The 239,671-nt window shown below is 46.4% G+C and overlaps 1 protein-coding gene across 2 annotated transcripts; it reads left to right on the plus strand.

Moving 5' to 3' along the window:
* The first annotated feature begins 90,807 nt into the window (after positions 1 to 90,807).
* Positions 90,808 to 212,568, plus strand: LOC122562431 (glutathione hydrolase 5 proenzyme-like). Of its 2 annotated transcripts, none has more exons than XM_088000241.1 (12): positions 90,808 to 91,379; positions 166,498 to 166,628; positions 169,879 to 169,968; positions 172,790 to 172,991; positions 175,405 to 175,571; positions 183,993 to 184,139; positions 185,698 to 185,825; positions 186,613 to 186,794; positions 189,452 to 189,537; positions 195,618 to 195,736; positions 201,819 to 201,929; positions 202,790 to 207,301. In XM_088000241.1, exons 1-12 carry the CDS (start codon positions 91,210 to 91,212, stop codon positions 202,811 to 202,813), a joined length of 1,557 nt encoding a protein of 518 aa, XP_087856367.1. In that variant the 5' UTR covers positions 90,808 to 91,209; the 3' UTR covers positions 202,814 to 207,301. The 2 variants fall into 2 exon arrangements, with proteins under 2 accessions (XP_087856367.1, XP_087856366.1); XM_088000240.1 differs by lacking the exon at positions 202,790 to 207,301 and adding an exon at positions 207,972 to 212,568 and having other exon boundaries at positions 90,811 to 91,379.
* The last annotated feature ends 27,103 nt before the right edge of the window (positions 212,569 to 239,671 follow it).

The following is a 239,671-nucleotide window of genomic DNA, read 5'->3' on the forward strand; positions in this document are numbered from 1 at the left end:
TCAAATACAAGACTTCATTCAAAAAATACCACATTGATGACTAATCCTTATAAATCGGATATGGAAAGGAGAGTATTTCGGCTGATGGGTATGCCCTTGGTCAGTACTCTCTACCACTTACTATGCAATAAGGTATTGAAGGACCTGGAACAGTTATATAAAACCTGGGATCAAGAATTGGGGATGGAAATCTCCTTAGAGATGTGGGAGGATATCTGGGAAAATGCCAGGAAGATCTCTATCTGTAACGGAACTCAGGCTATTCAATTGAAGATACTTCATAGGGCTCATATGGCACCAGAGCGACTTGCAAAGTTCAAGGCAGGAGCATCCCCAATGTGCCCTCAATGTAAAATAGAAGTTGGGACTCTCCCTTGTTGTTTGTGGACATGCCATAAGATTCACAGATATTGGGATAGCATAGCGAATGCCTTGGGAATGGAGATTGGGTTGGACCCAGTGTCTCTTCTTTTGGGTTCTTCAAATTTCCCTTCTTCAGATGAATACGGGAAGAAATTATTCATTATCCTTTCCTTTTCTGCAAGGAAAAACATCTTAGTAAATTGGTGCTAACGTTCTCTGAGGCACCGAATAAAATCTTTCAAGCGTTGACGGATTTAGTTAGGGAATATTACAGCCCCAAGTCGCCTCTAATTCTGTGATGCTAGACTGAAGGATTACACCCAATACGTAGACTTCTCCATCACCTCGCCTTGCTGTGCTCTTCCAGCCTCTTGCTTGTCTATTGTGGATTCCAGCATCTGCAGGGTTTTATTTTGTGTCTATCTTTGAGGAGAAAGTGAGGTCTGCAGATGCTGGAGATCAGAGCTGGAAATGTGTTGCTGGAAAAGCGCAGCAGGTCAGGCAGCATCCAGGGAACAGGAGAATCGACGTTTCGGGCATAAGCCCTTCTTCAGGAATGGGGAAAGTTTGTCCAGCAGGCTAAGATAAAAGGTAGGGAGGAGGGACTTGGGAGAGGGGCGTCGGAAATGTGATAGGTGGAAAGAGGTCAAGGTGAGGGTGATAGGTCAGACTGGGGTGGGGGCGGAGAGGTCGGGAAGAAGATCTCAGGTTAGGAAGGCGGTGCTGAATTTGATGGATTTGACTGAGACAGGGTGGGGGGAGGGGAAATGAGGAAACTGGTGAAATCCGAGTTCATCCCTTGTGGTTGGAGGGTTCCTAGCCGGAAGATGAGGCGTTCTTCCTCCAACCGTCGTTTTGTTGTGGTCTGACGATGGAGGAGTCCAAAGACCTGCATATCCTTGGTGGAGTGGGAGGGGGAATTGAAATGTTGAGCTACAGGGTGGTTGGGTTGGTTGGTCCGGGTGTCCCAGAGGTGTTCTTTTTTCAGGAATGGGGAAAGTTTGTCCAGCAGGCTAAGATAAAAGGTAGGGAGGAGGGACTTGGGAGAGGGGCGTCGGAAATGTGATAGGTGGAAAGAGGTCAAGGTGAGGGTGATAGGTCAGACTGGGGTGGGGGCGGAGAACACCTCTGGGACACCCAGACCAACCAACCCAACCACCCTGTAGCTCAACATTTCAATTCCCCCTCCCACTCCACCAAGGATATGCAGGTCTTTGGACTCCTCCATCGTCAGACCACAACAAAACGACGGTTGGAGGAAGAACGCCTCATCTTCCGGCTAGGAACCCTCCAACCACAAGGGATGAACTCGGATTTCACCAGTTTCCTCATTTCCCCTCCCCCCACCCTGTCTCAGTCAAATCCATCAAATTCAGCACCGCCTTCCTAACCTGAGATCTTCTTCCCGACCTCTCCGCCCCCACCCCAGTCTGACCTATCACCCTCACCTTGACCTCTTTCCACCTATCACATTTCCGACGCCCCTCTCCCAAGTCCCTCCTCCCTACCTTTTATCTTAGCCTGCTGGACAAACTTTCCCCATTCCTGAAGAAGGGCTTATGCCCGAAACGTCGATTCTCCTGTTCCCTGGATGCTGCCTGACCTGCTGCGCTTTTCCAGCAACACATTTCCAGCTTTATTTTGTGTCTACTCAGTTTTACTGGGCAGTTCGAGAACCGGGGAAATCAATGTTGTGATTTTTTTTAATAAATATTTTTATTGGAGAAAAAAAAGGATTTTTGAGATTTTTTTTACAGAATTACAAAATTAGTACAAAGTAGTGTATTCCACTTTACAATATAATAACAACACCAATATAAAATTAAGAAAACTAACGGCTAATCTATTCTACAGACTACCAAAACACAAAGTAAGATATCGTACATTAACTAACAATAATTAAAAAAAAGGAAAGAAAATAAATAAGCAGATAAATAACTAGATAAAATAACTCCGATTTTTGGTGCACCATATTCGTAAGGAAGTCCAGGGGGATCTATTTCGTAACTATCCTTTGCCAATTCGAAAGTCCTCGGGGATGTTCGGATACCCAACAATTCCACACTGACCCTCTAAAGAGTAATCTACCCAGACCCATTCTCCTACCCTATTTTCCGACATTTATCCCTGACTAATGCACCCAACCTACACATCCCTGAAAACTACGGGCAATTTAGCACGGCCAATTCACCTAACTGGCACATCTTTGGACTGTGGGAAGAAACCCACGCAGACACGGGGAGAATGTGCAAACTCCACACAGACAGTTGCCTGAGGCAGGAATTGAACCCGGGTCCCTGGTGCTGTGAGGCGGCAGTGCTAACCGCTGAGCCACCGTGCCACCCCATCCTTTTCTCAGCCGCTTTCTGTACCCTCTTTGTCCCTGCAAACCCTGCTTCTCCCATCGCCCCTTGCAACCTCCTCCCTACATCTGCCTCTTTTCTTCTTTTTTGTTCACGGCTTCCTTTTCTTTCACCAGCCCCTCATAGCCTCCTTGTTCTCCCCCCAACGTCCTCACACTCCCCACCCCATCAATAGTCTCCTTTTCTTCTCCCCCACCCCTCATGATTGGGCCAGTCAAAAGGAATCCAGGCTCAGCTGACAGTACCTCACTCACTGCAGATAGACACCTTCCTAGAATTCCATGCTGCCCCATCAATCCTTGAAACTCTCCACCAAGGATGCTTCTCAGCAAAAAAAAAAACAACATAAAACAGTACACCCTAGCACAGGACTGACGCACCAGAGGAAATATTCTTTCCATTCCTGTGTTGTCAAAGCCATTCAGGATTTTATAGACTTCAGTCAGGTCACATCTCACTGTTCGGAACTCCAGCCCGGTCTGTCTAACCTTTCCTCATAAGACAACTAGGTATCAATCCAGTAAACCTCCTCTGCACCAAATGCATTGACATCATTCTTTCAATAAGCTAACCCAAACTGCAGAGTTCAGCTTGTGGTTCTCACCAATTCCCTGTATAACAGAAGCCTAACATCCTTATTTTTATGTTCAGTTCTGCTTCTTATAAAAGAAAGCATCCCATTTGTCTACTTGATTACGTGCTGGATCTGCAAACTAATGCTTTGTGATTCATGCAGCAAGACACATAGATCCCTCTGCATGCAGCCCGTTTAACCAACCCTCTGCTTTTTCAGTCCTCTTGCTGAAGTTACAAGTTCACATTTTCCCACAACATACATCATTATTAGCCATTCATAGAGTCATAATCCTACAGTCATACACACATACACAGTAACACAGCACGGAAACAGACCCTTGGTCCGACCAGTCCACGCTGAATCGCAAGCTAAACTAGTCTCACCTTCCTGCTCCAGGCCCATATCCCTCCAAATCTTTCCTGTTCATGACCTTAAGTAAATGACATTTAAACATTGTAATTCTACCCACATCAACCACTTCCTCAGGAAGTCCACATGCAAACCACCCTCATTGAACCTTTCTATAGCCACCTGCAACCTCCTTATGCCTTATTCACAGCATGTTTTCCTACTTATCTCGGTAACATTTAGTCTTATTGCCAAACTATTCCTTGGATTTTTCACTCAGCCCCTTTCCTAATTCTCTAACCCTCAATTTTCATATTACTCAGTCCCTGTCTCACTTTGTCTCTACTTTTAGATATATTCAATCCCATGACCCCGCTATTTAATTAAAAACCCTCGTTACTTCCCACGTTATGTAGTTTGCAAGCTCACTCATCCCATCATAGTTCAGGTAGAGGCATTCACAACAGTACAGTATGGAGATGTGGCTGCAAGGGGATCCGGACTGGGCACTGAATATTCAAGGATATACATCCGATTGAAAAGACAGGCAGGTGGGCAGAGAGGATCAGCTTGCCTTATTGGTAAGAAAATAAATCAAATCAGCAGTAAGAAATGAAGGAGGGTCAGATGGTGCAGAATCTGTTCGGGTAGAATTGAGGAGCGCGAAGGTCAAAAAAACCATAGTTGGAGTTATGAACAGGCCTCCAAACAGTAGTCAGGAGCTGGGGCCCAAGATACCCTAGGAGATAGACAAGATGTGTTGGAAAGGCAAAGTTACAATGATCATGGAGGATTTCAATGTCCAGGTGGACTGGGAAAATCAGGTTGGTAGTGGATTGCAAGAAAAGGAATTTGTGGAATGTCTACAAGATGACTTTTTTGGAGTAGCTTATGGTGGAGCCCATTTGGGAACAGGCAATTCTGGATTTAGTAGGTAAAAACAATGACTGCAGATGCTGGAAACCAGATACTGGATTAGTGGTGCTGGAAGAGCACAGCAATTCAGGCAGCATCCGAGGACAGGCAAAATTGACGTTTCGGGCAAAAGCCCTTCATTAGTGTTGGGCAATGATGGAGTCTTGATAAGGGAGCTTAAAGTGAAGGAACCCTTCGGAGGCAGTGATCATAATATGATTGAATTTACTCTGCAATTTGAGAGGGAGAAGAAAGACTCAGAGGCAAAGGTATTACAGCTGAATAAAGGCAACTACAGAGGCATGGGGGAGGAGCTGGGTACAACTGACTGGGACAGGAGCCTAGCAGGAAAGACAGTGGAACAGCAATGGCAGGGAGTAATTCAGGAGGCACAGCAGAGATTCATCCTGAGGAAAAGGAAACAAGATACAGGGAGGATGAGGCAGCCGTGGCTGACCAGGGAAGTCAGGGATAGTGTAAAAGCAAAAGAGAAACCATATAATGTGGCAAAGGATTGCGAAACTTACAAAGACCAACAAAGGGCAACAAAAAAGAAACAAGGAGAGAGAAGATTAAATATGAGGGGTAAGCTAGCCAGTAATATAAGGGAAGACTGTAAGATTCTTTAGATATATAAAGGGCAAAAGAGAGGCAAAACTGAATATTAGGCCACTGGGAAATGACAAAGGAAAGGGCTGAGACACTGAATAATTACTTTGCATCAGTCTTCACAGTGGAAGACACGAGTAATATCGCTCAAATTCAAGAGATTGAGGGGGCAGAGCTGAGTATAGTGGCCATCAGCAAGAAGAAAGTGCTAGAAAAACTGAATGGCCTAAAGGTGGATATATCCCAGAGTTTTAAAGGAGATAGCTGAAGGGATAGCAGAGGTGTTAGTGGTGATCTTTCAGAAAACCCGAGAGTCAGGGAGAGTCCCAGAGGACTGGAAAATCGCTAACATGACACCCCTGTTTAAAAAGGGAGTAAAGCAAAAGTTGGAAAATTACAGACCAATTAGCCTAACCTCGGTCCTGGGTAAGATCCTGGAATCCATTGTGAAGGATGAGATTTCTGAATACCTGGAAGTGTATGATTAAAATAGGACAAAGTCATCAAGGGGAGGTCATGCCTGGCAAATCTTTTCGAATTCCTTGAGGAAGTAATGCGCAGGTTAGACTAAGAAGAACCAATGGATGTTATGTACTTGGACTTCAAGAAAGCTTTTGACAAGGTGCTACACAGGAGGCTGCTGAGTAAGATAAGGGCCCATGGTGTTAGAGGCAAGGTGCTAGCATGGATAGAAGCCGGGCTGTCTGACAGAAAGCACTGAGTGGGGATAAAAGGGTCTTTCTCAGGATGGCAGCTGGTGGCAAGTGGGGTTCCGCAAGGCTCAGGTTTTGGAACCACAACTTTTTACTTTATACAGTAACAATCTAGATGAAGGGACTGAGGGCATTCTGGCTATGTTTGCAAAGGAGTTTATGGTGGAAGAGGGAGATCTAATTGAAACATATTGAATGGCCAAGGCAGAGTGGATGTTGGGAAGAGTAAAGGGAAGACCTTTTAGAATGGAGATAAGGAGAAACGTCTTCAGGAAGAGAACAGTGAATCTATGGAATGCATTGCCACAGAAGGCTGTGGAGGCCAGGACATTGAGTGTATTTAAGACAGAGAAAGCTAGGTTCTTGAGTATCAAGGGGTTCAAGAGTCACGGGAAGAAAGCGGGAGAATGGGGTTGAGAAACTTAACAGCCATGATTGAATGGCGAAGCAGACTGGATGGGCTGAATGGCCCAATTTCCGCTCCAATGTCTTAAGGTCTTACAGCTCCCCCCTTTTCCCAGTACGAGGGCCAATGCCCCAGAAACCAGAAGCCACTCTCTGACAGTAGTCTTTGAGCCACACATTCATCTCTAATTTCCAATTTGCAAGTGGTTTAGCTAATAATCTAGAGATTATAACCTTTAAGCTTTTACTTTTCAATTTAGCATCCAGCCTCTTCTACTCTGTACAAAACCTCTGGCATCATTTAACCTCTGGACCAGAATGACTGGCTACTCCCCCGATCACTAAAGGCTCCTCTCTAACATTGAATCGATGTAGAGTTATGAGTGTAGACCAGTCCATCGTCAAAAAACAGCCTTCTCCTTCCTGCTTACTCTTCCTGCTGCCTCCAGAAAGCACCCAAAATCAGCAACCCTGGTTATACTCTCTTCCACCCTCTACCACTGGACAGAAGATAGAGAAGTTTGAAATCATGTACCAATAGATTCGACAGTAGCTTCTTCCACCCGCTTATCAGACTTATAAACAGACCTCTCATACATTAGAGTTGATCTCTCTCTGTACCTTTTCTGTAGCTGCAACTTTTTTTTATTTCAAAAATGTACTTTATTCATAAAATAATTTGATGGTCATGCCATACATACGTAAACATTTACATACAGAGATCAGAATTTATCATTTTTATATACAGGTCTGTACGTGTATCAATCATATATCCATATATTTAACTGAGGTGTCAGCAGAGCCCAAATGACTGCGCGGGCCCCCTGCTCTTCTTTAGGCAGGCAGATGTTACACGGTGGTCTTTCCCCACCGCGCCTTGGCGGCAGCTGTCTCAAGCTTCAGCGCGTCCCTCAACACTTAGTCCTGGACTTTGGAGTGTGCCAGTCTGCAGCACTCAGTCGGGGTCAACTCCTTCAGCTGGAAGATCAGCAGGTTTCGGACCGCCCAGAGAGCGTCCTTCACCGAGTTGATGATCCTCCAGACAGAGTTGATGTTCGTCTCGGTGTGCGTCCCGGGGAACAGGCCGTAGAGCACGGAGTCCCGCGTCACGGCGCTGCTCGGGACGAACCTCGACAAACACCACTGCATTCCTCTCCAGACTTCCTCTGCGTAGGCACATTCCAGAAGGAGGTGTGTGACAGTCTCGTCCCCCCCGCAGCCACTTCGAGGGCAGCGTGCGGTGCGGCTGAGATTCCAGGCTTGCATAAAGGATCTCACAGGCAGAGCCCTTCTCACCACCAGCCAAGCCATGTCTTGGTGCTTGTTGGAAAGTTCTGGCGATGAGGCATTCTGCCAAATGGCTTTGACAGTCTGCTCAGGGAACCGCTCGATAGGATCCGCCCTCTCCTTTTCCCGAATGGGTCTCAAGGACACTACGTGCTGACCACTTCCTGATGGACTTGTGGTCAAAGGTGTTTTTCTTCATAAACTTCTCCACGAAGGACAGGTGATACGGAACGGTCCAACTACTCGGAGCGTTCCGCGGCAGCGAGGCCAGGCCCATCCTTCGCAACACCGGGGACAGGTAGAACCTCAGTACGTAGTGACACTTGGTGTTTGCGTACCGGGGATCCACGCACAGCTTGATGCAGCCACACACAAAGGTGGCCATCAGGGTGACGGTGGCATTGGGTGTATTTTTTCCCCCGTTGCCCAGATCTTTGTACAGCGAGTCCCTTCGGACCCGGTCCATCTTTGACCTCCATATAAACTGGAAGATGGCCCAGGTGACTGCAGCGGCACAGGTTCTGGGAATAGGCCAGACCTGTGCCACGTATAGTAGCAATGACAGTGCCTCACACCTGATGACCAGGTTTTTTCCCGCGATGGAGAGCGACCGTAGCTTCCATCTGCCCAGTTTCTGCCTCACTTTGCTGATACGCTCCTCCCAAGACTTGGCGCATGCTCCAGCCCCCCCGAACCAAATACCCAGCACCTTCAGGTGGTCGGTCCTGACGGTGAAGGGGATCGAGGATTGGTCGGCCCAGGTTCCCGAAGAGCATGGCCTCGCTCTTGCCTCGGTTTACCTTGGCCCCTGAGGCCCGTTCGAACTGGTCACATATGCACATGAGTCTGTGCATGGACAGCGGATCCGAGCAGAAAACGGCGACGTCATCCATGTACAGGGAGGCCTTAACCTGCAGGACCCCGCTGCCAGGAATAGTCACCCCTCTCAGGCTCGCATCCTTCCTGATGGACTCGGCAAATGGCTCTATGCAGCACACAAACAAGGCAGGAGAGAGGGGGCAGCCCTGCCTGACTCCAGATCTGACTGGGAAGCTATCTGATTCCCACCCGTTGATTGAGACTGCACTGACAATGTTGGTGTAGAGCAGTCTGATCCAATTGCAGATTCCCTCCCCAAAGCCCATTTTGGAGAGAACATCTCTCATATACCTGTGTGATATCCTGTCAAAGGCTTTCTCCTGGTCCAGGCTGATCAGGCAGGTCCTGCACGTAGGCGATCGTATCCCTGAGGAGTGCGAGACCCTCAGCGATCTTCCTGCCCGGCACAGCACAGGTTTGGTCAGGGTGAATCACTAGAGCAGACCTGACCCAGTTGGCGATTACCTTTGACAGAATTTTGTAATCCGCATTCAACAGTGAGATTGGTCTCCAATTTTTGAGTTCCTCCCTCTCCCCCTTCCGCTTGTAGATGAGGGTGATGATGCCTTTCCTCATGGATTCACTCATGGTACCTGCCCGAAGCATACTGATATACACCTCCAGCAGGTCCTGGCCAATCAAGTCCCACAGAGCGGAATAGAGCTCCACCGGTAAGCCGTCGCTTCCGGGAGTTTTATTCTTTTCGAAGGACTCGAGGGCCTTGGTCAGCTCGTCCAGAGATAGCGGCTGGTCCAGCCTCTCCCGTGTTCTGTCGTCTATTACCCTGATGTGCTCATGTAAGGTAGCTTTGGCCTGGATGGCATGCAAAGCAATACTCCTCACTGTACATGTGACAAAAATAAATTAAATCAAATCAAAAACAGGGAAGGCAGCATAGACATCCAGACTCTCATTCAGTGCTGCAGAGAATGGTGTCAATACCTTTTATTATAATAACCCGACCCACTGCTGGTAGATTCTATGTTGCTGCCACCATTCGAAAAGCTTTCTGTCCCATGACGCCCTGACCATTTAGCTGATCTGCTCTGAAACCCCTGCTGTCCTCCAAACAGACTGAACGAACTGTAAACCTCTGGGATAATTGCAGTGGCCAACAACCTACTCTCTCGGTCCCCTTTCAGCGTCACTCCCAACCTTGACTGTTGACCAGATCAGAAGACCCAATGTGAAGTGGTGGCACTGCCTCATGATGCATGACTCCAGGTAACTCTCTCCCTCCCTAATGTGTGGCAATGTCTGTTGTTCAGCCTCTAGCTTGGAAACTCTGAGAAGCTGCTAGGACCTCAAGCATTTATCCTGGATCACAATATCATCCAGGAGCTCCCACATGCTGCAGCTTTGACACATCACCGGTACTGCCATCCTCAGCTAGTTTTAGTTGTTTAATCATGTTATCTTATAATTTACTAATTTATTGACAATTTATGTATGATGTTAAAGTTTGAGGATACTTGAAGCACTCAACAGTACCTTACCAACCAGCGAGCTCCTTTCCCTGCATCAGAGTGAGAACTAATTTCGATTTCTTTTTCTCTTCTGCTCTTCTCTAAGCCAAATACTTTTTATGAAAAAATTTTACTTGCATTCTGTAATGCAGATCCAATAATCTCCAGTAATGATACGGGATATTAATAGAATAGGAGGAGAAAGTGAGGTCTGCAGATGCTGGAGATCAGAGCTGGAAAAGTGCTGCTGGAAAAGCGCAGCAGGTCAGGCAGCATCCAGGGAACAGGAGAATCGACGTTTCGGGCATAAGCCCTTCTTCAGGAAGGGCTTATTAATAGAATACCCAACTGGAATGTGGATCAATTCTCCTGGCACCAATCTTATCCACGCTGAGCAAACCAACCTCTCTTTCAGTAAGGTACATAATGCAGAATCTTATAACATGGATAATGGTGAAATATGTGGCAGAATTGGACAGTGTGTTGCCAATTATGGACATTATTGACTGTTAAATGCCTTGTCCATGACCTACTACTTCTTATTAATAATCAGCCTTTCATCACACGTAATTGAGGACAGAGAAATAGCAGATACTTTCAGTCAATACTTTGTATCAGTCTTTAAGCATCCTAAAGATATCAGCAAAGTACTGTTGGGAGGAAAGGTGATTTAACAAACTACATCACAAAGGACAAAGTATTTGATGAACTAATGGGACTAAAGGCAGACAGGTCTCAAAGACGTGGTGACTTACCTCTCTGGCTGCAGAGATAATGAGGCAGTGGTTGCAATATTCCAGAACACACTGGTTTCTGGGAGGGTTCGAACAGATTGGAAAACTGCTGATATGATGCCCCCTGTTCAAGAAGGAACGGAGACAGAAAGCAGGGAACTATAGGCCAGTTTGTCTAACATTTGTTGTTGGGAAAATACGAGAGTCCACTATTAAGGAAGAAAGAGCAGGACTCCACCAAACATTAATGCAATCTGAGTCAAAGCCATAAGACCATGAGATATAGGAGCAGAATGAGGCCATTCAGCCCATGGGGTCTGCTCCACCATTTGATCATGGCTGACACGTTTCTCAATCCCATTCTTCTGCCCTCTCCCTGTAATGGTTGATCCCCTTACTAATCAAAAAACAGTCTCTCTCTTAAACTCACTCAATGACTTGGCCTGCTACTGTGTCAGTGAGTTCCACAGACTCACCACCTTCTGTCTGAACAAATTCCTCCTCATCTCTGTTCTAAAGGGCCGTCCCTTCACTCTGCGGCTGTGCCCTCAGGTCCTAGTCTCTTCTACTAGAGGAGACATCTTCTCTCTGTCTGCTCTATCCAGGCCTCTCAGTATTCTGGAAGTCTCAAACAAATCTTCCTCCCCTCCATCCTGCTAAACCTCATCGAGTGAACAGTGTCTATTCTCCGGACTTCAACCATGTCACAGGGAACAGTGTCTATTCCGCGGAATCAATCCTAGTCACAGGAAACAGTGTCCATTCCCCAGATTCCATCCTAATCACAGGGAACAGTGTCTATTCCCTGGACTCCAACCTGACCATGGGAAATAGTGTCTATTCCCCAGACTCAATCCTGTTCACAGGGAACAGTGTCTATTCCCCGGACTCAATCCTGGTCACTGGGAACAGTGTCTATTCCCCGGACTCAGTCCTGGTCACAGGGAATAGTGTCTATTCCCTGGACTCGATCCTGACCACAGGGAACAGTGTCTATTCCCCGGACTCCATCCTGACCACACGGAAGAGTGTCTATTCCCCAGACTCCATCCTGGTCACAGGGAACAGTGTCTATTCCCCAGACTCCATCCTGGTCACAGGGAACAGTGTCTATTCCCCAGACTCCATCCTGACCACACGGAACAGTGTCTATTCCCCAGACTCCATCCTGGTCACAGGGAACAGTGTTTATTCCCCGCACTCCATCCTCGTCACAGGGAACAGTGTCTATTCCCCGGACTCAATCCTGACCACAGGGACCAGTGTTTATTTCCCAGACTCCATCCTGGTCACAGGGAACAGTATCTATTCCCCGTAATCGATCCTGACCACAGGGAACAGTGTCTATTCCCTGGACTCCATCCTGACAAGCGGGAAGAGTATCTATTCCCCGGGCTCAATCCTGGTTACAGGGAACAGTGTCTATTACCCGGACTCCATCCTGGTCACAGGGAACTGTGTCTATTCGCTGGACTCCAACCTGGTCACAGGGAACAGTATCTATACCCCGGACTTGATCCTGGTCACAAGGAACAGTGTCGATTCCCCGGATTCAATCCTAGTCACAGGGAACAGTGTCTATACCCCACACTCGATCCTGACCACAGGGAACAGTGTCAATCCCCAGACTCCATCCTGTTCTCATGGAACAGTGTCTATTCCCCGGACTCCATCCTGGTCACAGGGAACAGTGTCTATGGCCCGGACTCCAACAGTGCCTATTTCCCGGACTTGATCCTGAGCACAGGGAACAGTGTCTATTACGCGGACTCCATCCTGGTCACAGGGAACAGTGTCGATTCCCCGGACTCCATTCTGGTCACAGGAGACAGTGTCTATTCCTTGGACTCCATCCTGGTCACAGGGAACAGTATCTATTCGCTGGACCCGATCCTAGTCACAGGGAATTGTGTCTATTCCCCGGACTTCATCCTGGTCACAGGGAACAGTGTCTATTCCGCAGACCCGATTCTGGTCACAGTGAACAGTGTCTATTCCCCGGACTTGATCCTGGTCACAGGGAATAGTGTCTATTCCCCGGACTCCAACCTGGTCACAGAGATCAGTGTCTATTCCCCAGACTCCATCCTGGTCACAGGGAACAGTGTCTATTCCACGGACTCAATCCTGGTCACTGGGAACAGTGTCTATTCCCCGGACTCAATCCTGGTCACAAGGAACAGTGTCTATTCCCCATAATCGATCCTGACCACAGGGAACAGTGTCTATTCCCCGGACTCCATCCTGACCACACGGAACAGTGTCTATTCCCCAGACTCCATCCTGGTCACAGGGAACAGTGTCTATTCCCCAGACTCCATCCTGGTCACAGGGAACAGTGTCTATTCCCCAGACTAAATCCTGACCACAGTGAACAGTGTTTATTTCCCAGACTCCATCCTGGTCACAGGGAACAGTGTCTATTACCCGGACTCCATCCTGGTCACAGGGAATAGTGTCGATTCCCTGGATTCAATCCTAGTCACAGGGAACAGTGTCTATACCCCACACTCGATCCTGACCACAGGGAACAGTGTCAATCCCCAGACTCCATCCTGTTCTCATGGAACAGTGTCTATTCCCCGGATTCAATCCTAGGCACAGGGAACAGTGTCTATTCCCCGGACTCCATCCTGACCTCAGGGAACAGTGCCTATTTCCCGGACTTGATCCTGACCACAGGGAACAGTGTCTATTACGCAGACCCCATCCTGGTCACAGGGAACATTGTCTATTCCCCGGACTCCATTCTGGTCACAGGAGACAGTGTGTATTCCTTGGACTCCATCCTGGTCACAGGGAACAGTATCTATTCCCTGGGCCCGATCCTAGTCACAGGGAATTGTGTCTATTCCCCGGACTACATCCTGGTCACAGGGAACAGTGTCTATTCCCCGGACTTGATCCTGGTCACAGGGAATAGTGTCTATTCCCCGGACTCCATCCTGGTCACAGGGATCAGTGTCTATTCCCCAGACTCCATCCTGGTCACAGGGAACAGTGTCTATTCCCCGGACTGAATCCTGGTCACTGGGAACAGTGTCTATTCCCCGGACTCCATCCTGGTCACAGGGATCAGTGTCTACTCCCCAGACTCCATCCTGGTCACGGGGAACAGTGTCTATTCCCCAGACTCAATCCTGGTCACTGGGAACAGTGTCTATTCCCCGGACTCCATCCTGACCACACGGAACAGTGTCTATTCCCCGGACTCAATCCTGACTGCAGGGAACAGTGTTTATTTCCCAGACACCATCCTGGTCATAAGGAACAGTATCTATTCCCCGTAATCGATCCTGACCACAGGGAACAGTGTCTATTCCCTGGACTTCATCCTGACAAGAGGGAAGAGTATCTATTCCCCGGGCTCGATCCTGGTCACAGGGAACAGATTTATTCCCCGGACTCCATCCTGGTCATAGGGAACAGTGTCTATTCCCCAGAATCAGTCCTGACCACAGGGAACAGTGTTTATTTCCCAGACTGCATCCTGGTCACAGGGAACAGTGTCTATACCCCGGACATGATCCTGCTTACAGGGAACAGTGTCTATTCCACGAACTCCATCCTGACCATGAGATACAGTGTCTATTCCTCAGACTCATCCCTGGTCACAGGGAACAGTGTCTATTCCCCGGACTCCATCCTAGTCACAGGGAACAGTGTCTATTCCCCACACTCGATCCTGACCACAGGGAACACTGTCAATCCCCAGACTCCTTCCTGTTCTCATGGAACAATGTCTATTCCCCGGATTCAATCCTAGGCACAGGGAACAATGTCTATTCCCCGGACTCCATCCTGGTCACTGGGAACAGTGCCTATTTCCTGGACTCTAACCTGGTCACAGGGAACAGTGTCTATTCTCCGGAGTTCAACCATGTCACAGGGAACAGTGTCTATTCCGCGGATTCAATCCTAGTCACAGGAAACAGTGTCTATTCCCCAGATTCCACCCTGGTCACAGGGAACAGTGTCTATTCCCTGGACTCCAACCTGACCATGGGATATTGTCTCTATTCCCCAGACTCAATCCTGCTTACAGGGAACAGTGTCGATTCCACGAACTCCATCCTGACCATGGGAAACAGTGTCTATTCCTCAGACTCATCCCTGGTCACAGGGATCAGTGTCTATTCCCCAGACTCCATCCTGGTCACAGGGAACAGTGTCTATTCCCTGGACTCAATCCTGGTCACAGGGAACAGTGTTTATTCTCCAGACTCCATGCTGGTCACAGGGAACAGTGTCTATTCCCCGGACTCCATCCTGACCACAGGGAACAGTGTCTATTCCCCGGACTCCATCCTGACCACAGGGAACAGTGTCTATTTCCCGCACTCCATCCTGGTCACAAGGAACAGTATCTATTCCCCGTAATCGACCCTGACCACAGGGAACAGTGTCTATTCCCACGGACTCCATCCTGACAACAGGGAAGAGTGTCTATTCCCCGGGCTCGATCCTGGTCACAGGGAACAGTGTCTATTCCCCGGACACCATCCTGGTCACAGGGAACAGTGTCTATTCCGCAGACCCGATTCTGGTCACAGTGAACAGTGTCTATTCCCTGCACTTGATCCTGGTCACAGGGAATAGTGTCTATACCCCAGACTTGATCCTGGTCACAGAGAACAGTGTCTATACCCCGGACTTGATCCTGGTCACAGGGAACAGTGTCGATTCCCCGGATTCCATCCTGGTCACAGGGAACAGTGTCTATTCCCTGGACTCCAACCTGACCATGGGAAATAGTGTCTATTCCCCAGACTCAATCCTGCTTACAGGGAACAGTGTCTATTCCACGAACACCATCCTGACCATGGGAAACAGTGTCTATTCCTCAGACTCCATCCTGGTCACAGGGAACAGAGTCTATTCACCGGACTCAATCCTGGTCACTGGGAACAGTGTCTATTCCCCGGACTCAATCCTGGTCACAGGGAACAGTGTCTATTCCGTGGACTCGATCCTGACCACAGGGAACAGTGTCTATTCCCCGGATTCCATCCTGACCACACGGAACAGTGTATATTCCCCAGACTCCATCCTGGTCACAGGGAACAGTGTCTATTCCCCAGACTCCATCCTGGTCACAGGGAACAGTGTCTATTCCCCGGACTCAATCCTGACCACAGTGAACAGTGTTTATTTCCCAGACTCCATCCTGGTCACAGGGAACAGTGTCTATTACCTGGACTCCATTCTGGTCACAGGGAACAGTCTCTATACCCCGGACTTGATCCTGGTCACAGGGAACAGCGTCTATTCCCTGGACTCCAACCTGACCATGGGAAATAGTGTCTATTCCCCAGACTCAATCCTGCTTACAGGGAACAGTGTCTATTCCACGAACTCCATCCTGACCATGGGAAACAGTGTCTATTCCTCAGACTCATCCCTGGTCACAGGGAACAGTGTCTATTCCCCAGACTCCATCCTGGTCACAGGGAACAGTGTCTATTCCCCGGACTCAATCCTGGTCACTGGGAACAGTGTCTATTCCCCGGACTCAATCCTGGTCACAGGGAACAGTGTCTATTCCCTGGACTCGATCCTGACCACAGGGAACAGTGTCTATTCCCCGGACTCCATCCTGACCACACGGAACAGTGTCTATTCCCCAGACTCCATCCTGGTCACAGGGAACAGTGTCTATTCCCCAGACTCCATCCTGGTCACAGGGAACAGTGTCTATTCCCCAGACTCTATCCTGACCACACGGAACAGTATCTATTCCCCAGACTCCATCCTGGTCACAGGGAACAGTGTTTATTCCCCGGACTCCATCCTGGTCACAGGGAACAGTGTCTATTCCCCGGACTCAATCCTGGTCACTGGGAACAGTGTCTCTTCCCCGGACTCAATCCTGGTCACAGGGAACAGTGTCTATTCCCTGGACTCGATCCTGACCACAGGGAACAGTGTCTATTCCCCGGACTCCATCCTGACCACACGGAACAGTGTCTATTCCCCAGACTCCATCCTGGTCACAGGGAACAGTGTCTATTCACCAGACTCCATCCTGGTCACAGGGAACAGTGACTATTCCCCAGACTCTATCCTGACCACACGGAACAGTGTCTATTCCCCAGACTCCATCCTGGTCACAGGGAACAGTGTTTGTTCCCCGGACTCCATCCTGGTCACAGGGAACAGTGTCTATTCCCCGGACTCAATCCTGACCACAGGGACCAGTGTTTATTTCCCAGACTCCATCCTGGTCACAGGGAACAGTATCTATTCCCCGTAATCGATCCTGACCACAGGGAACAGTGTCTATTCCCTGGACTCCATCCTGACAAGCGGGAAGAGTATCTATTCCCCGGGCTCGATCCTGGTTACAGGGAACAGTGTCCATTACCCAGACTCCATCCTGGTCACAGGGAACTGTGTCTATTCGCTGGACTCCAACCTGGTCACAGGGAACAGTGTCTATACCCCGGACTTGATCCTGGTCACAGGGAACAGTGTCGATTCCCCGGATTCAATCCTAGTCACAGGGAACAGTGTCTATGCCCCACACTCAATCCTGACCACAGGGAACAGTGTCAATCCCCAGACTCCATCCTGTTCTCATGGAACAGTGTCTATTCCCCGGATTCAATCCTAGGCACACGGAACAGTGTCTATGGCCCGGACTCCAACAGTGCCTATTTCCCGGACTTGATCCTGACCACAGGGAACAGTGTCTATTATGCGGACTCCATCCTGGTCACAGGGAACAGTGTCTATTCCCCGGACTCCATTCTGGTCACAGGAGACAGTGTCTATTCCTTGGACTCCATCCTGGTCACAGGGAACAGTGTCTATTCCCCGGACTCCATCCTGACCACACGGAACAGTGTCTATTCCCCAGACTCCATCCTGGCCACAGGGAACAGTGTCTGTTCCCCAGACTCCATCCTGGTCACAGGGAACAGTGTCTATTCCCCAGACTCTATCCTGACCACACGGAACAGTATCTATTCCCCAGACTCCATCCTGGTCACAGGGAACAGTGTTTATTCCACGGACTCCATCCTGGTCACAGGGAACAGTGTCTATTCCCCGGACTCAATCCTGGTCACTGGGAACAGTGTCTATTCCCCGGACTCAATCCTGGTCACAGGGAACAGTGTCTATTCCCTGGACTCGATCCTGACCACAGGGAACAGTGTCTATTCCCCGGACTCCATCCTGACCTCACGGAACAGTGTCTATTCCCCAGACTCCATCCTGGTCACAGGGAACAGTGTCTATTCCCCAGACTCCATCCTGGTCACAGGGAACAGTGACTATTCCCCAGACTCTATCCTGACCACACGGAACAGTGTCTATTCCCCAGACTCCATCCTGGTCACAGGGAACAGTGTTTGTTCCCCGGACTCCATCCTGGTCACAGGGAACAGTGTCTATTCCCCGGACTCCATCCTGGTCACAGGGAACAGTGTCTATTCCCCGGACTCAATCCTGACCACAGGGACCAGTGTTTATTTCCCAGACTCCATCCTGGTCACAGGGAACAGTATCTATCCCCCGTAATCGATCCTGACCACAGGGAACAGTGCCTATTCCCTGAACTCCATCCTGACAAGCGGGAAGAGTATCCATTCCCCGGGCTCGATCCTGGTTACAGTGAACAGTGTCCACTACCCAGACTCCATCCTGGTCACAGGGAACTGTGTCTATTCGCTGGACTCCAGCCTGGTCACAGGGAACAGTGTCTATACCCCGGACTTGATCCTGGTCACAGGGAACAGTGTTTGTTCCCCGGACTCCATCCTGGTCACAGGGAACAGTGTCTATTCCCCGGACTCAATCCTGACCACAGGGACCAGTGTTTATTTCCCAGACTCCATCCTGGTCACAGGGAACAGTGTCTATTCCCCAGACTCCATCCTGGTCACAGGGAACAGTGTCTATTCCCCAGACTCTATCCTGACCACACGGAACAGTATCTATTCCCCAGACTCCATCCTGGTCACAGGGAACAGTGTTTATTCCCCAGACTCCATCCTGGTCACAGGGAACAGTGTCTATTCCCCGGACTCAATCCTGGTCACTGGGAACAGTGTCTCTTCCCCGGACTCAATCCTGGTCACAGGGAACAGTGTCTATTCCCTGGACTCGATCCTGACCACAGGGAACAGTGTCTATTCCCCGGACTCCATCCTGACCACACGGAACAGTGTCTATTCCCCAGACTCCATCCTGGTCACAGGGAACAGTGTCTATTCACCAGACTCCATCCTGGTCACAGGGAACAGTGACTATTCCCCAGACTCTATCCTGACCACACGGAACAGTGTCTATTCCCCAGACTCCATCCTGGTCACAGGGAACAGTGTTTGTTCCCCGGACTCCATCCTGGTCACAGGGAACAGTGTCTATTCCCCGGACTCAATCCTGACCACAGGGACCAGTGTTTATTTCCCAGACTCCATCCTGGTCACAGAGAACAGTATCTATTCCCCGTAATCGATCCTGACCACAGGGAACAGTGTCTATTCCCTGGACTCCATCCTGACAAGCGGGAAGAGTATCTATTCCCCGGGCTCGATACTGGTTACAGGGAACAGTGTCCATTACCCAGACTCCATCCTGGTCACAGGGAACTGTGTCTATTCGCTGGACTCCAACCTGGTCACAGGGAACAGTGTCTATACCCCGGACTTGATCCTGGTCACAGGGAACAGTGTCGATTCCCCGGATTCAATCCTAGTCACAGGGAACAGTGTCTATGCCCCACACTCAATCCTGACCACAGGGAACAGTGTCAATCCCCAGACTCCATCCTGTTCTCATGGAACAGTGTCTATTCCCCGGATTCAATCCTAGGCACACGGAACAGTGTCTATGCACCGGACTCCAACAGTGCCTATTTCCCGGACTTGATCCTGACCACAGGGAACAGTGTCTATTATGCGGACTCCATCCTGGTCACAGGGAACAGTGTCTATTCCCCGGACTCCATTCTGGTCACAGGAGACAGTGTCTATTCCTTGGACTCCATCCTGGTCACAGGGAACAGTGTCTATTCCCCGGACTCCATCCTGACCACACGGAACAGTGTCTATTCCCCAGACTCCATCCTGGTCACAGGGAACTGTGTCTATTCCCCAGACTCCATCCTGGTCACAGGGAACAGTGTCTATTCCCCAGACTCTATCCTGACCACACGGAACAGTATCTATTCCCCAGACTCCATCCTGGTCACAGGGAACAGTGTTTATTCCACGGACTCCATCCTGGTCACAGGGAACAGTGTCTATTCCCCGGACTCAATCCTGGTCACTGGGAACAGTGTCTATTCCCCGGACTCAATCCTGGTCACAGGGAACAGTGTCTATTCCCTGGACTCGATCCTGACCACAGGGAACAGTGTCTATTCCCCGGACTCCATCCTGACCACACGGAACAGTGTCTATTCCCCAGACTCCATCCTGGTCACAGGGAACAGTGTCTATTCCCCAGACTCCATCCTGGTCACAGGGAACAGTGACTATTCCCCAGACTCTATCCTGACCACACGGAACAGTGTCTATTCCCCAGACTCCATCCTGGTCACAGGGAACAGTGTTTGTTCCCCGGACTCCATCCTGGTCACAGGGAACAGTGTCTATTCCCCGGACTCAATCCTGACCACAGGGACCAGTGTTTATTTCCCAGACTCCATCCTGGTCACAGGGAACAGTATCTATCCCCCGTAATCGATCCTGACCACAGGGAACAGTGCCTATTCCCTGGACTCCATCCTGACAAGCGGGAAGAGTATCTATTCCCCGGGCTCGATCCTGGTTACAGGGAACAGTGTCCACTACCCAGACTCCATCCTGGTCACAGGGAACTGTGTCTATTCGCTGGACTCCAACCTGGTCACAGGGAACAGTGTCTATACCCCGGACTTGATCCTGGTCACAGGGAACAGTGTCGATTCCCCGGATTCAATCCTAGTCACAGGGAACAGTGTCTATGCCCCACACTCAATCCTGACCACAGGGAACAGTGTCAATCCCCAGACTCCATCCTGTTCTCATGGAACAGTGTCTATTCCCCGGATTCAATCCTAGGCACACGGAACAGTGTCTATGCCCCGGACTCCAACAGTGCCTATTTCCCGGACTTGATCCTGACCACAGGGAACAGTGTCTATTATGCGGACTCCATCCTGGTCACAGGGAACAGTGTCTATTCCCCGGACTCCATTCTGGTCACAGGAGACAGTGTCTATTCCTTGGACTCCATCCTGGTCACAGGGAACAGTATCTATTCCCTGGACCCGATCCTAGTCACAGGGAATTGTGTCTATTCCCCGGACTTCATCCTGGTCACAGGGAACAGTCTCTATTTCGCAGACCCGATTCTGGTCACAGTGAACAGTGTCTATACCCCGGACTTGATCCTGGTCGCAGGGAACAGTGTCTATTCCCTGGACTCCAACCTGACCATGGGAAATAGTGTCTATTCCCCAGACTCAATCCTGCTTACAGGGAACAGTGTCTATTCCACGAACTCCATCCTGACTATGGGAAACAGTGTCTATTCCTCAGACTCATCCCTGGTCACAGGGAACAGTGTCTATTCCCCAGACTCCATCTTGGTCACAGGGAACAGTGTCTATTCCCCGGACTCAATCCTGGTCACTGGGAACAGTGTCTATTCCCTGGACTCGATCCTGACCACATGGAACAGTGTCTATTCCCCGGACTCCATCCTTGTCTCAGGGAACAGTGTCTATTCCCCAGGCTCCATCCTGGTCACAGGGAACAGTGTCTATTCCCCAGACTCCATCCTGGTCACAGGGAACAGTGTCTATTCCCCAGACTCTATCCTGACCACACGGAACAGTGTCTATTCCCCAGACTCCATCCTAGTCACAGGGAACAGTGTTTATTCCCCGGACTCCATCCTGGTCAGAGGGAACAGTGTCTATTCCCCGGACTCAATGCTGACCACAGGGACCTGTGTTTATTTCCCAGACTCCATCCTGGTCACTGGGAACAGTATCTATTCCCCGTAATCGATCCTGACCACAGGGAACAGTGTCTATTCCCTGGACTCCATCCTGACAAACGGGAAGAGTATCTATTCCCCGGGCTCGATCCTGGTTACAGGGAACATTGTCCATTACCCGGACTCCATCCTGGTCACAGGGAACTGTGTCTATTCCCCGGACTCAATCCTGACCACAGTGAACAGTGTTTATTTCCCAGACTCCATCCTGGTCACAGGGAACAGTGTCTATTACCTGGACTCCATCCTGGTCACAGGGAACAGTATCTATACCCCACACTTGATCCTGCTTACAGGGAACAGTGTCTATTCCACGAATTCCATCCTGACCATGGGAAACAGTGTCTATTCCTCAGACTCATCCCTGGTCACAGGGAACAGTGTCTATTCCCCAGACTCCATCCTGGTCACAGGGAACAGTGTCTATTCCCCGGACTCAATCCTTGTCACTGGGAACAGTGTCTATTCCCCGGACTCAATCCTGGTCACAGGGAACAGTGTCTATTCCCTGGACTCGATCCTGACCACAGGGAACAGTGTCTATTCCCCGGACTCCATCCTGACCACACGGAACAGTGTCTATTCCCCAGACTCCATCCTGGTCACAGGGAACAGTGTCTATTCCCCAGACTCTATCCTGACCACACGGAACAGTGTCTATTCCCCAGACTCCATCCTGGTCACAGGGAACAGTGTTTATTCCCCGGACTCCATCCTGGTCACAGGGAACAGTGTCTATTCCCCGGACTCAATCCTGACCACAGGGACCAGTGTTTATTTCCCAGACTCCATCCTGGTCACAGGGAACAGTATCTATTCCCCGTAATCGTTCCTGACCACAGGGAACAGTGTCTATTCCCCAGACTCCATCCTCACAAGCGGGAAGAGTATTTATTCCCCGGGCTCGATCCTGGTTACAGGGAACAGTGTCCATTAACCGGACTCCATCCTGGTCACAGGGAACTGTGTCTATTCGCTGGACTCCAACCTGGTCACAGGGAACAGTGTCTATACCCCGGACTTGATCCTGGTCACAGGGAACAGTGTCGATTCCCCAGATTCAATCCTAGTCACAGGGAACAGTGTCTATACCCCACACTCAATCCTGACCACAGGGAACAGTGTCAATCCCCAGACTCCATTCTGTTCTCATGGAACAGTGTCTATTCCCCGGATTCAATCCTAGGCACAGGGAACAGAGTCTATGCCCCGGACTCCAACAGTGCCTATTTCCCGGACTTGATCCTGGTCACAGGGAACAGTGTCGATTCCCCAGATTCAATCCTAGTCACAGGGAACAGTGTCTATACCCCACACTCAATCCTGACCACAGGGAACAGTGTCAATCCCCAGACTCCATTCTGTTCTCATGGAACAGTGTCTATTCCCCGGATTCAATCCTAGGCACAGGGAACAGAGTCTATGCCCCGGACTCCAACAGTGCCTATTTCCCGGACTTGATCCTGACCACAGGGAACAGTGTCTATTCCCCGGACTCCATTCTGGTCACAGGAGACAGTGTCTATTTTTTGGACACCATCCTGGTCACAGGGAACAGTATCTATTCCCTGGACCCGATCCTAGTCACAGGGAATTGTGTCTATTCCCCGGACTTCATCCTGGTCACAGTGAACAGTGTCTATACCCCGGACTTGATCCTGGTCACAGGGAACAGTGTCTATTCCCTGGACTCCAACCTGACCATGGGAAATAGTGTCTATTCCCCAGACTCAATCCTGATTACAGGGAACAGTGTCTATTCCACGAACTCCATCCTGACCATGGGAAACAGTGTCTCTTCCTCAGACTCATCCCCAGTCACAGGGAACAGTGTCTATTCCCCAGACTCCATCCTGGTCACAGGGAACAGTGTCTATTCCCCGGACTCAATCCTTGTCACTGGGAACAGTGTCTATTCCCTGGACTCAATCCTGGTCACAGGGAACAGTGTCTATTCCCTGGACTCGATCCTGACCACAGGGAACAGTGACTATTCCCCGGACTCCACCCTGACCACACGGAACAGTGTCTATTCCCCAGACTCCATCCTGGTCACAGGGAACAGTGTCTATTCCCCAGACTCCATCCTGGTCACAGGGAACAGTGTCTCTTCCCCAGACTCTATCCTGACCACACGGAACAGTGTCTATTCCCCAGACTCCATCCTGGTCACAGGGAACAGTGTTTATTCCCCGGACTCCATCCTGGTCACAGGGAACAGTGTCTATACCCCGGACTCAATCCTGACCACAGGGACCAGTGTTTATTTCCCAGACTCCATCCTGGTCACAGGGAACAGTATCTATTCCCCGTAATCGATCCTGACCACAGGGAACAGTGTCTATTCCCATGACTCCATCCTGACAAGCGGGAAGAGCATCTATTCCCCGGGCTCGATCCTGGTTACAGGGAAGATTGTCCATTACCCGGACTCCATCTGGTCACAGGGAACTGTGTCTATTCGCTGGACTCCAACCTGGTCACAGGGAACAGTGTCTATACCCCGGACTTGATCCTGGTCACAGGGAACAGTGTCGATTCCCCGGATTCAATCCTAGTCACAGGGAACAGTGTCTATACCCCACACTCGATCCTGACCACAGGGAACAGTGTCAATCCCCAGACTCCATTCTGTTCTCATGGAACAGTGTCTATTCCCCGGATTCAATCCTAGGCACACGGAACAGAGTCTATGCCCCGGACTCCAACTGTGCCTATTTCCCGGACTTGATCCTGACCACAGGGAACAGTGTCTATTATGCGGACTCCATCCTGGTCACAGGGAACAGTGTCTATTCCCCGGACTCCATTCTGGTCACAGGAGACAGTGTCTATTCCTTGGACTCCATCCTGGTCACAGGGAACAGTATCTATTCCCTGGACCCGATCCTAGTCACAGGGAATTGTGTCTATTCCCCGGATTTCATCCTGGTCACAGGGAACAGTGTCTATTATGCAGACTCCATTCTGGTCACAGGGAACAGTATCTATTCCCTGGGCCCGATCCTAGTCACAGGGAATTGTGTCTATTCCCCGGACTTCATCCTGGTCACAGGGAACAGTGTCTATTCCCCGGACTCCATCCTGGTCACAGGGAACAGTGTCTATTCCCCGGACTCCATCCTGGCCACAGGAGACAGTGTCTATTCCCCGGACTTCATCCTGGTCACAGGGAACAGTGTCTATTCCCCGGACTCAATCCTGACCACAGGGACCAGTGTTTATTTCCCAGACTCCATCCTGGTCACAGGGAACAGTGTCTATTCCCCAGACTCTATCCTGACCACACGGAACAGTATCTATTCTGCAGACTCCATCCTGGTCACAGGGAACAGTGTTTATTCCACGGACTCCATCCTGGTCACAGGGAACAGTGTCTATTCCCCGGACTCAATCCTGGTCACTGGGAACAGTGTCTATTCCCCGGACTCAATCCTGGTCACTGGGAACAGTGTCTCTTCCCCGGACTCAATCCTGGTCACAGGGCACAGTGTCTATTCCCTGGACTCGATCCTGACCACAGGGAACAGTGTCTATTCCCCGGACTCCATCCTGACCACACGGAACAGTGTCTATTCCCCAGACTCCATCCTGGTCACAGGGAACAGTGTCTATTCACCAGACTCCATCCTGGTCACAGGGAACAGTGACTATTCCCCAGACTCTATCCTGACCACACGGAACAGTGTCTATTCCCCAGACTCCATCCTGGTCACAGGGAACAGTGTTTGTTCCCCGGACTCCATCCTGGTCACAGGGAACAGTGTCTATTCCCCGGACTCAATCCTGACCACAGGGACCAGTGTTTATTTCCCAGACTCCATCCTGGTCACAGAGAACAGTATCTATTCCCCGTAATCGATCCTGACCACAGGGAACAGTGTCTATTCCCTGGACTCCATCCTGACAAGCGGGAAGAGTATCTATTCCCCGGGCTCGATCCTGGTTACAGGGAACAGTGTCCATGACCCAGACTCCATCCTGGTCACAGGGAACTGTGTCTATTCGCTGGACTCCAACCTGGTCACAGGGAACAGTGTCTATACCCCGGACTTGATCCTGGTCACAGGGAACAGTGTCGATTCCCCGGATTCAATCCTAGTCACAGGGAACAGTGTCTATGCCCCACACTCAATCCTGACCACAGGGAACAGTGTCAATCCCCAGACTCCATCCTGTTCTCATGGAACAGTGTCTATTCCCCGGATTCAATCCTAGGCACACGGAACAGTGTCTATGCCCCGGACTCCAACAGTGCCTATTTCCCGGACTTGATCCTGACCACAGGGAACAGTGTCTATTATGCGGACTCCATCCTGGTCACAGGGAACAGTGTCTATTCCCCGGACTCCATTCTGGTCACAGGAGACAGTGTCTATTCCTTGGACTCCATCCTGGTCACAGGGAACAGTGTCTATTCCCCGGACTCCATCCTGACCACACGGAACAGTGTCTATTCCCCAGACTCCATCCTGGTCACAGGGAACAGTGTCTATTCCCCAGACTCCATCCTGGTCACAGGGAACAGTGTCTATTCCCCAGACTCTATCCTGACCACACGGAACAGTATCTATTCCCCAGACTCCATCCTGGTCACAGGGAACAGTGTTTATTCCACGGACTCCATCCTGGTCACAGGGAACAGTGTCTATTCCCCAGACTCAATCCTGGTCACTGGGAACAGTGTCTATTCCCCGGACTCAATCCTGGTCACAGGGAACAGTGTCTATTCCCTGGACTCGATCCTGACCACAGGGAACAGTGTCTATTCCCCGGACTCCATCCTGACCACACGGAACAGTGTCTATTCCCCAGACTCCATCCTGGTCACAGGGAACAGTGTCTATTCCCCAGACTCCATCCTGGTCACAGGGAACAGTGACTATTCCCCAGACTCTATCCTGACCACACGGAACAGTGTCTATTCCCCAGACTCCATCCTGGTCACAGGGAACAGTGTTTGTTCCCCGGACTCCATCCTGGTCACAGGGAACAGTGTCTATTCCCCGGACTCAATCCTGACCACAGGGACCAGTGTTTATTTCCCAGACTCCATCCTGGTCACAGGGAACAGTATCTATCCCCCGTAATCGATCCTGACCACAGGGAACAGTGCCTATTCCCTGGACTCCATCCTGACAAGCGGGAAGAGTATCTATTCCCCGGGCTCGATCCTGGTTACAGGGAACAGTGTCCACTACCCAGACTCCATCCTGGTCACAGGGAACTGTGTCTATTCGCTGGACTCCAACCTGGTCACAGGGAACAGTGTCTATACCCCGGACTTGATCCTGGTCACAGGGAACAGTGTCGATTCCCCGGATTCAATCCTAGTCACAGGGAACAGTGTCTATGCCCCACACTCAATCCTGACCACAGGGAACAGTGTCAATCCCCAGACTCCATCCTGTTCTCATGGAACAGTGTCTATTCCCCGGATTCAATCCTAGGCACAGGGAACAGTGTCTATGCCCCGGACTCCAACAGTGCCTATTTCCCGGACTTGATCCTGACCACAGGGAACAGTGTCTATTATGCGGACTCCATCCTGGTCACAGGGAACAGTGTCTATTCCCCGGACTCCATTCTGGTCACAGGAGACAGTGTCTATTCCTTGGACTCCATCCTGGTCACAGGGAACAGTATCTATTCCCTGGACCCGATCCTAGTCACAGGGAATTGTGTCTATTCCCCGGACTTCATCCTGGTCACAGGGAACAGTCTCTATTCCGCAGACCCGATTCTGGTCACAGTGAACAGTGTCTATACCCCGGACTTGATCCTGGTCGCAGGGAACAGTGTCTATTCCCTGGACTCCAACCTGACCATGGGAAATAGTGTCTATTCCCCAGACTCAATCCTGCTTACAGGGAACAGTGTCTATTCCACGAACTCCATCCTGACTATGGGAAACAGTGTCTATTCCTCAGACTCATCCCTGGTCACAGGGAACAGTGTCTATTCCCCAGACTCCATCCTGGTCACAGGGAACAGTGTCTATTCCCCGGACTCAATCCTGGTCACTGGGAACAGTGTCTATTCCCTGGACTCGATCCTGACCACATGGAACAGTGTCTATTCCCCGCACTCCATCCTTGTCTCAGGGAACAGTGTCTATTCCCCAGGCTCCATCCTGGTCACAGGGAACAGTGTCTATTCCCCAGACTCCATCCTGGTCACAGGGAACAGTGTCTATTCCCCAGACTCTATCCTGACCACACGGAACAGTGTCTATTCCCCAGACTCCATCCTAGTCACAGGGAACAGTGTTTATTCCCCGGACTCCATCCTGGTCAGAGGGAACAGTGTCTATTCCCCGGACTCAATGCTGACCACAGGGACCTGTGTTTATTTCCCAGACTCCATCCTGGTCACAGGGAACAGTATCTATTCCCCGTAATCGATCCTGACCACAGGGAACAGTGTCTATTCCCTGGACTCCATCCTGACAAACGGGAAGAGTATCTATTCCCCGGGCTCGATCCTGGTTACAGGGAACATTGTCCATTACCCGGACTCCATCCTGGTCACAGGGAACTGTGTCTATTCCCCGGACTCAATCCTGACCACAGTGAACAGTGTTTATTTCCCAGACTCCATCCTGGTCACAGGGAACAGTGTCTATTACCTGGACTCCATCCTGGTCACAGGGAACAGTATCTATACCCCACACTTGATCCTGCTTACAGGGAACAGTGTCTATTCCACGAATTCCATCCTGACCATGGGAAACAGTGTCTATTCCTCAGACTCATCCCTGGTCACAGGGAACAGTGTCTATTCCCCAGACTCCATCCTGGTCACAGGGAACAGTGTCTATTCCCCGGACTCAATCCTTGTCACTGGGAACAGTGTCTATTCCCCGGACTCAATCCTGGTCACAGGGAACAGTGTCTATTCCCTGGACTCGATCCTGACCACAGGGAACAGTGTCTATTCCCCGGACTCCATCCTGACCACACGGAACAGTGTCTATTCCCCAGACTCCATCCTGGTCACAGGGAACAGTGTCTATTCCCCAGACTCTATCCTGACCACACGGAACAGTGTCTATTCCCCAGACTCCATCCTGGTCACAGGGAACAGTGTTTATTCCCCGGACTCCATCCTGGTCACAGGGAACAGTGTCTATTCCCCGGACTCAATCCTGACCACAGGGACCAGTGTTTATTTCCCAGACTCCATCCTGGTCACAGGGAACAGTATCTATTCCCCGTAATCGTTCCTGACCACAGGGAACAGTGTCTATTCCCCAGACTCCATCCTCACAAGCGGGAAGAGTATTTATTCCCCGGGCTCGATCCTGGTTACAGGGAACAGTGTCCATTAACCGGACTCCATCCTGGTCACAGGGAACTGTGTCTATTCGCTGGACTCCAACCTGGTCACAGGGAACAGTGTCTATACCCCGGACTTGATCCTGGTCACAGGGAACAGTGTCGATTCCCCAGATTCAATCCTAGTCACAGGGAACAGTGTCTATACCCCACACTCAATCCTGACCACAGGGAACAGTGTCAATCCCCAGACTCCATTCTGTTCTCATGGAACAGTGTCTATTCCCCGGATTAAATCCTAGGCACAGGGAACAGAGTCTATGCCCCGGACTCCAACAGTGCCTATTTCCCGGACTTGATCCTGACCACAGGGAACAGTGTCTATTCCCCGGACTCCATTCTGGTCACAGGAGACAGTGTCTATTTTTTGGACACCATCCTGGTCACAGGGAACAGTATCTATTCCCTGGACCCGATCCTAGTCACAGGGAATTGTGTCTATTCCCCGGACTTCATCCTGGTCACAGGGAAGAGTGTCTATTCCGCAGACTCGATTCTGGTCACAGTGAACAGTGTCTATACCCCGGACTTGATCCTGGTCACAGGGAACAGTGTCTATTCCCTGGACTCCAACCTGACCATGGGAAATAGTGTCTATTCCCCAGACTCAATCCTGCTTACAGGGAACAGTGTCTATTCCACGAACTCCATCCTGACCATGGGAAACAGTGTCTATTCCTCAGACTCATCCCTGGTCACAGGGAACAGTGTCTATTCCCCAGACTCCATCCTGGTCACAGGGAACAGTGTCTATTCCCCGGACTCAATCCTTGTCACTGGGAACAGTGTCTATTCCCTGGACTCAATCCTGGTCACAGGGAACAGTGTCTATTCCCTGGACTCGATCCTGACCACATGGAACAGTGACTATTCCCCGGACTCCACCCTGACCACACGGAACAGTGTCTATTCCCCAGACTCCATCCTGGTCACAGGGAACAGTGTCTATTCCCCAGACTCCATCCTGGTCACAGGGAACAGTGTCTCTTCCCCAGACTCTATCCTGACCACACGGAACAGTGTCTATTCCCCAGACTCCATCCTGGTCACAGGGAACAGTGTTTATTCCCCGGACTCCATCCTGGTCACAGGGAACAGTGTCTATACCCCGGACTCAATCCTGACCACAGGGACCAGTGTTTATTTCCCAGACTCCATCCTGGTCACAGGGAACAGTATCTATTCCCCGTAATCGATCCTGACCACAGGGAACAGTGTCTATTCCCTGGACTCCATCCTGACAAGCGGGAAGAGCATCTATTCCCCGGGCTCGATCCTGGTTACAGGGAAGATTGTCCATTACCCGGACTCCATCTGGTCACAGGGAACTGTGTCTATTCGCTGGACTCCAACCTGGTCACAGGGAACAGTGTCTATACCCCGGACTTGATCCTGGTCACAGGGAACAGTGTCGATTCCCCGGATTCAATCCTAGTCACAGGGAACAGTGTCTATACCCCACACTCGATCCTGACCACAGGGAACAGTGTCAATCCCCAGACTCCATTCTGTTCTCATGGAACAGTGTCTATTCCCCGGATTCAATCCTAGGCACACGGAACAGAGTCTATGCCCCGGACTCCAACTGTGCCTATTTCCCGGACTTGATCCTGACCACAGGGAACAGTGTCTATTATGCGGACTCCATCCTGGTCACAGGGAACAGTGTCTATTCCCCGGACTCCATTCTGGTCACAGGAGACAGTGTCTATTCCTTGGACTCCATCCTGGTCACAGGGAACAGTATCTATTCCCTGGGCCCGATCCTAGTCACAGGGAATTGTGTCTATTCCCCGGACTTCATCCTGGTCACAGGGAACAGTGTCTATTATGCAGACTCCATCCTGGTCACAGGGAACAGTATCTATTCCCTGGGCCCGATCCTAGTCACAGGGAATTGTGTCTATTCCCCGGACTTCATCCTGGTCACAGGGAACAGTGTCCATTCCCCGGACTCCATCCTGGTCACAGGGAACAGTGTCTATTCCCCGGACTCCATCCTGGCCACAGGAGACAGTGTCTATTCCCCGGACTTCATCCTGGTCACAGGGAACAGTGTCTATTATGCGGACTCCATCCTGGTCACAGGGAACAGTATCTATTCCCTGGGCCCGATCCTAGTCACAGGGAATTGTGTCTATTCCCCGGACTTCATCCTGGTCACAGGGAACAGTGTCTATTATGCGGACTCCATTCTGGTCACAGGGAACAGTATCTATTCCGCAGACCCGATTCTGGTCACAGTGAACAGTGTCTATTCCCCGGACTTGATCCTGGTCACAGGGAATAGTGTCTATTCCCCGGACTCAATCCTGGTCACTGGGACCAGTGTCTATTCCCCGGACTCCATCCTGGTCACAGGGATCAGTGTCTATTCCCCAGACTCCATCCTGGTCACAGGGAACAGTGTCTATTCCCCGGACTCAATCCTGGTCACTGGGAACAGTGTCTATTCCCCGGACTCCATCCTGACCACACGGAACAGTGTCTATTCCCCAGACTCCATCCTGGTCTCAGGGAACAGTGTCTATTCCCCAGACTCCATCCTGGTCACAGGGAACAGTGTCTATTCCCCGGACTCTATCCTGACCACAGGGAACAGTGTCTATACCCCGGACTTGATCCTGGTCACAGGGAACAGTGTCTATTCCCTGGACTCCAACCTGACCATGGGAAATAGTGTCTATTCCCCGGACTCAATCCTGCTTACAGGGAACAGTGTCTATTCCACGAACTCCATCCAGACCATGGGAAACAGTGTCTATTCCTCAGACTCATCCCTGGTCACAGGGAACAGTGTCTATTCCCCAGACTCCATCCTGGTCACAGGGAACAGTGTCTATTCCCCGGACTCAATCCTTGTCACTGGGAACAGTGTCTATTCCCCGGACTCCTGGTCACAGGGAACAGTGTCTATTCCCCGGACTCAATCCTGTTCTCATGGAACAGTGTCTATTCCCCGGATTCAATCCTAGGCACACGGAACAGAGTCTATGCCCCGGACTCCAACTGTGCCTATTTCCCGGACTTGATCCTGATCACAGGGAACAGTGTCTATTATGCGGAATCCATCCTGGTCACAGAGAACAGTGTCTATTCCCTGGACTCCATTCTGGTCACAGGATACAGTGTTTATTCCTTGGACTCCATCCTGGTCACAGGGAACAGTATCTATTCCCTGGACCCGATCCTAGTCACAGGGAATTGTGTCTATTCCCCGGACTTCATCCTGGTCACAGGGAAGAGTGTCTATTCCGCAGACCAGATTCTGGTCACAGTGAACAGTGTCTATACCCCGGACTTGATCCTGGTCACAGGGAACAGTGTCGATTCCCCGGATTCAATCCTAGTCACAGGGAACAGTGTCTATACCCCACACTCGATCCTGACCACAGGGAACAGTGACAATCCCCAGACTCCATCCTGTTCTCATGGAACAGTGTCTATTCCCCGGATTCAATCCTAGGCACAGGGAACAGAGTCTATGCCACGGACTCCAACTGTGCCTATTTCCCGGACTGCATCCTGGTCACAGGGAACAGTGTCTATTCCCCGGACTCCATTCTGGTCACAGAAGACAGTGTCTATTCCTTGGACTCCATCCTGGTCACAGGGAACAGTATCTATTCCCTGGACCCGATCCTAGTCACAGGGAATTGTGTCTATTTCCCGGACTGCATCCTGGTCACAGGGAACAGTGTCTATTCCGCAGACTCGATTCTGGTCACAGTGAACAGTGTCTATTCCCCGGACTTGATCCTGGTCACAGGGAATAGTGTCTATTCCCCGGACTCAATCCTGGTCACTGGGAACAGTGTCTATTCCCCGGACTCCATCCTGGTCACAGGGATCAGTGTCTATTCCCCAGACTCCATCCTGGTCACAGGGAACAGTGTCTATTCCCCGGACACAATCCTGGTTACTGGGAACAGTGTCTATTCCCCGGACTCCATCCTGACCACACGGAACAGTGTCTATTCCCCAGACTCCATCCTGGTCTCAGGGAACAGTGTCTATTCCCCAGACTCCATCCTGGTCACAGGGAACAGTGTCTATTCCCCGGACTCTATCCTGACCACAGGGAACAGTGTCTATTCCCCGGACTTGATCCTGGTCACAGGGAACAGTGTCTATTCCCTGGACTCCAACCTGACCATGGGAAATAGTGTCTATTCCCCAGACTCAATCCTGCTTACAGGGAACAGTGTCTATTCCACGAACTCCATCCTGACCATGGGAAACAGGGTCTATTCCTCAGACTCATCCCTGGTCACAGGGATCAGTGTCTATTCCCCAGACTCCATCCTGGTCACAGGGAACAGTATCTATTCCCTGAGCCCGATCCTAGTCACAGGGAATTGTGTCTATTCCCCGGACTCAATCCTGGTCACAGGGAACAGTGTCTATTCCCTGGACTCGATCCTGACCACATGGAACAGTGTCTATTCCCCGGACTCCATTCTGACCACACGGAACAGTGTCTATTCCCCAGACTCCATCCTGGTCACAGGGAACAGTGTCTATTCCCCAGACTCCAACCTGGTCACAGGGAACAGTGTCTATTCCCCAGACTCTATCCTGACCACACGGAACAGTGTCTATTCCCCAGACTCCATCCAGGTCACAGGGAACAGTGTTTATTCCCCGGACTCCATCCTGGTCACAGGGAACAGTGGCTATTCCCCGGACTCAATCCTGACCACAGGGACCAGTGTTTATTTCCCAGACTCCATCCTGGTCACAGGGAACAGTATCTATTCCCCGTAATCGATCCTGACCACAGGGAACAGTGTCTATTCCCCAGACTCCATCCTGACAAGCGGGAAGAGTATCTATTCCCCGGGCTCGATCCTGGTTACAGGGAACAGTGTCTCTTCCCCGGACTCCATCCTGGTCACAGGGAACTGTGTCTATTCGCTGGACTCCAACCTGGTCACAGGGAACAGTGTCTATACCCCGGACTTGATCCTGGTCACAGGGAACAGTGTCGATTCCCCGGATTCAATCCTAGTCACAGGGAACAGTGTCTATACCCCACACTCAATCCTGACCACAGGGAACAGTGTCAATCCCCAGACTCCATCCTGTTCTCATGGAACAGTGTCTATTCTCCAGATTCAATCCTAGGCACACGGAACAGAGTCTATGCCCCGGACTCCAACAGTGCCTATTTCCCGGACTTGATCCTGACCACAGGGAACAGTGTCTATTCCCCGGACTTGATCCTGGTCACAGGGAACAGTGTCTATTCCCCGGACTCTATCCTGACCACAGGGAACAGTGTCTATTCCCCGGACTTGATCCTGGTCACAGGGAACAGTATCTATTCCCTGGACTCCAACCTGACCATGGGAAATAGTGTCTATTCCCCAGACTCAATCCTGCTTACAGGGAACAGTGTCTATTCCACGAACTCCATCCTGACCATGGGAAACAGGGTCTATTCCTCAGACTCATCCCTGGTCACAGGGATCAGTGTCTATTCCCCAGACTCCATCCTGGTCACAGGGAACAGTATCTATTCCCTGAGCCCGATCCTAGTCACAGGGAATTGTGTCTATTCCCCGGACTCAATCCTGGTCACAGGGAACAGTGTCTATTCCCTGGACTCGATCCTGACCACATGGAACAGTGTCTATTCCCCGGACTCCATTCTGACCACACGGAACAGTGTCTATTCCCCAGACTCCATCCTGGTCACAGGGAACAGTGTCTATTCCCCAGACTCCAACCTGGTCACAGGGAACAGTGTCTATTCCCCAGACTCTATCCTGACCACACGGAACAGTGTCTATTCCCCAGACTCCATCCAGGTCACAGGGAACAGTGTTTATTCCCCGGACTCCATCCTGGTCACAGGGAACAGTGGCTATTCCCCGGACTCAATCCTGACCACAGGGACCAGTGTTTATTTCCCAGACTCCATCCTGGTCACAGGGAACAGTATCTATTCCCCGTAATCGATCCTGACCACAGGGAACAGTGTCTATTCCCCAGACTCCATCCTGACAAGCGGGAAGAGTATCTATTCCCCGGGCTCGATCCTGGTTACAGGGAACAGTGTCTCTTCCCCGGACTCCATCCTGGTCACAGGGAACTGTGTCTATTCGCTGGACTCCAACCTGGTCACAGGGAACAGTGTCTATACCCCGGACTTGATCCTCGTCACAGGGAACAGTGTCGATTCCCCGGATTCAATCCTAGTCACAGGGAACAGTGTCTATACCCCACACTCAATCCTGACCACAGGGAACAGTGTCAATCCCCAGACTCCATCCTGTTCTCATGGAACAGTGTCTATTCTCCAGATTCAATCCTAGGCACACGGAACAGAGTCTATGCCCCGGACTCCAACAGTGCCTATTTCCCGGACTTGATCCTGACCACAGGGAACAGTGTCTATTCCCCGGACTCCATTCTGGTCACAGGAGACAGTGTCTATTTTTTGGACACCATCCTGGTCACAGGGAACAGTATCTATTCCCTGGACCCGATCCTAGTCACAGGGAATTGTGTCTATTCCCCGGACTTCATCCTGGTCACAGGGAAGAGTGTCTATTCCGCAGACCCGATTCTGGTCACAGTGAACAGTGTCTATACCCCGGACTTGATCCTGGTCACAGGGAACAGTGTCTATTCCCCGGACTCCATCCTGGTCACATGGAACAGAGTCTATTCCCCGGACTCCATCCTGACCACACGGAACAGTGTCTATTCCCCAGACTTCATCCTGGTCACAGGGAAGAGTGTCTATTCCGCAGACCCGATTCTGGTCACAGTGAACAGTGTCTATACCCCGGACTTGATCCTGGTCACAGGGAACAGTGTCTATTCCCTGGACTCCAACCTGACCATGGGAAATAGTGTCTATTCCCCAGACTCAATCCTGTTTACAGGGAACAGTGTCTATTCCACGAACTCCATCCTGACCATGGGAAACAGTGTCTATTCCTCAGACCCATCCCTGGTCACAGGGAACAGTGTCTATTCCCCAGACTCCATCCTGGTCACAGGGTACAGTGTCTATTCCCCGGACTCAATCCTTGTCACTGGGAACAGTGTCTATTCCCTGGACTCAATCCTGGTCACAGGGAACAGTGTCTATTCCCTGGACTCGATCCTGACCACATGGAACAGTGTCTATTCCCCGGACTCCATCCTGACCACACGGAACAGTGTCTATTCCCCAGACTCCATCCTGGTCACAGGGAACAGTGTCTATTCCCCAGACTCCATCCTGGTCACAGGGAACAGTGTCTCTTCCCCAGAGTCTATCCTGACCACACGGAACAGTGTCTATTCCCCAGACTCCATCCTGGTCACAGGGAACAGTGTTTATTCCCCGGACTCCATCCTGGTCACAGGGAACAGTGTCTATACCCCGGACTCAATCCTGACCACAGGGACCAGTGTTTATTTCCCAGACTCCATCCTGGTCACAGGGAACAGTATCTATTCCCCGTAATCGATCCTGACCACAGGGAACAGTGTCTATTCCCTGGACTCCATCCTGACAAGCGGGAAGAGCATCTATTCCCCGGGCTCGATCCTGGTTACAGGGAAGATTGTCCATTACCCGGACTCCATCTGGTCACAGGGAACTGTGTCTATTCGCTGGACTCCAACCTGGTCACAGGGAACAGTGTCTATACCCCGGACTTGATCCTGGTCACAGGGAACAGTGTCGATTCCCCGGATTCAATCCTAGTCACAGGGAACAGTGTCTATACCCCACACTCGATCCTGACCACAGGGAACAGTGTCAATCCCCAGACTCCATTCTGTTCTCATGGAACAGTGTCTATTCCCCGGATTCAATCCTAGGCACACGGAACAGAGTCTATGCCCCGGACTCCAACTGTGCCTATTTCCCGGACTTGATCCTGACCACAGGGAACAGTGTCTATTATGCGGACTCCATCCTGGTCACAGGGAACAGTGTCTATTCCCCGGACTCCATTCTGGTCACAGGAGACAGTGTCTATTCCTTGGACTCCATCCTGGTCACAGGGAACAGTATCTATTCCCTGGACCCGATCCTAGTCACAGGGAATTGTGTCTATTCCCCGGACTTCATCCTGGTCACAGGGAACAGTGTCTATTATGCGGACTCCATTCTGGTCACAGGGAACAGTATCTATTCCCTGGGCCCGATCCTAGTCACAGGGAATTGTGTCTATTCCCCGGACTTCATCCTGGTCACAGGGAACAGTGTCTATTCCCCGGACTCCATCCTGGTCACAGGGAACAGTGTCTATTCCCCGGACTCCATCCTGGTCACAGGGAACAGTGTCTATTCCCCGGACTCCATCCTGGCCACAGGAGACAGTGTCTATTCCCCGGACTTCATCCTGGTCACAGGGAACAGTGTCTATTATGCGGACTCCATCCTGGTCACAGGGAACAGTATCTATTCCCTGGGCCCGATCCTAGTCACAGGGAATTGTGTCTATTCCCCGGACTTCATCCTGGTCACTGGGAACAGTGTCTATTCCGCAGACCCGATTCTGGTCACAGTGAACAGTGTCTATTCCCCGGACTTGATCCTGTTCACAGGGAATAGTGTCTATTCCCCGGACTCAATCCTGGTCACTGGGAACAGTGTCTATTCCCCGGACTCCATCCTGGTCACAGGGATCAGTGTCTATTCCCCAGACTCCATCCTGGTCACAGGGAACAGTGTCTATTCCCCGGACTCAATCCTGGTCACTGGGAACAGTGTCTATTCCCCGGACTCCATCCTGACCACACGGAACAGTGTCTATTCCCCAGACTCCATCCTGGTCTCAGGGAACAGTGTCTATTCCCCAGACTCCATCCTGGTCACAGGGAACAGTGTCTATTCCCCGGACTCTATCCTGACCACAGGGAACAGTGTCTATACCCCGGACTTGATCCTGGTCACAGGGAACAGTGTCTATTCCCTGGACTCCAACCTGACCATGGGAAATAGTGTCTATTCCCCGGACTCAATCCTGCTTACAGGGAACAGTGTCTATTCCACGAACTCCATCCAGACCATGGGAAACAGTGTCTATTCCTCAGACTCATCCCTGGTCACAGGGAACAGTGTCTATTCCCCAGACTCCATCCTGGTCACAGGGAGCAGTGTCTATTCCCCGGACTCAATCCTTGTCACTGGGAACAGTGTCTATTCCCCGGACTCAATCCTGTTCTCATGGAACAGTGTCTATTCCCCGGATTCAATCCTAGGCACACGGAACAGAGTCTATGCCCCGGACTCCAACTGTGCCTATTTCCCGGACTTGATCCTGATCACAGGGAACAGTGTCTATTATGCGGACTCCATCCTGGTCACAGGGAACAGTGTCTATTCCCTGGACTCCATTCTGGTCACAGGATACAGTGTCTATTCCTTGGACTCCATCCTGGTCACAGGGAACAGTATCTATTCCCTGGACCCGATCCTAGTCACAGGGAATTGTGTCTATTCCCCGGACTTCATCCTGGTCACAGGGAAGAGTGTCTATTCCGCAGACCCGATTCTGGTCACAGTGAACAGTGTCTATACCCCGGACTTGATCCTGGTCACAGGGAACAGTGTCGATTCCCCGGATTCAATCCTAGTCACAGGGAACAGTGTCTATACCCCACACTCGATCCTGACCACAGGGAACAGTGACAATCCCCAGACTCCATCCTGTTCTCATGGAACAGTGTCTATTCCCTGGATTCAATCCTAGGCACAGGGAACAGAGTCTATGCCCCGGACTCCAACTGTGCCTATTTCCCGGACTTGATCCTGGTCACAGGGAACAGTGTCTATTCCCCGGACTCCATTCTGGTCACAGAAGACAGTGTCTATTCCTTGGACTCCATCCTGGTCACAGGGAACAGTATCTATTCCCTGGACCCGATCCTAGTCACAGGGAATTGTGTCTATTCCCCGGACTTCATCCTGGTCACAGGGAACAGTGTCTATTATGCGGACTCCATTCTGGTCACAGGGAACAGTATCTATTCCCTGGGCCCGATCCTAGTCACAGGGAATTGTGTCTATTTCCCGGACTTCATCCTGGTCACAGGGAACAGTGTCTATTCCGCAGACCCGATTCTGGTCACAGTGAACAGTGTCTATTCCCCGGACTCCATCCTGGTCACAGGGAACAGTGTCTATTCCCCGGACTCCATCCTGGCCACAGGAGACAGTGTCTATTCCCCGGACTTCATCCTGGTCACAGGGAACAGTGTCTATTATGCGGACTCCATCCTGGTCACAGGGAACAGTATCTATTCCCTGGGCCCGATCCTAGTCACAGGGAATTGTGTCTATTCCCCGGACTTCATCCTGGTCACTGGGAACAGTGTCTATTCCGCAGACCCGATTCTGGTCACAGTGAACAGTGTCTATTCCCCGGACTTGATCCTGTTCACAGGGAATAGTGTCTATTCCCCGGACTCAATCCTGGTCACTGGGAACAGTGTCTATTCCCCGGACTCCATCCTGGTCACAGGGATCAGTGTCTATTCCCCAGACTCCATCCTGGTCACAGGGAACAGTGTCTATTCCCCGGACTCAATCCTGGTCACTGGGAACAGTGTCTATTCCCCGGACTCCATCCTGACCACACGGAACAGTGTCTATTCCCCAGACTCCATCCTGGTCTCAGGGAACAGTGTCTATTCCCCAGACTCCATCCTGGTCACAGGGAACAGTGTCTATTCCCCGGACTCTATCCTGACCACAGGGAACAGTGTCTATACCCCGGACTTGATCCTGGTCACAGGGAACAGTGTCTATTCCCTGGACTCCAACCTGACCATGGGAAATAGTGTCTATTCCCCGGACTCAATCCTGCTTACAGGGAACAGTGTCTATTCCACGAACTCCATCCAGACCATGGGAAACAGTGTCTATTCCTCAGACTCATCCCTGGTCACAGGGAACAGTGTCTATTCCCCAGACTCCATCCTGGTCACAGGGAGCAGTGTCTATTCCCCGGACTCAATCCTTGTCACTGGGAACAGTGTCTATTCCCCGGACTCCTGGTCACAGGGAACACTGTCTATTCCCCGGACTCAATCCTGTTCTCATGGAACAGTGTCTATTCCCCGGATTCAATCCTAGGCACACGGAACAGAGTCTATGCCCCGGACTCCAACTGTGCCTATTTCCCGGACTTGATCCTGATCACAGGGAACAGTGTCTATTATGCGGACTCCATCCTGGTCACAGGGAACAGTGTCTATTCCCTGGACTCCATTCTGGTCACAGGATACAGTGTCTATTCCTTGGACTCCATCCTGGTCACAGGGAACAGTATCTATTCCCTGGACCCGATCCTAGTCACAGGGAATTGTGTCTATTCCCCGGATTTCATCCTGGTCACAGGGAACAGTATCTATTCCCTGGACCCGATCCTAGTCACAGGGAACAGTGTCTATTCCCCGGACTCCATTCTGGTCACAGGAGACAGTGTCTATTCCTTGGACTCCATCCTGGTCACAGGGAACAGTATCTATTCCCTGGACCCGATCCTAGTCACAGGGAATTGTGTCTATTCCCCGGACTTCATCCTGGTCACAGGGAAGAGTGTCTATTCCGCAGACCCGATTCTGGTCACAGTGAACAGTGTCTATACCCCGGACTTGATCCTGGTCACAGGGAACAGTGTCTATTCCCTGGACTCCAACCTGACCATGGGAAATAGTGTCTATTCCCCAGACTCAATCCTGTTTACAGGGAACAGTGTCTATTCCACGAACTCCATCCTGACCATGGGAAACAGTGTCTATTCCTCAGACCCATCCCTGGTCACAGGGAACAGTGTCTATTCCCCAGACTCCATCCTGGTCACAGGGTACAGTGTCTATTCCCCGGACTCAATCCTTGTCACTGGGAACAGTGTCTATTCCCTGGACTCAATCCTGGTCACAGGGAACAGTGTCTATTCCCTGGACTCGATCCTGACCACATGGAACAGTGTCTATTCCCCGGACTCCATCCTGACCACACGGAACAGTGTCTATTCCCCAGACTCCATCCTGGTCACAGGGAACAGTGTCTATTCCCCAGACTCCATCCTGGTCACAGGGAACAGTGTCTCTTCCCCAGAGTCTATCCTGACCACACGGAACAGTGTCTATTCCCCAGACTCCATCCTGGTCACAGGGAACAGTGTTTATTCCCCGGACTCCATCCTGGTCACAGGGAACAGTGTCTATACCCCGGACTCAATCCTGACCACAGGGACCAGTGTTTATTTCCCAGACTCCATCCTGGTCACAGGGAACAGTATCTATTCCCCGTAATCGATCCTGACCACAGGGAACAGTGTCTATTCCCTGGACTCCATCCTGACAAGCGGGAAGAGCATCTATTCCCCGGGCTCGATCCTGGTTACAGGGAAGATTGTCCATTACCCGGACTCCATCTGGTCACAGGGAACTGTGTCTATTCGCTGGACTCCAACCTGGTCACAGGGAACAGTGTCTATACCCCAGACTTGATCCTGGTCACAGGGAACAGTGTCGATTCCCCGGATTCAATCCTAGTCACAGGGAACAGTGTCTATACCCCACACTCGATCCTGACCACAGGGAACAGTGTCAATCCCCAGACTCCATTCTGTTCTCATGGAACAGTGTCTATTCCCCGGATTCAATCCTAGGCACACGGAACAGAGTCTATGCCCCGGACTCCAACTGTGCCTATTTCCCGGACTTGATCCTGACCACAGGGAACAGTGTCTATTATGCGGACTCCATCCTGGTCACAGGGAACAGTGTCTATTCCCCGGACTCCATTCTGGTCACAGGAGACAGTGTCTATTCCTTGGACTCCATCCTGGTCACAGGGAACAGTATCTATTCCCTGGACCCGATCCTAGTCACAGGGAATTGTGTCTATTCCCCGGACTTCATCCTGGTCACAGGGAACAGTGTCTATTATGCGGACTCCATTCTGGTCACAGGGAACAGTATCTATTCCCTGGGCCCGATCCTAGTCACAGGGAATTGTGTCTATTCCCCGGACTTCATCCTGGTCACAGGGAACAGTGTCTATTCCCCGGACTCCATCCTGGTCACAGGGAACAGTGTCTATTCCCCGGACTCCATCCTGGCCACAGGAGACAGTGTCTATTCCCCGGACTTCATCCTGGTCACAGGGAACAGTGTCTATTATGCGGACTCCATCCTGGTCACAGGGAACAGTATCTATTCCCTGGGCCCGATCCTAGTCACAGGGAATTGTGTCTATTCCCCGGACTTCATCCTGGTCACTGGGAACAGTGTCTATTCCGCAGACCCGATTCTGGTCACAGTGAACAGTGTCTATTCCCCGGACTTGATCCTGTTCACAGGGAATAGTGTCTATTCCCCGGACTCAATCCTGGTCACTGGGAACAGTGTCTATTCCCCGGACTCCATCCTGGTCACAGGGATCAGTGTCTATTCCCCAGACTCCATCCTGGTCACAGGGAACAGTGTCTATTCCCCGGACTCAATCCTGGTCACTGGGAACAGTGTCTATTCCCCGGACTCCATCCTGACCACACGGAACAGTGTCTATTCCCCAGACTCCATCCTGGTCTCAGGGAACAGTGTCTATTCCCCAGACTCCATCCTGGTCACAGGGAACAGTGTCTATTCCCCGGACTCTATCCTGACCACAGGGAACAGTGTCTATACCCCGGACTTGATCCTGGTCACAGGGAACAGTGTCTATTCCCTGGACTCCAACCTGACCATGGGAAATAGTGTCTATTCCCCGGACTCAATCCTGCTTACAGGGAACAGTGTCTATTCCACGAACTCCATCCAGACCATGGGAAACAGTGTCTATTCCTCAGACTCATCCCTGGTCACAGGGAACAGTGTCTATTCCCCAGACTCCATCCTGGTCACAGGGAGCAGTGTCTATTCCCCGGACTCAATCCTTGTCACTGGGAACAGTGTCTATTCCCCGGACTCCTGGTCACAGGGAACACTGTCTATTCCCCGGACTCAATCCTGTTCTCATGGAACAGTGTCTATTCCCCGGATTCAATCCTAGGCACACGGAACAGAGTCTATGCCCCGGACTCCAACTGTGCCTATTTCCCGGACTTGATCCTGATCACAGGGAACAGTGTCTATTATGCGGACTCCATCCTGGTCACAGGGAACAGTGTCTATTCCCTGGACTCCATTCTGGTCACAGGATACAGTGTCTATTCCTTGGACTCCATCCTGGTCACAGGGAACAGTATCTATTCCCTGGACCCGATCCTAGTCACAGGGAACAGTGTCTATTCCCCGGACTCCATTCTGGTCACAGGAGACAGTGTCTATTCCTTGGACTCCATCCTGGTCACAGGGAACAGTATCTATTCCCTGGACCCGATCCTAGTCACAGGGAATTGTGTCTATTCCCCGGACTTCATCCTGGTCACAGGGAAGAGTGTCTATTCCGCAGACCCGATTCTGGTCACAGTGAACAGTGTCTATACCCCGGACTTGATCCTGGTCACAGGGAACAGTGTCTATTCCCTGGACTCCAACCTGACCATGGGAAATAGTGTCTATTCCCCAGACTCAATCCTGTTTACAGGGAACAGTGTCTATTCCACGAACTCCATCCTGACCATGGGAAACAGTGTCTATTCCTCAGACCCATCCCTGGTCACAGGGAACAGTGTCTATTCCCCAGACTCCATCCTGGTCACAGGGTACAGTGTCTATTCCCCGGACTCAATCCTTGTCACTGGGAACAGTGTCTATTCCCTGGACTCAATCCTGGTCACAGGGAACAGTGTCTATTCCCTGGACTCGATCCTGACCACATGGAACAGTGTCTATTCCCCGGACTCCATCCTGACCACACGGAACAGTGTCTATTCCCCAGACTCCATCCTGGTCACAGGGAACAGTGTCTATTCCCCAGACTCCATACTGGTCACAGGGAACAGTGTCTCTTCCCCAGAGTCTATCCTGACCACACGGAACAGTGTCTATTCCCCAGACTCCATCCTGGTCACAGGGAACAGTGTTTATTCCCCGGACTCCATCCTGGTCACAGGGAACAGTGTCTATACCCCGGACTCAATCCTGACCACAGGGACCAGTGTTTATTTCCCAGACTCCATCCTGGTCACAGGGAACAGTATCTATTCCCCGTAATCGATCCTGACCACAGGGAACAGTGTCTATTCCCTGGACTCCATCCTGACAAGCGGGAAGAGCATCTATTCCCCGGGCTCGATCCTGGTTACAGGGAAGATTGTCCATTACCCGGACTCCATCTGGTCACAGGGAACTGTGTCTATTCGCTGGACTCCAACCTGGTCACAGGGAACAGTGTCTATACCCCGGACTTGATCCTGGTCACAGGGAACAGTGTCGATTCCCCGGATTCAATCCTAGTCACAGGGAACAGTGTCTATACCCCACACTCGATCCTGACCACAGGGAACAGTGTCAATCCCCAGACTCCATTCTGTTCTCATGGAACAGTGTCTATTCCCCGGATTCAATCCTAGGCACACGGAACAGAGTCTATGCCCCGGACTCCAACTGTGCCTATTTCCCGGACTTGATCCTGACCACAGGGAACAGTGTCTATTATGCGGACTCCATCCTGGTCACAGGGAACAGTGTCTATTCCCCGGACTCCATTCTGGTCACAGGAGACAGTGTCTATTCCTTGGACTCCATCCTGGTCACAGGGAACAGTATCTATTCCCTGGACCCGATCCTAGTCACAGGGAATTGTGTCTATTCCCCGGACTTCATCCTGGTCACAGGGAACAGTGTCTATTATGCGGACTCCATTCTGGTCACAGGGAACAGTATCTATTCCCTGGGCCCGATCCTAGTCACAGGGAATTGTGTCTATTCCCCGGACTTCATCCTGGTCACAGGGAACAGTGTCTATTCCCCGGACTCCATCCTGGTCACAGGGAACAGTGTCTATTCCCCGGACTCCATCCTGGCCACAGGAGACAGTGTCTATTCCCCGGACTTCATCCTGGTCACAGGGAACAGTGTCTATTATGCGGACTCCATCCTGGTCACAGGGAACAGTATCTATTCCCTGGGCCCGATCCTAGTCACAGGGAATTGTGTCTATTCCCCGGACTTCATCCTGGTCACTGGGAACAGTGTCTATTCCGCAGACCCGATTCTGGTCACAGTGAACAGTGTCTATTCCCCGGACTTGATCCTGTTCACAGGGAATAGTGTCTATTCCCCGGACTCAATCCTGGTCACTGGGAACAGTGTCTATTCCCCGGACTCCATCCTGGTCACAGGGATCAGTGTCTATTCCCCAGACTCCATCCTGGTCACAGGGAACAGTGTCTATTCCCCGGACTCAATCCTGGTCACTGGGAACAGTGTCTATTCCCCGGACTCCATCCTGACCACACGGAACAGTGTCTATTCCCCAGACTCCATCCTGGTCTCAGGGAACAGTGTCTATTCCCCAGACTCCATCCTGGTCACAGGGAACAGTGTCTATTCCCCGGACTCTATCCTGACCACAGGGAACAGTGTCTATACCCCGGACTTGATCCTGGTCACAGGGAACAGTGTCTATTCCCTGGACTCCAACCTGACCATGGGAAATAGTGTCTATTCCCCGGACTCAATCCTGCTTACAGGGAACAGTGTCTATTCCACGAACTCCATCCAGACCATGGGAAACAGTGTCTATTCCTCAGACTCATCCCTGGTCACAGGGAACAGTGTCTATTCCCCATACTCCATCCTGGTCACAGGGAGCAGTGTCTATTCCCCGGACTCAATCCTTGTCACTGGGAACAGTGTCTATTCCCCGGACTCCTGGTCACAGGGAACACTGTCTATTCCCCGGACTCAATCCTGTTCTCATGGAACAGTGTCTATTCCCCGGATTCAATCCTAGGCACACGGAACAGAGTCTATGCCCCGGACTCCAACTGTGCCTATTTCCCGGACTTGATCCTGATCACAGGGAACAGTGTCTATTATGCGGACTCCATCCTGGTCACAGGGAACAGTGTCTATTCCCTGGACTCCATTCTGGTCACAGGATACAGTGTCTATTCCTTGGACTCCATCCTGGTCACAGGGAACAGTATCTATTCCCTGGACCCGATCCTAGTCACAGGGAATTGTGTCTATTCCCCGGACTTCATCCTGGTCACAGGGAAGAGTGTCTATTCCGCAGACCAGATTCTGGTCACAGTGAACAGTGTCTATACCCCGGACTTGATCCTGGTCACAGGGAACAGTGTCGATTCCCCGGATTCAATCCTAGTCACAGGGAACAGTGTCTATACCCCACACTCGATCCTGACCACAGGGAACAGTGACAATCCCCAGACTCCATCCTGTTCTCATGGAACAGTGTCTATTCCCTGGATTCAATCCTAGGCACAGGGAACAGAGTCTATGCCCCGGACTCCAACTGTGCCTATTTCCCGGACTGCATCCTGGTCACAGGGAACAGTGTCTATTCCCCGGACTCCATTCTGGTCACAGAAGACAGTGTCTATTCCTTGGACTCCATCCTGGTCACAGGGAACAGTATCTATTCCCTGGACCCGATCCTAGTCACAGGGAATTGTGTCTATTCCCCGGACTTCATCCTGGTCACAGGGAACAGTGTCTATTATGCGGACTCCATTCTGGTCACAGGGAACAGTATCTATTCCCTGGGCCCGATCCTAGTCACAGGGAATTGTGTCTATTCCCCGGACTCCATCCTGGTCACAGGAGACAGTGTCTATTCCTTGGACTCCATTCTGGTCACAGGGAACAGTATCTATTCCCTGGGCCCGATCCTAGTCACAGGGAATTGTGTCTATTTCCCGGACTTCATCCTGGTCACAGGGAACAGTGTCTATTCCGCAGACCCGATTCTGGTCACAGTGAACAGTGTCTATTCCCCGGACTCCATCCTGGTCACAGGGAACAGTGTCTATTCCCCGGACTCCATCCTGGCCACAGGAGACAGTGTCTATTCCCCGGACTTCATCCTGGTCACAGGGAACAGTGTCTATTATGCGGACTCCATCCTGGTCACAGGGAACAGTATCTATTCCCTGGGCCCGATCCTAGTCACAGGGAATTGTGTCTATTCCCCGGACTTCATCCTGGTCACTGGGAACAGTGTCTATTCCGCAGACCCGATTCTGGTCACAGTGAACAGTGTCTATTCCCCGGACTTGATCCTGTTCACAGGGAATAGTGTCTATTCCCCGGACTCAATCCTGGTCACTGGGAACAGTGTCTATTCCCCGGACTCCATCCTGGTCACAGGGATCAGTGTCTATTCCCCAGACTCCATCCTGGTCACAGGGAACAGTGTCTATTCCCCGGACTCAATCCTGGTCACTGGGAACAGTGTCTATTCCCCGGACTCCATCCTGACCACACGGAACAGTGTCTATTCCCCAGACTCCATCCTGGTCTCAGGGAACAGTGTCTATTCCCCAGACTCCATCCTGGTCACAGGGAACAGTGTCTATTCCCCGGACTCTATCCTGACCACAGGGAACAGTGTCTATACCCCGGACTTGATCCTGGTCACAGGGAACAGTGTCTATTCCCTGGACTCCAACCTGACCATGGGAAATAGTGTCTATTCCCCGGACTCAATCCTGCTTACAGGGAACAGTGTCTATTCCACGAACTCCATCCAGACCATGGGAAACAGTGTCTATTCCTCAGACTCATCCCTGGTCACAGGGAACAGTGTCTATTCCCCAGACTCCATCCTGGTCACAGGGAGCAGTGTCTATTCCCCGGACTCAATCCTTGTCACTGGGAACAGTGTCTATTCCCCGGACTCCTGGTCACAGGGAACACTGTCTATTCCCCGGACTCAATCCTGTTCTCATGGAACAGTGTCTATTCCCCGGATTCAATCCTAGGCACACGGAACAGAGTCTATGCCCCGGACTCCAACTGTGCCTATTTCCCGGACTTGATCCTGATCACAGGGAACAGTGTCTATTATGCGGACTCCATCCTGGTCACAGGGAACAGTGTCTATTCCCTGGACTCCATTCTGGTCACAGGATACAGTGTCTATTCCTTGGACTCCATCCTGGTCACAGGGAACAGTATCTATTCCCTGGACCCGATCCTAGTCACAGGGAACAGTGTCTATTCCCCGGACTCCATTCTGGTCACAGGAGACAGTGTCTATTCCTTGGACTCCATCCTGGTCACAGGGAACAGTATCTATTCCCTGGACCCGATCCTAGTCACAGGGAATTGTGTCTATTCCCCGGACTTCATCCTGGTCACAGGGAAGAGTGTCTATTCCGCAGACCCGATTCTGGTCACAGTGAACAGTGTCTATACCCCGGACTTGATCCTGGTCACAGGGAACAGTGTCTATTCCCTGGACTCCAACCTGACCATGGGAAATAGTGTCTATTCCCCAGACTCAATCCTGTTTACAGGGAACAGTGTCTATTCCACGAACTCCATCCTGACCATGGGAAACAGTGTCTATTCCTCAGACCCATCCCTGGTCACAGGGAACAGTGTCTATTCCCCAGACTCCATCCTGGTCACAGGGTACAGTGTCTATTCCCCGGACTCAATCCTTGTCACTGGGAACAGTGTCTATTCCCTGGACTCAATCCTGGTCACAGGGAACAGTGTCTATTCCCTGGACTCGATCCTGACCACATGGAACAGTGTCTATTCCCCGGACTCCATCCTGACCACACGGAACAGTGTCTATTCCCCAGACTCCATCCTGGTCACAGGGAACAGTGTCTATTCCCCAGACTCCATACTGGTCACAGGGAACAGTGTCTCTTCCCCAGAGTCTATCCTGACCACACGGAACAGTGTCTATTCCCCAGACTCCATCCTGGTCACAGGGAACAGTGTTTATTCCCCGGACTCCATCCTGGTCACAGGGAACAGTGTCTATACCCCGGACTCAATCCTGACCACAGGGACCAGTGTTTATTTCCCAGACTCCATCCTGGTCACAGGGAACAGTATCTATTCCCCGTAATCGATCCTGACCACAGGGAACAGTGTCTATTCCCTGGACTCCATCCTGACAAGCGGGAAGAGCATCTATTCCCCGGGCTCGATCCTGGTTACAGGGAAGATTGTCCATTACCCGGACTCCATCTGGTCACAGGGAACTGTGTCTATTCGCTGGACTCCAACCTGGTCACAGGGAACAGTGTCTATACCCCGGACTTGATCCTGGTCACAGGGAACAGTGTCGATTCCCCGGATTCAATCCTAGTCACAGGGAACAGTGTCTATACCCCACACTCGATCCTGACCACAGGGAACAGTGTCAATCCCCAGACTCCATTCTGTTCTCATGGAACAGTGTCTATTCCCCGGATTCAATCCTAGGCACACGGAACAGAGTCTATGCCCCGGACTCCAACTGTGCCTATTTCCCGGACTTGATCCTGACCACAGGGAACAGTGTCTATTATGCGGACTCCATCCTGGTCACAGGGAACAGTGTCTATTCCCCGGACTCCATTCTGGTCACAGGAGACAGTGTCTATTCCTTGGACTCCATCCTGGTCACAGGGAACAGTATCTATTCCCTGGACCCGATCCTAGTCACAGGGAATTGTGTCTATTCCCCGGACTTCATCCTGGTCACAGGGAACAGTGTCTATTATGCGGACTCCATTCTGGTCACAGGGAACAGTATCTATTCCCTGGGCCCGATCCTAGTCACAGGGAATTGTGTCTATTCCCCGGACTTCATCCTGGTCACAGGGAACAGTGTCTATTCCCCGGACTCCATCCTGGTCACAGGGAACAGTGTCTATTCCCCGGACTCCATCCTGGCCACAGGAGACAGTGTCTATTCCCCGGACTTCATCCTGGTCACAGGGAACAGTGTCTATTATGCGGACTCCATCCTGGTCACAGGGAACAGTATCTATTCCCTGGGCCCGATCCTAGTCACAGGGAATTGTGTCTATTCCCCGGACTTCATCCTGGTCACTGGGAACAGTGTCTATTCCGCAGACCCGATTCTGGTCACAGTGAACAGTGTCTATTCCCCGGACTTGATCCTGTTCACAGGGAATAGTGTCTATTCCCCGGACTCAATCCTGGTCACTGGGAACAGTGTCTATTCCCCGGACTCCATCCTGGTCACAGGGATCAGTGTCTATTCCCCAGACTCCATCCTGGTCACAGGGAACAGTGTCTATTCCCCGGACTCAATCCTGGTCACTGGGAACAGTGTCTATTCCCCGGACTCCATCCTGACCACACGGAACAGTGTCTATTCCCCAGACTCCATCCTGGTCTCAGGGAACAGTGTCTATTCCCCAGACTCCATCCTGGTCACAGGGAACAGTGTCTATTCCCCGGACTCTATCCTGACCACAGGGAACAGTGTCTATACCCCGGACTTGATCCTGGTCACAGGGAACAGTGTCTATTCCCTGGACTCCAACCTGACCATGGGAAATAGTGTCTATTCCCCGGACTCAATCCTGCTTACAGGGAACAGTGTCTATTCCACGAACTCCATCCAGACCATGGGAAACAGTGTCTATTCCTCAGACTCATCCCTGGTCACAGGGAACAGTGTCTATTCCCCATACTCCATCCTGGTCACAGGGAGCAGTGTCTATTCCCCGGACTCAATCCTTGTCACTGGGAACAGTGTCTATTCCCCGGACTCCTGGTCACAGGGAACACTGTCTATTCCCCGGACTCAATCCTGTTCTCATGGAACAGTGTCTATTCCCCGGATTCAATCCTAGGCACACGGAACAGAGTCTATGCCCCGGACTCCAACTGTGCCTATTTCCCGGACTTGATCCTGATCACAGGGAACAGTGTCTATTATGCGGACTCCATCCTGGTCACAGGGAACAGTGTCTATTCCCTGGACTCCATTCTGGTCACAGGATACAGTGTCTATTCCTTGGACTCCATCCTGGTCACAGGGAACAGTATCTATTCCCTGGACCCGATCCTAGTCACAGGGAATTGTGTCTATTCCCCGGACTTCATCCTGGTCACAGGGAAGAGTGTCTATTCCGCAGACCAGATTCTGGTCACAGTGAACAGTGTCTATACCCCGGACTTGATCCTGGTCACAGGGAACAGTGTCGATTCCCCGGATTCAATCCTAGTCACAGGGAACAGTGTCTATACCCCACACTCGATCCTGACCACAGGGAACAGTGACAATCCCCAGACTCCATCCTGTTCTCATGGAACAGTGTCTATTCCCTGGATTCAATCCTAGGCACAGGGAACAGAGTCTATGCCCCGGACTCCAACTGTGCCTATTTCCCGGACTGCATCCTGGTCACAGGGAACAGTGTCTATTCCCCGGACTCCATTCTGGTCACAGAAGACAGTGTCTATTCCTTGGACTCCATCCTGGTCACAGGGAACAGTATCTATTCCCTGGACCCGATCCTAGTCACAGGGAATTGTGTCTATTCCCCGGACTTCATCCTGGTCACAGGGAACAGTGTCTATTATGCGGACTCCATTCTGGTCACAGGGAACAGTATCTATTCCCTGGGCCCGATCCTAGTCACAGGGAATTGTGTCTATTCCCCGGACTCCATCCTGGTCACAGGAGACAGTGTCTATTCCTTGGACTCCATTCTGGTCACAGGGAACAGTATCTATTCCCTGGGCCCGATCCTAGTCACAGGGAATTGTGTCTATTTCCCGGACTTCATCCTGGTCACAGGGAACAGTGTCTATTCCGCAGACCCGATTCTGGTCACAGTGAACAGTGTCTATTCCCCGGACTCCATCCTGGTCACAGGGAACAGTGTCTATTCCCCGGACTCCATCCTGGCCACAGGAGACAGTGTCTATTCCCCGGACTTCATCCTGGTCACAGGGAACAGTGTCTATTATGCGGACTCCATCCTGGTCACAGGGAACAGTATCTATTCCCTGGGCCCGATCCTAGTCACAGGGAATTGTGTCTATTCCCCGGACTTCATCCTGGTCACTGGGAACAGTGTCTATTCCGCAGACCCGATTCTGGTCACAGTGAACAGTGTCTATTCCCCGGACTTGATCCTGTTCACAGGGAATAGTGTCTATTCCCCGGACTCAATCCTGGTCACTGGGAACAGTGTCTATTCCCCGGACTCCATCCTGGTCACAGGGATCAGTGTCTATTCCCCAGACTCCATCCTGGTCACAGGGAACAGTGTCTATTCCCCGGACTCAATCCTGGTCACTGGGAACAGTGTCTATTCCCCGGACTCCATCCTGACCACACGGAACAGTGTCTATTCCCCAGACTCCATCCTGGTCTCAGGGAACAGTGTCTATTCCCCAGACTCCATCCTGGTCACAGGGAACAGTGTCTATTCCCCGGACTCTATCCTGACCACAGGGAACAGTGTCTATACCCCGGACTTGATCCTGGTCACAGGGAACAGTGTCTATTCCCTGGACTCCAACCTGACCATGGGAAATAGTGTCTATTCCCCGGACTCAATCCTGCTTACAGGGAACAGTGTCTATTCCACGAACTCCATCCAGACCATGGGAAACAGTGTCTATTCCTCAGACTCATCCCTGGTCACAGGGAACAGTGTCTATTCCCCAGACTCCATCCTGGTCACAGGGAGCAGTGTCTATTCCCCGGACTCAATCCTTGTCACTGGGAACAGTGTCTATTCCCCGGACTCCTGGTCACAGGGAACACTGTCTATTCCCCGGACTCAATCCTGTTCTCATGGAACAGTGTCTATTCCCCGGATTCAATCCTAGGCACACGGAACAGAGTCTATGCCCCGGACTCCAACTGTGCCTATTTCCCGGACTTGATCCTGATCACAGGGAACAGTGTCTATTATGCGGACTCCATCCTGGTCACAGGGAACAGTGTCTATTCCCTGGACTCCATTCTGGTCACAGGATACAGTGTCTATTCCTTGGACTCCATCCTGGTCACAGGGAACAGTATCTATTCCCTGGACCCGATCCTAGTCACAGGGAATTGTGTCTATTCCCCGGACTTCATCCTGGTCACAGGGAAGAGTGTCTATTCCGCAGACCAGATTCTGGTCACAGTGAACAGTGTCTATACCCCGGACTTGATCCTGGTCACAGGGAACAGTGTCGATTCCCCGGATTCAATCCTAGTCACAGGGAACAGTGTCTATACCCCACATTCGATCCTGACCACAGGGAACAGTGACAATCCCCAGACTCCATCCTGTTCTCATGGAACAGTGTCTATTCCCTGGATTCAATCCTAGGCACAGGGAACAGAGTCTATGCCCCGGACTCCAACTGTGCCTATTTCCCGGACTGCATCCTGGTCACAGGGAACAGTGTCTATTCCCCGGACTCCATTCTGGTCACAGAAGACAGTGTCTATTCCTTGGACTCCATCCTGGTCACAGGGAACAGTATCTATTCCCTGGACCCGATCCTAGTCACAGGGAATTGTGTCTATTCCCCGGACTTCATCCTGGTCACAGGGAACAGTGTCTATTATGCGGACTCCATTCTGGTCACAGGGAACAGTATCTATTCCCTGGGCCCGATCCTAGTCACAGGGAATTGTGTCTATTCCCCGGACTCCATCCTGGTCACAGGAGACAGTGTCTATTCCTTGGACTCCATTCTGGTCACAGGGAACAGTATCTATTCCCTGGGCCCGATCCTAGTCACAGGGAATTGTGTCTATTTCCCGGACTTCATCCTGGTCACAGGGAACAGTGTCTATTCCGCAGACCCGATTCTGGTCACAGTGAACAGTGTCTATTCCCCGGACTTGATCCTGGTCACAGGGAACAGTGTCTATTCCCCGGACTCAATCCTGGTTACTGGGAACAGTGTCTATTCCCCGGACTCCATCCTGGTCACAGGGATCAGTGTCTATTCCCCAGACTCCATCCTGGTCACAGGGAACAGTGTCTATTCCCCGGACTCAATCCTGGTCACTGGGAACAGTGTCTATTCCCCGGACTCCATCCTGACCACACGGAACAGTGTCTATTCCCCAGACTCCATCCTGGTCTCAGGGAACAGTGTCTATTCCTTGGACTCCATCCTGGTCACAGGGAACAGTGTCTATTCCCCGGACTCTATCCTGACCACAGGGAACAGTGTCTATTCCCCGGACTTGATCCTGGTCACAGGGAACAGTGTCTATTCCCTGGACTCCAACCTGACCATGGGAAATAGTGTCTATTCCCCGGACTCAATCCTGCTTACAGGGAACAGTGTCTATTCCACGAACTCCATCCAGACCATGGGAAACAGTGTCTATTCCTCAGACTCATCCCTGGTCACAGGGAACAGTGTCTATTCCCCAGACTCCATCCTGGTCACAGGGAGCAGTGTCTATTCCCCGGACTCAATCCTTGTCACTGGGAACAGTGTCTATTCCCCGGACTCCTGGTCACAGGGAACACTGTCTATTCCCCGGACTCAATCCTGTTCTCATGGAACAGTGTCTATTCCCCGGATTCAATCCTAGGCACACGGAACAGAGTCTATGCCCCGGACTCCAACTGTGCCTATTTCCCGGACTTGATCCTGATCACAGGGAACAGTGTCTATTATGCGGACTCCATCCTGGTCACAGGGAACAGTGTCTATTCCCTGGACTCCATTCTGGTCACAGGATACAGTGTCTATTCCTTGGACTCCATCCTGGTCACAGGGAACAGTATCTATTCCCTGGACCCGATCCTAGTCACAGGGAATTGTGTCTATTCCCCGGACTTCATCCTGGTCACAGGGAAGAGTGTCTATTCCGCAGACCAGATTCTGGTCACAGTGAACAGTGTCTATACCCCGGACTTGATCCTGGTCACAGGGAACAGTGTCGATTCCCCGGATTCAATCCTAGTCACAGGGAACAGTGTCTATACCCCACACTCGATCCTGACCACAGGGAACAGTGACAATCCCCAGACTCCATCCTGTTCTCATGGAACAGTGTCTATTCCCTGGATTCAATCCTAGGCACAGGGAACAGAGTCTATGCCCCGGACTCCAACTGTGCCTATTTCCCGGACTGCATCCTGGTCACAGGGAACAGTGTCTATTCCCCGGACTCCATTCTGGTCACAGAAGACAGTGTCTATTCCTTGGACTCCATCCTGGTCACAGGGAACAGTATCTATTCCCTGGACCCGATCCTAGTCACAGGGAATTGTGTCTATTCCCCGGACTTCATCCTGGTCACAGGGAACAGTGTCTATTATGCGGACTCCATTCTGGTCACAGGGAACAGTATCTATTCCCTGGGCCCGATCCTAGTCACAGGGAATTGTGTCTATTCCCCGGACTCCATCCTGGTCACAGGAGACAGTGTCTATTCCTTGGACTCCATTCTGGTCACAGGGAACAGTATCTATTCCCTGGGCCCGATCCTAGTCACAGGGAATTGTGTCTATTTCCCGGACTTCATCCTGGTCACAGGGAACAGTGTCTATTCCGCAGACCCGATTCTGGTCACAGTGAACAGTGTCTATTCCCCGGACTTGATCCTGGTCACAGGGAACAGTGTCTATTCCCCGGACTCAATCCTGGTCACTGGGAACAGTGTCTATTCCCCGGACTCCATCCTGGTCACAGGGATCAGTGTCTATTCCCCAGACTCCATCCTGGTCACAGGGAACAGTGTCTATTCCCCGGACTCAATCCTGGTCACTGGGAACAGTGTCTATTCCCCGGACTCCATCCTGACCACACGGAACAGTGTCTATTCCCCAGACTCCATCCTGGTCTCAGGGAACAGTGTCTATTCCCCAGACTCCATCCTGGTCACAGGGAACAGTGTCTATTCCCCGGACTCTATCCTGACCACAGGGAACAGTGTCTATTCCCCGGACTTGATCCTGGTCACAGGGAACAGTGTCTATTCCCTGGACTCCAACCTGACCATGGGAAATAGTGTCTATTCCCCAGATTCAATCCTGCTTACAGGGAACAGTGTCTATTCCACGAACTCCATCCTGACCATGGGAAACAGTGTCTATTCCTCAGACTCATCCCTGGTCACAGGGATCAGTGTCTATTCCCCAGACTCCATCCTGGTCACAGGGAACAGTATCTATTCCCTGGGCCCGATCCTAGTCACAGGGAATTGTGTCTATTCCCCGGACTCAATCCTGGTCACAGGGAACAGTGTCTATTCCCTGGACTCGATCCTGACCACATGGAACAGTGTCTATTCCCCGGACTCCATTCTGACCACACGGAACAGTGTCTATTCCCCAGACTCTATCCTGACCACACGGAACAGTGTCTATTCCCCAGACTCCATCCTGGTCACAGGGAACAGTGTTTATTCCCCGGATTCCATCCTGGTCACAGGGAACAGTGGCTATTCCCCGGACTCAATCCTGACCACAGGGAACAGTGTTTATTTCCCAGACTCCATCCTGGTCACAGGGAACAGTATCTATTCCCCGTAATCGATCCTGACCACAGGGAACAGTGTCTATTTCCCAGACTCCATCCTGACCACACGGAACAGTGTCTATTCCCCAGACACCATCCTGGTCACAGGGAACAGTGTTTATTCCCCGGACTCCATGCTGGTCACAGGGAACAGTGTCTATTCGCCAGACACCATCCTGGTCACAGGGGACAGTGTTTATTCCCCGGACTCCATCCTGACCACAGGGAACAGTGTCTATTCTCCAGACTCCATCCTGGTCACAGGGAACAGTGTCTATTCTCCAGACTCAATCCTGGTCACTGGGAACAGTGTCTATTCCCCAGACTTCATCCTGACCACACTACAGGTAACCCCATTACGCTCTCTCTCTCTCTCTCTCTCTCATGCACACACACACTCCTACATACTCAGAGTTATGCAGACCCTCTCTCATACACATGCTCTCTCTCAGATGCACAAATATACATTTACACACACACACACACACACTCTCACAGGCTTATACTCCGTCACACACACTCACACACTCTACCAAGCACACAAACATGCAAACATACACTCTCACATGCACACATTCATATGCACACTCTCAGACTATCTTTCTCTCTCTTTCTCTTTCTCTCCCCCCAACATGCACACACACACGCATGCACATGCACACACACACGTAAATTACGGGTGAATTTGCATTTGCAGAATTATATCTGCAGATACATTCTACTTCTGTTCAAAAAGCACACAACCTGCAGACAGTCTATCCATATAACATTTCATAAATTCCTACCTTGGAAATAGAACCATTCTGATTTGAGATTGGGGTAGAGACACCTCACACCTTTAATGCATTGTCTGAGCTGAGATGTCACCTTTTTTTAATAAAACCATGTTATCTCGAGAATGTGATTTTAAAGAAGTTCTGGGCTTTACATATTAATGAACCAAAACCTGCAACCCATTTGAAAAGCTGAAAGACTTAACAGTGATCTAGGTTTGTTCAATTTATCAATTTAATTGCATGTCCCTGTGACCTTTTGTTATAAATTCTGTGTCTTATGATCCTGCTCCACATGATGAAGGAGTAGTGTTCCGAAAGCTAGTGCTTCCAAATAAACCTGTCAGACTCTAACCTGGTGTTGTATGATTTTTAACTGCATCTTATAGAACCTAGAACAGTACAAGCACTTTGGCCCTCAATGTTGTGCCGGCCTTTTATCCTACTCTAACATCAAACTAACATACATACCCTTCATTTTACTATCATTCACATGCCTATGCAAGAGTCACTTAATGTCCCGAATGTATCTGACTCTACTACCACTGCTGGCACACCCATCACTCTCAGTGTAAAGAACCTACCTCTGACATCTCCCCGAAACCTTCCTCCAATCACCTTACAATTAAGCCCCCTCATGATAGCCATTTCCGTCCTGGGGAAAAGCCTGTGACTATCCACTCTATCTATGCCTCTCATCATCTTGTACACCTCTATCAAGTCACCTCTCATCCTCCTTCACTCCAATGAGAAAAGCCCTGGCTCTCTCAACCTTTCTTCAGAAGACATGCCCTCCAGTCCTGGATCAGAACTGAACACAACATTCCAAGTGTGGTACAACCATGGTTTTATAGAGCTGCAGCATAACCTCACAGCTCTTAAATGCAATCCCCCTGCTAATAAAAGCCAACACACCATATGCTTTCTTAACAACTTTATCAACTTGGCACTTTGAGGGATCTCTGGACATGGAATCCAAGATCCCTCTGTTCCTTCACATTGCCAAGAATCCTGCCTTTAACCCGGTAATCTGCATTCAAATTCAACCTTCCAAAATGAATCACTTCAAACTTTTCCAGGTTGAACTCTATCTGCCACTTCTCAGCCCAGCTCTGCAACCATCAACAGCCCTCCACACTATCCGTAACTCCACCAACCTTCTTGTTATCAGCAAACTTACTAACCCACCCTCCCACTTCCTCATCCAAGTCATTTATAAAAATCACAAAGAGCAGAGGTCCCAGAACAGGTCCTTGCAGAACATCACTGGTCACCGAGCTCCAGGCTGAATATTTTCCATCTACTGCCACCCTTTGCCTTCTATGGGCCAGCCAATTCTGTATCCAGACAGACAGATCTCTCTGTATCCCATGCCTCCTCACTTTCTAAATGAGCCTACCTTGGGGAACCTTATCAAACACCTTGCTAAAATTCAAATACCCATCATATCCACTGCTCTACCTTCATCAATGTGCTTTGTCACACTTTTAATAGCAAGTTTTAACAATTAAAAATTAATTTTGAGTACATTACTAATATGATTTATTTTTCTTTCTTATCCTTGACATCAGATGCCTAATACTCTATAGAGAACATTAAGTTTTGTGAGGGGTAATATCCTGGTAAACTGCACATCAACTGATTTCACCAAATTAGTAGTCTATTCGTGGTCCGTAACAAGTTTCATTAGCACAATTTTCATACAGGCTTTAATCAACAATTGTCACTGGAAATTACATCAGTATTTCTCAAATGGCAAACTCCAGCTATTTTACATGGATTTGGCACTCTCTTGAGTGACCTCAAGGTTTTGTCATCACTAACCAGAGCATCTGGAGGAAACGCTCGCAGACACAGGGAGAATGTACAAACTCCACACGGACAGTCGCCAGAGAGTGGAACTTGTGGGTGGCACGGTGGCACAGTGGTTAACACTGCTGCCTCACAGCGCCAGAGACCCGGGTTCGATTCCCGCCTCAGGTGACTGACTGTGTGGAGTTTGCACGTTCTCCCCGTGTCTGCGTGGGTTTCCTCCGGGTGCTCCGGTTTCCTCCCACAGTCCAAAGATGTGCAGGTCAGGTGAATTGGCCATGCTAAATTGCCCGTAGTGTTAGGTAATAGGTAAATGTATGGGTGGGTTGCGCTTCGGCGGGGCGGTGTGGACTTGTTGGGCCGAAGGGCCTGTTTCCACACTGTAAGTAATCTAATCTTGTGTCTCTGGCACTGAGACGCAGCAGTGTTAACCAATGAGAAGTACTTTTATACAAAGTATGGTCACTTTTGTAATTTGGAAATGTAGCAGCAATTTACCTACATGAAGGTCCCACAGACAGTGATGAGATAAATAGCCAGTTGGTTGAACCACATTGCTTATGGATTACCTCATGACCAAGGCATTGAGAGACCTTTACTACTCGTTTTCTTTAATTTAACGGATGACACAGTGGCTCAGTGGTTAGCACTGCTGCCTCACAGCACCAGCGTCCTGGGTTTGATTCCTGCCTGTCTGTGTGGAGTTTGCACATTCTCCCCGAGTCTGCATGGGTTTCCTCCGGTTTCCTCCCACAATCCAAAGATGTGCAGTCAGGTGCCATGCTAAATTGCCCACAGTGTTAGTCAGGGGTAAATATAGGGTAGGGGAAATGGGTTTGGGTGGGTTTCTCTTTGGAGGGGCGGTGTGGACTTGTTGGGCCGGAGGGCCAACAAATCTTAATGTTTCAATTGAAACTCCTATATTCATATCAAAATCATCTCTGAACAGGTTGATTAGAACACCCTGCTGATGTGCAGGTAAGTGCCTACAGTGAGCTTGACCAAAACATTAGGTTAAAGCAGAAAGGTGCCAGCCCCCAGAATGAGAAATCCCCGCTATTATTCCATCGATCATTCACACGGATTGAGGGATGGCAGATATATTTTGTTGCATTGCCCTTCCCTCCACCTGGCATAGTCTTAAATGTCCAAGCACTTCGTATTCACCTTGTTACAGCGCTTTGCAGCAACAAACACCTCCTCAAAACTCACTATTGCCAATGTAAAGTAGGCACTATAAAAATGCAAATCTGTCCATAGAACCGTCATGCAATAAAGTGGAGGGATTCTTTCAACTATTGGTTGAATAATAATTAGGCAGTGTGCAAGCAGAATATGCAAGTGCCACCAACAAGGTCAGAGTGTTACTTTTATTTATGCAAACTTCGATTCAGCGACAATGATACTTAGGCTATCAGTCACATGTAGGTTTTTAAAATATTATCTAGATGTACTAAATCAGGATCAATGCAAGATTAAAGAATGTAAAACTCATTATTTGGTGGTGGAGAGCTTTCAGTATTGCTGAAGGAAGATACATTTTGTCAAAGCTATTCATCATGCACCCATCAGGACCTTTTACAAGAAGACAGATTCAAAGGCAAAGGCAGTATTGAAAGTGCATGAGGGGAGAATGCTAATAGATTGGCAGGTGGCCTCTGAATGATAGAGGATTTTCATAGTCCATGGCAACACCTCTACTAACTAGAGTCCATTTGTCAATCTATCAACACTCATCTCTCAGATGGGCATAGATCCTGTTTCAGGTGAAAGTAAGGACTGCAGATGCTGGAGATCAGAGTCTAGATTAGAGTGGTGCTAGAAAAGCACAGCAGGTCAGGCAGCATCCGAGGAGCAGGAAAATCGATGTTTCGGGAAAAAGCCCTTCATCAGGAATGTGTACTCAGATCCTGTTTTATCCCTGTGAATTGGCATTCCTGTGAAAACTGATGAGTACGCAATGAAAATCTTTGATGGATGTATCTTTTTTCAAGAATATAAAAGCATTTAGGTTTAGAGTCATAGAGATGTACGGCATGGAAACAGACCCTTCGGCCCAACCTGTCCGTGCCAACGAAATATCCCAACCAAATCTAGACCCACCTGCCAGCAACCGGCTTCTTTGACCACACGAATTTGTCTCAAACCAAGATGTCTACCTCAGCCAATTCTGAATAAAGACAACCATTAAAGCACGTTTTGGAGGCAGTAAAGTATTAGCATTTTCATGTCTGAATCGGAAGGTCAAGGGAGCTAATGTCTAACTCCACAAAGTTGAGCGCCACAGCCCTATTCCTTCTGGCAGCCTTGATAGCCCTATTCCTTCTGGTAGTGAGTGTGAGTGTGTGTGTGAGTGTGTATTGCTCAGGAGGGGCCTGTTTAACAAGAGGACAGGCCTCAGCAGCTTGTGTGGTGCTGCCTCCTGAAATGAGCAGCAGCAGCAGGAGAGGCCCAGGCCTTGCCCCTAGCTCAGCATGGGGAGGGGTGCCCTCTTTCATATGGCCTTGGATGCTAACACCTACTGCCAACAAATAACAGTGATTACAGAGGGCCATGGAAAGGCAGCTTCCTGGGACAGGCCTTCCTGTTCCTGTTTCTGAGGCTGGAGCTCCTCTCTCTTGCCCAGAGATGGCCAAGGTTTCATGGTTGGGGGCTGGGGTGTCACGTCAAGCTCAAAGGGAAGACTCCATCTCTGACCTTTTAAGGGGTTGAAGAGACTGAAGGTGCCGCATCCGCCCATCGGATCCACTTCATGATGTTTCAGGGCAAATTGATTCATAGAATTTGTTCAACACAGAAGGAGGCCATTCAAATCCATTGCGTCTGTACCGTCTCTTCAGGTGAGTTATTTAATCATCCCCACTCCCCTGCTCTTGCCTCACTGCGCAGCAATTGTTCAAGTTTATGTCCAATTCCATTTTGTCACCTTATTATCTGGCTTTCCAGAGTCAGAGTGCAGCTTCTGAGCAGGGTAGGGAATTGTAAAACATATTCAAGAAATCTTCTGCAAACAGAATAAAGTTGGTACGTTCATTAACCTGAACAAGGTTTTCAACACTAAAGAGGGAGGGTCTGTGGAAGACTCTAAACAATATGGTCGCCCTGGAAACTGTTCACTTATTTTACTCTGCAATTTGAGAGGGATACGATAGAATCAGAGGTAATGGAATTACAGCTGAATAAAAGAATATACAGAGGCATGAGGGAGGAACTGGGTAGCACTGACTGGGAGAGGAGCCTAGCAGGAAAGACAGTGGAACAGCAATGGCAGGAGTTTCTGGGAGTAATTCAGGAGACACAGCAGAGATTCATCCCGAGGGAAAAGTAGGGAGGAGGAAGCAGCCATGGCTGACTGGGGAAGTCGGAGACAGCATCAAAGCAAAAGAGAAAACATATAATGTGGCGAAGGGCAGAGGGAAACCAGAGAATTGGGAAGCTTACAGAGACCAACAGAGGGAAACAAGAAAAGAAATAAGGAAGGAGAAGATTAAATATGAGGGTAAGCTAGCCAGTAATATAAAGGAAGACTGTAGGAGTTTCTTTAGATATATGCAGGGCAAAAGAGAGGCAAAGGTGGACATTGGACCACTGGGGAATGATGCTGGAGAGATGGTGGTAGGGAATAAGGAAATGGCTGAGGAACTGAGTAATTACTCTGCATTAATCTTCACTTTGGAACACACAAGTAATATCCCAAAAATTGAGGAGAGTCGAGTAGAGCCGGGTATGGTGGCCGGAGTAAGGAGAAGGTGCTAGAAAAACAGAATGGCCTGAGGGTGGATAAGTCACCTGGACCAGATGGGCTGCACTGCAGAGTTCTCAGGATTTAATCTAATCAGTGAGGTAAGGGAGTCGAAGGAGAAGCAAACTACTGCAGCTGCTGAAGGCACGAGGGCAAAGGAGAATTAAAAGGAGGTTTACCTGTGCAGTCACAGCCAGCAGGTAAGTGAATGACTGGGGAGTAGTTTAAAAAAAGTGGGCGGCACGGTGGCACAGTGGTTAGCACTGCTGCCTCACAGCGCCAGAGACCCGGGTTCAATTCCCGCCTCAGGCGACTGACTGTGTGGAGTTTGCACATTCTCCCCGTGTCTGCGTGGGTTTCCTCCAGGTGCTCCGGCTTCCTCCCACAGTCCAAAAATGAATTGGCCATGCTAAATTGCTCGTAGTGTTAGGTGAAGGGGTAAATGTAGGGGGGTGGGTCTGGGTGGGTTGTGCTTCGGCGCGTTGGTAGGCTGAAGGGCCTGTTTCCACACTGTAAGTAATCTAATCTAATGGCAGCCAGTGACAAGTGGTGTTCCGCAAGACTCAGTGTTGGGACCACAACTTTTCACTTTATACATGAACGATCCAGATGAAGGAACTGAGGGCATTCTGGCTAAGTTTGCAGATGATACAAAAGATAGGTAGAGGGACAGGTAACATTGAGGAGGTGGGGAGGCTGCAGAAGGATTTGGACAGGTTAGGAGAGTGGGCAAAGAAGTGGCAGATGGAGTACATCGTGGGAAAGTGTGAGCTCATGCACTTTGGTCGGAAGAATAGATACATGGACTATTTTCTAAATAGGGAGAAAATTCAGAAATCTGAAGTTCAAAGAGACTTGGGAGTTCTATTCCAGGATTCTCTCAAGGGAAACTTGCAGTTTGAGTTACCAGTTAGGAAACAATTGCAATGATGGCATTTATTTTGAGAAGACTTGATTATAAAAGCAGGGATGCACTTCTGAGGCTCGACAGGGCGCTTGGGAGGCTATATTTGGAGTGCTGTGTGCAGTTTTGGGCCCCGTATCTCAGGAAGAATGTGTTAGTTTGGAGCGTGTTCAGAGGAGATTCATGAGAATGGTCCCAGGAATGAAAAGCTTAACATATGAGGAACGTTTGAGGATTCTGTGTTTATATTCGATGGAGTTTAGAAGGATGAGAGGAGATCTACTTGAAACATACGGAATACTGAATGGCCTGGACAGAGTGGATGTTGGGAAGATATTTCCATTGGTAGGAGAGACTAGGACCTGAGGGCACAGCCTGAGAGTAAAGGGAAGACCTTTTCGAATGGAGATGAGGGGAAACTTCTTCAGCAGAGAGTGGTGAATCTATGGAATTCATTGCCACAGAAGGCTGAGGAGGCCAGGTCATTGAGTATATTTAAGACTGAGATAGATCTGTTCTTGAGTATCAAGGGGATCAAAGGTTACAGGGAGAAAATGGGAGAATGGGGTTGAGAAACTTATCAGCCAGGATTGAATGGCAGTGCAGACTGGATGGGCTGAATGGCCTAATTTCTGCTCCTAGGTCTTATGGTCTTATCATCTTATGATCATAAATCATTCACTGAAGGAACAGAACAATCCATCTTCCAGGTCATGTATTTCAGTTCTATCGAGTCGCTACACATTAAAAAGTCTCCTGTTGTCCCTGAAACCCTTGCATACTTTGTCTGAAATCTGTGATTACTGATGTTCCTGCTTTTGCAAATAATTTGTAGTAAATAGTTTGTTTAACAATCATGTATTAAATCATCACTCAACTACCAGACTGATTCCTGGGAAGGCAATTCTGACAAGAGATTGGATTGGCTAGGATTGTATTCACTGCATCTTACAAAAAATGAGGGGAGATCCCATTGACAACTTATCAGAACTAAGCAAGGGTGAACCAAGACAGGAAGGATGTTTCTGATGACCAGGCAGCCTAGAAACAGGAGCCGTAATTTAATGATTGGGGGAGGCCATTTAGGATTGAGATGGGGAGAAATTTCTTCACCCAGAGAATGGTGAGCTTGTGGAATTCTCTGTCACAAAAAACAGTCAAGGTCAAACATTGAGTGTTCTCAAAAAGGAGTTAGATGTATGTCTCAGGACTAAAGCGAATAAAGGGTTTGCGGAGAAACAGGGACCAAGGGACTGAGTTGGATGATCAGCCATGATCATATTTAATGGGAAAGCAGGCTTAGAGGAACTGAATGGCGTATTCCTGCTCCTATTTCCTACGTTTTTGTGAACATTCTCTACTCTCAGAAAATCAATCCTGTTGGATCAGGTTTCTCTGCATCGTCAAAGTTCCTCACCCCTGGTGTGACCCCCGGAAAATATCCAGAGTGTCCTCACTAAAGCTTCCCCCAGTTGGGATGTGGTGATTATTATTAATCTCCTTCTCATTTCTGTCAGGAGAAAATATGGGGTGAGGGGTGAGGCGTTAACAATGAAGCCCTCGATCGAAATCTCTGTGCTGGGGGTTTTCAGACGGGAGGTTGTTTGGTGGAAAATGTGAGGTGGGAGGGGTCATCTCCGCCATTTCTGGGTCAGAAAGAGCTGGGTCTGACCTTCCTCCCTAAGCAGGAAGAACCCCAGGACTTGTAGATCAAGCTTTCTCCTGTCTACCCTACCTACTGAGTCAACGTATCCAGCTGCAAGGTGGCAAACCAAAGGCCAGAATATAAGGGTGAGACTCCATTATTGAAATAAAGAACTATTGGAGTCAGTTGTTTGGATCTTCAATCTACTCCATCATTCATGGCCCCCAACACTTCCCATTGTTTTCCCACCTCATGGAAATCTCCCACCATCTCTGTACCCTCACCGTCTCCCCCACACCCACCTGACTCTGCTTCAGTCTCAGCCAATGCAAACTCTGCCTGAGCTCTCTCATTCATCATAACTTCTGCCTATTCTTCGGATCCTATATTCTTCGGAACAGTGGTTTCAACTTGCCCTGTTATCTTGTGTGCGTACTCCAGGCCATGTCCCTCTGTTTCAGAGTCCTGTTTGGAATAGTGCAGTTTTTGTCTGTAAAAGTAAAGAGGAAATTGGGAACCAAACTGAGAAGATATAAGATAGAAGTCTCTATTGTGTTCATCCAGCCAGGAAGGGGTTTAAACTGAACAGGAAGGTTTGGGTCAGGTCAGAAGTAAAAATGAACAAAATATATCATGTGTGTGACAGTAAATATGGTGATTGCAGACCAAACTTGAGGACCCACAACAGGGTCACTGCAACACATCCACAGTTTTAGTCAGAGCGTCTGGTCTGAAGGAGCAGGCAACAGGAGATTACAAGGACATTGGGAGTGGAGATTGGTCATGGGGGGGGGGGTTAAAGAATATCAGAGGGGGCAAAGGACATCAGAAGGTGTGGAGAAAAGATATTGAAGTGCAGAAAGAATATCAGAGCAGGGAGCTAAAGGACTTGTGATCAGAGGGGTAGAGTCATAGAGATGTGCAGCACAGAAACAGATCCTCTGGCTCACCATGTCCATGCCGACCAGATATCCTAAATTAATCTAGTTCCATTTGCCAGCACATTTCCGTATCCCTGTAAACCATTAGATTAGATTAGATTAGATTAGATTAGATTAGATTAGATTAGATTAGATTAGATTACTTACAGTGTGGAAACAGGCCCTTCGGCCCAACAAGTCCACACCGACCCGCCGAAGCGCAACCCACCCATACCCCTACATTTATCCCTTACCTAACACTATGGGCAATTTAGCATGGCCAATTCACCTGACCTGCACATCTTTGCACATCCCTTTCTATTCATATACCCATCCAGATGCCTTTTAAATGTTGTAATTGTACCAGCCTCCACCACTTCCTCTGGCAGCTCATTACATATACGTACCCTCTGAGTGAAAACGTTGCCTCTTAGGTCCCCTTTAAATATATACCTTATCACCAGCAACCCATGCCTTCTCGTTTTGGATTCCCCTACCCTGGGGTAAAGACTTTGACTGTACGCCCTGTCCATGTCCCTCATGATTTTATAAACCTCAGCCTCTGATGCATCAGGGAAAGCAGTCCCAGCCTGTTCAGCCTCTCCCTGTACTCAAACCCTCCAATCCCAGCAGATCCTTCTAAATCTTTGAGTTGGCAGAAATTTGAGAGAAAAGAGAGAGAGTGAGATTGGAGTGGGAGGGGAACACCATGGGGAATAATGTCAAAAGGTTGTTTGAGTGGAGAGCTGGTCATAGCTTAGGGCCATAGTCAGATCTACAGTGGGTTATCTAAACTCAGAATTGTGAGTGACATTAAGTTTATTTTGAACATGTGTGCTCTGCATTTGGGAGTGAGAGTGCTGTATTTTTAACTTTCAACTCCAGGAAATCAGTACTGAGTGTTATTTATTGACTGAACTGGACAATGTGAATGCTGTGCATGATCTGAACCTGGGAGTGTGAACCCTTCACTGAAGCTATTTGTGTTTACCTTGGAAACTCTGCAGCTTGTCTGTAGTAATCCTATTATTGAACTACATAATGAAAGAGCCATGAATTGCTTCACAGCAAACTGGATCCAATTACTTTTTCCAGACAAACTCTTGATCTTTGACTTTCTACTATTCTTGAGAAACACTGTTAAGACGAGATGGGAAATTAAGATTCTAACTGCTTGTTTGAGTGATGTAGATTATTTCATGGTCCCATTTCAAAGAGGAACTGGGGAAACTCTCCCTGGTATCCTGACTGTCCCTCAGTCAACATCACAGAAATAGATAACTGGTCAATATCACATTGCTAACTATACTTATATGAATGTTAGTGGAATAGCAATGATGTTTAGCAATGATGTTAAAGGAGTATTGCAACTCGAGCCTCCTCTAATTCTTGGCAATTCGAGAACCAGGGAATCCATATTGGAATATTTAAATAGGTTAAGCTGACTGGAAGAGACATGTGACTTTGGTTTAATCCTTAATGAGATGCTGGGAAACCATTTGGGACGTATATTAATGATATAATCATGCAAAAGCACCAAGTAGTTGAAGCCCAACTGGACTTCAAACAACACAACTGAAGCAGAAGGAGAGGATCCTTTCTTAATGTTCTACAATGAAGACAAATGCCAAATATTCCTTCCAAGTCTCTGTCATTACCTATTTTCCCATTGTTAATTCCCTCGCCTCATTTTCTAAGGGACTAACATTTACTTTAGTTACTCTCTTCCTTTTAATACGAACAGGAAGGTTTGGATCAGGTCAGAAGCTCTTTTTTGATTAGTGTCTTGTGGTTTATTTCCACTCACCTGAAAAAGCAGAGAAAGCTTTGTTTTAATGTTTCATTGGAAAAGTAGCACTTTCGATAGCAGACTCTCTCAGTCGTGCATTGGGGTATTGATCTTGTTTATATGCTGAGGTTTCTGAGTGAGTTCAAAGCCACAATCTTCTGAATCAGTGAAAAGGTAAACAGCATCCAGCTGAAATTTATACACTGTTGCAACTCTGGATTTTTCCACATAATTATATCATTAATGTTACATTCTTCTTCCATGTAAATATAGCAATCAAACACAAAACTTGGTGTTCTTTATTTGAAGATAAGGTTGGATATTTATCAAGCTTATTAAGAGGTTAAGTATAGTACATCTAACACCTACCTTGCTGCTTAATAGAACATCGAACATTACAGCGCAGTACAGGCCCTCGGCGCCAACCTGTGAAACCAATCTGAAGCCCATCTAACGTACACTATTCCATTCTCATCCATATGTCTATCCATTGACCATTTAAATGCCCTTAAAGTTGGCCAGTCTACTACTGTTGCAGGCAGTGCATTCTAAGCACCGACTACTCTCTGAGTAAAAAAACTACTTCTGACCCCTGTCCTATATCTATCACCCCTCAATTTAAAGTTATGTCCCCTTGTGCTAGCCATCACTATCCGAGGGAAAAGGCTCTCACTATCCACCCTATCTAACCCTCTGATTATCTTATATCTCTCAACTAAGTCACCTCTCAATCTTCTTCTCTCTAATGAAAACAGCCTCAAATCCCTCAGCCTTTCCTCATAAGACCTTCCCTCCATACCAGGCAACATCCTAGTAAATCTCCTCTGAACTCTTTCGAATGCTTCCACATCCTTCCTACTACGCAGTGACCAGAACTGTACATAATACTCCAAGTGCGTCGGCACCAGAGTTTTGTACAGCTGCAGCATGACTTCATGGCTCTGAAACTCAATCCCTCTACTAATAAAAGTTAACACTATTATGCCTTTTTATTCATCTTGGTGGAAATTGACAGGGATCAATGTACATAGACACCAAGATCTGTGCTCATCTACACTGCCAAGAGTCTTACCATTAGCCCAGTACTCTGTGTTCCTGTTACTCTTTCCAAAGTGAATCACCTCACACTTTTCCACATTAAACTCCACTATCAAATTAAACTAAGAAATCATGGAACTGAGCACATCATATCACAACCATTAGAAGATACATTTTAGCTTTCATCTTCGGGCAGGTCATCTGGCACAGCCGGTTACAATGAAACCCACACAGTGAAACTCCAGCTGCTTCTTTACAGAACTTGGCCAGCAAATCTCACAGTGAGGGTGAAAATCTTGCCCTCTCTCTGTCTGCATGTTTCTTCCCGTTAAATAGAATTAAACAATTCTTCGTGGTTCAGGTTTAAGGTACTGTCTGAGTTAACATTTATTCAGGAACACGACTGGGTCAGGGGTGGATGACTGAAGGGATATCCACAGTGTGATGGTAGCTGACGCTATTTGGGGGAAAGAGAGAGAGAGGCTGGTAGGCAGATTAGAAAGGCAATAGTCATGAGCTTGAGATATAGATTGTCTAATTTGCAGCCAAGATTGTGAGTCCTTATGGTTTATTGCCTCGCAGATGTAAGGGTTCAGGACATAACAGAACGGCTTGATAAACTGCTGGGAAGGGAGACTGTCCACCCAATGGTAGTGGTTTATAGGGAGGAATAGCTTGGTAGGATTTGCAGGATCAGTTTCAGGAGTTAGGGAGTAGGAGTTAGTGGAACTCAGGACCTCCACGGTAGTAATCTCAGAAATACTAGCTGTGCCACAAACATCATCATTTCGGCAAAGCAGATCAGGGAGGTACATGTGTACCTTGAGGGATGGTGCAGAGGGAGGGGTTTCGATTTTTTGGGGGGCATCGAGATCACTTTTGGGAAAGGAGAAAACTATTCAGAAGAGATGGAGTTCACTTGGAACAGGAAATGAACTGATCGCCTGGCTGAGAGAGTGAATAGTGTAGCGAGGGTGGATTTCGACTTGTAAGGCGTGGGGCGTTGGGTTGGTCAGTGAGCCTAGTGTTGGAAGTACCAGACAGGGCAAAAGAAAGAAGATGGGGAACAGGGTAAAGGACTTGAGGGCAGGCTCGAATGCTGACAGTGACCAAAGAAATTATCGCCATTCAGCAGACAAGAAAAAGATAAGGGCAGAGTTAAACTGTGCAAATACGTGAGGTATAATGAACAAAATTGGGAAACTGGAAACAGAATTGCTCTGGGGGTTATGTCATAATGGCATTGATAAAACATGTGGCTTAGTGGTAGCACTATTGCCTCACAGCGCCAGGGCACCCGGGTTTGATTCCAGCCTCAGTCAATGGTCTGTGTTGAGTTTGCACATTCTCCCAGTGTTTGTGTGGGCTTCCTCCAGGCACTCCGGTTTCCAAAGATGTGCAGGTTAGGTAAGTTGGCTGCGCTAAATTGCCCGTAGTGTCCAGGAATATGTAGGTTAGGTGCATTAGTCAGGAGAAACGTAAAGTAACAGGGTAACGGGTCTGGGTGGGTTACTCTTCAGAGGATTGGCGTGGACTTGTTGAGCCAAATGGCTTGTTTCTACACTGTAGGGATTCTATGGTCCAAATCAGGACAGACTGGATACTTAAACATCTTGGGTTATAGAGCTTTTAGAAGAACAAGATGCAGTCCCTGAATTAGAATTTAAATGGTTGTAGGTGAGAAACAGGAAGGGAGCAATGGCCTTGTTGGGTATTTATTGTAGACTTCCAAATAGTGGGGAGGAAGTAGAAGAGAGTATTTGTAGGCAGATTATGAAAACCTGCAGGACACCTCGGGTGTTAGTCATTCCAATTATCCTCGAGTAGACTGGGAAAAGGTTGAGTGTGGGCACAGAAGGGAACAAATTTCTGCAATGTGGGCAGCAGATCTTGCTGAAACTGTACATTTCCAGCCGTCCAAGGAAGAGGAATGTGCTGGACCTGGTCCTAGGAAATGAGGCAGGCCTAATGGATAACATCAGATTGGGGAGCATTTGAGAAATAGCAATCATAACATAATACGGTTCAAGATTAAGTTGGAAAAGGATAAAAATTAGTCAAGGATTGAGACCATAAACTGGAAAAAGGAAAACTTTAGGGGTCTAACTGTTGAACTGGAGCGTGTTGATTAAAAACACATTTTGGTGGACAAAACCATGGATAAAAAAGGGGAGACTTTCAAAAAAAGAGGGTACAAGCTGGGTACATATCCATGAGAAATGAGGATATTGATAAGAAAATAAGGAGGAGAAAGGAGGCATATTGGAATAGTAAAAGCAACAGAAATCAGGAGGAGTTTCTCAAATGCAAGACAGAGGTGAAGGCTGGAATAAAGAAGGCTAAAAGGAAGCGTGAGGAAAGGATGGCGGCTGTGCTGAAATTAATCGATTAGTGAAGGATAGGTTGGGGCCCATAAGGAACAAGCCGAGTAAGCTGCTCACTATTCATTTAGTCCCTCTGTCTTATCTTTTGCTTCAGTGAGCTTCTGTCTTTACCGATGTAGAATGTGGGTGTTGAGCAATTGAGCAGTATAGTGATAGATAAAGAAGAGGTGCAAAAAGCACCCAAGGTAGGGAAGTCACCAGGCCCAAATGGGATGCATCCTAGATTGCTGAGGGAGGTAAAGGAGCAAATACTCTCTGTTATATTCCTAGCCTCTGGCCTGCTCTTGTACCCATTGTATTTATATGACAATTCCAATTGGGTTTCTGGTCAATGGTAATACCCAGGATGTTAATAGTGCGGGATTCAGTGATAGTAACAGGGTTAATGGGTTAGATTGTCTTTTATTGAAGATGGCATTTGTGTGGCGTGAATATTACTTGCCACTCATCAGCCCAAGCCTGGATGTTGTCCAGACCTTGTTGCACTTGGACATAGACTGCTTTAGTGTCTGAGGAGTCGTGAATGGTGCTGAACATTGTGCAATCATTGATGAACGTCCTCACTTCTAACCTTCTGATGGAGGGAAGGTCACTGATGAAGCAGCTGAAGATGGTTGGGACTAGGACACTACCAAGAAAAGCCCCTGCAGAGATGCCCTGGAGCTCAGATGACTGACCTCCAACAACCATCACCATCTACCTCTCTGCCAGGTATGACTCCAACCAGTGGCGAGTTTCCCATCCCCTCTGATTATCTGATAGCTGGGTGCAATTTCACTCTTTCCAGACTGGATAGTAACAAACAAAAGAGGTAGGAGGGTGATAGAGTGATGGGTTTCTGGGCATCAATAGTATATGTGTGTAGAATGTGATCTCACACCAGCAGCTGATGACATGAAGGGAAAGTATCAGGATGATGAAGAGAAGGGTGACAAGAAACTGCCGAACCCGAAGGAACTTGGAGGAAGGAGAAGATTTTGCTGGTGGTGTGTTCCAAGTTCAAAGATGAGGAACCATGGCAGTCCCAACAGTCTGCACAATGGGCTGTAGCTTGTATATGCAGACATTGTGAGACGTTGAGAAAGATGAGGAAGGATAAACAGTGACACTGACTGTGACCTGTTTTCTCCTTGGTGAGAAGAATGAGGAGTTACAGGAAACATGGACTTGAAGCTGAGAGCCAGGAACGCATTGAAAGGTCTTGGACAGGAAAGAGGGAGCAACTTGCAGCTCGCTTAAAGTTGTCAGGACCTCGTGATGTACTTCACAGCTTTTGACATCAGGACATTAGAAAGTGAGGATAAGAAGCAACAAAATTGGTGCGCAGCAAGGTTCCACAAATAGCAAGGAGATCAGTTATTTTAGTGAAACTAATTAGGGGGTGAACATGGCTCTCCAAACAAACACATGAAATTTCTACCACCTATCCATGAGGGCAGATGGGGCCATGGATTAGCAGGCTCCTGTGAACAACAGTAGAGTGTTCTCTCAGTATTGAACTGGAGAGTCTGCATATGTTATACAGCGAAGTCTGTAGAATTGGAATTGGACTCACACTTTCCACACTTAGAGGCAAGAATTATAGGTCTGAGTCCATACCAACAACCGTGATAGCAACCACAACACACTACGAGTTAAGTTTATTATGTAAAAGGAGAAAGATGGTGTACATGGTGGATACCACCCACCATGTATGCAGCACGTACTCATGTGACTCGGCCAACATTGTCTATCTCACAATATTGACCGAAAGGATGCCCCAAGGCATGGTATATTGGCAAGACCAAACAGACGCTACAACAACGGATGAATGGACACTGCACAATAATCCCCAGACAGGGATGTTCCCTCCCAGTCGGGGAACACTTCAGCAGTCAGGGACATTCGGCCTCGGACCTTTGGGTGACCATCCTCCAAGGCAGACTTCAGGATATGGAGCTCCGCAGAGTCACCGAGTGGAGGCTGATAGCCAAGTTCCGTACCCATGAGGATGGTCTCAGCCAGGATCTTAGACTCATGTCACACTACAGGTGACTCCACTGCACTACATACTCTCTCTCACAAACACATACACACACACTGACACAGGCCCTCTCTCATACACGCTGTCTCTTAGGTAAACACACATACACCCCTGAGAGGCATACATGCAAACAAACACATCAAGTTAGAACTCTATCAACAAACATATCGAGTGAGAACTCTATCAACAAACACATCGAGTTAGACCCCATCTACTACCCCCCGAGAAAAGGAACGGGAAGTGACTTCACCACAGGAAATAACATCACCACAGGAAATGACATCACCAACCCAAAGAAACCCAAACATAAATAGAAAGCAGGAATTTTCAGCATTGCTTCGCATGAGGCCCACTGAAGATGTTACCTAGTAAGGTAACGAAACTGCTGGAAATGAACTTTCCATCTCAGAGAGCAAACCTACATCCAAAACCTCAACCTGAGCTACAAATCTTCTCAAAACTCACTAACACACACTCACACACATTCACATTGACACACACGCAGTCACATGAACTCACACACACACACTCTCTCTCTCACACCCATACACTCTCTTACATATTCACACACTCACGCAGACCCTCTCTCATACACGCTATCTCTTAGACATACACACATACACCCCCTGAGAGGCACACATTCACACTCACACTGACACACACAGTCACATGCACTCACACTCACACTCTCTTTCTCTCACACACACACATTCTCTCTCTCTCTCTTTCTCTCTCACATGCGTGCTCACATGCATATGTATACGTTTTTGGGGTGAATTTGCATTTGCAGAATTGTATTTTCTATTTTGTTCAAAAAGCACACAATCTGCAGGCAGTCACTCCACTTAACATTTTATAAATTCTTTGGAAGTAGAACCAGTCTGATTTGAGATTGGGATACAGCCAGATTCTTAACCTCACACCGTTAATGCATTGTCTGAGCTGAGGTGTCACTTTTTTTTATAAAACCCTAAGTTATCTCGAGAATGTGATTAGAAAGGAGTTCTGGGATTTACATATTAATGATCCAAAGCCTGCAACCCACTCTAAAAGATGAAAGACCTAACAGCAATCTAGGTTTGTTCAATATATCTCTTCAGTTGCATGACCCTGTAACCTTTTGCTATAAATTCTGTGTCTTATGATCCTGCTCCTCAGCTACCTGATGAAGGAGCAGGGCTCTGAAAGCTAGTACTTCCAATTAAACCTGTTGGACTATAATCTGGTGTTGTGTGATTTTTAATTATAAAATAAAAGGTTTTGGATTGGCTGAAAGGCAGATTTGACCAAAATGAAAGAAACGGGGTGTATTCTCCTTGGGGCAAAGAAGGTTAAGAGGCATTAAAAATGATGCACAATGCTGACAGGCTAAAAAAGGATATTCTGTTTCCATGAGTTGTTATGTCAGTAACCAGGGGTTACAATTTCAAGATAGTCAGTGAGAGAGCTGCGAGTGAGATGAGGGGAAACTTCTTTACTCAGAGAGTTGTTAGGATTTGGAATGTGCTGCCTGGGAGAATGCTGGAGGCGGATTCCATTGGAAGCTTCAAAGAAGATCTGGATGAATTTGGAGGCTTACAGAGATAGAGCTGGAGAATGGGACTAACTGGATAGCTATTCCTGGAGCTGGTTCAGACATGACAGGCTGAATGGTCTCCTTCTGTACTGAAAAATTCTATGATTTTATGATAGGGGAGGTGATGGCCTAGTGGTATTATTGCTCAACTATTAATCCAGAAGCCCAGAATATTAGATTACATTACAGTGTGGAAACAGGCCCTTCAGCCCAACAAGTCCACACCGACCCGCCGAAGCAAAACCCACCCATACCCCTACATTTACCCCTTACCTAACACTACGGGCAATTTAGCATGGCCAATTCACCTGACCCTGCACATCTTTTGGACTGTGGGAGGAAACCGGAGCACCCGGAGGAAACCCACGCAGACACGGGGAGAACGTGCAAACTCCACACAGTCAGTCGCCTGAGGCGGGAATTGAACCCGGGTCTCAGGCGCTGTGAGGCAGCAGTGCTAACCACTGTGCCACCGTGCCGCCCATAAATAATGTTCTGGGAACCTGGGTTCAAGTCCCATCATGGTAGATGATCGGATTTGAATTCAATTTTTTTAAAAAACTGGAATTAAGAGTTGACTGATGACCATGAAACTGTTGTCAATTGTCGGAAAAATCCATCTGGTTCACTAATGTCCTTTAGGAGAGGAAATCTGCCATCCTTACCTGGTCTGGCCTACATGTGACTCCAGTGGCACAGCAATGCAGTTGTTTCTCAACTACCCTGTGAAATGGCCTAGCAAGCCACTCAGTTGTATCAATCACTAGAAACTCACAACAAAGGATTAAAACCGGACGGACCACTTGGCATCGACCTTGGAAGCGGAAAAGACAATGCCAAATACACAAGCAGCTCTGGCAACCATGCAAAGTCCTCCTTACCAACATCTAGGGGCTAGTGCCGAAACTGGGAGAGCTGTCTCACAGGGAGGAGGAGAAAGTGAGGTCCGCAGATGTCGGAGATCACAGTTGAAAGTGTGTTGCTGGAAAAGCACAACAGGTCAGGCAGCATCCGAGGAGCATAAGGAATGATTCCTGATGAAGGGCTTACGCCTGAAACGTCAATTCTCCTATTCCTCGGATGCTGCCAGAGCTGTGTCACAGACTAACCAAGCAACAGCCTGACATAATTATTCTTACAGAATCATACCTTACAGATAACACCTCAGGCACTACCATTACCATGCCTGGATATGTCCTGTCCCACCAGCAGGACAGACCAGCAGAGGGGGTGGCACAGTGGGATACAGTCAGGAAGGAGATGCCCTGGGAGTCCTTGAAACCGGACCCCATGAAGTCTCATGGCTCCAGGTTAAACATGGGCAAGGAAACCTCCTGCTCGTTACTACGTATCGTCCTCCTTTAGCTGATGAATCAGTTCTCCTCCATGTTGAACAACACTTGGAGGAAGCACTGAGGATGGCAAGGGTGCAAAATGTACTCTGGGAGGGGGATTTGAATGTCTACCACCAATGGGGGCTCAGCAGCAGCATTACTGATCGAGCTGGTTGGTAGACTGGGTCTGCGGCAGGTGCTGAAGGAACCAACAAGAGGGAAAAAACATACTTGACCTCGTCCTTACTAATGTGCCGACTGCAGAAGCATCTCTCCATGACAGTATCGGTAAGAGTGACCACTGCACTGTCTTTGTGGAGACGAAGTCCCGCCTTCACATGGAGAATAACCTCCATCATGTTGTTTGGCACTATCACCATGCTCAATGGAACATGATTTGGAGGAGCCGGTGTTGTACTGGGGTGGACAATGTTAAAAAGCACACAACCCCAGGTTATTGTCCAACAGGTTTATTTGGAAGCACTAGCTTTCGGAGCACTGCTCCTTCATCAGGTGATCGTGGAGCAGAATCATAAGACACAGACTTTATAGCAATACGATTGCAGTGTAATGTACGTAATATTGAACAAATTTAGCTTAACTCTTTCACCTTTAGAACGACCATGTTAGATTCCTCCACTATCACCTGATGAAGGAACGTCGCTCCGAAAGCTAGTGTGCTTCCAATTAAACCTGTTGACTATAACCTGGTGTTGTGTGAGTTTTAACTTTGTACACCCCAGTCCAACACCGGCATCTCCAAATCATGTTAGATTCCGTTCCTTCATAAGTAAGTCCCAGAATTTTCTTAAAGTTACATTTTCAAGATAGCTTTTAACAATAGGTGTCATCTCAGCTCAGATGCTGCATTGAAGGTGTGAAGGTAAAGTCTGTCTGTGTCCCAATGTTAGGTCAGACTGATTCTATTTCTAAAGTGCAAGTTACAGAATCTTACATGGAGTTATGCAGTTTTTGAACAAAATAAAATGTAATTCTGCAAGTATAAATTCACCCCACAAACGTATATGTGTGTGTGTGCAGGGGAGGCCGAGTGAGTGTCTGCATGGGGGTGTGAGTGTCTGTTAAAGAGTGTGTGTCGGTGTGTGAGTGTAATGGGGTATAAGTCTGTGAGAGAGTGTGTGTATGTGTGTGAATGTGAGTGTAATGGTGTATACATCTGTGAGAGGGTGCATGTTGTGGGTGTGAGTGTGGGTGTGTATGTGTGTGAGCGCATGAGAGAGAGTTTGTGTATGAGCGAGGGTCTGTGGAGAGAGGTGTGTGGAGAGAGAGAGTCTTTGTGCAGTGGGGTCACCTGTAGTGAGACATGAACCCAAGGCCCCGGTTGAGGCCATCCCCATGGGTACCGAACTTGGCTATCAGCCTCTGCTCGGCCATATTGTGAAGTCTGCCTTAGAGGATGGTCACCCGAAGGTCCGAGGCTGCATGTCCCTTACCGCTGAAGTGTTCTCCGATGGGGAGGGAACACTCATGCCTGGTGATTGTTGCGCGGTGTTCATTCATCCATTGCCGTAGCCTCCACATGTAAGATTCTGTAACTCCCATTTTAGAAATAGAATCAGTCTGACCTAACATTGGGACACAGACAGACTTTACCTTCACACCTTCAATGCAGAATCTGAGCTGAGATGACACCTATTGTTAAAAGCTATCTTGAAAATGTAACTTTCAAAATGTTCTGGGACTTACATATAAAGGAGCCAAAACTAACATGGTCATTCCAAAGGTGAAAGACTTAAGCTCAGTTCGTTCAATAATTATGTTCCATGACACTGCAATCATGTTGCTCTAAAGTCTGTGTCTTATGATTCTGCTCCATAACCACCTGGTGAAGAAACAGCACTCTGAAAGCTAGTACTTCCAAATAAACCTGTTGGACTATAACTTGGTGTTGTATGATTTTTAACTAACTGGGACAGCCTTCGAACCGATCAAGCAACTCAAGCCTGGGCATTCACGAAGCCATCAACAGCAGCAGAACTATACTCCAGCACAATCTGTAACCTCATGGCCTGGCACATCCCCCATTCATCCCTTACCAACAAGCCAAGGGATCGACCCTGGTTCAATGGAGAGTGCAGGAGGGCATGCCAGGGGCAGCATCAGGCTTACCTAAAAATGAGGTGTCAACCTGGTGAAGCTACCAAACAGGACTACTTGCGTGCCTAATGGCATAAGCAGCAAGTGAAAGACAGAGTTAAGCAATCCCACAACCAACGGATCAGATCTAAGCTCTGCCGTCCAGTCATGAATGGTGGTGGACAATTAAACAATGTACTGCAACACGAAGCTCCACAAATACCCCCATCCTCAATGATGGAGGAGCCCAGCACATCAATGCAAAAGGTATGGCTGATGTATTCGCAACAATCTTCAGTCAGAAGTGCTGAGTGGAGGATCCATCTTTGGCTCCTCCGGTGGTCCCCAGTATCACAGATATCGGTCTCCAGCCAATTCGATTCACTCCACGTGATATCAAGAAACGGCTGGAGGCACTGGCTAGTGCCAAAGGCAATGGGCCCTAATAACATTCCGGCAATAGCACTGAAGATGGGTGCTCCAGAACCTGCTGCTCCCTGTACAGTTACACCACTGGTAACTACCCGACAATGTGAAAAACTGCCCAGGTATGTCCTGTACGCAAAAAGCAGGTCATATCCAACCCAGCCAATTACCGCCCAATCATCATCATTAAAGCGATGGAAGGTGTCATCAACAGTGCTATCAAGCAGTATCTGCTCAGCAATAATCTGCTCGGTGACATAGCGTTTGGGTTTTAAAAGGGTCACTCAACTCCTGACCCCATTCCAGCCTTGGTTCAAATATAGACCGAAGAGCTGAATTCCAGAGGGGAGGGGAGAGTGACAGCCCTCGACATCAAGGCCACGTTTGGCAGATATGGCACCAAGGAGCCCTGGCAAAACTGGAATCAATGGGTATCAGGGAGCAAGCCCTCTGATGCTTACATTCATACCTGGCATAACTGAAGATGGTTGTGGTTGTGGAGGGTCAGTCATCTCAGCTCCAGGACATCTCTGCAGGAGTCCCTCAGGGTAATGTCCTAGGCCCAACAATCTTCAGCTGCTTCATCAATGACTTCCCTCTGTCAGAAGGTCAGAAGTTGAGATGATTGCCAATGATTGCACAGTGTCAGCACCATTCACGACAGCTCAGACACTGAAGCAGTCCATATCCAAATGCAGCAATATGCAGGCTTGGGCCAACAAGTGGCAAGCAACATTTGCACCACATCAATACCAGACAATGACCATCACCAATAAGAGACACTCTAAACCCTTGACATTCAATGGTATTACCATCACTGAAACCCCCCAATGTCAACATCCTTGGGGTTACCATTGACCAGAAACTGGACTTACCACATAAAGACATTGGCTACAAGAGCAGGTCAGAGACTAGGAATACTGCGGCGAGTAACTCACCTCCTGACACCTAAAGTGCCCACTTGCCTGGATGGGTGCAACTCCAACAACACTCAAGAAGCTTGATACCATCCAGGACAAAGCAGCCCACTTGATTGGCACCTCATCTACAAAAATTCAATCCCTCCACCACTGGTGCTAAGACAGCACCTTCCAAACCCATGACCACTTCCATCTAGAAGGACAAGGGCAGCAGGTACTTGGGAAGTTCCCCTCGAAGCCACTCACCACCCTGACTCGAAAACATACCACAGTTCCTTCGCAGTTGTTGGGTCAAAATCCTGGAATTCCCTCACTTACCGGCATTGTGGGTCAACCCACAACAAGTGGACTGCAGTGACTCAAGAAGGCAGCTCACCTTCTCAAGAGCAAACAGGGATGGGTTATCAATGCTGGCCAGCCAGCGATGCCCAAGTCCCACAAATACATTTTAAAAAAGACAGAATTTGTCCGAAGTAGAGTGAGACCAGCTCCTTGTGGGAAAGTCGACAGCAGAACAGTGGGGGATGGTCAAAAAGGAACTGATGAGAGGACAGGCCCAACATGTTCCCTTTAGTGTGAAATGTAGAAGCAATAAATCCAGTGAAACCTGGATGTTTAGCAATGCTCAGAACCAGATAAGAAGGAAAATAAAGACTTTTAACAAGTACAGAGGGAGCAAAGCAACAGAGGCCCTGGTGGAGCAGAAACAGTGAGTCAGGGGTTGGGGACTTAAGAAGTAATCCGGATAGTCGACATTTCCAGTATGAGCTCTTCATCAGGAATTGCTCTTGCTTGAAATGTCGACTCTTCTGCTCCTCAGGTGCTAGTGTGGTTTTTCCAGCACCACACTTTTCGACTCTGATCTCCAGTCCTCACTTTGCCCAGGTGATCAGGATAGCAAAGAGGAGGAATGCAAAAATACTGCTGATTAAAATTAGGGAGAATTCCAAGGTATTCCAGTAGCACATCAAGGAGAAGAGAATAACCAGAGAAAAGTGTGGGGCCCATTAGGGACCAACAGAGCAGTCTGTGGAACTGGAGGACACTAGTAGAATGATACATGAAACTTCCCCTCTGTGTTTACTCAGGAGAAGAGAGGCTGGATAGGCTCCCATTGTTTTTCTCGGAGTAGAGAAGGTTGAGGGGAGACCTGTATAAGATTATGAGGGGCATAGACAGGGTGGATAGAAAGCAAATGTTCCCCTTAGTGAAACAGTCAATAACAAGAAGACATAATTCTTAGGTGAAAGTATGATATTTAGAGGAGATTTGAGGCAAGTATTCTTTTACCCAGAGGGTTGTGGGGGCTTGGAATGCATTGCCTAGGAGGGTATTTGAGGCGAGGAAACTCATAATCTTTAAAAATACAATTGGATGAGCAGTTGAAATTTCATAACATTCAAGGCTACAGGCCTAGTTCAGGAAATTGGAATTAGTGTAGGGAGACCAGCACAGATTCGATGGGCCGAAGGACTCAATGTACTGAATGACCCTATGACTCCATAACTTGGAAGCTGAGAAATGGGACAAACATTTCTGCAGGTGAGAAACATGTTTTATTTTCAAGAAAGGGATTGATCTTGGCTTCTGAATGAAGATAGAATGCTCACAGAAAACAGATCCTTTGGTCCAACTCATCCATGGACATCCTAAACCGATCTAGTCCCATTTGCCAGTATTTGGCCATTATTCCTCTAAACACTTCCCATTCATGTACCCATCCGCTTAAATGTTGGAATCGTACCAGCTTCCACCACTTTCTCTCGCAACTTGTTGCACACATGCACCACCCTCTGCATGAAAATATTACCCCTCAGGTCCCTTTTAAATCTTTTCCCTCTCACCTTAAACCTGTGCCCTCTAGTCCTGGACTCTCCTACTTTGGGAAAAAGGCCTTGGCTATTCAACCTATCCATGCCCGCCATGATTTTATAAATCTTTATAAGGTCACTCCTCCCAGCATTCCAGGGAAAATAGCCCCAGCCTATTCAGCCGTTCCCTATTAGTTCGAACCCTCCAATCCCAGCAACATCCTTGTAAATCTTTTCTGAACCCTTTCAAGTTTCATAACATCCTTCTGGTAGTAGAGAGGCCAGAATTGAAAAGTGGCCTCCCCAATGTTCTGTATAGCTGCAACATGAAATTCCAGCCCCTATACTCAAAGCCCTTGTCCACCACCCTGTCTACCTGTGACTCTACTTTGGCAGAACTATGCACTTGCACCCCTAGGTCTCTTTTTTCAGCAACACTCCTCAAATCTCTACCAATAACTGTATAAGTTCTGCCCTGGTTTGCCTTACCAAAATGCAGCATCCCACTTTATTGAAATTGAACTCCATTTGCCATTTCTTGGCTCATTGACCATCTGATCAAGGTCCCATTTTACTCTGAGATAACCTACTCCCTTGTCTACTACACCACCAATTTTGTGTCATCTGCAAACTTACTAATCATGCCTCCCTTATGCACATCCAAATCATTTATATAAATGACAAAAAGCACTGAATCCAGCACTGGTCCTTGTGGCCTTCAGTCCAAACAACAATCCTCTACCACCATCCTCTGTCTCCAACCTTCAAGCCAATTTTGTTTCCAGTTGGCTAGCTCATCCTGGATTCCATCTGATCTAACTTTGCTAACCGGTCTACCATGTGGAACTTTGTTGAAGGTCTACCTGAAGTCCATATGGACTATGTCTACTGCTCTCCTTTCATCAAACATCTTTGTCATCTCTTCAAAACAACTCAACCAAGTTAGTGAGACACTATTTCCTATGCACAAAGCCATGTTGACTATCTCTAATCAGCCCTAGCGTTTTGAAATGCTTGTAAACCCTGTCCCTCAGAATCCCCTCCAACAACTTGCCCACCACTGAGGTTTGTAGTTTGTCGTTCCCTTACTTTTCCCTACCACCTTTCTTAAATGATGGCACATTAGCTACTCTCCAGTCTTCCGGCACCTCACTCTTGGCTATCAATGACACAATCGCTTCCATGGCTTCCCACAAATGTTTGGGCCACACCTGATTGCAGGGATTTATCCACCTTTACACATCGTAAGATGTCCAGCACCTCCTCTTCTGTAATACGGACATTTTACATGATATTGTTATTTATTTCAATAAGTGTGATCTGAGCATCCGAGGGCCAGGAGAGTCGACATTTTGAGCATAAGCTCTTCATCAGGAATGAGACTCTCCTGCTCCTCGGATGCAGCCTGACTGGCATTTCCAGCATCACACTTTTTGACTCTGATCTCCAGCATCTGCAGTCCTCACCTTCTCCTCCATCATTATTCATTTCCATAGCTTGAAATATTGATGCAAAATATTTGTTTAGAAACTCAGCAAACTCCTGCGGTCCTACACATAGGCGGCCATGTTGATCTTTAAGGGGCACATATTCTCTTCCTAGTTACTCTTTTGCCTTTAATGTCTTTGTACAATCTCTTTGGATTCTCCTTAACTCTTGGCCAAAGCTATCTCATATCCACTTTTTGCCCTCCTGATTTCGCTCTTAAGTATACACCAACTGCCTTTACATTCCTCTGTAGAGTCACTTGATCCCAACTGGCTATACCTTAATTCTGTTGACCAGAACCTCAATATGTTTTCTAGTTGTCCAGCATTCCCTACACTTAGGAGAAGTAACCATTGACAGTTTCACTTACCATGTTGGTGAGGAAAGGGTGTTGGTGGTCAGGCACTAACTGGGAAGGAAACTGTGCAAGATTCAAAATTGGCACAGAGGCTCAGTGGTCAGCACTGTTGCCTCACAGTGCCAGAGATCTAGGTTCAATTCCAGCCTTAGGTGACTGTCTATGTGGAAACTGTACATTCTCTCTGTGGGTTTTCTCCCAGTCTAAAGATGTGCAGGCTTGATGGATAGGCCATGCTAAATTGCCCATAGTGTTCAGGGATGTGTAGACTAGGTGGGTTAGCCATGGTAAGCATTAGGGTGTGGGTCTGGGTGCCATGCTCTTGGGGGATTGGTGCAGATTCAGTTGGCTGAATGTCTTCTTCATGCATTGTAGAGATTCTATGTAGCTTTTAGGGTCAAAGTCAGCTTCCAGAGAGAAATAGAGAGATGCTTCAGAGGGATGGGGTCAGGACAAGAGTGAGTAGGAACCTGGAGGCAAGGGAAGGGGGAGAATACAATGGGGTTTCCTTGGTCTTGGTGATTAATGAGTCCTTCATTGGACACACAAGGCACTCACAGTACAGGTGGAAGTTAAATGGGTTCAAGGTGAGGTCACCATAAATAGAAGGCCACTGAAGTTTAAAGGAAGCAGTTTCTGCTGAGGGAGATTCAGGCAGTAAATGGCTGGATCAGTTGTGTTCCAATAAAATGCCAGTTATGAGTAGCAATGTGAAGGGTTGCCAACCCTCCAGGATTAAGCTCAAGCATCCAGCTAGTGTCTATGTGCAATCGTGGTGACAAATCAGAGATGTTAAAAAGTAAGGGTGTGTTTTTTATATTTCTTTGAACATTTCTCTTTATGAGATATACAAATATTGAAAATAGGAGACAAGAAAAGGCCAATAGCTTTCTAACCGATTACGTGTATTTGCAAATTGGCATAGTCAGAACATTCCTTCACAAGGATGGGCGTGTAGACTGACTAATGGCTGGACAAGTCTTTCAATAAAACCTCCAGGAACATACATAATCGTAGCTGGCAGCACTTGCCTGTTTCCTAAGGCTACAGGAGAGAATGAGAGGAACTGCATTGAGGAAAAGTTAGAGTGAGAGAAACAGGGCTACAAAAAGAGAAACGTGCATAGGAGTTTAGCAAATTGACAATTAACACAAGGTCAAGGAATTTTGAGACTTTCAAACTCATGCTTTTACAAGCAGAGAGTGAAAGTGGATGTTTGTATATGGATAAGCAAAGACACACACTTTATTGAGGTGTTTGAAGAAATAACAGAAAGGATTCACAAGGGCAGAGCAGTCAACGTTGATCCAAATGGATTTCAGTATGCTGTTCGACAAGGTTCCCCATGGGAGACTGATTAGCAAGTTTAGATCTCATGGAATGCAGGGAGAACTGCCCATTTGGATACAGAACTGGCTCAAAGGTAGAAGACAGAGGGTGGTGGTGGAGGGTTGGTTTTCAGACTGGAGGCCAATAACCAGTGGTATGCTACGAGGGTGGGTCATGCTGGGTCCACTACTTTTCGTCATTTATTTAAATGATTTGGATGTGAACATAGGAGATATAGTTAGTAAGTTTGCAGATGACACTAAAATTGGAGGTGTAGTGGACAGCGAAGAAGATTACCTCAGAGTACAATGGCAAATGGAGTTTAATTTAGATAAATGCGAGGTGCTGCATTTTGGAAAAGCAAATCAGGGTAGGACTTATGTACTAAAGGTAAGGTCCTGGAGAGTGTTGCTGAACAAAGAGACCTTGGAATGGAGGTTCATAGATCCTTGAAAGTGGAGTTACAAGGAGACAGAACAATGAAGAAGGTATTTGGTATGCTTTCCTTTATTGGTCAGTGCATTGTGTAGAAGTCAGGAGGTCATGTTATGGATGTACCGGACATTGGTTTGGCCACTTTTGGAATATTGCATGCAATTCTGATCTCCCTCCTATAGGAAGGATGTTTTGAAACTTGAAAGGGTTCAGAAAAGATTTACAAAGATATTGCCAGGGTTGGAGGGTTTGAGCTATAGGGAGAGCTTGAATTTTGGGGCTATTTTCCCTGGAGGGTTGGAGGCTGAGGGGTGACCTTATAGAGGCTTATAAAATCATGAGGGGTATGGATAGGTTAAATAAGCAGAGTCTTTTCCCCGGGGTGAGGGAGTCCAGAACTAGAGGGCATAAGTTTAAGATGAGAGGGGAAAGATTTCAAAGAGACCTAAGGTGCAACTTTTTCATGCAGAGGGTGGTACGTGTATGGAATGAGCAGCTAGAAGATGTGGTGGAGGCTGGTACAATGACAATGTTTAAAAGACATCTGGATGCCTTTTCTGAATCCAAATGGCTAGCTCTCCCTGTATTCTATGTAATCTAACTTTGCTAACCAGCCGACCATGAGGAAGCTTGTTGAATGCCTTTCTGAAGTCCATTTGGATCATGTGCACCACTCTCTGACTAGGAGCGATATGGGCCAAATGCTGGAAAATGGGATTAGATTTTTCTAGGATATCTGGTCAGCATGGATAAATTGGAAGGAAGGATCTGTTTCCGTGCTATATATCTCTATGACTCTATGTAGAGAGACAGAGATTGGGATCAGAGATATAAGCAGGTCATGAGAACTGGCAGGACTGAAAATGTGTTGCTGGAAAAGCGCAGCAGGTCAGGCAGCATCCAAGGAACAGGAGAATCGACGTTTCGGGCATAAGCCCTTCTTCAGGAATGACAATTCAATGACATGAAAGGGAGTTTGAGGAAGACTAGGACAATGTTGGATTCAGATAAAAGCTGGGATGGAACATTAGGAATTGTGATAGAGGTAGGGTTCAAGGCGTGAAAAGGCGAGTGAGGAAGTTTGAGACTTTGAACAGTATGTTGGAGGGAGGAGGATCAGGTGACTGGCACTGCTGAAGGGGTAACTACTGGTGATACAATGGGCAGCACAGAGAAGGTGAAGAGAAGTACAGAACTCAGCTATGAACTTACTCAGAGAAATCGATGCAAGGGATAATATTGACTGAAGTTAGCTCTGTAAGCTTGACATCAACCACTCTGCATTTTATGTCAGTCTGTAGTTGCATTAAGCCAGGCATATTGATTGTCATAGGATCCCACCTTTAAATTTCTCCCCCTGCAGTTAAGGCCCTCCATGGTTTTGCTGCTCCCCATCCCAACCACCTCATCCAGGCTGACGGCCTTCAGACTCTTCTGCATCCCATCTGGCTGGCCTCCTGGTAATTTCCACTCTCCTTTGGACCAGCAACAACAGGCATACCTTTACCTTCCCAAACATTCCCTCTTCCCTTAAAAGTAGCGTGTGTGAGAGAGAGAGAGGGGTTTAAAAAAGACATGGGGGCAATATTTTATACCCAGAGGATTGTTAGCGTGTGGAATGAACTTCGTGAGGAAGGGGTGGATGCGGGTACAGTTATAATGTTTAAAAGATATTTGGATAAGTACATGAATAGGAAATGTTTGGAGGGATATGGGACTAACATAGTTTGGTGTTATGTTCGTCATGAACTGTGGCCACCGAAGGCTCAGTATCCATGCTGTATGACTCTATGTCGATCAAGTGTTTGGTCACCTCTCCTGATACCATCCACTTGCACTCAGTTTAAGTGTTTATTTGATAATGTTCCTGTTGAGATCTCTTGAGATTATGTACTGAGATTAGAGCTGCTATATACATGTTACAGAAGAGGAGAGTTTGATAAGCACTTCATTACAAGTTTAACATTTACTCACTCCCAATGCTGAATGGCAGGAGTGCATATGAGCAACATGTGTGCACTGTGTGTGTTTTGCCCACTGTATGCACCACCCACTATGTACTATTTAGGGGGAGGTAAAAACCTAGTGGTACAATTGCTGGACTGTTACTCCAGCAACCCAGATAATGTTCTGGGTTCAAATCTCACCATGGCAGAACATAGAATCCTTACAATGCAGAAAGAGGCTGGATGGTCCATTGAGCCTGGACCATGTCTGCATTAAGTCTCACAATCCAAAGATGAGCAGGTTAGGACTGGCCATGCTAACTTGCCCATAGTGTTCAAAAAAGTGAAGGTTCGGAGGATTAGCCATGCAGGTTACAGGTATATGGGGATAGGGGCCTGGAGAGTCTTTGGAGCATCAGTGTGAACTTGAATGGCCAAATGGCCTGTTTCTACACTGTAGGATTCTATGATTCTATGTGCACTAGCTACTGAGTGTATCACCTATAGTGTCATGGATATACTGTGATCATAGGGCAGTTTCTCCCCTTGTTTGTTGCTTGTAGGTTCCCAGAATAGCAAAAAAGGTAAAAAGGGTAGAGTGCGCTCAGGCTGTGTGATGAACGGGGCTACTCAGGGGTAGGGCAAGGGTGGGAACCAGCAGCACACTGTTACTGAGGGAGAACGTGACGACTGCAGATGCTGGAGAGTCAGAGTCAAAACGTGTGGCGCTGGAAAAAGCACAGCAGGTCAGGCAGCATCTGAGGAGCAGGAGAGTCGACATTTCAGGCATAAGTCCTTCATCGGGAATGTGGGCGTTGTAAAGGTGGCTGAGAGATAAATAGGAGGGTGGGGGTAGGGCTGGGGGGAAGGTCGCTGGGAAGGTGATAGGTAGATGCAGGTGGGTGGGTGATAGTGGAGGGTGATAGGTCAGTAGCAAGGGTGGAGCAGATAGTTGGGCAGGAAGATGGATAGGTCAAGAGGGCAGTGCTGAGTTGGAGAGTTGGATCTGGGATGAGTTGGAGGGAGAGGAGACTAGGACATTTGTGAAGTCGATGTTGATGTCATGTGGTTGGAGGGTCCCTAGGTGTTTCAAGGACCGCAATATGCCCTCTCCCATGATCAACAATGCCCTCCAGTGCACCTCTGCCACTTTCCGCACCTCCACCCCTCCAACCGCAACATGGACAGAACCCCCCTGTTCCTCACCTTCCACTCCACCAACCTCTGGATGCAGTACGTCATCCTTCACCATTTCCACAGACTACAAACAGACTCCACCATCAGAGATATATTTCCTACCCACTCTACCTGCATTCCACAGAGACCATTCCCTCCGCGACTCCTTCATTAGGTCCACACCCACCCACCAACCTACCCTCCACTCCCAGCACTTTCCCCTGCCACCGCAGGAATTGTAAAACCTGTGCTCACACCTCCCAAGTGGACAGGATTGTTAAGAAAGTATATGGTGTTTTGGCTTTCATTAACAGGGGGAATTGAGTTTAAGAGCAGTGAGATCTTGTTGCAGATCTATAAAACTTTGGTTAGACCGCACATGGAATACTGTGTCCAGTTCTGGTCATAGGAAAGATGTGGATGCTTTGGAGAGGGTTCAGAGGAGGTTTACCAGGATGCTGCCTGGACTGGAGGGCTTATCTTACCAAGAGAGGTTGACTGAGCTCGGACTTTTTTCATTGGAAAAAAGGAAGAGAGGGGACCTAACTGAGGTGTACAAGCTAATGAGAGGCATAGATGGAGTTGATAGCCAGAGACTATTTCCCAGGGCAGAAATTGTTAACACGAGGGGTCATAGTTTTAAGCTGTTTGGCGGAAAGTATAAAAGGGATGTCAGAGGCGGGTTCTTTACACAGAGAGTTGTGAGAACATGGAATGCGTTGCTAGCAGCTGTTGTGGAAGCGAGGTCATTGGGGATATTTAAGAGACTGCTGGACATGCATATGGTCACAGAAATTTGAGGGTGCATACATTAGGGTTCATACATGAAGATCACTGGTCAGCACAACATCGTGAGCTGAAGGGCCTGTTCTGTGCTGTACAGTTCTATGCTCTATGTTCTACCTCCCTACTCACCTCCGTCCAAGGCCCCAAAGGATCTTTTCACATTCAGCAGAGATTTACCTGCACATCCACCCACCTCATCTACTGTGTCCGTTGCTCTCGATGTGTTCTGCTCTACATCGGAACATTTCAGAGAACATCTCTGGGGCACATGCACTAAACAACTCCACTGCCCTGTGGCCGACCACTTCAACTCCCCCTCCCACAGACAAGGATGTCCGGGATCTCCACTGCCAAATCCGAGCCACCCGATGCCTGGAGGAAGAACGCCTCATCTTCTGCCTTGGGACCCTCCAACCACACAGCTTCACCAGTTTCCAAATCTCCCCTCATCCCAGATCGAACCCTCCAACTCGGCACCACCCTCTTGAGCTGTTCTACCTCTTCACCTTCCTTCCCGCCTATCCACTCCACCCTCCACCAAACCTATCACTATCACCCCCACCTGCATCTACCTATCACCTTCCCAGCTACCCTCCCCTCAACCCATATCCCCACCTCACTCCCACACTCCTAACCCCCCATTCATCTCTCAGCCCCCTTCCCCGCACATTCCTGATGAAGGGCTTATGCCCGAAACATCGATTCCCCTGCTCCTCGGATACTGTCTGACCTGCTGTGCTTTTCCAGCACCACAATTTTTGAAAGTAAATGGGGGAGAACAGTTTTAAATCAGTCAACAATGAATACTAACTGAGAACCAGGTGGACCTAAACTTCTGAAATCCTTGAAACTGAATGGGGTATCTCGCACTGAAAGTCAAATTTGACTAGGAGCTACTATGATGGGGACAAATAGAGTGGTTACCACAGCAATGAACACTGTGTGTCAATCATTACATTGATGCAATTAAAAGTATTGTTACTTCCTGGTTAAAATATTCCCTAGAAATTTATTTGCTGTCACTCACATGCCGGAAGACAGCATGTTTCAGGTGATGTTTCTTATTTTGTGTAGTGGTGTGTGCCAGTTAATTTTGTTTAAAATTGTCACTAATTTTGCCTGTTGCTATGAGGGCAACTCCTCACCGTCTCCTTCTCCAGGGTAATTGCAGATGGGCAAAACATCTGGTCTCATTGATGGCACCCACATTTTGGTCAAAGAATAAACAGAAGTAGAGAGAGGAAACATTGAAGTAAGGTAATCTGGTGTTCAGGATGCACTGTGGGTCAGTGTGCCCAGTGGTGAGGGGGACCGGCAGAGTAGGTGTTGGGAAGATGTTTCCGTTAGCAGGAGAGACTAGAACTCAGGGATACAGCCTCAGAGTAAAGACGAGACCTTTTATAACGAAGATAAGGAGAAACATCTTCAGCCAGAGAATGGTGAATCTATGGAACTTATTCCCACATGAGGCTGTGGAGGCTTTGAGTGTATTTAAGATTGAGATAGATAGTTTCTTGAGTATCAAGGGGGTCAAGGGTTACGGGGAGAAAGCCAGACAATTGAGAAACGTATCAGCCATGATCGAATGGTGGAGCAGAGTGGATGGGCTGAATGGCCTAATTTCTGTTCATATGTCTTATGGTGGTATCAGGACTCTGAGCGAGTTAGGATGCAGGGAGCAGTGTCCCCTGTCTGTTAGAGGGAGAGCGCAATTAATTCGGAGAGAGGTGAGTGCTTGAGGAGACACGCTTTGATTTTGAGTCAACGTTAATGAGGCGACAGACTGGAAACCCCTCTGATGCCCCGGCACCCTCCTCAGTGCGGTAAGCAGCAGTGTGATTGGACTGTGCACAGTCGGTTCAGTGTAAGAAACACTGTGGAGCAATTACAGACTTGCAAGAATTGCGGCTCGCACCGGGAACAGATACGAGGAATATAGGGGCCAGAGAGACAGGAGGAGTTGGAGAGAGAGAGGGAACTCAGCGAGAGGCTGAGGGAAGTCTCCAGGGGAGAGGCTGAGACAAAGATAAGCAGGCACTGGAGAGACAAGGAGCCGGAGAGAGCAGGCAGCCTCTGACTGGAAGCTCAGCGGAGTGAATCTCCACCAGGGATTCGGCGTGAGGGACAGAGTGTCGGGGAGAGAGGGGGCATGAAGACCCGGAGGAGCTGCTGCTGCTGCTGCCTTGTGCTGCTGGTTGCGGCGGCGGTGGTGAGCATCGTCAGCCTGGTGTTGGTGTGGAGACCCCGGTGCTCCGGCCACAGCCTGTACCCACACGCTGCTGTGGCGGCGGACTCACACACATGCTCCGAGATCGGCAGGTAAGGGGCGCCCGGGGGGGGGGGGGGGGGGCAGCAAGATCCCAGCCCCCAGCCCCGGGGGGGGGGGGGCGCAGCAAGATCCCAGCCCCCAGCCCCGGGGGGGGCGCAGCAAGATCCCAGCCCCGGGGGGCGCGCAGCAAGATCCCAGCCCCCAGCCCCGGGGGGGGCGCAGCAAGATCCCAGCCCCCAGCCCGGGGCCGCGCAGCAAGATCCCAGCCCCCAGCCCCGGGGCCGCACAGCAAGATCCCAGCCCCCAGCCCCGGGGGGGGCGCAGCAAGATCCCAGCCCCCAGCCCCGGGGCCGCGCAGCAAGATCCCAGCCCCCAGCCCCGGGGACCGCACAGCAAGATCCCAGACCCGGGGGGGGGGGCGCAGCAAGATCCCAGCCCCCAGCCCCGGGGGGGCGCAGCAAGATCCCAGCCCTGGGGGGGGCGCAGCAAGATCCCAGCCCCCAGCCCCGGGGGGGGCGCAGCAAGATCCCAGCCCCCAGCCCCGGGGGGGCGCAGCAAGATCCCAGCCCCGGGGGGGGCGCGCAGCAAGATCCCAGACCCCAGCCCCGGGGGCCGCACAGCAAGATCCCAGCCCCCAGCCCCGGGGGCCGCACAGCAAGATCCCAGCCCCCAGCCCCGGGGGGGGCGCAGCAAGATCCCAGACCCCAGCCCGGGGCCGCGCAGCAAGATCCCAGCCCCCAGCCCCGGGGGCCGCACAGCAAGATCCCAGCCCCCAGCCCGGGGGCCGCGCAGCAAGATCCCAGCCCCGGGGGCCGCACAGCAAGATCCCAGCCTCCAGCCCCGGGGCCGCACAGCAAGATCCCAGCCCCCAGCCCGGGGGCCGCGCAGCAAGATCCCAGCCCCCAGCCCCGGGGGCCGCGCAGCAAGATCCCAGCCCCCAGCCCCGGGGGCCGCGCAGCAAGATCCCAGCCCCCAGCCCCGGGGCCGCACAGCAAGATCCCAGCCCCGGGGGCCGCACAGCAAGATCCCAGCCCCCAGCCCCGGGGGCCGCGCAGCAAGATCCCAGCCCCCAGCCCCGGGGGCCGCGCAGCAAGATCCCAGCCCCCAGCCCCGGGGCCGCACAGCAAGATCCCAGCCCCCAGCCCCGGGGGCGCGCAAGCAAGATCCCAGCCCCGGGGGCCGCACAGCAAGATCCCAGCCCCCAGCCCCGGGGCCGCACAGCAAGATCCCAGCCCCGGGGGCCGCACAGCAAGATCCCAGCCCCCAGCCCCGGGACCGCGCAGCAAGATCCCAGCCCCGGGGGCCGCACAGCAAGATCCCAGCCCCCAGCCCCGGGGGCCGCACAGCAAGATCCCAGCCCCCCAGCCCCGGGGGCCGCGCAGCAAGATCCCAGCCCCCAGCCCCGGGGCCGCACAGCAAGATCCCAGCCCCCAGCCCCGGGGGGCGCGCAGCAAGATCCCAGCCCCGGGGGCCGCACAGCAAGATCCCAGCCTCCAGCCCCGGGGCCGCACAGCAAGATCCCAGCCCCGGGGGCCGCACAGCAAGATCCCAGCCCCCAGCCCCGGGGGCCGCACAGCAAGATCCCAGCCCCGGGGGCGCGCAGCAAGATCCCAGCCCCGGGGGCCGCACAGCAAGATCCCAGCCCGGGGGGGCGCGCAGCTAGATCCCAGCCCCGGGGGGCGCGCAGCAAGATCCCAGCCCGGGGCCGCGCAGCAAGATCCCAGCCCCCAGCCCGGGGGGCGCGCAGCTAGATCCCAGCCCCGGGGCCCGCACAGCAAGATCCCAGCCCCCGGGGGCCGCACAGCAAGATCCCAGCCCCCAGCCCCGGGGGGCGCGCAGCAAGATCCCAGCCCGGGGCCGCGCAGCAAGATCCCAGCCCCCAGCCCCGGGGGGCCGCACAGCAAGATCCCAGCCCCCAGCCCCGGGGCCGCGCAGCAAGATCCCAGCCCCCAGCCCGGGGCCGCGCAGCAAGATCCCAGCCCCCAGCCCCGGGGGGCCGCACAGCAAGATCCCAGCCCCCGGGGCCGCACAGCAAGATCCCAGTCCCGGAGACCGTACAGCAAGATCCCATCCCCCAGCCCCGGGTCCGCATAGCAAGATCCCAGTCCCGGGTCCGCACAGTAAGATCCCAGCCCCGGAGACCGTACAGCAACATCCCATCCCCCCGCTACGGGTCCGCGCAGCAAGATCCCATTCCCCAGCACAGAGTCTGCAGAGCAAGATCCCATCCCTCCGCCCCCGGGACCGCACAGCAGGACTCCAGGCCCTCTGTTATTCACAGGAACCTGGCAAATAAGTCGAAGGACTTTCGAAAGTTTAAATAGACTGTGCTATGTCCCAAACACTATAAATCCAGGACAGAAGTAGTTTAAAGAGGTCATCTGCTTATAATTTATCAATCCTTGTCAGTTTTTGAGGCCCTGCCACATACATTTTGCCTGGAGACATGTTCTCATGGATATTGAGGGTTAGTTTGGGGCTGTGTAAGTTTGTGTATTGATGGCTGGTTGTGGATGTTCGATCAATGTTTTGGTGATGATGGCTTACGCAGTAAGGAAGGTCAAGTTCAGTTATGTGGGGACAGACACAGAGAATCCTCTAATACATGGACTTGCCAATTTTTGAACTTTTTGAGTGAACCTCAAAAAACGAGTCTTCAAGGTCAAACTAAATGCATTGGGAATAGTTAATTGACCCGAGTTCCAGGCTAAATGCAGACTGGAGGGGAGGGATCTTGTAAACTTCTGTACAAGGACACTGCCCAGCTTAATTCCTACTTCAGGTTGGCTGTTGGTCAGAGAGTCTGGATTTGTTTCAAGAAAATCACACAGAAGTGCTTTTTATAAGAGGTTTCCATGGTTGGTAACATTCAATAATTAAATTGGTATGGCGGTAATAAACAGTGGGATTCATTTCAATATGTTCAACAGAAATACATTCATTCATAAACAAAACATCTGCAAGAAAGACCTATCTGTGGTTTACAAACTAAGTTAAGGGTAGTATTCAATTCAGAAAAGAGGTTAAGAATGTTATAATAAATAGTGGAAAGCCCAAGGATTGAGAATGGTTTAGAAACCATTGGGAGTGGGGGAAGATATATTGAGAAACAAATTAATCTGAAATTTAAAAAGAGATCATAAGAGTTTTTACAAACAGTTATACAAATAGAAACAGCTGAATTAAATATTCCTTTCTCCAAAGCTGACACTGGTGGTAAGATCATGAGGAATAAGGACATGGCAGAGACATTACATAAGAACAAAGAGTAGGCCATTCAGCCCCTCAAGCTTGATACAATCATAGCTGATCTCGTCTCAGTCTCAACTCCACATTGCTGCCTACACTCCACAACCCAAAATCTGTTTCCTCTTTGGATTTACTCAATGTCCCAGCATCCACCACATCCCACAGATTCACCAGCCCTTGGGAAAAGTAGAATCATAAAAATGTACAGCACGGAAACAGACTCCTTGGTCCAACTGATCCATGCCGAGCAGATATCCCAACCAAATCTAGTTCCATTTGCCAGCAATTGGCCCGTATCCCTCCAAACCCTTCCTATTCATATACTCATCCAGATGCCTTTTAAATGTTGCAATTGTACCAGCCTCCACCACATCCTCTGGCAGCTCATTCCAAACACGCACCACCCTCTGTGTGAAAATGTTGCTCCTTAGGTCTCTTTTACTCTTTCCCCTCTCACCCTTAAACCTATGCCTTCTAGTTCTGGACTCTCCCACCCCAGAGAAAAGACTTCCTTTATTTATCCTATCCATGCCCCTCATTATTTTATAAACCCCTATAAGGTCACCCCTCAGCCTTCGATGCTCCAGGGAAAACAGCCCCAGCATTTCCCTATAGCTCAAATCCTCCAACCCTGGCAACATCCTTGTAAATCTTTTCTGAACCCTTTCAAGTTTCATAACTGCCTTCCGATAGGAAGGAGACCAGAATTGCATGCAACGTTCCAAAAGTGGCCTAATCAATGTCCTGTACAGCTGCAACATGACCTCCCAGCTCCTGTACTCAATACTCTGACCAATAAAGGAAAGCATCTTCTTCACTATCCTATCTACCTGTGACTTTACTTTCAAGGAGCTACGAACCTGCACTCCAAGGTCTCATTGTTCAGCACATTCCCTAGGACCTTACCATTAAATGTATAAGTCCTGCTAAGATTTGCTTTTCCAAAATGCAGCACCTCACATTTATCTAAATTAAACTCCATCTGCCACTCCTCAGCCCATTGGCCCATCTGATCAAGATATTACACTCTGAAGTAACCTTTGCTAACCATTACACCTCCAATTTTGTTGTCATCTGCAAACTTACTAACCTCCTATGTTCACATCCAAATCATTTATATAAATGATGAAAAGTAGAGGACCCAGCACCGATCTTGTGGCACTCCACTGGTCACAGGCCTCCAGTCTGAAAAACAACCCTCCACCACCACCCTCTGTGTTCTCCCTTTGAGCCAATTCTGTATCCAGTGTATTCCATGAGATCTAACCTTGCTAATCAGTCTCCCATGGGGAACCTTGTTGAACGCCTTACTGAAGTCCATATAGATTACATCCACTGCTCTGCCCTCATCAATCCTCTTTGTTACCTCTACAAAAAAACTTAATCAAGTTAGTGAGACACAGTCCCCCATGCACAAAGCCATGATGACTATCCCCAATCAGTCCTTTCCAAATACATAAATTCCATATACCTTGTCCCTCAGGATTCCCTCCAACAACTTGCCCATCACAGATGTCAGGCTCACTGGTCTATAGTTCCCTGGCTTTTCCTTATCATCTTTCTTAAATTGTGGCACCACGTTAGCCAACTTCCAGTCTTTTGGCAGTAATTTCCTCATATCTCTGTTTTAAAATTGCTACCCTTACCCTAAAACAATGGCCTCTCATTCTAGATTGTCCCACAGAAGGAAATATCCCTTCTATCTCGACTTTGCAAATCCCTTTTATAAATCATATATACTTCAATTAGATCTCCTCTCATTCTTCTAAACTCCTATGAGAATAATCCAAAGCTGCTCAATCTCTCCTCATAAGACAAATCCTTCATCTCTGGAATCAATCTGTTGAACCTCCTCTGAACTGCCTCCATCCTTAACTACATCCCTCCTTAAATAAGGGGATCAAAACTATACACTTCAGGTGTGGTTTCACTAATGCCTTGTACAGTTGCAGCAATGCTTCCCATTGAACAATTATTGTCTGTTTTCACAATAGCAGATATAAATTACATACCCCATTAGTTACACTCTGTTTCTGATAATAGTAGTGAGGGAAATACTATCTAATCTAATCTAATTGGCCATTTTAAATAATATCAGCAGAGACTTGCAGGAGAAAGGTAACAGGTTAAAGGCTTACAAGTAAGTCTGACATCAGTCGTCAGAAAAAAAATGTTAGAACAGATTTATTCCGGAAGGGATAATATACTTTGAAAGTCATTGGACAACGTAATTGTAGCTTGAAGAAAGAGAATTCCTACTTGACAAGCTTACTAGAGTTTTTGAGGGAGCAACTAGTAAGTTAAATAAAATAAACTAGATCTAGTTTATGTAAACTTTTCCAAAAGGAATCGATAAGGTGCACAGAAAAATCTAACAAGAAACATACCAATTCCTGGAGCTGGGGGCAATATCTTAGCACAGCTAGTCTTGGTTAGTGGACAGGAAGCAAAGAGTAGGCTTAAATGAGGCATTTTCAAGTTATCAGTCTTTGATTTGATTTGATTTGTTCTTGTCACATGTGCCTAAATACAATGAAAAGTTTTGTTTTGTAGCAGTAACATGCAAACACATAAAAAAAATCATGGGGTGGCTGGACAGAGCAAGGGATACAGCTGCAAAGAAGGTGCACAAAAAAGCCAGATCAATAATCAATTTGAAATTAGAGAGCTTCTATCCAGCAGTGTAATAACAAAAGGAAAGAAGCTGTTCTTGAACCTGATGGTACATACGTAGCTTTTGTATCTTCTGCCTGATGGATGAGGTTGGAAGAGATTATAACTAAGGTGGGGAGGGGTCTTTGATGATGTTGGCTGCCTTTCTGCAGCAACAACAAGTGTAGATGGAGTCAATAGTTGCGAGGTTGACTTGCGTAATGGTCTGGGCTGTGTTCACAACTTTCTGTAGTTTCTTATGCTCTTGGGTAGAGCAGTTGCTGTACCAAATGTCATGAGATCATTCCTGGGGCCTCAGCTAATAACAATCTACATTAGTAACTTGGATGAAGAGACTGAGAATAATGCACCTAAGCTTGCTGACGAGACAATGCTAGATGGGAAATGTGAGATGTGAGGACGATAAATAAAAACTGCACAGCAATATAGAGCGTTATGTGAGTAATCAGCAAGCCAGCAGATACTGTGGATATGTGAGACTATCCACTTTGGTTGTAAGAATAGAAAATGTAAAACTCTGAAATGTTTCAGAGGGACTTGTAGATTCACACAAGAAGTTCTTATTTTAAATAACATTCAGCTAATGCAAGCAATGAAGGCACATTTCATGTTGGTTTTTTTGCAATGGACTAAAAGACAAGAATAAAGAAAGTTTGCTACAATTGTACAGTTGAGATCAAAGTTTGCAGAATACTTTGCCAGGCAGGATACATGTGCCTTGAACACAATACACTGAAGGTTTTACTGTGCAATGGGTAAGTTCTCTTATGAGAGATTGAGCAAATTTGGCTCATATTCTCTGCGGTTTTGAAGACTAATAAGTGATCTCATTGAAATATATACAATGCTAAAGGAGCTTGACAAGAGCAAGAAATCGAGAACATGATCTCCAGATAAGGACTTTTCGAATACTGCATACAATTCCGGTTTCCCTGCTCGAGGAAGGATGCCATTAAACTGGAAAGGTTGCAGGAAAGATGGACAAGGATGTTGCTGGGACTGGAGGGTTTCAATTATCAGGAGAACAGGCTGGACTGGAGCATCGGATGCTGAGGGGTATCCATATAGAGGTTTATAAAATCATAAGGGCATAGATAAGGTGAAAAGCCAAGGTCTTTTCCCCAGGATAAGGGACACCAAAACTAGTGGCCGCAGGTTTAAGGTGAGAGGGGAAAGAATTAAAAAGAATCGGAAGGGCAACTTTTTTGCACAGAGGATGGTGCACATGTGGAATGAGCTACCAGAGGAAATGGTATGGGTGGATACAATTACAACATTTGAAAGACAGTTGGGCAGGTACATGAATAGGAAAGGCGTGGAGGGATATGGGCCAAATACAGGCAAAAACCAGGTCAGCATGGATGAGTTGGACTGGAAGATCTGTTTCCATGCTGTCAGACTCTATGACTCTAAGGACTGAAGTATTTTGGGCTAAGTTAAGGAGAAAGATTTTTACTCAAAGGATTGTGAATCAAACAGTGGTGTCAGGTGTGACATCCACAGAAATCGAGGTAGCGTTAGATTGAAAGTTGAGAAGCTGAGAAATAAATGTTTGTGCACCTACTCTTAAATGAAACAGAAAGTTACAATGCATTGGAATATTCTAGAATGTGAGGAATAGATAGTTTAACAGAAAGGGTAGGAGCATTGGTGGCAGGAGTTGTATAGTAGACTTTTGCAATGGAAATTGAGTGTGATGTTGTTAAGTTTTCTAAATAGGTTCTAAAAAGACCTTGACTCCTCAGAGTTGTGGATGTTGCATTGTTGAATATATATATATATTAAGACAAACAGATCTTTGGTCTCACAAAGTATGTGGGGATGTGGGGATCGGTGGGAGAATGGAGTTGATGTGGCAGATCAGCAGTGATCATGCTGGATAGTGGAACAAGCTCAGGAAGTAGTATAATCCTCTCCTGCTCGCTTTTCTCATGTTCCTGAGTAGTTAGTTTGGCCATTTAGGTGATGACAATTGAATATTAAAATGTTGTGCCAAACACATCAGTTGCCAGCTAAACATAGTAATCAATTAAAATCCAAATGAAGCTCAGCTCATCTCGTATATTGCTTCTTTAAGGGTGAAGCCATGCCCTGATATCTCGTTGGCATTTTTAACATACCTCATTGTAATGCTAGCAGAAGACGAAATCTGGAAATGCTATGTGACATCTGAGGAGAGAAATATTGCCTTAACCCAGCAATAATATGATTCTATGTCCCCTTATCTCTAGAAATTTGGATTTAAGCTTGCAGTCATTGTGAAACAGTATATTCGTGGAAAGCCCATATGTCCTGCTCATCTGGAGAGGATGAGCTGTGTACCTGGTGTTAAGTCATGGCATATCGAAGCAAAAGATGTACTGAGTGCTTGAAGAAATTTGGACAATTTATCAGCTCTTGCATAACTCTGTGTATGTCTTTAATGCTTCAAGGAATTAGATATAGCACTTAGTTACTCTGCATTGAGAACAAATCCCAGCCTTTGAAACCAGAGTGATTCCATTTTTTGGGCAAGAGGCTGTCTAACAGGCCAAATATTGTCGCATTTTGTTTACAAATGCCTCCGTGCCGTATCTTTGTCGAGATCTGTGTATGATTTCAAACTGTGTAGTTGTCCTTACTTTCAGATTTATTCTAAAGTTACATTGATGGATTTCCGCTCCAGTGTTACAGGGGCAAGTTTCCAGCATGGAATGCTAACTTCCCTTTCCTGTTGTGCATTTTCTATTATTTGTTGCAACTGTAGTCAGAGTAAGCTGACTCAACTCTTTAGATGTACAGAGATTGAGAGAAAATATCAGAAGATTGAGGAAACTAGTTCTTGGGCTTTCAGTTCAATGATTGGTCAACATTTTCTCCATATATTTGTCACAGCCAGTCTGAAAGTCTGGTGATGATTTCAGCGAGTTGTGTAGCAATTGGAGCTAATGGGATCAAAGGGAATGGGGGAAAAGCAGGAACAGGGGACTCAATTGGATGAACAGCCATGATCGTATTGAATGGTGGTGTCGGCTCAAAGGGCTGAATGACCTACTCCTGCTACTGTTTTCTATGTTAACATTTATAACCAGAGAGAATATTCGAATGTTGTAGGTATAAATTTTCCTTCAGGTGAAAGGACTTTTAATTGAGATATTAACACTGTGGCATTCTCCAGAAGGTGCAGCTTCGCCTGCCGAGTGATCCTAGAATGTTCGGTTTTGAATTTCGCTGTTGACAATACTGTGATTGTTTGTTTGATTCACTGTCATGTGTGTGGCAGTTATTAATATTGCACTCTCATTAAAGAAAGGATGTAGGAAAGTGGGATATCCTGTTTGAATTTTGAGCTACTTCCTGTGGCTTGTAACCAGATTTCCCTGCAGCAGCAGAGAGGCTGTGTGATAACACACGATGTGTGATAAAACACCAAAGGGATACTATGATCGTGGCTTTCAATGTGATATTTTTGTACACCACACACTGACAGCCACACATGTCTGTGCCCAATGAAAACATTCAGCCAGGATATGGGATTAATCAACTTTGTTTTGCCATGTATTGAATGGCCAAAACAAAATCTGTAACCATTGTTATTCTTCTCCTTCCTTGGATAAACTACCTCACTGTAGTCGAGAATAAAGGAGTGAGAAGGAGCCAAGAACGTTTCCAGCTCCGTCTGTGTGCTTCCAATGGACACTCTTTGGACTCCTGTTCACTTCCGCGTTCTACTTTTGTCCTAATCCTTCTTATGGGCTTTCAGTCTTACCTCTGTAATGGCTGTCTCTCGCTCTCTGCTGTATTTCCACACTTCTGCTTTCACTCTCTCTCTCTTTCTTTCCCTCTACAATGCCATGAATTCACAGACAGTGCTATGAAAAGCTGACACCACCATCTCACTGATTTCTGTCAGTAAATTCTTTATAGCATAATGAAGCCACATTTTCATGCAGCACTTTAATATCACGTGTATTATTTCAGAATATAAATTTAGTTGGGGCTCAATGATTATAAATCAATTTGGAGGGGTCCATTCCACCAAAATAGTTTGTGATCACAACATGGGAGCTTTATAAAGTCATGTTTGAGTCAAATAAGGAGATATTAGCATTGTCCACCAGTAACTTGGAGACAGTAAAGTTTTTAAGAAGCAGCTTTGATCAAAATGAAGAGGTTTAGAGATCAGCAGTTGAAGACATGTTAATCAATAGCAGAATGATAAACTTGGGGGTGCACAGGACACCTGAACTAAGACAGCACAGATATTTAAGCGGCATGTAGGGATGGATCTTGGGAGAGACAAGCTCATGGACAGGTTTGAAAACAAAGATGAGAATTATAGGATTGAGATGTTGTTTGACCGGATGTCAATGTCGGCCAGGTAGTACTGGACCAATGGGTAAATTAAAGAAAGTAAGAACACATAAATAGAAACAGGAGTGGACCATAGTTGAAAATGTGTTGCTGGAAAAGCACAGCAGGTCAGGCAGCATCCAAGGAACAGGAGAATCGCCGTTTTGGGCATGAGCCCTTCTTCAGGAGTGCCCACCAAACCTGCTTCATCATTCAGTACCATCATGGCTGACCTTTGGCTTCAGCTTCACTTCCCTGCCTGCTCCCTGTATAGAGATATCCCTTGATTTTCTGAGAGACCCTCTTTTGAGAGCCTCTAAGAATCTTCAAGGGTGAAATATTTTCGTCCAAACTGATTGTATCCCTACCCCCCTCCTGACGCTAGAAGCTCTGTGACTACCTGAGACTCTTCAGTGAGACACGGGTATGTTTTTAATGAGATTCCTCTCATGGTTTTAGTTTCTAGAGGGTATAGACTCAATTTACTCGTCCAGTTACAGCAGAACAGTTCCCAGCAACCAGCAAGGGAACCTTGAATACCTATCCTTGGTATGTAGACCACGGTGCAGATAGTATTCCAAGTGTGCTCCAAACAATCTCTCTACACCTCTATTCAATCCGCTTTACAATCAAGGTCAAAATACCTTTCCCCTTCCTATTTAAACTAGTGTTCTTTGTAAGAGTACTTCAAATCACCCTGTAATCAACATTTACAAGTTTCACACCTTTTCTAAAAAGGAACTTCTGCTTTTCTAAAGTGAATAACTTCATACTTTTTCACATTATGCTTCAACTGCACTCCCCTGTCACTGACTGAACCTGTCTACATCTCTTTGTGTCCTCCTTGCAACTTGCATTCCCTCCTCATTTTGTAACATCAAGGACAGGGCTGCGAGTTCAGAATTGGTGAGCTGGCCAGGAGTACACTGGAACAGTCCAAGGCAAGAGTGAAGGCTTCTGCAGCAGATGAGCTGACATAGGGGTGGAGTCAAGGTGACATTATGGTGGGGAGGGGGAGGGGGAGTGGAGTGGAAATAAATAGGTTTAATGACGGCATAAACATGTAATCTAAGTGAAGTATGTCACAGGTTGTGAACAGTTTAAGGGAGAGGGAGGGGTATTTCCTGAGGACAGGGAGCACTCCCACCATTATGGGTTGCAACAGTTCATGAAGAAGACTCCCTTTTATCGAACAGTAAAGATTAGGATGAGATTTGGTAGAGCTGATGAATAGTTTTGACAGTATATCTTGAGAGAAACTTTCCTTTTGGCCGAAGAGTTGACAAACAAAGAATGCCGATTAGCAACGCAAACAAAAGGGGCATGAGGAAACGTGTTTCCCCACAGTGAGTCGTGGTGATCTGGAATATGCTGCCTCACAGGAAAGCTAATAGAATAGATTTCAAAATAGAATTCAATAAAGTAACCTGATGGGGAAAGACTTGTAGGCCTGTACAGAAAGTCAAAGAGACGAACATTAATTGAATAGCTCTTTTCCAAGTTCCAAGCCTGACACAATGGGCCAAATGGTCTCTTTGTGCTGAATAATTCTATGATATGTTTATGCTTTTCGCACTTGGCAAGGACGTTATGGGGAACACTTCTGCCCTTCTTTAAATGAGCACCTTTGGATCTTAAGGAACAGCGCCTGAAACACAGACTGGGAGCAGGCATGCACCTTGAAGATGGGGATTTCTCTACTCTGCGCTGTTGGCAATGCTGCCCATGCTATATTAATAGTCGGGTGGCATGTGTGATCTGGAGTTGGTTCCACAGGCTTCTGAGAAAGTGAGGACTGTAGATGCTGGAGATCAGAGCTGAAGAAGGGCTCATGCCTGAAACATCGATTCTCCTGCTCCTTGGATGCTGCCTGCTGCGCTTTTCCAGCAACACATTTTCAGCTCCACAGGCTTCTGAAGCAATTCCAAGGTGGAAGCATTCATGAGCAGTTGCTGAGGTGAGGAAGTTCAAAGCTGTGCTTCGCTTTTGAGGGACATTAACTTAGATGACCCCCTAACTCTCACCCTGTCAACTCCTATCCACCCTCCCATAATCTCCTGATCTTTCCATGCCAACTCATCCAGTGTCCAACATGTGTCACTCGAATAATGTTTGAAAATGTTCATGACAGCAGAACAGCCTTGATCCGAGGTTCACAGTACATCTGAGTGGTGTAAACCACCGTCACCTTTAGAAGTTGTCCTGACTTCTTCAGATTAAACTGAAATGTCCAAGCCTGCAATGAAACTGGCAACATTGGGGTAGCTACTTGCAGACGCGCAACTCAAAACCCTATCCTGCACAGTTCAAAATAATCCGCAACAGGAACGGGGGCAGGAATCACTGGGATTGAGTCCTGTCTGCTATTTACGAAGCCTGCCAGATGTGGATGGACCTCACGAGAAGTGGCAAAATCATGGTCATCCTCCATGGTCTCTCCCTTTCGCATTAGTGTCCAGTCTCCTTCCTCCTAGCTGTTGTGCAGTGTCATGTTTGATTTGTTAAAAACAACTGACAAGAAGGGAGCATGGTTGGGGGCTTTTGTTAACCCACCCTGCCACTGGGGGAGCTTTGTACTTGGCACTTGCAATACATTGTGGGCGGCACGGTAGCACAGTGGTTAGCACTGCAGCCTCACAGCGCCAGAGACCCGGGTTCAATTCCCGCCTCAGGCGACTGACTGTGTGGAGTTTGCACATTCTCCCCGTGACTGCGTGGGTTTCCTCCGGGTGCTCCGGTTTCCTCCCACAATCCAAAAAAGTGCAGGTTAGGTGAATTGGCCACGCTAAATTGCCCGTAGTGTTAGGTAAGGGGTAAATGTAGGAGAATGGGTCTGGGTGGGTTACGCTTCGGCGGGTCGGTGTGGACTTGTTGGGCCGAAGGGCCTGTTTCCACACTGTAGGTAATCTAATTCAAAATCTAATTCAAATACATACTCCAGGTATAAAACTGGATGGGATTTTGTGATGTGTTTTTGTGGGACTCAGTTTCATGTTTTATTTGAAAAATGACATGTACAGTAATGCAGCTCACCCTCAGTCTTGCGCTGTAGGATCAATTAAACATTCTGTTCAAATTTCTGGGTTTAGAATTGTACCAAGAAGTTCTGAACTCAGTGATGAGAGCATTCCCTGGACTGTGAAAATCAGCTGTCAACTTCACTGTAACTTTTGGGGTGGAATGTAGAGTGGACAGTCCACATAACAGTGCCAAGGCCAGTATCTGTTGACACTTGATTACATTTATCACCTCGGTGATGAGACTCTGCAGTCTGAACCTGAGAACACACAATTCCCAATGGGAAACGGTGCCCAATCATAGGGGGGTATACTGAGAGGGAAGGGGGGAGTGAACCCCTTCTCCATTATGTGTGACCTCTCTCACTTTCCCTAAATCCTGCCAGTCGTCTTACTGGGAGATACTGGGAAAAGAAATTCAGGATGTTGGCTCCTGTATGCTCTACTCTGAAATCTGTAGACACTGTCATTGATAATCATTCCACAGCAGCGTCACTGATAAACAGCCAGTTACGCTCTCAGAGCCAGCTACAGCGAGCAAGCACAGACTTGACTCTTAATTCATGCTCCATTGTACCATCGCCATCACTCTTCATGTTGAGCAATGGAGGTGATTCACTCTAAATGCTAAATACAAGTGAAACGTCACCATGTTCCAACTTCACCACAAGGCAAGGGAGAAAAACACCACAGAGATTAGGAACAGGATTGTAACCTGCTCTGCCTTTCAATAACATCATGGCTGTTCTGATTACTTCACATTGCTGTCTATTCACTCCCTTGTGCACCAACAATCTATCTACCTCTGCGTTAGAATATTCAAAGACACTGCTTGTGCTGACTTATGAGGAAGGGAGTTCCAGAGACTCATGACTCTCAGAGAGAAGAAAGATCTTAAATGGTCAAGCCCTGCTTAGTGACCCCCTGGTTCTAGATTCTTCTACAGGAAAAAATATCCTTTCTGAATGCCCCCAGCCAAACATCCTTGGGATCTTGGAGGTTTGAATCAAGTTTTCCCTTACTCATAAGCTCCAACAGATACCGGTCTAGCTATTCCTGCCATTCCTGAGATGCCAGCCCAGCTATTGCAGATGTTCCTGAAGAAGGTCATTCCTGAAGAAGGGCTCATGCCCGAAATGTTGATTCTCCTACTCCTTGGATGCTGCCTGACCTGCTGCGCTTTACCAGCAACACATTTTCAGCTATTGCAGATGTTAGTCTAGTAAAGCTTCTCTGAACTATAAGACCACAAGACTTAGGAGCAGATGTTAGGCTATTCAGCCCATCAGGTCTGCTCCACCATGGGTGATAAGTTTCTCAACCCCACTTTCTCCCCGTAACCCATAATCCCCTTGACAATCAAGAACCTAGCTCAGTCTTAAATATACTCAATGACCTGGCCTCCTCAGCCTTCTGTGACAATGAATTCCATAGATTCACCACTCTCTGCTGAAGAAGATTCTCCTCATCTCCATTCGAAAAGGTCTTCCCTTTACTCTAAGGCTGTACTCTCGGGTCTAGTCTCTCCCACCAATGGAAACATCTTCCCAACATCCACTCTGTCCAGGCCATTCAGTATTCTGTAAGTTTCAATTAGATCCCCCCTCATCCTTCTAAACCCCATCTGGTATAGACCCAGAGTCCTCAAACATTCCTCATATGTTAAGCTTTTCATTCCTGGGACCACTGTCGTGGACCTCCTCTGAACACGGTCCAGAATCAGTACATCCTGCCTGAGATATGGGGCCCAAAACTGTGCACATTACTCCCAATGTGGTTTGACCAGAGCTTTATAGAGCCTCAGAACTACATCCCTGCTTTTATATTCAAGTCCTCTCAAAATAAATGCCATCATTGCATTTGCCTTCCTAACCAGTGACTCAAGCTGTGAGTTTCCCTTGAGGGATCCTGGACCAGAACTCCCAAGTTTCTTTACATTTCAGATTTCTGAATTTTCTCCTCATTTTTGAAAATAGTCCGTGTATCTATTCTTCCTACCAAAGTGCATGAGCTCACACTTTCCCACTTTGTACTCCACTCTTTTGCATCTATTCTTTGCCCACTCTTCTAACCTGTCCAAATCCTTCTGCAGCCTCCCCACCTCCTCAATGTTACCTATCCCTGTACCTAACTTTGTTTCATCTCAAACATAGCCAGAATGCCCTCAGTCCCTTCGTCTAGATCATTACTGTATAAAGTGAAAAGCTTGTGGTCCCAACACTGAGCCTTGCGGAACACCACTTGTCACTGGCTGCCATCCTGAGAAGGACCCTTTTACCCCCACTCTCTGCTTTCTGTCAGACAGCCCGGCTTCCATCCATGCTAGCACCTTGCCTCTGACACCATGGGCTATTATCTTACTCAGTAGCCTCCTGTGCGGCACCTTGTCAAAGGCTTTCTTGAAGTCCAGGTAGATAACATCCATTGGCTCTCCTTGGTCTAACCTGCTCTTACTTCCTTTAAGAATTCTAACAGATTTGTCAAGCATGACCTCCCCTTGATGAAACCATGAAGACTTTGCCCTATTTTGCCATAGGAGACAATGAGGTCTGCAGATGCTGGAGATCAGAGTTGAGAGTGTATTGCTGGAAAAGCACAGCAGGTCAGGCAGCATCCGAGGAGCAGAAAAATTGACATTTTGGGCTGGAGCCCTTCATCAGGAATGAGGCTGGGAGCCTCAGGAGTGGAGAGATAAATGGGAGGGGGTGGGGCACTTCTGAGTATTCAGAAATCTTATCCTTCACAATGGATTCCGGGATCACCCAGGACTGAGGTTAGGCTAATCAGTCTGTAATTTTCCGTTGTTTGCCTTACTTCCTTTTTAAACAGGGGTGTCACATTAGGGATTTTTCCAATCCTCTGGGACTCTCCCTGACATCAGGTTTTCCTGAAAGATCACCACTAATGCCTCCACTATCCTTCAGCTATCTCCCTTAGAACTCTGGGGTGTAGTCCATCTGGTCCAGGTTATTTATCTACCTTCAGACCAGTCTGTTTTTCCAGCAGCTTTTCCTTGGTAATACTCAGCTCTGCCCCCAACCCTTTTGAATTTGTGGGATATTACTCGTGTCTTCCACTGTGAAGACTGATGCGAAGTAATTATTCAGTACCTCAGCCATTTCCTTGTTTTTCTCTATTATCTCTCCAGCGTCATTTTCCAGCAGCCCAATGTTCACCTTTGCCCCTCTTTTGCTCTTTATATATCTAAAGAAACTCCTACAGTCTTCTTTTATATTATTGACTAGCTTACCCTCATATTTAATCTTCTCCTTCCTTATTTCTTTTCTTGTTGCCCTTTATTGGTCTTTGTAAGCTTCCCAATCCTCTGGTTTCCCTCTGCCCTTTTCCACATTATATGCTTTCTCTTTTGCTTTGATATTATCCCTGACTTCCCTAGTGAAGCCATGGTTGCTTCATCCTCCCTGTACCATGCTTCATTTTCCTCGGGATGAATTTCTGCTGTCTCTCCTGAATTACTCCCAGAAACTCCTGCCATTGCTGTTCCTGCTTGGCTCCTCTCCCAGTCAATTCTACCCAGCTCCTCCCCCATGCCTCTGTAGTTGCCTTTATACAGCTGTAATACTGTTGCCTCTATCTTCTCCCTCCCAAATTACAGAGCAAATTCAATCATATTATGATCACTGCCTCCTAAGGGTTCCTTCACCTTAAACTCCCTTATCAAGTCTGCCTCATTGCACAACACTAAATCCAGTATTGCCTGTTCCCTAGTCTTCTTCTTGACCTCTCCGCCTCCATCCTACTCCGACCTATCACCTTCACCTTGACCTCTTTCCACCTATCACATTTCCAACGCCCCTCCTCCAAGTCCCTCCTCCCTACCTTTTATCTTCTCCTGCTGAACACTCTCTGCTCATTCCTGAAGAAGGGCCTGTGCCCGAAACGTCGAATCTCCTGTTCCCTGGATGCTGCCTGACCTGCTGTGCTGTTCCAGCAATAAAGTTTCAACTTGTTCCCTAGTGGGCTCCACCACAAGCTGCTCCAAAAGGCTGTCACGTAAACATTCCACAAATTCCTTTTCTTGTAATCATCTAACAAGCTGATTTTCCCAGTCCACCTGCATATTGAAATCTGTAACTGTAACTTTACTTTTCTGACACATCTTTTCTATCTCCTGGTGTATCTAGCGCCCCAACTCCTGACTACTGTTTGGAGGCTGTACATAATGCCACCTGTGGTTTTTTTGACCTTTGCGGTTCCTCAATTCTACCCGCACAGATTCTACACCATCTCACCCTACTTCATTTCTTACTTTTGATTTAATTTCATTTCTTACTAATAAGGCAACCCCAATCCTTCTCTCTACCTTTTCAATCTGATGTATATCCTTGAATATTCAGTTCCCAAATCTGAACCTCTTGTAGCCGTGTCTCTGTGATGTCCACCACGTCATACCTGCCAATTTCAATCTGTGCCGCAAGCTCATTTACCTTATTCCTTATACTGTGTACATTCAGATAGAACACCCTCAGTGCTGTGTTAACCATCCCTCTTCTCATTGTCATTCATTTATCCGGTGTGCTTGAGGTTTGATTGCTAATCCTTTCCAAGTACTCTGTCCTATTTGTGTCTGTGCTGGAGACTTTAACAACAGCTTCCAATGCAGTTACATCTTTCTTAACTAAGTTGACCAAGACTGTATGCAATACTCCAGATGTGGTCTCCCTGTGTAACTGAAGCATATCTTCCCTAATCTTGCATTCAATCCCATCTCAATAGTCACACAACACCAGGTTATACTCCAACAGGTTTATTTGGAATCACTAGCTTTCGGAGTGCTGCTCCTTCATCAGGTAGCTGTGGAGCAGGATCATAAGATGCAAAATTGATAGCAAACGATTACAGTGTCATGCAAATGAAGCAATATATTGAATAAACCTAGATTGCTGTTAAGTCTTTCATCTTTTAGAATGGGTTGCAGGTTTCAGTTCATTAATATGTAAATCCCAGAATTTTTTAAAGTCACAATATGTTCTGACACTGTGACCTTTTGCTATAAATTTAGTGTCTTATGGTCCTGCTCCACAACCACCTGATGAAGGAGCGTCGCTCCGAAAGCTAGTGCTTCCAAATAAACCTGTTGGACTATAATCTGATGTTGTGCGATTTTTAACTTTGTGCACCCCAGTCCAATACCGGCTCCTCCATATCATCTCAATAAAACACAGTATATTATTAGCTTTCCTGACACTTGCTGTAGCTGCATCTTAGTCTAGATTAGCGTGGTGCTGGAAAAGCAGAGCAGGTCAGGCAGCATCTGAGGAGTAGGAAAATCGACATTTCGGACAAAAGCCCTTCATCGGGTCTTCTGCCTGAAACATTGATTCTCCTGCTCCTCGGATGTGGGCGGCATGGTGGCACAGTGGTTAGCACTGCTGCCTCACAGCGCCGGAGACCCGGGTTCAATTCCCCCCTCAGGCGACTGACTGTGTGGAGTTTGCACGTTCTCCCCGTGTCTGCGTGGGTTTCTTCCAGGTGCTCTGGTTTCCTCCCATAATTAAAAATGTGCAGGTTAGGTGAATTGGCCGTGCTAAATTGCCTGTAGTGTTAGGTGCAGGGGTAAATGTAGGGGAATGGGTCTGGGTGGGTGCGCTTTGGCGGGTCGGTGTGGACTTGTTGGGCCGAAGGGCCTGTTTCCACACTGTAAGTAATCTAATCTAATCTAGGCTCTGATTTCCAGCATCTGCAGTCCTCACTTTTGCGTAGCTGCATCTTAACTGTCTGTGATTCATGAACTCTGACTCCCAGATCTCTCTGCATTTCTAAAATCTGCAACCTCTCAGCATTCAGATAATGCACGTTTATTCACATTTTCCAACATTGCATGCCATTTGCCAGATCTTTGCCAATTCCCTTAACCTATCTCTATCCCATTTTAAGCTGCTTATGTCTTCTACTCAACCTACCTCCTACCTATCTTTGTGTCCTCTGTAAATGTAACCACTATACCTTTGGACCTTTCATCCAAATCATTTATAAAACTTGTAAAAAGTTGAGGCCCCAGTACTGATCCCTATGCACATTGCTGTTTACATCTTGCCAACCAGATGACCCATTTATGTCTACTCCCAGCTTCCTGTTAACAAGCCAATCTTTTATACAGCCCAATGTATTACCTCTACATCACATTTTTCCATTTGTGGCATAGATGTGGTACTTTTATCAAATGCCTTCTGGAAATATAAATAAAATACATTCACTGGTTTATCAACAGTACTTCTTCAAAGAACTGTCTAATAAATTAATTCAACATGATTTCCTTAGACAAGACCATGGCACAGTGGTTAGCACTGCTGCCTCACAGCGCCTGAGACCCGGGTTCAATTCCTGCCTCAGGCGACTGACTGTGTGGAGTTTGCACGTTCTCCCTGTGTCTGCGTGGGTTTCCTCCGGGTGCTCCGGTTTCCTCCCACAGTCCAAAAACGTGCAGGTCAGGTGAATTGGCCATGCTAAATTGCCCGCAGTGTTAGGTAAGGGGTAAATGTAGGGGTATGGGTGGGTTACGCTTCGGCGGGTCGGTGTGGACTTGTTGGGCCGAAGGGCCTGTTTCTACACTGTAATGTAATCTAATCTAATCTAACTCTGCCTAAGTGTGAGTGAGAGTATGCCTATGACAGAGAGTACTTGGTGGGTTTGTGAGAAAAAGAGTGCAGTTGAGTGGCTGTTTGTGTAAGAGTTTCTGTTGGTGTGCAATGGGCATTAGAATCATAGAAATTTCCAACAACAGGTCCATGCTGTTCCAGATGTAATCTTCCAGCCTAATTCCATTCTCCAGTTCCTGGCCCATAGCTACGTAGGTATGGCCTTCAAGTTCCTATCCAAGTACTTTTTACAAGTTGTGAGGGTTTCTGCTTCTATTGCCCCTTTAAGGCAATACATTCCAGATCTTCACCATCTGGATGAATACATTTCTTCTTGAATCTAATCCCAACCTCTCTCTTCCTATATATGTGTGTGTCTGTGGTTATGTGTCATTCAAACAAGGGGAGTAGGGCCTACTAACTACTCTACCTTTCAATTGTTTACATTCTGATTACGTCTCCCTTCAGCCTCTTCAATTCCAAAGAAATCAACTCTTAATCTATCCAGTTTTTCCTCGCAATTCGGCCATCTAGTCAATATTCCTGAATGTCACCTTTGTCCCCGCTCTAATGCAATCAAATCTTTCTGATAGACCATAAGAAATCGGAGCAGGAGTAGGCAATTCAGCCCCTCCAGCCTGATTCCCCCATTCTATAGGATGGCAGCTGATCCTGAAATGTACCCTCTGCCCCCATGGCTGTCTGTAGCAGGGAGTTCCAAAGACACTCCACCCTTTCAGAGAAGAAATTCCGCCTCATCACAGTCTTAACTTGGCCTGCCTTTATTCGGAGACGACATCCTCTCATCCTACACTCTCCCATTAGAGGAAGCAGCCTCTCAGCATTTCCCCTGTCAACTCCCTTAACAATCCTATTTGTTTTAATGCAGCTGTATTCCTGATAAAGGGCTTTTGCCCGAAACGTCGATTTTCCTGCCCCTCGGGTGCTGCCTGAACTGCTGTGCTTTTCCAGCACCACTCTAATCTAGACTCTGGTTTCCAGCATCTGCAGTAATTGTTTTTAGCTATTTGTTTTAATGGGATCACCACACATTCTTTTAAATCCAGCGAGTAGAGTCCCAAACTGTTTATTCTTTTTTCATGAGACCATCCCTCCATACCAGGAATCATCCTCGTGAAGCTTCTCGGAACTGCCTCGGTTGAAGTTATATCTCTCCTGAAATAAGGGTTCCAAAACTGCTCACATGTGGTCTCACCTTGTAAAGTTGGAGTGAGACTTGCCCACTGTTATACTCAACCCCCTTACAGTAAAGGCCAACATTCCATTAGCCTCCCCTCATTACCTGCTGCACCTAGGTTATTGCTTTCAGTGTTTTGTGCACAGGTCCCCTCAAGTGCAGTGACTGGAATAGTACTTCAACTGCTTCCTAACTGGTGTTTTATATAGGTTCAGTGTAACTTCCCAGCTCTAATTCCTTAGCCATCTTGTCTGCCTATCTAGCCATCTTTAGAGATCTATGGATATGAATGTGAAAGTCCCTCTGTCCTTTTTCACCTCTCAGTCTCCTGTCGTATATTCTGCTGCTTTGTTAGCCTTCCCAGAACGCTTTACCTCTCATTTCTCTGGCTTGTACTCCATTTCTCATAGTTCTGGTCAGCTGACAAGTCCATTCGTATCTTCCCTCTTCATTATTCACCACATACCCAAGATTGTACTATCTGAGTACTCCCTACATTCAAGTCAAGAATACAAATCAAGCAAGGGACCCATTACTGAACCCTGCAAAGTCCCACTCAAAATAGCCTAGCAATACCTAAAACACTCATCAAATATTTACAGTACACTGTCTCCATCTGAGCTAATTGCATCTAACTTGCTCTTTCCTTCCCTTTCCCTTGGATCAACTGGATTTTCACAACCAGTCTTCTGCACAGCCTTGCTAAAATCCGCAGATCACGTCAAGTGCTCACCTCTTATCAACCCTTCTTGTTATCTCTTCCACAAGGTTTGTAAGTGTCGGTGCATGTGAGATGATGTTTATTTAAACATTCGTGGGATGTGGGCACCTCTGGCTCGGCCAGCATTTATTACACATCCCTAATTACACAGAGGGCAGTTAAGGGTCAACCACATTGCTCTGGATTTGGAGTTACATGTAAACCAGACCAGGTAAGGATAATAAATTTCCTTTCCCAAAGGACATTGGTGAACCAGGTAGCTTTCTTTTTTGAAAACATACAGTTGACAACATGGTCACCATTAGGCTAGCCTTTTACTGAAAATTTTTATTTGAATTTAAATTTTCACCATCTGCCCCAAAGGAATTTGAACCCATGTGTCCAGGACACTAGCATGGGGTTCAGGGTTACCAATTAGATTAGATTAGATTACATTACATTACAGCGTGGAAACAGGCCCTTCGGCCCAACAAGTCCACACCGACCCGCCGAAACGCAATCCACCCATGCCCCTACATTTACCCCTATACCTAACACTACGGGCAATTTAGGATGGCCAATTCACCTGACCTGCACATCTTTGGCCTATGGGAGGAAACCGGAGGAAACCCACGCAGACACGGGGAGAACGTGCAAACTCCACACAGTCAGTCGCCTGAGGCGGAAATTGAACCCGGGTCTCTGGCGCTGTGAGGCAGCAGTGCTAACCACTGTGCCACCGTGCTGCCCACAAATCCAGACACACCTTGGGGAGTATGATGTGAGAGTGTTGCACAGGGGTCAGGGAGTTATGGGTCTAGGAGTCTGCTCGTGACTGTGTGATTAGATATGTCAGCGTGAGTTCAAGTGAATGTATTACTCAGTGATGGGAAAAAGCCTTGTAGTTCCACAGAACTTTCCATGACCTGTGGGGATCCTGCAGCACTGACTACTGAATAATGCTTTTGATGTCTGCTGTTGCAATGTTGGAAATACAGCTGCCTATTTGCATATGGGAAACTCCCACAGATAGCAACTGGTTTGAATAGTGTCGATTGAAGCCTATTATTGATCAGCACCTCAGGAGAGTTCCGCCTGGTTTTCTTCATAATTGTTATCAGAAGCAATTTAAACAAGATTACACAAAAAGAGGCTTTCTAACCCAACCAAACTATGCCATTATTTTTACCACTGTAGGAACATAAGAACTAGGAGTAGCAATATGTCATTCAGCCAATTAACCTCGGTTTAACCTTTATAGTGATAGCATTCAAGTTTAGGAGCAGAAATTAGATTACTTACAGTGTGGAAACAGGCCCTTCGGCCCAACAAGTCCACACTGACCCGCCGAAGCGCAACCCACCCAGACCCATTCCCCTACATTTACCCCTTCACCTAACACTACAGGCAATTTAGAATGGCCAATTCACCTAACCTGCACATCTTTGGACTGTGGGAGGAAACCGGAGCACCCGGAGGAAATCCACGCAGACGCGGGGAGAACGTGCAAACTCCACACAGACAGTTGCCTGAGGCTGGAATCGAACCTGGGACCCTGGTGCTGTGAGGCAGCAGCTAACCACTGAGTCACCGTGCCACCACCGTGAAGTGAGATTTCTTTTCCCAGGGAGTGGTGAGTCTGTGGAATTCTTTACCACAGAAAACAATTGAGGCCAAAACATTGAATGTTTTCAAAAAGGAATTGGATGTAATTCTTGGGGCTAAAGAGATTGAAAGGTATGGAGAGGAAGCAGGATCAGGAGACTGAGTTGGATGATTAACCATGATAAAAATTGAATGGCGGAGCATGCTCCAAGGGCTGAATGGCCTACTCCTGTTTCTCTGTTAACTCCTCATTACCTCCACAAATTCAAGAAGCCTGGTCAAGCAAGATTTCCCCTTTGGAAATCTATGTGGACTACTCATTGTTATTTTGTTATTTTCCCTCTCAGTAAGGATTCCATCTTGTTTTTCCTAACCATGTGTTAAGTAGATTTGTCTGCAAATCCCTGAACATGTTCTGTCCACTTCTTAAAGGTAGGTATTATATTAGTTTTCTGCCAATCCTTTGATAATATATCTTTTGTAACGTGTTATGAAATACAAGGAGTAATGCCTTTGCCATGAGATTAAGCTCACAGAGAGAAACAGCCTTGGGCTCACTGTTATCCTGTATCATGGTGGGTCTTAGACAATGTCCACAGCTATCTCTAGACAAACCATAGATGCACTGGTAGAGGCCATCAAGTAGTCGAAGATGTATAAAACGCCAGAAGCAACCAATTACCGGCTGAATTGTATTCAGCCCTGCGGAATTGGATTTGCCCAGTTTTGCTGGAACTGTATGAGTTTGCTTCTGGATGGTATCAGTGGGATGGCAGGGTGGAAATAGGGAGGAAATCAGACACCTGTGACTCATTTTACTGTCTACTGCAAACTACAAAATCCTGTCAAATCAGATCTACCCTGATCAGACCCGCACAGGATCAGCTCGGAAACACGGCTCTACATGTCAACATCCCAAGTTTGTGTGTAAAAGGGGGTTACTACCAGCCCTGAGAAAGCCTTTAACACAGTAGTGCAGACCCACATGCTGGATTTGTTCTCCAAAATGGATTTGACTGTTGGATCCAACTGCTCTGTGCAGGAATCAGTGAAGCTTTTTCAGACAATGCAGGCTGGATCTGACCATGTTGTTCTGTTCAGTTGGATCATGCCCTTTCATTGGTCCCTCAGGTTTGCGTAGAAAAGCACCTTTGATCAAAAATTCATCAGGCATTGGATGCATGCAACTTCCACAGTGCTGAAGGGGAACATAAGTGCAGGTAGGTAATAATAAATGCAATGGGCTGGAAGGCAGCTCACCACCACCTTATCGTGGACAATTATGGATGGGGCAATAAATCCTGACCAGCCAGCGATGACCATGTCCCACCAGGGAACCAAAAAATTATGCTGCATGATTTGCTGAGCTAACTATCAAACCATTTGGCAGAGTAGCTGATTGTGCAGACATGCTTCATGGTATACCTTGGCTGGTGAGGAGTCAGATCCTTCCTGTTGATCCCGACTCTCTGCAGCTGGCTACCCCTGCCTCAAGGGGCTGCAGTGGGGACCAGACTGTGGTCCACCTCCTTCAGGGATGTGACTTTGCAAAAGAGGTCTGGAAAGAGATGATGTGTCAAGGTTCATTCTGAGCTGCTCTAAAGCGCAGGATGTGATGCTGTTCCCTGGGACATGCACTGAGAGGAACATGAGAGGCATCATCAAGGTGAAGGGCACTGTTTGGTCTGCCTGAAACATGTTGGTTTTTCAGTGCAACGGACTGGTACATCTAAAGAGCAGGGTGATGTGCTGATGGATGTATTAAAACCTGGATAGCTACCTGTGTGACAATTGTCTAGGCATCTCCCAGCACACAGAATGCATTGGAGAGTTGGAACATTATAAAACCCTATGGTGTGCAAATACCTGGGAATGTTAATTGTAAAAACTAGAAATACAATCATATAAACGTCTCTAATCTTCCACATACAGTGTGACAAAAATGAAATCGTCTTACCAGAGTGAGATGACTGGTGGTGAGTTTAACCTAAGGGTCACCATACCTCAGGCAAGGTGAGAGGTTGAGAAGGAGAGGCCTTCATAGTAACCTCAACCAGTTATTGGTAAGCAAAAGGATTGGGAAATTTAAAAAAAAAGACAAAGAAGTTTGACCAAAAAATAAATAAAATGGGGGACAATAACCTTTGAAGATAAACATGCAAGTAACATCACCTGACAGGATGCCTCTGACGAAATTTAAGGAAGTAGCAACAGAGATAGTGAATGAACTGGGAGTCATCTTCTTAGAATTCTGAGATTCAGGAAAGATGCCAGAAGATTTATTTAAAAAGGAAAGGAGATGAAAAACAGGCATCAATAGACCACTTAGCTTATGTTATTGGCAAAATGTTAGAGTCTAGAATAGCTTGTAGTAGCAGAACATTAAGAAATGTGTAATATGATCAAGCAGGGACAGTGTGTATTCATGAAGGGGAAATCATGGCTGACAAATTTACTAGAATCCTTTGATGAAGTAACAAGCAGGATAGGGGAAGCAACGGATGTAATATATTTGGATTTCCAGAAGGTGTTTAATAAGGTACCACATGTTGGGCTAGTTGATAAGGCAATAGACCATGGAGTTGGAGTTGTTTATTAGATTGGATGGAGGATTGGTTAACTAATACAAGACAGGGCTTTGGGATGAGGAGGGCTTTTTCAGGATGGCAGCCTGCAACTATTGGACTGCCACAGGAGTACTGGCACCACAATTATGTATAATACATATTAATGATTTGAATGAGAGAAAATAATGTATTATTGCCAAGTTTGCGGATGACACCAAAATAGATGGAAAGGCAAGTGGTGAGAGTGACATGCAGAATCTACAGTGTACTACAGTTGGTGAGGTGAGTGGGCTGAAAACCTGGCAGATGGAATACAGTGCAGGAAAACGTGAAGTTATGCAGTTTGGAAGGAAGAATGAAAATGCTGGATATTATTTAAATGGAGAAAGACTCCAGACAGCTAGAGAACAGGTTTTTGCGATCTTGCGCATAAACCACCAAAAGCCAGCATTTAAGTTCAGTAGGTAATATGGAAGACAAATGGACTGTTGACCTTTATTTTAAAAGGGATAGAGAATAAGGACAGGGAGGTTTTGCTAGAACTGTACAAAGCACTGGTTAGACCATACCTAGGATACAAGAATAGTTTTGGTTCCCTTACCTAAGGTAAAACATACTGGCATTGGAGGCAGTCCAGAGAAGGTTCACTAAATATGATACCAAATATGAGGAGCGGTCAAGTAGGGTATGTATTCATTGCAGTTTAGAAGAATGAGAGGCGATCTTATCCCAGCATACAAAATTCTGAGAGGGGCTTGACAGGGTTGATATGGAAAGGCTGTTTCCCCTTGTAGGAGAGTCTAGAACCAGTGGGCTTAATCTCAGAATAAGGGGTCGCATGTTTAAGACAGACTTGAGGGGGGCAATGAATCTGTGGCATTCTTTCCCAAGCTGTTGAGGTTGGGTCATTAACTGTCATCAAGATTTAGATCATTAGATTTTTAACCAGTGAGAGAATCATAGGTTCTGAGGAAAACCCAGGAAAGTGAAGCTGAGGATGATCACATCAGCCATGACCACTTTGAATGGCAGAGCAGGCTTGATGGGTTGAATGGCCTACAGCTGCTCCTATGTTTTATGGCCTGTAGTAACAAGTACAGTTAGGCCCCTCATGTTCTGTGCTGAATGTATCTGAGCTTTACTGCAGTACATTCAATATCAAATTTCAGTTGTTAAGTAATAGACCTTTGCAAGTGTTTTGTGTTTAAGGAGCAAGAAAGTGACCACAATTCAAGCTCACTAAATCTGGAGAAAAGGCAAAAACTGAGAAGCTGCAGATTGAGCATAAAAGCAGCAAGTCCTGGAGAAACTCTGCAGGTCTGGAATGGTGTGGGCTCAGAGAAGCAGAGTCTTGGGTCCAATATTCTTCAGAAAAGAAATCTCTTCTCCCACATTCCCATGGAATCATTGACTCCCTACAATGCAGAAAAAGGCCATTTGGCCCCATCAAGTCTGCACTGACTCACCAAAGAGATCCACCTGGACCCAGCCCCCGCATCCTTGTAATTCCACCCTATCCTTGTAAGCCTCACATTTACCATGGATCATCCACCCAGCCTGACAACGCTGGACACTGCGAGCAATTGAGCATGGCCAATCCACTAAAGCTGCAGATCTTTGGAAACCCACGCAGATACAGGGAGAATATGCAAGCTCCACACATACAGAATTTGCACGTTCTCCAGAGTGCTTTGAAGAAGTATCATGGCAGACTCGAAACATTAACTCTGCTTTCTCTTCACCAATGCTGCCTGACTTGCTGAATTTCTCCAACACTTTTTTTTGTTATTATTAAATAAGGAATGTGCTCATGACGGTTGGAAATGAGAATACAATGAGTACTTTCCTGAACAGTACTTTCCTGAGATAAAGCCGTTTGGTTTCCATGTATTATTCCTCGTCATAAGCTTGCCAGAAGGCTTATCTAGTCAAGGAATAGGTTTCTCCTATCTACATGAGAGTCTCCCTCTTGGGGTCCTTGCTATTTGACAAGCACAATATGTCAACTGCTTTGGGAGGAAATAAGACAATTATCTTCAGATTAATGAGCAAGTTGCTTCCTGAATGGGAGCACACAACTTCCTTTTGTAGGATCATATCGTATGAAGCACAGGAAATGTACTGGTGGATTTGTCAGTTTATTCATCAAAGGGCAACAGGGAAACACAACATGAGGAACTTTCTATATCTTGTCACTTGAATTGTTATTGAAGTATTACTGGGTCATGTCATCACCTATTTTTGTCTTCTCTGGATTAAGGACAAAGCTTGCATTTTTATTTGGCACCTTTGACATCTCAGGAATTTCCAAAATGTTTTACAGCCAACTTAAGTATTTTCTAAGTGTAGTCACTGCTGAGTTGAGTTCAGCAAGCTTCCACAGATTGGCACGTGGTAACAGAATTTCTTTTCAATAGTGCGCATTTTGGTTTATTTCATGCTGCTGGATGTGTAATAATTCTTGTTCAGGACAGTGGAGATGGAGAACTTCCAGTCATTCTTCAAATTTGGGATTGTTTGTGGGGCTCAGAGAGTAGCTGGGTCCTCCGTTTAACATTCCTGATGAACTGCACCTCTGACAGCATCGCACTCCGTTGATGCACAAACATTTCCCAAGCTTAACATGATTATTTCTGTGTCCAAATCCCTCCATGGCTGCATCCTCATAATCTCTGTAACCACCTCCAGTCCCACAGGACTGTGAGTCTCCCATTTTCCATTTCTGACCTTGATTTATTCATTCATGAGACGTGGGCATCACCAGCTGGGCCAACTTTCCTTGCCTGTTGTTAGTTGGCTTTGAGAAGGTGGTGGTGAGCTGCCTTATTGGCCCACAATGCCATTAGAGAGGGACTTCGTGGAATTTGTCCCAGGGACAATGAAGGAACAGCGATATATTTCCAAGTCAGGATGATGGGTGGCTTGAAGGGGAATTTGGATGGTGCTCCCATATATCTGCTGCCCTTGTCCTTCTAGATGGAAATGGTCATGGGTTTGGAAGGGGCAGGCTATCTGAGGATCTTTGATGAATTTCAGCAGTGCATCTTGTAGATAGTACACACTGTCGCTACTGAGCTCTGGTAGTGGGGGGAGTGGATGTTTGTAGATGTGCCAATCAAGTGGGCTGCTTTATCCTGGATGGTGTCAAGCTTCTTGAGTGTTGGAGCTGCACCCATTCAGGCAGGTGGGGAGTACTCCATCACACTCCTGACTTATGCACTGTAGATGTAGATCGAATCGTAGAGTCCATACAGTGCAGTTAGAGGACATTTGGCCCATTGAGTCTGCACTGACCCTCAGAAGAGCATCCCACCCTATCTCCATAACCCCAAATTTACTATAGTTAACCCACCTAGCCTGAACATCCCTGGCCACTACAGGAGAACTTAGTATGGCTAATCTACCTAACCTGCACATCTTTGGACTGTGGGAGGAAACTGGAACACTTGGAGGAAACCCACACAGACACGCAGAATATACAAACTCCACATAGATCGTGTGGAATCGAATCTGGGTCCCTGGCACTGTGAGGCAGCAGTGTTAACCACTGTACCATCATGCTGCCCTCCTGACTCCCCAAACATAGGTTTTGGGCAGTCAGACAGTGTGTTACTCATCACAGTAATCCTACCTTTTAGCTTGCTCTTGTAGCCACTGAATTTATACGGCAAGTCCGGCTGAATTCCTGGTCAATGGTAACCCCCCTCTTGTGCAATGCTCAGTCCTTTGCTTCATCAGCTGACGAAGCCCAGGAACATGCTCCATCTGGCTCTACATTAAATTTTATTTGATAACTCTTGATAGAAGCACCTTGGGTTATTTCACCCCATTGAAGTTGTTGCTATTTTTTCAGCAGTGTGAATGGTGTAGATCCCATTTTGCTCCCTCTATCTGGTCACTGTTACAGAGGGGTTCCAGGGACCAGCTCCATTTAACAATGCGATTCTTATTAATGCTGAGGTCAACACAAAGTCCTCGTTAAAAACAGGCTCTCATCCAAACCCTGCACACTCTCCAATCCCCAACAATCCCACCTCAAACATAATACACTCACTCACTTTCCCTCTCTCATAAACACACACTCTGTCTCACACGCACGCACAGACACACATACACCAACAAAAACACGCACATGCACACAGACACAAATACATGCACATCCATACACACCCACAGTACCACACACACACAGAGACACACACACAGACCCACATGCACACACACACACACATATACACACACACACATACATATATACCACACACACGCACACACAAAAACCAACACACACGCACACAAACACATGCACATTCACACCTACAGTACCACACACACACAGAGACACACACACGCGCACACACCCACACACACATCCAGACATATACACACACACATACATGTGCACACACACATGCACACACACAATGTGTAGCTGAGGAATGGTACAGAGTGAAGGACAGGGAAATATACAAGCAGGTGAGACTAGGCACAGGGGGAGGGTTGATGGGAATGTGGCACCCCACGTGCCTCTTTCTATCCCAATAAGTTGAGACATGGGAGGAGGGTGCTGGGATTGTGCTGTTACCCTTCATTGCTGGTTTCAGAACAGTATTCGAGTGGCAGTCACTAGCCACTGCTGGGATTGATGGGAAAGTCAGCCTGACTCGCAGTGATTCAGCTGGGATTGAGTAAAGCAATAGTTCATTGCCAGCTTGTGGTGGGAAACAATGTCCTGTAAAGTCTTTGGGAATCTGACTGTGGTCCCTCACGTTGGTGTCTCTGCCACGCGATTATGGTATGGCTGCCCCAGTAATCCCTTTTATATGGTTCATTGACTGCTCCTCTGCGCTGTGCCTGAGGAAACATTGGGTGCTGGATGGGGTAGGGGTGGGGTTGGAAGTGGAGTCTTGTGCCAGAATGGAAACACCAGGGAATATCGCTGGGTGACCAGCACCGAGGCAATTCCTGTTTTGGAATGCTGATATTGATGGCCTTATTTGTTTGTTTCCTTCCTCCTTCACCCAGCTCTTGCCTGATTGGCACTGGCATTTCACCAAGCGTGTGGAGATTGAAGGACCTGACCCAGTAACTGTGCTCAGCAGTACACGTTTCTATTCCCCAGTGTGTCAGCACATGATAGAGTTGCTGAGTTTAGCTGCACTCGGGGCAGAAATAGAGATCGAAGCAACCTCCCTTGGCCTGACTGTAGAAGCGGATGCATTCAGCAAGGCTTCCCATTGAGAAGGTTGCTTTAACACCCAAACTTCAGGAGGCCAACTGCACCAGCAAGTGTGGTTCCGGAAATCTGGAACTGCTGGGTGTCAGAAAGTCGAGAGATTCCCAGAGACTACCTCCCAATCAGTTATGTCCAAGTTCATTGTCCAAATGAAGATAGTGGCTAGGTCCGTGATGCCAAGGGAGCAGAGCCAACCAATCAGAATGGTTTGTCATTGTTGTGGGGTCTGCTTTTCCTGGTCACAACTCAATGCACCCCTCTGCCCTCCCCCTTGCTCCATGGACCCCCCTGATTTCATGCTTTGCCTACATTAATTACAGAATGTTTGGCCCAAAACATCCATGCAAATCTTCCCTCACCATTCCTCCTCAGACCCTGCCAGCATATTCTGGATATAAATGGAGAGATATAATTCTTGGGGGCGAAAGGGATCAGAGGGTATGGGGAGAAAGTGGGCAGAGGGGGCTGAGTTGGATGATCAGTCATGATCATATGGAATGGTGAAGCAGGCTGGAAAGCTGAATGGCCTACTCCTGCTCCTTTTTGTTTGTTTCACTAGTTTCTGTTAAATCTGGCTGGATTGTGTTGAACTACTGGGTGGGCTGAACCAGCCACGAGCAGTATAGTTTATGTTCAATCTGTCATTAATCACACATACACTTTGGACAGACCTGCAGCTGTTTAAACCAGTTAGTGAGATTGTATCCTTGAGGACAAGCTACTGGGAAGCACCATCACCTTTGTCGGGACATGTTTAATCAACTTGTTGAATCATTGACTGTTTACATTGCATCTGCTACTGGATTGAACAGAAGCAGTAACTGAGAATGCAGTGAATGTTCAGTATTGGTCCCAATCACCTCTGGGGGTCTTCTAGCTATGGGGGTTTCTGTCCCTCAGCATGTGCTACTTTGATACCAGTTGTTAGCACAAATAGAGTGATGAGGAATTTCATGGGTGCAAAGACATTATCAGTGCGCCGAATTGATAAAGCAGCTGGGACAGCACAAGACACAGGAAATGGCTTGTAAAATTGAGATGTTGCAAAGTCTTACCGCCAACACCTGACCCTTCTCCTCCATCTAGCTCAATGATATGGCAAATTCCAGAGGGATCCACTGCAGCACTTATACTGAATGCTACCTGTACAGAGGCTGGCCTTGCTGACAGGTTGTGGCTCCATGTACCTCTGGGATTTGAAACCACCGTGCATACCATCACTACTGAAATACTACTACACTGCTGCAGGTGACAGTTACTACAGAGAATGTTCAACCCTGCCTGCACCTTTTGGTGGATGACACTATTTCACAGAAGAGTCAATAAGTTCTCTCCTGTGTCCTGAACAATGTTTACTCCTCAAGAAGGTGGCATGGTGGCTCAGTGGTTAGCACCGCTGCCTCACAGCGCCAGGGACCCAGGTTCGATTCCAGCCTCAGGTGACTATCTGTGTGGAGTTTGCACGTTCTCCTCATGTCTGCGTGAGTCTGCTCTGGTTTCTTCCCACGATCCACAGGGGTGGAGGTCAGGTGAATTGGCCATGTTAAATTGCCCATTATTTTCAGGTATGTGTAGGCTAGGTGCATTAGTCAGGGGTAAATATAGGATCTGGGTGAGATACTCTTTGGAGGGTTGGTGTGGACTTGTTGGGCTGAAGGGCCTGTTTCCACACTGAAGGGATTCTAATTCTAAAGAAGCATCATATTAATAGATAATTACTGCCTTCGTGGTGCTGACTGTGCACAAGTTGTTATGTTTGCTATATTACAAGGTTGACTATACTTTCAAAGCATTTCATCCATAATAAGGCATTTAAAGATGTTCTGAACTGCTACATCAAGTCAAGTCTTTTCTTCTGTAAAGCTCACTCTTTTTCCCTCCACTGATTATTCCTGGAAAAGACAAAGTTTGGAGAATGCGTGAGAACACTGTAACTTGGCCTATGATGCTTCCCACAGTTGCATAGTCAGCCGATATCACTCATAGAGATGTCGAGCCATACAACATGGAAACAGACCATTCGGTCCAACTTGTCCATGGCAATCTGGTTTCCCAACTGTACTAGTCCCATTTGACTGCTTTTAGCCCGTATCCCTCTAAACCTTTCCTTCATGTACTTGTCCAAATGTCTTTTAAATGTTGTAATTGTACCTGCCTCTATCAATTCCTCTGGCAGTTCTTTCCATACATGAACTACCCACTGTGTGAAAGAAATTGCCCATCCAGTCCCTTTTAAATCATTCCCCTCTCACCTTAAACCTATGACCTCTAGTTTTGGACTCCCCTAACCTGGGAAAAAGACCCTGGCTATTTACCTTTGTTAAGAAGTTGAAGGCCTATAAGAGACAGCAACTGCCATCAAGACAGAAACGCTAACATCTTGCTCTCTAAGAAATTAGGAAACACTCTCTATCAAAGGTACCTTTTCATATGAAACATACTCACAGTAAAAAGAAAGAAAATGACCCTGGGAGATTCTCAGAAGAAAGATTCAGAAGATAACAGCAGCTGTGTGGTTTTGAAATTAAGTTGATGTCATTTTAATAAGTGTTTTATTGGAACTGCATATTGTTATAGAGTTGGAGCCAGATAATAAACAGTTAAAAGGAAGTGAGCTTAGAATTGTGAATAGTTGCTTATAGTTTACTTTTAGATTAAAAAAAAAGAATTTATGTTATTTTCTTTGAATAGTGGAATTTGTAAGTTCTCTGTCACTCATATTTTAACCGACTACGAGGTGAGGTGAGTTTTCCTGGGTGTTTGGTTTAATTAACAGAGGGGTTCACTCCCTGTCTTAACAACTTACTTATGCCCCTCATGATTTTATAAAACTCTATAAGGTTTCCTACACTCCAGGGTGAAAAGCCTCTGTCTACCCATCTAATTCAAACCCAGTCTCAGTGACATCCTTTTTTGCATCCTTTCCAGTTTAATAACTACCCAGCTGTGTAGGTAGCTGTTGTCTGTCTGTCTCATGTACCTGTACATCCATTCCCAATCCCTCCCTGCACATCCATTCCCAATCCCTCCCTGCGCATACATTCCCCAATCCCTCCCTGCGCATACATTCCCCAATCCCTCCCTGCGCATACATTCCCCAATCCCTCCCTGCACATCCATTCCCAATTCCTCCCTGTGCATACATTCCCAATCCCTCCCTACACATCCATTCCCCAATCCCTCCCTGCGCATACATTCCCCAATCCCTCCCTGCACATCCATTCCCAATCCCTCCCTGCACATCCATTCCCAATCCCTCCCTGCACATCCATTCCCAATCCCTCCCTGCACATCCATTCCCCAATCCCTCCCTGCACATCCATTCCCAATCCCTCCCTGCACATCCATTCCCCAATCCCTCCCTGCACGTCCATTCCCCAATCCCTCCCTGCACATCCATTCCCCAATCCCTCCCTGCACATCCATTCCCCAATCCCTCCCTGCACATCCATTCCCCAATCCCTCCCTGCACATCCATTCCCCAATCCCTCCCTGCACATCCATTCCCCAATCCCTCCCTGCACATCCATTCCCAATCCCTCCCTGCACATCCATTCCCCAATCCCTCCCTGCACATACAAATCCTTTTCCTCCAGACAGATGCCCAAGTAGAATCATAAAATCCCTAGAGTGTGGAAACAGGCCATTCAGCCCAACAAGTCCACACCAACCCTCTGAAGAGTAACCTATTTCTCTACCCTATATTTACCCCTGAGTAATGCACCTAGCCTGCACATTATGGGCAATTCCCTGAACTCTATGGGCAACTTATCACGGCCAATTCACCATAACCTGCACATCTTTGGATGATGGGAGGAAACCCTACACAGACACAGGGAGAATGTGCAAACTCCACACAGACAGTCACCCGAGGCTGTAATCGAACCCAGGAACCTGGTACTGTGAGGGAGCAGTGCTGACCACTGAGCCACCGTGTACATAGAGGCTCGATAGAAAGGATGTGATTGTACTAGAGTGGCTGCAGGGATTTACCTGAATGTTGCCCGTAAGTGGATGAGACGTACACGTCAAATTCAAAGAAGCTGCACGATGTTGTTCACTTGATTCCTTCACTGTGTCATCCTGCCGATTATTAATGTATGATGATTATTAAGAGTAGAGCAAGGCTTAAGGGCTGCGAATACAATTTTCTGAATGACAGAGGTATAGTGCCTGAGAGAATTAGCACACTGTGAACTGTTGGGCCAAGGTAAGCTTCATGTTTCCTTGATTAATCATTCCTTGTTAATGATTGCTGAAAATCTATCAGTTGTATTGTTTCAATGCCACACCAACAATGCTTTTAGATCTGAGGATAAGTCACTGGTACACAGCCATCTATTATGCTGTGGAAAAAGTTATCCAGTTATCTAAAAGCCAGATTCTGTGGAAAGGAAGGGTGTCTCCAAGGCTGTGTATGGAGGTGGGGCAGTGTTAGTATGTTCGCTGCTGTGTCATACAGAACTAATGCAATATAAACACAGCACACTGAATAAAAGGGTTTGGTACTGGGTCCCTTTTGGTTTGTTGTGTACTTTAATGAACTAGGCATGAATGGAGGAGGCATGATCAGTAAGATTGTCGATGACCTGAAAATTGGTGGGGTGGTAAATAGTGAGGAGAAAAGCCTTCGATTATAGGACGATGTGTAGATGCACTGCTAATATGGGCAGCTCAGTGATAAATAGGATTTAATCCTGAACAGTGTGAGATGACACAGTTTGGGAGCACTAGCTAAACAAGAGGGGCAGCACAGTGGTTCAGTGGCTAGCACTGCTGCCTCACAGCACCATGGACCCGGGCTCAATTCCAACCTCAGTCTGTGAGGCATTTACACATTTTCCCCGGGTCTGCTCCGGTCTCCTCCCACAGTCCAAAGATGTGCAGGTTAGATGAGTTGGCCATGCTAAATTGCTCATAGCATCCAGGGATATGTAGACTAAGTGGATTAGCCATTAGTCATGCAAGGTTATAGAGATTCTGGGTGTGACGCTCTTCAGAAAGTCAGTGTGGACCTTGCTGTGTCAAAAATAGCCTGTTTCCACACTGTAGGGATTCGATGATGAGAGTATACAATAAATGGTAGGACTCTATGAAGTACAGAGGATGAGAGGGACCTTCTTGTGCATGTCCATGAGGACAGCAGGACAGGTCGAGAAGGTGGTTAAGGGGGCATATAGGATGCATACTTTTATTACTCAAGGCATTAGATACATGAGCAGGGAGGTTATGGTGGAGCTAGATTCACCAGAATGTCACCGGGGCTGCAGCTATTCAGCTATGAAAAGAGTCTAGACAGCTGCTGTTATTTATCTGAGAGCAGAGAATGATGATGGGAGATTGAGGTATACAAAGTTCTGAGGGGCACAGACAGGGTAGATGGGGAGAAACGCTCCCCCTTCATACAGCATTCAGTAACCAGGGGGCACAGTTTTAAGGTAAGGTGCAAGAAGTTTAAAGGAGATGTGATGAAAAAGTGTTTTCATCCAGAGAGTGCCTGAAAGGGTGGTAAAGACAGAAACTGAGACACCATTGAAGAACTACTTAGATGAACACTTGAAATGCATAGCAAGACTATGGGTCAAATCGTGGAAAATGAGATTAGAATAGATGGATGTTTTATGGTCCGCACAGACATGATTGGCGAAAGGGTCTCTTTCCATAGTGTAAAAATTCTTTATGACTCTAAATCATAGAATTTCCCTTCAATTGATGTCCATTCTGCTCTGTCTGACTAATTTAGAAAGAAGTAAAGAGCTTGCATTTGTATAGTGCCGATCAGAACCTCTGGCCATCCGTTGCTTTGCTGAAGCATAGTTATTGTTGTAATGTTAGAAACAAGGCAGCCAATTTACAAACAGCAAGATCCCACAAGTAGCAATGTGATGATGACTAGATGACCTTCTTTAATGATGTTGGTTGAGGGGTTTATTATTAGCCAGGCTGACCAGAGGGATGACCCCTTGCTCTTCTTCAAAATGGGATTGGTCATGTCCACCCACAAAGGAGACAGAGCTTTGGCTTAACGTTGTATCTAAATAAGAGTGCCTCTGACAGTGTGGCACTCACTCAGTGGAAGTGTTAACTCAGATTATTGTGACTTCAACATACAGCCTTCTAAACAAAGTAGCACAGTGGGTTTCTTTGGATTGATTAAAAGTGATGGATTAAGATTTGCAACAAAAGATTGATTCACTACAGAGGGAGAAATGATTACTAGAGAAGACATGGTGAAGAAATATCTGCTTTCTTTTATTGATCGAGTACAGGAGTTAGGACGTCATGTTGCGGCTGTACAGGACATTGGTTAGGCCACTGTTGAAATATTGTGTGCAATTTTGGTCACCTTCCTATTGGAAAGATGTTGTGAAACTTGAAAGGGTTCAGAAAAGATTTACAAGGATGTTGCCAGGGTTGGAGGAATTGAGCTACAGGGAGAGGCTGTACAGGCTGGGGCTGTTTTCCCTGGAGCGCGGAGGCTGAGTGGTGACCTTATAGATGCAGGAAAGATGTACTCGATGGGGTGGGGTGCGGGAATCCAGAACCAGGGGTTATAGAATCCCTATTGTATGGACATAGGCCAATCAACCCATCATGTCCACATCGACCCTCAGAAGAGGAGTCCACCCAGGCCCACCCCATCTCATTCCCGTAACCCTGCATTTGCCATGACTACCCCGCCTAGCCTGCACACTTCAGGTCATTTAGCATGGCCAATCCACCTAACCTGCGCATCTTTGGACTGTGGAAGAAAAACGGAGCATCCGGACAAAAACCCACGCAGACACTGGGATAACACAGTGGGCGGCACGGTGGCACAGTGGTTAGCACTGCTGCCTCACAGCGCCAGAGACCCAGGTTCAATTCCCGCCTCAGGCGACTGACTGTGTGGAGTTTGCACGTTCTCACCATGTCTGCGTGGGTTTCCTCCGGGTGCTCCGGTTTCCTCCCACAGTCCAAATATGTGCAGGTCAGGTGAATTGGCCATACTAAATTGCCCGTAGTGTTAGGTAAGGGGTAAATGTAGGGGTATGGGTGGGTTTCGCTTCGGCGGGTCGGTGTGGACTTGTTGGGCCGAAGGGCCTGTTTCCACACTGTAATCTAATCTAATCTAAAACATGCAAGGTCCACACAGACAGTTGCCTGAAGGTGGATTGAACCTGGGTCCCAGGAGCTGTGAGACAGCAGTGCTAACCACTGAGCCGCCATTATAATTTAAGGCTGAGGGATAAACATTTTAGGACTGCTATGAGGAGAAATGTCATCACCCAGAGAGTGGGTGAGCCTGTGGAATTCACCACCACAGAAAGTGGTTGAAGCCAAAGCATTGTGTTTTAAAGAAGGAGGTGAATATAGCTCTTATGGCTACAGGGATCAATGGGAAGATGGGATTAGGGTATTGAGCTCAGTGACTAGCTGTAATCAGAATGAATAGCCGAGCAGGTTTGAGGGGTTGAATGGTCTGCTCCTGCTCCTACCTTCAATGTGTCCATGTTGAGTTCTGCTAAACAGACTGGTTTCCAGTAAACCACTGCAACTGAGTTAGAAGCAGTCTGGGAAGCATGGCTCCAGCATTCTGAAAATTCATTCATTTTAAAACTGTTGTTGTGTAGAGAGAGAGAGAGTTAGCATTTCAGTGTTTAAGTGACTATAGAGTTCAAGAATGGGGACAAGGGAAAGACTGTGTTCTGGTAGAGTGCTAGGACAATTCAATAACATAAGGAATGATCATGTGGTCTGCAGTGAGCTTATGAGGCAAATATAGATACATGCCATGGATTCAGAGGAGGTGAAAATGGCTGTGGCAGTATAACAGACAGAGGGAAATGTGGGAAAGGGGAGAAGACACTGTCACCTGGGAAAGTGCTGATCATGTGCTGATTGGGTCTACCCTGAGGATGGGTCCATCTCATCTCCACTCCAGCGGCTCAGCAATGGCCATTCCTTACAGCCATCTGTCAATTGAAAGGAAATACAATGATTAAAGTTGAAAGTTATTGAAATCATTGGGTGGAATATTGTGGGAGACTGAGTGAACATGGGCTCTGGTGAGATTTGTTGCCAGAACTGGGCAAGAAATCTGGCAAGCCCCATCCTAACATCAGGAGATCATGCACTGTCTTTTATGATTTTTCACAATTGGTTTCTTGCTCGGCAGCGGCAAGACACCAGTTAAAGGGGAATATTGCTTGTTGGTTGCCTTGGCGATGGTCCAGCTGGCCTCATTAATATTCAGCTGTCTGTCTTACCAAACTCGCCAAGCAAGTTAGACATTGACAAAACTCAACACAGAGCAGGCACCTGCTGACTCCTGCTCTTTGCTCATTCCAACCCAACTCCATGTTGAACACCGTGCATCAACATCTTGGGTCACACCCCACAGGCAATGGCCACAGACACCCCACATCTGCAGACACTGGCATCTGTCATGTGCCAACCTCTAAGTACTCTTATGGCACATGTCTGACCTACTCATACTCAACGCTGCCCCTCAGGCTGACCTGGTAACTCTCATTGTAACACTGCAGCAAGGATACTGTGTGTTCAGGGCCACACACATGGATTGGCCAGGCTGTATACCCGGGCTGTGTGCTAACTGTCACAGTGGTCACTCACTCTGAATCTACCTAAATGCTGACATCATCCCCACCTTGCCTTGCCTTTTTTGTGCTTAGCCCCCTCAGTTAGATACCAGACTGATACTACCATGCATGCTGTTTAGCACAGAGATGAAACCAGGAAGCTTGTCATGGTCATTAACAGGTCTCCATCAATTTGGGGTCTGTGACACAGTGAGTCAAAGGCAGGCTCTGAAACCACTCCAAGGCTTGGGTGCAGTCAGTTCAACCTCTGGGGATGGTGGAATTGAGGATGCTTCCCCACGAGAAGGGATGAGGAGCTGAATGTTGGACAGCCCACCATCCATCTCCAGTCATTGTCTGATTGAGGGCTGTTTCTCTCCTAAAATGAGAGAGGGTTTAAGGGAGATGGAAGTGGGTGGCACAGCTGTTACTGTTGGCATAAGTGGGAATGTTTACTGAATGGGTGTACAGAGGGCATGCAGGGTTAGTGGTGTCATGGCTTGGGGGTGGGTGAGAGCGAGTGAGGGAAGATGGTTGACACAATTGTAAGAGCGATAGAGTTGAAACTTTATTGCTGGAACAGCACAGCAGGTCAGGCAGCATCCAGGGAACAGGAGATTCGACGTTTCGGGCACAGGCCCTTCTTCAGGAATGAGCAGAGAGTGTTCAGCAGGAGAAGATAAAAGGTAGGGAGGAGGGACTTGGAGGAGGGGAGTTGGAAATGTGATAGGTGGAAAGAGGTCAAGGTGAGGGTGATAGGTCGGATAGGTCCACCCTACTCCGACCTATCACCCTCACCTTGACCTCTTTCCACCTATCACATTTCCAACTCCCCTCCTCCAAGTCCCTCCTCCCTACCTTTTATCTTCTCCTGCTGAACACTCTCTGCTCATTCCTGAAGAAGGGCCTGTGCCCGAAACGTCGAATCTCCTGTTCCCTGGATGCTGCCTGACCTGCTGTGCTGTTCCAGCAATAAAGTTTCAACTTTGATCTCCAGCATCTGCAGACCTCACTTTCTCCTCTAAGAGCGATAGAGCATGAGCCTTAATGGGAGTTGGCTGCAGGAGCAGAAACAGAGAGAAAGAGAGAGAGAGAGGGTGAGGTATCGGAGAGAAGATGGCAGCAGTTTTGCAAGTGGAGTGGAGAAGGTCATTGACAGCACTGGGCATTCCCCCAGAGTGGCTGAGACTGCCGGGAGCTGGGTGGTAACCTTGGACCAGCCTGGGCACAGTCTGGTGTCACGACCTCCACTGCCCATCCTGGGAGGAGAGGACATGCTGTGTCTGCACCAGCCAATCCAGCAGGAGCTCCAGGGCACTGCCCACACAGTCTGCCCTTCACCCCTGTCTGCCATGTCTGGGGGTAAATGTCAGAGACCATGCAGAGCCGCCCCAGACTGACAATGATTGTCTGGGTGCACAATGGTCTTTCAAAGATGGTGCAGGGACAAGGGATGCTGGTGAATTCTGGGATATCTACTGAATGGTGAGTTCTTGTGGGAGTAATGTGTGGTAAGATTGGGCTGGGATAGGATGTGAGAGGTGCCCTCGGGATGGGATTGGTACTGACTCAAGAGTGTTTTGTCAGATCTGGAGGGAAATAGACCTTTCAGTGGAAATCCCCTTACCCCGCCAAAAGGTATGTGCAACTCAGACTTAGGTTTGAATCTTATTTTCTTTGGCTATGTTAGGGAGGGAAGAATTGGGAGCAGTTTCCACATCGTAGGTAGGAAGTATTTAGTTTAGTTGGAGTGGAATGTTGATTTACCAGAATGGTACGTGCACTCCAAGGACTGGATTACAAAGCAAAGTTACACCAACTAGATTTGTACCCTCTGGAATTTAGAAAGTCAAAGGTTGACTTGATTGTAGCTTTCAAGATATTAAGTGAAACAGAGAAAATAGATGGCAAGAAACAATTTCCAGTGGTTGGGGAGTTTAGGATTAGGACCCAGAATAAAACAGTTTGAGCCATTCCCTTCAGGAGTAATATTAGCGTCACCTAGTCTCAGGGAGTGACATTGTTCTTTAGGAATCAATTCCCTCTTGAAGTTCCCTTTTGTAGTCCCTGGTCTGTTTCACGTGCACTATGCAGCTCTTTAAAACAGATATGCACAAGTAGGTGCACATTACTGTATTTATTTCGAAGGTCTGCTTGTTGTACGTGGTCTCTAATTCCCTGTGCAGCACTTTCCTGAGTGCTGTGAAGCTGCATACTTGCACTCATTGAAGAGACAACACCAGATACAGTGAATCCACTCTACTGTTCCAAAGATATACCTCTGTCCAATATCTAAAACTGCACCCCCAAATATATATGTTCATGTTCACGTCCACTCTGACCTCCAACGCTCAGGGCTAAAAGTGGGAGTGAGTTGCCAACTTGAAATAAACTGAAGCCACATCTGACCGCTTGGTTGAAAATAATATTCTTTGTCCTATTCACAGAACGGCAGGGGATGTCTGCCTGCTGTCATGCCTTAACCAATGTCATTAAAACAAATAATCAAGACATTGTACCATTGTTGCTTCTGGGAGCTTGCTGTGCACAGTTTAGCTGTAGAATTTCCTACATTACAACAGTGATAAAGTCACCCTGAAAATACTTTTATTAGCTGTAAAGTGCTTCAGGATATTATGAGAAAGACTATACAGGTAGTTCTCCTACAATGTGTGTTTATTAAATGCGATTTGGCTGTAATGCGATTAGTGAATTGCAGACCTTTTTTTTATAAAGCGAACTCCTGTTCTCTGTTATGTAATTCCATTCCCAGCATTTACCTGAACAGCAAAACCCAGCCTCAGGACCCTCCGTCTGCAAAATTCAAATTCAGTGTGTTCAGCTAAAACAGGAATGCAATCAGCTCTGCAAGTCTTGAAGCTTAGCTTGAAACTGGGAATTGTAGTTTACATTTAGAAGGAACATTATTTCAAACTTGGGGGGGGTGAGAATCTTTGGGAGAACTGGAATTCTGCATCGGCATCACGTGGTCAGTCAGCTCATGCACTTTCTGCTGCAGAGCTTTGTGAAAGATCCTGTCACCAGTGATTTTAATGTTAAAGTGTTAAATTTATTGTATTCTTTTAAAAAATATGATTTAAGGGTTTATTTAAACTGTGCTATCATTTGTGTTAGGCTAACCATTGCTTTTGTTTTGATTTTTACCAATATTTTTGGTAATTCTCTCCAACCTTATTTTTCCCATAGGCCCCATATATTGTGTGATTTTCTATAACATGGTGCCACACAAGAACGCAACGACCGAGCTATAGGAGAGCTACCTATATAAAGGCCACTCAGCCTTTTTTCTTTCTCTGTCCTTAGTTTTCCATTAAATGCATTTAACCAAAGCTGAATTTGTTATTGCAAGTCCATTGAGAAAATACGGGGTTTACAGCAACATTCTGCTTTGGGGGAAACAGAACTAAAATATAGAGTGGAGGGGAAAGAAATGATAGTGACAGTATAAACTGGGATATGAGATTACAGAAGCAGTCTGAGCAATTAATAACATTATGCATTCAGCTTACATGTACTTCCATCGCAAAGAATGAGGAACACTGTCATGGTATTACAATGGTAGTTGTATCTCTGCCTCATTGCACGTGCACTCCTATATCTGAGTGTAAATGCATGTTCACAGACTTGGAACATGCAGCTGGAATTTCCAATGGCTATGCAGGGTTCCAGCTGTTCTTAAAGGGGTTTAAAAATGCATAAGCTGGATTTCTGCTTCGATTTCCAGTAACAGCAGCTTTTCCTGGTTTTGGAAAGGGGTTTGATTGGGTGCCCACATGCTGTTGTTCCAATGTTGCCAGCAGTATTATGAAAGAGCACCTGCAACTTTGATGAGCAATGTCAATCACCCGAGTAGAACCACGGAGGAGCCCTGGTTCTGAGACAAGACAAGAACTATACGAATAGTTCATACAAAAAACAATGCGCTACTTCACTTGTCGTAATAAAATTCTGCGGCATGATGGTATCCATTTTCACGGCAGTGAGCGCTGATGGTGTTATGATTTGAAAAGGTACGTCACTATTAAATAAGTATCAACCACGTTGGTACTTCTGACAACTGGCAAGGTGTCATATGAAGGAACAGTATTGGGAAAGGGGAAGAGTCTTGTGACGCAGCAGAGAAATAACTGGATAAAGTGCTATTCTGTGTTATAAAATATTGAAATGCTGGCCGGGGTTGAATGCCAGACCTGGCTGTGTGAAATGCCCTTATTGCTTTCACTTTTTTCCCCTGAATTTCAGGAGCCATCTGTTTGACTGTTTCAAAGCACTGATGTCTGAGCTTTTCACTGTTTTCAACAGCTCTGATGGATTCTGCTCTACATGGTTTGTTTACATGTTTATGCAGAGAAGTTTCTAAGTTTAAGCATTGATCCATGACTACAATACATGACTTAAACTGATACTTTATCACTGTACTGAAAGTGCTGCAATATCTGAACTACTTAACTGGGGTCCCATCAGCCTACGCTTCCAAACCAAACACTTATTTTGGTCAGCAGGGTTTGTTTCTGATTAAATCTCCCAACAGGCTGTGATCTTGTTGATCTTTGACAGATTACAAGCTTCTGAAGAGAAACTACCTTTTTAAAATGGCAACATTTATTTTGTTTATGTCTATTTTGATGGGTTTAGGACCTTCAGAGACTTCCAAGTATTGATATAGAACTTTGCATACTGGGAGAGTGGGTTTGTATACTGGGAGAGTGGGTTTGTATACTGGGAGAGTGGGTTTGCATACTGGGAGTGTGGGTTTGTATACTGGGAGAGTGGGTTTGCATACTGGGCGAGTGGGTTTGTATACTGGGAGAGTGGGTTTGTATACTGGGAGAGTGGATTTGTATACTGGGAGAGTGGGTTTGCATACTGGGAGAGTGGATTTAGATACTGGGAGAGTGGATTTATACACTGGGAGAGTGGATTTATATACTGGGAGAGTGGGTTTGCATACTGGGAGAGTGGGTTTGCATACTGGGAGAGTGGATTTGCATACTGGGAGAGTGGGTTTGCATACTGGGAGAGTGGGTTTGTATTTTGGAGAGTGGTTTTGTATACTGGGAGAGTGGGTTTGCATACTGGGCGAGTGGGTTTGTATACTGGGAGAGTGGGTTTGTATGCTGGAAGAGTGGATTTGTATACTGGGAGAGTGTGTTTGCATACTGGGAGAGTGGATTTATATACTGGGAGAGTGGATTTATATACTGGGAGAGTGGCTTTGCATACTGGGAGAGTGGGTTTGCATACTGGGCGAGTGGATTTGCATACTGGGAGGGTGGGTTTGCATACCGGGAGAGTGGGTTTGTATACTGGGAGAGTGGGTTTACATACTGGGAGAGTGGGTTTGTATACTGGGAGAGTGGTTTTGTATACTGGGAGAGTGGGTTTGCATACTGGGAGAGTGGATTTGTATACTGGGAGAGTGGATATGTATACTGGGCGACTGGGTTTGCATACTGGGAGAGTGGGTTTGCATACTGGGAGAGTGGATTTGTATACTGGGAGAGTGGGTTTGTATACTGGGAGAGTGTGTTTGTATACTGGGAGAGTGGATTTGTATACTGGAAGAGTGGGTTTGCATACTGGGAGAGTGGGTTTGTATACTGGGAGAGTGTGTTTGTATACTGGGAGAGTGGATTTGTATACTGGGAGAGTGGATTTGTATACTGGGCGAGAGGGTTTGCATACTGGGAGAGTGGGTTTGCATACTGGGAGAGTGGATTTGTATACTGGGAGAGTGTGTTTGTATACTGGGAGAGTGTGTTTGTAAACTGGGAGAGTGGATTTGTATACTGGAAGAGTGGGTTTGTATACTGGGAGAGTGGGTTTGTATACTGGGAGAGTGTGTTTGTATACTGGGAGAGTGGATTTGTATACTGGGAGAGTGGGTTTGCATACTGAGAGAGTGGGCTTGTATACTGGGAGAGTGTGTTTGTATACTGGGATAGTGGGTTTGCATACTGGGAGAGTGGATTTGTATACTGGGAGAGTGGGTTTGCATACTGGGAGAGTGGGTTTGCATATTGGGAGAGTGAGGAGAAAGTGAGGTCTGCAGATGCTCGAGATCAAAGTTGAAACTTTATTGCTGGAACAGCACAGCAGGTCAGGCAGCATCCAGGAAACAGGAGATTCGACGTTTCGGGCACAGGCCCTTCTTCAGGTATGAGCAGAGAGTGTTCCGCAGGAGAAGATAAAAGGTAGGGAGGAGGGACTTGGAGGAGGGGCGTTGGAAATGTGATAGGTGGAAAGAGGTCAAGGTGAGGGTGATAGGTCGGAGTAGGATGGAGGCGGAGAGGTCAAGAAGAAGACTGCAGGTCAGGAAGGCGGTGCCGGGCTGGAGGGATTCGGCTGAGACAAGGTGGGGGGAGGGGGGATGAAGAAACTGGTGAAGTCCAAGTTCATCCCCTGTGGTTGGAGGGTTCCCAGTCGGAAGATAAGACGCTCCTCCTCCGACCGTCGCGTTGTTGTGGTTTGGCGGTGGATGAGTCCAATGACCTGCATATCCTCGGTGGAGTGGGAGGGGGAGTTGAAATGCTGTGCTACAGGGTGGTTGGGTTGGTTCGTCCGGGTGGCCCAGAGGTGCTCTCTGAAGGTGCACCTGCACCTCCACCCACATCATCTACTGCATCCGCTGCAGCCGGTGTGGCCTCCTCTATTTGGGGAGACAGGCCGCCTTCTTGCGGAGCGATTCAGAGAGCATCTCTGGGCCACCCGGACGAACCAACCCAACCACCCTGTAGCACAGCATTTCAACTCCCCCTCCCACTCCACCGAGGATATGCAGGTCATTGGACTCATCCACCGCCAAACCACAACAACAAGACGGTTGGAGGAGGAGCGTCTTATCTTCCGACTGAGAACCCTCCAACCACAGGGGATGAACTTGGACTTCACCAGTTTCTTCATCCCCCCTCCCCCCACCTTGTCTCAGCCGAATCCCTCCAGCCCGGCACCGCCTTCCTGACCTGCAGTCTTCTTCTTGACCTCTCCGCCTCCATCCTACTCCGACCTATCACCCTCACCTTGACCTCTTTCCACCTATCACATTTCCAACGCCCCTCCTCCAAGTCCCTCCTCCCTACCTTTTATCTTCTCCTGCGGAACACTCTCTGCTCATTCCTGAAGAAGGGCCTGTGCCCGAAACGTCGAATCTCCTGTTCCCTGGATGCTGCCTGACCTGCTGTGCTGTTCCAGCAATAAAGTTTCAATATTGGGAGAGTGGGTTTGCATACTGGGAGAGTGGGTTTGTATACTGGGCGAGTGGGTTTGCATACTGGGAGAGTGGGTTTGCATACTGGGAGAGTGGATTTGTATACTGGGAGAGTGGGTTTGTATACTGGGAGAGTGTGTTTGTATACTGGGAGAGTGGATTTGTATACTGGGAGAGTGGGTTTGCATACTGGGAGAGTGGGTGTGTATACTGGGAGAGTGGATTTTTATACTGGGAGAGTGGATTTGTATACTGGGAGAGTGGATTTGTATACTGAGAGAGTGTGTTTGTATACTGGGAGAGTGGGTTTGCATACCGGGAAAGTGGGTTTGTATATTGGGAGAGTGGGTTTGTATACTGGGAGAGTGGGTTTGCATAGTGGGAGAGTGGGTTTGCATACTGGGACAGTGGGTTTGTATATTGGGAGAGTGGGTTTGTATACTGGGAGAGTGGGTTTGCAAACTGGGAGAGTGAGTTTGTATACTGGGAGAGTGAGTTTGCATACTGGGAGAGTGAATTTGTATACTGGGAGATTGGATTTGCATACTGGGAGAGTGGGTTTGCATACTGGGAGAGTGTGTTTGTATACTGGGAGAGTGGATTTGCATACTGGGAGAGTGGATTTGCATACTGGGAGAGTGGGTTTGTATACTGGGAGAGTGGGCTTGTATACTGGGAGAGTGGGTTTGCATACTGGGAGAGTGGGTTTGCATACTGGGAGAGTGGGTTTGTATACTGGGAGAGTGTGTTTGTATACTGGGAGAGTGGATTTGTATACTGGGAGAGTGGATTTGTATACTGGGAGAGTGGGTTTGCATACTGGGAGAGTGGGTTTGGATACTGGGAGAGTGGGTTTGTATACTGGGAGAGTGGGTTTGCATACTGGGAGAGTGGATTTGCATACTGGGAGAGTGTGTTTGCATACTGGGAGAGTGGGTTTGTATACTGGGAGAGTGGGTTTGCATACTGGGAGAGTGGATTTGTATACTGGGAGAGTGGGTCTGTATATTGGGAGAGTGGGTTTGTATACTGGAAAAGTGGGTTTGCATACTGGGTGAGTGGGTTTGTATACTGGGAGAGTGGATTTGTATACTGGGAGAGTGTGTTTGTATACTGGGAGAGTGGATTTGTATACTGGGAGAGTGGGTTTGCATACTGGGAGAGTGGGTTTGTATACTGGGAGAGTGGGTTTGTATACTGGGAGAGTGTGTTTGTATACTGGGAGAGTGGATTTGTATACTAGAAGAGTGGGTTTGCATACTGGGAGAGTGGGTTTGTATACTGGGAGAGTGTGTTTGTACACTGGGAGAGTGGATTTGTATACTGGGAGAATGGGTTTGCATACCGAGAGAGTGGGTTTGTATACTGGGAGAGTGGATTTGTATACTGGCAGAGTGGATTTGTATACTGGGAGAGTGGGTTTGCATACTGGGAGAGTGGGTTTATATACTGGGAGAGTGGGTTTGCATACTGGGAGAGTGGGTTTGTATACTGGGAGAGTGTGTTTATATACTGGGAGAGTGGATTTGTATACTGGGAGAGTGGGTTTGCATACTGGGAGAGTGGGTTTGTATACTGGGAGAGTGGGTTTGTATACTGGGAGAGTTGATTTGTATACTGGGAGAGTGGGTTTGCATACTGGGAGAGTGGGTTTGTATACTGGGAGAGTGGATTTGTATACTGGGAGAGTGGGTTTGCATACTGAGAGATTGGATTTGCATACTGGGAGAGTGGATTTGTATACTGGGAGAATGGATTTGTATACTGGGAGAGTGGGTTTGTATACTGGGAGAGTGTGTTTGTATACTGGGAGAGTGGATTTGTATACTGGGAGAGTGGGTTTGTATACTGGGAGAGTGAGTTTGCATACTGGGAGAGTGAATTTGTATCGTGGGAGAGTGGATTTGCATACTGGGAGAGTGGGTTTGCATACTGGGAGAGTGGGTTTGTATACTGAGAGAGTGTGATTGTATACTGGGAGAGTGGATTTGTATACTGGGAGAGTGGGTTTGTATACTGAGAGAGTGTGCTTGTATCCTGGGAGAGTGGGATTGCATACTGGGAGAGTGGATTTGTATACTGGGAGAGTGGATTTGTATACTGAGCGAGTGGGTTTGCATACTGGGAGAGTGGGTTTGCATACTGGGAGAGTAGGAGGAGAAAGTGAGGTCTGCAGATGCTGGAGATCAAAGTTGAAACTTTATTGCTGGAACAGCACAGCAGGTCAGGCAGCATCCAGGGAACAGGAGATTCGACGTTTCGGGCACAGGCCCTTCTTCAGGAATGAGCAGAGAGTGTTCAGCAGGAGAAGATAAAAGGTAGGGAGGAGGGACTTGGAGGAGGGGCATTGGAAATGTGATAGGTGGAAAGAGGTCAAGGTGAGGGTGATAGGTCGGAGTAGGATGGAGGCGGAGAGGTCAAGAAGAAGACTGCAGGTCAGGAAGGCGATGCCGGGCTGGAGGGATTCGGCTGAGACAAGGTGGGGGGAGGGGGGATGAAGAAACTGGTGAAGTCCAAGTTCATCCCCTGTGGTTGGAGGGTTCCCAGTCGGAAGATAAGACGTTCCTCCTCCGACCGTCGCGTTGTTGTGGTTTGGGAGAGTAGATTTGTATACTGGGAGAGTGTGTTTGTATAGTGGGAGAGAGTGTTTGCATACTGGGAGAGTGGATTTGTATACTGGGAGAGTGGATTTGTATACTGGGAGAGTGGGTTTGCATACTGGGAGAGTGGGTATGTCTACTGGGAGAGTGTGTTAGTACACTGGGAGAGTGGATTTGTATACTGGGAGAATGGGTTTGCATACTGAGAGAGTGGGTTTGTATACTGGGAGAGTGTGTTTGAATACTGGGATAGTGGGTTTGACAACTGGGAGTGTGGATTTGTATACTGGGAGAGTGGGTTTGCATACTGGGAGAGTGGGTTTGCATACTGGGAGAGTGGGTTTGTATACTGGGAGAGTGGGTTTGCAGACTGGGAGAGTGGATTTGTATACTGGGAGAGTGGATTTGTATTCTGGGAGAGTGGGTTTGCATACTGGGAGAGTGTGTTTGTATACTGGGAGAGTGGGTTTGTATACTGGGAGAGTGGGTTTGCATACTGGGAGAGTGGATTTGCATACTGGGAGAGTGGGTTTGCATACTGGGAGAGTGGGTTTGTATACTGGGAGAGTGGGTTTGCATACTGCGAGAGTGGATTTGTATACTGGGAGAGTGGGTTTGCATACTGGGAGAGTGGGTTTGTATACTGGGAGAGTGGGTTTGCATACTTGGAGAGTGGATTTGTATACTGGGAGAGTGGGTCTGTATATTGGGAGAGTGGGTTTGTATACTGGGAAATTGGGTTTGCATACTGGGTGAGTGGGTTTGTATACTGGGAGAGTGGATTTGTGTACTGGGAGAGTGTGTTTGTATACTGGGAGAGTGGATGTGTATACTGGGAAAGTGGGTTTGCATACTGGGTGAGTGGGTTTGTATACTGGGAGAGTGGATTTGTGTACTGGGAGAGTGTGTTTGTATACTGGGAGAGTGGATTTGTATACTGGGAGAGTGGGTTTGCATACTGGGAGAGTGGATTTGTATACTGGGAGAGTGGATTTGTATACTGGGAGAGTGGGTTTGCATACTGGGAGAGTGGGTATGTCTACTGGGAGAGTGTGTTAGTACACTGGGAGAGTGGATTTGTATACTGGGAGAATGGTTTTGCATACTGAGAGAGTGGGTTTGTATACTGGGAGAGTGTGTTTGAATACTGGGATAGTGGGTTTGACAACTGGGAGTGTGGATTTGTATACTGGGAGAGTGGGTTTGCATACTGGGAGAGTGGGTTTATATACTGGGAGAGTGGGTTTGCATACTGGGAGAGTGGGTTTGTATACTGGGAGAGTGGGTTTGCAGACTGGGAGAGTGGATTTGTATACTGGGAGAGTGGATTTGTATACTGGGAGAGTGTGATTGTATACTGGGAGAGTGGATTTGTATACTGGGAGAGTGGGTTTGTATACTGAGAGAGTGTGCTTGTATCCTGGGAGAGTGGGATTGCATACTGGGAGAGTGGATTTGTATACTGGGAGAGTGGATTTGTATACTGAGCGAGTGGGTTTGCATACTGGGAGAGTGGGTTTGCATACTGGGAGAGTAGGAGGAGAAAGTGAGGTCTGCAGATGCTGGAGATCAAAGTTGAAACTTTATTGCTGGAACAGCACAGCAGGTCAGGCAGCATCCAGGGAACAGGAGATTCGACGTTTCGGGCACAGGCCCTTCTTCAGGAATGAGCAGAGAGTGTTCAGCAGGAGAAGATAAAAGGTAGGGAGGAGGGACTTGGAGGAGGGGCATTGGAAATGTGATAGGTGGAAAGAGGTCAAGGTGAGGGTGATAGGTCGGAGTAGGATGGAGGCGGAGAGGTCAAGAAGAAGACTGCAGGTCAGGAAGGCGATGCCGGGCTGGAGGGATTCGGCTGAGACAAGGTGGGGGGAGGGGGGATGAAGAAACTGGTGAAGTCCAAGTTCATCCCCTGTGGTTGGAGGGTTCCCAGTCGGAAGATAAGACGTTCCTCCTCCGACCGTCGCGTTGTTGTGGTTTGGGAGAGTAGATTTGTATACTGGGAGAGTGTGTTTGTATAGTGGGAGAGAGTGTTTGCATACTGGGAGAGTGGATTTGTATACTGGGAGAGTGGATTTGTATACTGGGAGAGTGGGTTTGCATACTGGGAGAGTGGGTATGTCTACTGGGAGAGTGTGTTAGTACACTGGGAGAGTGGATTTGTATACTGGGAGAATGGGTTTGCATACTGAGAGAGTGGGTTTGTATACTGGGAGAGTGTGTTTGAATACTGGGATAGTGGGTTTGACAACTGGGAGTGTGGATTTGTATACTGGGAGAGTGGGTTTGCATACTGGGAGAGTGGGTTTGCATACTGGGAGAGTGGGTTTGTATACTGGGAGAGTGGGTTTGCAGACTGGGAGAGTGGATTTGTATACTGGGAGAGTGGATTTGTATTCTGGGAGAGTGGGTTTGCATACTGGGAGAGTGTGTTTGTATACTGGGAGAGTGGGTTTGTATACTGGGAGAGTGGGTTTGCATACTGGGAGAGTGGATTTGCATACTGGGAGAGTGGGTTTGCATACTGGGAGAGTGGGTTTGTATACTGGGAGAGTGGGTTTGCATACTGCGAGAGTGGATTTGTATACTGGGAGAGTGGGTTTGCATACTGGGAGAGTGGGTTTGTATACTGGGAGAGTGGGTTTGCATACTTGGAGAGTGGATTTGTATACTGGGAGAGTGGGTCTGTATATTGGGAGAGTGGGTTTGTATACTGGGAAATTGGGTTTGCATACTGGGTGAGTGGGTTTGTATACTGGGAGAGTGGATTTGTGTACTGGGAGAGTGTGTTTGTATACTGGGAGAGTGGATGTGTATACTGGGAAAGTGGGTTTGCATACTGGGTGAGTGGGTTTGTATACTGGGAGAGTGGATTTGTGTACTGGGAGAGTGTGTTTGTATACTGGGAGAGTGGATTTGTATACTGGGAGAGTGGGTTTGCATACTGGGAGAGTGGATTTGTATACTGGGAGAGTGGATTTGTATACTGGGAGAGTGGGTTTGCATACTGGGAGAGTGGGTATGTCTACTGGGAGAGTGTGTTAGTACACTGGGAGAGTGGATTTGTATACTGGGAGAATGGTTTTGCATACTGAGAGAGTGGGTTTGTATACTGGGAGAGTGTGTTTGAATACTGGGATAGTGGGTTTGACAACTGGGAGTGTGGATTTGTATACTGGGAGAGTGGGTTTGCATACTGGGAGAGTGGGTTTATATACTGGGAGAGTGGGTTTGCATACTGGGAGAGTGGGTTTGTATACTGGGAGAGTGGGTTTGCAGACTGGGAGAGTGGATTTGTATACTGGGAGAGTGGATTTGTATACTGGGAGAGTGGGTTTGCATACTGGGAGAGTGGGTTTGTATACTGGGAGAATGGGTTTGCAGACTGGGAGAGTGGGTTTGTATACTGGGAGAGTGGGTTTGCAGACTGGGAGAGTGGATTTGTATACTGGGAGAGTGGATTTGTATACTGGGAGAGTGGGTTTGCATACTGGGAGAGTGGGTTTGTATACTGGGAGAATGGGTTTGTATACTGGGAGAGTGGGTTTGCATACTGGGAGAGTGGATTTGCATACTGGGAGAGTGGGTTTGCATACTGGGAGAGTGGGTTTGTATACTGGGAGAGTGGGTTTGCATACTGCGAGAGTGGATTTGTATACTGGGAGAGTGGGTCTGTATATTGGGAGAGTGGGTTTGTATACTGGGAAAGTGGGTTTGCATACTGGGTGAGTGGGTTTGTATACTGGGAGAGTGGAGTTGTGTCCTGGGAGAGTGTGTTTGTATACTGGGAGAGTGGATTTGTATACTGGGAGAGTGGGTTTGCATACTGGGAGAGTGGGTTTGTATACTGGGAGAGTGGGTTTGTATACTGGGAGAGTGTGTTTGTATACTGGGAGAGTGGATTTGTATACTGGAAGAGTGGGTTTGCATACTGGGAGAGTGGGTTTGTATACTGGGAGAGTGTGTTTGTACACTGGGAGAGTGGATTTGTATACTGGGAGAATGGGTTTGCATACTGAGAGAGTGGGTTTGTATACTGGGAGAGTGTGTTTGAATACTGGGATAGTGGGTTTGACAACTGGGAGAGTGGATTTGTATACTGGGAGAGTGGGTTTGCATACTGGGAGATTGGGTTTATATACTGGGAGAGTGGGTTTGCATACTGGGAGAGTAGTTTTGTAAACTGGGAGAGTGGGTTTGCAGACTGGGAGAGTGGATTTGTATACTGGGAGAGTGGGTTTGCATCCTGGGAGAGTGGGTTTGTATACTGGGAGAGTGGATTTGTATACTGGGAGAGTGGGTTTGCATACTGGGAGAGTGGATTTGCATACTGGGAGAGTGGATTTGTATACTGGGAGAGTGGATTTGTATACTGGGAGAGTGGGTTTGTATACTGGGAGAGTGTGTTTGTATACTGGGAGAGTGGGTTTGCATACCGTGAGAGTGGGTTTGCATACCGGGAGAGTGGGTTTGCATACCGGGAGAGTGGGTTTGCATACCGGGAGAGTGGGTTTGTATATTGGTAGAGTGGGTTTGTATACTGGGAGAGTGGGATTGCATACTGGGAGAGTGGGTTTGTATACTGGTAGAGTGGGTTTGTATACTGGGAGAGTGGGTTTGCATACTGGGAGAGTGTGTTTGTGTACTGGGAGAGTGGGTTTGTATACTGGGAGAGTGGATTTGTATACTGGGAGAGTGGGTTTGTATACTGGGAGAGTGTGTTTGTATACTGGGTGAGTGGATTTGTATATTGGGAGACTGAATTTGTATACTGGGAGAGTGGATTCATATACTGGAAGAGTGGGTTTGCATACTGGGAGAGTGGATTTGTATACTGGGAGAGTGGGTCTGTATATTGGGAGAGTGGGTTTCTATACTGGGAAAGTGGGTTTGCATACTGGGTGAGTGGGTTTGTATACTGGGAGAGTGTATTTGCATACTGGGAGAGTGGATTTGTATACTGGGAGAGTGGATTTGTATACTGGGAGAGTGGGTTTGCATACTGGGAGAGTGGGTTTGTATACTGGGAGAGTGGCTTTGTATACTGGGAGAGTGCATTTGTATACTGAGCGAGTGGGTTTGCATACTGGGAGAGTGGGTTTGCATACTGGGAGAGTAGATTTGTATACTGGGAGAGTGTGTTTGTATACTGGGAGAGTGTGTTTGCATACTGGGAGAGTGGATTTGTATACTGGGAGAGTGGATTTGTATACTGGGAGAGTGGGTTTGCATACTGGGAGAGTGGGTTTGTATACTGGGAGAGTGGCTTTGTATACTGGGAGAGTGCATTTGCATACTGGGAGAGTGCATTTGCATACTGGGAGAGTGGGTTTGCATACTGGGAGAGTGGGTTTGTATACTGGGAGAGTGGGTTTGCATACTGGGAGAGTGGATTTGTATACTGGGAGAGTGGGTCTGTATATTGGGAGAGTGGGTTTGTATACTGGGAAAGTGGGTTTGCATACTGGGTGAGTGGGTTTGTATACTGGGAGAGTGGATTTGTGTACTGGGAGAGTGTGTTTGTATACTGGGAGAGTGGATCTGTATACTGGGAGAGTGGGTTTGCATACTGGGAGAGTGGGTTTGTAGACTGGGAGAGTGGGTTTGTATACTGGGAGAGTGTGTTTGTATACTGGGAGAGTGGATTTGTATACTGGGAGAGTGGGTTTGCATACTGGGAGAGTGGGTATGTCTACTGGGAGAGTGTGTTAGTACACTGGGAGAGTGGATTTGTATACTGAGAGAATGGGTTTGCATACTGAGAGAGTGGGTTTGTATACTGGGAGAGTGTGTTTGAATACTGGGATAGTGGGTTTGACAACTGGGAGTGTGGATTTGTATACTGGGAGAGTGGGTTTGCATACTGGGAGAGTGGGTTTATATACTGGGAGAGTGGGTTTGCATACTGGGAGAGTGGGTTTGTATACTGGGAGAGTGGGTTTGCAGACTGGGAGAGTGGATTTGTATACTGGGAGTGTGGGTTTGTATACTGGGAGAGTGTGTTTATATACTGGGAGAGTGGATTTGTATACTGGGAGAGTGGGTTTGCATACTGGGAGAGTGGGTTTGTATACTGGGAGAGTGGGTTTGTATACTGGTAGAGTTGATTTGTATACTGGGAGAGTGGGTTTGCATACTGGGAGAGTGGATTTGCATCCTGGGAGAGTGGATTTGTATACTGGGAGAGTGGATTTGTATACTGGGAGAGTGGGTTTATATACTGGGAGAGTGTGTTTGTATACTGGGAGAGTGGATTTGTATACTGGGAGAGTGGGTTTGCATACCGGGAGAGTGGGTTTGTATATTGGTAGAGTGGGTTTGTATATTGGGAGAGTGGGTTTGTATTCTGGGAGAGTGGGTTTGCAAACTGGGAGAGTGGGTTTGTATACTGAGAGAGTGTGCTTGTATCCTGGGAGAGTGGGATTGCATACTTGGAGAGTGGGTTTGTATACTGGGAGAGTAGGTTTGCAGACTGGGAGAGTGGATTTGTATACTGGGAGAGTGGGTTTGTATACTGGGAGAGTGTGTTTGTATACTGGGAGACTTGATTTGCATACTGGGAGAGTGGGTTTGCATACTGGGAGAGTGGGTTTGTATCCTGGGATAGTGGGTTTGCATACTGGGAGAGTGGGTTTGCATACTGGGAGAGTGGATTTATATACTGGGAGAGTGGGTTTGCATACTGGGAGAGTGGGTTTGTATACTGGGAGAGTGTGTTTGTATACTGGGAGAGTGGATTTGTATACTGGGAGAGTGGGTTTGTATACTGGCGGAGTGGATTTGTATACTGGGAGAGTGGGTTTGTATACTGGGAGAGTGTGTTTGTATACTGGGAGAGTGGATTTGTATACTGGGTGATTGGGTTTGTATGCTGGGAGAGTGTGTTTGGAAACTGGGAGAGTGGGTTTGCATACTGGGAGAGTGGGTTTGCATACTGGGAGAGTGGGTTTGTATACTGGGAGAGTGTGTTTGCAGACTGGGAGAGTGGATTTGCAAACTGGGAGAGTGGGTTTGTATACTGGGAGAGTGTGTTTGTATACTGGGAGAGTGGGTTTGTATACTGGGAGAGTGGATTTGTGTACTGGGAGAGTGGGTTTGCATACTGAGAGAGTGGGTTTGTATACTGGGAGAGTGTGTTTGAATACTGGGATAGTGGGTTTGACAACTGGGAGTGTGGATTTGTATACTGGGAGAGTGGGTTTGCATACTGGGAGAGTGGGTTTATATACTGGGAGAGTGGGTTTGCATACTGGGAGAGTGGGTTTGTATACTGGGAGAGTGGGTTTGCAGACTGGGAGAGTGGGTTTGTATACTGGGAGAGTGGGTTTGTATACTGGTAGAGTTGATTTGTATACTGGGAGAGTGGGTTTGCATACTGGGAGAGTGGATTTGCATCCTGGGAGAGTGGATTTGTATACTGGGAGAGTGGACTTGTATACTGGGAGAGTGGGTTTATATACTGGGAGAGTGTGTTTGTATACTGGGAGAGTGGATTTGTATACTGGGAGAGTGGGTTTGCATACCGTGAGAGTGGGTTTGCATACCGGGAGAGTGGGTTTGTATATTGGTAGAGTGGGTTTGTATATTGGGAGAGTGGGTTTGTATTCTGGGAGAGTGGGTTTGTATACTGAGAGAGTGTGCTTGTATCCTGGGAGAGTGGGATTGCATACTTGGAGAGTGGGTTTGTATACTGGGAGAGTAGGTTTGCAGACTGGGAGAGTGGATTTGTATACTGGGAGAGTGGGTTTGTATACTGGGAGAGTGTGTTTGTATACTGGGAGACTTGATTTGCATACTGGGAGAGTGGGTTTGCATACTGGGAGAGTGGGTTTGTATCCTGGGATAGTGGGTTTGCATACTGGGAGAGTGGGTTTGCATACTGGGAGAGTGGATTTATATACTGGGAGAGTGGGTTTGCATACTGGGAGAGTGGGTTTGTATACTGGGAGAGTGTGTTTGTATACTGGGAGAGTGGATTTGTATACTGGGAGAGTGGGTTTGCATACTGGGAGAGTGGGTTTATATATTGGGAGAGTGTGTTTGCATACTGGGAGAGTGGATTTGTATACTGGGAGAGTGTGTTTGCATACTGGGAGAGTGGGTTTGTATACTGGGAGAGTGGGTTTGTATACTGGCGGAGTGGATTTGTATACTGGGAGAGTGGGTTTGTATACTGGGAGAGTGTGTTTGTATACTGGGAGAGTGGATTTGTATACTGGGTGATTGGGTTTGTATGCTGGGAGAGTGTGTTTGGAAACTGGGAGAGTGGGTTTGCATACTGGGAGAGTGGGTTTGCATACTGGGAGAGTGGGTTTGTATACTGGGAGAGTGTGTTTGCAGACTGGGAGAGTGGATTTGCAAACTGGGAGAGTGGGTTTGCATACTGGGAGAGTGTGTTTGTATACTGGGAGAGTGGGTTTGTCTCCTGGGAGAGTGGATTTGTATACTGGGAGAGTGGGTTTGTATGCTGGGAGAGTGTGTTTGTATACTGGGAGAGTGGATTTGTATACTGGGAGAGTGGATTTGTATACTGGGAGAGTGGGTTTGTATGCTGGGAGAGTGTGTTTGTATACTGGGTGAGTGAATTTGTATATTGGGAGAGTGAATTTGTATACTGGGAGAGTGGTTTTATATACTGGAAGAGTGGGTTTGCATACTGGGAGAGTGGATTTGTATACTGGGAGAGTGGATTTGTATACTGGGAGAGTGGATTTGTAAACTGGGGGAGTGGATTTGTATACTGGGAGACTGGATTTGTATACTGGGGGAGTGGATTTGTATACTGGGGGAGTGGATTTGTATACTGGGAGAGTGGGTTTGCATACTGGGAGAGTGTGTTTGTATACTGGGAGAGTGGGTTTGTGTACTGGGAGAGTGGATTTGTATACTGGGAGAGTGAGTTTGTATACTAGGAGAGTGTGTTTGTATACTGGGTGAGTGGATTTGTATATTGGGAGAGTGAATTTGTATACTGGGAGAGTGGATTTATATACTGGAAGAGTGGGTTTGCATACTGGGAGAGTGGATTTGTATCCTGGGAGAGTTGGTCTGTATATTGGGAGAGTGGGTTTGTATACTGGGAAAGTGGGTTTGCATACTGGGTAAGTGGGTTTGTATACTGGGAGTGTGGATTTGTATACTGGGAGAGTGGATTTGTATACTGGGAGAGTGGATTTGTATACTGAGCGAGTGGGTTTGCATACTGGGAGAGTGGATTTGTATACTGGGAGAGTGGGTTTGCATACTGGGAGAGTGTGTTTGTATACTGGGAGAGTGGGTTTGTGTACTGGGAGAGTGGATTTGTATACTGGGAGAGTGAGTTTGTATACTGGGAGAGTGTGTTTGTATACTGGGTGAGTGGATTTGTATATTGGGAGAGTGAATTTGTATACTGGGAGAGTGGATTTATATACTGGAAGAGTGGGTTTGCATACTGGGAGAGTGGATTTTTATACTGGGAGAGTTGGTCTGTATATTGGGAGAGTGGGTTTGTATACTGGGAAAGTGGGTTTGCATACTGGGTAAGTGGGTTTGTATACTGGGAGAGTGGATTTGTATACTGGGAGAGTGGATTTGTATACTGGGAGAGTGGATTTGTATACTGAGCGAGTGGGTTTGCATACTGGAAGAGTGGGTTTGCATACTGGGAGAGTAGATTTGTATACTGGGAGAGTGTGTTTGTATACTGGGAGAGTGTGTTTGCATACTGGGAGAGTGGATTTGTATACTGGGAGAGTGCATTTGTATACTGGGAGAGTGGGTTTGCATACTGGGAGAGTGGGTTTGTATACTGGGAGAGTGGGTTTGCATACTGGGAGAATGGATTTGTATACTGAGCGAGTGGGTTTGCATACTGGGAGAGTGGGTTTGCGTACTGGGAGAGTAGATTTGTATACTGGGAGAGTGTGTTTGTATACTGGGAGAGTGTGTTTGCATACTGAGAGAGTGGATTTGTATACTGGGAGAGTGGGTTTGTATACTGGGAGAGTGGGTTTGCATACTGGGAGAGTGGGTTTGTATACTGGGAGAGTGGGTTTGTATACTGGGAGAGTGGGTTTGCATACTGGGAGAGTGGATTTGCATACTGGGAGAGTGGGTTTGCAAACTGGGAGAGTGGGTTTGTATACTGGGAGAGTGGGTTTGCATACTGGGAGAGTGGATTTGTATACTGGGAGAGTGGGTCTGTATATTGGGAGAGTGGGTTTGTATACTGGGAAAGTGGGTTTGCATACTGGGTGAGTGGGTTTGTATACTGGGAGAGTGGATTTGTGTACTGGGAGAGTCTGTTTTTATACTGGGAGAGTGGATTTTTATACTGGGAGAGTGGGTTTGCATACTGGGAGAGTGTGTTTGTATACTGGGAGAGTGGGTTTGTGTACTAGGAGAGTGGATTTGTATGCTGGGAGAGTGAGTTTGTATACTAGGAGAGTGTGTTTGTATACTGGGTGAGTGGATTTGTATATTGGGAGAGTGAATTTGTATACTGGGAGAGTGGATTTATATACTGGAAGAGTGGGTTTGCATACTGGGAGAGTGGATTTGTATCCTGGGAGAGTTGGTCTGTATATTGGGAGAGTGGGTTTGTATACTGGGAAAGTGGGTTTGCATACTGGGTAAGTGGGTTTGTATACTGGGAGAGTGGATTTGTATACTGGGAGAGTGGATTTGTATACTGGGAGAGTGTGTTTGTATACTGGGAGAGTGGGTTTGTGTACTGGGAGAGTGGATTTGTATACTGGGAGAGTGGGTTTGCATACTGGGAGAGTGTGTTTGTATACTGGGAGAGTGGGTTTGTGTACTGGGAGAGTGGATTTGTATACTGGGAGAGTGAGTTTGTATACTAGGAGAGTGTGTTTGTATACTGGGTGAGTGGATTTGTATATTGGGAGAGTGAATTTGTATACTGGGAGAGTGGATTTATATACTGGAAGAGTGGGTTTGCATACTGGGAGAGTGGATTTGTATCCTGGGAGAGTTGGTCTGTATATTGGGAGAGTGGGTTTGTATACTGGGAAAGTGGGTTTGCATACTGGGTAAGTGGGTTTGTATACTGGGAGTGTGGATTTGTATACTGGGAGAGTGGATTTGTATACTGGGAGAGTGGATTTGTATACTGAGCGAGTGGGTTTGCATACTGGGAGAGTGGATTTGTATACTGGGAGAGTGGGTTTGCATACTGGGAGAGTGTGTTTGTATACTGGGAGAGTGGGTTTGTGTACTGGGAGAGTGGATTTGTATACTGGGAGAGTGAGTTTGTATACTGGGAGAGTGTGTTTGTATACTGGGTGAGTGGATTTGTATATTGGGAGAGTGAATTTGTATACTGGGAGAGTGGATTTATATACTGGAAGAGTGGGTTTGCATACTGGGAGAGTGGATTTTTATACTGGGAGAGTTGGTCTGTATATTGGGAGAGTGGGTTTGTATACTGGGAAAGTGGGTTTGCATACTGGGTAAGTGGGTTTGTATACTGGGAGAGTGGATTTGTATACTGGGAGAGTGGATTTGTATACTGGGAGAGTGGATTTGTATACTGAGCGAGTGGGTTTGCATACTGGAAGAGTGGGTTTGCATACTGGGAGAGTAGATTTGTATACTGGGAGAGTGTGTTTGTATACTGGGAGAGTGTGTTTGCATACTGGGAGAGTGGATTTGTATACTGGGAGAGTGCATTTGTATACTGGGAGAGTGGGTTTGCATACTGGGAGAGTGGGTTTGTATACTGGGAGAGTGGGTTTGCATACTGGGAGAATGGATTTGTATACTGAGCGAGTGGGTTTGCATACTGGGAGAGTGGGTTTGCGTACTGGGAGAGTAGATTTGTATACTGGGAGAGTGTGTTTGTATACTGGGAGAGTGTGTTTGCATACTGAGAGAGTGGATTTGTATACTGGGAGAGTGGGTTTGTATACTGGGAGAGTGGGTTTGCATACTGGGAGAGTGGGTTTGTATACTGGGAGAGTGGGTTTGTATACTGGGAGAGTGGGTTTGCATACTGGGAGAGTGGATTTGCATACTGGGAGAGTGGGTTTGCAAACTGGGAGAGTGGGTTTGTATACTGGGAGAGTGGGTTTGCATACTGGGAGAGTGGATTTGTATACTGGGAGAGTGGGTCTGTATATTGGGAGAGTGGGTTTGTATACTGGGAAAGTGGGTTTGCATACTGGGTGAGTGGGTTTGTATACTGGGAGAGTGGATTTGTGTACTGGGAGAGTCTGTTTTTATACTGGGAGAGTGGATTTTTATACTGGGAGAGTGGGTTTGCATACTGGGAGAGTGGGTTTGTATACTGGGAGAGTGGATTTGTATACTGGGAGAGTGGATTTGTATACTGGGAGAGTGGATTTGTAAACTGGGGGAGTGGATTTGTATACTGGGAGACTGGATTTGTATACTGGGGGAGTGGATTTGTATACTGGGGGAGTGGATTTGTATACTGGGAGAGTGGGTTTGCATACTGGGAGAGTGTGTTTGTATACTGGGAGAGTGGGTTTGTGTACTAGGAGAGTGGATTTGTATACTGGGAGAGTGAGTTTGTATACTAGGAGAGTGTGTTTGTATACTGGGTGAGTGGATTTGTATATTGGGAGAGTGAATTTGTATACTGGGAGAGTGGATTTATATACTGGAAGAGTGGGTTTGCATACTGGGAGAGTGGATTTGTATCCTGGGAGAGTTGGTCTGTATATTGGGAGAGTGGGTTTGTATACTGGGAAAGTGGGTTTGCATACTGGGTAAGTGGGTTTGTATACTGGGAGAGTGGATTTGTATACTGGGAGAGTGGATTTGTATACTGGGAGAGTGGATTTGTATACTGAGCGAGTGGGTTTGCATACTGGGAGAGTGGGTTTGCATACTGGGAGAGTAGATTTGTATACTGGGAGAGTGTGTTTGTATACTGGGAGAGTGTGTTTGCATACTGGGAGAGTGGATTTGTATACTGGGAGAGTGCATTTGTATACTGGGAGAGTGGGTTTGCATACTGGGAGAGTGGGTTTGTATACTGGGAGAGTGGGTTTGTATACTGGGAGAGTGGGTTTGCATACTGGGAGAGTGGGTTTGTATACTGAGCGAGTGGGTCTGCATACTGGGAGAGTGGGTTTGCGTACTGGGAGAGTAGATTTGTATACTGGGAGAGTGTGTTTGTATACTGGGAGAGTGTGTTTGCATACTGGGAGAGTGGATTTGTATACTGGGAGAGTGGGTTTGTATACTGGGAGAGTGGGTTTGCATACTGGGAGAGTGGGTTTGTATACTGGGAGAGTGGGTTTGTATACTGGGAGAGTGGGTTTGCATACTGGGAGAGTGGATTTGCATACTGGGAGAGTGGGTTTGCATACTGGGAGAGTGGGTTTGTATACTGGGAGAGTGGGTTTGCATACTGGGAGAGTGGATTTGTATACTGGGAGAGTGGGTCTGTATATTGGGAGAGTGGGTTTGTATACTGGGAAAGTGGGTTTGCATCCTGGGTGAGTGGGTTTGTATACTGGGAGAGTGGATTTGTGTACTGGGAGAGTGTGTTTTTGTACTGGGAGAGTGGATTTGTATACTGGGAGAGTGGGTTTGCATACTGGGAGAGTGGGTTTGTATACTGGGAGAGTTTATTTGTATACTGGGAGAGTGGATTTGTATACTGGGAGAGTGGATTTGTATACTGAGCGAGTGGGTTTGCATACTGGGAGAGTGGGTTTGCATACTGGGAGAGTAGATTTGTATACTGGGAGAGTGTGTTTGTAGACTGGGAGAGTGTGTTTGCATACTGGGAGAGTGGATTTGTATACTGGGAGAATGGGTTTGCATACTGGGAGAGTGGGTTTGTATACTGGGAGAGTGGGTTTGTATACTGGGAGAGTGGATTTGTATACTGGGAGAATGGGTTTGCATACTGGGAGAGTGGGTTTGTATACTGGGAGAATGGGTTTGGACCCTGGGAGAGTGGGTTTGTATACTGGGAGAGTGGGTTTGTATACTGGGAGAGTGAGTTTTTGTATATTGGGAGAGTGGGTTTGTCTCCTGGGAGAGTGGGTTTGTCTCATGGGAGAATGGGTTTGTATACTGGGAGAGTGGTTTTGTATACTGGGAGAGTGGATTTGTATACTGGGAGAGTGGATTTGTATACTGAGCGAGTGGGTTTGCATACTGGGAGAGTGGGTTTGTATATTGGGAGAGTGGGTTTGTATACTGGGACAGTGGGTTTGCATACTGGGAGAGTGGGTTTGTATACTGGAACAGTGGGTTTGTATATTGGGAGAGTGGGTTTGTATTCTGGGAGAGGGGGTTTGCAAACTAGGAGAGTGGGTTTTTATACTGGGAGAGTGTGCTTGTATACTGGGAGAGTGGGATGCATACTGGGAGAGTGGGTTTGTATATTGGGAGAGTGGGTTTGTATACTGGGACAGTGGGTTTGCATACTGGGAGAGTGGGTTTGTATACTGGGACAATGGGTTTGTATATTGGGAGAGTGGGTTTGTATACTGGGAGAGGGGGTTTGCATACTGGGTGAGTGGGTTTGTATACCTGGAGAGTGGGATGCATACTGGGAGAGTGGGTTTGTATACTGGGAGAGTGGGTTTGTATACTGGGAGAGTGAGTTTGCATACTAGGAGAGTGAATTTGTATACTGGGAGAGTGGGTTTGCATACTGGGAGAGTGGATTTGTATACTGGGAGAGTGGGTCTGTATATTGGGAGAGTGGGTTTGTATACTGGGAAAGTGGGTTTGCATACTGGGTGAGTGGGTTTGTATCCTGGGAGAGTGGATTTGTATACTGGGAGAGTGGATTTGTATACTGGGAGAGTGTGTTTGTATACTGGGAGAGTGTGTTTGCATACTGGGAGAGTGGATTTGTATACTGGGAGAGTGGATTTGTATACTGGGAGAGTGTGTTTGTATACTGGGAGAGTGTGTTTGCATACTGGGAGAGTGGATTTGTATACTGGGAGAATGGGTTTGCATACTTGGAGAGTGGATTTGTATACTGGGAGAGTGGGTTTGTATACTGGGAGAGTGTGTTTTTGTATATTGGGAGAGTGGGTTTGTCTCCTGGGAGAGTGGGTTTGTCTCATGGGAGAATGGGTTTGTATACTGGGAGAGTGGTTTTGTATACTGGGAGAGTGGGTTTGTATACTGGGAGAGTGGATTTGTATACTGAGCGAGTGGGTTTGTATACTGGGAGAGTGGGTTTGTATATTGGGAGAGTGGGTTTGTATACTGGGACAGTGGGTTTGCATACTGGGAGAGTGGGTTTGTATACTGGGAGAGTGTGTTTGCATACTGGGAGAGTTGGTCTGTATATTGGGAGAGTGGGTTTGTATACTGGGAAAGTGGGTTTGCATACTGGGTGAGTGGGTTTGTATACTGGGAGAGTGGATTTGTGTACTGTGAGAGTCTGTTTTTATACTGGGAGAGTGGATTTTTATACTGGGAGAGTGGGTTTGCATACTGGGAGAGTGGGTTTGTATACTGGGAGAGTGGATTTGTATACTGGGAGAGTGGATTTGTATACTGGGAGAGTGGATTTGTATACTGGGAGAGTGGATTTGTAAACTGGGGGAGTGGATTTGTATACTGGGAGACTGGATTTGTATACTGGGGGAGTGGATTTGTATACTGGGGGAGTGGATTTGTATACTGGGAGAGTGGGTTTGCATACTGGGAGAGTGTGTTTGTATACTGGGAGAGTGGGTTTGTGTACTAGGAGAGTGGATTTGTATACTGGGAGAGTGAGTTTGTATACTAGGAGAGTGTGTTTGTATACTGGGTGAGTGGATTTGTATATTGGGAGAGTGAATTTGTATACTGGGAGAGTGGATTTATATACTGGAAGAGTGGGTTTGCATACTGGGAGAGTGGATTTGTATCCTGGGAGAGTTGGTCTGTATATTGGGATAGTGGGTTTGTATACTGGGAAAGTGGGTTTGCATACTGGGTAAGTGGGTTTGTATACTGGGAGAGTGGATTTGTATACTGGGAGAGTGGATTTGTATACTGGGAGAGTGGATTTGTATACTGAGCGAGTGGGTTTGCATACTGGGAGAGTGGGTTTGCATACTGGGAGAGTAGATTTGTATACTGGGAGAGTGTGTTTGTATACTGGGAGAGTGTGTTTGCATACTGGGAGAGTGGATTTGTATACTGGGAGAGTGCATTTGTATACTGGGAGAGTGGGTTTGCATACTGGGAGAGTGGGTTTGTATACTGGGAGAGTGGATTTGTGTACTGGGAGAGTCTGTTTTTATACTGGGAGAGTGGATTTTTATACTGGGAGAGTGGGTTTGCATACTGGGAGAGTGGGTTTGTATACTGGGAGAGTGGATTTGTATACTGGGAGAGTGGATTTGTATACTGGGAGAGTGGATTTGTAAACTGGGGGAGTGGATTTGTATACTGGGAGAGTGGATTTGTATACTGGGGGAGTGGATTTGTATACTGGGGGAGTGGATTTGTATACTGGGAGAGTGGGTTTGCATACTGGGAGAGTGTGTTTGTATACTGGGAGAGTGGGTTTGTGTACTAGGAGAGTGGATTTGTATACTGGGAGAGTGAGTTTGTATACTAGGAGAGTGTGTTTGTATACTGGGTGAGTGGATTTGTATATTGGGAGAGTGAATTTGTATACTGGGAGAGTGGATTTATATACTGGAAGAGTGGGTTTGCATACTGGGAGAGTGGATTTGTATCCTGGGAGAGTTGGTCTGTATATTGGGAGAGTGGGTTTGTATACTGGGAAAGTGGGTTTGCATACTGGGTAAGTGGGTTTGTATACTGGGAGAGTGGATTTGTATACTGGGAGAGTGGATTTGTATACTGGGAGAGTGGATTTGTATACTGAGCGAGTGGGTTTGCATACTGGGAGAGTGGGTTTGCATACTGGGAGAGTAGATTTGTATACTGGGAGAGTGTGTTTGTATACTGGGAGAGTGTGTTTGCATACTGGGAGAGTGGATTTGTATACTGGGAGAGTGCATTTGTATACTGGGAGAGTGGGTTTGCATACTGGGAGAGTGGGTTTGTATACTGGGAGAGTGGGTTTGTATACTGGGAGAGTGGGTTTGCATACTGGGAGAGTGGGTTTGTATACTGAGCGAGTGGGTCTGCATACTGGGAGAGTGGGTTTGCGTACTGGGAGAGTAGATTTGTATACTGGGAGAGTGTGTTTGTATACTGGGAGAGTGTGTTTGCATACTGGGAGAGTGGATTTGTATACTGGGAGAGTGGGTTTGTATACTGGGAGAGTGGGTTTGCATACTGGGAGAGTGGGTTTGTATACTGGGAGAGTGGGTTTGTATACTGGGAGAGTGGGTTTGCATACTGGGAGAGTGGGTTTGCATACTGGGAGAGTGGGTTTGTATACTGGGAGAGTGGGTTTGCATACTGGGAGAGTGGATTTGTATACTGGGAGAGTGGGTCTGTATATTGGGAGAGTGGGTTTGTATACTGGGAAAGTGGGTTTGCATCCTGGGTGAGTGGGTTTGTATACTGGGAGAGTGGATTTGTGTACTGGGAGAGTGTGTTTTTGTACTGGGAGAGTGGATTTGTATACTGGGAGAGTGGGTTTGCATACTGGGAGAGTGGGTTTGTATACTGGGAGAGTGGATTTGTATACTGGGAGAGTGGATTTGTATACTGGGAGAGTGGATTTGTATACTGAGCGAGTGGGTTTGCATACTGGGAGAGTGGGTTTGCATACTGGGAGAGTAGATTTGTATACTGGGAGAGTGTGTTTGTAGACTGGGAGAGTGTGTTTGCATACTGGGAGAGTGGATTTGTATACTGGGAGAATGGGTTTGCATACTGGGAGAGTGGGTTTGTATACTGGGAGAGTGGGTTTGTATACTGGGAGAGTGGATTTGTATACTGGGAGAATGGGTTTGCATACTGGGAGAGTGGGTTTGTATACTGGGAGAATGGGTTTGGACCCTGGGAGAGTGGGTTTGTATACTGGGAGAGTGGGTTTGTATACTGGGAGAGTGTGTTTTTGTATATTGGGAGAGTGGGTTTGTCTCCTGGGAGAGTGGGTTTGTCTCATGGGAGAATGGGTTTGTATACTGGGAGAGTGGTTTTGTATACTGGGAGAGTGGATTTGTATACTGGGAGAGTGGATTTGTATACTGAGCGAGTGGGTTTGCATACTGGGAGAGTGGGTTTGTATATTGGGAGAGTGGGTTTGTATACTGGGACAGTGGGTTTGCATACTGGGAGAGTGGGTTTGTATACTGGAACAGTGGGTTTGTATATTGGGAGAGTGGGTTTGTATTCTGGGAGAGGGGGTTTGCAAACTAGGAGAGTGGGTTTTTATACTGGGAGAGTGTGCTTGTATACTGGGAGAGTGGGATGCATACTGGGAGAGTGGGTTTGTATATTGGGAGAGTGGGTTTGTATACTGGGACAGTGGGTTTGCATACTGGGAGAGTGGGTTTGTATACTGGGACAATGGGTTTGTATATTGGGAGAGTGGGTTTGTATACTGGGAGAGGGGGTTTGCATACTGGGTGAGTGGGTTTGTATACCTGGAGAGTGGGATGCATACTGGGAGAGTGGGTTTGTATACTGGGAGAGTGGGTTTGTATACTGGGAGAGTGAGTTTGCATACTAGGAGAGTGAATTTGTATACTGGGAGAGTGGGTTTGCATACTGGGAGAGTGGATTTGTATACTGGGAGAGTGGGTCTGTATATTGGGAGAGTGGGTTTGTATACTGGGAAAGTGGGTTTGCATACTGGGTGAGTGGGTTTGTATCCTGGGAGAGTGGATTTGTATACTGGGAGAGTGGAATTGTATACTGGGAGAGTGTGTTTGTATACTGGGAGAGTGTGTTTGCATACTGGGAGAGTGGATTTGTATGCTGGGAGAATGGGTTTGCATACTTGGAGAGTGGATTTGTATACTGGGAGAGTGGGTTTGTATACTGGGAGAGTGTGTTTTTGTATATTGGGAGAGTGGGTTTGTCTCCTGGGAGAGTGGGTTTGTCTCATGGGAGAATGGGTTTGTATACTGGGAGAGTGGTTTTGTATACTGGGAGAGTGGATTTGTATACTGGGAGAGTGGATTTGTATACTGAGCGAGTGGGTTTGCATACTGGGAGAGTGGGTTTGTATATTGGGAGAGTGGGTTTGTATACTGGGACAGTGGGTTTGCATACTGGGAGAGTGGGTTTGTATACTGGGAGAGTGTGTTTGCATACTGGGAGAGTTGGTCTGTATATTGGGAGAGTGGGTTTGTATACTGGGAAAGTGGGTTTGCATACTGGGTGAGTGGGTTTGTATACTGGGAGAGTGGATTTGTGTACTGTGAGAGTCTGTTTTTATACTGGGAGAGTGGATTTTTATACTGGGAGAGTGGGTTTGCATACTGGGAGAGTGGGTTTGTATACTGGGAGAGTGGATTTGTATACTGGGAGAGTGGATTTGTATACTGGGAGAGTGGATTTGTATACTGGGAGAGTGGATTTGTATACTGGGAGAGTGGATTTGTAAACTGGGGGAGTGGATTTGTATACTGGGAGACTGGATTTGTATACTGGGGGAGTGGATTTGTATACTGGGGGAGTGGATTTGTATACTGGGAGAGTGGGTTTGCATACTGGGAGAGTGTGTTTGTATACTGGGAGAGTGGGTTTGTGTACTAGGAGAGTGGATTTGTATACTGGGAGAGTGAGTTTGTATACTAGGAGAGTGTGTTTGTATACTGGGTGAGTGGATTTGTATATTGGGAGAGTGAATTTGTATACTGGGAGAGTGGATTTATATACTGGAAGAGTGGGTTTGCATACTGGGAGAGTGGATTTGTATCCTGGGAGAGTTGGTCTGTATATTGGGAGAGTGGGTTTGTATACTGGGAAAGTGGGTTTGCATACTGGGTAAGTGGGTTTGTATACTGGGAGAGTGGATTTGTATACTGGGAGAGTGGATTTGTATACTGGGAGAGTGGATTTGTATACTGAGCGAGTGGGTTTGCATACTGGGAGAGTGGGTTTGCATACTGGGAGAGTAGATTTGTATACTGGGAGAGTGTGTTTGTATACTGGGAGAGTGTGTTTGCATACTGGGAGAGTGGATTTGTATACTGGGAGAGTGCATTTGTATACTGGGAGAGTGGGTTTGCATACTGGGAGAGTGGGTTTGTATACTGGGAGAGTGGGTTTGTATACTGGGAGAGTGGGTTTGCATACTGGGAGAGTGGGTTTGTATACTGAGCGAGTGGGTCTGCATACTGGGAGAGTGGGTTTGCGTACTGGGAGAGTAGATTTGTATACTGGGAGAGTGTGTTTGTATACTGGGAGAGTGTGTTTGCATACTGGGAGAGTGGATTTGTATACTGGGAGAGTGGGTTTGTATACTGGGAGAGTGGGTTTGCATACTGGGAGAGTGGGTTTGTATACTGGGAGAGTGGGTTTGTATACTGGGAGAGTGGGTTTGCATACTGGGAGAGTGGATTTGCATACTGGGAGAGTGGGTTTGCATACTGGGAGAGTGGGTTTGTATACTGGGAGAGTGGGTTTGCATACTGGGAGAGTGGATTTGTATACTGGGAGAGTGGGTCTGTATATTGGGAGAGTGGGTTTGTATACTGGGAAAGTGGGTTTGCATCCTGGGTGAGTGGGTTTGTATACTGGGAGAGTGGATTTGTGTACTGGGAGAGTGTGTTTTTGTGCTGGGAGAGTGGATTTGTATACTGGGAGAGTGGGTTTGCATACTGGGAGAGTGGGTTTGTATACTGGGAGAGTGGATTTGTATACTGGGAGAGTGGATTTGTATACTGGGAGAGTGGGTTTGCATACTGGGAGAGTGGGTTTGCATACTGGGAGAGTAGATTTGTATACTGGGAGAGTGTGTTTGTAGACTGGGAGAGTGTGTTTGCATACTGGGAGAGTGGATTTGTATACTGGGAGAATGGGTTTGCATACTGGGAGAGTGGGTTTGTATACTGGGAGAGTGGGTTTGTATACTGGGAGAGTGGATTTGTATACTGGGAGAATGGGTTTGCATACTGGGAGAGTGGGTTTGTATACTGGGAGAATGGGTTTGGACACTGGGAGAGTGGGTTTGTATACTGGGAGAGTGGGTTTGTATACTGGGAGAGTGTGTTTTTGTATATTGGGAGAGTGGGTTTGTCTCCTGGGAGAGTGGGTTTGTCTCATGGAGAATGGGTTTGTATACTGGGAGAGTGGTTTTGTATACTGGGAGAGTGGATTTGTATACTGGGAGAGTGGATTTGTATACTGAGCGAGTGGGTTTGCATACTGGGAGAGTGGGTTTGTATATTGGGAGAGTGGGTTTGTATACTGGGACAGTGGGTTTGCATACTGGGAGAGTGGGTTTGTATACTGGAACAGTGGGTTTGTATATTGGGAGAGTGGGTTTGTATTCTGGGAGAGGGGGTTTGCAAACTAGGAGAGTGGGTTTTTATACTGGGAGAGTGTGCTTGTATACTGGGAGAGTGGGATGCATACTGGGAGAGTGGGTTTGTATATTGGGAGAGTGGGTTTGTATACTGGGACAGTGGGTTTGCATACTGGGAGAGTGGGTTTGTATACTGGGACAATGGGTTTGTATATTGGGAGAGTGGGTTTGTATACTGGGAGAGGGGGTTTGCATACTGGGTGAGTGGGTTTGTATACCTGGAGAGTGGGATGCATACTGGGAGAGTGGGTTTGTATACTGGGAGAGTGGGTTTGTATACTGGGAGAGTGAGTTTGCATACTAGGAGAGTGAATTTGTATACTGGGAGAGTGGGTTTGCATACTGGGAGAGTGGATTTGTATACTGGGAGAGTGGGTCTGTATATTGGGAGAGTGGGTTTGTATACTGGGAAAGTGGGTTTGCATACTGGGTGAGTGGGTTTGTATCCTGGGAGAGTGGATTTGTAAACTGGGAGAGTGGATTTGTATACTGGGAGAGTGTGTTTGTATACTGGGAGAGTGTGTTTGCATACTGGGAGAGTGGATTTGTATACTGGGAGAGTGGATTTGTATACTGGGAGAGTGTGTTTGTATACTGGGAGAGTGTGTTTGCATACTGGGAGAGTGGATTTGTATACTGGGAGAATGGGTTTGCATACTTGGAGAGTGGATTTGTATACTGGGAGAGTGGGTCTGTTTATTGGGAGAGCGGGTTTGTATACTGGGAAAGTGGGTTTGCATACTGGGTGAGTGGGTTTGTATACTGGGCGAGTGGGTTTGCATACTGGGAGAGTGGGTTTGCATACTGGGAGAGTAGATTTGTATACTGGGAGAGTGTATTTGTATACTGGGAGAGTGTGTTTGCATACTGGGAGAGTGGATTTGTATACTGGGAGAATGGGTTTGCATACTGGGAGAGTGGGTTTGTATACTGGGAGAGTGGGTTTGTATACTGGGAGAGTGGATTTGTATACTGGGAGAATGGGTTTGCATACTGGGAGAGTGGGTTTGTATACTGGGAGAATGGGTTTGCATACTGGGAGAGTGGGTTTGTATACTGGGAGAGTGGGTTTGTATACTGGGAGAGTGGGTTTGTATATTGGGAGAGTGTGTTTGTATACTCGCAGAGTGGGTTTGTATACTGGGAGAATGGGTTTGTATACTGGGAGAGTGGATTTGTGTACTGGGAGAGTGGGTTTGCAGAACGGGAGAGTGGGTTTGCATACCGGGACAGTGGGTTTGTATATTGGGAGAGTGGGTTTGTATACTGGGATAGTGGGTTTGTATATTGGGAGAGTGGGTTTGTATACTGGGAGAGGGGGTTTGCAAACTGGGAGAGTGGGTTTGTATACTGGGAGAGTCTGCTTGTATACTGGGAGAGTGGGATGCATACTGGGAGAGTGGGTTTGCATACTGGGAGAGTGGGTTTGTATACTGGGAGAGTGAGTTTGCATACTAGGAGAGTGAATTTGTGTACTGGGAGAGTGGATTTGCATACTGGGAGAGTGGGTTTGCATACTGGGAGTGTGGGTTTGTATACTGGGAGAGTGGGTTTGCATACTGGGAGAGTGGGTTTGCATACTGGGAGATTGGGTTCGTATACTGGGAAAGTGGGTTTGCACACTGGGAGAGTCGGTTTGCATACTGGGAGAGTGGATTTGTATACTGGCAGAGTGGGTTTGTATACTGGGAGAGTGGGCTTGTATACTGGGAGAGTGGGTTTGCATACTGGGAGAGTGGGTTTGTATACTGGGAGAGTGGGTTTGCATACTGGGAGAGTGGATTTGTATACTGGGAGAGTGGGTTTGTATACTGGGAGAGTGTGTTTGTATACTGGGAGAGTGCATTTGTATACTGGGAGAGTGGGTTTGCATACTGGGAGAGTGGGTTTGTATACTGGGAGTGTGTGTTTGTATACTGGGAGAGTGGATTTGTGTACTGGGAGAGTGGGTTTGCATACTGGGAGAGTGGGTTTGTATACTGGGAGAGTTTGTTTTTATACTGGGAGAGTGGGTTTGCATACTGGGAGAGTGGATTTGCATACTGGGAGAGTGGGTTTGCATACTGGGAGAGTGGATTTGTATACTGGGAGATTGGGTTTGTATACTGGGAGAGTGTGTTTGTATACTGGGAGAGTGGATTTGTATACTGGGAGAGTGGGTTTGCATACTGGGACAGTGGGTTTGTATATTGGGAGAGTGGATTTGTATACTGGGAGAGTGGATTTGTATACTGGGAGAGTGTGTTTGTATACTGGGAGAGTGGTTTTGTATACTGGGAGAGTGGGTTTGCATATTGGGAGAGTGGATTTGCCTACTGGGAGAGTGGGTTTGCATACTGGGAGAGTGGGTTTGTATACTGGGAGAGTCGGTTTGTATACTGGGAGAGTGGGCTTGTATACTGGGAGAGTGGGTTTGCATACTGGGAGAGTGGGTTTGTATACTGGGAGAGTGGGTTTGCATACTGGGAGAGTGGATTTGTATACTGGGAGAGTGGGTTTGTATACTGGGAGAGTGTGTTTGTATACTGGGAGAGTGCATTTGTATACTGGGAGAGTGGGTTTGCATACTGGGAGAGTGGGTTTGTATACTGGGAGTGTGTGTTTGTATACTGGGAGAGTGGATTTGTGTACTGGGAGAGTGGGTTTGCATACTGGGAGAGTGGGTTTGTATACTGGGAGAGTTTGTTTTTATACTGGGAGAGTGGGTTTGCATACTGGGAGAGTGGATTTGCATACTGGGAGAGTGGGTTTGCATACTGGGAGAGTGGATTTGTATACTGGGAGATTGGGTTTGTATACTGGGAGAGTGTGTTTGTATACTGGGAGAGTGGATTTGTATACTGGGAGAGTGGGTTTGCATACTGGGACAGTGGGTTTGTATATTGGGAGAGTGGATTTGTATACTGGGAGAGTGGATTTGTATACTGGGAGAGTGTGTTTGTATACTGGGAGAGTGGTTTTGTATACTGGGAGAGTGGGTTTGCATATTGGGAGAGTGGATTTGCCTACTGGGAGAGTGGGTTTGCATTTCGGGAGAGTGGGTTTGTACACTGGGAGAGTGGGTTTGTATACTGGGAGAGTGGGTTTGCATACTAGGAGAGTGGATTTGCAGACTGGGAGAGTGGGTTTGCAGACTGGGAGAGTGTGTTTGTATACTGGGAGAGTGGGTTTGTATACTGGGAAAGTGGGTTTGCATACTGGGAGAGTGGGTTTGCATACTGGGAGAGTGGAGTTTGTATACTGGGAGAGTGGGTTTGCATACTGGGAGAGTGGGTTTGTATACTGGGAGAGTCGGTTTGTATACTGGGAGAGTGGATTTATATACTTGGAGAGTGAGTTTGTATACTGGGAGTGTGGATTTGAAGGGGATAAAAGGTAGTTGGAAGAGTGTGAGGAGGGGTATGAGTAGGTGGTATGGTGATCATTGGACACCATATAATATTCCGATGAGGAGGGAATTCTTCACTCAAAGGGAGGTAAATACTTGCAGTTCTCTATGCCAGAGGCTGTGAAACAGATTCAAAGCAGATATTGATGATTTTCTGGAGACTAATCACGCAAAGTGATTTGGAGATAGTGTCGATAAGCAGCCATGGTCTAACTGAATGTGAGAGCAGGCTCAATGGCTCAATGTGATATTGGGAAAATTCCCAATACCTGCTTCCATGTTGAAAATCCAACCATTCCATTTACTCTGTTCCTCTGTCCTCAGAAACTGCTGAGTGTTGCTGATACTTTTTTTTAGTTTCTGAAAACCTTCGCTTTGTTTCTTCATTTCTGGGTTGATGTGAATGCTATTTATTGAACAACAAAAGGCTGGAACCAGATATTGGTCCAGTGAGTCAGCCTGCAGTCCTTTCTCAGGTTCCGTGAATAAATAAATAGGTTCTGTGTTTTTGTTTTAAAATGATAAGTAGTTTTACATTGCAATGGGCTAGCTCATAAGAAGTCTGTTCAGGTAGCCAGTACCAGACAATGAACATTGGATCTGATTTTCCTGTTGGTGTCATGTTAATCTCTGCAGAGGAGAAAATTGAAATAGATTGGGTGTGGGCATGCAACCCACTGTTCCCATTAATTCTTAATTATTAATGTATCACTCTCTCTGTGCACCTAGATATCACCCTAACATTATAAAGCATCATACTCTGTGCATGACCATCTTCTCCCTGTTCGCTCTTTCAGAAAAATCCTGCTGCAGGGTGGATCAGCTGTTGATAGTGCGATTGCTGCATTGCTCTGTACCTCCCTCATCAACCCCCAAAGTATGGGCATTGGTGGAGGATCCATTTTCACCATTTACGATGCTTCGAAAGGTAATTTCCATCAATTACTTGCTGAGTGAAATGCTGTAAAATCACACGTGAGTGTCCTTGCTGTACATTTTCCTGATAGAGCTACAGCTGAGTCTGCTATAGATGGGAGAGGGTAAGGGAAGAGAGCTGGATTAAGGCAGCCTGCTCACATCCACATAAAAGCACAGTGCAGATGCTGGAAATCTGAAATAAGAACAGAGCGTACTGGACAAACTGTGTCTGAGGAGACGCTAGCAGTTAACATTTCAAGTCCAGTATGACTCTTTTCTTTGGGTCGTCTTCATTGTCCTGTTGTGAGTTGACCTGTTCTGGCATGAGGGAAAAAGGGGAAGGGGATTGGGCGAGAAGGAAGAGGCTGGCTCAGCTGTTAGTGCGGGTGCAGGTGGGGGAAAGATGGTGAGGGGTTCCACTGAATGCAGGGTGAGTACTGTAGAAGGTGGATGAGAGTGAGTAAGGGAAGATGTTGGAAGCAGTAGTGAGAATGGTGGAGTATGAGCCTTTATGGGAGGTGCATGCAGTAGCAGAGAGTGAGTGCGAAAGGAAATGGTGGCACTTAACTTCACTGCTGCTCTGTAATCTTTGCTGATTTTTGGGCTTGATTTGATTCACTTAAATCCTTATGTATGTGTTGGATTTCTGGTGATGCTGCAACCAACCTGATAATTTCCAAGGGTCCATTCTGACACACGGTTCTCAAGATCAAATCAGTATGGCCCCTTTTCTCATGGTATATTTGACTTTGGGATCTCCTTCAGGGTAGTTTCCTGCTTCCATTTTCACACTAATGTTTCACTGATTCTGAACTCCAACCCAGTTTTTTGATGAGTTGGAAAACTAGTAGCTTGAAAACAGTTTTATGCTTCATTCTTTATTGTGTGGAAAATCAGTTTCTGCTGTTGTCCACCATCTGTACTCTATGTTGGTACATCTTAAATGCCTGATAGACAACACGGTCTGTATCGCTGCCTGACCTCCCTGAGGTGATGGATAAGATGATTAAAACACACACTTCTGAGGTGAAATGTTGACGCTAATTCCTAATGTGAGTGTTTCATATCCTTGCAATAAAGATTGGTGATATATGACTTGTACACCAAATTCAGACACAAGGTGCCAAATCATACAGTATGGAAGAGGCCCTTCATCTGCACTGACAAAAAAAATCCTCTAATTCTACACTCGTCCCTCTTTCCAGCACTAAGCCCAGAGCCTTGAATTTTACGACATTTCAAGTGCTTATCTAAGTACTTTTTAAAGGTTGTGAGGTTTCCAGTCTCAACTACTCTCCCAGGCAGCAGATTTTCAAATCCCCAACACCCTCTGGGTGAAAGCCATTTTCCTCAAATCCCCTCTGAACCTCCTGCCTTTCACTTGAAAAATTATTCCTCCTTCAACTAAAGGGGACAGCTAAAGTAGCTCCAGGCTCAGCTGAAAAAAAGCCTGCCACTAGTCTTGACCTCTTTCAAAATCTGGTTTCCAAAAAGAATCCTGTATTTCACCTGAAAAGCAAGAAGAATTTCCTTGTCTGCAAGAATATTACAGAGCCTTCAACTACAATTCACCTGCATCCAAGCTCCACATGAAAGGAATTCTGCCTCACCTGAAACTGCAAACCCACACTTGGATATTGACTTAATGGACGGCAGTTTACGTGTAGTGGTCATTTAAAGTTGTCACGCTTAATGTCATTTTGGTTGATCAAGGTTTATTGTTCAAGGACTATGTTTCTCTTCTGTGTCACTATTTTTATTTTAAAATCGTTGTCAATATCATCATCATCACAAATCAGCATCAAGGACCGTAGTTCCTGCATCCCAGGCATTCTCTCCCCGTTGATTCTGGTCATGAACAAATGGTCTTGCCTTCTTCTTGGCCTTCCCTCCTGGCCTCCTCTCCCCCAGCCTGGTCTCCTGGCTTGCTCCAGCCTGGCTTTGTCTTCTCCTGGCCTGTCCCTTGCCTTGGCCTCATCTCACCCTCAAACCTTGATTAGACCCAGCCTCACTCCCAACCCATTTTCACCAGTTAAGGTCTGATCTTCCCATCTGTGCCGATGGATCTTCATCCTTTGTGAATTGAAGCTTAAACCCTGGGCTCCAGGTAGTTGTAGACATTGGTCAGTGTAGGTACTCTTTGGAGTCTACCTACCAGTGTCTAACTATTGCCACCAGATGGGGCTTAGTTATCCAAAAGTATTGTGCAGTACAGGTGAGTAGATTTTGACATAGATTGTATTTTGTTATTAGGATTTTGTTTTGTAAGTTAGTTACGAATGCAGTGTTCCATATGTAGAGTACGTTATTTCAACTTTTACACTTTTTTTCTGGGTGAGAAATGCACTGAGGGAAGTAACTCTCACTTTAACATAGATTCTGATAGGAAGACATTCTTCATTTTAAAGTTGCTTCATTTAATGTTTGGCTTTTCAGGAATGCAACCACACCTTTAAGTGAGGATTTTCTGCAAATTGTAATTGAAACTTCCTTTCTTTCTTTCATGTATGCCTGTGTGTTGGTATGCAATGCCATTTATTCTGCAGGTTGAATGCTTGTATAAATCATTTCTCTTTTGCTATAATGCCAAAGAGAACTTGTTGTGGGTCATTTAAAAATTGGATTTTACAAACAGCAGGTTTATTTAGGAGAGGGATTTCACCAAGATCTATTTTAAAAGGGAAAGAAAATTTTTTAAAAAGCACATTGCAAATCCCTCTTGTCCACGACTGTGTTAAAAACCATCATATTGTCTGTGCTTCATCTGTGACAGTGTGTGTGTGTGTGTGTGTGCGCACACCATCTCGCAGCCTGTGCTTCATCTGTGACAGTGTGTGTGTGTGCACACACCATCTCGCAGCCTGTGCTTCATCTGTGACTGTGTGTGTGTGTAGAACATCTCGCTGTTTGTATTTTGTCTGTGATTGTGCATATACAGGGCGACCCCTGTATCCACGGCTCTGGTTTCTGCAGTTTCAGTTATCCCAGTTTACCGCTGCCCAAGCATATTATAGGGAATGTTCCAGAACCAGGGATCAGGAGGCTGCTGGGAAGATATATTTCCCTTTTAAATGAATGGGCTCACTCTTATCTTCTGTTTTGGGCTTCCACAGTATGTCTTGGAATATATCCCCCATGGGTATGGCGGAACTACTGTATTGTATACCATCTTGCTGTTTGTTCTATTATCTGTGACAGTGTGTAAATAAACCACCTCACTGCATGCACTTTGTGTAACTACTGTGTCATCTCTCCCTCAGGTGATGTGACAGTAATTAATGCCAGGGAGATGGCCCCACAGAAGGTGAGGCCAGGCTTACTCAATGGGTGTGGCCCTTATCCAAAACCAGGTAAAAAAATATCGTGAATAGAAGATGGTGGCAGTCACAGATGTGAGGGTGATTCTAGGTGTAGTCCACTTCTCCCCTTCACCCCCTCCCCCAACCCCATGAAGCTAACAAGGGTAGGAAAGCCCAGGTAGAACTGTGGGTGGTGGAATGTTTAGGTGGAGCAATGGCAGGGTGGTGGGAGAACTGCAAGGGGCATAAGGTGTGTTGAAGGTTGAGGGCAGGGGTGGAAGGTTGGGGCGCAATGACTGGTGAATACTGATGTTGGGGAAAAGTGAGAAGATTGGGGAGAAGGTGGAGCAGAAACAGGAGAAGGAGAGGGGTATGAAGTTAGCGATTGGAGGATGGGAGAGAGTGTGGGGTGGGGAGGCTGAAGGTAAATGGAGTGTCAGGATGGGTGGGGGGGAGGGGTATGTGCACAGAAGGTGGTCCTGCTATGATTACAGGCTGTTTTTGTTTGTGATTCCACAACCAATCATTTAACTGAACTGGTTCTAACCAGTTTTGATGTTCCTGTCATGCCTCATTAATTGAACTCTGTCAGTTGGATGATTTCTCAGTGTTTATTATGTATGAACAGCCTCCAGTTGAGATATTTCTGACAAAAGAAACAATTCTCCCTCTGCTTACTGTATCAGAAAGGAGTTTGGGTTAGCTCAGTTGGCTGGACAACTGTCTTGTGATGTAGAGTAACACCAGCAATGTGGGTTCAATCCCTGCATTAGATGAGGTTACTATGAAGGATTCTCCTTCTCAGCCTCTCTCCTTGCCTGAGGTGTGGTGACCCTTGGGTTAAAGTTGCTACCAGTCATCTCTCTCCAATTAAAGTGCAGCCTTCTGGTAGGGATATGGCTGTTTTACTTTTACCTTTTTAACTATATCAGGGGCATTCATAATTTTAAAGCTCTCTGTTTGATCACCCTCAGCTTTGTTTATGTAAAGAAATTAGGTTGCCAGCTACTTATGCTGTCCTCCTGTATGTGTATGTTTGTGTATACTGTCACATTTCTGATACTAGCAATTCTTTTCTGCTCCTGTTCAATACCTCAGTAGCAGCCAGACAGCACACAGGATTCTCAATGTCATATAATCAAGGCTTGGTGCATGTTCAACATAAACCTCTTCATGTTTGAGATCTATTCTTTTCTAAATAATTCCGGTTCTTGCTTTATTTTCTTATGATCTTGTCAATCTGTGGTGCAACGTTCCAGTGATTTGTGTATTTGTACATTCAAATCTCTTTGCTCCTCTACCCCAACTATATTCTCCTTTGCAAAATTATATCCCCCCCCCCCCCCCCCCCCGCCGCCAGGCCCTGATCCTACATCACCCTTCAATCTCTGGTACCCAACATCCCAAGCCCACAGGATACAACACCAAACCCCCAGACTCAATGTCTCCTATCCATCCTGACCTGTGCTAAACACTTGATCAATAGCCTGCCCCTTGCAGCTACCCATCTGGCACCCATATCCTACTCAACACTTGGCACCATGCATACTTGGCACTGCAAAAATGGTACCTTACCCTGTATCCAATTGACACCTTAGCCTCTAAAGACCTGGCACCCTATCTCTATCCACCTGAGCATTTATCCACCTGGCACATTGCCTTCAACTCACTTAGCACCCTATTTACCTGGCAACATCTGCTTGGTAACCTACACTCCCAGCAGTCTGGCTTTTCTCTAATCTTACATATGTATCCTTTCATAGTGTCACCATAATATTGGCTTTTTCCATTTCAGAATAGAGCTGCTGACTATTGTGATGGTGGGTGAGGGATAGGTGACATGGTTTTCCTTCTCCAGTCTTCTTTACACTGAAGGACTTGTCAGAATGGAGATAACGCTTGCATTTTTGGACAAGCCTTGATAGGAATCTCCTGTCAGAAACATGGAGACCTCTCCCAATACATAAAAAAAACTGACAGCAGGGTGGCAATCTACGTGATTACCAACCCTTAGAAAATCCAGCTGCTTTTGTAACACAAGAGACCTAGTCATATTAGGGAGTGAGAGAGAAATACTTTAAAATGAGTGGTTTCGAGACTGGATAATGAGCACTGTTGCTGCACAGTTTTTTTTTTTCTACAGTTATAATATCAACAATCACCTGATGAAGGAGCGACGCTCCGAAAGCTACTGCATCCAAATAAATCTGTTGGACTATAACCTGGTGTTATGTGATTTTTGACTTTGTCCACCCCAGTCCAACACCAGCACCTCCAAGTCCTAACAATTACTTGTATTTATACATCCACTCAACATACTTGTTTTGCAAGAATGTTATCGATGCAGCGTCAGAGGAGGAGATCTTAGAACAAATGATAATACTTGGTCAAATAGGTACATTTTTGGAGCGGCACAGCGGTTAGCACTGCTGCCTCACAGCAAATGGGTTGACTCCTGCCTTGGGCGACTGTCTGTGTGGAGTTTGTATGTTCTCCCCGTGTCTGCATGGGTTTGCTCCCACAGTCCAAAGATGTGCAGGTCAGGTGAATTGGCCATGCTCAATTGCACATAGTGTTACGTCCATTACTCAGGGGTAAACATCGGGGAACGGGTCCTGATGGATTACTCTTCGAGGGTTGGTGTGGACTTGTTGGGCCAAATAGCCTGTTTCCGCACTGGAGTTTAATCTTTTAATCTTAAGGAGAAAGGGGGAACCAAGGGTAAGGTTTAAGGAAAGAACTGGTACAAGCAGGGACTCAGAAAGTAGAGGCTTCTGTTTAATCCAGTTTGGTTATTTTTACTGAATAACTGGAATGGTTTGCCACTGATTGAATGAACCACAAGGATGATTTGTGTATGTGTTAACTCCAGATCCAGGTGGCCAATGGGTTGCTGTTCCAGGCGAACTGAAAGGTTACTGGGAAGCCCACAAGAGATTTGGAAAATTATCATGGAAAGCCCTGTTTGAACCTTCAATACAGCTTGCACAAAAAGGATTCCAGACCCCAACATTTCTAAAGAAGCTTTTAGATAATGGATTCATTCGCAGTAGACTAAACCATTCAACACTGCGGTAAGTAAGGGCTCCACACAAGATCACATGATTGCAGTCATCTCAAAACCAACACTGAATGTAGTTATTCTATCACACAACATTTTGATCGAACACAAAAACAACAGCAGTGTCAAAAAGGACGTGCATTTCAAAATAGCCTTTAACATAGTAAAAACACTCACAAACTTCACAGTCGTGTTAGCGACCAAAAGATGACCTGAAGACTGAAGTAAACAAAGAACTATGGATACTGGAAATCTGAAACAAAAATCAAGATTGGTGCAGAAACTCAGCAGCTCTGGCAGCATATGTGGAGAGAAAGCAGAGTTAATGTTTTAGGTCCAGTGACCCTTCTTCAGAACTGATAATAACTAGGAAAAGGTGATATATATATACTGAAGATGGGATGGGGGGGAGGAGTGAGCCAGAGGTGAAGGTGGAACCCCGGGGTAAACAAAGGGATGGTTAATGGTAGACCAGGGAGAGAGATAATGACGACCATAAATGGATGAAAATGGGTTGATTGCGCAGAAAGCTGCCCATGTTGTGACAAGACCTGGCACATAAGGGTAGATAAAGGACATGGAAGAAGGTGTTCAGACCCTAAAATTATTGAACTCAATATTGAGTCCTGAAGGCTGCAGGATGCTCAGGTGGAAAATGAGATGCTGTTTTTCTCCCATGTTCCCTAGCCAACATTTCTTTCTCGGGCCTGCTGCTGTGCTTCAGTGAGACGCAGCCTAATCAGGAGGAACAGCACCTCATTTTCTGCTTTAGTTTTACAAAACCCTGGTTAGACCCACTTGGAACACTGACAACAGATCTGGGCACCAAACCTTAGGAAGGATATACTGGCCATGGAGAGAGCGAGCACAACATAGGTTTACGGAATGATACCTAGACTTCAGGGGCTAAATTATGAAAAGAGTTATATAATCAGACCTCTTTTTGTAGAATTTAGGTTTTAGAAGGTTGTTGGGTTGGTGGAGGTTGCATACATAAGGGGCAGTTGCTCAGTGAAACAGAATTCATTCTCATTCCATGCCCCCCCACCCCAGTACTTCACACAATACTTTGGTCTCTGTAAGACGGGTGATATATCCCTCTTGCCTTTATCATTTCTCATCCCTACCCAAACCACTTCCACATCTTCATTTCCTGAACTTAGAATGGAGGAACAGAAGTAGGCCATTCAGTCCCTTAATCCTGTCCTGTCATTCAGTGGAGACTATGGCTAATCTACGGCCTAACTCCATATACCTGCCTTTCACTCATGTCCTTAGTTGTATTATCTCAGCTTAAAAATTAGCAACTGACGTGGCATCAACTGCCATTTATGGAAAAGAGTTCCAAACATTTCCCACCCTTTATGTGTAGAAATGTTTCCTAACATCTGTCCTGAACAGTCTGGCTCAAATTCTCAGACTATGTGTCCTAGTTCTAGACTCTCCAAACAATGGAAATAGTTTATCTTTATCTACCCTGTCTTTTCCTGTTAATGTCTTAGAGATTTCAATCAGATCACCTTTAACTTTCTAAATTCTAGAGAAAACAGACCTAATTTGTATTATAAAACAAAGAACTATGGATGATGGAAATCTGAAACAAACCAGAGAGTGCTGGAGAAACTCAGCAGGTCTGGTAGCATCTATGGAGAGAGAACAGAGTTAATGGTTCTAGTCTAGTGATCCTTTTTCACAAATTTGTGTCTCTCCTCCTCTCTCCCTATTTTGTCAATGCCGTTGTTCATTAAGAGAATGACCCCTCCACCTCTCCCTAGCTTCTTGTCCACCCTAAATGCCATATGCCCTTCAATATTCGAAACCCAATCTCATCCTGCAGCAATGCCACTGTAATGACAATACATGTTTCTACATCTTTGCTAGTTTGAACCCTTGTCCCTTTATTAGTGCATTATCCTTTCTATTTACCTAGTTATACAGTTCACTAGAATGCTGGCCTGTTATTGTGAAAACTGTGCTAATGGTACAGCCCCCATTTTTGGTGCCTCATGAACCTGAATACTCTTCTCCCATCTTATTTGGCCTGTGCCAATTTGTATGTGATTTAATTAATAATCCAGAGATAATTATTTTCAAGCCCAGCAGATACATTGGTACATTGTTTGTCCAGACTTTGGGTTTAATAAGCAAAGGGCTATTCACATAGCTCATTAATCTAGTAGTGAGCACAGGGTTGTGGATGAATGGGACTTGGTGTGAGATTGGAGGTAGGAAGCTGTTAAAATAATACATCGAGAAGATATCCACAAGTAAATTGATAGTGTGCTGAAAGTAGCTGCCTGAGGAAACCAAACCACTTTAATAGTACTAGCACCTTGATAGATATTTTTGAGCACAGCAGCAGGTGATTGAGTTGAATTGGAAGATGGTTCAGGGATTTAAGTTAATCAGGCATATTTTTATTTTAGTTCACTGTTTTACAACCATACTGGTCATCCACGTGAGATTGTGAAGAATGAACAGCTTGCAAAAACACTGAAGATTATTGCGGAACAGGGGCCTGATGCTCTCTACAATGGCGTAATTGGACATGATCTCATTTTGGATCTACAGGAAGAAGCTGCTAATAATTTAGGTATTTCTCTCATTTTATCCTTAGGCATAATACAAGTGGAAAGTTAAGGGTGATGCCCTTAGCCAATGCTGTAAGGATGGCAGTTAGGGAAATTCAGTTGGTCCAGTTTCTGATTTTTCAGTCTCATAATTTTAACAGACAGAACATCTGCGAATGTGTACATGTGGTTTGCTACTTTCAATCGCATTCCTGGGGAGAAATTGGGTCATGGAAGATTTTCATGTTTTGTTGTTGCTCCTAATCTCGCTATTACGAGGGGACATAGCTTTAAATTAAGGGGTGGTAGGTATAGGACAGATGTTAGGGGTAGATTCTTTACTCAGCGAGTCGTGAGTTCATGGAATGCCCTGCCAGTAGCAGTGGTAGACTCTCCCTCTTTATGGGCATTTAAACGGGCATTGGATAGGCATATGGAGGATAGTGGGCTAGTGTAGGTTAGGTGGGCTTGGATCGGCGCAACATCGAGGGCCAAAGGGCCTCTACTGCGCTGTATTTTCTATGTTCTATGTTCTATGTTCTACGTTCTAAATCTCAAAGAATGCAATTCCAATTGATTTCTCTTCAACTGGCATATTAAACTTTTTGACACAATTTCACAATTTTTGCGTTGATCCAGTGATAGTGAAGCAAAAGTGATATATTTCCAAGTCAGGATGGTGAGTGGCTTGGAATTGAACATGAAGGTGGTGGTGTTTGCCATTTTTCTTTCAAGCCCTTGTCTTTCAAGTTGCGAGTGTGGTGGGTTTGGAAGGTGATGGCTGAAGATCTTTGGTGGCCTCCTGCAGTGGAGTTTCTTGTTAATAGTACATACTACTGCTACTCAGCCTTGGTGGTGGATGGAGTGGATGGTCGTGAATGTGATGCCAATCAAGTGGGCTGCTTTGTCCTAAATGGTGTCAAGCTTCTTGAGTGTTGTTGAAATTGCCCCCATCCAGGCAAGTGGGGAGTACTCTATCACACTCCTGACTTGTGCCTTATTGATGGTGGACAGGCTTTGGGGAGTCAGGAAGTGACTGTAGTATTCTCGCCTCTGGCCTGCTGTTGTAGCCATTGTATGTATGTCCAGTTGGTCCAGTTTGAGTTTCTAATCAATGGTAAAGCCAGGTATGACTCAAGTCAGTGGAGATTTTTCCTTCAATTCCCATTGAATGCAGTTTTGCTAGGGCTCCTTAATCCTTCCTTGATACTAATTTTAGTTGGGGAAGGGATGCTCGGGAAAGATACGTCTATTTCCAAAAGAAAGAGATATGCTGGCAGAACAGGGAAAGTATTTTGATACTGATACCCAGACTAAAATGAAAAATGACAGTACAAACATAAGGAAACAGCAGCAAATAGGATCAGAGAAGGAAAAAATTGCCAAAACAATAAAGTCAATGAATTTGGACAGGAAGTTGTAGAATCTATATATGTGGAGGTAAGAAATAATCAGAGAAAGAAGATGCTAGGAGGAGTGATTGGACAGGTTGAGTGAGTGTGCAAATGCATTGCAGATGCGGTATAATGTGAATAAATGTGAGGTTATCCATTTTAGGAGCAGAAATAGAAGGCAGACTATTATCTGAATGTCTGTAAATTGAGAGGGGAATATACAATGTTACCTGGGGTTCTTGTACACTGGTCGCTGAAGGTAAACATGCAGGTCAGCAGGCAACAAGAAGTGCAAATGATATGGTGGCCTTTATAGTGAGAGGAGAGGAGTAGGACAGTTTTGCTGCAATTGTACAGGGCATTGGTAAGACCACACCCAGAGCTGAAAATGTGTTGCTGGAAAAGCGCAGCAGGTCAGGCAGCATCCAGGGAACAGGAGAATCGACGTTTCGGGCATAAACCCTTCTTCAGGAATGAGGAAAGTTTGTCCAGAAGGCTAAGATAAAAGGTAGGGAGGAGGGACTTGGGGGAGGGGCGTCGGAAATGTGATAGGTGGAAAGAGGTCAAGGTGAGGGTGATAGGTCAGACTGGGGTGGGGGCGGAGAGGTCGGGAAGAAGATTGCAGGTTAGGAAGGCGGTGCTGAGGTGAATTCCCCCCCGACATGGTCGACGATGCCCTCCACCGCATCTCTTCCACTTCCCGCTCCTCCGCCCTTGAGCCCCGCCCCTCCAACCGCCACCAGGACAGAACCCCACTGGTCCTCACCTACCACCCCACCAATCTCCATGTACAGCGCATCATCCGCCGTCATTTCCGCCACCTCCAAACGGACCCCACCACCAAGGATATATTTCCCTCCCCTCCCCTATCAGCATTCCGTAAAGACCACTCCCTCCGTGACTCCCTCGTCAGATCCACACCCCCCACCAACCCAACCTCCACTCCCAGCACCTTCCCCTGCAACCGCAGGAGGTGCAAGACTTGCGCCCACACCTTCCCCCTCACCTCCCTCCAAGGCCCCAAAGGAAACTTCCATATCCGCCACAGATTCACCTGCACCTCCACACACATCATCTATTGCATCCTCTGCACCCGATGTGGCCTCCTCTATATTGGGGAGACAGGCCGCCTACTTGCGGAGCGTTTCAGAGAACACCTCTGGGACACCCGGACCAACCAACCCAACCACCCTGTGGCTCAACACTTCAACTCCCCCCTCCCACTCCACCAAGGATATGCAGGTCTTTGGACTCCTCCATCGCCAGATCACAACAATACGACGGTTGGAGGAAGAGCGCCTCATCTTCCGCCTAGGAACCCTCCAACCACAAGGGATGAACTCGGATTTCACCAGTTTCCTCATTTCCCCTCCCCCCACTTTGTCTCAGTCAAATCCCTCGAACTCAGCACCGCCTTCCTAACCTGCAATCTTCTTCCTGACCTCTCCGCCCCCACCCCAGTCTGACCTATCACCCTCACCTTGACCTCTTTCCACCTATCGCATTTCCGACGCCCCTCCCCCAAGTCCCTCCTCCCCACCTTTTATCTTAGCCTGCTGGACAAACTTTCCTCATTCCTGAAGAAGGGCTTATGCCCGAAACGTCGATTTCCTGTTCCCTGGATGCTGCCTGACCTGCTGCGCTTTTCCAGCAACACATTTTCAGCTCTGATCTCCAGCATCTGCAGACCTCACTTTCTCCTCAAAGACCACACCCAGAGTACTGTGTACAGTTTTGGGCTCTTTATTGGAGGAAGAATATTCTGGCTATGGAAGGAATATAGTAAGGATTTACCAGACCGATTCCTGGGATGGCAGGGCTGATGAATAAGGAGAGATTGATTCAGTTAGGATTGTATTCAATGGAGTTTAGAAGAATGAGGGGGGAATCTCATTGAAACTTGTACAATTTAACAGCGCTAGACATGGTAGGTGTACGACAGATATTTCTCAATGATGGGGGAGTCCAGAACCAGCAGTTACAGTCTTAAGGATGCAGGGTATATCATTTAAGACACAGATGAGGAGAATTTTCTTCACTGAGTGGTAAGCCTATGAAATTCTTTGCGACAGAAAGCAGTCAAGGCCAGAACACTGTGTGATTTCAAGGAGTTGGATATAGCATTTGAGATGAAAGGGATCAAAGGATATGAGGGAAAAGTGGGAATAGGCTATTGAGTTGGATGATCAGTGATGATCATAATGAATGGCCGAACAGGCCTACTCCTGCTCTTATTTTCAATATTTCTGAGTAGTTGACAAGCTGTAGGACAGGGAATAAATTAGGAGATACTGAGAACATGTAAAAGAGGCAGTACATTAATTGTGGTTGTTTTTAATTTTCCTAAAAATGAGAAAGTCAGGTTGCCACAAGGAAGAATTCGTAGACTGTATTTAGGACTATTTTCTCAAACAGTACGTGTTGATCCAATCAGGGATCAGGCTATTTTGAATCTTGTGATGTGAAATGAGACAGGTTCAGTAAGTAATGTCAGCGTAAAATCACAAAAGGGGTGGCACAGTGGCTCAGTGGCTAGCACTGCTACCTCACAGCACCAGGGACACGGGCTTGATTCCAGTCTCGGACAACTGTGTGGAGTTTGCACATTCTCCCTATGTCTGTATGGGCTTCCTCTGGGTGCCCCAAAGATGTGCAGGTCAGGTGAGTTGGCCATGCTAATTTGCCCATAGTGTTAGGTGCATTATTCGGGGTAAATATAGGGTAGGGAATGGGTCTGGGTGGGTTACTCTTCGGAGGGTCAGTGTGGACTTGTTGGGCCAAATGACCTGTTTCTATACTGTAGGGAATCTAACCTAAAATATCTCCTAGGAAACAGCGACCAAAGCATGGCAGAACTTAGGAATCAGTTTGAGGAAGGAATGAGAAACAACTGTGCTAAATTGTAATAAAGGGGTAATTACAAATGAAAGGAGGGCCGAGCTGGTAGGTGTGGGCTGGGAAAGGAGTTTAGCAGAAACATTGGTTGAGAAGCAGGTATTTAAGAAAATAGTTCATGACTCACAGCAAAGATATATCCCAGTGGGGGAGAAAAGATTCTCGGAAAGGGATGAACTGACCATGGTGAACCAGAGAAATTAAAGATGTTTGCTTTATTGTTTTCCTTTCAATTTGATACTATGTGGTAAAGATTAGAGGAAAGACCTTGTCTATTCACCCCATTATTGCCCCTCATGATATTATAAACCCTCCATAAGATCAGCCCTCAGCCTCTGATGCTCCAGGGAAAATAGCCCCAATCTATTCAGCCTTTGCCTGTAGTTCAAACTCTGGATCAGTGGTGCTGGAAGAGCACAGCAATTCAGGCAGCATCTGAGGAGCTTCGAAATCGACGTTTCGGGCAAAAGCCCTTCATCAGGAATAAAGGCAGAGAGCCTGAAGCGTGGAGAGATAAGCTAGAGGAGGGTGGGGGTGGGGATAGAGTAGCATAGAGTACAATAGATCAGTGGGGGAGGAGATGAAGGTGATAGGTCAGGGAGGAGAGGGTGGAGTGGATAGGTGGAAAAGGAGCTGGGCAGGTCGGACAAGTCCGGACAAGTCAAGGGGACAGTTTTGCTGGAGGTTAGAAACTAGGATGAGGTGGGGGAAGGGGAAATGAGGAAACTGTTGAAGTCCATATTGATGCCCTGGGGTTGAAGTGTTCCGAGGCGGAAGATGAGGCGTTCTTCCTCCAGGCGTCTGGTGGTGAGGGAGTGCCGGTGGAGGAGGCCCAGGATCTCCATATCCTCGGCAGAGTGGGAGGGGGAGTTGAAATGTTGGGCCACGGGGCGGTTTGGTTGATTGGTGCGGGTGTCTCGGAGATGTTCCCTAAAGCGCTCTGCTAGGAGGCGCCCAGTCTCCCCAGTGTAGAGGAGACCACATCGGGAGCAACGGATACAATAAATGATATTAGTGGATGTGCAGGTAAAACTTTGATGGATGTGGAAGGCTCCTTTAGGGCCTTGGATAGAGGTGAGGGAGGAGGTGTGGGCACAGGTTTTACAGTTCCTGCGGTGGCAGGGGAAAGTGCCAGGATGGGAGGGTGGGTCGTAGGGGGGCGTGGACCTGACCAGGTAGTCACGGAGGGAACGGTCTTTGCGGAAGGCGGAGAGGGGTGGGGAGGGAAATATATCCCTGATGGTGGGGTCTGTTTGGAGGTGGCGGAAATGTCGGCGATGATTTGGTTTATGCGAAGGTTGGTGGGGTGGAAGGTGAGCACCGGGGCGTTCTGTCCTTGTTACGGTTGGAGGGGTTGGGTCTGAGGGCAGAGATGCGGGATGTGGACGAGATGCATTGGAGGGCATCTTTAACCACGTGGGAAGGGAAATTGCTGTCTCTAAAGAAGGAGGCCATCTGGTGTGTTCTGTGGTGGAACTGCTCCTCCTGGGAGCAGATACGGCGGAGGAATTGGGAATGCAGGATGACATTTTTGCAGGAGGTAGGATGGGAAGAGGTGTAATCCAGGTAGCTGTGGGAGTCGGTGGGTTTGTAGAAAATGTCAGTGTCAAGTCGGTCGTCACTGATGGAGATGGAGAGGTCCAGGAAGGGGAGTGAGGTGTCAGAGATGGCCCAGGTAAATTTAAGGTCAGGGTGGAATGTGTTGGTGAAGTTGATGAAATGCTCAACCTCCTCGCGGGAGCACGAGGTGGTGCCAATGCAGTCATCAATGTAGCGGAGGAAGAGGTGGGGAGTGGTGCCGGTGTAATTACGGAAGACCCTGTCTACTTCTTTGTAAATCTTTTCTGAAGCCTTTCAAGTTTAGCAACATCCTTCCTACAGTAGGGAGACCAGAACTGAAAGCAGTATTCCAAAACTGGCCTAACCAATGACGTCGTCGACTGGATCCGTTGCACCCGATGTAGTCTCCTCTACATTGGGGAGACTGGACACTGACTTGCGGATCGTCTCCAAGAACATTTCTGGGACACCCACACCAACCAACCCCTGGAGCCCGAACACTTTAACTCCCCTTCCCACTCTGCCAAGGTCCTGGGCCTCCTCCATTGCCAAACCCTAACCATCCAACGCCTGGAGGAAGAATGTCTCATCTTCCGCCTTGGGACCCATCAACCACACAGGGTCAATGTGAATTTCATCAGTTTTCCCATTTCCCCTCCCTCCCCCTTTTCCCAGATCCAACCTTCCAACTCGGCACCACCCTCTTGAACTGTCCCACCTGTCCATCTTCCTTCCCACTTATCTGCTCCACCCTCCTCTCCAACCTATCACCTTCCCCCCCCCACCTCTATCCACCTATCACATTCCCAGCTACCTTCCCCCCAACCCCACCCACCTCCCATTTATTTCTCAGACCCCCGGCCCACAAACCTCATTCCTGATGAAGAGTTTATGCCTGAAATGTTGATCCTGCTGTTCCTCGGATGCTGCCTGACTTGCTGTGCTTTTCCAGCACCACACTCTTTGACTCTGATCTCCAGCATCTGCACTCCTCACGTTCTCCTTATTAAATTGTCCACCACCATTCCCAAATAGATGCAGCAGGACTGCACCATTGGTTGAGGGATTGCTTAGTTCAGTGTATCACTTGCTGCTTGTGCTATTTGGATTGTAACCAGCCCTGTTTGATATCTTCACTAGGCTGACACCTTATTTTTAAGCATACTTTGTACTGCTCTGTCATGCACTGCTGCACTCTGCATTCAACCAGGATTGATCCCATGGTTTGATGATAATGGTTGAGTGGGGTATATACCTGGCCATGAGGTTGCAGATTGTGCTAGCGTACTACTCTGCTCCTACTGATGGCCCACAGCACCTCATGGATGCCCAGTCTTGGGTTACTAAATCTATTCAGAATCTGTGCCATTTAGCATAATGGTTGTGTCCCACATCACGATGGATGGTATCCTGAATGTGAGGCTGGAACATTGTCACTTTCAAGATTGTGCAGCGTTCTCTCTTAGCGATATGGTCAGAGACTGACACACGTGACAGATTGCTGAGGATCCAATCAAATAGGTCTTTTCCACTTTTTGATGCTCTCACCACTTGCCCAGTCCAATCGAGTAGTTACGCCCTTTTGGTTTCAGACAGTATTCATGCTCGTCAGCCAATCCTGATGGTGGCCATTGTTGCGTCCACACCCACATCCCCATCGATACTGCGTTATGTGTTCTTGTCACCTGAATGTTTTCTCCAAATTGATGTTCAACACTGAAGAGTATGATTCACCAGTCAAATGCATAGGAGGCAGATTAGCAGATGGATTGGAGGCTGGGACATTGTTTGTAATTTATGATTCTGTAGAACTGTCACTTTGTCATTTGGCTAGTCTGTGAGACTATTTAGGATCGCTCTCTTAATTTTGGCACAAACCCCAGATGTTCGAAGGAGAACTTTGCAGGGAACAGTGTTGGGATTTGCCATTGTCATTTCCAATGCTGAAGTTGATGCCAGGTGACCTGTCAGGCTTCATTTCTTATAGAACGTAGAACATACACCAGTATAGCACAGTACAGACCCTTCGGCCCTCAATGTTGGGCCAGCCTTTTATCCTACTCTAAGATCAAACTAACATGCGTACCCTTCATTTTACTGTCATCCATGTGACTATCCAAGAGTCACTTAAATGTCCCTAAAGTATCTGATTCTACTCCCACTGCTGGCAGTGCATTCCAAGCACCCACCACTCTCTCTATAAACAACCAACCTCTGACACCAAACTCCCCACTGATATGTCGAGCCCTAAACACTGAAATCCATTTCGTAATCCTTGGTGCATCAGTACACGGCCAGGAGAGCCTCAGGTGGAGGTTCCAACTCTTTTTGAGCATGTTCCTGCTGGTTTTGTCACTGTAATTCCCATATGAAGTCATTCCACCCTGACACCCCTTGTTTTTGGTCACCTTACACGTCAATCTTTGCAGAGTGTCACCATCTCATGGCCACCTCGCAAATTGAACAGGCTCATGGTTAGCTGATTTCATGGTTCTTGGTTGTCGGTGCTGGTTTTCCTGATCATGCCTCAAACACTATCTGAGTGGTTATTGAATGTTCAAAAATTTCTCAGATCATTGCTTTCTACTTAAATAGATGGCATTTTAACGCTTAAAGATTTGAAAGAATACAAAGCTTCCATTATGGTACCACTGAATGTTTCGGTGGGTGACTACGTGATGTACTTCCCACCTCTGCCATCCAAGGGAATCATTCTCTGCCTCATCCTCAACATACTGAAAGGTATGGTTAACAATTAAAGTACCTATGTATCTGTCTTCTCATTTAGTTCTGTTGTTTTATGTTGTCTCTGTTTATATATCTGTGTACTTGTCTAGCTGTTTGTCTGTGTTTCCACAAAGTTTCTCCTCATATGGTGCCATGGAAGATCTGTGAAAACCTCAAAGACACGACATTAACACAACTGACCCAAATTATCTGCAGTTCTCTCAATCAATTCAAGGCTAATGATCACGAGAAATTCCCTTCAAATTCTGTTGCTTTACTCTTCCTGCTTGGTGCTGTTAAGCCTATTGTTAATGTGATACAGTGGGAGCTTTACTCCATTTCAAACATATGCAGTATGTGTCCTGTCACTGTTTGTCGGGACATTGTGCTGGAAGCTTCTCCTGTGCATCTAAGTTTACCTGCCCCAGGGAGAGTTTGATGAGGACAGTGGATTTGGAGCTTAACTCTGTGTGTAGCCTGTGTAGCGCAGAGGGGAGAGTGGGCCCAGCTATTCAAGATGGTGGCACCAGCACGCCAGGCCTGTCTGCTCCAGGTTGGCCAAATTCTTTTTATTTCTTTCTCTCTCTCACTCTCCTTTTCGTCTTTTTTTCTGTTTCTTCTTTTCTTCATCTCCCTGATGGTGTGGGGAGGCTGGAGCAGTGTTGGTGGTGACCAGAGCGGGGATTCATGGAATTGCTGACAAGGCGTTGGCTGCAATGGTGGCAGAGCAGGGACCCCTGGCTGTGGTAGGTCTGGAGTGGGGGCCTTGCATAAGTCCCAGAACCATGTTTGAGACCCCGGTTGATGAAGATGAATTCTATTTAATATTTATCTTTCTATTCTTTTGTACCTCAAAATGGCGCCAGATTGTGGCAACAGATTGGGCGGCACGGCGGCACAGTGGTTAGCACTGCTGCCTCGCAGCGCCAGAGACCCGGGTTCAATTCCCGCCTCAGGCGACTGACTGTGTGGAGTTTGCACGTTCTCCCCGTGTCTGTGTGGGTTTCCTCCGGGTGCTCCGGTTTCCTCCCACAGTCCAAAGATGTGCAGGTTAGGTGAATTGGCCATGGTAAATTGCCCGTAGTGTTAGGTAAGGGGTAAATGTAGGGGTATGGGTGGGTTTCGCTTCGGCAGGTCGGTGTGGACTTGTTGGGCCGAAGGGCCTGTTTCCACACTGTAATCTAATCTAACTCTTTTCATAGTATCTCCTGAGATAAATGTGACAATAAATCATTTATTCATTCATTTTCATTCATATTTGGAATGACAGAGACACCAGTGAAGACACCATTTGTTTCCTATTTCTATTTTCCTGAAATAACTCTTGGGTTTTGTGATTTGGTGTGTATTGTGGTCATTTATTTCTTCATCTTTTGGCTTCTGAACCCAGCTTTGAATGCGATTTATGTAATCTGACATAAACATGTATAAATCCCACTGCTTAAAGAACTCATTGCTGTGTTTGGATATGCAAGTTCTTTACTTTTCGGCATTTATTCAAGGGATAAACAAGCAAATCTGTGTTTCCCTCCCAGTGAATTGAATGGTAACATTTTTTTCTGGCCTCCAACAGGTTTTAAATTTTCTGTTGAGTCTATGGAGGAAAATCAAAGGGTCCAGACGTACCATCGTATCATAGAAGCCTTAAAATTTGGAAATGGACTGCTAAGTAAACCGATGGATTCTAACTTCAACTCAAATGTTAGTGGCCTCTTTTTTTTAATCTCTGCAACTGTTGGCAAGGAAAGTTATTGCTGTGTGAATCTTGATTTGCTGGGTTGTTTGCTGTTTGCTGTTGAAGGTGATAATTCTTGCTGGAGTACAACTCCATGGATAAAAATGCTCAAGTTGACATTGTTCATATGTCAGCCTGGACGTTCTATTTCATTCAGTGAGTTGCATCCAGACAGGATGAAAACCCTGCTCCCCCACCGCCCAATCAGAAATCCACTAAGGACACCTTCCTGGAATGCTCATCAGGTGTACTAGCCAGGTGTGGGAAGCAACGCTAATCTTCCTCTTCTTAGTTTGCGAGCACTGAGACCGTTTATGCACACAGCACGATCAACAAATGCATTGAACAATAAAGCCCTCATGGCGTGGAGGAAAGAGGGTACTGTTTAGTGCCACATGGCATGAATCATTTACTCACTCAATTAGCTGAGTAGCTCATTGGAACCCTATTGCAAGGGGTATCTTGCATCTACTCCTTTTATAATATTAAAAGCTTAAATTTTCCCAATTCTGCATGTGTGTTCTTCTCAGTGATGTATTGTTTAAAACATATGCAAGTGAAGCATGGGATACTGGATGAGAAGTGAAAACCAAACCAAAATAGACAGCTTCAGCAGTAAACATTTCTCTGTAACATTCTGATGTATCATATTTCTCACCACAGGAGCCTCTGTTATACCACGACCTCTGTTGTGTGGGAGATAGATTTGCACAATGTTCCCGGCATAACTTCTGGTCTCTCTTTGTAATTCAGATATCTCTGCTGCTCTCAAATGGGTTTGCTGAGTCTATACGACGGCGTATTGATGATCAAGCCCATTCTCTGGATTACTACAACACTGACCATCAGGCACTCGACACGTACGGCACCAGTCACATTTCAGTGCTAGACAGACATGGCAATGCGGTTTCTGTCACTAGCTCGATCAATCATTTGTAAGTACAGATAGCCTTAGCCACATGATACCAATTTAATCATAGGCTGGATACCTGCCAGAGAATCCATCACATTTGATAGGTGTATAATCAGTACTTGGTGCTTGGAATCCAAACATAGTAATCAAACTATGTCACATGACCAAAAAGCCTGTAATTCTTCTGAGCAATTCTTAGGGCAGCATGGTGGCTCAGTGGTTAGCACTACTACTCACAGCGCCAGGGACCCAGGTTCAATTCCAGCCTCGCGTGATTGTCTGTATGGAGATTTCACATTCTCCCCATGTTTGTGTGGGTTTCCTCCCACAGTCCAAAGATGTGTAGGTTAGATGGGTTGGCCATGCTAAATTGCCCATAGTGTTCAGGGATGTGTAGATGGCTCAGCCATGGCAAATCAGGGATAGAGTAGGAGGGGGGGAGGGGGGGGTGAGTATGGATCAGATGCTCTTTTAAAGAGTAGGCGTGGACTTGTTGGGCTGAATGGTCTGTTCCCACACTGCAGGGGTTCTATTCTATTTAATGTTAGAATCTTTACCATTTAACTCAGTGGTAATATTATAGAAAAGGAAATAAACTCAAATCATTTTGCTAGTGCTCTATTAATATACATGAAATGTGTTGCTAAGTCAAAAGGCATAGATCTTTATATTTGAATCATACATTGAGCTGGTATCAAGCAACAGCTGTCCATAACTGTCTGACGAAATGAATGGTGTCACTGTGTGTCAGTTTTGGTACGGTTGATAGCATTTTTGTCTGGTTCACTGAAGGCTTTGAGTTCATGTTTCTTCCGAGAGACATGGCTGACACTTAATGCAGTACCGAGGGAGTACTGTGCTTGCTGAGGTGCCCTGTTCCTGGTTAAGGTGTTAAATTGATTCTCCATTTTTTTTTTCCCCAATGAACAGTAGGAGAACTAACCACGGAATCTTAGCTAATCCTTCGCCTCAATCAATGCCTGTTATGCAGATGGTCATTAATTCAATGCTATTTGCGGGAGTTTACAATGTGAACTTTGGCTGCAATGTTTCCTGCTTTGCAATGGCGGCGACACCTCGAAATGCTCCAATAATTCCAAAGTGTTTTGCTATGTCAGAAAGGATGTTCTATAAATACAAATCTTTCTTTCACAGGTTTCATAAATATATGAAGTTGATGTCCAAAATGATACAGAGTGCCTATAGGATTGGAAGTTAAAGAAGCATCTCTTTAATGAAAGTGTTGCAGGAAAACTATGCAGGTGTGAAATGGCAGCCACTCAATGGCAGCCACTCAAGTCCAACAGGTCCCTGCCCCATCTTCTGCTGCCTGTATACCTCAATATTGCTTCTTGGGAGAGGATTTCTTGGAAATCCCATGAGGTGGACCTACTGCAGGCTTTATCTCCAGCACTTCTGCTATCTCTGCTGAAGGGTCAGGGTATGGGTGGACTGGCAGCCAGTCAAGCTTCTAATGTTATGTTCAGAGACAGCACCATCTGGTAATCGCATTGTGTTATTACTGCAGGCATAATGGTGCACAGAGTGTACATTCAAACATGTTTATGATGTCAAAAAGGTAACAAATTAAACAAATATCAGTCTGCTGCAAATATAACTTTGTAAATAAGATATTTTTGTTCCATTTCTCTTTACAAAGTGCTGAGTTTAGTCTCAGATGTGTAAGATAAATGTATAGTCACCGTAGTCCAGCTCTCTCATTCGCGAGGGACAGCAGACAGTGAATTAACTTGAGGGTCACCTTGCCAATGGGGCAAATGATTAGGTGGAGAAGGTGGGACTTTCATAGTGACCTCAGCCAATACAGGAATTAAATCCGCGCTGTTGGCATCACTCTGCATCACAAACCAGCTGTCCAGCTAACTGAGCTAACAGATCCCCTAAATCTGAATATCTATGCTTGCTTATGGAGGAAACTGGGATTAGAGGTGATAGGGGTCCCAGTTGGGAGTTGGACCTAAATTCAGATGGAAGTTTGAATAAAAAATGTGATTAGCATCAAATATCAGTGGGGACAAGAAATTAGTACCTGAATTAAGATGGGGAGTGGGATAAGAGGGGAGGGTTGGGATATTATTTTGGCTGGAGAAACTGAGGCCTGCAGATCCTGGAGCTCAGAGTTGAGAGTGTGGTGCTGGAAAAGGGGCAGGAGAATCGACGTTTCGGGCATAAGCCCTTCATCCGGAATGCTGGGGGGGAGGGGGCCTAAGGGAGCTTAGAGATAAATGGAAGGGGGAGTGGGGCTGGAGGGAAGGCGATAGGTAGTAGAAGGTGGGAGTGATGTTGATAGGTTGGAGTGGAGGGTGCAGCGGAGAGGTGGGAAGGAGGATGGAAGGGTAGGACCGTTCAAGAGGGTTTCCTCTGTGGCTGAAGGGTCCCAAGCAGGAAGATGAAGTTTTCCTCCTCCAGGTGCCTATTGGCTAGTTTCTCCAGCATCTGCGGTCCTCACTTTCTCTCCACAGATGCTGCCAGACTTGCCGAGTTTTTCCAACAATTTCTGTTTGTGTTTTTGATTTACAGCATCTGCAGTTCTTTGTTGTGTTTTTATAAGATGTAAACAAAGATACTTTGGGATGAAACTGGCTTCTAACTTGAATTGGATAAGTTTAAAGATAAGCGGAATTGGATAAGTTTTAAGATAAATTTTTGTTCTTACAGATTTGGTAGCATGATCCTCTCCAATCGTACAGGAATTATCTTGAATAATCAGTTGGCAGACTTTTGTGGCAGTTCACTTGTAAATAGTAAGTACAGTTGAAAGAGCTGTGACGATAGACAATAACTTGCATTTATCATAGATGTCAGCAGGATTTACATATCAGTCAGGAACAGGATTAAGCTGTTCATTCCATCAATCCTGCTGTACCAAGTAAAAATCATGGCAAAAATCCACGTCCACACTTACCCTTGATGGGCTCACAATGCCCTGCTTAATAAGAATCTATCTACCTCAGCCTTAAAATTATTCAAGAACTCTCTGCTATTTTTTGCTGAAGAACCTTTGAAAGACTTGCAATCCTCCGCAAGAGAAAAAAATGTTTAATATCTGTTTTGAACAGGGAATCCCCACCCCTGATCCTTAAATAGTGTCCCCAAGTTCTAGACTTTCCCAGAGTGAAACATCTTCTCCACATCTACCCTGTCAAGTCCTCTCAGCAACTTATGTTTCAATTCAGCCACTCTAATCACAAGCCCAGCCTACCCAACTGTTCCTTTATAAGACAACCCACCCATTCCAGGTATTAATTTGGTAAGATGTCTTTGAACTGACTCCAAAGCATTTACATTCTCCTGGAAATAAATTGACCGATAATGTGTACAGCACTCCAGATGGGGTCTCACCAATGCCTTGTATTATTAATATAGTAGTAGAGGAATAACCCCTGTTCTTTTGTATTCAGTTTCTCTTGTGACAAGTGAGATTAGATGTTCTCCTAATCACTTGATGTACATTTATGCTAACCCTTATGATTTATGCCCTAGAACACCCAGGAACCCTGTCCATCTCAGAGTACTCCATAGCTCACTATTTCCATCATATTTTAATCCTAATTAAAGCAAAATACTACAGATGCTGAGAAAGCTGAAATAAAAACAGAAAGTATTGGAGAAATTCAGCAGGTCTGACAGCATCTGTGGGAGAAAATAAAACCGTTAATGTTTCAAGTGCATTTTGGACTTCAAACATTAATTTTTTTTCTGGCTGATGCTGCTAAACCTGTTGAGTTTCTCCAACTTTTATGGTTTGATTCTTCTTGCCAAAATGGACAATTTCACATTTGCCCACTCACTTAACCTACCTATATATCTTTTTGTAACCTCTTCACAACTTACTTTCATAGAATCCCTACAGTGTGGAAAGAGGCTGTTTGGCCCAACAAGTGCACACTGACCCTCCGAACAGTATCCCATCCAGAACCACATTTACCCCTGACTATTACAGTTAACCTTACACGTTCCTACACACTATGGGCAATTTAGCATGGCCAATTCACCTGACTTGCACATCTTTGGATAGTGGGAGGAACCCAGAGGAAACCCACACAGACATAGGGAGAACGTGCAAACTTCCACACAGACAGTCGCCCGAGGCTGGAATCGAACCCGGGCCCCTGATGCCGTGAGGCTGCAGTGCTAACCACTGAGCCACTTTCCGATCTACCTTTGTAATGTCAGCAAATCTGGTAACCATGCATCCTGTCTTTTAGTGTTGATATGAATTGTAAACAGTTGATCCCCAGATCTTATACCTTCTAACACATTCGCTATGACAGATGCTAAATTAACTGCCCTGTAGTTTCCTGCTTTGTACCTCCCTCATGATTTGATTAAAATAGTTATGTTAGCTATTTTCAATCTAAAGGAATCAACCTCAAATCTAGTGAGCTTCAGAAAATTGCAACCAATACATCGGCTGTCTTGAAATCCATCAGGACCTGGGAAGCTATCAGCCAACAGCTCCAATAATTTACTATGACCTTGATTTGCCTGAGTTCCTCCTTTGCTTCCATTTCCTGATTTATTGCTGCTTCTGGAATTGTACCTCTAATCCTCAAGAGTAGAGGTGGGGGAGCGGGGTTGTGTGTTGGGGGAGTGACCTGCCAATTTGCATGTGGCTCGTGTACTCATGCAGATTATATCACTTGAGGTTCTGCCTAGCTCCATATACAGGCTATACACAACCACTTTCTTTTTCCAGCCTGTATGATTGGTACCTACATTGACCATGCTAACTGGTATCTCCCCTCTCCAACTCCATGTTCCTCTCCAGCCCTGAGTGGACATCCCAAACATTATTACTGGGCAGGCAGCACAGCGAACTGAAAAGCAAGAGGGATAACGTGTAAGCCAGCCAAGATAACTGTTCCTTTTGAGTTTAATATTTTAAACACAGCTCCAGTAATAAGTGCAAGCCCAGGAAGAAAAGATTGAAGACTGAACCCAAAACTTTCACAGTCTGGGTTAAATTAGTTGAATGGCAGAGAGGGCTTGTGATGCAGGTGGTAATGTACATACCTCTGGTTCAGAAGCTTCAGGAACAAGTCCCACTTCAGGACTTGATGATCAAAGGGAGGTATATCATGATATGTGTAAATGGGTGGATGATCAGTTCGTAAACTCTTCTGACATGCCAATGGCAAGAATGGGAGATAAGTCGCTCTTCCTCCAGGCGCCATGTTGCCATGGTCTGGCAATGGAGGAGGCCAAGGACCTGCATGTCCTTGGTGGAGTGGGAGGGGGAGTTAAAGTGTTCAGCGGGGCGGTTGGGTTGGTTGGTGCGGGTGTCCCAGAGGTGTTCTCTGAAACGTTCCGCAAGTAGGCGGCCTGTCTCCCCAATGTATAGGAGGCCACATCGGGTGCAGCGGATGCAGTAATTGATGTGTGTGGAGGTGCAGGTGAATTTCTGATGGACATTGAAGGATCCCTTGGGGCCTTGGAGGGAAGTAAGGGGGGTGGTGTGGGCACAAGTTTTGCATTTTTTGCAGTTGCAGGGGAAGGTGCCGGGAGTGGAGGTTGGGTTGGTGGGGCATGTGGATCTGATAAGGGAGGGAGTGGTCTTTCCGGAATGCTGATAGGGGTGGGGAGGGAAATATATCCTTGGTGGTGGGGTCTGTTTGGAGGTGGCGGAAATGACGAAGGATGATCCAATGTACCTGGAGGTTGGTGGGGTGGTAGGTGAGGACTAGTGGGGTTCTGTCCTGGTGGCGATTGGAGGGGTGGGGTTCAAGGGTGGAGGAGGAACCCTCCAACCACAAGGGATGAATGCAGATTTCTCCAGCTTCCTCATTTCCCCTCCCCCCACCTTTTTCTCAGTCTCAACCCTCAGACTCAGCACTGCCTTCTTGACCTGCAATCTTCTTCCCAACCTCTCCGCCCCCACCCCTTCTCCGGCCTATCACCCTCACCTTAACCTCCTTCCACCTATCGCATTCCCAACTCCCCTCCTCCATGTCCCTCCTCCCTACCTTTTATCTTAGCCTGCTTGGCACACCCTTGGGCAGCACGGTGGCACAGTGGTTAGCACTGCTGCCTCACAGCGCCAGAGACCCGGGTTCAATTCCCGCCTCAGGCAACTGACTGTGTGGAGTTTGCACGTTCTCTCTGTGTCTGCGTGGATTTTCTCCGGGTGCTCCGGTTTCCTCCCACAGTCCAAAGATGTGCAGGTCAGGTGAATTGGCCATGCTAAATTGCCCGTAGTGTTAGGTAAGGGGTAAATGTAGGGGTATGGGTGGGTTGCGCTTCGGCGGGCCAGTGTGGACTTGTTGGGACGAAGGACCTGTTTCCACGCTGTAATGTAATGTAATCTAATCTAATCTAAAACCCTCCTCATTCCTGAAGAAGGTCTTATGCCTGAAACGTCGATTCTCCTGTTCCCTGGATGCTGCCTGACCTGCTGCGCTTTTCCAGCACCACATTTTTAAGCTCTGATCCCCAAGAATGGGAGAGCCTGACATCAGCGATAAGGAAATTGTTGGGGAGGATACTGAGGGACAGGAGCGACCAACATTTGGATAGTCGAGGTCTAATTAGGGATAGTCAACATGGATTTGTGCGTGAGAGGTCATGTCTGACAAATCATTTAGAGGTTTTCAAAGAGGATAGTTGAGAGTACAGCAGTGGATGTTGTCTGTATGGACTTTAGTAAGGCCTTTGGCAAGGAGCCACACTGCATGCTAGTTATAAAGGTTAGCTCACATGGGATCCAGGGAGAGCTAGCTAATTAGATTAGGGAGCAGAGGATGATGGTCGAACGTTGTTTCTCAGACTGGAGGCCTGTGACTCGTGTCGTGCCCCAAGGGTCAGTGCTGGGAGGTTTGTTATTTGTTCGTCACGTTAATGATCTGGATGTGAATGTACAAGGCATGATTAGTAAGTTTGCGGACGACACAAAATTAGGAGGTATCGTTGATAGCACGGAAGATTATCAAAAATTACAGAGAGATCTTGATCAGATGGGGAAGTGGGCTGAAGATTTGCAAATGCAATTCAATACAGACAGGTGTGAGGTATTGTACTTTGGAAAGTCAAACCAAGGTAGGACTTCTACAGTAAATGGTAAGGTCCTGAGGAGTGTTGTGGAACAAAGGAGTACAAGTACATAATTCTTTGAAAGTGGCATCACAGGTAGACAGGGTGGTGAAGAAGGCATTTAGCATGCTGGCCTTTATTGGTTGAGGCACTGACATAGGAATTGGGGCATTATGTTACAACTGTGGTGAGGCCGCACTTGTAATATTTGTACAGTTTTGGTCACCCTGTTATAGGAAAGACATAGTTAAAGTGGAAAGAGTACAAAGAAGATTTACAAGCATGTTGCCAGGACTAGAGTCGAAAAGTGTAGCACTGGAAAAGCATAGCAAGTCATGCAGCATCCGAAGAGCAGGAGAGTCAATGTTTCGGGCATTACTTGACCTGTTGTACCTGTCCATCTTCCTTCCCACGTATCCATTCCACCCTCCCCACTGACTTAGCACAATTACCTAGGCGAAAGTGGGTATTGCAGATGCTCGAGATTAGAGTCAAGATTAGAGTGGTGCTGGAAAAACACAGCAGGTCAGGCAGCATCCGAGGAACAGGAAACTCAACATTTCGGGCAAAGGCCTTTCATCAGGAATATCATAATTATGCCCCACCTTCATCTACCTATTGCCTTCCCAGCTACCTTCCCTGCCCCCAGCCTCACCCCCACCCCCACCCCCTATTCATCTTTCAGCCCCCCTTCCCCACCACATTCTTGATTATGGGCTTATGCCCGAAGAGTTGACTCTCCTGCTGCTCGGATGCTGCCTGACCTGCTGTGCTTTTCCAGTGCCACACGTTTTGCTTCCCTATTGCAAGGACTAGTAGGCATGAGTTATAGGGAGAGGTTGGCCAGGATAGAACTTTATTCCTTGGACCATAGGAAAATGAGGGGTGACCTTATTGAGGTGTATAAAATCATGAAGGGCATGGATAGTATGAATGCAGATGATCTTTTTCCAAGGGATAGGGAATTAAAAACTAGAAGGCATTGGTTTAAGGTGAGAGGGGAAAGATTTAAGAAGGACCTGAGGGGCAACTTCTTCACACAGAGAATGGTGTGTATATGGAATGGACTGCCAGAGAAAGTAGTTAAGGCAGGTACAATAGCAACATTTACAAAACATTTGGATGGGTACATGGATGGGAAGGGTTTAGAGGGATATGGACCACATGCAGGCAATTGGAACTAGCTGAGTGGTCAGCATGACTAATTTGGGCTGAAGGGCCTGTTTCCATGTTCTATGACTCCTGGTTAGGTGGTATCTTGGGGTAACTGCAGCACAAGAGCTTCCTCATGTTGAAAGACTCTTGGTTCTTGCAAGGAACAAGGGTTATCCTCGTTCCGAGGTTCGATCTCACACACACACACACACACACACACACACACACACACACACACACACACACACACACACACACACACACACACACACTCCAGAAATGCAAGTATGCGGACACCCCAAAGGAGGAAACCAAAAGTAGGACACTCAGCCCATCAGTTCTGTTCCACCACTCAATGAAATCATCCTGATCATCTGATAATCCTCAACTCCACTTTCTTGTCTTTTCCCCATAGACTTTGATTCTCTTCTTGATTAAGAATCTCCATCTCAGCCTTGAATGAGGTTGGGGATACGGTGAGCACTAAGTAATGTGCAAGAATACAGTGGAGTGTCTCAGTCTCCAGGCCAAATCACTTGGCAACAGTCAGCACAAAAATAAAACTTTGTCGGGTCATGTTGTATTGTGCTCTTCAAAGTGTTTTTTAACATAGTGTGTTGTATAATTGTGTCATTCTCAGTTGCAGGAACGCAGCCACCTTCTTCCATGGCTCCAACCATATTAATATCACAAAACAAAAAATCTATCATGACGGTGGGAAGTTCTGGTGGGAGTATGATTATCAGTGCAATTGCACAGGTAAGTGTATAGTGTGATGAATTAAGCAAGATTCGTTTTTGCAGCAGGCGTATGAACAAAGGAAACCAGAAGACATTCCCCAAGCATTTAGTAGGATTATGATTGAAATTCAGTAATATTAATAAATGAAGGTAAAATAGAATAAAGCAAACTATTTACAAGAAACGCTGAAAATGTGTTGCTGGAAAAGCGCAGCAGGTCAGGCAGCATCCAAGGAACAGGAGAATCGACGTTTCGGGCATAAGCCCTTCTTCAGGACGCACATTTACAAGCAACGCACATTTAAATATTTTAAAATGCATGGTAAAAATATAATCTCCTTAATCCCAAAGCCACCCCTTTACAGTAGCCACAACAGAGAGAATTCCCTTCTCTATCACCCCGAAGGGTTTAACTTACTTGGTTGCAACCTGCAGTATTGAGAAACACCAGGCTTTTCTGGAGCCTTCATGCAACTAAGCTTAAATGTTCTCAGCTTCAAATAACCCTTTCAGGTTTTTAACCAAACGCTTCTCATCCGCTACTTTTACTCAATGCCTCATGCACAGATAATCTATTTCTCAAATAAATTTCAACGTTCCCTTTCTTACAGGTCCATCTTTAGCCAAACGTCTGTAGAACCACTCAAATTGAAAGTAAAAAAAGTTAATGGATGCTTCTGCCTATCAAAACAGAAAGAAACCAATCCCTGACCATCTCAACTACAGCCTCATGCATAACTGTTTACCTTGTTCATAGAACATACAACAGTACAGCACAGTTCAGGCCCTTCGGCCCTCGATGTTGTGCCAACCTTTTATCCTATTCTAAGGTCAAACTAACCTTCATTCCCTTCATATTAGTATAATCCATGTGCCTATCCAAGAGTTGCTTAAATATCCCTAATGTATCTGACTCTACTGCCACTACTGGCAGTGCATTCCATGCACCCACCACTCTCTGTGTAAAGAACTGACCTCTGACATCCTGCCTAAACCTTAAAATAATGCTCCCTAGTGATAACAATTTCTGCCCTGGGAAAAAACTCTCTGACTATCCACTTTATCTATGCCTCTCATCATCTTGTACACCTCTATCGAGTCACCTCTCATCCTTCTTCGCTCCAATGAGAAAAGCCCCAGCTCCCTGAATCTTTCTTCCTAAGACATGCCCTCCAGTCCAGGCAGCATCCTGGTAAATCTCCTCTGCATCCTCTCTGAAGCATGCACATCTTTCCTATAATGAGGCGATCAGAACTGAACACTATTCCAAGTGCGGTCTAACCAGGGCTTTATACAGCTGCAGCATAACCCTGCGGCTCTTAAACTCAATCCCCCTGCTAATGAAAACCAACACACCATACACCTTCTTACCAACCGTCTCAACTTGGGTGGCAACTTTGAGAGATCTATGGACATGGAATCCAAGATCCCTCTGTTCCTTCACACTGCCAATAATCCTGCCTTTAACCCTGTATTGTGCATTCAAATTCGACCTTCCAAAATGAATCACTTCAGACTTTTCCAGGTTGAACTCCATCAGTCACTTATCCGCCCAGCTCTGCATCCTGTCAATGTCCTGTTACAACCTACAACAGTCCACCACGCTATCCACCAGTCCGCCAATCTTTGTGTCATTGTCAAACTTACTAATCCACCCTTCCATTTCCTCATCCAAGTCATTTATAAAAATCACAAACAGCAGAGGTCCCAGAACAGGTCCCTGCGGAACACTACTGGTCACTGAGCTCTGGGCTGAATACTTTCCATCTACAACCACCCTCTGTCTTCTATGGGCCAGCCATTCTCTATCTAGACAGACAGGTTTCCCTGTATCCCATGCCTCCTTACTTTCTGAGTGAGCCTACCATGGGGAACCTTATCAAACGCCTGGCTAAAATCTATGTACACCATATCCACTGCTCTACCTTCATTAACGTGTTTTGTCACATCCTCAAAAAATTCAATAAAGGCTTGTAAGGCATGACCTGCCCCTCACAAAGCCATGCTGACTATCTCTAATCAAACTATGGTTTTCCAAGTAATCATAAATCCTGTCTCTTAGAAGCCTCTCCAATAATTTGCCCACCACAGACGTAAGACTGACTGGTCTGTAATTCCCAGAATTACCCCTGTCCCTTTCTTGAACAAGGGAGTAACATTTGCCACCCTCCAATCATCTGGAATTACTCCAGTGGACAGTGAGGATGCAAAGATCATCGCCAAAGGCCCAGCAATCTCTCCCCTTGCTTCCTGTCATAACTTAGGGTATATCCCAAGGTTGTTGACTGGAAACATTCTCGCAGTGTAAACAAAAACCCATTATTCCCTGAAATTTTTTCTGTCACATATTGTTTGCAAACACTTAAAACACACGCCACTAGGTCAAACATCAAAATATAAGCTCAAAATAAGTGATATTAAATATATATAAGTTATACACCTGACACCACAAGTGAGTGTTTGGGAACTATGGGTATCCAAGGGTATCTGGGTGTGCTTGTCCAAGAATCACTAAAAGCCAGCATACACATGCAGCAAGCAAGTAGAAAGGCAAACAGTACTTTGACATTGATTTCAAAGAGATTTGAGTTCAAAAGTTAAGATTTTATAAGGCCTGTATGCCCTACAGTTTTGAAGAATAAGAGGTGATCTCATTGAACCATATAGAACTTCTACAGAAATGACAGAGTAGACAAAGATAGGATGTTTCCTCTAGAACGATGACACAGTGGCTCAGTGGTTAGCACTGCTGCCTCATAGTGCCAGGGACCTGGGTTCATGTCCAGTATTGGGCGACTGTCTGTGGGGAGTTTGCACATTCTCCCTGTGTCTGCGTAGGTTTCCTCCCACCGTCCGAAGATGTGTAGGTTAGGTGGATTGGCCATGCTAAATTGTCCATAGTGTTCAAGGATGTGTAGGTTTGGAGCATTAGTCAGGGGTAAATGTTGGGGAATGGGTCTGGGTGGGTTACTCTTCGGACGGTCAGCGTGGACTTGTTGGGCTGAAGGGTCTGTTTCCACACTGTAGGGATTCTATAATGAACCAAGGGACACAGTGTCAGCCATTTAAGATGGAGCTGAGGAAGAATGTCTTCTCTCAGAGGATGGTGAATCTTTGGAATTCTGCACCGCAGAGGGCTGTGGAAGCTCAATCACTGAGCAGTTTCAAAACAGAAATTGATAGGTTTCTGGACACTGGTGACATTAAGGGACATGAAGATTGTGCAGGGAAATGGTATTGTGAAGATCATTGGCAGTGTTGTTGAACAGAGAGCAGGTTGGATGGGCTGAATGGCCAACACCTGGTAAAATTGATGCTGTCTTTACCTATATGGCAAAATACTGAATAATATGTGAGCTTACTTTAGGAGATCTCTGTGAACTATATTATATAATAATAAATGTATATTCAACCTTGTTAAGAACGTCAGTGATGGAACAGTTTACAATCAACAACATTAACATTTGAAAATTCGTGTTTTAAAAACATGTCTGGCATCGTGCAATTATTTGTTGATTTCCATCTTTTTCTTTGGAGTATGCAGGGATGCTTCCGTGCGATTTGAGCAAGTTGAGTGAGTGAGCAATTACATCAGGGACGAAGTATAATGTGGATAAATGTGAGATTATCCATTTTGGTAATATACACAGGAAGGCAGGTTATTATCTGAAAGGTGACAGTTTGGGAAAAGGGGAGGTGCAACAAGACCTGAGTGTCCTTGTACACCAGTCACTGAAAGTAAACATACAGGTTTGGCAGCTGGTGAAGAAGGCAAATGATATGTTGGTCTTCTTAGCAAGAGGATTCAAGTTATGGGAGCAGGGATATTTTGCTGCGGTTTTGCAGGGCCTTAGTGAGACCAAGAGTCTGGAGTATTGTGTGCTGTTCTGGTGTCATTATCTGAGGAAGGATGTTCTGGCTAAGGAAGAAGTGCAACAAAGGTTTACCAGTCTGATTCCTGGGATGGCGGGACCGATACATGAAGAGAGACTGGATCAGTTATGTCCATACTCACTGGAGTTTGGAAGAATGGGGGACCGTCTAATAGAAACCTATAAAATTCTAAGAGTACTAGTTAGGTAAATGAAGGAAAGATTTTCCTGATGATCGGGATTCCAGAATCAAGGATCATGGTTTAAGAATACAGAAGAGGCCATTTAGGACTGAAGTGAAGAGAAATTTCTTCATCCAGAGAGAAGCGAGCTTGTGGAATTCTCGAGGCGAAAGTGAGGACTGCAGATGCTGGAGATCAGAGCCAAGATTAGAGTGGTGCTGGAAAAACACAGCAGGTCAGGCAGCACCCGAGGAGCAGATGCTGCCTGACCTGCTGTGCTTTTCCAGCACCACTCTAATCTTGTGGAATCCTCTGCTATAGTAAGTGGTTGAGGCTAAACAATGAATGTTTTCAAGAAAGAGTTAGATCTAGCCTTTAGGGTTAACGGAATGAAAAAGCATCAAGAGAAGGTGGAAACAGATCAACCATGATCTTTATTGAATGGGGGAGCAGGATAGAAGGACCAAAAGGCCTATTCCTGCTTCTATTATCTATGTTTCTATTTTACACTTTGGGCCTTTACTGAGGCATCGCAATTGTAAATCTAGACCATTGGTTCCACCAAGCCCTGAAATACCATCTTTCACTCTGCGCATATGAAAGCTGTGGTCAGATATTTCCCTTCAGTTAGGAAATCAGGCTATTCCCTGACATTGTGGTCCTGGTTTTTATAAGTCAATTCACTCATCTGGTATTTTAGTCTCCGGGTGTTGGGGCAGAAGTCCCATGCTGACCCAGTGTTGCCATGGAGGTAGGCACACAGGGAGGGTGGCACCTTAGAATGTTGTCTCTATTTACCGGGTCTTCATTCCAATTCAATTCCTTGTAGTTGGGCCCATAGCTCTGCCATTTCACACCGTCAGTGTTCCTCATCGACCCCTCCCCCCACCCCATGTATTCTCATATCTTTCATGTCCTTTCATTTCTCTTCCATCACCCCTCCGGCCTCCAAGGCACCTTCCGTGTCTCCCATGCACCACCTGATTGTCATCGAGAAAGCAACAGGAAACTATAGGCTGCATCCAGAACCAGAGAACTTTCACAAGGAGGTAGGGAGCCTCCAGTTCCTTGCTGCTTTCTCAATGGCAATACTTTAATCGCTCAGAGGAAACTTACCAAATAATCAGTGTCCATTAACGCCTGTTGTACAAATTTTTGTGTTAGCTTGAAATTTGGCAGTTTTTGTGTTTGTCCTGATGACAACAACACAATAATAAATATTTCTTTTCAACAGCAAAAATAACAAATTCCATTCACAATTGCAAGTCATTGTTGTTGACTGAGTGGGCAGTAATTTAGAAAGACTGTGATTAAGGCTTCACAGTGCAAAAAAGATGTGAAGAGCTTAATCTTTGCCTTACCATCCTGTCTTCAGAATCAGTTTGTCAACCACCAATTAAAACTCGAATGATAACCTCTTTGTGTCAGTGCATACAGCAGCACAGTATCTGCTATCTGAATGGCTGTAATTCCAACACCAAAGCAAGAACTTGCTTTTCACTACTCCCAAAATGTTTTACAATGCCAACGAAGCACTTCTTGTAGTTGATTATATGAAATGCAGCATCAACGACCCACTGCCATATTCTCTTAATTTACTTTTTTGTCTTCTTCTGTCAAAACATATGGGTCTGCCCAGAAAAGGTGCAAAACAATCTCAATTTCAAATACTCCTGCAGCAAAGCTTAATGTGTATTAACCTCGCTCCTTTAATAAGCAACCAACAGATCTGGCAGCCTCCATGGAGAGAGAAACACAGTAAACACTTCAAATTCTTTGACACTGCTTCAGAACCTACCTTACTAACCTCTCTCATGTCAGTGTCGGTTGAAATGGATGATCCCTTGTCATTGACCCCCAGCTGGAGGAAAAGGAAACCACTTCAGCTGCATTGGAAATATCTACCCTCAGCATCAAGAAGGTTGATTGCAGTAGAGATGATAGTGTTCCACCTAACGTTTTCAGTTAGTGTTGCTGCCTTTGTCTCTTCCTCTGCGTACAGTGTGTTTGCTGAGTTGAAGTGGACTTCTCTCTTCTTGGCTTCCAGATCATTATGAACAAGTTATGGTTTGGACTCAACATGACAAAAGCAATTGAGAAAGAAAGATTATATGTGAATTCACGTAATGACTTACAGTTTGAAAAACAATTTGATAAGGTAAGCTCCAAGTATAAAAGATTATATTGTATGTCTAAGATTTACAACTTGGAACCATAAACATTGCCAATTAAAGATGAAGACATAAATCAATTGCTTATCTTTAGCATTATGAAGGGACATGACCGAGAAATGTGACTTCATTTCCAGATCTACTCCCTTGGGTAAAAGGCACCACCCTATAGCTTCCATACTTGCACTTCTTTTAAAGCTTGCCCAGCCCTGGATTTATCCCTCAGGTGGCTTCTCCACGAGTTTCCTTCAGTCACCATTTATGTGGTATTTTGATGCTAACCATTTCATCTGTGTGACCTTCAGCTTTCCAAGATGAAAGAGAGTACCTACACATCTGCAGTGGTATACTGTAATGTGGATAGCATTAGATTTTTGCAACAAGCTATGAAATAATTCTACAAATCTGGCAATATATAACACATGAAAATAAAACTATAAATCTTGTCTGACTGTTATAAAAACCAAAGTGCTTCCCTAATGTCCTTTAGAAAGAGTCTGGATGTTGTACCCAATGTAGTGTGCCTGTCGCTCTGTGTCAGACTACACCATTCACTCATCTAGTCTTCTCAAGTAGTGTAACAAGATATTCAGTTAGATAAACAAAAAAACCTGATCCTTGCAGTGTGGTGGTAGAAGTTTCACAGGTGGATTAAATAATAAATTCCAATGAGTACACACCAAACCTACTCAACCTTTCCTCTGGGATCAGCCCATTGAACCTTCTCCAGACTGCCTCCAAATATCTTTCCAAAGATAAGCGATCTAAAACTAATTGCCATTTTCAAGCTGTAGTCTGAATGTTGTACTGTTTTGTTTTCTCTATTTCTATACTCCATTTTCTTTAGAATGAAGGCGAACATTCTATTTGACGTCCACAATACCCAGTAAATTTGGATGCGAGCGTTTTGTGATTCATCCGCAAGGATTACCAGACCTCTCTGTGCTGTAGCTTTCTATAGTCTTTCCTAGTAAATGATTTTCAGCTTTTCCATTCTTGGCCAAAGTGCAAAACCTCACATTTTCCCACATTATATTCCATCTGCATGTGTTTGCCCATTTACTTAAACTGTCTCTATTCCTGTGCAGACTCTGTGTCATCCTCAGCACTTGCGCTCCCAACTATTTTAGTGTCATCTGCAAACTTGGCTAAATGAAAGTATATTCACTTTCCTTAATCAAGTCATTATTATGCACTGTAAATATATTTTTATGGCACAAATAGATTCTTTATGATCAAGGGAATGAAACATTATCAGGGACATGCAGGCATGGAGAGTCGAGGTTAAAATTAGATGAGCCATGATCTTATCGAATGGTAGAGCATGGTGAAGAGCTGAGTGGTGCACTCTTGTTCCTTCTTCATTTATTTCGTAGTCTCAGCACCAACCGCTGTGGCACACCACTAGTTGGTATCCTCAAAATTCCCCCTTTTCCCAACACTCTATCTTCTATTGGTTAGCCAACCCTCTACCGATCCTATTATACTACTTTCAACACCATGGGCTCTTATTAAGTTGCTCAATGATACCTTAGAAAATGAAATTCGAATATATAATATTGACTGCTTTCCCTTTATCTATCCTGCTTGTTACCACCTCAAAGAATTCGAGTGAATTTGTCAGGCATGGTTTCCTCTTCATGAAGCCAGGCTGATTCTGCTTGATTATATGATGTATTTCTGAATGCTCTGCTATAGTAAACTCTCACAATTTCCCAATAACATATGTTTAGCAAGCTGGTGTATAGTTACCTTTTTTTTGTCTCCTTCCATTTTTAAATAAAGACGTTAGATTGAAAGTTTTCCAATCCTCTGGATACTTGGACCATTCCTACCAGTTCATTTACTATCTCTGTGACTACTTCCTTTAATATCCCAGGATGCATCTCAGGTTAGCCCCATTAGTTTTCCTAGTACCAGTTCTCCAGTGATAATTATTGTATTTATTTCCTCTCCTCCTTTTGCTCCTTGATTACTATGGAATGCTGTTAGTGTGTTCTAATGTGAAGACTGATTCAGTGCATGTATTCAACTCCTCTGCCATTTCCTCAGTCTTGCTGGATACGCTCATGTTAGTTTCTTTCTTCCTTTTGCTATATTTAAAGAAGATCTTGTCTGCCTCTTTTTATATTACTTGAATGTTTACCTTCAAAGTTTATCTTCTTTTTGGTCATCTTTCAGTTAATTTTTAGATCTTTCACAATCCTCTGGTTTACTACTAATCCCGGCCAGATCATATGTTTTTGATTTCAATATGATGCTACATTGACCTTCGCTGGTTAACAATGGTTGGCTTATGGTCTTCTTCCTCTCTGCGATAAATTTGCTGTTGAGACATGACAATTATGTTAAATGTCTGTCCCCCACTGTTCCTCTCCCATCTTTGCTGCTAAACTGCTCTCCCCAATTCATTCCAGCCAGCCCGCCCTCTAAAATTGAATGCTAAATTGTACCATGTTAAGGTCAGTGTGTTTCCTAGGGGATCTTTTACTCTGACATCACTTATTTAACCTTTCTCAATATACATCATCAGATTCAAAATAACCTAATCCTTGATTGTATCCACAATGCATTGTTGCAGAAAATTGTCCTGACACACTGTATGAATTCTTCATCCTGGTTACCTCTGCCAGTCCGAAAATGCCAATCTAATTAAGATTAAACTCTTTATTACATGCCATCATAATCTGCTCATTTACTCTACTGTTAGGTAGACTTATAGATGACTCCTACCAGTGTCTTCTTTCCCTTTTTTATTTCTTGTCACCATCCATACGGATTCTACACGTTTTGATTCAAAATCATTTCTTGTTATCATATTTGTTTCATCCCGTACGAACAATGCTGCCCACCACCCTTAGCATTCTGCCTGGCCTCTCTAAAAGTCAAAAACTCCAGATTACTTTGTTCCTAGCTCTGATCTCCTTTTAACGATTTCTATGTAATGGCTGTAAGATCATACCCATTAATCTGTATTTGTGCCGTTAACTCATTAGACTTACATGTGCGCGCGTGACACACATATAAATCTATGGGGTGAATTTGCATTTGCAGAATTATATTTGCAGACCCATTTTATTTTGCTCCAAAGGTGCACAATCTGCAGGCAGTCAATCCATGTAACATTTTGTAAATTCCACTTTGGAAATAAACTCAAGACTGGGATACAGACAGACTTTAACCTCATGCTGTTAATGCATTGTCTGAGCTGAGATGTCACCTTTTTTTAATAAAACCTTAAGTTATCTCGAGAAAGTGATTTAAAAGAAGTTCTAGGATTTACACATTAATGAACTGTTACCTGCAGCCCATTCTAAAAGATTAAAGACTTCACAGCAATCTAAGTTTGCTCAATACATTATTTCAATTGCATGACACTGCGATCATTTGCTATAATTTCTGTGTCTTATGACCCCATTCTACATCTACATGATGAAGGAGCAGTGCTCCAAAAGCTAGTGCTTCCAAATAAACCTGTTGGACTATAACTGGTGTTGTGTGATTTTTAACTTTGTCCGCCCCAGTCCAACACTGGCACCTCTACCTCATACATATAACAGTTCAAAAAATCTTAATGCATGCATGAAAATAAAGTTTCAGCTTGTTTCCCAATGCCATCCTTTGTCCCCAGAGAAATATCCCAGCTTTTAAAATTTTTATTTAATTGACGTTTTAAAGTTTCTTTTCCTTAGGACCACGGAAACATTCAGTTTTAAACAATTCCTTTCCCAGTTTGATGGCATGAACTCTCACAATTCTGATGGCCTATACTTTCTCAGCTCTGACAACTTGAGGATTTTTATCCAAACTCTCCCAGTTTGAAAGCTGCACAGAATGGAAGCTACTCCAGCTGAGGTGGCTGCTTCCTCTGAACTGAACTGGGGGAAATCCTTGGCTCTCCAGTGAGGAGAAACCGCTTTTTTCTTCTGAATTGAACTCTGGATTCGTCTGAAAGAACTTTGAGCCTCCTGTTCTGTAGTTGAAACAAAACAAATTGCTTTACTGTCGAATCATAAAGCTGTACAATGTGGAAACAGACCTTCGATCTAACTTATCCTTCGATCTAACTTATCCGTGTTGCCCAGATATTCTACATGAATGTAGTCCCACCTGCCAGCACCCGGCCCATACCCCTCCAAACCCTTCCTATTCATATACCCATCCAGATGCCTTCTAAATTGTACCAGCCTCCACCATTTCCTCTGGCAGCTCATTCCATACACGTACCACTCTCTGCGTAAAGAAGGTTGCCACATAGATCTCTTTTCAATCTTTCCCATCTCACCTTAAACCTATGCCCTCTAGTTTTAGGCTCACCTGTATATGCCCCTCATGATTTCTATAAGGTCACCCCTCATCCGTGACTCTGAAGGGAAAATAGCCCCAGCCTCTCCCTGTTGCTCAAACCCACCAACCCCGGCAACATCCTTGTCAACCTTTTCAGAGCCCTTTCATTTTTCCGATAGCAGAGAGACCAGTATTCCAAAAGTGGCCTAACCAATGTCCTGTCAAGGCACGCCATGACCTCACAACTCATATCTCAATGCACCGACCAATAAAGGCAAATGCCTTCTTCACTACCCCGGCTACCTGCGACTCCGCTTTCAAGAAACTATGAACCCACATCCCAACATCTCTTTATTCAGCAACACTCACCAGGACCTTACCATTAAATGTATGAGTCCTGCCTTGATTTTGCGCTACAGAATGCGGCACCTCACATTTATCTAATTTAAAATCTATCTGCCACTCCTCAGCCCATTAGCCCATCTGATCAAGGCCCTGTTGTATTCTGAGGTAACTTTCTTTGCACCTGGATGGGTGTTATAATAGGAAGGGTTTAGAGGGATATAGACCAAAATGCTGGCAAACGGGAATAGAATAATGTAAAATATTTGGTTGGCATGGATGTGTTGGACCAAAGGATCCATTTCTACGCTGTACATGTTTATCGCTCTATATTAAAGCACTATATCACCAAGTTTGGTGCCATCTGCAAACTTACTAACCATACCTCCTATATTCACATTCAAATCATTTATATAATGTGCTTACTTTGACAGTAACAAACCCAAGAGTGTAAGCATTCAACCATTAACTCTAGAGGGGTCTGTTAGGCACTTGGCTGAAGTCATATGCCTTTTTAGATTTATTTAGATCACTATTACAAATTGACTTTCTGATCTTTGTAAAAACAAACCTTTCCAGAACTAATTAAAATCTATCTGCCTTTATTTTAAAATCCAAATTCTAAACATGATAATGGATATATTTCACTGTCCAAAATAAATTAGATGAAACATGATTTGGAGATGCCGGTGTTGGACTGGGGTGTACAAAGTTAAAAATCACACAACACCAGGTTATAGTCCAACAGGTTTAATTGTTCCGAAAGCTAGTGTGCTTCCAATTAAACCTGTTGGACTATAACCTGGAAGCACACTTGCTTTCGGAGCGACGCTCCTTCACCACCTGTTGGACTATAACCTGGTGTTGTGTGATTTTTAACTTTAAATGAAACAGACCTGCACCAAAAAAGTCTGATCTGTGCACACAGATTCCAAACAGCAGGAATACCAAAGTTTGGGGTTTCAATGGAGACATTTTAATGTGAACCGCACATGCATTAACCTAGGACTGTCCCAAAACCTGCTCCTTCAAATTTTGAAAATGATATAATCGATGGCCAGACTTGTAATTTTGGGGAGACATTTCACAATCAACATGATGGATAGGGTCTTGGCCTTGGAGTCAAGTTCGTCTTAGACTCAGAATAGAGGATGTGCAACCACCCCCTTCCCCACCCCTAAGGGCTGTAGATTGTCCCTCATAATGACAGTCCTACTGCATTTTAAATCCCCATCCTCACAACCATGTTATTTCCACACAATGTGAGTGAAATACATTCCTATGTCCCCCGTGTGTGCAGGTTTCCCAATATGCTAGGGATCCCTTTTGCCAAGAACAAATGATCCGAAAATAAGGCTTTTGCATTGTTATTTAAAATGTTTGTTTATTTTACTGGGCAGACTGTCATTGAAGCGTTGAAGGAGAAGAACCATGATGTCAGTGACTCTGCGATTAAGCTGCCATCTGTTATTCAAGGAATATTTAAAGATCAAGTCTGCATCGAAGCAGTGTCAGATGACAGGAAATTTGGAAAATCTGCTGGCTACTAGCACTACAGGTCTGGAGGTCACCCCAGATAAAGCTGAAGACTTCCGCTGACAACAAAGATGTAGTGTTTGACTTTCTATCCTAGCATCTGTGCCAGACAGTGTGGGAAAGCGAGACTGCATCTACCATTTGGTCAGTAAGATAAAATGTCAACTTGCTCAGAAACGTGCAACGTTGATCATCTGGTAACCAGAACGCCTAGTGAATCCTGAGCTTTTTGGACAATGAATTTGAAATGAACCAAGCTGAATTTTTAATTGAGCAGGAGAATCGACGTTTCGGGCATGAGAATTCCTGAAGAAGGTCTCATGCCCGAAACGTCGATTCTCCTGGTCCTTGGATGCTGCCTGACCTGCTGTGCTTTTCCAGCAACACATTTTCAGCTCTGATCTCCAGCATCTGCAGGCCTCACTTTCTCCTTGACTTTTTAATTGGTAAATTAGAAGGAAGTTGTTGAAAAAGATGGGACCAGGGTTGTTCTACATCACAAATCAGAGTGCAATGTAAGTTAGTCAGAGATTGACACTCAGTGGTGCAAGAGATAGTAACTTTGTGTATTACATATTTAGCTTTAAAGTAGTGCATATTAATAGGACCTGCTTCCTTTAACAATCCTAGTTACATATTAAAACCACAGTTGGAATGATGCATATTTTATTGGGAGGGAAAAGATTTGTCAATCTTAAAACAACCAAATCCATCTCGTAGCATTTTGCTGTTAAGTACATGCACTCAGTGTAAGGTAATTATGGGAACAACTGTAGGATAATACTGTGAAGCTCTGGATTAACACTGGAGTTACCCCTTAAACTGGAGCAGACTAACCTCTTGGGCTAGATTGAACCATGTGTCTGGACGCCAGGACTGCATTACGTTGTAGATTGTTAAGAGAGGTCGAAGCTGAGTTTACTATGTAACTGCAATAATGTTATCTCTCTAAAATCAGCAATTATTGGTGGGATTGGAATCCAGCTGAAGTGGTAAATTTGGATTTAACCAGTATGATCTGTGATAATCTAATGTCAATTAGTCTACTCTGATGCTTCGATTGATGAGTTTGTGTATGACTAATCTGTATGTCACAAAGGCTTTCTCATGGGTTAGATTTGAATGATCCAGCACTGGGTGTTTGGAATTGGTAGAGATGGGTTGGCCCAGTACAATGTAGTGAGGGCTGCCTACTGTCTGCATCCAACCTGTCTCCCAATGAAAGACCAGTTGAGTGCTCGGTCTTCCTCCTACCAATATTTTACCTGCCTGGCTCCACAGGAGTGGGCACCTCTACAGCTTTCATTGCCTACCTTTACTTAAGCAAGGAGACAAATGGAGCAGAGCCTACTTTTGAAGGCTGTAATGTACCTCAGAGGCAACTCTTATGGGTGATATCCATCCTCTTTAAACCTCCCCACCTTCCCCTCTCTAGGGCTGCCGATACACTGGAGTTATGGGACTCCCCAGCCTTCATTTGCTCCTCAGCTTCAGGCTGTGACCACTGCTGGGACTACAGAGCTGTCAACCACTGAGGATGATGGGTGGCTCTGCAAGACAGGAATCCATCCCGAGATTGAAATTTTTGTTCCTATCTGAGCCAATTAATACCCAACCAAACACAAAACACCTGCCGGGCTTTACCGGCTTTTTGGTGGGTGTGGCAGTGGGGGAACAGAATTCCTGACTGTCAGGGGCCTGAGGAATATAAAACTTTTTCTTTCCCTGATGTAGTCACTGTGGATGGGTCAATGCAACATTGAGTTTCAAATGTTGAAATCAGCGTTGTTCAGATTCAAACGCAAGCTGTAATTTTCTTTTTGCATGCCTATTATGGTAATGAGTTTTAAACTGGAATGAAATATTCCATTTGACAAATGCATTGGGCAGTCTATGATCAAAAACAGGATGGGGAATAAACTCTTTTGACATTGTCAGATCAGACCTGTCCCAAGACTAACCCTGCTTTCACTGAATAAGTGAAATATGGTTCATTTCCCACACCAGCTACCTTCCTACTTCCGTCAATGCCACTGCCAGTTAGACAAGTGGTTTTTGTGCAGAGAGCTCATACCCACTCGAAGTTAGTTGGAAACTAACCAAACTAAATGACATAGCACTTCAACAGGGAGAAAGTGAGGACTGCAGATGCTGGAGATCAGAGTCAAAAGGTGTGGTGCTGGAAAAGCGCAGCCAGTCAGGCAGCATCCGAGGAGCAGGAGAGTCAACGCTTTGAGTATAAGCTCTTCATTGAAACATCAACTCTCCTGCTCCTTGGATTCTGCCTGACCAGCTGTGCTTTTCCAGCACCACACTTTTTGACTCATAGCACTTTAACAGCAGACAGAGGCTTTCACTCCATTGAATGGGCTTCAGATTAGTTCCACAGGGCAGTGCAACATCGAGGGCTGAAGGACTGTAATGTTCTATGTTCTATGAAATTAGCCCTCAACTTTGATCAGATTACTTATTAAGTGTACTTTCTCTGCTGGGAAGCTGGGACTTGATGTGTGGATGGGGCAAATGTAGGGTTTCGACAATGGAGAATGTTCTGTGGAAGTAATCCTTCACAGGGCTCAGATCGTCAGTCACCTCTTTGAGATTTGTGTGGATTTGACACCCTCTAGTGGTCATACTATAAAATATCTCAAACATATAATGGTCTACATTATGGATATATCACGAAGTCACAGAATCCCTACAATGTGGAAGTAGGCCATTCTGTCTATCGGTTCCATACCAACTCTCCAAAGAGCCACCCAGACTCATCTCCCTACGTTGTCCCTGGAGCTCTGCATTTCCCAGGGCAAATTCACCGAGCCTGCACATGGGCAATGTCTCAAGGCCAATCCTCCAAACCTACACATCTTTGGACTTTGGAAGGAAACCCACACAAACATGGGGAGTATGTGCTGTCAATTTATTTTTTACCAAGCTGTTACTTAACTAGTTACTTAACTGGTACTTATAGAAGCTTGCATCCAGTGTGACCATTTCAGCCCATTTTCGTTCTTTTATTCTTTAAAGGCAATCACGGTCAAAACCTTTTTTGCCTCATAATTCCTTCATTTAACTCGAGTACCTTTTCAACTACCTTTTCCAGTTGGGCGTTTCAGATCTAGACATTTGAGTAAAAAGCTGATATCTCCTCTAAATGGTCTGCAGTGATTTAAACCTCTTCCCACCCCCATGACCCTGTTCAGCATTAATTCTGTAACTTGACACTGTTACACCAGTTACTCCTTCCTCAACAAGACACAGCAAGAACTTTACTGGAATGGCAAGATGCAGCTAATTATTTCGCATTTTCTACTTGGTTGTGGTTTAGGAGGACATTAGCTGCATACTTTATGGGGAAATACAGAATCGTTGACAGCAATTTCTCCATTCTACATCTAACTGCAAATGTCAGACCTGAGATGTTGCTGTCGCTTTCAGAGGTGTCAAATGTTGATTATTTTGTTGTCATTATGATTGCAAAATTGGGGCCAATGTGACTAGCCCACGGTATAAACTATAATGGTTCCAGTATTATCACCATATTCAAGCATGAAAATATTCTATTTGTACTGCAGAATGCTTGTATTTTATCATTTTCTTTCAGAAGGAGCTGCTAACACAAGTCTAAAACATTGCAGATGCGGAAAATCTGAAATAAAAACACAAAATGCTGGAAATATTCAACAGGTCCAGCAGCATTTGTGGAGACAGAAACAGAGTTAATGGTTCAGACCCAACAGAATCTGCCAAGTATTTTCACCAAAGAGTTGCTGGCTCCTGACGCGATTATCCTTTCAGTATAAAAAAGCGACTGGGTGAGATTTTCTAAAATCCAATGTTTCCCTTCTCGAATAAGCCAATTCATCTCAAACATTTCCACTGCTTTGCTTTAAAGGGAAAAACAATCAAAGCAGGACCACAGGGTGTTTTGTTTTACACAATAGGAACCTTGCACCTGACTTGAACATTAACAGTGCTCTGTTAGATAATTTTCTAACGATGATGGCAACAGCATCCAGCCTCCCACAGGGTCATTTGATTGTATGATTCTTCACACAGATCAAATGGATATTACACACTGTCTCATTAAGTGTCAAAATATATAGTTAAGTGCAATGATATGCTTACTAGAAGCAGAAACCGAAGATTCTGAACTATTTTGCGACAAAGGTTCAATGTGAGTTAAAAAAAGATTTTTTGTTACAGTTGAAGTGTTTGTTATTAATTTTCTCACACACACATTTCATTGCTTAGACTGTATAGACATTTACTATTCCTGTGATTTATTCAGTCTGAATTGTTACTGTGACTATCTAATCACCCAATACTGCTGTATCAGTGCTGCTTTTGTTATTGTTTAAGACCGGCCAGAGTGTTAATAGTTTTTTTTGTATATAATTCCAGTTTGGATGATGAACATTTGTATCTTATTTACATTCAATAAAGAATTTTATCTATAAATTTCTGTATTTTCTGCAAGTATTGAGTACTTCGTCACCACATGACATTAGTGAACTAGTAACTGATACATCAATATGTTCAATGAAATTTCTCTGTGGGTTAAACTCATTAGCAGTTTCCTGAAGGGCTTATGCCTGAAACGTCGATTCTCCTGCTCCTTGGATGCTGCCTGACCTGCGCTTTTCCAGCAACACATTTTCAGCTCTGATCTCCAGCATCTGCAGACCTCATTTTCTCCTCAAAGATTTAAACTCATTAGCAGCTGAGTGATTCACATTTGCATATTAAACTGACTTATTACAAATATTGCCCAGCACCATTTCAGTTTCTGGTATATTTATGACCTCATTTTGCAAAAACAAAAGTTGAAGTCTTTGGCTCTGTTAGTTGCACCTTTTTCTTGCACAGTGTTCAAATACTCACCAGGGATCGGAGTTTTAAAATTGCAATGGGGGCAGGCACAGGGGTTTGCACTGATATCCATCATGTTACCACCCCAGTTACTTTCCTTGAGGCTGATCACGAGAGGTGTTAGAGCAAAAGCAGGAGTTTGAGTCAAAAAAAAAATCCTTGCATTACAAAAAATTTATTTTCCTCCTTATTTTTCTCCACAGATTTTGCCAGGTCTGCTGAGTTTCTCCAGCAATTCATACAGTACAATATAAAACAATACAATACAATACAATACAATACAACACAGCATAGGAAAGGCTCTTTAGCCCACCAGGCTTGCACCTATTCCTTATCCTTATTTAGACTCGCTACTTATTGCCCATATGCAGTTTCTATCCCTCTGTGCGCCTCTCATTCATGTGTCTATCAAAATACACATAAGGTGACTGCTTCCACTACCTCTACTGGCACTGTGTTCCAGGCACTCGCCACCCTCTGTGTTAAAGATGTTCCCCCCACTTTTCCCCCAAACCTACTTCCTCTCACTTTGAAGCTGTGCCCTCTTGTAGTTGACCTGGGGAAAAAAATATCTGAATATATACATCCTATCTATGCCTCTCATAATTCTGTGGACCTCTAATCAGGTTGCCCCTCGACCTCTGTCTCTCCTACCTCTCCTCATAACTAAAACCCTCCAGACCAAGCAACAGCTTGGTAAAGCTTCACTGCAACCTCACCGAAACATCCACAACCTTCTTGTTGTGTGGCGACCAGAACTGCATGCAATATTCCAAATGCGGCCTAACTAAAATTTTATACGGCTGTAACATAACTTGCCAATTTTTATATTTGATGCCCCAGCCGATGAAGGCAAATGTGATGTCTTCTTGGCCACCTTATCCACCTGTGTTGCTACTCTTATGGATCTGTGGACCTATACACCCAGATCCCTCTGTATGTCAACCCTCCTAAAGGTTCTGCCATTTATTCTATTACTTGCACTTTGGAAGACCAAATCCAAGTGCGTCACCTTGCATTTGTCTGGATTACGCTCCAGTACCATTTTTCTGCCCAAATCTGGAATCTATCTATATCCCGCTGTAACCTTTGACAATCCTCCTAACTATCTGCAAATCCTCCAATTTTGATGTCATCTGCAACATTACTAATCAGACCATCTACATTTTTAGAATCATAGAGATGAACAGCATGGAAACAGACCCTTCGGTCCAATCCGTCCATGCCGATCAGATATCCCAACCCAATCTAGTCCCACCTGCCAGCACCCGGCCCATATCCCTCCAAACCCTTCCTATTCATATACCCATCCAAATGCCTTTTAAATGTTGCAATTGTACCAGCCTCCACCACTTCCTCTGGCAGCTCATTCCATACACGCACCACTCTCTGTGTGAAAAGGTTTCCCCTTAGGTCTCTTTTATATCTATCCCCTCTCACCCTAAACCTATGCCCTCTAGTTCTGGACTCCCCGACCCCAGGGAAAATACTTTGTCTATTTATCCTATCCATGCCACTCATAGAGGTTTACAAAAGTATAAGGTCACCCCTCAGCCTCCGACGCTCCAAGGAAAACAGCCCCAGCCTGTTCAGCCTCTCCCTGTAGCTCAAATCCTCCAACCCTGGCAACACCCTTGTAAATCTTTTCTGAATCCTTTCAAGTTTCACAACATCTTTCGATAGGAAGAAGGAGACCAGAATTGCACACTCCATTCCAACAGTGGCCTAACCAATGACCTGTACAGCCGCAACATGACCTCCCAACTCCTGTACTCAATACTCTGACCAATAAAGGAAAGCATACCAAACGCCTTCTTCACTATCCTATCTACCTGCAACTCCACTTTCAAGGAGCTATGAACCTGCACTCCAAGGTCTCTTTGTTCAGCAACACTCCCTAGGACCTTATCATTTTCTCCAGACTTTTAACATATATTACAAACAACAAATGTCCCAGCACTGATTCCTGCGGAACATCACTAGTTATTGATCTCCATTCTGAAAAACACCCTTCCACTGCTACTCTCTGCATTCCATGACCAAGTCAGTTTTGAATCCATTTAGACAGCCTATCCCGGATCCAATGAGACTCTACTTTTTGTACCAATCTATCAGTAGCTATGTTATCAAATGCCTTACCACAGTCCATGTAGACAACACCCACTGCCCTCCCCTCATCAATCATTCTTGTCAGCTCCTCAAAAAGCTCAACCATGATGGCGAGACATGACCTTCCCCAAACAAATCCATGTTACCTATCAATAACAAATCCATTTGCTTCCAAATGCGAAAAATCCTGTCTCTCGGTATTTTCTCCAACAACTTCCCCACCACCGGCTTGTAATTACCTGGATGATCTCTATTTTCCTTTTTAAACAAAAGAATAGCATTGATAATTCTCCAGTCCTCTGGAACCTTGCCTGAGGCCAAAGAGGGTGCAAAGATATCTGTTAAGGCTCCAGCTATTTCTTCCCTTGCCTCCCACAGTATCCTGGGATAGAACCCATCTGACCTTGGGGACTTGTCGAGTTTAATACATTTCAAGCACTCAACACTTCCTCCTTCATTATATCGACCTGTCCGATGGTATTCACACACTTATCTCTAACCAGAACATCCCTCATGTCCCTACCGTTGGTATTCACCAAAGACAAAGTACTCATTGAGGATCTCAACCATTTCCTCTGGCTGCACACATAACCTCCCTCCTTTATCCTTGAGTGGGCCTATTCTTTTCCTACCTACCCTCTTGCTCCTAATATGTGTAAAATGCCTTGGGAATCTCCTTAACCCAGCTGGATAAGGGCTTTTCGTATCCCCTTTCAGCCCTCCTAGCTCCCTGTGTGGGCTGCTTCCTACTTCCTCCATGATCTTCAAGAACTTTATTTTCAGTTGCCTAGACCATAGGTATGCTTTGGTTTTGACTAAGCTGATAATTTTCTCTGTCATCCAAAGATTCCTGAATCCTGCTATTCTTGTTCTTCATTTTCACAGGAAAATGTCTGTCCTGCTCTCTAAAAGATCATTTGATTAGACTCCCACATGACAGATGTGGATTTTCCCTCAGACAGGTGCTCTGAATCCACATTCTCCAATTCTTGCCTATTTAACACCTTCATCCAAGGTCCATTCTTGTCCTTATTCATAAGTATCTGAAAACCTATGGAATTATGGTCACTATTCCCAAAGTAAAACTTTGATTACCTGGCCAGGATCTTTTCCCAATAGCAGGTCCAGTGTGACACCCTCTCTTGTTGAACTTTCACATATTGTTTCAAACAAACCCCTGGATACACCTAGCAAATTAATGTCAAACCCCTGTCATTAAGGGAGTCCCAGTCAATATGGGGGAAGTTAAAATCACCCACCACAACAACCCTGTTATGTTCACATTGAAACAGCTCCACAGAGGCCGGTATCCCATCACCAAGTCACCCTTTATTCACACATATATAGTACTTGACTTTGGTCCGACTTCCTGAGAGCCAGCTCTCAGAGTGAAGAGACCCTCTGACACTTTTTATTTTATTAAACAATTACAAAAGAGGTTACAGAAAAACAGTTAACATTTACAGCTGTATACAATAGCAATTTTACAAGGGAGAGGAGCAGTAAAGCTAGGCCCCAAACCCTACCATTCAACCAGTTTACAGGGAATCGAGGACAAACCACAAATCCCAGTTTCAAATATAAAAAGACAGCAACAATGACATTTATACATAAGACAATCCAGTTACATAAAAAAAGTGCAGACAATACAGACCCAGCAAGCCCCCGCCCCTACCACCTTCCGACCACTCTAAGGCAGCCCGCCCCTACACACCTTCCGGTTCTCGGTCCACCCCATGCCCCTTCCAGTTCATGGTCCACCCTGACTCACCTTTCAACCAGCTCTGGGGCAGCCCACCCCGGTACCTGCCTCAGAGGTGACAGTGTTGAGGACAGCTACCCGCCTTCTGGCTCTCGGTCTGCCCCTACGTACCATTGGGCTCTCACCCACCCCGTTGCACCTCCGACCAGTGGGCTATCCTGGCACACCTTTCAGCCACCTCTAGGACAGCCCGTCCCCTTCCCTGGGACGACAGCGTGTAGGGTAGCCCACAAGCCTTCCAGATCTCAGCCCGCCCCTACGCGCCTTCTGGCTCTCGACTGCTCTGACACCTTTCGACCACCTCTAGGACAGCCCGTCCCGATTACCCCTTATCGGGATGACAGTGCTCAGAACAGCCTACCCACCATCTGGCTCTCGGGGCGACTGGCATCACGGTGGCCTCCCCACCCTCCGGCTTTCAGGACAGTCTACCAACCTTCAGATTCACAGGATGGCCTACCCACCCTCCAGCTCTCGGAGTGACAGCTTTCAGGACGACCCATGAGCCTCCCAGCTCACAGTAAGGCCTGCCAGGCCCAGGGACACGCAAGACAGTGCAAGTGATAGACCCAACAAACAATAATACAGTTAATTGCCAAAAAAAAAAGAGTCCTTTTTGATACACAGTCCAAATACAGTCTTCAAAATATAGAGTCCATTCCGAGAAATAGAGTCCACTCTAGTTTTTGAGGTGCATTGTCCAAAATGGAGTCCACTCCAAACTTCAGAGTCCACTCCTGAAGGCAGCAAATGCACACCCCACAGCACACAGGTGTTCAGTCTCAATGGAGTCCTGGCCCAGCCTTGGAAAACCAGGCCCACTCACAGGAACATAGTACATTGTACAGGTGCAGTTAACTCGCAGGGGTTTGGCCCACTCCTGAAGGCAAGGTCTTCTCCCAAACTCCAGGATACAGCAACTGCTCACCTCCCAGCACACACACACAGGTGTTCAATCTTCAGAGGCCCAGTCCCAGGGCTAGGCCTCCCCACAGGAACAGCTCCTCTGGTAAAATGTATGTCTTCCACAAGGGCTCAATCCAAACACCAAAAACAGTGAAGACACATTCAAAAAAAACAAAGGAAACTAGAGTCCAAGGGCTAAGCCCTACCACAAAATTAACATTTTACTTTCCTCAAAAAGTAAAAGAAGAGAAAAGAGTAACACACAGGCTGTAGCCAGCCAGTGAAACAACACTCCCCTGATGAGAACTGAGTTACACCTGAAACACTTTATGTGCATCATGAGTTTAACAATCAGTCCTCACTAAAGGAATGTCAGTTAACAAACTGGCTAAATAATTCAGCCAGGTCAGGAATCAGGTATCCCCCTCCAAAAAAAGGGAAACTGTAACACCAGCCAGCACAAAGTCAGTCCCCTAAACTGAGGAGACTCTGAATCTCCTGTTTATATTATTTTATTAAACAAATTACAAACCAGTTTACAAAAAACATTGACAGCTGTACACAAAAGACAGCAATTTTACAAGGGAGAGGAGCAGCAAAGCTAGGCCCCGAACCCTACTGTTCAACCATTTCACAGGGAGAGGAGGACAAACCTCAAATCCCAGTTCCACATATGACAAGACAGTGACAATGACATTTATACATTAGACAATACCGTTACATACAAAAGTGCAGACAATACAAGCCCAGCAAGCCCCCGCCCCTCCCACCTTCCGACCACTCTAAGGCAGCCCGCCCCTATCCACCTTCCAGTTCTCGGTCCGCCCTGACACACCTTTCGACCACCTCTAGGACAGCCCGCCCCGGTACCCGCCCAGGGTGACAGCAGTCAGGACGGCCTACCCACCTTCCGGCTTCACTAACCACCCTCAGCACCTTTCGACCACCTCTGGGGCAGCCCGCCCCGGTACCCGCCCGGGGTGACAGCGCCGAGGACAGCTACCCGCCTTCTGGCTCTCGGTCTGCCCCTAGGTACCATTGGGCTCTCACCCACCCCGTTGCACCTCCGACCAGTGGGCTATCCTGGCACACCTTTCGGCCACCTCTAGGACAGCCCGTCCCCTTCCCTGGGACGACAGCGTGTAGGGTAGCCCACAAGCCTTCCGGATCTCAGCCCGCCCCTACGTGCCTTCTGGCTCTCGGCTGCTCTGACACCTTTCGACCACCTCTAGGACAGCCCGTCCCGATTACCCCTTATCGGGACGACAGTGCTCAGAACAGCCTACCCACCATCTAGCTCTCGGGGTGACTGGCATCAGGGTGGCCTACCCACCCTCCGGCTTTTAGGACAGCCTACCAACCTTCAGATTCACAGCGTGGCCAACCCACCCTCCGGCTCTCGGGGTGACAGCTTTCAGGACAACCCATGAGCCTCCCAGCTCACAGCAAGGCCTGCCAGACCCAGGCACACGCAAGACAGTGCAGGTGATAGACCCAGGAAACACCACAATACAGTTAGTTACCCAAAAAAAAAACTCCCTTCTGGTACACAGTCCAAATTTATACACAGTCTTCAAGATATGGAATCCATTTCCAGGAAGAGTCCACTCCAGTATACAATGTGCAATGTCAGAATTAGAGGCCGCTCCAAACTGCAGAATCCGTTGTTAAAAAACAGTCCGCAATCAAGGGCAGAGTCCACTCCTGGAGGCAGCAAATGCACACCCCATAGCACAGATGTTCAGTCTCAACAGAGTCCTGGTCCAGCCTTGGAGAGCCAGGCCCACTCACAAGAACACAGTACATAGTACAGGTGCAGTTAACTCACAGGGGTTTGGTCCACTCCTGAAGGAAAGGTCTTCTCCCAAACTCCAGGATACAGCAACTGCTCACCTCCCAGCGCACATACAGGTGTTCAATCTTCAGAGGCCCAGTCCAGGGCTAGGCCTCCCCACAGGAACAGCTCCTCTGGTAAAATGCATGTCTTCCACAGGACTCAGTCCAAAACACCAATAAAAAGTGAAGACACATACAAAAAAACAAAGAAAACTACAGTCCAAGGGCTATGCCCTACCACAAAATTAACATTGTCCTTTTCTCAGAAAGAGAAAAAGGAGAGAAAAGAGTAACATACAGGCTGTAACCAGCCAGTGAAACAACAATTCCCTAATGAGAACAGAGTTACACCTGAAACACATTATGTGCATCAGGAGTTTAACAATCAGTCCTCACTAAAAGGAATGCCAGTTAACAAACTGGCCAAATAATTCAGCCAGTTCAGGAATCAGGTTTCCCCCTCCAAAAAAGGAAGCAGAAACTAACAGTAACATACTGACTGTAACACCAGCCAGCACAAAGTCAGTCCCCTAGACTGAGGAGACTCTGAATCTCCTGTTTATATCTGTCAGCCAGGGCTCCCTGATTGGACCAGGTTTACTGCCCCAATCAGGGAACTCATATTCTATCTGGTCCACCTGGCTGATCTCATTACAATCATTACACACATTTTTCCAGAATCTGATTACATATCTCTTCATAGTAACACCAAAACATAGACATATAGAAGATAGGAGCAGGAGAAGGCCATTCAGCCCTTCAAACCTGCTCTGCCATTCAGCGCAATCATGGCTGATCATCCAACTCAATAGCCTAATCCTACTTAACCCCACAACCTTTGATTCCATTCACCCCAAGTGCTATATCTAGCTGCCTATTGACTACACTCAATGCTTTGGCAACAACTACCATATATACTAGTGTATAAGTTGATCTCATGTATAAGTTGACCTCTTATTTTTGCCAAAAAATCTTTCATTTTCCATATGACTCGTGTATAAGTCAACCCTATCATAAAACATTATAAACCTCTTACAAAGGAAACTGCATGTTCCCATTAACCTATTTTGCTGAAATTTCATAGCTTTTTCAGAAAATATCTGCTTAATGAAGAAAATAAGTCAATGTTCCCATTAACCCACTTAAACGAAATCTCATTCATTCATTCATACTGATAATGCTACTATATCGCATCTCTATTCATTCAGTCATAACTCTACTTACTGCACTTGATTTACTACAGCATGTTTTGATTCATGCATTCATTCAGACTGGTACTAAGTCTATCGGTACTTATAAACTTTTAAAATGGCAAGTTACTCCATTATCACATACAATAGTTCTTGTGGTTTAGAGCCTGGAAGGCAGTGGAAAATGCTGTGCATTATCATCTCTAACTCTGTTGATTCAACTTTTTTGGAATAAAACATGCCAAACTATTTGAAAGGAACATTATTGGGGGAAAAATGACAGTTAGGATTCAGTAAGTATTTAGGATTCTTCTTTACCCAGGATTAATTTTGCAATCAAATCGACTTCCTCTAATAATACAGTATTTCGAACTGCAGCATGAATTTCAGCCTCTTGAAAACAATATCTCATATATAAGTCGACCTCCTAACTTCAGCTTTAAAAGGTCTTCAAAATTCAACCTATATGTGAGTATATACGGTACTTCCTGTGGTAATGAATTCCGTAGGCTCACCACTCTCTGGGTGAAGTAATGTCTCCTCATCTCCATCCTAAATAGTCTACCCCAAATCCACAGACTGTGACTCCTGGTCCTGGATATACCCACCATCAGGAACAGCCTCTCTGTATCTACCCCACCCAGTCCCATTCGAATTTATAGATCTCTATGAGATTCCCCCTGACCTATCTGAACTCCAGCAAAAACAATCCTAACGTAGTCAATCTCTCCTCATACGTAAGTCCCACTGTCCCCGGAATCAGCCTGGTAAACCTCTGCTGCACTCCCTCGAGAACAGGAACATCCTTCCTCAGAAAAGGAGAGACCAAACCTGCATACAATACTCTAGGTGTGGCCTCGCCAAGGCCCTGCATAACTGCAACAACACATCCCTGCTCCTGTACTCAAAACCTCTCACATCGAAGGCCAACAAATGTCTTCTTTACCACCTGCTGCACCCACATGCTTACCTTCAGCGACAGGTGCGCTAGGACACTCCCAACTCCCAATTTATAGCCATATACCTCTATCTCTTGCTTACAGCTGGGAGGTCTGTAGTTCAATCCCAACACTGTGATTGCACCCTTCCTATTCCTGAGCTCTATCTATTGTGCCTTGATGCAAAGTCCTTCCAGGGTATCCTCCCTCAACATAGCTGCGGCATACTTCTTTATCAGTAACTCAATGTCCCTATTTCTTTTGCTTCCTACTGAATCTCAACTAAAACTTCAATATCTGAGAACATTAAGCTGCCAATCCTGTCCCTCCTTCTGAATCAACAATATCATAACTGTATGCATTAATTCAGACTCTAAGTTCATCCATCTTGCTTGTTATAATTCTTGCATTGAAGCTAATACAGTTCAAGCCGCCAGTTTCATTGAGCTCTGCAACCTCTCCCTGACCGTTCTTCCTCTTAGCGATATTTCCCTTAGTTTGAAGCTATTCCTCAGTCTCTATATTTACTGACCTGCCGGTTCGATTCCACCGACCCTGCCCCCCCACCGGCACTAAGTTACCTTCTTGAGTGGCACTATCAAAGCTCCTTGACAGAATATTGGTGCCCCTCCAGTTTAAGTACAACTCACCCTTCTTCTCCAGCTCCCACCTTCCCTGGAAGATATCCCAATGATCCCCATATCCGAAGCCCTCCCCACAACACCAGCTCTTTAGCCATGTATCCAATTGTACTCTGTCTCTGTTCCTAGCCTCAGTAGCATGTGGCACGGAGATTAATTCTGAGATTACTATCCGAGAGGTGATGCTTTTTAGTTTACTACGTAGCTCCCTGAATTGTAGTTGCTGGATCTTGTCACTCTTCCTACCGATATACCAATATGGACAATGACTATGGCCCTGCTCATTGATCCCTCCATCAAAGAGAAACTGTCTTTTTGATATCTACTTGCCAATGTTCCTCAATTTTGTACTTCTCAACCACGTCCAGCCTCAAACTCTCTAAGGAAAACAACCCCAGTCTCTCCAATCTCGCTTCATAACAGACATTATCCAGCCCAGGCAACATCCTGGCAAATCTCTTCTGCAGCCTCTCCAGCCTCCTACAATGTCAATTCCAGAACTGTACACAATACTCTAACTGTAGCTAACCAATGTTTATACAGTTCTAGCATAACCTCATTGCTCTGAAACTCTATGCCTTGACTGATAAAGACATGTCCTATTTGCCTTCTTAACCACTTTATCTACCTGTTCTGATGCCTTAATGACCCTAGTATACTAGCACACTGAGGTTCCTCTGAGCCTCCCAGGGTCCTACTGTTCATCATTCCCTTGCTTATTCCCTTGCTTGCCCTGTCCAAGTGCATCACTTCACACTTATCCAGATTAAATTCCATTTGTCACTCATCATCCCATTTGACCAGCTCATGTAATCCTGTAATCTAAGATCCCTCTGCATCTCCGTGCTCCTAGGATTCTGCCGTTTATTGCATGATTTGAACCAGAATTTGATTTTCCAAAATGCTTCACTTCATATTTGTCAAGATTAAACTCCACCTGCCATTTCTCTACCCAAATCTGCAATCTATCGATATCCTGCTGTCCCATTTTGCTTACAACACAATCTAAACACATACACACAAAAAAATTAGCATAACTTTAATACTATTGAAATACGTAACCACGTATTATTTAATTTATAATCATCAACTGTATCAATAGAGGCAGCATCCCATAAACAAGCCATTTGGCAAAACTTTAGTTCATCAAAACAGTTATAAGTTTCATGTGTTGTCTCTCTCCAGTCCATGAGGAAGAAACAATCCTTCCCTTTTGAGTTTTAAGAGGAAGCCTATTATCTAAGACTTCACTCTGCCAGCCAGTTGAAATCTTCAACTCACTGAAAGCAAAACTGAAGGCCGTCCTGGGTCTGTGTGAGTCCTAACTTTAGCCACTCAAGATTCTTTTGTCTCATTATAAAAGAACGCCTTGGGCTGTTTACCAATTGCCTCTCTGATGGAGACAATCTACCATAAGTGTGGCAGTACCCTTCTGGAAGAGAAATGGGACAGAACACATCTCTTCAAGGCACAGTACCACCACATCTGCAATGGAAAATGGAAGGTAAACACTTATTGATGGATTGGGGAGCATCCAGTGACACATTCACGGAATCAGAATTTCGAATAATGTCTGCAGTTGCATTTTACAGATTGTGACAGATGTTCCCAAGAAATGAGATATAAAATCATTGCTTCTCATTCATATTTTCAGAGGCAAATAAATCCTCTTACCAAAAGTATTACACACCAAGATATGGCATCCGTGTTAAACCAGGTATACATCGGCACTGAATGCATGATGCTCATTAAAACATACAAAATAAAAGTGTAGACAACTTAGATGCAGATAAAATATTCCCTGGTTGGAGAATCAGCAGACAAATTTATTCACTTAAATGGCTCCAAGGACCACTGCACACAATGTCTTCCTTTAACAAGAGGTTATCACAGAAACTTCCTGCACTCACAACTGCAGTCCCAAAGAAGCATATGGATAGCTTTGCCTGTGCCTATCAAAATGCCCATGGCTCTTAACTATTTTGCCATTGGTTCCTTTCAAGCAGCTGTTGGAGATGGTAAGGGCCACCTCATAACTTGCTGTACATTGGTGTACAAGAGAGATCATGGAGGCATTCTACACATAAATAAGCAAGTATAGTTCATTCCCTCATTCTGTATACAAGCAGGAAGAGTGAGAATGCATTTTTGCTCAACAGGCTTTCCCACAGTACAGGGTGCCATTGATTACGTGCATGTTGTCTTGCCTGTTTCTCTTCTGAAATTGGCAACTGCAATAGCAGGAAGGGTTTTCACTCTCCCAATGTACAGCTTTTGTGTGTCCTGGCAGCAAATTCTGTCATTCTGCGGCAGTTCGCTGCTCCACTTGTGTATGAGCCCAGCATTGCAAGGGCTAGCGCCTGGGTGACAAAGGTTATCATTTGGGACATAGTTCCAATTCTGCTAAGGATCAATGCATACCAGCACAAAAAAAAATTACAATGCAAACTATGCTGTCTCAAGGAATGCTATCAACATCCTCAAACAACATCTATATTACTTGGATCACTTTGGGAAAGCCCTGTTGTACTCAGTTAGTAAGTATCACGATTCATGCAGTGCTCCACAGCCAATCAGTAGATAGCATGTATGAGGTAAACAAAAGTACAAGGAGGAGGAAAAGCAATGGAGATACAACATAGGCAGCCCCTTGCTGTCAGCAACTACATCTCTCCTTTTACTGTACATCTTTTCTCTCCCTTTTCACTGAAATCCATCATCTTGTTTCAGACACTTATTTATTCTTCCCTCACCTCCGAAAATAAACCTAATCAATCTTATGCATTCCCTTAATGTGTGTCTGCTGTGTGATTGTTTTCGTTGCTATTTCGAGGACAAGGCAGCTGCCGCAATGGTAAATTTCCCTCTTAAAAGGCCTTACCTTGTGTCAGCAGTCTTCATTTTCAGCAGCAGTGGGGACAGTAAGAGTGAGGAGCTGAATGGGAGAGGTCGAATTGCACTCTGGGAAGGTGAGTGAACCGACACATTTGGGCAGCGGGCAGAGGGTTATTTTAGAGCTGGAAATGTGTTGCTGGAAAAGCGCAGCAGGTCAGGCAGCATCCAGGGAACAGGAGAATCGACGTTTCGGGCGTAAGCCCTTCTTCAGGAATGAGGAAGGTTTGTCCAGCAGGCTAAGATAAAAGGTAGGGAGGAGGGACTTGGGGGAGGGGCGTCGGAAATGTGATAGGTGGAAAGAGGTCAAGGTGAGGGTGATAGGTCAGACTGGGGTGGGGGCGGAGAGGTCGGGAAGAAGATTGCAGGTTAGGAAGGCGGTGCTGAATTTGATGGATTTGACTGAGACAGGGTGGGGGGAGGGGAAATGAGGAAACTGGTGAAATCCGAGTTCATCCCTTGTGGTTGGAGCGTTCCTAGCCGGAAGATGAGGCGTTCTTCCTCCAACCGTCGTTTTGTCGTGGTCTGACGATGGAGGAGTCCAAAGACCTGCATATCCTTGGTGGAGTGGGAGGGGGAATTGAAATGTTGAGCTACAGGGTGGTTGGGTTGGTTGGTCCGGGTGTCCCAGAGGCGTTCTCTGAAACGCTCCGCAAGTAGCCGGCCTGTCTCCCCAATATAGAGGGTTTTTTTAGAGCAGTATGTAAATGGCCAAACTCGGGAAGGGGTCATACTGGACCTGGTGTTGGGGAATGAGCCCAGCCAGATGGTTGAAGTTTCAGTAGGGGATTACTTTGCGAATAGTGATCACAATTCTGTAAGTGTTAGAATACTTGTGGACAAAGAAGAGAGTGGTCCTAAAGGAAGAGCTGAATTGGGGGAAGGCCAACTATACCGAACTTTCATGGGAACTGGGGAATGTGGATTGGGAGCAGCTGTTTGAAGATAAATCCACATTTGATATGTAGGACGTTTTTACAGAGAGATTGATTAGAGTACAGGGTTAAGGAAAATCCCAAAACCGTTTATTTGATTATCAAAAGCAAGAGGATAACTAGGGAAAGGGTTGGCCCACTCAAGGACAAAGGAGGAAAATTATGCAAGGAATCAGAGAAAATGGGTGAGATTTTTAACAAGTACTTTGCGTCAGTATTCACCGAGGAGAGGGACCTGGCGAGTGTTGAGGTTAAGGATAGATGTTTGATTACTCTGGGTCAAGTCAGCTAAGGAGGAGGAAGTATTGGGTATTCTAAAAGACATTAAGATGGATAAGTCCCCAGGTCCAGATGGGATCTATCCCAGGTTACTGAGGGAAGTGAGAGGAAATAGCTGGGGCCTTAACAGATATCTTTGCAGCATCCTTGAACATGGGTGAGGTCCCGGAGGACTGGAGAATTGCTAATGTTGACCTCTTGTTTAAGAAGGGTAGCAGGGATAATCCAGGTAACTATAGACCTGTGAGCCTGACGTCTGTGGTAGGGAAGCTGCTGGAGAAGATACTGAGGGATAGGATCTATTTACATTTGGAAGGAAATGGGTTTATCAGTAAAAGGCAACATGGTTTTGTGCAGGGGTGGACATGTCTTAAAAAATTAATAGAATTCTTTGAAGAAGTGACAAAATTGATTGATGAGCGAAGAGCTGTAGATGTCATATACATGGACTTCAGTAAGGCATTTGATAATGTTCCCCATGGTAGGCTGATGGAGAAAGCGAAGTTGCATGGGGTCCAAGGAGTACTATCTAGATGGATAGAGAACTGGCTGGGTAACAGGAGACAGAGTAGTGATGGAAGGGAGTTTCTCAAAATGGAGAACTGTGACCAGTGGTGTTCCACAGGGATCCGTGTTAGGACCACTGTTTGTGATATACAACAATGATCTGGAGGAAGGTATTGGTGGTCTGATTAACATGTTTGTAGATGACACTAAGATTGGTGGAGTAGCAGATAGTGAAGGGGTCTGTCAGAGAATGAAGCAGAATACAGATAGATTGGAGAGTTAGTCAGAGAAATGGCAGATGGAGTTCAATCCGGGCAAATGCGAGGTGATGTATTTTGGAAGATCCAAATCAAGAGTGAATTATACGGTAAATGGAAAAGTCCTGGGGAAAAGAGATGTACAGAGAGATCTGAGTGTCCAGGTCCATTGTTCCCTGAAGGTGGGAACACAGGTCAATAGAGTGGTCAACAAGATTTCCTTCATCGGATGAGGTATTAAATGCGAGAGTTGGCAGGTCATGTTGCAGTTGTACAGGACTTTGGTTCGGCCACATTTGGAATACTATGTGTAGTTCTGGTTGCCACATTACCAAAATGATGTGGATGCTTTGGAGAGGGTGCAGAAGAGGTTCACCAGGATGTTGCCTGGTATGGAGGGCGCTAGCTATTAATTAGGATTATTATTATTAGAAAGACAGAGATTGAGGGGGGACCTGATTGAGGTCTACAAAATCATGAGAGGTATAGATAGGATGGATAGCAAAAAGCTTTTCTCCCAGAGTAGAGCACTCAATTACTAGAGGTCACAAGTTCAAAGTGAGAGGGGAAAGGTTTAAGGGAGATATGCATGGAAAGGTCTTTACGCAGAGAGTGGTGGGGGCCTGGAATACATTGCCAGCAGAGGTGGTAGAGGCAGGCACGATAGCATCATTTAAGATGTATCTGGACAGAGACATTAATGGGCAGGGAGCAGAGGGATACAGATCCTTGGAAAATAGGCGACAGGTTTCGATAGAGGATCTGGATCAGCGCAGGCTTGGAAGACCAAAGGGCCGTAATTTTCTTTGTTCTTTGTTCTTTTCTTTAGGTACGTATCCAGTGACTGCAGCAAGGATGGTATAATATTGCTGAGCTCCCTCTGAGATGATGAAATACCTTTGAAGATGACTTTGAGTGGTCAACTATAAGGTCACCCCTTAATCTCTCATGTTCCAGTGTAAAAAGTCACAGCCTAGCCAGCCTCTCCTCATAACTCAAACTCTCCATTCCCAGTAACATCCTTGTAAATTGTTTCTGTATTGTCTGCAATTTAATAATAACCTCCCGATAGCAGGGCAACCAGAACTGTACACAGTGCTCCAAAAGTGGCCTCACAAACATCCTGTAAACTACAACATGACATCCCAGCTCCTCAACTCAACGGGCAGAGCAACAAAGCCAAACATGCCAAACATCTTCTTTACCACCCTGTATACCTGTGACTGCAACTTTCAAGGAACTATGCACCTAAACCCTGAGGTCTTTGTTCAACAACACTTCCCAGGGCTCTACCACCAAAATTTAAAGGGCCAGATTTTGCCAACCTAATGAGGGACAAACCCACATTGACATACTTAAATGGAAGTGGATTGAGCCAGAACTCCAAAATTATGACCGCATTGCTATTGGCTGTCATTTTTATAGATGGTGAAAATGTAGCAGATTGTGTTCTGCATACATGCAAACCAATGTCAGGACTGCTGTTTTCCTGCTGATCGCTAGAATTTCATTGTGTTTGATATTTAAGGAAAGGTGGGTGATTTTACGAAGCTTGTGTGAACCATGTCATATGAGTGGGTTGTATGATCACAGGGAGGCCTGTGCTGGTTTTTGATGCAGTAATTTAATCATAGGACTTTGCTCTTAAAATGCAAGTGCAGTAAATCGACCAACACTGTGCAAGTATTCAAAACTATTGAAGTACTTGCTGGAGGAGATAAAGGACTTTCTCAAAATCAATAGTATGGTGATTCAGATTTTAATTTGCCAATCGGGCACATTGCTATGCTCTTTACATTAACTGAAATGCAATCGTTTGCTACACCTTTGAACTAAATGATCAGATGGCTTTGGAAGTAACAGACCTCATGGTTATTCATTCAACTATCGTAAAAACTTTAAAGTATTAAGTATTGGTGATTTTGTTGCACAGCTCTGCAATCAGAGCAAACAGTGAATGCTTGGCTTATCTTCAAACCACATTACAGAATTCAACTCAGCAGTCTAGAAGAGACCTCATCAACATCCTGTACAACCTCAACATAATATCCCAACTTCTACACTCAAATGTCTGAGCAACGAAGGCAAGCACACTAAACACCTTCTTAACCACCTCATCTACATGTGATACAAACTTCAAAGAGTTATGTACGGCAATTCCTCAGCCTCTCTGTTCTACAACACTAGACCCAAGGCCCTACTTTTAACTGTATTAGTCTTGTCTTTATTTACTTTTACTAAAATGCAATATCTCACATTTATCCAAATTAACTCCATCTACCACTCTTCAGCCCATTGATCCAATTGATCAAGATGTCTTTGTAATCTTAGTCAACCTTATTCACTGTCTACCATCAATTTTGGTGTCACCTGCAACCTTACCAAACATGCATTCTATATTCTCATCTAAGTCACTAATAAATAAATGACAAACAAAAGTGGACCCAGCACTGATCCCTGTGGAACACTGCTGGTCACAGGCCAAAAAACAACTCTCTGACTCCTACCGATTAACCAATTTTGCATCCAATTGACAAGCTCGCCCTGAATCCCATGTAATCTAACTTTACTAATTACTCTATCATCTGGAATCTTGTCAACCACTTTACTAAAGTCCATGTAAACAACATCTACCATTCTGCCCTCATCAATCTTCTTAGCTTGTTCCTCAAAAACTCAATTAAAGTTTGTGAGACATGATTTGCCTCACACAAGACCATGCTCTGTATTCCTAACTATTCCATGCCTCTCCAAATGCATATAAATCATATCTTTCTGACTCGCTTCCAATAACTACCGAAGTCTGACTCAGGTCTATAATTCCCAGGCTCCTCGTCACATCCCTTCTTAAACAAAGGCACAACATTAGACATTCCCAGTCATGCGGCACATCACCCGTAGATTACACAAACATTTTTGCAAGGTGCCTGCAATTTCCTCTCTAACTTCCCCCAAAGTCCTGGGATACACTAGGTCAGGTAATGGAGATTTATCTACCTTTGTATTTTCTAAGATCTCCAGCACTTTTTCTTTTGAAAATGTCATCATTTATTTCCCTGAGTTCTCTAGCCTCCATTTCTTAGTCCACAGTAAAAGAGTCCTCAACTGTTCCTCATATAAGAAGCCCTTCAGTCCTGGGATCACTCTCGTAAACTTCTTCTGAATTTCTTCAAGAACCTCCTTCTTTAGATACGGGCCCAAAACTCCTCCCAGTATTCCAAACCACAACCTTGTACTGCCTCAATAGTAAAGCTCTGTTCGTGTGGTCTAGCCCTCAATTGAATTAAAAAAAACATGGTGGAAGTGAAGATCTGCTTCCCCTCAAGAGGGGCCTCTTGGTTCGAGATCGGTCAAAGGAATCGACAAACGCGGTCTGTTCAAAGAGCAAGGGTCATTAGTTTATTGAATTAAGGTACCTTGACTCAATTCTATCCAGCAACACAGAGGTTGAAGCTTCTGTGTTCCGTGATTAAGTTGCGCAATTACATTTGAAAATTACACATTATTTATAAAGTTAAAAATCACACAACACCGGGCGGCACAGTAGCGCAGTGGTTAACACTGCTGCCTCACAGCGCCAGAGACCCGGGTTCAATTCCTGCCTCAGGCGACTGACTGTGTGGAGTTTGCACGTTCTCCCCGTGTCTGCGTGGGTTTCCTCCGGGTGCTCCGGTTTCTTCCCACAGTCCAAAGATGTGCAGGGTCAGGTGAATTGGCCATGCTAAATTGCCCGTAGTGTTAGGTAAGGGATAAATGTAGGGGTATGGGTGGGTTTCGCTTCGGCGGGTCGGTGTGGACTTGTTGGGCCGAAGGGCCTGTTTCCACACTGTAATCTAATCTAAATCTAAATCTAACCAGGTTATAGTCCAACAGGTTTAATTGGAAGCACACTAGCTTTCGGAACAATTAAACCTGTTGGACTATAACCTGGTGTTGTGTGATTTTTAACTTTGTACACCCCAGTCCAACACCAGCATCTCCAAATCATGACATTATTTATATGTTTTTTAAGAAATAGTACAGTAATTACCAAGAAAGACCAATCACCATATAATAAGGTGACATGATTTACAGCAAGTTAATCCAATGATATTTTCTTTAAGAAGGATATCTAATTTACGTAAATTGTCATGCCACGTCTTAGTTCAAGGTTAGTTCAAATGGTCAATTAATGTGTCAGTATTCATCTTATGAAAACTCTATTGTCCTCTTATCTTTGAACTGCAACTTAATTCTGCAAATCAGCATATGGTCCACAGGCCATTTTGTAGTATTCTTTTAAATCTAGAAACCATTTTGTTGAAATAAAAATCTACATATTTTGTTGCCTAAGTTCCAAACTTAGATCCTCAGAAGAAGTGAATGTTGAAAGTAATGAGGCAAAAGTGAGGACTGCAGATGCTGGAGATTAGAGTCGAAAGTGTGTTGCTGGAAAAGCACAGGAGGTCAGGCAGCACCCGTGGAGCAGGAGAATCAAGGCTTCGAGCAAAAGCCCTTCATCAGGAAGGAATGAGTTGAGTGTAGACCAAGCAAGCTGCATTGTTAGGGACAGTGTTGAGCTTCTTAAATCCATTCAGGCAAATGGACTGTATTCTGTCATTTTCTGATTTGTAACATGTGGACTTTGGGCAATCTTTAGGTGAACAGATTGATCATTTTAATGGAAAAGCCATGACAGGAGAGGGCTTAAGTGTAAACTTAATTAGAGTTGGAAAAAGGGAGGTGACGAATGAGATATCTGTTATGTACAAAGGAAAGCTGCACAGAGAGGACAATAAACTGATTCTCCACAATGAACAACTGAAGGTTTCTAATTTGCCACTAAAAATGAGCGTTGCTCCCTACCCCTCCTCTGATTCCATTGTTCAAGAATCGATTGAAATAAATTTCTTACATTCTTAAAGTGCAGTTTTCAAAATGTTGTTTCTGCTAATAGTTGCTCTTGTTGACTCAAGACAGATACATATCTCTTCATTGTGAGCTATTTGTGAGTTGTTTATTTCCAACTCACTTATTTACTTTAAAATGAACTGGAGATGAAATTCTCAAAACTTTACTCAGGCACGTTATGGCTTTAAAGTAATGGTTGAAACTTTTTTGTAACTAAGTAATTTTTTTAATTGGCTCTCAGACAGCCACTTAAGAAGGCAGCTCACTCACATTACCTTCTCCCTAGTAGCTAGGGATGGGTAATAAATGAACATCTCACATCCCATGAACAAGTAAATATTCAGGTCTCATTCATGCATCAAAACACGCAGTTGTTCTAGTATCCACTGTGATGAACATCACAGCAGCCTGAAACCGGAGGTCTTTGCTTTTTATCCATAGCTACCCTTATATCTATGCAGTCACTGCTCCCTTAAAATCTGATGCATTTTATGTTTGTAATATCTATCGTGTCAAATGCTTTTTAAATGTATATATGATCCATACATTTCCGTAAACTACTAAATTCTGTCTCATTCTATCTTCTTGTCTTATCTGGAGAGCTCAAACTTTGGATGCTGTTCCTTTATCTCTCCTCACAGCAATGTGGTCTCCTCTGAACCATCACATTGATCATTAAATGACATTTTATCTGACAGTTTTTTGATTTCAGCCTACCAGGAACAGATCACTTTTCAACACACTGAAATTAGCCATTTTCCAGTCAATTCTTTTTATCCTCATTTGTATTTATGCGAACCTGATGATATTAATAGGATCTTTAAACTCAAGTGCTATCCCACTGAAAGGCCCTCCACTTGCCCCATTTCATTCTCCAATTCTAGTTCCTTTCTCATTAGCTGGAAACACACCGATCAAGGACTCTGTTGAACACATTTTAGGAATTCACCTTCTTTTGCCCTTTACACCAGCATGCTCCCATTGGGCTAATTGAAATTTCTCAATATCAACACACTATAGTTCTTGTATCTTCTGTAATTTGCCTGTAAATGTGCTTGCATATAAGCTGTTCACTATTTGATGGCCTGTAATATACACCCAGGATAATTCCACTGTTGCTCCTTAATTCTGACCAAATGAATTTTGACCCTTCATCTATAACCGTTTTTTTTAGTGTTCCACTTCAGACATATCACTCTGACTGAATGATTTTGAGGTATTGAAACTCACACAGGCTCTATTTAAATGTACCTACTCTTAATTTGTGGAACAGATGAGTAAGTGTGCTTGTGGAGCTGGACAGAAAGCATGGCCTAAAAGGATCTTACCTACACCTGTAAGAAGGAGATCAAAACCTCTCTAGTTCCAATACTGACAGAATTATAGCAATTGATAACATCGCAATTAGGAACAAATTACTGCAGTTGCTGGAATCTTTATGGAAATCAAAAAATGCTGGAGATCACAGCAGGCCAGACAACTATCATGGAGACAGATGATCAACTCTGATGACAAGTCATCTCGACTCAAAATGTTAGCTTGCTCTTTCTCCATGGATGCTGTCTGACCCACTGTGATCGACAGCATTTGCTGTTTTCAATATAGCACAGTGAGCTTAATTGTACTTCTCTATCCTAATAATTAAGCTATTTTCTCCTCTTCCTAACCTGTCAGATAATGAATTTAAAGACAAAGAATTCTCAATGTTGTCAACGAAACATTCAGGACAAAGCAGCATTCTTGATTGGCTCCCCACCCTCAAGCTGAACCATTCACTTCTCCACAGGTACATCTTGTCAGCGGTGTGTATCATCTTCAAGAAGCACTGTGCTCATGTGTTCATGGTCTTTATGCTTTTCAGTGGCAGTTGCAGTGGGAGGAGCGACAGCGAGGACCAGGGGCCTGACAGGAAGGTAACTTTAAAGTAGAAAATTGACCTCGTGTATAGGTGGAGCGCATGCTAAGCAGGAACGGATATGGGACTGCTGGGTAAGTGAGGTTAATTATTTGGACGGTTGTGTTACCCGAAACACTACTCGGGTAGTGTCTCCCACTCATCCTCCTCCTCTAACCAAAAAAAAAGGTTCAGTGCACCTGATTGGTAAGTTGACTAGCTTTTTTTATTTTGTCAGTAGTCTCGTTGGGAATTTAGAATAGTGGGAATGGAGGTTAGGGCAGTTGAATGTTCCTCCTGCAGAATGTGGGAGGTAAGGGTCACCACCTGTGTCCCTGCTGATTACATCTGGGGGAAGTGCACCCAACTCCAGCTCCTTGAAAACCGCGTTAGGGAACTGGAGCTAGAGCTGGATGAACTTTGGATCACTTGGAAGGTGGAAGGGGTTATTGAGAGGAGATATAGGGAGGTAGTCACACCTCAGGTACAAGAAGAAGGTGGATGGGTTACTGTGAGGGGATGGAAAGGGATCCGGCAGGCAGTGCAGGTATCCTCTGAGGCCATTCCCCTCAACAGCAAGCATGCTGTTTTGGACACTGCTGGGGGTAGGTGGGATCTCTACAAACAGGATGGTCTTCACCTGAACCTGAGGGGGTTCAATATTCTGGGAGGGATATTTGCTAATTCTCTTCGGGAGGGTTCAAACTAATTCAGCAGGGGGATACAAACCTAAATTGTAGTTCCAGTATCCAGGAGGTTGAGAGTAGTGAGGTCAGAAATAAGGATTCAAGGTCACAAGAGGGCGCTGGCAAGCAAGAAGTTGGTTTGAAGTGTGTGCCAGGAGCATCCAGAATAAGATGGGTGAACTTGCGGCATGGGTTGGTACCTGGAACTTTGATGTTGTGGCCATTTCAGAGACATGGATAGAGTAGGGACAGGAATGGTTATTGCAGATTCCGGGATTTAGATGTTTCAGTAAGAACAGAGAAGATAGTAAAAGAGGGGGAGGTGTGGCAGTGTTGGTCAAGGACAGTATTATGGTGGCAGAAAGGATGTTTGGGCTGAGGTTAGAAACTGGAAAGGAGAGGTCACCCTGTTGGCAGTTTTCTATTGGCCTCCGAATAGTTCCAGAGATGTAGAGGAAAGGATAGCAAAGATAATTCTGGATAGGAGTGAGAGTGACAGAGTAGTTGTCATGGGATCTTTAATTTTCCAAATATTGACTGGGAATACTGCAGTTCCAATACTTTGGATGGGTCAGTTTTTGTACAATGTGTGCAGGAGGGTTTCCTGGCACAGTATGTAGACAGGCGAACAAGTTCGATGAAAAGGGATAGGTACATACTGCAGGGCAAGGGTAATAGCTGGGGGAAAGGCAATTATGATGTGATTAGGCAAGATTTAGGATGCAGAGGATGGGTGGAGCTTATTCTTGATAACTATGTACCTGTCAGGCAGGGAGGAAATTGTCGAGCAAGGGAGCTGTGGGTTACCAAAGAAATCGAAGCTCTTGTCAAGAGGAAAAAGGCTTATGTTAGGCTGAGATGTGAAGGCTCAGTTAGGGCGCTTGTGGGTTTCAAGTTAGTCAGGAAGGACCTAAAGAGTGAACTAAGAAGAGCCAGGAGGGGACTTGAGAAGTCATTAGTGGATAGGATCAAGGAAAATGCTAAGGCTTTCTAAAGGTATATCAGGAATAAAAGAATGTCTGGACTAAGATTAGGCCCAATCAAGGATAGTAGTGGGAAGTGGTGCATGGAGTCCAAGGAGATAGGGGAAACGCTAAATGAACATTTTTCATCAGTATTTACATCGGAAAAAGACAATGTTGTCGAGGAGAATGCTGAGGTTCAGGCTACTAGACTGGATGGGATTGAGGTTCACAAAGAGGAGGTGTTAGCAATTCTGGAAAGTGTGAAAATAGATAATTCCCAGGGACGGATGGGATTTATCCTAGCATTCTCTGGGAAGCCAGGGAGGAAATTGCAGAGCCTTTGGTTTTGATCTTTATGTCGTCATTGTCTACAGGAATAGTGCCAGAAGACTGGAGGATTGCAAATGTTGTTCCCTTGTTAAACAAGGGGAGTAGCAACAACCCTGGTAATGATAGACCAGTGAGCCTTACTTCGGTTGTGGGTAAAGTGTTGGAAAAGGTTATAACAGATAGGAATTATAATCATCTAGAAAGGAATAAGTTGATTAGGGATAGAGAACACAGTTTTGTGAAGGGTAGGTCGTGCCTCACAAATCTTATTGAGTTTTTTAAGATGGTGACCAAACAGGTGAATGAGGGTAAAGTGGTTGATGTGGTGTGTATGGATTTCAGTAAGGTGTTTGATGAGGCTCCCCACGGTAGCTATTGCACAAAATACAGTGGCATGGGATTGAGGGTGATTTAGCAGTTTGGATCAGTAATTGACTTGCTGAAAGAAGACAGAGGGTGGTGGTTGATGGGAAATGTTCATCTGGGAATACAGTTACTAGTGATGTACCGCAAGGATCTGATTTGGGGCCACTGCTGTTTGTCATTTTAAAACTGATCTGGATGAGGGCTAATAAGAATGGGTTAGTAAATTTGCAGAAGACACTAATGTCAGTAGAGTTATGGATAGTGCCAAAGGATGTTGTAAGTTACAGAGGGTCATAGATAAGCTGCAGAGCTGGGCTGAGGGGTGGCAAAAGGAGTTTAATGTGGAAAAGTGTGAGGTAATTCACTTTGGAAGGAGTAACAGGAATACAGAGTACTGGGCTAATGGTAAGATTCTTGGTAGTGTAGATGAGCAGAGAGACCTCGGTGTCCATGTACATAGATCCCTGAAAGTTGCCACTCAGGTTGGTAGGGTTGTTAAGAAGGCATGCCGTGTGTTAGCTTTTATTAGTAGAAGGACTGAGTTTCGGAGCCATGAGGTCATGCTGCAGCTGTACAAAACTCTGGTGCAGCCACACTTGGAGTATTGCATACAGTTCTGGTCATTACATTATAGGAAGGATGTTAAAGGTTTGGAAAGGGTTCTCAGGAGATTTATGGCGGGAAGGTCTAATGAGGAATGTCTGAGGGACTTGAGGTTGTTTTCATTAGAGAGAAGAAGGTTGATAAGTGACTTAATTGAGATATATAACATAATCAGAGGATTAGATAAGGTGGACAGTGAGGGCCTTTTTCCTTTAATGGTGATGGCTAACTTGAGGGGACATAGCTTTAAATTGAGGGGTGATAGATATAGGACAGATGTCAGAGGTAGTTTCTTTACTCAGAGATAGTTAGGGGCACGGAACGCACTGCCTGTAACAGTAGTAGACTCGCCAACTTTAAGGACATTTAAATGGTCAATGGATAAACATATGGATGAGAATGGAATAGTGTAGGTCAGATGGGTTTCAGATTGGTTTCACAGGTCAGTGCAACATCGAGGGCCAAAGGGCCTGCACTGCGCTGGAATGTTCTATGTTCTAGTGACTGGGACGACTTGGGCAGCATGGGAGAACCGCCATCTGCAATTTCCTCTCCAAATCACACAGCATTCTGACTTTGAAATACGTTACCATTCCTTCACAAAGTCTGGGTCAAACTCCTCAACTCTCTCCCCAGAGGCACTGAGTTTACCCATACCAAATTAACTGCAGTGGTTCAAGAAGATGGCTCAGCAAGACTTTCTCAAGGTTCGTTAAGGATGGGTTATGATTACTAGTCTTGCCAGTGAAACCCCAGTACGCATAATTGAATAAAAACAATGCCAAACAAAACTTGGTTTATAATTTATTGATAGCTGCATAAAATAGCAGTGAAATAGTTAGCAAAATGATTCACAGCAAGACAGAAAAATAATTGCAAGGATTAGAGCATTCCAAAAGAACAAAAAAAGAGAAAAAGTTGCTATGTTAAAGAATTCTGAGGGTAATTTGTCTTAAGATCGCATAATTCACCAAAAGTACAGTTGAACTTTATCAGTTAGAGATTGGACTCTGCGGAATTGATTACATTGATTACAAAAGATTGCATTCACTCAATAGAGCAACAAAGGGGGCAGAACATCTCAAGAAGTTCTTCTGCTTGTCTGCTAGAACTTTCGTATAAGAAACTCAAGAAAAATGTGAATAGTGCTTATGTCCATTTTCTGGCATTGCTTCCACTGCAGGTACTGAAATCGTTGGAAGAAGAGTGCAGAAATTCATCCCTGTGTATCTACTGATTGAGCTGTAAGGTCCTTAGAGGTGTGCAACTTCTCAGTTTTAATTTGGGTTTTATTTCTATTACCATTGCCAACCTATTGGATCTAAACAGTCCAGCTTTGAACTCATTGCCAGCAAATGTTTAACCTGATTAACAGATAGAAACTTTTCCAGCAACTTAATGCTTCGATCTGATGAAATAAGATTAATAACTGACAAAACCTTGACTTGAACTCAAGGCAATGTCTTTGTAACACTGTTGGGGCCTGCTTTATGAAGATAGATTTTTTGCAGAGTAAAAATATAGCAAATATGTTGTGGTTCTGTTCGCCGAGCTGGAAGTTTTTGTCCCCTGTCTAAGTGACATCCTCAGTGCTTGGGAGCCTCCTGTGAAGCGCTTCTGTGGTGTTTCCTCCGGCATTTATAGTGGCCTGTCCCTGCCGCTTCCGGTTGTCAGTTTCAGCTGTCTGCTGTAGTGGCCGGTATATTCATCTCTATTGACAAAACCCTAGCCAGAGAAACAATAGCCAACCTACTGGACATACAGAACAGACAACAGGACGTGGAACCTATTAACAAAGATGGCATACTTAAACTACTGGACTTGTGCCTCACAACACACTTCACATTCAACAACCAGATATACGAACAAATCAACGGAACACCCATGGGCTCACCGATCTCTGGACTCATAGCAGAAGCAGTAATGCAAAGGTTAGAACAAACAGTCTTACCGCAAATTCAACCCAAACTCTGGGTCAGATACGTTGATGACACCTTTGTAATCATTAAAAACACAGAAATAGAGAAAACACACTGGATCATCAACTCCACACTCAAAGGAATCCGATTCACGAGAGAGGAAGAAAAGGACAACCAACTCCCATTCCTAGACGTGATGGTACAGAGAACACCAAACGGAGAATTCACCACAAAGGTACACAGGAAAGCCACACACACAGACCAAGTCCTGAACTACGAAAGCAACCACCCCAATACACACAAACGAAGCTGCATCAAGACACTATTCAAAAGGGCCACAACACACTGCAGCACACCAGAACTGCAAAAAAAGGAAGAGGAACACCTATACAAGGTATTTGCCAAAAACGGATACCCGCGCAACTTCATCAACAGATGCCTAAGGGAAAGACAACGGAACGAGGACATGTCGCAACCCAAAGGACTAGCCACACTACCGTACATCAGGAGCATTTCAGAACTGACAGCCAGACTACTGCGACCACTAGGACTTATAACAGCACACAAACCAACAGCCACCCTCAGACAACAACTCACCAGAACGAAGGACCCGATACCCAGCATGAACAAAACTAATGTAGTGTTCAAAATCCCATGCAAGGACTGCACAAAACACTATATAGGACAAACAGGAAGACAGCTAACGATCCACATCCATGAACATCGACTAGCCATGAAACGCCACGACCAGCTATCCTTAGTAGCCACACACGCAGACGACAAGCAA

The sequence above is a fragment of the Chiloscyllium plagiosum genome, unplaced genomic scaffold, assembly GCF_037043375.1.
Source record: "Chiloscyllium plagiosum isolate Xiang-an unplaced genomic scaffold, Cpla_swu_hap1 HiC_scaffold_24, whole genome shotgun sequence".
NCBI classification, from domain to species: Eukaryota; Metazoa; Chordata; class Chondrichthyes; order Orectolobiformes; family Hemiscylliidae; genus Chiloscyllium; species Chiloscyllium plagiosum.

Coding starts and splice junctions, on each gene's coding strand:
- LOC122562431 (XM_088000240.1), top strand. CDS start 91,210: ATGAAGACCCGGAGGAGCTGCTGCTGCTGCTGCCTTGTGCTGCTGGTT. Junction 91,380..166,497: donor ACATGCTCCGAGATCGGCAG/GTAAGGGGCGCC, acceptor TCGCTCTTTCAG/AAAAATCCTGCTGCAGGGTG. Junction 195,737..201,818: donor TTATCAGTGCAATTGCACAG/GTAAGTGTATAG, acceptor CTTGGCTTCCAG/ATCATTATGAACAAGTTATG.